Genomic DNA, 288,358 nt, shown 5'->3' on the forward strand with positions numbered 1-288,358 from the left:
TAAAGTGTTAAGTAGATTTTTTTTTCCGTCAGAAAGTTGTACTTTTATTTTGTATATCATAATAGATTATAAATATAACATTTATAATATTATAAATGCTTTATATTTATTTTTAGTGCATCGTCGAATAGAGTCTATAATGCATTTATTTATCAAGTTAAGGGCCGTATATACTTAAAAAGTGTTCACGGTTTGCCAAAAATTTTAAAGTTCGTAGTAAAATTAAAGGTTGTTCAAAATTATCATGTTAAAGAAACTTTTTTTAAATACCATTTCTAACTCCAAATCAAGCTAAGAGCTCATATGTAAATGTTTGTAGGAAAAAAGCTTATTTAAATTGTTTTGCACGAGAATTTATTGTACACTACCTCATATTATGAATTTTATTTTAGGTCCGTAGTAGGCCGATCGCTTTTTAACTATCATATAATGAAGATATATAATTTTAAATTTCAAAAAATATCTAACATATGTAAACTAAAAATTTTTGTATCTAATTGTTTTATTAATCAAGTGCAATGCAATCACAACTTATAGACGTCAGATTAGAAAAAAATTAAAATAATTTTGAAATTTTATAGCAACTAATTGTCTTATAAGTTAAACATGAAAACATAAACAGAATACTATCGTTATAAATAAAACAGAATTTTAAATAATTCTAAATCTTATATTTCAAATATTAAAATTTTCATAGTACTTAATTTTTGAATAAAAAAAAATCAACTAGAACAATTATAAAAGTAGTTAAAATGCAGTTACCAATAAAAATCTAGACACATCTTTAAACAATATGTACTTCTTACCTTAATATCGTTAAAAACAGCATCAACTTTTAAAACTATTATCTTACATTTTGTAAATTTGTACCAACTAAACCAAAAGACCACAACTTATAAATACAAAAAAAAAGTTTTTAAAATTGTCAGAATTTGTTTCTATTTTTTCTTTCTTCTAAAAACAAAGTACAATGTAGCAAAAACCAAAACGACAACAAACAGCATTATGCCAACAGAAATACCGAGAGCTTGGTGTCTGAATCCATGAAACTCGTCAGAAACATTGATGCTGTTATTAGTTTGAAGAAGGTTAAGATCAGTAGTGTTGATAAAATTGTTACTTGTTGCTGTAGTGTCATCGTAATAATTATAGTCTTTTGCCATGTTTTGTGCTGGAGACATGCATATGTAGCTCCCATTGTTTTTCGAGTCAAAACCAGGCTGATTGCTATAAGTATACAAGGCGACAGTTTTGTATCTCCAAATAGCTTTCAAGTTCAAGCTGTTTACGACAAATTTATTCACAAACTTTTGACTCATGTTTATATAAATAAATCCATTTTTGCCACCGACATTCACGTGCCAAATGTGATAAATTCCCCTGATGTGATACTCTTCTACAAGCTTGGCAATCTGGGAAAACTGGTCATCATCCTCAATTGTGGCCAGATTCATTTGTTGGTTTTCACACTGATCACGGGCATCAATTACTGATACTTGAGGTGTGTGGAAAGTATATTTGGTGTTTCCCACGACCAAACTGTCTGAATTTGTCATTTTGAATTAGTTAATTGTTTTATAAGCTGTAAAAATTTTGTTTATTCGTTACTACATTAAATTTGTTACCAAACAATCAATTAAAAAAAAATTCTACTTATTTTGATTTATTAACGACTTTTTAAATACAAAACTTTGTACAAAATAAAAATAGCTTTAGTTTGAAATTTTTTTTTAATTGTGCTTAAGAGTTTTAAATTAATGGTAAAAACTTCTTTTTTTTTTGTTAAAAACAATTTGACAAAAACGTAATAAGCTTTTGTTCTGAGCACTTCCCTTCAAAAACCTACATTAAAATTAAAATTTACTTACTTTCGATCAAAATATTTAACACTTATTCCAAGTAGGATTATATCTATTTTTAAATAGTAACTAAAGTAAGTCATAACTGTTTTCAATATGTAAAGAAGTTATTAGAATGAATAAAATAATACTTTTAATTTACTATAAAAATAACAAGAACAAAATTAAATTTGTCTGATAATACTATTAAAATAAACAATTACTAGTACTTTAGTAATTTCAACAATTTTAACAACTAACTGAAATTTAAACTTAAAACAATAGCTTAAAATAAAATTTAAACTCAAGGAAATGTAAATCTTAATTAGTATATTTTTGCAGCTTAAATTTTTAAAGACCGTTTTTACCACCAGTTAAAGTTTACACCAAAATAAACGTAAAAAATATTAACAAAGTCTTATAGATATTTCAGTTCTTAAAAATTCGTTTAAGTTTATTTGATTTTTTATTTTTTCTTGCCTAGAGTACACATTAAATTACTTATAGTTATGTTTCACATTATTCGCTTGTTCTTTTTAGTTGTGCTTCTAGATTTTAGAGATGCTTAAATTTTTTAGACATATATTAGTTTAATAAATAACCATACTTTGTTATAACTCTTAAATAAAGAAGGTATTGTAACTTAACTTTTCCAATTTTTAAGGGTTAAGAATATCTACTTACCCAATGCATTATAAATACGCAGATAAATAAAAAGTTCCATTGATTAAACCCATGATTTTATTATTACTTGTACACATTTAGTACTAATTAGTTCTAATGATTTACATATCAGTAAAGTTAAAAGAAAAGAACAAACTTTACTAATTGTGATAGCTAGCTAATGGACTAACATAAAAACCAGATACAGCTATTTTGTATTTCGAAAAAAAAAAACTAACTTTCTGTAGTTTTTTGTCCAAAAAACAAAAAACTGCAGAAAAAGTTCTTAATAAACAAAAAATGATAGTGCAGCTAGATAAAGTTATGCTTATAGACTTTTAAACAAAATATTTCATACTAAGCTTAACTATTTATATAAAGGTCAGAATATGTACCAAGTATACTTTAATTTTTATAACACTATGTTAACAAGTGTTAACAAAGTAAGTAGAACTGTTGTGTTAAGTAAAAAATTACCAAAACTTTCTTATTTTAATTTTTATAGTAAATTTTCAGTTTTTAAAAGATTACTTTATAATTAATCTTATGATTATAGATTTATTAAAGATTAAAACTTATGGTTTTACAACTAATAACAGATTAGCTTATAAGTAATTTAAACTAAAACAGTTTTAGTACCAGTAAATAATTACTATGTTGTTACTTAATAATCAGATCTAATTCCATACTTAGTACAATAAGTAAACTAAAGCATAAAAACCACTCTTTTAATTATACAAAAACTGATAAATAACTTCAATAAAAATGCAATACTATTAAAAAGAAATAATTATTATACAGAAAGTTACAAAAATAGGGTTACTTTATATTAAATTTTTTACCGTGATAAGTAGAAAAAATATACAGTTATAAGTTGCTATAGTTTATTACATAATATATTTAATGATATCCAAAAAAAAGACTGTTATAGTAATAAATATTTATTTAACATTATAATAACAGTTTAGTAAACTGTTGTTTTGAATCTTAATGTCCAATAAAATACTAGTTAGTAAGTAATTATCTAAACATTCAAGTAATCTTCTTTATTTGAAAATCTAACTAACTAAAATAATATCGTTTCCATTATGTTACTTTTTCTAAAGTTTTTTAATAAAATTAAATTTTTAGTGTTTGATTTATTTAATTAGAGCAGGGGATCAAAAGTATTTTTTTAAGAAACGAGCGAATTAACTGATAAATGTTGTTGGTACGAAACAATAAATTAAAAAGTCGTTCAAAAGTCATGTATTAGAAAAAAATTATTTTATATTAAAAAACAGTAAGTATTTTAAAGCATTTGTGTAAAGAAGTAAAATAAAACTGGTTGAACAGTTTTCTTACAAGCGTAAACATAGGAAACTTGTAATTTTTTTTCATAAAAATGCTAGAAATTGCTTCCTTTTAACTATTTGTTTTTAAGCTAAACTATTGACTAACAAGGTTTTGCTTTGAAAGTCTCATTTAACCTGCTGGGTTATCAAACCTCTTTTACAGGTTGAGAATTATATTTTTTGATTAGTCTGAATTTTCATTTTGTAAGTATTTTTGATTTTAAAAAAGAAACTTGACTATCTCTGTATCCAACTAATTGGATCTAAACCCGGAAAGATCTTTAGTTAAGATCTGTTTGTACCAGTTCTTATAAATCAGGTTAAGATGTGCTTAAAACAATAAAATTAAATGTCTCACTCATCAGCTTTGCGTGACTTCTTTGCATGGATGACTTTTACTTTTAGTTATAAAATGTTTTCTACTGTCACAAACTATTTAAAATGTTCAGACGCAGAATATTTAGCATGTTATTTTAGTAAAAAGTCTAAGTTATAAAACGATTAATTTTCTAAATTTAAGTAGAATATTTATCCTTTTAAATTCCCAGTAGGCCTACTTATTTCTCAAATCATTAAAAATTAAATAAATGTTTCTAATTTGTTTTAAACTAAAATGTTACTAAAGTCATATTTTTGTTGTATAGTTATAAGAATATACTTTATCGTTATTGGAAGTTTTGGTAGTAGACAATACAAGACATATTATTGGAGACATAAATATTGGAGACATAGAGACTAAATAATTTAATATATTGAAAATTATCTAGAACCTAAAGTATTTTTTTTTGCTTAAAATTTAAACAAAACTATAAAGCTTGAGTAGATTGTACTTTTATGTAGTATTTTAAAAACACAAAACATATTTACTTTTTGTTTTATTTGAACATTTAGTGTTATAAGTTTAATAACATGTTTTAAGTAAAATTAACAAACTAATACCAAATATGTTAGTTAAATTTAAACTAAGCTTATTTGTCGTTTTATAATTTTTAAAATGAAAATGTTCGTGTCTAATTAATACTTCGATCAATAAACAAACATTAAGTTTGAAATAAAATACTGAAAAATCTTTTAGAATAGCTTAAATCACAGCAACAAAGTTTTGATTAAAAATACAACGATAGCTTTTTGGTGGAAAAAAAATACGACAAATAGTAAAGAAAAAGATGCTATAATTTGTTTAAAAAAAGGTGTAAAATATTAATTTTTACATACTCAAATATTAATAACTAGCATTTTAATAGACTAAATAATCAACATTTTAAACATTTTTAATTTAAAGTTTAAGATAACTGTTCTACTTTTTATAATAATAATATCTAAAAAAAATAATTCTTTAAAAATTTATATTTATAAATCGCTGTAATTTCTACATATACTTAGTTAAAACTTTGAAACTCAAAACTTTTACTGACTCATAACTCACAAAATACAATCTATTCAGTCATTCTGCATTAGTTTTTTTAGTGCAATGTTCACATAACATGATAAATTAAACAATATTATGATAAGTGAATAAAAACATTAGAAAAATTAGCTTTTTTTGAATTTAAACCCTACTTAAAGGATTAAAAGTGGAAGGTATATATAATAACAATTACAAGTTTAAAATAACAAGTTTAAATTTTAAAATTAATCTATTTCACTTATCTTATTTACTTATCAAAAAAATTTTTAATAATATAAAATTAAAATATTCAAGTACTAACTTTAGTAACTCAAAATTCAAACATTAATTAAAAACTTGTCTATTGACCAAATGTCAAAACATTTGGTCAAAGTTATACTATCTGTCAGAAAATAAACCGGCCCGCCCAATTTTTAAAGTTTGAACTGGATCCGGCCCGCGAAAGGTAATCTGCGGCCCGTTTAACCAAGTTTCGAAACTTTAACTAGATATTATTGGAGTTGAAATAAAGGACAAAAAATGTGTTAATTAAAATTTAGATAGATTTGATACTTACATTAGATATAGTAAAGAAAAAGATCACATACTAATTTTTTGTCAAAATAAGTTAAATATATGAGTAATTTTCGTGAATTAGGTTAAAACGAAACGATCCGGCCCGTCAAGTTTAAAGTCTTTCCACACCTGGTCCATCGACCGAAAACATTGCCCTAAGCTTGACTAACTCTATATCCAACTAATTGGATCTAAACTCGGAAGGATTTTAGTTACGATTTGTTTGTACCAGTTCTTATAGATCTGGTTAAGTAAATAAAAAGGTATTTCAATTTGTTTAAGATGTAAGATATTAGTTTTTACATTCTCAAATATTAGAAACTAATATTTCAATAGACTTAATAGTCAATTATTTCAACATTTTTTATTTAAAGTTTAGATAACCGTTTTAACTTTTTATAATACTAATATCTAAAAAAACAGTTCTTTAAAATTTTATATTTATAAATCGCTGTACTTTATTAAAACTTTGAAACTCAAAACTTTTACTGACTTATAAATGACAAAATACAATCTACTTAGTCATTCTAAATTGTTTTACTGTAACGTACATAAAAATTAATTATTAGTATGATAAGTGAACTAAGTTATTGGAAAAATTAAGTTTTTTTTTCAATTTAAATCCTACCTAAAGGATTAAAAGTGAAAGGTAAGTGTAATAAGAATTACAAGTTTAAAATGATAAGTTTAAAGTTTTAAAATTAATCTATTTCACTTATCATATTAACTTATCCAAAAATTTATTTACTAAATAAAAGTTCAAATGTTCATGTATTAACTTAAGTAACTCAATATTAAACATTGTTAATTAAAAACTTGTTATTTGAACAAATGTCAAAACACATGGTCAAAGTAATACTACCAGCCAGAAAATAAACCGGCCCGCCAAATTTTTTTTAGACTTAAACGGAATCCGGCCCGCGAAAGGTAAATCTGGCCCGCTCTACCAAGTTTCGAAACTTAAACTAGATATTCTTGAATTTGAAGTGAAGAGCAAAAAATGTGTTAGTTATATTTTAGATAGATTTGATACTTACATTAGATATAGTAAAGAAAAAGATCACATATGAATTTTTGTCAAAATGAGTTAAATATATGAGTAATTTTCGTGAATTTAGTTAAAACGAAACGATCCGGCCCGTCAAGTCTAAAATATTTCGACATCTGGTCCATCAACCGAAAACGTTTCCCTAAGCTATGCAGATATTGAGTTATAGAGCTCATTATACTCAAGTATGTAATTTATTATTGTAATCAAAGAATTATGATGTAACTGAAGTGTTTTGTTGTCAAATAAAGTCGCTACACTAGTATAATTTGTCATTCTTTATTAGATACATAATTTATGTTTATTTTAATGCCTTAGTCAAATTAGCAAAATATAAAATAAAATTACAACTGAAAGTTTTGAGTTTTAACTTAAATGATATTTTTGTTTACACAACTAATATATTTTATTAGAGGTATTAGTTGATATAGTTTAGATGTAAAACAACTACTAATTTTCATACAATTTTATTTAACAAAAATGTACAAGTTTTGTTTATTGTATTTAAGAAAAGATTTTCTACAATCAAAAAATTATAAATATAACATAAGTGTCGAATCAGTAGAAATTCTTGATTATTATTGGCTGTTTAAAATCTAAGTTTTACAAGCTTCCTGTGATAGTTTTAGATTTAAATTAAACTTGTTTGAAATTTTGTATAAAACTTGAAGTTATATAACTTAAGTCTTCAAAAAAAAAAAAAAATTCATATTGAACAACAATTGTAGCAATTTCAATAAAAAATTCTAAACAATACAAAGTTTTTTTTAAAACCAGAATGCTAGGTTCAACAAATCGAAAAAAAGTAATATATAACAATATAAAATATATTTTATATAAAAACTTAACTTTTTCAATGAAGCAATATTTTAACCTCTTTAACATTACAAGTCAAACGGAAATTCATTATTAAGTTTGATATTTTATTTTAATTTGAGAAAAATTTCTAAATGAAAATTATTAGTGAACATTTTTTTAATGATTTCCCAATTTTTTTTTGTTTGTCGTTATAAAAAAAAATTAAGCTTTAAAAAAAATTAATCTAAAAAACTTAAGTAATAAGTGTTCGAAAAAAAAAATACTTAAAAGAAAAAGCTTATAAACTTAATTTTAAAATTAATCAAAGTGATAGTTCGTTCAAATCGTTACATCTCCAAGTAAAACGGATTCTTTGTTTTTTTTATTTTTCTTAGCTCAACCTGGAACGAACGCTCGTCAATTCCCTCAATATTTCGCATATGGATCGTTTTTTATTCTTCCTGAAAACAAAGTACAATGTAGAAAGGACCAGAATAAATACAAGCAACAAGGAAACGATTAAAAGTCCAAGTATATTGTTTGAAGACTTTTCATTTTCAGACTGGTTGTTTTGGAGTTCAAAGTTTTGTTCTGTTGAAATGTCACCATAAACATTGTTGTTCAAAGTTGTGACATCTATAGACGGAAAATCGAGGTTTGTAGTTGTGTCTATTTGAAAACTATTAATATCTACTGCTGTTGTAATTTCGTCATACTTTTTGTCACTCTCTGTGGTAGTCATATTTGGTATGTCAGTCATACAAATGTAATTGCCAGATTCAATGAAGTCAAAATCAAACTGGTTTTTATAAGAATACAAAGCCACACTTTTCGATCTTTTAAGAACTTTTATATTTTGACTGTTTTCAAAAAAATTATGCAACTTTTTTCTACTAATTCCTTTATAGATAAAACCATTTTCACCTTTAACATTTGTATGCCAAATTTCACAACTTCCTTCATCAAAATACGTTGTGATGAGTTTAGAAATTTTGGAAAAATGTTTTCCATTTTTTATATTGGCTAATTCCATACCATTGGACCAGCAATTAGATCGAGCATCTTCAGCCAGTACTTTAGTTTTTGGTCGGTACAAGATATATTTTGTATTACCTAAAACTATATCATTTGCATATTCCATATTTAAACACTAACAAGTTAAAACTGTAAGAAAGTAACAGGTACCTTTAAGATTCACAATACACAATTGAGTTCATGAAAACAGTATAGAATAAAAGTTTATATTCAAAAAAGTTAATTGTTATTTATATATTAAGTTTACAATATCTGGATAAAATATTTAAAGAAAACTTAAATTCGCCTTTTTTAGAAATGGTTGTTTACTGTCTTTTTTTTAAACAAAAACGATTAAATAAAAATTTTCAACTAGATATTTGTGAAAATGTATTTTCAACTATGTGAACAAAACTAAACAAATATAAAAACGTTTCATTCACTTTAAATTAAGTATCAATCGTTCTTACTTTTTTTATTAAAAAGAAAAAAGTGAGAACTATTTAAATCTTTTACTATTTAAAAAGGACCAAATATAAAAATATAGAGTGCTAGAATAAAGCCAGCTATAAAAATAATTTAGGCATAAAAACTTAAAATGTAAAGTTTACCTTATCATAAAACTAAACTTTATGCTGAAATATATAAACAAACTAAAAGTTAGCAAGTCTTTAAGAAAACAGCAAATTTAAAAAGATTCGAAGATGTTTATGGAATAAACTTTTCACAGTTGAACAAACAACGACCTTTCTTATAATAAACAATAAAATTTTCCACAAAATATGGATATAATCTGAAATTCATAGAGTTTTATTTTTTATTACTACTGCAATTATGAAGAATAATTTCACATTGGATTTTACAATAATACTTTAACTGTAAATTTTTACAAAACGTTTTAAAGTTGTTCTAACAATTTAAGTTTTTTTTTTTTGAATTTTTTTTAAATATATTTTACATTTAAATCATCAAAATTATTTTTTCAAAACAGGTACTACACAAATATTAAGAGTTTAATAAAATATAATGCAACTAAAAAACCAATTGACTTTTTACTGTTCAATGTCAACTAAATAAAAAATTCAAAAAAAAAAATACACTTATCCTTTGTTTTGATTTTACAAAGATTAGATAGTTTTTCTGAGCTTTAAAAACTTTTTAGTATTTTAGCTACAAAATAAACGATAAGGACTAAAATAATGATGCAACTTTTATCTAATAGTTTTATATAGTACTTTATATAACTGATAGTAATTGTCTATTTCAAACTTTTAAATAAAACTTATTTTAACTGCTTTACTTTTAGCAAGTACAGGTTATTGAACTAAAAGTAGTCTACAGTCCCTAAAAGATTTAAAACTATTTCAATGACTTTATCTGGACTTACACAAACACTCATGTGTATAACGTTATCGTAAAAACCAAAATAACTATTAAGCCGTTCAGAAAAAAACTTGGTTTAACTACCTTAAATTTTTTTTTTTTTAATTACAAAACAAGCTAAACTAACCATGTTTTCAGTTACATAAAAAGAATCTAGCTTAATTTACTTTTTTGTTTAAAATGCAGCTCATAAGATAAGTAATTGTAAATAATTATTAATTAAAAGTTGTTGTTATAATGTTAATAATAGATTAAAACTTTTATAATTTGTTTTATCTTATAAGTATATAATTAACTTAGTTTTTGAAATACCCTAATACCTAATTATGCAATTAAAAGTTACAAATTTATAAGATTATAAAACTTTTACTATATTTTAAAATAAAGATGTAAATTAAGTGCATATTTTACTATATTTGTTAATTAAAATAATGGTAATTTAACTTAATTTTCTGAGAGAATGAACTGTTTAGAAAATATTATAAAAATTTATTTTTTAATGTAAAAAATAAAAAGATAAGTACAAAAACTTTTATTATAGTCTAAACTTTTGCTAAAATTAACAAGTACGTGCTTTGTAAAACAGACATGCATGTGTTTAATGCGCTTCAACTTCTACAATAACTATTTATTTTTAATAAAAAACATCTCAAAAGACTCCTAATGGTCTGTAGTTTTGTAAGTTTAGTTTTGTTTTTATCATAAAGACATTAAAAAACTTTAATTATTGTCTAAACTTTGGCTAAAGTTAAAAAGTACGTGCTTTGTAAAACAAACACGCATGTGTTTAATGCGCTTCAATTTCTATAATAAATATTTATTTTTAATAAACAACATCTCAAAAGACTCCTAATGGTCTGTAGTTTTGTAAGTTTAGTTTTGTTTTTATCATAGTGACTTTAAAAAACTTTTTTGTTATTGTCTAAAGTTTGGCTAATATAACAAGTACGTGCTTTGTCAGACAAACACGCATGTGTTTAATGCGCTTCAACTTCTACAATAACTATTTATTTTTAATATATAACATATCAAAAGACTCCTAATGGTCTGTAGTTTTGTAAGTTTAGTTTTGTTTTTATCTTAAAGACTTTAAAAAACTTTTTTGTTATTGTCTAAAGTTTGGCTAAAATTAATAAGTACGTGCTTTGTAAAATAAACACGCATGTGTTTAATGCCCTTCAACTTCTAAAATAACTATTTATTTTTATTAAATATCATATCAAAAGACTCCTAATGTTCTGTAGTTTTGTAAGTTTAGTTTAGTATTTATCATAATACTTTAAATAACTTTTATTTTAGTCTAAACTTCGGCTAAATTTAACAAGTACGTGCTTTGTAAAACAAACAAGCATGTGTTTAATGCGCTTAAACTTCTACAATAACTATTTATTATTAAAAATACCATATCAAAAGACTCCTAATGGCCTTTAGTTTTTAAGTTTAGTTATGTTTTTATCTTAAAGACTTAAAAAAACTTTTATTAAAGTCTAAACTTTGGATAAAATTAAAAAGTACGTCCTTTGTAAAACAATAACGCATGTGATAATGTGCTTCAACTTCTACAATAACTATTTATTTTTAATAAATAACATATCAAAAGACTCCTTATGGTCTGTAGTTTTTCTAAGTTTAGTTTTGTTTTTATCATTAAGACATTAAAAAACTTTTATTATAGTCTGAACTTTGGCTAAAATTGACATATATGTGCTTTGTAAAACAAACACGCATGTGTTTAATGCGCTTCAACTTCTACAATAACTATTTATTTTTAATAAATAAGAAATCAAAAGACTCCTAATGGTCTGTAGTTTTGTTAGTTTAGTTTTGTTTTTATCAAAAAGACTTTAAAGAACTTTTATTTTAGTCTAAACTTTGGCTAAAATTGACAAGTACGTGCTTTGTAAAACAAACACGCATGTGTTTAACGCGCTTCAACTTCTATAATAACTATTTATTTTTAACAAATAACATATCAAAAGACTCCTAATGGTCTGTAGTTTTGTTAGTTTAGTTTTGTTTTTATCAAAAAGACTTTAAAGAACTTTTATTATAGTCTAAAGTTTGGCTAAAATTGACAAGTACGTGCTTTGTAAAACAAACACACATGTGATTTATGCGCTTCAACTTCTACAATAACTATTTATTTTTAATAAATAACATATCAAAAGACTCCTAATACTCTTTAGTTTTGTAATTTTAGTTTTGTTTTTATCAAAAATACTTAAAATCTTTTATTTTAGTCTAAACTTTGGTTAAAATTAACAAATACGTGCTTTGTAAAACAAACACATATGTGTTAAATGCGCTTCAAATTCTACTATAACTATTTTTTATTAATAAATAACATACCAAAAGACACCTATTGGTTTGTAGTTTTGTTAGTTTAGTTTTGTTTTTATCATAGAGACATTAAAAAACTTTTATTATATTCTAAACTTTGGCTAAAATTAAAATGTACGTGCTTTGTAAAACAAACGCACATGTGTTTAATGCGCTTCAACTTCTACATTAACTGTTTATTTTCAATAAATAAGATATTAAAAGACTCCTAATGGTCTGTAGTTTTGTATGTTTAGTTTTTTTTTTATCATAAAGACTTTAAAAAACTTTTATTATAGTCTAAACTTTTGCTAAAATTAAAAAGTACGTGCTTTCTAAACAAACGGATATTTGTTTAATGCGCTTCAACTTCTACAATAACTATTTATATTCAATAAATAACATATCAAAAGACGCCTCATGGTCTTTAGTTTTGTAAGTTTAGTTTTGTTTTTATCATAAAGACGTTAAAAAAACTTTTATTATAGTCTAATCTTTTGCTAAAATTAAAAAGTACGTGCTTTGTAAAATAACCGCACATGTGTTTAATGCCCTTCAACTTCTAAAATAACTATTTATTTTCAATAAATAACATATCATAAGACTCCTAATGTTCTGTAGTTTTGTAAGTTTAGTTTTGTTTTTAACGAAAAGACTTTAAAAACCTTTTTTTATAGTCGAAACTTAGGCTAAAATTAACAAGTACGTTATTAGTATAACAGACACGCATTTGTTTAATGCGCTTCAACTTAAACAATAACTATTTATTTTTAATAAATAACATATTAAAAGACTCTTAATGATCTTTAGTTTTGTAAGTTTAGTTTTGTTTTTATCATGAAGACATTAAAAAACTTTTATTATAGTCTAAACTTTAGCTAAAATTGTCAAGTACAGGCTTTGTAAAACAAACACGCATGTGTTTAATGCGCTTCAACTTCTACAATAACTATTTATTTTTAAAAAATATCATATCAAAAGACACCTAATGGTCTGTAGTTTTGTAAGTTTATTTTTGTTTTTATCTTAAAGACTTATAAAAACTTTTATTATAGTCTAAACTTTTGCTAAAATTAAAAAGTACATGCTTTGTAAAACGAATGGACATTTGTTTAATGCGCTTCAACTTCTACACTAACTTTTTCATTTTAATAAATAACATCTCAAAAGACACCTATGGTCTGTAGTTTTGTTTATTTAGTTATATTATTATCATAGAGACATTAAAAAACTTTTATTATATTCCAAACTTTGGCTAAAATTGTCAAGTACGGGCTTTGTAAAAAAAACACACATGTGTTTAATGCGCTTTAACTTATACAATAACTATTTATTTTTAATAAATATCATATCAAAAGACTCCTTATGGTCTGTAGTTTTGTAAGTTTAGTTTTAATTTTATCGTAAAGACTTAAAAAAACTTTTATTTTAGTCTAAACTTTGGCTAAAATTGACAAATACGTGCAGTGTAAAACAAACAGGCATTAGTTTGCGCTTCAACTTCTACAATAACTATTTATTTTTAATAAATAACATATCAAAAGACTCCTAATGGTCTGTAGTTTTGTAAGTTTAGTTTTGTTTTTATCATAAAGACTTTAAAAAAAATTTTATAGTCTAAAGTTTTGCTAAAATTAACAAGTACGTGCTTTGTAAAACAAACACACATGTGTTTAATGCGCTTCAACTTCTAAAATAACTATTTATTTTTATTAAAGAAAATATCATAAGACTTTTAATGGTCTGTAGTTTTGTAAATTTAGTTTTGTTTTTATCATAAAGACTTTGAAAAACTTTTATTTTAGTCTAAACTTTGACTAAACTTAAAAATAGGTGCTTTGTAAAACAAACACGCATGTGTTAATTGCGCCTCAACTTCTACAACAACTATTTATTTTCAATAAACAACATATAAAAGACTCCTATTGGTCTATAGTTTTGTAAGTTTAGTTTTGTTTTTATCATAAAGACTTTAAAAAACTTTTGTTATAGTCTAAACTTTGGCTGAAATTAACAAGTACGAGTTTTGTAAAACAAACACACATGTGTTTTTATGCGCTTAAACTTCTACAATAACTATTTATTTTCAATAAATAACATATCAAAAGACTCCTTATGTTCTGTAGTTTTGTAAGTTTAGTTTTATTTTTATCATAAAAACTTTAAAAAACTTCTATTTTAGTCTAAACTTTGGCTAAAATTAACAAGTACGTGCTTTGTAAAACAAACACACATGTGTTTAATGCACTTCAACTTCTAAAATATCTAAATATTTTTAATAAATAACATCTCAAAAGACTTCTAATGGTCAGTAGTTTTGTAAGTTTAGTTTTGTTTTTATCATAAAGACATTAAAAAACTTTAATTATATTTTAAACTTTGGCTAAAATTAAAAAGTACGTGCTTTGTAAAACAAACACGCATGTGTTTAATGCGCTTTAATTTCTATAATAACTATTTATTTTTAATAAACAACATCTAAAAAGACTCCTAATGGTCTGTAGTTTTGTAAGTTTAGTTTTGTTTTTATCATAGTGACTTTAAAAAACTTTTTTGTTATTGTCTAAAGTTTGGCTAAAGTAACAAGTACGTGCTTTGTAAAACAAACACGTATGTTTTTAATGCGCTTCAACTTCTAAAATAACTATTTATTTTTAATAAATAACATATCAAAAGACTGCTAATAGTCTGTAGTTTTGTAAGTTTAGTTTTGTTTTTATCTTAAAGACTTTAAAAAACTTTTTTGTTATTGTCTAAAGTTTGGCTAAAATTAAAAAGTACGTGATTTGTAAAATAAACACACATGTGTTTAATGCGCTTCAACTTCTTCAATAGCTAATTATTTTTAATAAATATCATATCAAAAGACACCTACTGGTCTGATGTTTTGTAAGTTTAGTTTTGTTTTTATCATAAAGACTTTAAAAAAAATATTATAGTCTAAAGTTTTGCTAAAATTAACAAGTACGTGCTTCGTAAAACAAACACACATGTGTTTAATGCGCTTTAACTTCTAAAATAAATATTTATTTTTATTAAAGAAAATATCATAAGACTTTTAATGGTCTGTAGTTTTGTAAATTTAGTTTTGTTTTTATTATTAAGTCTTTGAAAAACTTTAATTATTGTCTGAACTTTGACTAAACTTAAAAAATAGGTGCTTTGTAAAACTAACACGCATGTGTTAAATGCGCTTCAACTTCTACAATAACTATTTATTTTTAATAAATAACATATCAAAAGACTCCTAATGGTCTTTATTTTTGTAATTTTAGTTTTGTTTTTATCATATAGACTTTAAAAAACTTTTTTTATAGTCTAAACTTTGGCTGAAATTAAAAAGTACGAGTTTTGTAAAACAAACAAACATGTGTTTAATGCGCTTCAACTTCTAAAATATCTATTTATTTTTAATAAATAACATCTCAAAACACTACTAATGGTCTGTAGTTTTGTAAGTTTAGTTTTGTTTTTATCATAAAGACATTATAAAACTTTTATTTTAGTCTTAACTTTGGCAAAAATTAACAAGTACGTGCTTTGTAAAACGAACACGCAAATGTTTAATGCGCTTCAACTTCTACAATAACTTTTTTATTTTAATAAATAACATATCAAAAGACTTCTTATGGTCTGTAGTTTTGTAAGTTTAGTTTTTTTTTATCATTAAGACATTAAAAAACTTTTATTTTAGTCTAAAGTTTATCTAAAATTAACAAGTACGTGCTTTGTAAAACAGACACGCATGTGTTTAATGCGCTTCAACTTCTACAATAACTATTTATTTTTAATTAATAAGATATCAAAAGACTCCTTATGGTCTGTAGTTTTGTAAGTTTAGTTTTGTTTTTATCATAAAAACTTTAAAAAACTTCTATTTTAGTCTAAACTTTGGCTAAAATTACAAGTATGTTCTTTGTAAAACAAACACGCATGTGTTTAATGCGCTTCAACTTCTAAAATATCTATTTATTTTTAATAAATAACATCTCAAAACACTCCTAATGGTCAGTAGTTTTGTAAGTTTAGTTTTGTTTTTATCATAAAGACATTAAAAAACTTTAATTATATTTTAAACTTTGGCTAAAATTAAAAAGTACGTGCTTTGTAAAACAAACACGCATGTGTTTAATGCGCTTTAATTTCTATAATAATAATTTATTTTTAATAAACAACATCTCAAATGACACCTAATGGTCTGTAGTTTTGTAAGTTTAGTTTAGTTTTCATCTTAGAGACTTTAAAAAACTTTTTTGTTATTGTCTTAAGTTTGGCTAAAATTAACAAGTACGTGCTTTGTAAAATAAACACGCAAGTGTTTAATGCGCTTCAACTTCTACAATAACTATTTATTTTTAATAAATATCATATCAAAAGACTCCTAATGGTCTGATTTTTTTAAGTTTAGTTTAGTATTTATCATAAAAACTTTAAAAAACTTTTATTTTAGTCTAAACTTCGGCTAAATTTAACAAGTACGTGCTTTGTAAAACAACCGCACATGTGTTTAATGCGCTTCAACTTCTACAATAACTATTTATTTTTAATAAATAACATAACAAAAGACTCCTTATGGTCTGTAGTTTTGTAAGTTTAGTTTTGTTTTTATCAAAGAGACTTTAAAAAACTTTTATTATAGTCTAAACTTTGGCTAAAATTGACAAATATGTGCTTTGTAAAACAAACACGCATGTTTTTAAAGCGCTTCAACTTCTACAATAACTATTTATTTTTAATAAATAACATATCAAAAGACTCCTAATGGTCTGTAGTTTTGTTAGTTTAGTTTTGTTTTTATCATAAAAACTTTAAAGAACTTTTATTTTTGTCTAAACTTTGGCTAAAATTGACAAGTACGTGCTTTGTAAAACAAACACGCATCTGTTTAATGCGCTTCAATTTCTACAATAACTATTTATTTTTATTAAATAACATATCAAAAAACTCCTAATAGTCTTTAGTTTTGTAAGTTTAGTTTTGTTTTTATCATAAACACTTAAAAAAAGTTTTATTTTAGTCTAAACTTTGGCTAAAATTAACAAATACGTGCTTTGTAAAACAAACACATGGTGTTTTATGCGCTTCAAATTCTACTAAACTATTTTTTATTAATAAATAACATACCAAAAGACACCTATTGGTCTGTAGTTTTGTTAGTTTAATTTTGTTTTTATCATAGAGACATTAAAATGTTTTGACTATTATCTAAACTTTGGCTAAAATTAAAAAGCAGGTGCTTTGTTAAACAAACGCACATGTTTTTAATGCGCTTCAACTTCTACAATAACTGTTTATTTTTAATAAATAAGATATTAAAAGACTCCTAATGGTCTATGTTTTGTATGTTTAGTTTTTTTTTATCATAAAGACTTTAAAAAACTTTTATTATAGTCTAAACTTTTGCTAAAGTTAAAAAGTACGTGCTTTCTAAAACAAACGGACATTTGTTTAATGCGCTTAAACTTCTACAATAACTATTTATATTCAATAAATAAAATATCAAAAGACGCCTCATGGTCTTTAATTTTGTAAGTTTAGTTTTGTTTTTATCATAAAGACTTTAAAAAACTTTTATTATAGTCTAAACTTTTGCTAAAATTAAAAAGTACGTGCTTTGTTAAACAATCGCACATGTGTTTTATGCGCTTCAACTTCTACAATAACTATTTATTTTCAAAAAATAACATATCCTAAGACTCCTTATGGTCTGTAGTTTAGTAAGTTTAGTTTTATTTTTATCATAAAGACTTTTATAAACTATATTATAGTCTAAACTTTGGCTAAAATTTACAAGTTTGTGCTTTGTAAAACAAGCACGCATGTGTTTAATGCGCTTCAACTTCTACAATAACTATTTATTTTTAATAATAATCAATCAAAAGACTGATAATGGTCTGTAGTTTTTAAGTTTAGTTTTGTTTTCATCTTAAAGATTAAAAAAACTTTTATTATTGTCTAAAGTTTGGCAAAAATTAAAAAGTACGTCCTTTGTAAAACAAACACGCATGTGTTTAATGCGCTTCAATTTCTACAATAACTATTTATTTTTAATAAATAACATATCAAAAGACTCCTAATGGTCTGTAGTTTTGTAAGTTTAGTTTTTTTATCATAAAGACATTTAAAAACTTTTATTTTTGTCTAAACTTTGGCAAAAATTAACAAGAACGTGCTTTGTAAAACAAACACGTATGTTTTTAATGCGCTTTAACTTCTACAATAACTATTTATTTTTAATAAATAACATATCAAAAGACTCCTAATGGTCTGTAGTTTTGTAAGTTTAGTTTTTCTTTATCATAAAGACATTAAAAAACTTTTTATACAGTCTAAACTTTGACAAAAATTAACAAGTACGTGCTTTGTAAAACAAACACGCATGAGTTTAATGCGCTTCAACTTCTACAATAACTAATTATTTTTAATAAATAACATATCAAAAGACTCCTAATTGGTCTTTAGTTTTATAAGTTTAGTTTTGTATTTATCATAAAGACTTTAAAAAACTTTTATTTTAGTCTAAATTTTGGCTAAAATTAAAAAGTACGTCCTTTGTAAAACAAACACGCATGTGTTTAATGCGCTTCAATTTCTACAATAACTATTTATTTTTAATAAATAACATATCAAAAGACTCCTAATGATCTGTAGTTTTGTAAGTTTAGTTTTTTTATCATAAAGACATTTAAAAACTTCTATTATAGTCTAAACTTTGGCAAAAATTAACAAGAACGTGCTTTGTAAAACAAACACGTATGTTTTTAATGCGCTTCAACTTCTACAATAACTATTTATTTTTAATAAACAACATATCAAAAGACTCCTAATGGTCTGTAGTTTTGTAAGTTTAGTTTTTCTTTATCATAAAGACATTAGAAACTTTTTATACAGTCTAAACTTTGACAAAAATTAACAAGTACGTGCTTTGTAAAACAAACACGCATGAGTTTAATGCGCTTCAACTTCTACAATAACTATTTATTTTTAACAAATAACATATCAAAAGACTCCTAATGATCTGTAGTTTTATAAATTCAGTTTTGTATTTATCATAAAGACTTTAAAAAACTTTTATTATATTCTAAATTTTGGCTAAAATTAACAAGTACGAGCTTTGTAAAACAAACACGCATGTGTTTAATGCGCTTCAACTTCTAAAATAACTATTTATTTTTAATAAATAACATCTCAAAAGACTCCTAATGATCTGTAGTTTTGTAAGTTTAGTTTTGTTTTTATCATAAAGACTTTAAAGAACTTTTATTTTAGTCTAAAGTTTGGCTAAAAATGACAAGTACGTGCTTTGTAAAACAAACACGCATCTGTTTAATGCGCTTCAACTTCTACAATAATTTTTTTTATTAATAAATAACATATCAAAAGACTCCTAATGATCGGTAGTTTTGTAAGTTTAGTTTTGTTTTTATCATAAAGAGTTTAAAAACCTTTCTTTATAGACTAAACTTATACTAAAATTAACAAGTACGTGGTTTGTAGAACAAACACGCATGTGTTAAATGCGCTTTAACTTCTACAATAACTATTTATTTTTAATAAATAAGATATCAAAAGACTCCTAATGGTCTGTAGTTTTGTAAGTTTAGTTTTGTTTTTATCATAAAGACATTAAAAAACTTTAATTATAGTCTAAACTTTGGCAAAAATTAAAAAGTACGTGCTTTGTAAAACAAACATACATGTGTTTAATGCGCTTCAACTTCTACAATAACTATTTATTTTTATATAAAAACTTAATTTTTTCAATGAAGTAATACTTTAACCTCTTTAATATTACAAACCAAACGGAAATTCATTATTAAGTTTGATATTTTTGTTAAAAAATTTGAAATAAATTTCTAAGTGAAAATTATTGGTGAACATTTTTTTAAATAATTTCCCAACTTTTTTTTTTGTTTATCGTTATAAAAACAAAATTTTTAAGCTTTTAAAAAAAGTAAAAAGTTTTCGATAACAAAATACTTAAAAGTAAAAGCTTATAAACTTATTTTTAAAATTAATTGAAGTGATAGTTCATTTAAACTGTTACAACTCCATGTAAAACGGATCTTTTTTCTTTAGTTTTTCTTAGCTCAACCTGGAACGAACGCTCGTCAATTCCCACAATATTTCGCATATGGATCGTTTTTTATTCTTCCTGAAAACAAAGTACAATGTAGAAAGAACCAGAATAAATACAAGCAACAATGAAATGATTAAAAGTCCAAGTATATTGTTTGAAGATTTTTCATTTGCAGACTGGTTGTTTTGAAGTTGAAAGTTTTGTTTTGTTGAAATGTCACCATAAACGTTGTTGTTCAAATTTGTGACATCTATAAATGGAAAATCGAGGTTTGTAGTTGTGTCTATTTGAAAACTATTACTTTCTACTGCTGTTGTAATTTCGTCATACTTTTTGTTACTTTCTGTGGTAGCCATGTTTGGTATGTCAGTCAAACAAATGTAATTGCCAGATTCAATGAAGTCAAAATCAAACTGGTTTTTATAAGAATACAAAGCCACGCTTTTCGATCTTTTAAGAATTTTTATATTTTGACTGTTTTCAAAAAAATTATGCAACTTTTTTCTACTAATTCCTTTATAAATAAAACCATTTTCACCTTTAACATTAGTATGCCAAATTTCACAACTTCCTTCATCAAAATACTTTTTGATGAGTTTTAAAATTTTGGAAAAATGTTTTCCATTTTTTATATTGGCTAATTCCATACCATTGGACCAGCATTTGGATCGAGCATCTTCAGCCAGTACTTTAGTTTTTGGAATGTAGAAGATATATTTTGTATTACCTAAAATTATATCGTTTGCATGTTCCATGTTTTTTAACCAACAAGTTAAAACTGTAAGAAAGTAACAAGTACTTTTAAGATTTACAATACACAATTGAATTCATAAAAACAGTATAGAATATAACTTTATATTCAAGAAAGTTTATTGTTTTTTATATATTAAGTTTACAATACCTGGACAAAATATTTAAAGAAAACTTAAATTTGGCTTTTTTAGAAATTGTTGTTTACTGTTAAACAAAAAACAATTAAATAAAGTTTTTCCACTAGATACTTGTGAAAACGTATTTTCAAATATTTGAACAAAACTAAACAAACATAAAAACGTTTTATTCACTTTAAATTTAGTATCAATCGTTCTTACATTTATTATTAAAAAGAAAAAAGTGAGGAACTTTTTAAATCTTTTACTATTTAAAAAGGACCAAATATAAAAATAAAGAGTGTTAGAGTAAATCCAGCTATAAAAATAATTTAGACATAAAAACTTAAAATTTAAAGTTTACCTTATCATAAAACTAAACTTTATACTGAAATATATAAACAAACTGAAAGTTAGCAAGTCTGTAAGAAAACAGCAAATTTAAAAGGATTCGAAGATGGTTATTGAATAAACTTTTCACAGTTAAACAAACAACGACCTTTCTTGTAATAAACAATAAAATTTTCCACAAAATATGGATATAATCTAAAATTCATAGATTTTTATTTTTTATTACTACTGCAATTATAAAGAATAATTTCACATTGGATTTTAAAATAATATTTTAACTGTAAATTTTTACAAAACGTTCAATAGTTGTTTTAACAATTTAAGTTTTTTTTTTTTAAATATATATTTCATTTGAATCATCAAAATTACTTTTTCAAAACAGATACTACACAAATATTCAGAATTTAAAAAAATATTATGCAACTAAAAAACTAATTGACTTTTTACTGTTCAATATCAACTAAATAAAAAATTCAAAATAAAAAAATTGCACTTAACCTTTGTTTAATTTTTAAAAAATTAGATAGTTTTTCTGAGCTTTAAAAACTTTTTAGTATTTTAGCTACAAAATAAACGATAAGGACTAAAAATAATGATGCAACTTTTATCTAATAGTTTTATATAGTACTTTATATAACTGATAGTAATTGTCTATTTCAAACTTTTAAATAAAACTTATTTTAACTGATTTACTTTTAGCAATTACGGGTTATTGAACTAAAAGTAATATATAGTCACTTATAGACTTGAAACTATTTTAATGACTTCATTTGGCCTTACACAAACACTCATGTGTATAACGTTATTGTAAAAACCAAAAAAAAAGTCTATTAAGCCGTTTAAAAAAAACTTGATTTAACTATCTTCACCTTTTTATTTTTTCATTACAAAACAAGCAAAACTAATCATGTTTTCAGTTAAATAAAAAGAAAGCTGCTTATTTTACTTTTTTGTTTAAAATACAGCTTATAAGATAAGCATTTGTAAATAATATTATTAATTAAAACTGGTTGTTATAATGTTAATAATAAATTAAAACTTTTATAAGTTGTTATATCTTATGAGTATTTAATTTACTTTGTTTTTGAAATACCCTAATACCTAATTATGCAATTAAAAGTTATAAGTTTATAAGATTATAGAACTTTTACTACATTTTAAAATAAAGATGTAAATAAAGTGCATATTTTACTATATTTTGTTAACTAAAGTAATGGTAAATTAACTTTATTTTCTGAGAGAATGAACTGTTTAGAAAATATCATAAATATTTTTTTAAATATAAAAATAAAATGATAAGTATAAAAAAATATATTTTATTAACAGTTTCAAATTATTTAAATTAAACCTTTTTTTCAAGATTTCGGATATAACTATTTTTTTTTAATGTTAAAAGTTGTCAAAAACTATGATATAATTTTGAGTTATTGAACTGTAAAAAATACCTTTTTTCTTATAAAGAATAAACTGTATTAGTATATTAGTTGTTGAAATATTTTTTTAAACTAAAAAAAAGTAAGATAATATAAGTTAAATCATGTGGTATAATTATTATAAGCATGTAATGAATATCATCTTAGCATTTTAGAATCTATGTTATGCAAGCAACAGTACGTTTATAAATCTAGTCTTTATAAGTTGCTTTAAATGGTTTTTCTAGTTTGTCACTTGTTTTTTTTTATCTATTGTTTTTTATACTTATATATTTATACGTATGCTTATCTTAGTTAACTTTCTAATTAATTTCGCTTAATCTTATTAATTGAGTGTTTTCTGATGTAACTTAAAACTGTTTATTTAATCATAGTTTAATTTTGAAAATCAATTGATAACAAAAGTAGTTTATAAGGGTTAGCTGAAATATATTTAAGTTTGTTAAATAAAGGGGTGTTTAGATAAATTTTGTCTAAAGTCTTTGAATAATATTATAAGACAAAAAAAAATTATCAAACAAAACTTAACCTTATACTACGTTTAAAACATAGTTGTATTAATAGTTTCATTTATAGTTAAAAACGTCTAGTTATATTTTATTAAATTATTGAACAATTAATTGCTATACATACTTATTGTTAGTTAAAACAAAAAGTTTTAATACTAAATATTATTAATTCAACAAAATTAAAATAAGTAAATTTATAGAGTGGAGACGCTTGGAGTCGAAAACAAAACCTTAAAAGTAACAACAACAGGTCCTACCGAGACTTGAACTCGGATCACAGGATTCAGAGTCCTGTGTGCTAACCATTACACCATAGGACCGCACGCCTAAAACCAAGTTAAAGCGTTTATAAAACTAATATGCGTAATACAACTTTTATTAGTCTTGTAAGTGCTTAAAATTTTCAAATAGATTAAATCTTATAACAAAAGTTTTTAAATAACACTCATACTTTTCTAAAAAATTGATAAACTTATAGATCTGTTAATATTAAGGAGTTAGTTGACAACGTCGTCTAAATATATCCTTAAAACTCAGTAAACAACCTCCTTCTATACTTCTACTATGTACTTAACTTGTTAAGTAAATTATTTAAAATACTCATTTTATAAATTATAAAAGTTATTTCAGTGCAAAGATAAATTTTTTTGATGTATAAATAAAAGGAGACTTATAGGATTTATCACTTAGATTAAAATACAGTTAATTTTTTTTTTGTCAAAATTTTTTTACTGCTTTTTTAGTTTTATTAAAACGTTAATAATTTTTAATGGTTTTTGTTTTATTTAGAAAATTTAATTAAATAAAGACTTGATCAAAAAATTAAATTCTTTAAAAAATTGATATTTAATCGGAGATGACAATACCGATAAAATAGAGTATTACAACAAAATTATGAATAATATACCTTAAAAGTTTTTTTTTTGTAAAGTCTCAATTTATAAGTGTAGTTGCTTTACATAATACTAAAAGTATACAACTAAACGTGTTTCAATCTACTCATATTTTTATATATTTTCTGCATAGAGTTTTTAAAACATATTTTTGTAATTTTATTATAAGCTGAATTGATTATATTATTTCAGTTACATAAACAAGTTTGTTTTAGTGTTACAAGAAACAAACTGTACACAGTACGATTAGTCTCTAACTTTTAGTATTACAAAAAAGAAGTTACATCTCAATATTATAAAGCAAAGTATTAAATGTTTTAAACACCTACTTTTTAAGTCTTTATTTTTGAGTTTAAAGTAGGGCAATGAAAAAAATAAAATACGTTTAAAAAAACTGTAATTTTTAGTTTTAAAACTAAACATATTGGATATGTGCTTTATTTATAAGTACTTTAGAAATGATACAAAGAACATAATTAAACTACTAATTTATAATAAACGAACTATAGTATGTGTTTTTTAAATTTGTTAGGTACAACTAAGTCTTTTTTAAACATTTTGTGGTATGTTAGTGTTTTACGTTGATTAGTTTTTATGCACAAACTTTGCCTTGAATTATTTCAAATATTTTATCTTTTAACTGAAAAACATAATTTTACAAAAAAATGATAAATATTCAACTTTCTTTAATTTTGTTCTTATGCTTCAACTATCAACATCTTATGGTAAAAAATGTCATCGTAACTGCAATGGGTATGACCCACAAGTTGTCTCGAAACAACCCATTAAAAGTGGAAGTGAAGAAAGCACCAACCCATCAAACCTTAAAAAACAATGAAAAAGGTAGAAGAAAGTTGAGAGAAAGAATAAATCATCTTGAATCAGTTGCTAATAACCAAGATTCAGGAATATACGTTTAATCAGCTTTCAAGTGTGTTTATAAATTGTATAGCTTACAAAAATAGAAAAGAAGTTATGTATTAGAAAGTATTCAGTAAAGTTTTTTGTGTACGAAGTAATACAAATAACAAAAAGCAAGCGATTTAGTTAAAATTCCCAGATTGAATTTGTTTCTCATTTAGCTTTATGATAAATAGTACTTTAGATAAACAAGCAATTTTGATACTTTTTAACATAAAAAAAATATAACTGTTATAATAATTACTATATAAGCTTTTTACATTAAATTGTTTATACTAGGTTGTTTAATATGCACAAGGTTTTTATATGTTTCACTTTGTGTTTTTTTAGTAAAAACCTTAGTTTATACAAAAGTATTTCAATCATAACAATAGTCTTACAAATGTAAAAAAAAAATAGCTGATATCATCTAAAAACTAAACTTTATTCAGCTAATATTAAAACAGTTTTATAGCAACTTTTTTTAGTTTAAGAATGTGCAGTTCCGGTAATAGAACGAGTCAAGATCAACTTAACCGAATTATTACGTCACAATGAACATGTGAATCTGAATTGTGATAAACCTTACAAAATAGAAGGAGAACCAATCAGAAAATGTCAGTATGGAAAATTGGAACCAAACTTTTAGAAAGTTTCTTTCAAGTGTTTGCCACGTCAGTATAAAGATTAAAATAGTTTACAAAAAGTTATACGAAGTTCCTTGTTTACTACCTGTCGCTTCTTTTTCAAATAAACTTATTAATTTAGTTAAAAAATTATACATAAAAAGAAACATTAAACTATTTAATATATGAGGTTCATTATGTTTTTATTATTCTTAAAATTATGAAACGATTTGAATAAAAGTACTTTCTAATATTTTAATGCATTATTCTTTAGCATAATTGTTTTAATATTGGTCAAGAAATTTTCAAGTATTTAATATATATTTAAAAGATGACAACATATAGGTGAATAAAAAGACATGTATATAAATCTTAAAAGAAGTTAAGATTAAAAAAATATAATAAATACTCTGAACAGGTATCTAAATTACAAACTTTACAGTTTAATACGAACTTCTTAAAGAAAGATTGACACGATCAGAAACTGAAACTTTTTGTCAAAATAAATTCAATAAAATTTTATTAATGGACAAAATTGATACTACTAAACAGAGAAAATTTTATAAAATAAAAAATATCAATACATCACAAAAATTAACATATTTTATTGATAAAATAAGTCTACATTTTATTTTCTAAAAAATTACCTTAAAAGTTAGAATATATTTTCTAAACATATTGATTAATTAATTTTTTTTTTACTAACTTAAACTTTACTTGTTAGGAAATTTTGTATAGACGCTAACAATTATGGTTCTATTCACATTGCACTTTCAAAAAACAACTCGCAAAACACTTTAGAGCGTTTGGACTTAGGTAGCATGGAAGGTTTCGTCTTTGACTGGCAGGACAGATACAGAAATAACAATTATATGTATCTGAACTGCATGCCATTATAAGAGGCAAAAATATCTGATTTTATAAACAACCCTGAGTTTTTCATTTTTCAGTATTACTAGGCGTTGAAAAAAACTTTTTTTATTCTGTTTTTATACAAAGTGCTATAACTTTCTTTTTTCTTATTAATTCTTATTGTAGTTATAAATCAATTTATACCATTTTTTGGTAAGTGTTTGAATGATAATGCTGTAAAGTGAAAATATAAGTTTTATATAGATTATGTTTATCATTTTTTGAAAAACTTTAAATTTGATTGACACTTTAAACAAATGTGTGTTTTTTATTTTATTTTTGTAAATGTTGTTTTATTCTAAAACTTACTTACCTTTGTAATTTTGTAAAACAAGAAAAATTTCTTATTAAATTTTATAGCTTTATAAATGCATTAATGTTTACAATCTCTAAAGACTTGAACTTTTTTATGTTTTTAAAAGTTTCAAATTGGTAAAACTTACTGATTTTTTAAACTATGTAAGATTTATGAAAACTAAATACTTATTCTTGGAAACTCCTTTTATTTTCGTTTACAATAGGTAAAATAGTTTGAATCTCTTAATTAGGATATTAATTGGTAGTAAAGTTTTTACTATTAACTATAGTTTGTATTTTTACCATATCATATATTACAGTTTTAAAAAAATATATATGGTTACACATTTTATATAAACAAAAATATATTGTTGATGTTAAAAACAGTATTTAGTTTTAAAATAAATATAGTTCAAAAAACAAATCAAAGTTCGAAGAAATCATAATTTTGTATTGATTACTATTTGACTACTTGACTACAATTGTAACTATTTCCTATATAAACACCGCATTATGTAATTAAGCCCAAACCTCGATATCTAAGTCGTGAGAGAGTCAGATTAAAGATCAGAACGTTCCTGGTTCAATCCTGAATCGAGACAATTTTTTCGATGAGGACAATGTCATAATAGGAAATAAGGAATAGGTTAATTATGGGTAAAATAAATAAATATTTTTTGCACTGAGTATGTAAAGTGCAATTTTTCCTACATTCCTTTTAATGAATGAACAGACTTTTACCTAAATTCTTTATAAAGTAATAAGTGCTAGCTTCTTATAGTTTTTCTTTTCTTGATGTCTTTTTAGTTTTTAGAAGTAACGAATGATGGATTCAAATAAATGAAGTATTTATTTTATAGATTTCTTTTGGATCGGTGTTTTTATGAGTAACTTATTGTAAATTTGTTCAATTATACTTCTCGTGACGTCATTTTTAATAACTTTTTGTACAATTAATTTTATAAGGGTTTTTTATTTGTAAATTTTGTTAAGCTGTTCGATATTTTTATCAAGTGACGTCATTTTGATATTTATTATACAAATACCACAAGTAGTTTATGTCTTATACAAACCACAAGTTTCGTTAGCTCAGTCGGGAGAGCATCAGACTGAAGATATACACTATTAAAATTGACATTACATATTCTCAAAAATTTATTAGCATAGTAAAGCTGCCTAAACACTTAGAATGTAAATTGTAAAACTTCTGTTTGTGATTATTTGAAACAAATAATTATTTTGATTAATAAACTTGTATGAATAACCGTAATCCTTAAATTAAAAAAATAAACGCTAAGATAGCGTTCAAATAATCTTATAATGATAGTATACTAAATTATAAAAAGTATTAATATAATAAATTATAAAAAGCTATTAAGTTGGTATACAAAACAATTTCTCGACCCGAAAATGAACCAGGGACCTTCAAATCTTCAGACTGACGATTTACCGAGTGAGATATCAATGCAGATGGTAAATACATATTGAAGTGTTTCTATCAACAATTGTCTGTTATTTAGCTAAGTCTATTAACTGAGTTTACAGAAGGTTCGGATTAGTCATTTAGAACAAGCTCAAGTTGTTTAAAAATTAGACTACGCTTATTCAAAATAAAAGACATATTGTTTTTATTTTATTTTTTTAAATATTAGATTAAGTTTGTTTGAAAAATATAATAAGTATGTTTAAAAATGAGACTGAGTTTTTAAAAAAATAGACTGATGTTTTTTAAACTAGACTGAAGTTGTTTAAATACCAGACTTGCTTTTGAATTACTTGAACTAAAACGATTATAATATATAATTTATAATAAAAACTATAACTTCGGTTAACTTGAATAGTTAGCGCATCATTTTTTTAAAACTAATAGTGCTATACAAATAAACAGTTTTGTGATAAACATTGTTTGCCTAAGCTTAAAGTAAAACACTTAAATAGTTTACTTGATTGTTCTGAATACTATGCTAAGATTAACAAAACCAACTACTAGTTCACCCAGCCTACCAATATTAAATAAGCTGTACTTTTTTTTTACTTTTGTTGGTAGTTTTTATAATATTTTGAAAATTTTGTATAGGTTTAAAGCAGGGGTCGGCAAACTGCGGCCCGCGGGCCAATTGCGGCCCGCGAAGGGTAAATCTGCGGCCCGCGAGCATGTTATTTTTTTGAATGGAATGCGGCCCGCGAAAGAAAATTTTGTGGCCCGCGAGCATGTAAAAGTGGCCCGCTGAGCAAAAATATATTTTAAGTAAAATTTTTTTAGGTATTTCGATTTAATTTGTATAGTTTGGTTTTAAGTCTCTGTATAACATTTAAAAATAATTATAAGAAGTTTCTACTTTAATTTAAAAATGTATAAAAGAGAGTTTAGCATTCTAACAGGATATTTTTCTGAGTTTCATAATAACTTCTACTTTACAACAGCAAGTAATTATCTGAAAAAAGAGTGCTTGAATTTAATAAGTTAGTTATATTATACCTATTTATCAAATAAACTAAATGCAAATGTTTTCCGTTTTGTACAAAAGTAATGCACAGTAACTAACTAAAGTGTCGTTTCTTTATAGCTTAGATATTCTTTCCAATATTTTTTATACCTAAGTTTTTTTTATATATTTTTTATTTGTAAATGTTATGTTTTAATGTAAAAACATTTAAAATAACATAGTAATAAGAAAAAAAGGTTTATTAAAGTTTTGTTTTGACACATTTTAATTTTTTAGAAGTTTTCTTTGTACTTGAACTAATTTATATGCACACCAACTTAAAAAAATGCTCATATTTTAAACCATTTTTTATAAAATACTTTAGTTAGTTAAAGTTTAGTTTATGCATAATTTTCTAAGTTTGTTTTTTCTACATGTAGTATCTAAATTTGTACAGACACAATTAAAATAATATATATGACATAAACTAATATAGTTTTTGTTAGGTATACATTTTCATTTTTCAAACATTGATTTGTCAAACTAAGTTAACTTTTATGCTTTGCATATCAATATACACATTTGCTGTTTTTTGGAGCTACCTATTTAATATAAACTAGACTTAGGGATAGTTTATAAACATTGACACACACTCAGACTATCACTATTTGAAGACTTCAAATCTCAGGCCAACTAAGTCATTTTATAAGTTTTTGGCTACAATTGTTTTTTGTATACAAAAATATCAGGAATGTTTTTGTTAATTCAGTCTGGCTTTTTTGCTTAAAAGAGTGGTAAATTAAACTTATGATGTAAGTTTTGCTCAACCCAAAGTGTTAGTTTTAGTTATAATTTATGTTATAATATATCAAGTTCAAGCTTTGAACTTAAAAATTTATGCTTAAAAATTTTGGAAAAAAAATTGAATTTGAGAACTTTTGAAAAAGCCTGGAGTTTCAAACAATTTTTACATGTTAAGTAGTGAAATTTCGATATGACACAAAAAATTTAGCAAATAAACATTTCTTTATTAAAAAATGCTAAAGTAGCTTAACAGTGTTTTTTTATATTGATATACTTTATAAGACACTTTTTAAACTTTAATTAAACTTTATACTAAAAATAAAAGAAGGAATTGTACTTCTAAAAACTTTTGGTGCATTGCACCTTTACTTGTAAAATTTCACCGATTGTTGTGCTTCGTGTTTGAACTAAACCAAGAAATTATACTAAAGTGTCAAAGTTAAAAAAACATCTCTAATAAAAATTCTCAGATGAGCAAAATTTTTCTATCAGTGCTCTCATCTTAACATATTGATTAAAGACGAGCATAAAGTTAATTTTATAAGAAAATTTATTAATTTTTCCAAAAACATAAAAATTTAACGCAATTATTTTCCTTATCTTAAAAGCTATCTAAAAATTTTTTTTTATTTTAGAGAACGCACCTTTGTCTTTTATTAAAAAAAAAATTTTTGGTTTGGGGATGGAGTAATTTCATGGGGTCCCTCCAAAAATAAAGGTTTTTTTTTGGTTTTTTTCATTATTATTGTTTAAAACCAAAAATAAATATTTTTTTTTTATTTTTTTTTTCCCCTTATTTTGCATGTTATTTAAACTCTTAAATGTTTATTTTATGAATAATGTTAATATCTTTTACGATTTGGCCCAAAATCAAAATGATGTATATAACACTATCATTTGCCTTGGCCATTTCCTAGATAAAAAATTGATAAAAGGAAAAAACATATTAATAAGAATTTGCATTACAACAAGTTTAATTAAATAAATTTAGTTTAATTAAGTTTGTTGTAATTCACATTCTTATTAATTTGTTTTTTCCTTTTATCAATCTTTTATCTAGGAAATGGCAAGGCAAATGATAGTGCAATATACATCATTTTGATTTTGGGCCAAATCGTAAAAGATATTAACATTATTCATAAAATAAACATTTAAGAGTTTAAATAACATGCAAAATAAGGGAAAATAAAAAAAAAATAAAAAAAAAATATTTATTTTTGGTTTTTAAACAATAATAATGAAAAAAACCAAAAAAAACCTTTATTTTTGGAGGGACCCCATGAAATATATCCATCCCCAAACCAAAATTTTTTTTTTAATAAAAGACAAAGGTGCGTTCTCTAAAATAAAATGAAAAATTTTTAGATAGCTTTTAAGATAAGGAAAATAATCGACATTAAAGTTTTATTCTTTATGAAAAATTAATAAATTTGCCTATAAAATTAACTTTATGCTCGTTGATTAAAGTCATAATTTGATTTATGCGACTTTATAACCTTAATGCATTTCCTAAATAGGACTTTTTGTTGTCATTGAAGAAATAAACAAAAGTTTTTCATTACTGCCAACAAAAATTCTTTAAAAAAAAAAATTCAATTATAAACGGTATCTCATTATTAACAATAAATTTTGCTTCTTTATAACTTGCCTTAACAATTTTTTTCTAATAACTCTGTAGTTACTGAAGATAATCATGTGCTTTGTTGGAACTGACTTTGGTGATTTGTTTTTTTATCGTTTCTCGTAATAACTCGTAACTAACGTTTTTTTTTTGTTGCTCGTCTTTTATTTTACAACTAATATTTTTAAATTCTTATTTCAGATAAAGAATTGCTGTAATGCTTAATAAAAAAGAGGTTTTTCTCTTCGCTAATGACTCAAATAAGTCTTATACTTTTGTTAAAAAATGTATAAGAAAATTAATTGTCCATTCCAGCTGACTTATATTTTTTGGCATGTAATTTGTTTACTGTTAATAAGTTTCGTTATTTCTTTATGTTGTAAACTTTTTTTTTAACTGGGTTGCTACACAAACAGGCTATTTTAAAAAGCTTGAAAACTCAGATGTGTGTGAAATTTTTATTTCAAACACTTGAAATAAATCTTAGAATTCCCAGAATAGTTTTTATGACTGTAGTGTAGTTTACTTATTGTAGTTTTTTCTTGTTTTTTTACACTTTGTGTACTTTTTAATGATGATGATATTTTTACTAGGTTCTTAAGCTTGAATTACAACGATTTAGTAGCTTTTTAAACTTTTAATGAACTTAGGCTGCTTTGATACAACTCAGACATTTTTGCTTTTTAAGTGACAACCATGTAAAAGACTAGTTACTAATAAGATACTTTATTTAAATATTCGAGAATTAATTATTTTAAAGAATTTGTTCTAGCTTTCTATAATACAAACAGGTATTAATTTTATTAAATTAACTAACAACTAAATTTTCTAATGAATGTAAACTATTTAACATGCAAAAACTTTTTTTTTGAAGTTAATATTTTTAGAAATATGAAAAAAGGGGTTGATAATATAACAAATATATAAAAGTAACTAATAAATTGTCTTTAAAGTTTGGTTTTTATAGAGAGTTAAATTATATTTGAAATTACAAAAGTAATAAATTTAACTAAGTAAGTGCTTATGAAAGTAAATAGTCTATTAACACTTAAGTATATTAGTAAATGTAAATTTTGTTGTAATTTTATTTAATTTAATTTAAATAGTCATTCTATGTATAGCTAAAAGTTATTTAAAATGATAAGGTGAATAAAAGTAAAACTTTTCTCTAGTGTGACTAAAACTAAAACCAAAAGATTATTCAAATGTCACTAAAACTAAAACTGCGGCCCGCGAAGACTTTGTAAACTTGAAATTTGGCCCGCGACCACCAACTGCCTGCCGACCCCTGGTTTAAAGTAAAGCTGTTAAAAATATCTACACTAGAGCTATTCAAAAAAATTAAAGCGCAGCAAAATATTTTAAAGCAACGCACTTATTATTACGTCACACTCAGCCAACTATGACGTCACAATCAGCTTGCTGAGCTTCATAAACCGTAACATGCCCTCACTTCCAAGCGTCTCCGTAGCGCAATGGATAGCGCGCTGGACTTCTAATCCAGAGGTTCCGGGTTCGAGTCCCGGCGGAGATGTGGTTGGGTAGCATAGCCGAGCGGTCTAAGGCGCTGGATTAAGGCTCTAGTCTCTTCGGAGGCGTGGGTTCGAATCCCACTGCTGCCACTCATTTTTATTGAAATTTGTGCCCTGTTTTTATCAAAAACTAAATTTAAGCAAATATTAGTAGGTTTGAATTTAATACAGAACGTATGGGTTCTTAAAGAATAAATGCTTACTTTTTAATGCATTTTTATCAGTTTGATTTGATAATTTTTAAAAGGTTTAAATCAAAATAAAAACATTAAAATTTTTTTTAAATGCATAAAAAGTGTTTTGTTTATATAAGTTTTTGAAATGAACAAATATTAAATTATATCATTGAGAAGGTATGACAATAAACAGACATAAGCTTAATGAAAACATAAAAGTCTGAACAAAGTTAGTAATGCACTATAATGTAAATGAAACTAGCAACTTTAAAAAATTAAATGAAGCTTCTATATTTCTAAGTGAAAATAAAACTAGTAGCATTAAAAGTTGTAATGAAAGTTTTAAATTAAAAAAAATAAAATAGTAGAGTATGAAGTGTTTAGGTTTGGTAGTTTTCAAATATTTTTATATTTTTTGAAACAATGTTAATTAAAGTTACTAGTTGATTAAAATATTCTCTATATTAGCATTGTAATTTATAAAATGTTAATAGTTGAAATGACAACACAACGTTTTAATAACAAAAGTGAGCTACCGGTAATTTGCTTAAATTTAAGTAAAGTATGCTACTAAACTGAACAATACCTATATAATTATACATAAACAGTTATAAAATATTATTTTTGACAAATAAAAATTCCTACACCGGGAATCGAACCCGGGCTGCCTGGGTGAAAGCCAGGAATCCTAACCACTAGACCATGTAGGATTGTGCTTGTGAGCGCTTTATTGCGACTATATTCGCATAGTTAAGCATTATGATGTAACAATCAAATTATTATCAAAGAATTTGATTAGACTTATTCAGCCTTCATACTAAAGTAGCGTGGTAACTTTAACCTTTTCTTTCTCTACTTAAAAATTTAGCTTACAAGTACTAATCTAGGAATATAGATTGAATTATATTCTATTTTTCTTTAATGCTAAATAACCATGTATAACTCTAAAAATTGATACAATGTTTAGTGCAAATTAATAAGTAACATTGTATACATGACACTTAATCAAAAATAGTAGGTATTATACACTTTTATTTTTGACACTTAAAACGATTTACGGTAAAACAAAAACGTTTATAACTTTTTATACGCCCAGACTAATTAAGATTTACATATATTTTTTACTAAAAACAAAGATTTAAGTATGTTTTCAAAAGCCATTTAAAACACATTAAAGTAATCTTATACAACGTTGTAACAAAAATAAAAAGTGTGGAGACACCGGGGATCGAACCTGGGGCCTCAAACATGCAAAGCTTGCGCTCTATCACTGAGCTACGTCCCCAACTGTCAATTCAACACTTGTATGGCTTATATACAAATAATTCGCTTGATGAGTGTTTATAGTAAAGCTGCAAAAAAGTGAGTTTTCATTTTTCCAGTCTATATACTGAAATACTTGATTGAGTTCAATGTAACATTTTGAATGAGTTCTGTACAGTATTTTAAACGAGTTCAGTTCAATTCTTTAAATAAGCTCACTGTTACGTTCAAAAATTTTGAAAGAGTTCGTTTTATTGAATGAGTTCAGTTTCAAATTTAAATGACTTCAGTGCAAATTATTTGAATGAGTTTATTGTACTTTTACGATAAGGTTAGTGCAAAACTTCAAACAATTAAAATTTTGAATGAGTTTACTGTAAATTTTTGAATGAGTTCAGTGTTAAATTTCGAATGAGTTCAATACAAAATATTAAATGAGTTCAGTACGAATTTTTAAATGAGTTCAGTACAAAACTTTAAATGAGTTCAATACAAAACTTTAAATGAGTTCAGTACAAAATTTTTAATGAGTTCATTGTAAAATTTTAAATGAGTTCATTGTAAAATTTTAAATGAATACAGTACAAAATTTTAAATGAGTTTATTGTAAAATTTTAAATGAGTTCAGTAAAAAATTTTTAATGAATTCAGTACAAAATTTTTAATGAGTTCATTGTAAAATTTTAAATGAGTTCAGTAAAAAATATTTAATGAGTTCAGTACAAAATTTTTATGAGTTCATTGTAAAGTTTTAATTGAGTTCAGTAAAAAATTTTTAATGAGTTCAGTACAAAATTTTTAATGAGTTCATAGTAAAATTTTAAATGAGTTCAGTAAAAAATATTAAATGAGTTCAGTAAAAAATATTAAATAAGTTCAGTACAAATTTTTAAATGAGTTCAGTACAAAACTATAAATGAGTTCAGTACAAAATTTTTAAATGAGCTCAGTGTAAAATTATAAACTAGTTCAGTATAAAAATTTTAAATTAGTTCAGTACAAATTTTAAATGACTTCAGTACAAAATTTTAAATTAGTTCAGTACAAAATTTTAAATTACTTCAGTGTAAAATTATAAACTAGTTCAGTATAAAAATTTTAAATTAGTTCAGTACAAATTTTAAATGACTTCAGTACAAAATTTTAAATTAGTTCAGTACAAAATTTTAAATTACTTCAGTGTGAAATGTTTAATTAGTTAACTTACCACCGTATTTAAAATGAGATTTTCAGCTTTGAAAAGTGAGTGACAAAAGCACCTAATTAAAGTATAGGAAGTTTCTGCGCAAGTCGAAATTTCTCCCAAATTTTAACTAAAAATATTTGAAATTTTTATGAAAACTCTATAGAACAATGTGGAGAACTTATTCAAAGTTTTACACTGAACTCATTCAAAATTTTGTACTGAACTCATTTAAAATTTTGTACTGAAATCATTTAAAATTTTATACTGAACTCATTTAAATTTTGTACTGAACTCATTCAAAACTTTACACTAAACTCATTAAAAATTTTGTACTGAACTCATTTAAAGTTTTGTACTGAACACATTTAAAAATTTGTACTAAACTTATTTAATATTTTTTACTGAACTCATTTAAAATTTTACAATGAACTCATAAAAATTTTGTACTGAACTCATTTAAAATTTTTTACTGAACTCATTTAAAATTTTACAATGAACTCATTTAAAATTTTGTACTGAACTTATTTAAAATTTTACAATGAACTCATAAAATTTTGTACTGAACTCATTAAATATTTTTTACTGAACTCATTTAAAATTTTACAATGAACTCATTACAAATTTTGTACTGAACTCATTAAAATTTTTTTATTGAACTCATTTAAAATTTTACAATGAACTCATTAAAAATTTTGTACTGAACTCATTTGAAATTTTACAATGAATTCATTAAAAATTTTGTACTGAACTAATTTAAAAATTTGTACTGAACTTATTTAATATTTTTTACTGAACTCATTCAAAAATTTACAGTAAACTCATTCAAAATTTTAATTGTTTGAAGTTTTGCACTAACCTTATCGTAAAAGTACAATAAACTCATTCAAATAATTTGCACTGAAGTCATTTAAATTTGAAACTGAATCATTCAATAAAACGAACTCTTTCAAAATTTTTGAACGGAACAGTGAGCTTATTTAAAGAATTGAACTGAACTCGTTTAAAATACTGTACAGAACTCATTCAAAATGTTACATTGAACTCAATCAAGTATTTCAGTATATAGACTGGAAAAATGAAAACTCACTTTTTTGCAGCTTTACTATAAACACTCATCAAGCGAATTATTTGTATATAAGCCATACAAGTGTTGAATTGACAGTTGGGGACGTAGCTCAGTGGTAGAGCGCAAGCTTTGCATGTTTAAGGCCCCAGGTTCGATCCCCGGCGTCTCCACGCCTTTTATTTTTGTTACAACGTTGTATTAGATTACTTTAATGTGTTTTAAATGGCTTTAGAAAACATACTTAAATCTTTGTTTTTAGTAAAAAATATATGTAAATCTTAATTAGTCTGGGCGTATAAAAAGTTATAAACGTTTTTGTTTTACCGTAAATCGTTTTAAGTGTCAAAAATAAAAGTGTATAATACCTACTATTTTTGATTAAGTGTCATGTATACAATGTTACTTATTAATTTGCACTAAACATTGTATCAATTTTTAGAGTTATACATGGTTATTTAGCATTAAAGAAAAATAGAATATAATTCAATCTATATTCCTAGATTAGTACTTGTAAGCTAAATTTTTAAGTAGAGAAAGAAAAGGTTAAAGTTACCACGCTACTTTAGTATGAAGGCTGAATAAGTCTAATCAAATTCTTTGATAATAATTTGATTGTTACATCATAATGCTTAACTATGCGAATATAGTCGCAATAAAGCGCTCACAAACACAATCCTACATGGTCTAGTGGTTAGGATTCCTGGCTTTCACCCAGGCGGCCCGGGTTCGATTCCCGGTGTAGGAATTTTTATTTGTCAAAAATAATATTTTATAAATGTGTATGTGTAATTATATATGTATTGTTCAGTTTAGTAGCATACTTTACTTAAATTTAAGCAAATTACCGGTAGCTCACTTTTGTTATTAAAACGTTGTGTTGTCATTTCAACTATTAACATTTTATAAATTACAATGCTAATATAGAGAATATTTTAATCAATAACTAATCAGTAACTTTAATTAACATTATTTCAAAAAAAAAAGTGAAGACTACCAAACCTAAACACTTCATACTCTACTATTTTTTTTTTAATATAAAACTTTCATTACAACTTTTAACGCTACTAGTTTTATTTTCATTTAATAGTATAGAAGTTCTATTTAAAGTTGCTAGTTTCATTTACATTATAGTGTATTACTAACTTTGTTCAGACTTTTATGTTTTCATTAAGCTTATGTCTGTTAATGGCATACCTTCACAGTGATGCAACTAAATGTTTGTTCATTTCAAAAACTTATATAAACAACACACTTTTTATGCATTAAAAAAATTTTAAGATTTTTATTTCGAGCTTTATAAAAATTAAATAAATACATCAAAAAGTTAGCATATTATTTTTTAAGAACCAATACTTTCTGTATTAAATCTAAACCTACTGATACTTGCTCAAACAAAAAATATTGATAAAAACAGGGCATAAAGTTTTGTAAAAAGAGTGGCAGCAGTGGGATTCGAACCCACGCCTCCGAAGAGACTGGAGCCTAAATCCAGCGCCTTAGACCGCTCGGCCATGCTACCCAACCACATCTCCGCCGGGACTCGAACCCGGAACCTCTGGATTAGAAGTCCAGCGCGCTATCCATTGCGCTACGGAGACGCTTGAAAGTGAGGGCATATTACGGTTTTTGAAGCTCAGCAAGCTGATTGTGACGTCATACTTGGCTGAGTGTGACGTAAAAATAAGTGCGTTGCTTTAAAATATTTTGCTGCGCTTTAATTTTTTTAGAAAACTCTAGTAAAGATATTTTAAACAGCTTTACTTTAAACTTATACAAAAGTTTCAAAATATTATAAGAAGTACCAACAAAAGTAAAAAAAAGTTATAGCTCATTTAATATTGGTAGGCTGGGTGAATAGTTTAGTAGTTGGTTTTGTTATTCGTAGCAAAGTATTCAGAACAATCAAGTAAACAGTTTAACTGTTTTACTTTAAGCTTAGGCCAACAATATTTATCACAAAACTGTTTATTTGTACAGCACAACTATGTTTATCACAAAACTGTTTATTTGTACAGCACAACTATCAAAAATGACGTCACTGGATAAAAAAATTGAACAGTTTTACAAAATTTACAAATAAAACCATCATATCAAATTAAATGTACAAAAAAGTTAATAACGTCACGTGAAGTAAATTTGAACAAATTTACAATTAGTTACCCATAAGAAGACCGATCTAAAAAAAAATTATGTCAAATCTTTAAAATTAATTTTTCATTTAATTCTAGCCATCAATCGTTACTTCTAAAAACCAAAATAAAACAAGAAAATAAAACTGCAAGAAGCTATTTTACGTCATATAGTAATTAGCTAAAAGTCTGTTCATTTATTAAAAGGAATGTAAAAAAAATTGTACTCTACATACTTGATGCAAAAGATATTTTTTTTACCCATAATTAACCTATTCCTTACTTCCTATTGTGACATTATCCTCATTATAAAAAAGGTGACTCTACTCGGGACCTTCAGATCTTAAGTCAAGCGCTATCCCGACTGAGCTATCGAGGCTTATGGGAAATAGCATACTAAGCGTTGATGTAGAAATAGTCACAACTGTAATTAGTTAAAGTATAAAAGCTTGATTGTTTTGAACTTAGCTTTGTTTTTGAATTAATTTTGCAATTTATTTCAAGACTAACTACCGTTTAGTAATATAATATATTTTTGTTTCCAAAAAGTGTGTAACAATATATTGTTTTTTCAGATCTTCTAACTTTAAGAAAAGTTATGTTGAATGTACAAATTTAAGCTAACAGTAAACATACACTAAGGAAAATGTCCTAAGTAAGGAAAATAAACCACTTTCACATGCTGTAAACAAAAATAAATGTAGTATTTACCAATTGGTATTGTATTCATTTTTTATAAAACTTATATAATTTATATCATAAGCAAATTATACCAACCTAAACATCTATAAAGCTTTAAAAAGTTTTAACTTTAATCATTAGTATATATTAATGTATTTATAAAGCTATAAAGTTTGGTAAAGACTTTATTTTAACTTACGAAATTAGAAAAGTAGGTTAGTTTTAGAATGGACCAACATCTATAATAAAACACATTTTTTAATAGCGTCATTTAAACTTTTCAAAAGTAAAACGATTTTTAAACACAAACTAGTATAAAGCTAGGAAATATAACTTCAATATACAGTATTACCATTTAAATACCCGTATACTGACAGACAGATAAAATGTGTAGATTTTGCTATTTCAATTAAAATTATTAGGAAAAAAAAAGTTTCAACACTTTATATAAATACAGTATAAACAAATTTAGCTTCTATTCTTAAATGTTAAAAAGCTGTATTAAATCTTTTAGTAAAATTGACAAATAAAATACTCCGGGTAATTTCTGGAGTCAGTTATTTTTCCCTCATATGATGGCATGCAACTCAGATACATATAGTCATTATTTCTGTATCTGTCCTGCCAATCGAACACGAAACCTTCCATGCTACCTGAGTTCAAACGCTCCCAAGTGTTTCGCGTGTTGTCCTTTGAAATTCCGATGTGAATAGAACCATAATTGTTGGCATCTTTACAAAACTGTCTAAAAAGTAAAGTTACAATTAGTAAAATAAAGTCGTATATGCTAAAAAGCTCTTTAACGTTTAGGAAAATTTTTGAAAATAAAATGTTAAATTTTGTTTGTTCAACAAAATAAGCTAATATTACTGTGTAATGATTATTTTTAATCATCGTAAAATTTTAAACTTTCTGTCTTTAGTAGTGTCGATGTTGTCCATTAATAAACTTCCATTAAATTTATTTTGACAATAACTTTTAGCTTCTGATCGTGTCAATTTTTCTTTTACAAGTTCGTATTTTACTGTAAAATAATTATATTTTATATAAATTGACAAAATATTTACCTACATTTTTGTTATCTTTTTTTTTGTTCCAACCTAACTCAATTTCTTTATTTCAAACTAAAAGTAGCTTTTAACTTTCTTTTAAATGTATCAAATATATACAAAACTTACATTTCTTAAAATAAAAGATAGTAAACATAGATTTGTTCTCAAAATTATTAATTTACCAAATAAAATATATGTAACATAAAAAATAATTCAAAAACACTTGTTGTTCAATTATGCTGTTAACATGCCAGTTTTGAATTAACATATGTTTTTATGATGAAATTCAGTCAAGTATAAAAACCAAAAAGATTTCTTAAAACAACTTTTAAAACTAAAATGACTTATTGAAATCAACAAAGTAACAACTAATAAACATTTTCTAATTCAAACTATTTTCTTACTGCCTGCTTAATATTAACTCCAGATAATTAATAAACTAACGTGGTAGGCATTTGAATGGAGCTTTTTGAAAATTTGGTTCCAATTTTCCGTACTGACATTTCCTGATTGGGTTGCCCTCATTCTTGTAAGTTTTTTCGCAACTTAGCTCTACAAGCTCATTGTGACGTAATAATTCGGTTTGGTTGATCTCGACATGCTCTAATACTGGTACGGCGCATTCTTTAATTTAAAAAATCGTTAGAATATTTTATTAAAAACTAAAATTTACTGTAGATACTATCCTCGACAAGATGTTAAAAGGTATTTGTTGTGTGCGACTCGATAACCGAAAAGTTTTTCGTTCACAAGGTCTTTAGGCTAAATATTTTAAGCGCTTGTTTTTTTTTTCCTTAAATAAAAAGTTTATAAGTTATTTTATTAATGCTCAAATTATTCTGTGGGCATTAATTTTGTAAAACAGTTTATATGAAAACAACCTCTAAAATATTCATCATGAAAAATGTTGTTCTACTTATCTACATTATTTGAGAATTTTTACTACAATTTACTCAAAAATCTTTATTTTTAACAAAACAGATTTTTTAATGCTTATTATTGGATAACTACAGCTTACTATAATGCTATATAAAACTAATAATTTTATGTTTAATTCATTAATGAACAGTATTTTTAACATCACAATTTTTATGGTTTTTGAAAGCTACTCTACACTGTTTAGAGCCTCACTTGAGAGCTGTATAATAATATTTTCTTGATCCGCAACAATCGATTCAAGATGATTTATTCTTTCTCGCAACTTCTGTCTTCTACCTTTTTCAGTGTTTTTAAGGTTTGCTGGGTTGATGCTTTCTTCACTTCTAATGGGTTGTTTCGAGACAACTTGTGGGTTACACTCATTGCAATTACGATGACACTTTTTACCATAAGATGTTGATAATTGAAGGCATAAGAACAAAATTAAAGAAAGTTGAATTTTTATCATTTTTCTATAAAATTGTGTTTTTAGTGACATGATAAATAAAGGTTAAACAATTTAACGCTAAGTTTATGTAGATTTATAAAATTTAAAACACTACCATATCACAATTTTTTAAAGGAGGCTAAGTTGTATGTTACAATTTTAAAAACTATACTTCACTTTGTTTGTTATAAAGTAATATTTAATTATTTTCTTGTGTATTATTTTTTTAAATAAACTAGATTCTGATAAATCAATTTAACTAATTATTTACAGTATTTATTGATTGATGTAAAGAAAATAATTGTCAATTTTTTTATCATTATATTTGTTGGATCAAGTTTCTATTCAACTAGTTTCTCTATATAAAACAAAATCCTTTTACATTAATAAAACTGTAAAAAAAGATATTCTGACAAAAGTTAATAAATAAACTAAATTTAAGTTTGATAAGAATGATTCAAACTTTTACCAACAAAACTTTTACACAAAAACAACCTAGACCCTTAAACTCTTTTCAGTATTTTATTAAGCACAGTTATTAAGTTTAGTTGCAGAAATTTAAACTTCAATTCTATACAGATAAATTTATATTTAGCCTCAGGCTAAATTCTACTAACAATATGAACAACTTTAAACAATCAACCATTGTTCTAAATAGCGGAACATTTTATCTTCGTGCTATTTTTACACGACCTTGCTATACTACAGTAACATCATAGAGTTTAACACTTTTTAATATATGTTTTTTAAAACGTTAAAAAAATTCAATAGAATGTTTAAGCTGAATTTATTTTTTATTTTATAGCTTTATAATCTATGTTTGATTACATGTTTTTTTTAAAGCTTATATTTTGTACCGAGTAAGTTAAAACTAAAAAAAGCAAACTAAGTGATAAACCATATAAGTCTTAATCGAATTATACTTTAAAACTTTATATAACTTTTACCCACATCAAATTAAAATTTATTTTGTTATAAATTACTTAACAAGTTAACTACATAATAAAAATTTAAAAGGCGGTCGGCACTAAGTTTTAAAGATATAATTAAACGAAATTGTCAACCAAATCCTTAGTCTTAATAGGTCTTTAAGTTCAATTAATTAATAAGTTTTTATTGTTCAAAAAAGTATGAGTGTCATTTAAAAACTTTTATTACAAGATTCGGTCCATTATATAATTTTATGTACTTACAAGACTAATAAAAGTTTTTACACGCATATTAGTTTTATAAATGTTTTAACTTGTAATTGAGCGTGCGGTCCTATGGTGTAATGGTTAGCACACAGGACTCTGAATCCTGTGATCCGAGTTCAAGTCTCGGTAGGACCTAAATTTATTTTACCTTTTAAAATTTTGTTACCTTTATGGTTTTTGTTTTCGATTCCAAGCGTCTCCTTCACGTTATTTATATATAATTAAATTTTAATTACTCAAATTCTAGTTAAGTAGATATAACAAAAATTAAGTCAATCTTATTTGTTGAATTTATATTATTTAGTATTAAAAAACCTTTTGCTTTAACCAACAATAAGTACGTATGGCAATTAATTGTTTAATAAGTTATTTTAAATATACAACTGCATGTTTTTATTTAACAATAAAACTATTAATACAACTTCGTTTTAAACATAGTATAGTTTTAAGTTTTTTTTGATTTTTTTTTTTGTCTTCTAAAAATTATATAATGTAATCTGGTTTATACTATTTTCATCTTTTTTATAATTTAAAAGAAAATAGTCAAAAAACTAATACACTTACAGAGTTAAAATTTTATAAAAAAAGGTACATTTTTACAGTTCAAAAACTCAAAATTTTAGTATATATTTTGATAGTCTTTTACATTATTTTAAGGTTTATTTAATTTATTCAAAAGTTTATAACAATATATTTTATTTAAGTATTTTTAAAGCTTTATAAAAATATAATTATTTATTTTTCATAATTATCTTTTTGTTTTTTTACGTGTCATTTTTGATTTATTCTTTATTTTTTTCTAAAAAAAATATCTTTAAAAATAAAGTTTATTAACTTTTTTTATTAATTAAATGTTTTAAACTGTGTAAATAATTTACATATTTATTTTAAAATGCAGTATAAGTTCTACAATTCTATAACTTCTTAGTTTTAATTACATAGTTAGGTATTAGGGCATTGAAAAATAAACACTTATAAACTTAAAGCTTATTAAAGTTTTAATTTACTGTTAAAAATGCAACAACTAGTTTTAATTAATAAAATATTAAAAATATTACCTAATAAATTGCATTTCAAACAAAAAAGGTAGTTACTTTTTTTTATGTTTTTTTTCAAGAGTTACTTTCTTTTTATGTAACCGAAAATGTGATAGGTTTAGCTGGTTTTATACGTATTTTATAAAATAAAAAGTAAATTTTTTTAAACGACTTAATGGTTTATATTTTTCTTTTAGTTTTTACGTAACGTTATAGACATAAATGTTTATTTAAATTTCAGATGAAGTTATAAATATAACTTTAAAATTTATTTTAGACTACTTTTAGTTTTATAACCTGTAATTTCTAAAAAATAAAACAGCTTAAAATAAGTTTTGTTTAAAAAAAAAAACAATAACTATTAGTTATATAAGTACTATATTAAGCAATTTGATAAAGTTATCATCGTTATCTTTATTCCTTATCGTTTATTCCGTAACTAATTTGTTGAGGTAGAAAAATAATTTTAAGTAAACTAGCTCAAAAAAACTGCTGAAATTATTAAAAAAAAGATAAGAGTAACATTATTTATTTGAAACTTTTTATCTAGTTTGTATTAAAACAGTAAAAGGATACTTACTTATTTAGTAGCAATTTTTTTAAATTTATTTCCAAAAATTTGTCTAGTATGTGTTAAAATATTTTATGTCTACGACATGAATTAAAAATTTCTTACAATAAGCTTTTTTTACAAAACTTAAATTGCTTGTTAACTAGTTATTAGATTTTTGAACCATTTTTAAACGTTTTCAATTAGAATTTTCTTATGTTAAAACCAAAACTGGAGTATACTTCTTAAACACAGAAGTTTACAAAAATTCTATAAATTTTTCCCTACTTTGCAGAAAATACTAACTTGTTGTGTAAGAAAGGTCGTTGTTCGTTCAACTGTGAAAATAATGTTTTATAAACATTCTAAACTCCGTTGCATTCTTTAATACTTTCTTTTTTCTTACGGACTTCCTAAGTTTTAGTTTGTTCAAATATTTCAGTATAAAATTTAGTTTTATGATTTAGTGTACGTTTTCTTTTTAGTTTTTATGTATTAATTTTATTTATGTATATAAAGATTTTTTGAAAAATAATTGAAGAAAAAATGTTTTTTTGTTTTGTTTGTGTTTCCAAGTTTTAAAAAAGTAAAAAAAAAATAAAAAGTTGCAGATATTTAAATTAAACAAGAAAAATTTTTTATGTTCATTTAATTTTGTTTACATTGTAAAATATACATTTGCACAAATATATAGTTGTAATTTACGTGTTATCATTTACATTTTTATTAAGTTTAAACAAGCAGCAAATAAATAAACAACAAAATTTAAATTACTTTAAGTATGTGTGTGTAGTAACTACAAACTTCAAAAAAAATCTCTAGTTAAGATATTTTTATTAAGAATATTTTTTTTAGACATTTATGTATATAATATAAGACTAAAGACGATCTAATCATTCTATTACAGATTTAAGTTAATGTAAGTACTACAAAATGGAATATAAAAGTACTATGCTAGTTGGAGACACAAAATACCTATTCTACATTCCAAAAGTTAAAATTTTAGCTAAAGATGCCCGTTCCAATTGCTGGTCCAATGGTATGGAGTTTGCTAGCATAAAAAATGGAAAACATTTTTCCAAAATTTCAAAACTCATCAAAAAGTATTTCAATGAAGGAAATTATGAAGTTTGGCATGTGAACATTAAAGGTGAAAACGGCTTTATTTACAAAGCAATCAGTAGAAAAATGTTGCACACATTTTTTGAAAACAGCCGAAGTTTGAAGATTCTTAAAAGATCTAAAGACGTAGCTTTGTATTCTTATAAAAACCAATTTGATTTTGACTTTAATGAGCTCGGCAATTACATTTGTATGACTAAAATACCAAATATGGTAACGTCTACCACAGATGAAGACTATGCTTACGACGAAATTGAAACAGAAGTAAAACATAATGATTTTCAAATTGACACAACTACAAAACTTGATCTTCCATTTATTAATGTCACAACTTTAAACAACAATATCAATAACGAAATTTCAATAGAACTAAATTTTCAAAATCAAAACAATCAGTCAACAAATAAAAATTCTTCAACCAATATACTTGGATTACTGATCATAACAATCTTGTTTGTGGCCATTCTGGTTATTTCCACGTTGTACTTTGTTTTTAGGAAGAATAAAAAACGACCTGTTTGCGAAATATTGTTGGAGATGACGAACGTTTGTTCCAGGTTGGAGTAGCAAAAATGTAAAGAATAAGAAAAAAACTCCGTTTTACTTTGAGTTATATCAATTAGAACGAACTATTAATTTAATTGATGGTAATATTAAACTTAATAGTATTGTCATTTTAAATCTATTTTTTGTTGAAAACATAAAACTTTAAAGTTTTCAGACTACTTTTATTAGTAGCTTTAAAAACTTTTTTTTTCAATCATAAGCAATTAAAACTTGAGATATTATAAAAAAAATATTCAATTATAGTTTTCATTTATAAATTTCTTGAAGTTTTTGAGAAAAATATCAAACTTTACAATGAAATACCAATTGACTAATGTTAAAGAAGTTTTATTATTGCTTCATTGAAAAATAGAACTTTTTGTATAAAAATAAATTTCACTTTGTTATAAATTACTTTTTTTGCTGATTGATCATAGTATTCTGTTTTTTTGTGGTTATATATTATTTAGAATTGTTTGTCGAATTTTGCTATAACGGGTGATCAATTGTTTATTTTAATTGGTTTATAGAATTAACACTCTAGTTTTAAACAAGTTTTTTTTATAAGTATTCCTAACATCTAAAACTATCAAAAGAAATTTGTAAAACTTAATTTTTTAACAGCTAGTAAAAGTTACGAATTCTCTATTCATTTAACATTTATGCTATATTTTTATATTTTAACTGTTTAAGTTCTTTTGTACAAACAATAAATAAAACTTGTATTTTTTATTAAATAAAGTTGTATGACAATTTGTACTTGTTTTAAATCTGAAATAAATTAACTAATACTTCTTATAAAGTATAAAAGTTGGTAACATTATATAATAATAATAGTTAAGTTACAACTCAAAATTTTTAGTTGTACTTTTTAAACCTTATTAATGCGGCTTAGAATTAACATAAACATCCGTATTAAAGAACGACTGTTTATTTTAATATAGCAACTTTATCTAACAGCAAAAAACGATACTTAATTACAACAAAAAAATACAAATTTTTAATGTTTTAAATCACAATGTTTTAATAACAAAAGTGAGCTACCGGTAATTTGCTTAACTTTATTAACTAAAGTATGCTACTAAATTGAACAATACCTGTATAATTACACATACATATTTATAAAGTATTACTTTTGACAAAAAATAAAAAATTATTCCTACACCGGGAATCGAACCCGGGCCGTCTGGGTGAAAGCCTGGAATTCTAACCACAAGACCATGTAGGGATGTGGATGTGTGCGCTTTATTGCGATTATAAGCGCATAATTAAGCATTATGACGTAACAATCAAACTATTATTAAATATTTTATTTTTCTTTAATGCTTAATAACCATGTACAGTTTTAAAAATTATACAATGTTTAGTGCAAATTAATATGCTAACATTGTATACATGACACTTAATTAAATATAGTAGGTAAGGTATTATACAATTTTATTTTTGACAGTTAAAACGATTTACAGTAAAAAAAAAACGTTTATAAGTTTTTATACGCCCAGACTAATTAAGGTTTACAAATATTTTTTTCTAAAAACAAAGATTTAAGTATGTTTTCTAAAGCCACTTAAAACAAATTAAAGTAATCTAATACAACGTTGTAACAAAAAGTAAGTGTGGAGACGCCGGGGATCGAACCCGGGGCCTCAAACATGCAAAGCTTGCGCTCTACCACTGAGCTACGTCCCCACTTATCTAGTGAATACTTGTACTGTTTATATAAAAATAATTCGCTTTGTAAGTGTTTTTTGCAAAGCTGCAAAAAAAGAAAGTTTTAATTTATCACCTTATTTACTGAAATACTTGATTGAGTTCGATGTAAAACTTTTAATGAGTTCAATACAATTTTTTTTTTGATTTCAGTACAGAATTTTAAATGAGTTTAGTGCAATATTTTAAATTAGATCACTATTCAGTTCAAAAATTTTGAAAGAGTTCATTTTTTTGAATGAGTTCAGTTAAAAATTTAAATGACTTCTGTGCAAATTATTTAAATGAGTTTATCATATTTTCTCATTTTGGTTAGTGAAAAACTTTAAATAATTAAAACTTTTTAAAAGTTTACTGTAAATTTTTGAATAAGTTCAGTGTAATACTTTGAATGAGTTCAATACAAAATTTTGAATAAATTTAGTACAAAATTTTGAATTAGTTAAGTACATAATTTTTAATGACTTCAGTATAAAGTTTTAAATGAGTTCAGTGTAAAATTTTGAATGAGTTCAGTACAAAATTTTAAATTAGTTTAGTTAAAAGTTTCGAATAGTTTTAGTTAAAATTTGGGAAATAATTAACTCATTTTTTTAGTTGACAGTTATGTTTTTATTTAAGCAACGTCTTATTGCATTATATTGTTAAGTAATATATGTACTTTTAACAGAGATTTATATATATATTTATTTATTCATAAATGGTATACTGAGATTACAATCTCAAGTTAACTTAGAATCAGTTAGTCTATTTTTCTGAGTAAACTTAAAATATTATTTTTTGTTTGCAAATATTATTTGCTTCTTTATAGTTAAATTTTTGGGCTTAGAAGAGTATTCAAAAATAAAATAAAATAAAAATAAATCAAAGAAGAAAAATATTTGTTGTTATTATTATTCATTGTTATTGCTTTATTTATTATTTTTTTATTATTTCATTAAGAATAGTGTATAATTAATACAGTATTTAATTTCATATTATTATTTAAAAAAGTTAGATTGAGTTTATGGTTAAATAAATTTCTTTATAAAATGATAAATAATTTTACAAAGTAATTTTACTTTTTTTTTATTCAACTATTAAATTCCTTAAGTATTTCAATCAATAAATGAAAAAGTTAAAATTTTAGCATAAAGTACTGATAAAAGTCAATTTAGATGTAAGTTAGCTTTTTACAAATACAGCTTTACCTTATTTAAAAAATTGTAACGTGTATTTCAAGTATTTTAATGTCTGCTATTAATATTGTTTATCTCGTTTTATAAATTAAATTTTAGTTATTATTTTCTGTCTAGTAATTTTATTTACTTCTATGTTTATTCTTTTGACAAGTAAGCTTAGACTGTATTTTCATTTTTATATTATTAGACAAGTTTTTAAGTAAATAATGAACAAAAAACTTTTAAGTAAACATATAACTTAGTTGCTTTTCGTTCAATTTTAATTTCTATTCGTTCATTTTATTGATTACTTTATTTCTTATAGGTTTAAAATTTATATTAAAAAAAAATTGGCTTGAAAGAAAAAATTTAAGCATATGGTGTTTGACTCTGTTAGGACATTGTCTCCACCTGTCCTTTTGATAACCACATATTCTTTCGAGTATTCACTGAACTCATTAAAAATTTTGTACTGAACTAGTTCAAAGTTTTATACTGAAGTCACTAAAAATTTTGTAGTTAACGAATTAAAATTTTTGTACTAAATTGATTTAAAATTTTGTATTGAACTCATTCAAAATTTTACACTGAAATCATTCTAAATTTTACACTGAAGTCATTTAAAATTTTGTACTGAATTCATTAAATTTTTTTTTACTAACTCATTTCAAATGTACTGAACTCATTTAAAGTTTTGTACTGAACTAATTTAAAATTTTGTACCAAACTCATTTATAACTTTGTACTGAACTCATTCAAAATTTTACACTGAAGTCATTAAACACTTTGTAGTTAACTAATTTAAAACTTTGTACTGAAGTCATTTAAAATTTTACACTGAAGTCATTCAAAATATTACACTGAAGTCATTTAAAATTTTGTACTGAAGTCATTTAAAATTTTGTACTGAACTCATTTATAATTTTGTACTGAACTCATTCAAAATTTTACACTGAACTTATTCTAAATTTTACACTGAAGTCATTTAAAATTTTGTACTGAAGTCATTAAAAATTTTGTACTAACTCATTTTAAATATACTGAACTCATTTAAAATTTTGTACTGAACTCATTTTGAACCCATTCAAAATTTTACACTAAACTCATTTAAAATTTTGTACTGAAGTCATTTAAAATTTTGTACTGGACCAATTTAAAACTTTTTACTGAACTCATTCAAAATTTTACACTGAACTCATTCTAAATTTTACACTGAAGTCATTTAAATTTTTGTACTGAATTCATTGAAATTTTGCACTAACTCATTTCAAATGTACTGAACTCATTTTGAACTCATTCAAAATTTTATACTAAACTCATTTAAAATTTTACACTGAACTCATTCTAAATTTTACACTGAAGTCATTTAAAATTTTGTACTGAAGTCATTAAAATTTTGTACTAACTCATTTTAAATATACTGAACTCATTTAAAATTTTGTACTGAACTCATTTTGAACCCATTCAAAATTTTACACTAAACTCATTTAAAATTTTGTACTGAACCAATTTAAAACTTTTTACTGAACTCATTCAAAATTTTACATTGAACTCATTCTAAATTTTACACTGAAGTCATTTAAATTTTTGTACTGAATTCATTGAAATTTTGTACTAACTCATTTCAAATGTACTGAACTCATTTTGAACTCATTCAAAATTTTATACTAAACTCATTTAAAATTTTACACTGAACTCATTCTAAATTTTACACTGAAGTCATTTAAAATTTTATACTGAAGTCATTAAAAATTTTGTACTAACTCATTTTAAATATACTGAACTCATTTAAAATTTTGTACTGAACTCATTCTGAACCCATTCAAAATTTTACACTAAACTCATTTAAAATTTTGTACTGAAGTCATTTAAAATTTTGTACTGAAGTAATTTAAGACTTTTTACTGAACTCATTCAAATTTTTACACTGAACTCATTCAAAATTTTACACTGAAGTCATTTAAAATTTTGTACTGAACTTATTAAAAATTTTGTATTAAACTCATTCAAAATTTAACACTGAAGTCACTCAAAATTTTACACTGAAGTCATTAAACATTTTGTAGTTAACTAATTTAAAATTTTGTACTTAACTAGTTTAAAGTTTTATACTGAACTCATTTAAAGTTTTGTACTAAAGTCATTAAAAATTTTGCAATTAACTTATTTAAAGTTTTGCAAAGAACGCATTCAAAATTTTACATCGAACTCAATCAAGTATTTCAGTATATAAGCTGATAAACTAAAACTTTCTATTTTTGCAGCTTTGCAAAAAACACTTGTCAAGCGAACTATTTGTATACAAACCATACAAATGTTCAAATGAGAAGTGGGGACGTAGCTCAGTGGTAGAGCGCAAGCTTTGCATGTTTGAGGCCCCAGGTTCAATCCCCGGCGTCTCCACACTTTTTATTTTTGTTACAACGTTGTATTAGATTACTTTAATGTGCTTTAAGTGGCTTTAGAAAACATACTTAAATCTTTGTTTTTAGTAAAAAATATATGTCAATCTTAATCAGTCTGGGCGTATAGAAAGTTATAAACGTTTTTGTTTTACCGTAAATCGTTTTAACTGTCAAAAATAAAATTATATAATACCTACTATTTTCAATTAAGTGTTATGTATTCAATGTTAGCATATTAATTTGCACTAAACATTGTATAAATTTTTAAAACTATACATGGTTATTAAGCATTAAAGAAAAATTAAATATTTAATAATAGTTTGATTGTTACGTCATAATGCACATTTATGCGTTTATAAACGCAATAAAGCGCCTACTATCACAGTCCTAAATGGTCTAGTGGTTAGGAATTAGGATTCCTGGCTTTCACCCAGGCGGCCTGGGTTCGATCCCCGGTGTAGAAAATTTTTTTATTTTTTGTCATAAGTAATTTTTTATAAATGTGTATGTGTAATTATATAGGTATTGTTCAATTTAGTAGCATACTTTTGTTAATAAATTTAAGCAAATTACCGGTAGCTCACTTTTGTTATTAAAACGTTGTGCTGTCATTTCAACTACTAACATTTTATAAGTTACAGTATTAATATAGAGAATATTTTAATCAACTAGTAACTTTAATTAACATTGTTTCAAAAAAAAAAGAGAAAACTACCAAGCCTAAACACTTCATACTCTACTGTTTTATTTTTTTTTAATATAAAAAACTTTCATTACAACTTTTAACGCTACTAGTTTTATTTTCTTTTAATAGTATAGAAGTTCTATTTAAAGTTGCTAGTTTCATTTACATTAAAGTGTACTACTAACTTTGTTCAGACTTTTATGTTTTCATTAAGCTTATGTCTGTTAATGTCATACCTTCACAGTGATGCAACTAAATGTTTGTTCATTTCAAAAACTTATATAAACAACACACTTTTTATGCATTAAAAAAAACTTTAAGATTTTTATTTCAAGCTTTATAAAATTTAAATAAATACATTAAAAAGTAAGCATATTATTTTTTAAGAGCCCATACTTTCTGTATTAAATCTAAACCTACTGATATTTGCTCAAACAAAAAATATTGATAAAAACAGGGCATAAAGTTTTATAAAAAGAGTGGCAGCAGTGGGATTCGAACCCACGCCTCCGAAGAGACTGGAGCCTTAATCCAGCGCCTTAGACCGCTCGGCCATGCTACCCAACCACATCTCCGCCGGGACTCGAACCCGGAACCTCTGGATTAGAAGTCCAGCGCGCTATCCATTGCGCTACGGAGACGCTTGAAAGTGAGGGCATGTTACGGTTTATGAAGCTCAGCAAGCTGATTGTGACGTCATAGTTTGCTGAAAGTGACGTAATAATAAGTTTGTTGCTTCAAAATATTTTGCTGCGCTTTGATTTTTTTAAATAGCTATCGTGTAGATATTTTAAACACCTTAAGACTTCTTTAAACCTTTACAAAAGTTTCAAAATATTATAAGAAGTACCAACAAAAGTAAAAAAAAAGTTATAGCTCATTTAATATTGGTAGGCTGGGTGAATAGTTTAGTAGTTGGTTTTGTTATTCTTGGCAAAGTATTCAGAACAACTAAGTTAACGGTTTAACTGTTTTACTTTAAGCTTATGCCAACGATGTTTATCACAAAACTGTTTATTTGTACAGCACAACTATGTTTATCACAAAACTGTTTATTTGTACAGCACAACTATCAAAAATGACGTCACTGGATAAAAAAAATTGATCAGTTTTATAAAATTTACAAATAAAACCACCATATCAAATTAAATGTAAAAAAAAGTTAATAACGTCACGTGAAGTAAATTTGAACAAATTTACAATTAGTTACCCATAAGAAGACCGATCTAAAAAAAAATTATGTCAAATCTTTAAAATTAATTTTCCATTTAATTGTAGCCATCAATCGTTACTTCTAAAAACCAAAATAAAACAAGAAAAGAAAAACTGCAAGAAGCTATTTTACGTCATATAGTAATTAGCTAAAAGTCTGTTTATTCATTAAAAGGAATGTAAAAAAAAATGTACTCTTCATACTTGATGCAAAAGATATTTATTTTACCCATAATTAACCTATTCCTTACTTCCTATTGTGAGATTATCCTCGTTATAAAAAAGGTGACTCTACTCGGGACCTTAAGATCTTAAGTCAAACACTCTCCCGACTGAGCTATCGAGGCTTATGGGAAATAGCATACTAAGCGTTAATGTAGAAATAGTCACAATTGTAATTAGTTAAATAGTATAAAAGCATGATTGTTTAATTTTGCAATTTATTTCAAGACTAACTACCGTTTAGTAATATAATGTATTTTTGTTTCCAAAAAGTGTGTAACGATATACTGTTTTTTCAACTCTTCTAACTTTAAGAAAAGTTATGTTGAATGTACAAATTTAAGCTAATAGTAAACATACACTAAGGAAAAATGTCCTAAGTAAGGAAAATAAACCACTTTCACATGCTGTAAACAAAAATAAATGTAGTATTTACTAATTGGTATTGTATTCATTTTTTATAAAACTTATATAATTTATACCATTAGCAAATTATACCAACCTAAACATCTATAAAGCTTTAAAAAGTTTTAACTTTAAGTATTAAAATATATTAATGTATTTATAAAGCTATAAAGTTTGGTAAAGACTAATTTACGAAATTAGAAAAGTAGGTTAATTTTAGAATGGACCAACATCTATACAAAAAACACACATTTTTTAATAGTGTCATTTAAACTTTTCAAAAGTAAAACGATTTTTAAACACAAACTAGTATAAAGCTAGGAAGTATAGCTTCAGTATACAGTATTACCATTTAAATACCCGTGTATTGACAGACAGATAAAATGTGTAAATTTTGCTATTTCAATTAAAATTATTAGGAAAAAAGTTTCAACACTTTATATAAATACAGTATAAGCAAATTTAGCTTTTATTCTTAAACGTTAAAAAGCTGTATTTAACCTCTTAGTAAAATTGACAAATAAAATACTCCGGGTAATTTCTGGAGTCAGTTATTTTTCCCTCATATAATGGCATGCAACTCAAATACATATAATCATTATTTCTGTATCTGTCCTGCCAGTCAAAAACGAAACCTTCCATGCTGCCTGAGTCCAAACGCTCCCAAGTATTTTGTGGGTTGTCCTTTGAAATTCCGATGTGAATAGAGCCATAGTTGTTAGCGTCTTTACAAAATTGTCTAAAAAGTAAAGTTAAAGTTAGTAAAAAAAAGTCGTGTATGTTAAAAAACTCTTTTAACGTTTAGGAAAATTTAATTGAAAATAAAAGGTTAAACTTTATTTGTTTAATAAAATAAGCTAATGTTATTGTGTAATGATTCTTTTCGGTCATCGTAAAATTTTAAACTTTCTATCTTTAGTAGTATCGATGTTGTCCATTAATAAATTTCCATTAAAATTATTTTGACAATAATTTTCAGCTTCTGATCGTGTCAATCTTTCTTTCACAAGTTCGTATTTTACTGTAAAATAATTTTATTTTATATAAACTGACAAAATTTTTACCTTGTAACGACGTTGCGTTTAAATAAAAAAGGGCGCTAGAGAGTTTTCTCAAATTAGGGACTTTTTATCTCTTTGTTTACTTCTCGAACTGCTTTAGCATGACGCGGCAGTCTAGTTTTACCTTTGTACTGATAGTATATCGTTTGAAAAGATTGTGGTCGCCTCGTACTTCTTGTACGAAGGCGACTGTTTTTTATATTAACTTGTAAATTGGAACAGCTTATTTGTATATTTTGTTACCATGTATCGCAGTTTATATTCATTTTAATACAATTTGTGTTTCTAGACTCGATTTCTTATATACAATTAGTTAAGCATTCTAACAGTCTAACTATTTAATTAAACTAAGCTTAAAAGATAGTCTAAGTTTAGTTCGCAATTCATTAAGTCGACTTAGCTAAATAACTTAGCTAAGTCATATCTAAACATTTAAATAACATCACCGATAAATACTTATAACGCGCACGGAGTCAGATAATAACCAGCATCGCGCGTATAAGTAACATTATAAGTAAATCGGGATAGTTAAAACCTATATTTATTTTATCCTTTTTTTTTGTTTAAACCTAAATAAATTTTTTTATTCAAACTAAAAGTAGCTTTTAACTTTCTTTTAACTGCATCAAATATATACAAAACTTACATATCAGTTATAAGGTACAAAACTTACATTTCTTAAAATAAAAGAAGGTCAACAAAGGTTTGTTCTCAAAATTTATAATTTACCAAATAAAATACATCTAACATATAAAATCAATTAATAATAATTTGTTGTTCAATTATTCTGTTAACATGCCAGTTTTGAATTAACATATGTTTTTATGATTAAATTCAGTTAAGTATAACAGCAAAAATGGTTTCTTAAAACACCACATTTTTTGATAACCATCATTAGTACATAGTTTAATTTTTTAAACTAAAATGACTTATTGAAATCAATAGAGTAACAACTAAGAAACATTTTTTTAAATCAAAGAATTTTCTTACTGCCTGCTTAATATTAACTCCAGATAATTAAGTATATATATATAATATACTCTTATATAATTAGTGAACTCACGTGGTAGGCACTTGAAGGGATCTTTTTGAAAATTTGGTTCCAGTTTTCCGTACTGACATTTCCTGATAGGATTGCCCTCATTCTTGTAAGTTTTTTCACAACTCAGCTCTACAAGCTCATTGTGACGTAATAATTCGGTTTGGTTGATCTTGACATGCTCTAATACTGGTACGGCGCATTCTTTAATTTAATAAATCATTATTTTATTTTATTACAAACTAAAATTTACTTTAGATACTATCCTTGATAAGATGTTAAAAGCTATCCTTTGTGTGCGACTCAATAACCGAAAGGTTTTTCGTTCACAAGGTCTTTAGACCAAATATTTTGAGCGCTTGTTTTTTTTTTCGTTAAATAAAAAGTTTATCGAATATTTTATTAATGCTCAAATTATTCTGTGCATTAAATTCGTAAAATAGTTTATATCAAAACTATCTTTAAAATATACATATTGAGAAATTTTCTTCTATTTTTCTACATTATTTGAGCATTTTTTACTATAATTATATTAAAAATATTTAGTTTTAACAAAACAGTTTTTTTTTAAGGTTATTATTGGATAGTTACAGCCTACTATTGTGCTATATAAAACTAATTATTTTATGTTTAGTTTTTCAATAAACAGTGTTGTTAACATTACAGCTTTTATGGTTTTCGAAAGCTATTCTATACTATTTAGAGCCTCACTTGAGAGCTGATTAATAATATTTTCTTGATCCGCAACAATCGATTCAAGATGATTTATTCTTTCTCTCAACTTCTGTCTTCTACCTTTTTCAGTGTTTTTAAGGTTTGCTGGGTTGATGCTTTCTTCACTTCCACTTTTAATGGGTTGTTTCGAGACAACTTGTGAGTTACACCGATTGCAATTACGATGACACTTTTTACCATAAGATGTTGATAATTGAATGCAAAAGAACAGAATTAAATAAAATTGAATTTTTATCATTTTTCTGTAAAATTGTGTATTTTAGTGACATGATAAATAAAGGTTAATCAATTTAATGCCAAGTTTATGTAGATTCATAAACATAAAACACTATCATACCACAATTTTTTTTTAGAGGAGGCTAAGTTGTATATCACAATTTTAAAAACTATTTTGCAGTTTATTTATTATAAAGTAGTAGTTTAGTTATGTTCTTGTGTATTATTATTTTTAAATTAACTAGATTTTGACAAATCAATTTAAATAATTATTTACAGTATTTATTGATTGATGTAAAGAAAATTGTTGACAACTTTTTTATTATTAATTATAGTTGTTGGATCAAGTTTTTATTCAACTAGTTTCTTTAAATAAAACAAAAACCTTTTAAATGAATAAAACTATAAAAAATAGATATTCTGACAAAAATTTAAAAAAATTAAAAAATAAACTAAATTAAAGTTTGATAAGAATGCTTCAAATTTTTACCAACAAAACTTTTACACAAAAACAACTTAGATTGTTAAACTCTTTTCATTGTTTTAAAACAGTTATTAGGTTTAGTTGCTTAAATTAAAATTTCAATTCTATACAGATAAGTTTATATTTAGCCTCAGGCTAAATTCTAAAACGATATAAACTACTCGAAACAATCAACCATTGTTCTAAATAGCTGAACATTTTATCTTCGTGCTACTTCTACACGACCTTACTATACTACAGTAACATCATAGAGTTTAACACTTCTTAATATACTTTTTTTAAAGTTAAAAAAAATTCAATAGACTTTTTAAGCTCAATTTATTTTATATTTTATAGCTTTATAATATATATTTGATTACATATTTTTTTAAAAGCTTATACTTTGTATGGAGTAAGTTAAAACTAAAAAAAGCAAACTAAGTGGTAAACCCTATAAGTCTTAATCAAATTATACTTTAAAACTTTATATAACTTTTACCCACATCAGATTAAAATATATTTTGTTATAAATTATTTAACAAGTTAACTACATAATAAAAATTTAAAAGGCGGTCGGTACTAAGTTTTAAAGATATAATTAAACGATTTTGTCAACCAAATCCTTAGTATTAATAGGTCTTTAAGTCCAACTAATTAATAATTTTTTAAGTTTTAATTGTTCAAAAAAGTATTAGTGCCATTTGAAAACTTTTGTTACAAGATTCGGTCCATTATATAATTTTATGCACATACAAGACTAATAATAGATTTGCACGCATACTAGTATCATAGAAACTTTAACTTACTATTCAGCGTGCGGTCCTATGGTGTAATGGTTAGCACACAGGACACTGAATCCTGTGATCCGAGTTCAAGTCTCGGTAGGACCTGCTTTTTTAATTAACTTAAAAAAAATTTTACCGTTATGGTTTTCGTTTTCGATTCCAAGCGTCTCCTTCAAGTTGTTTATATATATATAAGTTTATTTTATTTACTCATATTCTAGTTAAGTAGATATAACAAAAATTAAACCGATCTAATTTGTTGAATTTATATTATTTAGTATTAAAACTTTTTGCTTTAACCAACAATAAGTACGTTTATCAATTAATTGTTTAATAAGTTGTTTTAAATATACAACTGCTTTTTTTTATTTAACAATAAAACTATTAATATAACTTCGTTTTAAACATACTATTTTTTTTTGTCTTATAAAAATTATATAATGTGATCTAGTTTATACTGTTTTCATCTTTTTTATAATTTAAAGGAAAAAGTTTAAAAACTAATACACTTACAGAGTTAAAATTATATAAGAATAAGGTACATTTTTACAGTTCAAAAACTCAAAATTTTAGTATATATTTTGATAATTTTTTAAATTTTTTTAAGGTTTATTTTATTTGTTTAAAAGTTTATAACAATACATTTTTTCAAGTAAATCTAAGTTTTATAAAGATATAATTGTTTACTTTTCTTAATTACCTTTTTATTTTTATTTTTTTAATATCTTTAAAAATAAAGTTGATTAATTTTTTTTAGTAATTAAATGTATCAAACTATGTAACTAATTTACATTTTTATTTTAAAATGTAGTATAAGTTCTATAATTCTGTAAACTTTTTAGTTTTAATTACATAGCTAGGTATTAGGGCATTTTAAAACAAACACTTATGAGTTTAAAGCTTATTAAAGTTTTTATTTATTTTTAACAATGTAACAACTAGTTTTAATTAATAAAATATTAAAAATATTACCTAATAAATTGCATTTCAAACAAAAAAGGTAGTTACTTTTTTTTTATGTTTTTTTAAGAGTTAATTTCTTTTTATGTAACCGAAAATGTGATAGGTTTAGCTGGTTTTATACGTATTTTATAAAATAAAAAATAAATTTTTTTAAACGACTTAATAGTTTATATTTTTCTTTTAGTTTTTACGTAACGTTATAGACATAAATGTTTATTTAAATTTCAGATGAAGTTATAAATATAACTTTAAAATTTATTTTAGACTACTTTTAGTTTTATAACCTGTAATTTCTAAAAAATAAAACAGCTTAAAATAAGTTTTGTTTAAAATTAAAAAAAAAAAACAATAACTATTAGTTATATAAGTACTATATTAAGCAATTTGATAAAGTTATCATCGTTATCTTTATTCCTTATCGTTTATTCCGTAACTAATTTGTTGAGATAGAAAAATAATTTTAAGTAAACTAGCTCAAAAAAACTGCTGAAATTATTAAAAAAAAGATAAGAGTAACATTATTTATTTGAAACTTTTTATCTAGTTTGTATTAAAACAGTAAAAGGATACTTACTTATTTAGTAGCAATTTTTTTTAAATTTATTTCCAAAAATTTGACTTGTATGTGTTAAAAAATTTTCTGTTTACGACATGAATTAAAAATTTCTTACAATAAGCTTTTTTTACAAAACTTAAATTGCTTGTTAACTAGTTATTAGATTTTTGAACCATTTTTAAACGTTTTCAATTAGAATTTTCTTATGTTAAAACTAAAACTGGAGTATACTTCTTAAACACAGAAGTTTACAAAAATTCTATAAATTTTTCCTTACTTTTCAGGAAATACTAACTTGTTGTGTAAGAAAGGTCGTTGTTCGTTCAACTGTGAAAATAATGTTTTATAAACATTTTAAACTCCGTTGCATTCTTTAATACTTTCTTTTTTCTTACGGACTTCCTAAGTTTTAGTTTGTTCAAATATTTCAGTATAAAATTTAGTTTTATGATTTAGTGTACTTTTTAATTTTAGTTTTTATGTATTAATTTTATTTATGTATATAAAGATTTTTTGAAAAATAATTGAAGAAAAAATGTTTTTTTGTTTTGTTTGTGTTTTCAAGTTTTAAAAAAGTAAAAACAAAATAAAAAGTTGCAGATATTTAAATTAAACAAGAAAAAACTTTTTATGTTCATTTAACTTTGTTTACATTGTAAAATATGCATTTGCACAAATATCTAGTTGTAAGTTACTTGTTGTAATTTATATTTTTATTAAGTTTAAACAAGCGGCAAATAAATAAACAACAACATTTAAATTACATTAAGTATATGTGTGTAGTAACTATAAACTTAAAAATAATCTCTAGTTAAGATATTTTTATTAAGAATAATTTTTTCTTAGACATTTATATATAATATAAAGCTGAAATCGAACTAGTTATTCTATTACAGCTTTAAGTTTGAGTAAGTATTACAAAATGGAACATAAAAGTACTATGCTAGTTGGAGACACAAAATACATATTCTACATTCCAAAAGTTAAAGTGTTAGCTAAAGATGCTCGTTTGAATTGCTGGTCCAATGGTATGGAGTTTGCTAACATAAAAAATGGAAAACATTTTTCCAAAATTTCAAAACTCATCGAAAATTATTTCAATGAAGGAAATTATGAAGTTTGGCACGTAAACGTGAAAGATGAAAACGGTTTTATTTATAAAGGAATCAGTAGAAAAGAGTTGCACACATTTTTTGAAAACAGTCAAAACTTAAAGATTCTTAAAAGGTTAAGAAATTTTGGTTTGTGTTCTTATAAAAAGCAATTTGATTTTGACTTTAATGAGCTTGGTAACTACATATGTATGACTAAAATATCAAATATGGTAATGTCTACCACAGATGAAGACAATGCTTACGACGAAATTAAAACAGAAGTAAAACATAATGATTTTCAAATTGACACAACTACAAAATTTGATCTTCCATTTAATTATTTCACAACTTTAAACAACAATATTAGTGACGACATTTCAACAGAACTAAACTTCCAACTTCAAAATGACCAGTCTACAAATGAAAATCCGTCAAACAGTATACTTGGACTATTGATCATTTCAATTTTGTTTGTGGCAATTTTAGTTCTTTCTACGTTGTACTTTGTTTTCAGGAAGAAAAAAAACAACCCATCTGCGAATTATTGTGGAATTTGACTAGCGTTCGTGCTAGGTCGGGCTAAAAAAACACTCTGTCTTATTTGTATTTATAACAGTTTGATCGAACTATCACTTGAACTAATTCCAATATTAAAATTCAAAGTTTTGTAATTTTTTTTTTTAAACTTATCATTTAAAGATTTTTAAGTTACATTTTTTAAAAGTTTAAAAACGTTTTGTTTTATAACTGTAAGCAAACAACTAAATTACTAGTTGACTAATCTTAAAGAAGTTAAATTATTGCTTGGTTGATAAAGTGAAGCTTTTGTATAAAAATAATTTAAATCCATACTGTTTTTTTTTCTTTTTGATGTGCTGAACATAGCATTCTATTATTAAAAATAAATAAATATTCTTAGTTCAAATTTATTTTAAATTAATTTATAGACTTTAGTTTTAATCACTTATAGTTTCATACATAAATTAAATACTTATACTTCATATCTAATACTATCAAAAATTTTTTTTTTACTTAATTTTTTTCAGCTAGTCTAATTCAACAATTCTCTATTTATTTTACACTTATGCTATGTTTCTAATGTTTTAATTGTGTAAAGTTCTTTCTTAAAAACAATAAATAAAATTGTGTTATTTGTTAATTAAATTTGTATGACAGTTAGTATTTTTTTTAAAGCTGAATTAAGTTAACTAATATTTTTATAAAATATATTGGTTTTAAATATCATAAAATTATAACTAAGTTACAACTCAAAATTTTTAGTTATACTTTTCAAACTTTTACTAATGTGACTAAGGAACTAATTAAACATACGTATTAAAGAGTGACTATTTAATTTATTGTAGCAACTTTATTTATCAACAAAAATCAGCCTTTGATTACAGTAATAAAATACAAACTTCAATATAATGAGCTATATGACTCTACATCCCCTAGCTTAGAGGTGGGCAACGTTTTCGGTCAGTGGGCCATATGTAAAAATTACCTTAGAAATATACTTTTACGGGCCGGAGCATTCTGATTTAATTTTCTTTACGAAAGTTACTCATATATTTAACTTATTTTGACAAAAAACTATTATGTGACCTTTTTTTACTATATCTAATTTTACTACAATATTTATCTAAACTATAATTAACACTTTTTTTCTCTTCATTTCAAATCCCAGAGTATCTAGTGTTAGTTTCAAAACTTAGTAAAGCGGGCCGCAGATTTACCTTTCGCTGGCCGGATGCAATTTAAACTTTGAAAACGTTGGGGGCCGGTCATTTACCTACTGATTTTAATAATTTGATCAAATGTTCACCAAACTACTAAACTTGATGTATTTTATTTAACTTTGTTTTTAGTTATATGATATTTATTAAAACTACTAATATATCAAGTTTTCAATTAACAATAATTTTAGTTAGAATTTCTAAAGTTAATAAACAGAAATTTCAATTTTATATTGTAAAATAAAACCTTGGTAAGTGAATAAAATGAGTGAAAATTGTTAATTTCAAATCTTTAAACTTGCTGTTTCTGAATGAAATAAAAACATGATTACCTTTAATTTTTAATCTTTAAAGTTGCATTTTAATAAATTTTATTTTTATTTATTTTATTTCACTTTTCTTGTAAATATTTAAGCTGATATTTTTTCTGATCATTGAATTATAAAGTAAATTAAATTTACTAGGTATATTGTATTTTGTATATTAGTAGTCAGTAAAAGTTTTGAGTTTCAGAGCTTTAGCTTTGTTTTCAAAAGTTGAAAAAAAATTAAAATATATGTTAAAAAACTAAGATATGTATTAAGATATATTTAAGCTATAATTTCATGTTTAATATTTAACTTAGTATTCAAAAGTTATAAAAAAACTGGGATATGTATTAAGATATATTTAAGCTATATTTTTATATTTATTATTCAAAGTTATTTAAAAATAGATACCTTTACATAATTTTCATAGTTTATGTAAGATAAGTTTCAACTTCTACAATTAATGTTTGTAAGTTGAAATACTATCAATTTTGTTATAATTATATTAAGTCTCCGTTTGAGTACAGTTCACAACAGTTTTAACTATACAAAGAAATATTTAAAAAAAATCTTTTTAAGTCGGTTTATAAATAAACTTAATGTCTGTTGTTAATTTTTTTTTTTTGAAAAATCAACAGCCTGTAAATTTAACATATACCTGCTCAATAGTTCTTACTAGTGAAATTAATTTGTTCTTTTCATGTTAAAAATGTTTTGTTTGGTTAGTATGAACTAAAACGGAGGAAAATAGCTGGAAGTAATTTTTGGTATTATAAGCTTATAAATGTTTGAAACATGTTCATAATTGTTAAATGTTTTTTAGTATGTATTAGTTTTATTACACATATCTCAAAACGTCACTTTAAACTAATACATCACTCGTAAGATATTATTAACTTGACAAATCGAAGTTTTATTTTTTTTTTATTATTGTTAATATTTCATAAAGTTCAACTACTTAAAATATCATATTTTAAAGAACTATTGTTTTTAAGTTTTAGTTATAAAAATTTTAAACGGTAATTTAAAATTATTGTATAAATTGCTCAAAAATTTGATTTTTTAGTATGACAAAATACTAATTATTAATATACGAGTTCAAAAAATTGTATTTATGATTTTTAATTAAATAACATGTAAGTAAACTTGGAATACTAAATGACTATAAAATTAAGTAAATATGTTTTGTATTCTTTTAGATCCTACATAAAAGTACAACTTAGTTAAGTTTTATAGTTTTGTATTGTTTTTAAATAAATAGATTTTTTCAGGGTCTAAATTGTAATCAACATCATCAAAGTATTTAGTCTCTATGTCCCCAATACAACTTGTTATATTGTTTTCTCCAATAACTTTCAGTGTTTCTGACTATGTTACTACAGAAACGAAAAATGACAATTTTCAATATGAAGCAAACACAGGTTAGAATTTTCTAACTGGAGTTGACATGTCAATAAACAAAAGGGTCAATTCTTCTGATAATGTTTTGATCGTACTTTCTATCGGTGCAGTGTTGCTCGTAGCCATTTTAGTTCTGTCTACGTTATGGTTCGTTTTCAAGAAAGGAGTTAATAGAAACTAATATCTAACAATATTGAAATAAAAAAATATTGGTGTAGCGTCATATACTTTTACTAGTAGTGTGAAGTTTACTAAAGTCTTCTTGTTGCATTTGTTTATTTATGTCGTTTTAATAAAATTAAATACAAATAGAAAAATTTTCAATACTAATGCTGCAGTTCTTTTTAAATGAATTGTTTTTTCAGTTTAAAAATAGTTATCTTCAGTAAGGATTATTTAGATACAAATTTTTTTTTTTGCAGAAAAATTGCTACATTCTAATAGAAGCTGGTTTTAAATACTAGTTGCAACATTGCTTTTGTAATGTTTTTCTTAAAAATTAGCTAAATTTTTAATAGCTTTCCAGGATGTAAAAAAATGTTTTTTTTTTATATCAGTGTTTTGTCCCATCTTCCATCTTCTTAAAATGCTTAATAAACAACATTGATTGCTCTAAAATTAGTTGTGAGTAAAAATTAAAATTTTCTTATAATTTTTTGTGAAGTTAAAAGTACATTAAAGACTATTTTTACTTTATTATATGAGATTTTTACATGTTGAATAAAACTCTGTTTAGACATTATAATTAGATATAATCAAATTGTGAAGAAAACACATAATAGATAACAATGAAAAACGAACATTGTTATAACTATATAATGATAACATAGCTTCAGTAACATTTTGGTATAAAAACATGAGAAACATTTAGTATTTTTTACTTTTTTGATAAATAAATAAACTTACCTTAGAAATTTGAAGGATAAAACATTCTAAATGAATTTTTAAAAATAGCCGTTTTATAATTGACACTGTTTACTAAAAAAATTCATAGAAACCTCTCGCTTATTTACGCACATTGTGTCAACAGAAAAAGTGCGTAAAAATACGAGAGACCGTAAAGATACGAGAGGTACCAAATATACTTACTATAATGGCTATTTTTTGATATCGATTTTAGTTAAAAGCAGACTTGGGACTTTCCCACTTTTGATAACTTGTTTACTTTATTTATAAATATGAACACAAAAGATAAAACTATACATATTTTTTAAAATAAGAATTTGAATTTATATAAATAAGTAGTACTTCTAAAAAAAATTTACTTATTTTAATGATAAGAAGATTTTATCTATCTTTTTTTATATGTGACTTATTTGATACCTAATATTTGTATTCTATTCTAGCTAGCAAATTCAATATATAATTAAGCATTTGTTTACAATAAAGAAATGGTGTGGTGTCCATATTAAAATTTGTGTTGATTTGTTCATATATAGGGCAACAGTGCTTTATTATGTGTTTGTGTTTTAAACTCTCATTAATTCATTATACTATCATTATTTAACACAGTCATATTTCTTTCAGATTTTTATTCAATATCTTATTATTAACATAATTTCTGTCATCTGAGGTATAACTAAATGTTTATCAACTAGTCAAGGAACATAAGTTTACAAAGTCTAAAAATATAGAGAGGTGAGATAGCATTTAAAAACAAAAATATACAATAAACCTAATTCGTGCAATACTAAAAAAAAGCTAAAATATTTACTTTTTAACTTTTTAGAATTCTGAAATGCTTAACTTAACGAGAGTGCGTAACGTCACGAGTGCGTAAAAATGCGAGAAGTTACTGTTTATGTATATATAAATACGTTTTAATTTTAGTTGAAAATTGTTTTATTAAAATACTACGAAGTTTTCACAAACAAGTTTCAAAAAAATAGTAAAAACTAACAATAAAACTATATATTTGTGCATTTTGATTTTAATATGTTAAACATTACTATATCTAAACATAAACTACCTCTCTTTAGATATATAATTTAAAACTAAAATAAGAGATATGTGATTTTTATTAAGATAGTAAATTCGGAAAGTAAAAGTAGTTATACTTTTTGTGTCTTAAAAACTAAAACATCTATTTATAACTTGTAAAGGTTAATTAATACGTATATTTAACAACAAAAAACTAGATTAATTAGCATATCTACAAATAAACTACTTCAAAAAAGAACAGGTGATATTAAATTAACAAAATTACAAAACAAAACTGTCAAGAACTATAGTTTTTCAAGGTTTTTGAAAGCAACTTACTTAAAAAATAGATTGTAAAAAACATTATTTTTCATTGTTTCTTTTCTTGTGTACAAAGTACAACGTAAAAGAAACTAAAAGCACTACAAAAAACACAGCACCAATCAAAAGACCAAGTATTGAAATCCCTTTAGATAAATTAGTTACTGCCTTGTCAATTTCACCTGTAGGACTTACTGGAATATCATCGGATAGGTTTAAACCTTGTGTTGTCATACAAATGTAATTGCCAAGCTCTTTAGACTCTGAATCATTTTGATTGATGAAAGAGTACAGAGCAATATCCTTGTGTTTATCAACAACATTTATATTCTCACTGTTCACAAAAACCGTGGGCATCATTTTTCTGCTCAAGTTTTTGTAAATAAAGCCATTTTCGTCATTGTAAGTCACGTACCAAACTTCATGCAGTTCTGTCAACATACTCATAAACTCTGAAATTTGTAAAGTTGGTCTTCTTTATTGAAAGTTGCTAACTCCATTCCTTGGTTTTCGCATTCTACACGAGCTTCTAAAGCTGATACTTTAAGCTCAGGAACATTAAAAACGTATTTCCTGTCCTCAATTACTAAAGTGTTTGACTTTCCCATTTTAATTACTAAATTAAACAAAAAATATGTTTGTAAGTTAACTGAAGTAAAAGTTGTCAAGTTGTTTAACCATTGATACATTTTAAATATACAACAACAAATACGAATTGTAATCAGTGATTTGTTTAAAGTATTTAAACAAACAATAAATTATTGAAGGTAATTAAGAAAATTAGATAAAGTAAAGCTTTTAATCCTATAATAAAATAATTGTAACTACTTATAACTACAATAAATTGGTACTAATATTACTAATAATACTATAATATTAATTTTTAAAACTACCAAAATACTACTTTTATACTTAATTAAAGCGATTAATACAAAAAAAAATCAACTAAATTTTTCACAGCTGACCACTAAAATACTTTCTGTAAACAAATATGTTACTTATTCATGGCTAGTATACTAAAAGGTTAGTCTGATTTGCATATTTGATAAGTCAGCAAAAATAGGCTTTTTTTTGTGTTAATTTTAACTATAATGATTTAACTTTGTTTTTTGATTAAATTTTAATATGTTTGGGTAAGACGGGTTAGGGATAAGGGTGTAAGTAAATAAGTAAATAGAATCTATTAAAATTTATAATATTAGAAATGTTTTATATTTATTTTTATTGTATCGTCGAATAGAGTCTATAATGCATTTATTTATCAAGTTAAGGGCCGTATTTACTAAAAAGTGTTCACGGTTTGCCAAAATTTGAAAAGTTCGTAGTAAAATTAAAGATTGTTCAAAATTATTATGTTAAAGAAACTTTTTTTTAATGCCATTTTTAACTCAAAATCAAGCTAAGAACTCATATGTAAATGTTTGTTGAAAAAAGCTTATATAAATTGTTTTGCACGAGAAATTTTTGTACACTTCCTCATATTCTGAATTTGATTTTAGGTCCGTAGTAGGCCGATCGCTTCTTAACTATCATATAATGAAGATATATAATTTTAAAATTAAAAAAACATCTAACACATGTAAACTAAAACTTTTTGTATCTAATTGTTTTATTAAGCAAGTGTAATGTTACCACAACTTAAAGACGTCAGATTAGAAAAAAAAAATTAAAAAAAATTAAAATTATATAGCAAATAATTGTCTTATAAATTAAACAAGAAAACATAAACAGAATACTATCGTTACAAAAAAAAAGCATTTCAAATTATTTTTAAACCTTAGTTTTTAAATATTAAAATTTTCATAATACTTAATTTTTGAATAAACAGAAATCAACTAGAATAACTACAAAAGTAATTGAAATGCAGTTACCAATAAAAATCTAGACACATCTTTAAATAATATGTACTTTTTACCTTAATATGGTTAAAAACAGCAGCAACTTTTAAAACTATTATCTTACATTTTGTAAATTTGTACCAACTAAACCAAAAGACCACAACTTATAAATACAAAAAAAAAATTTTTTCAAACTGTTAGAATTTGTTTCTATTTTTTCTTTCTTCTAAAAACAAAATACAATGTAGCAAAAACCAAAATGACAACAATAAGCATGATCCCAAGAGATATTCCAAGAGTCTGGTGTCTGAATCCAAGAGACTCGCCAGAAACATGGATGCTGTTATCATTCTGAAGAAGGTTAAGATCAGTAGTGTTGATAAAATTGTTACTTGTTGCTGTAGTTTCATCATAATAATTATAGTCTTTTGCCATGTTTTGTGCTGGAGACATGCATATGTAGCTCCAATTGTTTTTCGAGTCAACATCAGGCTGATTGCTATAAGTATACAAGGCGACAGTTTTGTATCTCCAAATAGCTTTTAAGTTCAAGCTGTTTACGACAAATTTATTCACAAACTTTTGACTCATGTTTATATAAATAAATCCATTTTTGCCACCGACATTCACGTGCCAAATAAGATAAATTCCCCTGATATGATACTCTTCTACGTGCTTTGCAATCTGGGAAAACTGGTCATCATCCTCAATTGTGGCCAGTTTCATTTGTTGATGTTGACACTGATCACGGGCATCAATTACTGATACTTGAGGTGTGTAGAAAGTATATTTGGTGTTTTCTACGACCAAACTATTTGAATTTGTCATTTTCGATTAGTTAATTGTTTTATAAGCTGTAAAACTTTTGTTTATTCGTTACAAAATGTAATTTGTTACCAATTAATTAATTTAAAAAAACTGCTACTTATTTCAATTTATTAACAATTTTTTAAATACAAAACTTTGTATAAAATAAAAATAGCTTTAGTTTGAATATTATTGTTTAAATTGTGCTTAAAAGCGTGGTAAGATCTTCAATTTTTTTTGTGGAAAATAATTAGACAAAAACTTAATAAGCTTTTGTTCTGAAACACTTCCCTTCAAAAAGCTACATTGAAATTTAAAATTAACTTACTTTCGATCAAAATATTTAACACTTATTCCAAGTAGGATTATATCTATTTTTAAATAGTAAATAAAGTAATTCATAACTGTTTTTAATATGTATAAAAGTTTTAGAATGACTATAATAATACTTTTAATTTACTATAACAACAACAAAAATAAACTTAAACTTATCTGATAATACTAATAAAGTAAACAATTACTACTACTTTAATACTTCCAATATTTTTCACACCAAACTGAAATTTAAACTTAAAACAAAGCTTAAAACAAAATTTAAACTCAAGGAAATGTAAATCTTAATAAGTATATTTTTACAGCGTAAGTTATCAAAACCGTTTTTACCACCAGTTTAAGTTTACACCAAAACAAAGGTAAAAATTATTAATAAAGTTTTATAGAAATTTCAATTCTTTAAAATTCGTTTAAATTTATTTTATTTTCTATTGCTTGTTGCCTATGGTACACATTAAAATACTTACTAGTTATGTTTCACATTATTCGCTTGTTCTTTCTAGTTGTGCTGCTAGATTTAAGAGATGCTTAAATTTTTTAGACATATGTTAGTTTAAAAAATATATATACCTAGTTATAACTCTTAAATAGTTGACGTATTGTAACTTAACTTTTTAAATTTTTAAGGGTTAAGAATATCTACTTACCCAATGCATTATATATACTCAGATAAATAAAAAGTTCCATTGATTAAACCCATGATTTTATTATTACATGTACACATTAAGTACTAATTAATTCTTATGATATACATATCAGTTAATTATTTAAAGTTAAAAAAAAAATAAACTTTACTAATTGTGATAGCTAAATAATAGACTAACATAAGTACCAGATAAAGCTGTTTTGTATTTCGGACAAAAAACCAACTTATGCTGTTTTTGTCCATAGAACAAAAAAATTCAAAAATAAATTCTTAATAAAAAAAAATACAGTTACATAAAGATATGCTTATAAGCTTTTAAACAAACATTTCATACTGAGCTTAAATGTTTATATAAAAGGTCAAAATAAGTACCAATTTAGCTTCAGTATAATTCAATTGCTTTAACACTACGTTAACAAAATAAATTAAGTAGTACTGTTGTGTTAAGTAAAAAGTTACCAAAATTACTTACTTTTTACATTTTCTTTTAACAGTTTTTGTTATTAAAAGATAGTTTTATAATTAATCTTATGGTATTATTTAATAAACTAAAGCTTAAAACCTTATGGTTTTACAACTAATCATAGATTATCTTATAAGTATTTTAAACTAAAACAGTTTTATAATCAATAAATAATTACTATGTTGTTACTTAATTATCAAATCGAATTTCATACTTAGTACAATAAGTAAGTTAAAGCATAAAAACACTCACTTAATTATACTAAAACTGATAAATAACTTCAATAAAAATGCAATACTCTTATAAAGAAATAATTATTATACAGAAAGTTACAAAAATAGGATCACTTTATATTAAATTTTTTACCGTGATAAGTAGAAAAAATATACAGCCATAAGTTGTTATAGTTTATTACATAATATATTTAATGATATCCAAAAAAACCTGTTATAGTAATAAATACTTATTTATCATTATATTAACAGTTTAGTAAACTTTTATTTTGAATATTAATATACAATAGAAAATACTAGTTAGTAAGTAAATATCTAAACATTCAAGTAATCTTCTTTATTTGAAAAACTAACTAACTAAAATAATATCGTTTCCATTACGTACTTTTTCTAAAGTTTTTTAATACAAATAAAATTTTAGTGTTTGATTTTTTTAATTAGAGCAAGGAATCAAAAGTATTTTTTTTAAGAAACGAGCGAATTAACTGATGAAGGTTGTTGGTACGCAACAATAAATTAAAAAGTCATTCAAAAGTCATTGAACTTTTGAAAAAAAATTATTTCAAATAAAAAACAGTGAGTATTTAAAAACATTTGTGTAAAGAAGTAAAATAAAACTGGTTGAACAGTTTTTTTACAAGCGAAATCATAGCAAACTTGTAAATTTATATTATAAAAATGTTAGAAATTGCTTTTTTTTAAGTATTTGTTTTTTTAGCTAAACTGTTGACTATAAAGTTTTTGCTTTGAAAGTCTCATTTAACCTGCTGGGTTATCAAACCTCTTTTACAGGTTAAGGATTCTTTTTTATAATTAGTATGAATTTTTCTTTTGGTAAATATTTTTGAATTTAAAAAAAGTAAAACTTGACTAACTCTGTATCCAACTAATTGGATCTAAACCCGGAAGGATTTTAGTTACGATCTGTTTGTACCAGTTCTTATAAATCAGATTAAGTAAACAATAATATCTTTCAATTTGTTTAAGATGTAAGATATTAGTTTTTACATTCTCAAATATTAGCAACTAATATTTCAATAGACTTAATAATCAATGTTTTAAACATTTTAAATTTAAAGTTTAGATAACCGTTTTAACTTTTTATAAACTAATATCTAAAAAAAAATTATTCTTTAAACCTTGTAATTTATAAGTCGATTTACTTTCTACAAATACAAACAAAGTTAAAACTTTGAGACTCAAATTTTACTGACTCCTGATTTACAAAATACAATCTACTCAGTCATTCTAAAAATTTTTTAATGCAATGTACATAATAAATCAAACATTAGTATGATAAGTGAACAATATTGTTAGAAAAATTAACTGTTTTCAAATTTAAATCCTAAATAAGGATTAAAAGTTAAAGGTAAGTGTAACAAGAATTACAAGTTTAAAATATTTAGGTTAAAGTTTAAATTTAAAATTAATTTACTTCACTTATCTTAATCTCTTATTAAAATTGTTTAGTATTATAAACTTTAAATTTTCAAGTATTAACTAAAGTAACTCAAATTCAAACATCAAACGTTATCTAAAAACTTGTTATTTGAACGAATGTCAAAACATTTGGTCAAAGTAATACTTTCAGTCAGAAAAAAAAACGGCCCGCCAAATTTTTCAAAGTTTAAACGGGATCCGGCCCGCGAAAGGTAAATCTGGCCGCTTAGCCAAGTTTCGAAACTTTAACTAGATAGTATTGGATTTAAAATGAATAGCAAAAAATGCGTTAATTATAATTTAGATAGACTTGATACTTACATTAGATATAGTAAAGAAAAAGATCACATATTAGTTTCTGTCAAAATGAGTTAAATATATGAGTAATTTTCGTGAATTAGGTTAAAACGAAACGATCCGACCCGTCAAGTCTAAAATATTTACACATTTGGTCTATCGACCGAAAACGTTGCCCTAAACTACGCAGATGTTGAGATATAGAGCTCATTATACTGAAGTTTATATTTTGTTATTGTAATCAAAGAATTATAATGTAACTGTATTTTTTTGTTGTCAAATAAAGTTGCTACACTAACATAATTAGTCATTCTTTGTTACATACATAATTTATGTTTATTTTATTGCCTTAGTCACATTAGCAAAATAAAATAAAACTACAACTGAAAGTTTTGAGTTTTAACTTAACTAATATTTTTATTTATTAAACTAATATTTTTCATAAGAGGTATTAGTTAATCTAATTTAGATGTAAAACAATTACTAATTTAAATACAATTTTATTCAACAAAAAGTACAAGTTTTGTTTATTGTATTTAAGAAATATTTTTCTACAATCAAAATATTATAAATATAACTTATGTGTCAAATCAATTAAAAACTCTTAATTATTATTAGCTGTTTAATAAGTTTTACAAACTTCCTGTGATAGTTTAAGATGTGAAGTATAGTTGTTTGAAATTTTGTATAAAACTAGAAGTTATAAAACTTAAGTCTTCAAGTTCATTATAAAAAATATTTTGAACAACAGTTGTAGCAATTTCAATAAAAAGTTCTAAACAATACAAAGTTTTTTTTTTAACAAGAATGCTAGGTTCAAGACATCGAAAAAAAGTAATATATAACAATATGAAATATATTTTATATAAAAACTTTACTAATTTCAATGAAGCAATACTTTAACCTTTTTTACATTACAAATCAAACGGAAATTCATTATCAAGTTTGATATTTCTGTTAAAAAATTTGAAATAAATTTCTAAATTGAAATTATTAGTGAACATTTTTTTATGTTTTCCCAATTTTTCTTTTGTTTATCGTTATAAAAAAAGTAATTTTAAGCTTTTAAAAAAAGTAATTTAAAAAACTTAAGTAAAAAGTTTTTGACAAAAAAAATACTTAAAAGAAAAGCTTATAAACTTATTTTTAAAATTATTTAAAGTGATAGTTCATTCAAATTGTTACAACTCTAAGTAAAACGGACTCTATGTTTTTATTATTAGCTCAACCTGGAACGAACGCTCGTCATTTCCCACATCATTTCGCATATGGATCGTTTTTTATTCTTCCTGAAAACAAAGTACAATGTAGAAAGGACCAGAATAAATACAAGCAACAATGAAATGATTAAAAGTCCAAGTATGTTGTTTGAAGACTTTTCATTTGTTGACTGATTGTTTTGAAGTTTAAAGTTTTGTTTTGTTGAAATGTCACCATAAACATTGTTGTTTAAAGTTGTGACATCTATAAATGGAAAATCGAGGTTTGTAGTTGTGTCTGTTTGAAAACTACTACTTTCTACTTCTGTTGTAATTTCGTCATACTTCTTGTTACTTTCTGTGGTTGCCATGTTTGGTATGTTAGTCATACAAATGTAATTGCCAGATTCAATGAAGTCAAAATCAAATTGATTTTTATAAGAATACAAAGCCACAGTTTTTGATCTTTTAAGAATTTTTATATTTTGACTGTTTTCAAAAAATGTATGCAACTTTTTTCTACTGATTCCTTTATAAATAAAACCGTTTTCACCTTTAACATTAGTATGCCAAACTTCATTGTTTTCTTTATTGAAATGCTTTTTGATGACTTTTGAAATTTTGGAAAAATGTATTCCATTTCTTATATCAGCAAACTCCATACCATTGGACCAGCAATAGGATCGAGCCTCTTCAGCCAATACTTTAGTTTTTGGAATGTACAAGATATATTTTGTATTACCTAAAATTATTTCATTTGCATATTCCATGTTTTTTAACCAACAAGTTAAAACTGTAAGAAAGTAACAGGTACCTTTAAGATTCACAATACACAATTGAATTCATAAAAACAGTATAGAACATAACTTTATATTCAAAAAAGTTTATTGTTATTTATATATTAAGTTTACAATATCTGGACAAAATATTTAAAGAAAACTTAAATTTGGCTTTTTTAGAAGTTGTTGTTTACTGTTTTTTTTTAACAAAAAACAATTAAATAAAAGTTTTCTACTAGATACTTGTGAAAATGTATTTTCAACTATGTGAACAAAACTAAACAAACATAAAAACGTTTTATTCACTTTAAATTTAGTATCAATCGTTCTTACATTTATTATTAAAAAGAAAAAAGTGAGGAACTATTTAAATCTTTTACTATTAAAAAAGGACCAAATATAAAAATAAAGAGTGTTAAATTAAAGCCAGCTTTAAAAATAATTTAGGCATAAAAACTTAAAATTTAAAGTTTAACTTATCATAAAACTATACTTTATTCTGAAATATATAAACAAACTGAAAGTTAGCAAGTCTGTAAGAAAACAGCAAATTTAAAAGGATTCGAAGATGTTTATGGAATGAACTTTTCACAGTTAAACAAACAACGACCTTTAATATAATAAACAATAAAATTTTCCACAAAATATGGATAAAATCTAAAATTCATAGAGTTTTATTTTTTATTACTACTGCAATTATGAAGAATAATTTCACATTGGATTTTACAATAAAATTTTAACTGTAAATTTTTACAAAACGTTCAATAGTTGTTTTAACAACTTAATTTTTTTGTTTGAAATTTTTTTTAAATATATTTTACATTTGAATCATCAAAATTACTTTTTCAAAACAGATACTAAACAAATATTCAGAATTTAAAAAAATATTACGCAACTAAAAAACTAATTGACTTTTCACTGTTCACTGTCAACTAAATAAAAAATTCAAAATAAAAAAATTGCACTTAACCTTTGTTTGATTTTAAAAAAATTAGATAGTTTTTCTGAGCTTTAAAAACTTTTTAGTATTTTAGCTACAAAATAAACGATAAGGACTAAAAATAATGATGCAACTTTTATCTAATAGTTTTATATAGTACTTTATATAACTGATAGTAATTGTATATTTCAAACTTTTAAATAAAACTTATTTTAACTGGTTTACTTTTAGCAATTACGGGTTATTGAACTAAAAGTAATCTACATTCACTTATAGACTTGAAACTACTTTAATGACTTCATTTGGTCTTACACAAATACTCATGTGTATAACGTTATCGTAAAAACCAAAAAAAAAAGTCTATTAAGCCGTTTAAATAAAAGTTTATTTAACTATCTTCACCTTTTTATTTTTTTATTACAAAACAAGCTAAACTAATCATGTTTTCAGTTAAATAAAAAGAAAGTTGCTTATTTACCTTTTTTGTTTAAAATGCAGCTTATAAGATAAGCATTTGTAAATAATATTATTAATTAAAACTGGTTGTTATAATGATAATAAAAAATTAAAACTTTTATAAGTTGTTATATCTTATAAGTATTTAATTTACTTTGTTTTTGAAATACCCTAATACCTAATTATACAATTAAAAGTTACAAGTTTATAAGATTATAGAACTTTTACTACATTTTAAAATAAAGATGTAAATTAAGTGCATATTTTACTATATTTTGTTAATTAAAGTAATGGTAAATTAACTTTATTTTCTGAGAGAATGAACTGTTTAAAAAATATAATAAATAACTTTTTTCAAATGTAAAAATAAAATGATAAGTATAAACAAATATATTTTATTAACAGTTTCAAATTATTTAGATTAAACCTTTTTTTCAAGTTTTCGGCTATAATTATTTTTGTTTAATGTTAAAAGTTGCCAAAAACTATGATATAATTTTGAGTTATTGAACTGTAAAAAAGTACCTTTTTTCTTATAAAGTTTAAACTGTATAAGTATATTAGTTGTTAAAATATTCTTTAAACTAAAAAAAAGTAAGATAATATAAGTTAAATCATGTGGTATAATTATTATAAGCATGTAATGAATACCATCTTAGCGTTTTATAATCTTAATTTATAAAAAATTTTAGTACTAAGTTATGCAAGCAACAGTACGTTTATAAATCTAGTCTATATAAGTTGCTTTAAATGGTTTGTCTAGTTTGTCACTTGTTTTTTTATCTATTGTTTTTTATACTTATATATTTATACGTATGCTTGTCTTAGTTAACTTTTTAATTAATTTTGCTTGTTCATATTAATTGAGTGTTTTGTGATGTAACTTAAAACTGTTTATTTAATCATAGTTTAATTTTGAAAATCAATTGATAACAAAAGTAGTTTATAAGGGTTAGCTGAAATATATTTAAGTTTGTAAAATAAAGTGTGTCTGGATAAATTTTGTCTCAAGTTTTAGAATAGTATTATAAAACAAAAAAAGTTATCAAACAAAACTTAACTTTATACTAAGTTTAAAACATAGTTATATTAATAGTTTCATATCTAATTTAAAACGTCTAGTTATATGTTTAAGCAAATTATTAAGTTGCTATACGTACTTATTGTTAGTTAAAGCAAAAAGCTTTAGTATTATATTTTATTAGTTCAACAAAATTGAAAAAAGTAAATATTATTAATATTAGTAGAGAGGAGACGCTTGGAGTCGAAAACAAAACCTTAAAAGTAATATCAACAGGTCCTACCGAGACTTGAACTCGGATCACAGGATTCAAAGTCCTGTGTGCTAACCATTACACCATAGGACCGCACGCTTCATGGCAAGTTAAAGCGTTTATAAAACTAACATGCGTGGAACAACTTTTATTAGTCTTGTAAGTGCTTAAAATTTTCAAATAGATTAAATCTTATAAATAAAGTTTTTGAATAACACTCATACTTTTCTGAACAATTGATAAACTTATAGATCAGTTAATATTAAGGAGTTAGTTGACAACGTCGTCTAAATATATCCTTAAAACTCAGTAAACAACCTCCTTCTATACTTCTACTATGTACTTAACTTGTTAAGTAAATTATTAAAAAAACTCATTTTAAAAATTATAAAAGTTATTTCAGTGCAAAGATAAATTTTTTTGATGTATAAATAAAATGAGACTTATAGGATTTATCACTTAGATTAAAACACAGTTAACTTTTTTTTTTTACAAAATTTTTTTACTGTTTTTTTAGTTTTATTAAAACGTTAATAATTTTTAATGGTTTTCGTTTTATTTACAAAATTTAATCAAATAAAGACTTGATCAAAAAATTAAATTCTTTAAAAAATTGATATTTAATCGGAGATGACAATACCGATAAAATAGAGTATTACAACAAAATTATGAATAATATACCTTAAAAGTTTTTCTATTGTAAAGTCTCAATTTATAAGTGTAGTTGCTTTACATAATACTAAAAGTATACAACTAAACGTGTTTCAATCTACTCATATTTTTATATATTTTCTGCATAGAGTTTTTAAAACATATTTTTGTAATTTTATTATAAGCTGAATTGATTATATTATTTCAGTTACATAAACAAGTTTGTTTTAGTGTAACAAGAAACAAACTGTACACAGTACGATTAGTCTCTAACTTTTAGTATTACAAGAAAGAAGTTACATCTCAATATTATAAAGCAAAATAATTTAAATGTTTTAAACACCTACTTTTCAACTGTTTATTTTGGAGTTTAAAGTAGGGCAATGAAAAAAATAAAATACGTTTAAAAAAGCTGTAACTTTTAGTTTAAAAACTAAACATATTGCATGTGTGCTATATTCAAAAGGACTTTAGAAAAAATACACAATAACATAATTAAACTACTAATTTATAACAAACTAACTATAGTATATGCTTTTTAATTTGTTAGATACAGCTTAGTCTTCTTTAAAAATTTTGTGGAATGTTAGTGTTTTACGTTGATTAATTTTTATGCATAAACTTTGCCTTGAATTATTTCAAATATTTTATCTTATAACTGAAAAACATAATTTTACAAAAAAAACGATAGATATTCAACTTTCTTAAATTTTGTTCTTATGCTTTTGAGTATCGGTATCTTTGGGGTAAAAAACGTCATCGTAACTGCAATGGGTATAACCCACAAGATTTCTCGAATGAACCTATTAGAAGTGGAAGTGGAAAAAAGCATCAACCCAGCAAACCTTAAAAACAATGAAAAAGGTAGAAGACAGAAGTTGAGAGAAAGAATAAATCCCACAGCAGCGATGAATTAATTTTAATCGATTTTAAGCACTCCCTAAAAACCATCCCAATCACCAACAAGACTCTATTCATGACCAAAATGTACCACCAAACGGCAAAGTTCATCAACAGGATGCGATGGAAAGTTTTCTTTCTCGACAGAGACGAAGCAACCCAACCACCTGATGAATTTGCCAATATTTACAACAGCCGAAGATCAGCACCTGAATCAGACAAACTCAAAGCCTTTGAAAACGACCTATACGAAATCATCAGAAACCTCAAGTTCTCAAAATTTAGATCAAAGTACCAAAAGACTCTAAACAAAGACATAAAAAAGCTACTAAATAAGAAAATGATTATAGTCTTTTCAGATAAAACATCAAACTTATACTATATGAATGCAAATAAATACAAGAAGCTAATGAAAAATAGCATAACTAGCGAATATTCAATTGACAACGAAAATACCATTAATGACATTAACAACGAAGCAGCACAAATCCTAAGTAAACAAATGAGCTTAAAGAACAAAAAAGTTCCAAAATATGAAGTCAATGAAGCATTCCTTTCTATCAAAGACCATAAAGCGAACTTTCCACACGATACCAACTGTAGAATAATTAATTCATCTAAAACCCACTTAGGCAAACTGTCAAGAACCATCCTACAAAAACACATAACAACCATAAGAAAAAAATCCATGCTTAGCCAATGGAAAAACTCTGGAGAAGTGATAGATTGGTTCGAAAAAATCAACAACAAAAACCACAAATGCTTCGTTAATTTTGACATTAAGAACTTCTACCCAACTATTAAAAGAAAGCACTTAATAGATGCAATCAACTTTTCCAACTCTTATTCAAGGTTCACAGAGTTTGAGACAGAGACTATTTTACACACATGCAAATCAGTAATGTTTTACGATAATAATATGTGGAAAAAAACCAACTCCAATGACAACTTCGACGTACCTATGGGATCATTTCACGGCGCCGAAATATGTGACCTTGTAGGTTTATACCTATTACACCATCTGTCTACGATTATAAACATTGAGTCAATTGGACTCTACAGAGATGATGGACTTGCCGTTATCAATCAAACAAATAAGAGTAATATTTGCAAAATAAAAAACAAAATTACAAAAAAACTAGCAGACATAGGATTCGACATTACAATTAGTGCAGGTGAAACCTCCACCAACTTCTTAGACATACATTTAAACCTCCTAACTGATGATTATTGCCCATATGTAAAGCCAAACGCAAAGACCATATATATTGACAAAGATTCTAACCATCCTAGAACAATTAAGAAAAATATACCAAAAATGATCGAAAATAGAATTTCAAAACTAACAAAAAGCAAAGAATCATTTGATAACGCGAAACAAATCTACCAAAACGCTTTAAGCAAAAGCAACTTCCATCATAAGCTCGAATATAACCCAACAATTAATAACAACAAAGCAAAAAACAGAAAAAGAAAATGTATATTTTACAACCCACCTTTCTGTGAATCAGTGAAAACCAAATTCGGAAACCTCTTTTTAAAACTGCTTGACAAGCACTTCCCACAATCAACAGAATTACACAAAATCTTCAATAGAAGTTCCACCAAGATATCATACTGCTGTTCCTCAAACATTAAAGCACTAATAAGTGGACATAATAAGAAACTGCTAGAAAAACCACAAATAGAACCGAAACTATGCAACTGCAGAAACAGAGAGCAATGTCCAGTAATGAATAAATGTAAATTAGAAAATGTAATATACGAAGCAATCGTCTCATCTGAGAAAAATAAGAGAATGTCATATATTGGATCCACCCGAAGAGCATTCAAAAACAGATTGTACGAACATAGAGTATCATTTCCAAAACCAAACAAGAAGAAACCCGCCAACTGTACACAACTCGCCAACTACATGTGGAAATTATATGAAAAAGGCGAGAAACCCACTATTGAATGGAAAATTCTCCGACAGACAAAAAGCAGATTTAAACCAAACTTCATGTGCTCGATATGTAACCTTGAAAGACTGTTTATAGCAAATGCTAACCAGAGAAAAATACTTAATAAAAGAAATGAACTAGTCACGCAATGCCCTCATTACCCTAAGGAATACTTTTAGTTTATTTTTTATCGCATTAACTTAGTTTATTTAGTTTATTTCATTCTATTTAATTATACTGTTACTTTGTATTTATGTTTGTATTGTGTAAAGATTTTGTTTTAAAGTTACAACATTCCCGTAAAAAGACCATTTCTGTTTTCTAAAAATCCCCTACAAATCTTAGTATTTACATTTTTTCAAAATCCTAATATATTAAATGCTTAGTAAATAAATAAATTTTCTAAATATATAAAATCTATAGTTAATAAATTATTTAAACTAAACTTACCTATATTTCATTTTAATTTAACTTAACTTTAAAATTTAACTTTTGTAAACCACATATTATTTAAAACTCATATTTCAAATGTAAATATTATTTTCATTTATATATTATGTGTGTATTTTTATTTTCCAATTCATCGCCCTGTATACTTTTGTTTTCAGCTTTTTTTAGCGTCTGATGAACTGCTCTGCAGGGAAACGGCGTAACGCAATAAAAGTTTAACAATAAGTTTATATAATTCATATCTCCCACCAAGGATTGATAACTCTGTCTAGTTCTGTTTTTGTATCAAAAAAGAAAGAATAAATCATCTTGAATCAGTTGCTAATAATCAAGAATAATTCAGGAATATACGTTTAATCAGCTTTCAAGTGTGTTTATAAATTGTATAGCTTACAAAAATAGAAAAGAAGTTATGTATTAGAAAGTATTCAGTAAAGTTTTTTGTGTACGAACTAGTATATATAATAAAAAGGAAGCGATTTAGTTAAAATTTCTAGATTGAATTTGTTTCTAAATTAGCTAGTTGATAAATTTTACTTTATATTAAACAAACAATTTGATACTTTTTAACATAAAAAGATGTATAAATATTATAATAATTATTATTTAATAAGCTGTTTATAACAAAATTGTTTATACTAAGCTGTTTAATGTGCACTAAAATTTTTATGTTTCACTCAGTTTTTAAAGTAAAACCTTAATTTATACAAAAGTATTTTAGTCATAACAATAGTCTTACAACTGTAAAATATATTAGCTGATACTAATTTAAAACTAAACTAGTTTTATAACACTTTTTTTTTTAATTTAAGAATGTGATGTGCCTGTAGTAGAGCATGTCAAAATAAATTCAACCGTATTGTTACGTCATAGTTAAAATGTAAGGCTGATTTTTAACAAACCTTACAAAATAAAAGGAGAGCCAATCAGAAAATGTCAGAATAGAAAATTAGAACCTAATTTTCCAAAAGTTCCTATGTATGTACTGCAGGTTAATATTTTATTTTTACTTGAAAAGTTCGCAATTTTTTGCCCCAAAAAACGGATCGCGAGTAAAATGTATAATTTGCATAAATCTATTCAAATAAACTCTTTACATCCCAGTAAATTGAGCATTTATTTTTAGTTAAGGCAAATAACCATATAACTTGTAATAAAAACTGTTACTTCGGTTAATTTGAATAGTTAAAGTATATTTTTATTTTTTTTTAAACTAATTGTGCTGAACAAATAAACAGTTTTGTGATAAACATTGTTGGCCTAAGCTTAAAGTAAAATAGTTAAATAATTTACTTGGTTGTTCTGAATACTATGCTAAGAGTAACAAAACAAACTACTTAACTGTTTACCCAGCCTACCATTATTAAATGAGCTACACTTTTTTTTACTTTTGTTGGTACTTGTTATAATATTTTAAAAATTTTGTATAGATTTAAAGTAGTCTGAGCTGTTTAAAATTACCACACTAGAGCAATCTAAAAAATTAAAGCACAGCAAAATATTTCAAAGCAACGCGCTTATCATTACGTCACACTCAGCCAATTATGACGTCACAATCAGCGTGCTAAACAATATAAACCGTAACATGCCCTCAGTGGCAAGCGTCTCCGTAGCGCAATGGATAGCGCGCTGGACTTCTAATCCAGAGGTTCCGGGTTCGAGTCCCGGCGGAGATGTGGTTGGGTAGCATGGCCGAGCGGTCTAAGGCGCTGGATTAAGGCTCCAGTCTCTTCGGAGGCGTGGGTTCGAATCCCACTGCTGCCACTCTTTTTATAAAACTTTATGCCCTGTTTTTATCAATATTTTTTGTTTGAGCAAATATCAGTAGGTTTAGATACAATACAGAAATTATGGGTTCTTAAAAACAATATTATGCTTTCTTTTTAATGTATTCTTATCAGTTTGATTTGATAATTTTTAAACTTTCTGACCTCTAAATTAAAAAAAAAAAAATTTTTAATGCATAAGTGTGTTATTTATATTAGGTTTTGAAATGAATAAATGATAAGTTTTATCATTGTGAAGGTTTGACATTAAGAGACATAAGCTTAGTGAAAACATAAGATTTTGAACAAAATTAGTAAGGTAAACTGGTAAATTTAATAAAATAAATAAAGCTACTGCAATTTTGAGTAGAATTAAAACTAGTAATGTTGAAAGTTGTGCTGAAAGTTTTAATTAAAAAAAAATAGTAGAGCTTGAAATGTTTAGGTTTGGTAGTTTTCACATATTCATATATTTTTTAAAACAATGTTAGTTACTAGTTGATTAAAATGTCACTGTATTAATATTGTGAATTATAAAACGTTAATAGTTGAAATGATAACACAACGTTTTAATAAAACAAGTAAGTTAGGTTACCGATAATTTACTTAAATATGCTACTAAATTGAGCTATACCTATATAACTTCACATAAACTTTTATACAAACTTATTTTTGACAAAAATGAATTTCTACACCGGGAATCGAACCCGGGCCGCATGGGTGAAAGCCAGGAATCCTAACCACTAGACCATGTAGGAGCGTGAATGTGAGAGCTTTATTGCAAACATAAACTCATAATTGATCATTAAGACGTAACAATCAAATTTTTATCAAAGAATTTGATTAGACTTATTCAGCCTTCATATTAGTACAGCTTTAACCTTTTCTTTCTCTACTTAAAGTGTAAGCTTACAAGTACTAGTTTAGGAATATAGGTTATATTATATTTTATTTTTCTTTAATGCTTAATAACCATGTATAAATAAAAAATTTATAAAATGTTTAGTGCAAATTAAAATGCTAACATTGTTTACAAGACACTTAGTTGAAAATAGTAAGTGTTATACAATTTTTTGACAGTTAAAACGATTTTTATTAAACACAAAGATTTAAGTATGTTTTCTAAAGCCACTTAAAACACATTAAAGTAATCTAATACAACGTTGTAACAAAAATAAAAAGTGTGGAGACGCCGGGGATCGAACCCGGGGCCTCAAACATGCAAAGCTTGCGCTCTACCACTGAGCTACGTCCCCACATGTCAATTCAACACTTGTATGGCTTATATACAAATAATTCGCTTGATGAGTGTTTATAGTAAAGCTGCAAAAAAGTGAGTCTTCATTTTTCCAGTCTATATACTGAAATACTTGATTGAGTTCAATGTAACATTTTGAATGAGTTCTGTACAGAATTTTAAACGAGTTCAGTTCAATTCTTTAAATAAGCTGTTCCGTTCAAAAATTTTGAAAGAGTTCGTTTTATTGAATGAGTTCAGTTTCAAATTTAAGTGACTTCAGTGCAAATTATTTGAATGAGTTTATTGTACTTTTACGATAAGGTTAGTGCAAAACTTCAAACAATTAAAATTTTGAATGAGTTTACTGTAAATTTTTGAATGAGTTCAGTGTAAAATTTCGAATGAGTTCAATACAAAATATTAAATGAGTTCAGTACGAAGTTTTAAATGAGTTCAGTACAAAACTTTAAATGAGTTTAGTACAAAACTTTAAATGAGTTCAGTACAAAAATTTTAATGAGTTCATTGTAAAATTTTAAATGAGTTCAGTAAAAAATATTTAATGAGTTCAGTACAAAATTTTAAATGAGTTTATTGTAAAATTTTAAATGAGTTCAGTAAAAAAATTTTAATGAGTTCAGTACAAAATTTTTAATGAGTTCATTGTAAAATTTTAAATGAGTTCAGTAAAAAATATTTAATGAGTTCAGTACAAAATTTTTATGAGTTCATTGTAAAATTTTAAATGAGTTCAGTAAAAAATTTTTAATGAGTTCAGTACAAAATTTTTAATGAGTTCATTGTAAAATTTTAAATGAGTTCAGTAAAAAATATTAAATGAGTTCAGTAAAAAGTATTAAATAAGTTCAGTACAAATTTTTAAATGAGTTCAGTGTAAAATTATAAACTAGTTCAGTATAAAATTTTTAAATTAGTTCAGTACAAATTTTTAAATGACTTTAGTACAAAATTTTAAATTAGTTCAGTACAAGATTTTAAATTACTTCAGTGTGAATTGTTTAAATAGTTAACTTACCACCGTATTTAAAATGAGATTTTCAGCTTTGAAAAGTGTGTGACAAAAGCACCTAATTAAAGTATAGGAAGTTTCCGCGCAAGTCAAAATTTACAGTAAACTCATTCAAAATTTTAATTGTTTGAAGTTTTGCACTAACCTTATCGTAAAAGTACAATAAACTCATTCAAATAATTTGCACTGAAGTCATTTAAATTTGAAAATGAACTCATTCAATAAAACGAACTCTTTCATAATTTTTGAACGGAACAGTGAGCTTATTTAAAGAATTGAACTGAACTCGTTTAAAATTCTGTACAGAACTCATTCAAAATGTTACATTGAACTCAATCAAGTATTTCAGTATATAGACTGGAAAAATGAAGACTCACTTTTTTGCAGCTTTACTATAAACACTCATCAAGCGAATTATTTGTATATAAGCCATACAAGTGTTGAATTGACATGTGGGGACGTAGCTCAGTGGTAGAGCGCAAGCTTTGCATGTTTGAGGCCCCGGGTTCGATCCCCGGCGTCTCCACACTTTTCATTTTTGTTACAAAATTGTATTAGATTACTTTAATGTGTTTTAAGTGGCTTTAGAAAACATACTTAAATCTTTGTTTTTAGTAAAAAATATATGTAAATCTTAATTAGTCTGGGCGTATAGAAAGTTATAAACGTTTTTGTTTTACCGTAAATCGTTTTAAGTGTCAAAAATAAAAGTGTATAATACCTACTATTTTTGATTAAGTGTCATGTATACAATGTTACTTATTAATTTGCACGAAAAATTGTATCAATTTTTAGAGTTATACATGGTTGTTTAGCATTAAAGAAAAATAAAATATAATTCAATCTATATTCCTAGATTAGTACTTGTAAGCTAAATTTTTAAGTAGAGAAAGAAACGGTTAAAGTTACCACGCTACTTTAGTGTGAAGGTTGAATAAGTCTAATCAAATTCTTTGATAATAATTTGATTGTTACGTCATAATGCTTAATTATGCGTATATACTCGCAATAAAGCGCTCACAAGCACAGTCCTACATGGTCTAGTGGTTAGGATTCCTGGCTTTCACCCAGGCGGCCCGGGTTCGATTCCCGGTGTAGGAATTTTAATTTGTCAAAAATAATATTTTATAAATGTTTATGTGTAATTATATAGGTATGGTTCAATTTAGTAGCATACTTTACTTAAATTTAAGCAAGTTACCGGTAGCTCACATTTGTTATTAAAACGTTGTGTTGTCATTTCAACTATTAACATTTTATAAGTTACAGTATTAATATAGAGAATATTTTAATCAACTAGTAACTTTAATTAACATTGTTTCAAAAAAAAAAGTGAAAACTACCAAACCTAAACACTTCATACTCTACTATTTTTTTTAATATAAAACTTTCATTACAACTTTTAATGCTACTAGTTTTATTTTCTTTTAATAGTATAGAAGTTCTATTTAAAGTTGCTAGTTTCATTTACATTAAAGTGTATTACTAACTTTGTTCAGGCTTTTATGTTTTCATTAAGCTTATGTCTGTTAATGTCATACCTTCACAGTGATGCAACTAAATGTTTGTTCATTTCAAAAACTTATATAAACAACACACTTTTTATGCATTAAAAAGAATTTTAAGATTTTTATTTCAAGCTTTATAAAATTAAAATAAATACATTAAAAAGTAAGCATATTATTTTCTAAGAACCCATACTTTCTGTATTAGATCTAAACCTACTGATACTTGCTCAAACAAAAAATATTGATAAAAACAGGGCATAAAGTTTTATAAAAAGAGTGGAAACTGTGGGATTCGAACCCACGCCTCCGAAGAGACTGGAGCCTTAATCCAGCGCCTTAGACCGCTCGGCCATGCTACTCAAACACATCTCCGCCGGGACTCGATGCCGGAATCTCTAGATTAGAAGTCCAGCGCGCTATCCATTGCGCTACGGAGACGCTTGAAAGTGAGGGCATGTTACGGTTTATGAAGCTCAGCAAGCTGATTGTGACGTCATACTCGGCTGAGTGTGACGTAATAATAAGAGCGTTGCTTTAAAATATTTTGCTGCGCTTTAATTTTTTTAGATAGCTCTAGTAAAGATATTTTAAACAACTTTATTTTAAACCTATACAAAAGTTTCAAAATGTTATAAGAAGTACCAACAAAAGTAAAAAAAAGTTATAGCTCATTTAATATTGGTAGGCTGGGTAAATAGTTTAGTATTTGGTTTTGTTATTCTTGGCAAAGTATTCAGAACAACTAAGTTAACGGTTTAACTGTTTTACTTTAAGCTTATGCCAACAATGTTTATCACAAAACTGTTTATTTGTACAGCACAACTATGTTTATCACAAAACTGTTTATTTGTACAGCACAACTATCAAAAATGACGTCACTGGATAAAAAAATTGAACAGTTTTACAAAATTCACAAATAAAACCACCATATCAAATTAATTGTACAAAAAAGTTAATAACGTCACGTGAAGTAAATTTGAACAAATTTATAATTAGTTACCCATAAAAATACCGATCTAAAAATAAATTATGTCAAATCTTTAAAATTATTTTTTCATTTAATTCTAGCCATCATTCGTTACTTCTAAAAACCAAAATAAAACAAGAAAAGAAAAACTGTAAGAAGCTATTTTACGTCATAAAGTAATTAGCTAAAAGTCTGTTTATTCATTAAAAGGAATGTAAGAAAAATTGTACTATACATAATTGATGCAAAGAATACTTATTTATTTTACCCATAACTAACCTATTCCTTACTTTCTATTGTGACATTATCCTCATTATAAAAAAGGTGACTCTACTCGAGACCTTAAGATCTTAAGTCAAACACTCTCCCGACTGAGCTATCGAGGCTTATGGGAAATAGCATACTAAGCGTTAATGTAGAAATAGTCACAATTGTAATTATTTAAAGTATAAAAGCATGATAGTTTTGAACTTAGCTTTGTTTTTGAATTAATTTTGCAACTTATTTCAAGACTAACTAACGCTTATTAATATAATATATTTTTGTTTCCAAAAAGTTTGTAACAATATACGGTTTTTTCAACTCTTCTAACTTTAAGAAAAGTTATGTTGAATGTGCAAATTTAAGCTAATAGTAAACATACACTAAGAAAAAATGTCTTAAGTAAGGAAAATAAACCACTTTCACATGCTGTAAACAAAAATAAATGTAGTATTTACTAATTGGTATTGTAATCATTTTTTATAAAACTTATATAATTTATATCATTAGCAAATTATACCAACCTAAACATCTATAAATCTTTAAAAAGTTTTAACTTTAAGTATTAGTATATATTGATATATTTATAAAGCTATAAAGTTTTGTAAATACTTTATTTTAACTACGAAATTACAAAAGTAGGTTAGTTTTAGAATGGAGCAACATCTATACAAAAAACACACATTTTTTAATAGCTTCATTTAAACTTTTCAAAAGTAAAACGATTTTCAAACACAAACTAGTATAAAACTAGGAAGTATAACTTCAATATACAGTATTACCATTTAAATACCCGTATACTGACAGACAGATAAAATGTGTAGGTTTTGCTATTTCAATTAAAATTATTAGGAAAACAAAAGTTTCAACACTTTATATAAATACAGTATAAACAAATTTAGCTTCTATTCTTAAACATTAAAAAGTTTAATTTAACCTCTTAGTAAAATTGACAAATAAAATACTCCGGGTAATTTCTGGAGTCAGTTATTTTTCCCTCAAATTGTGGCATGCAACTCAGATACATATAATCATTATTTCTGTATCTGTCCTGCCAATCAAAAACGAAACCTTCCATGCTGCCCGAGTCCAAACGCTCCCAAGTGTTTTGCGGGTTGTCCTTTGAAATTCCAATGTGGAAAGAACCATAGTTGTTAGCGTCTTTACAAAACTGTCTAAAAAGTAAAGTTTAAGTTAGTAAAAAAAAGTCGTATATATTAAAAAACTCTTTTAACGTTTAATAAAATTTAATTAAAATTAAAATGTTAAATTTTATTTGTTTAATAAAATAATTTAATATTATTCTGTAATGATTCTTTTTAATCATCGTAAAATTGTAAACTTTCTATCTTTAGTAGTATCGATGTTGTCCATTACTAAATTTCCATAAAATTTGTTTTGACAATAATTTTCAGCTTCTGTTCGTGTCAATTTTTCTTTCACAAGTTCATATTTTACTGTAAAATAATTATATTTTATATAAATTGACAAAATATTTACCTACATTTATTTTATCTTTTTTTTTTTCCAACCTTACTAAATTTCGTTATTTCAAACTAAAAGTAGCTTTTAACTTGAAAGGTTTGTAAATATATACAAAACTTACATTTCTTTTTTAAGGTACAAAACTTACATTTCTTAAAATAAAAGAATGTAAACATAAATATGTTCTCAAAATTGATAATTTACCAAATAAAATATATGTAACATATAAAAACAATTCATAAGCATTTGCTGTTCAATTAAGTTGTTAATATGCTAATTAACATATGTTTTTATTATGAAATTCAGTTATGTATAAAAGCAAAAAAGGTTTCTTACAATACCACTGTTTTTAATAATTATCATTAGCACATAGTTCAACTTTTTAAACTAAAATGACTTATTGAAATCAACAAAGCAACAGCTAAGAAGCAACTTTTTTAAATCAAAATATTTTCTTACTGCCTGCTTGATATCAACTTCAGATAATTAATAAACTCACGTGGTTGGCACCTGAAAGGAGCTTTTTGAAAATTCGGTTCCAATTTTCCGTACTGACATTTCCTGGTTGGATTGCCCTCATTCTTGTAAGTTTTTTCACAACTGAGCTCTACAAGCTCATTGTGACGTAATAATTCGGTTTGGTTGATCTTGACATGCTCTAACACTGGTACCGCGCATTCTTCAATTAAAAACATCATTAGTATATTTTATTATAAACGAAAACTTAATTTAGAAACTGTCCTTGACAAGACGTTAAATGTATCCGTTGTGTGCGACTTGATAACCGAAAGTTTATAAACTATTTTATTAATGCTCAAATTATTATGTGCATTTATCGTAAAACAATTTATATGAAAACTACCTCTAAAATATTCATTTTGAGAAATTTGTTTTATTTATCAACATTATCTGAACATTTTTTACTACCATTATACTCAAAGTTTTTTATTAAACAAAACAATTTTTTTGATGCTTATTATTGGATAACTACACCTTACTATTGTGCTATATAAAACTAATTCTTTTATGATAAAATCATTAATAAACAGTATTTTTACAACTTTTATATTTTTGAAAGCTACTCTATACTGTTTAGAGATTCACTTGAAAGCTGATTAATAATATTTTCTTGATCCGCAACAACTGATTTGAGATGATTTATTCTTTCTCTCAACTTTTTTCTTCTACCTTTTTCATTGTTTTTAAGGTTTGCTGGGTTGATGCTTTCTTCACTTCCACTTTTAATGGGTTGTTTTGAGACAACTTGTGGGTTATACACATTGCAATTACGATGAAACTTTTTACCATGAGATGTTGATAATTGAAGGCATAAGAACATAATTAAAGAAAGTTGAATTTTTATCATTTTTCTATAAAATTGTGTTTTTTAGTGATATGATAAATAAAGGTTAAACAATTTAACGCTAAGTTTATGTAGATTTATAAAATTTAAAACACTACCATATCACAATTTTTTAAAGGAGGCTAAGTTGTATGTTACAATTTTAAAAACTATACTTCAGTTTATTTATTATAAAGTAGTATTTAATTATGTTCTTGTGTATTATTTTTTTTAAATAAACTAGATTCTGATAAATCAATTTAATTAATTATTTACAGTATTTATTGATTGATGTAAAGAAAATAATTGTCAATTTTTTTATCATTATATTTGTTGGATCAAGTTTCTATTCAACTAGTTTCTCTATATAAAACAAAATCCTTTTAAATTAATAAAACTGTAAAAAAAGATATTCTGACAAAAGTTAAAAAATAAACTAAATTAAAGTTTGATAAGAATGATTCAAACTTTTACCAACAAAACTTTTACACAAAAACAACCTAGACCCTTAAACTCTTTTCAATATTTTATTAAGCACAGTTATTAAGTTTAGTTCCAGAAATTTAAACTTCAATTCTATACAGATAAATTTATATTTAGCCTCAGGCTAAATTCTAAAACGATATAAACTGCTTTAAACAATCAACCATTGTTCTAAATAGCGGAACATTATTTTATCTTCGTGCTACTTTTACACGACCTTACTATACTACAGTAACATCATAGAGTTTAACACTTTTTAATATATCTTTTTTAAAAAGTTAAAAAAATTCAATAGAATGTTTAACTGATTTTTTTTTTTATTTTATAGCTTTATAATCTATGTTTGATTACATGTTTTTCTTTAAAGCTTATATTTTGTACCGAGTAAGTTAAAACTAAAAAAAGCAAACTAAGTGATAAACCATATAAATCTTAATCGAATTATACTTTAAAACTTTATATAACTTTTACCCACATCAAATTAAAAATTATTTTGTTATAGATTACTTAACAAATTAACTACATAATAAAAATTTAAAAAGCGGTCGGCAATAAGTTTTAAAGATATACTTAAACGAATTTGTCAACCAAATCCTTAGTCTTAATAGGTCTTAAGCTACGTTTTTTTTTAAATAATTAAAAAAGTATGAGTGTCATTTAAAAGCTTTTAATATAAGATTTAATCTATTTGATAATTTCAAGCACTTACAAGACTAATAAAAGTTGTTCCACGCATGTTAGTTTTATAAACGCTTTAACTTGCTATTAGGCGTGCGGTCCTATGGTGTAATGGTTAGCACACAGGACTCTGAATCCTGTGATCCGAGTTCAAGTCTCGGTAGAACCTGCCTTTAATATCACCTTTAAAATTTTTTTACCTTTATGGTTTTTGTTTTCGACTCCAAGCGTCTCCTTCACGTTATTTATATATAAGTATATTTTATTTACTCATATTCTAGTTAAGTAGATATAACAAAAATTAAGTCAATCTTATTTGTTGAATTTGTATTATTTAGTATTAAAAAACTTTTGCTTTAACCAACAATAAATACGTATGGCAATTAATTGTTTAATAAGTTATTTTAAATATACAACTGCATGTTTTTATTTAACAATAAAACTATTAATACAACTTCGTTTTAAACATAGTATAGTTTTAAGTTTTTTTTGATTTTTTTTTTGTCTTCTAAAAATTATATAATGTAATCTGGTTTATACTATTTTCATCTTTTTTATAATTTAAAAGAAAATAGTCAAAAAACTAATACACTTACAGACTTAAAATTTTATAAAAAAAGGTACATTTTTACAGTTCAAAAACTCAAAATTTTAGTATATATTTTGATAGTCTTTTACATTATTTTAAGGTTTATTTAATTTATCCAAAAGTTTATAACAGTATATTTTATTTAAGTATTTTTAAAGCTTTATAAAGATATAATTATTTATTTTTCATAATTATCTTTTTTTTTTTTTTACGTGTCATTTTTGATTTATTCTTTTTTTTTTTCTAAAAAAAATATCTTTAAAAATAAAGTTGATTAACTTTTTTTATTAATTAAATGTTTTAAACTGTGTAAATAATTTACATATTTATTTTAAAATGCAGTATAAGTTCTACAATTCTATAACTTCTTAGTTTTAATTACATAGTTAGGTATTAGGGCATTGAAAAATAAACACTTATAAACTTAAAGCTTATTAAAGTTTTAATTTACTGTTAAAAATGTAACAACTAGTTTTAATTTATAAAATATTAAAAATATTACCTAATAAATTGCATTTCAAACAAAAAAGGTAGTTACTTTTTTTATGTTTTTTTTTTTAAGAGTTACTTTCTTTTTATGTAACCGAAAATGTGATAGGTTTAGCTGGTTTTATACGTATTTTATAAAATAAAAAGTAAATTTTTTTAAACGACCTAATGGTTTATATTTTTCTTTTAGTTTTTACGTAACGTTGTAGACATAAATGTTTATTTAAATTTCAGATGAAGTTATAAATATAGCTTTAAAATTTATTTTAGACTACTTTTAGTTTTATAACCTGTAATTTCTAAAAACTAAAACAGCTTAAAATAAGTTTTGTTTAAAAAAAAAAAACAATAACTATTAGTTATATAAGTACTATATTAAGCAATTTGATAAAGTTATCATCTTTTTCTTAATTCCTTATCGTTTATTCCGTAACTAATTTGTTGAGATAGAAAAATAATTTTAAGTAAACTAGCTGAAAAAAACTGCTGAAATTATTAAATAAAAGATAAGAGTAACATTATTTATTTGAAACTTTTTATCTAGTTTGTATTAAAACAGTAAAAGGATACTTACTTATTTAGTAGCAATTTTTTTAAATTTATTTCCAAAAATTTGTCTAGTATGTGTTAAAAAATTTTATGTCTACGACATGAATTAAAAATTTCTTACAATAAGCTTTTTTTACAAAACTTAAATTGCTTGTTAACTAGTTATTAGATTTTTGAACCATTTTTAAACGTTTTCAATTAGAATTTTCTTATGTTAAAACCAAAACTGGAGTATACTTCTTAAACACAGAAGTTTACAAAAATTCTATAAATTTTTCCCTACTTTGCAGAAAATACTAACTTGTTGTGTAAGAAAGGTCGTTGTTCGTTCAACTGTGAAAATAATGTTTTATAAACATTCTAAACTCCGTTGCATTCTTTAATACTTTCTTTTTTTCTTACGGACTTCCTAAGTTTTAGTTTGTTCAAATATTTCAGTATAAAATTTAGTTTTATGATTTAGTGTACTTTTTAATTTTAGTTTTTATGTATTAATTTTATTTATGTATATAAAGATTTTTTGAAAAATAATTGAAGAAAAAATGTTTTTTTGTTTTTTAGTGTTTCCAAGTTTTAAAAAAGTAAAAAAAAAATAAAAAGTTGCAGATATTTAAATTAAACAAGAAAAAACTTTTTATGTTCATTTAATTTTCTTTACATTGTAAAATATGCATTTGCACAAATATCTAGTTGTAAGTTACGTGTTATCATTTACATTTTTATAAAGTTTAAACAAGCGGCAAATAAAAAAAGAACAACATTTAAATTACATTAAGTATATGTGTGTAGTAAGTATAAACTCAAAAATAATCTCTAGTTCAGATATTTTTTTTAAGAATAACTTTTTCTTAGACATTTATATAAATAATATAAGGCTAAAGACAATCTAATCACTTTATTACAGTTTTAAGTTTATGTAAGTATTATAAAATGGAACATAAAAATACTATGCTAGTTGGAGACACAAAATACATGTTCTACATTCCAAAAGTTAAAGTATTAGCTAAAGAGGCCCGATCTAACTGCTGGTCTAATGGTATGGAATTTGCTGATATAAAAAATGGAAAGCATTTTTATAAAATTTCAAAACCCATCAAAAAGTATTTTAATGAAGGAAATTATGACATTTGGCATACTAATGTTAAAGGTGAAAATAGTTTTATTTACAAAGGAATCAGTAGAAATAAGTTGCATAATTTTTTTGAAAACAGTCAAAATATAAAAATTCTTAAAAGATCGAAAAGTGTGGCTTTGTATTCTTATAAAAATCAGTTTGATTTTGACTTTAATGAGCTGGGCAATTACATCTGTATGACTAAAATACCAAATATGGTAATTTCTACCACAGATAAAAACAACGCATTCGACGAAATTACTACAGAAGATGATTTTCAAATTGACACAGCTACAAAACTTGATCTGCCATTTAATTATTTCACAACTTTAAAAAACAATATCAGTGACGAAATTTCAACAGAGCTAAACTTCCAACTTCAAAATGACCAGTCTACAAATGAAAATTCGTCAAACAGTATACTTGGACTATTGATCATTTCAATTTTGTTTGTGGCCATTTTAGTTCTTTCTACGTTGTACTTTGTTTTCAGGAAGAATAAAAAACGATCCATATGCGAAATGTTGTGGGAATTGACGAGCGTTCGTTCCAGGTTGGGCTGAAAAATGTAAAGAATAAAAAAATAACTCCGTTTTACTTAGAGTTTTAACAATTTGAACTATATTTTTATCTAATTATAATACTAAACTTAAAAGTATTGTCAGTTTGAAGTTTTTTTATGTTGAAAACATAAAACTTTAAGGTTTTCAGACTACTTTTATTAGTAGCTTAAAAAATTTTTTTTTCAATCATAAGCAATTAAAACTTAAGATATTATAAAAAAATATTCACTTATAGTTTTCATTTATAAATTTCTTAAAGTTTTTGAGAAAAAATATCAAACTTTATAATGAATTACCAATTGACTAATGTTAAAGAAGTTTTATTATTGCTTCATTGAAAAATAGAACTTTTTGTAGAAAAATAAGTTTCACTTTGTTATAAGTTACTTTTTTTCGCTGATTGATCATAGTACTCTGGTTTTTTTTATGGTTATAGATTATTTAGATTTGTTTGTCGAACTTTGCCATAACAGGTGATCAAATTTGTTTTTTAAATTGGTTTATAGAATTAACACTCTAGTTTTAAACGAATTTCTTTATAAGTATTCCTGACATCTAAAACTATCACAAAAAAATTTTAAAACTTAAATTTTCAACAGCTAGTAAAAGTTACAAATTCTCTATTCATTTGACATTTATGCTACATTTTTATATTTTAACTGTTTAAGTTCTTTTGTAGAAACAATAAATAAAACTTGTATTTTTTGTTAAATAAAGTTGTATGACAATTAGTACTTGCTTTAAATCTAAATTAAATTAACTAATACTTCTTATAAAGTATAAAAGTTGGTAATGTTATATAATAATAATAATTAAGTTACAATTCAAAATTTTTAGTTGTACTTTTTAAACCTTATTAATGCGACTTGGAATTAACATAAACATCCGTATTAAAGAACGACTATTTATTTTGATATAGCAACTTTATCTAACAGTAAAAAACTATGTTTAATTACAACAACAAAATACAAATTTTTATACAACTCAGCTATACTAACCCCCTAGTTTAGGGTCGGGCAACGTTTTGGGTCAGTGGGCCAAATGTGAAAAAATTTAGTCATTGGCCTTTGATTAAGTCTTATGGAGTTAACCCCGTTATTTCAATATATTAAATGCCACAACTGCTTAAAACTTGTTTTTATAAAAACTAATTGTAATGATGAATACCGTAAGCAAAATTAATGCATTTTTAGAAAAACAACAACTGTTTAAATAAAAAAAAATCAGAATTCAACTAGGTTCTACCGATACTTAAACTCGGATCTATGGATTCAAAGTCATGTGTGCTAAACTATAAGACCGTACGTTTATAAGCAAATTATAGTAATTTTATTCTTTAGTCGGGTTTTTTAGATTTCATACCTTATACATTGTTAAAGCTATCAAAGTAAGATTTTTTAATAGTAAAAGTTTGTCTTGTTGACTTAAAAACTTATTAATTTAAGCAATTTAATAACTGATTTTAAACAAACACAATTTTTTTTAATTGCATCACTCTTCAAGTTAAGTGTTTGCTTAGAAAAAATAAAAGCCAGTTACAATTGCTAGTTTATGGTATTTTTAACAATTAAAAACAAGTAAAAGTTAACTACAATATTTCAATTCCATATGATTTTTGTCAGTAAAATAAGTAATTTATTTTAAAAGTGAACAAACTAAAATCTACAAAATGTACAAACTAAAATCTAATAGATACACTGTTTCGTATTAGTATGTATAAACAAAACATTTGTCCATTGACAGTAATATTTTTTAATAATTTGATAAAAAGTATATACAGTAAACTATTGCTTATTTACGCCCATTGTGTCCACAGAAAAAATGCGTAAAGATACGAGATGTACCAAATATACTTACTATAATGGCTGTTTTTTGATATTGCTTTTAGTTAAAAGCAGACTTGGGACTTTCTCACTTTTGATAACTTGTTTACTTTATTTATAAATATGAACACAAAAGATAAGACTATACATATATTAGAAAAAAATAAGGATTTGAATTTATTTAAAATAATAATACTTTTAGAAAAATTTTACTAATTTTTATATTAAGTAGGTTTTATCTTTATCTTTATTTAAATGTAACTTATTTGATACTTAACACTTGTATTCTATTCTAGTTAGTAAATTCAATATATAATTAAGTATTTGTTTACAATAAAGAAATGGTGTGGTGTCCATACTAAAATTTGTGTTGCTTTGTTCATATATAGGGCAGGAGTGCTTTATTATTTATTTGTGTTTTAAACTCTCATTAATTCATTATACTACTTTTTTGTTAACATAATTTATGATATTCTGAGGTATAACTAAATGTTTATCAATTATTCAAGGAACATAAGTTTACTATGTCTAAAGATATAGAGAGGTTAGAAAACATTTTAAAACAAAAATATACGATAAACCTAATTGTTGCAATATAAAAAAAACTAAAATTTTTTCTTTTGAATTTTTTAGATTCTGAATTGCGTAACTTAACGAAAGTGCGTGATGTCACGAGTGCGTAAAGATGCGAGAGGTTACTGTATATGTATATATAAATACCTTTAAATTTGAGTTTAAAATTGTTTTATTAAAATACTACGAAGTTTTCACAAACAAGTTTTAAAAAATAGTAAAAAATAACAATTAAACTATATATTTGTATAATTTAATTTTAATATGTTAATGATTACTATACCTAAACATAAACTACCTTTGTTTAGATATATAATTTAAAAGTAAAGTAAGAAATTGTGATTTTTATTAAGATAGTAAATTTGGAAAATAAAAGTAGTTAAACTTTTTGTGTCTTAAAAACTAAAATATCTATTTACAACTTGTAAAAGTTAATTAATACGTATATTTAACAACAAAACACTAAATTTATTAGCATATCTACAAATAAACTACTTCAAAAAAAAAAACAGGTGATATTAAATTAACAAAATTACAAAACAATACTGTCAAGAACTATAGTTTTTCAAGGTTTTAGAAAGCAACATATTTAAAAATTGTTTTTTAAAAACATTATTTTTTATTGTTTCTTTTCTTGTGTACAAAGTACAACGTAAAAGAAACTAAAAGCACTACAAAAAACACAGCACCAATCAAAAGACCAAGAATTAAAATTGCCTTGTCGCTTTCACCTGTAGGACTTACTGAAGTATCATCAGATAAGTTTAAATCTTGTTTTGTTGTCATACAAATGTAATTGCCCAGCTCTTTAGACTCTGAATCATTTTGATTGATGAAAGAGTACAGAGCAATTTCTTTGTGTTTATCAATAACTTTTACATTCTCACTGTTCACAAAAACCGTAAGCATCATCTTTCTGCTCAAGTTTTTGTAAATAAAGCCATTTTCGTCATTGAAAGTCACGTGCCAAACTTCATGCAATTCTGTCAACATGCTTATATGTTCAGAAATTTTTGGTATTTGGTCTTCCTCATCAAAAGTTGCTAGTTCCATTCCTTGGTTTTCGCATTCTACACGAGCCTCCGAAGCTGATATTTTAAGCTCAGGAACATTAAAACGTATTTCCTGTCCTCAATTACTAAAGTGTTTGACTTTCCCATTTTATATTACTAAATTAAACAAAAAACATGTTTGTAAATTAACTAAAGTAAACAGTTTTCAAGTTGTTTAACGACTAATACATTTTAAATATACAACAACAAATACAAATTATAATCAGTGATTTGTTTAAAGTATTTAAACAAACAATAAACTATTGAAGGTAATTAAGAAAATCAGATAAAGTGCTGCTTTTAATCCTTTACTACAATAAATATTATTACTTATAACTACAATAAATTGTTACTAATTTTACTTATAAAACTATAATTCTAATTTTTAAAACTACCAATTTACTATTTATATACTTTATCAAAGCAATTAGTACAAAAAAATCAACTAAAGTTTTCACAGCTGACGAATAATTTTATAAATATATAATGATAACATGGCTTCTGTAAGATTTTAGTTTAAAAAAAATAAGAAACATCTATTAAACTTTTACTTATTTGATAAATAAAAGGTCTACCTTGAAAATTTGAAACTTTCTAAATAACTTTAAAAAAACATATGGTTTAATTCATCACTCACAACTTATACTGAAAAGCTCATACTTAGTAGTCTGTGTCTGAAGATTTTAAAATGTTTGTGACGTCATAAAGTGCTTTCTACCTAGCATAAAGTCATTCATGTAATAAAGTGAAATAAAAGAACTTTTGTAGAATAGTTTTAAACTCATCTTAGTTTGTTTTTTATAAGAGCTGGTTCCGACCGGGTCGTCACTAAGGTCCTTCCAGATTCGGATCCAATTAGTTGGATATAGCGATATTCATAGTTGATTTGTAAACTTTCTCTAAACAATCGCACTCAATTCACAAAAAAAAAACCAATCTTTAAACAGGCGCTGGAAACTTAAATGTGAATTTGCAAAGCAAACATTTTTAGTTGTATTAACAAATTAAATATTTAGAAGAAAAAAGTTCTAGCTTTCAACAGGAGAGTTTTACAAGTTTGCTTTGTTATAGCTTGTAAGAAAACTGATCAGCCAGTTTTATTTTTATTATACAAATGCTTTTAAATATTTGTTTTTTCAATGACTAGCGAATAAATTTTTACTTTATCGTTGAGTAACAATAACTTTTAACAATTAATTCGCCCGTAAAAACTACCGACCCCTTTTTTATTAAACAAATCAAACACAAACGAATTACACAATTTTACAAATAAGTAATATAATGGGAACAATTATTTTTTATTTATATAGTTTTTTAAATAAAATAATTTACTTAAACATTTTAATAGTTACTTACTGACAAGTATTTTCTTGTTTATTTCAAATTAAAAAGAATTCTAATAAACTGTTAGTATTCTGTTAAATAAGTATTTATTACTATAATCAGATTAATTTTTCTTTTTAAATATCATTAAATATATTTTGTTATAACTTATGGCTAACATGTGTTAAATATAAATATTATTCAGTTAAATAATTTTATCTCCCAAAATACCCTTATTTATAAAAATTTCTGTTTAAAATGTTAAAACTTTACTTAATAGTAATTTTTAAAAAGATACTATTATTAATAGATTTTATCAGTCTTAGTTTAAAGTAGTGTTTTTTTTCTTTAGTTTACTTATTATACTAAGTATAAGATTAATTAAGATTAGTAATTAACCACATAGTAAACATTTATTAGTGCTACTTTTAATTTAAACTACTTAATAAGATTATATTATTATTAATTTTAAAACCATAAGGTTTTTAGATTTAATATTCTAATTAATACCATATAAAATGATCATTTAATTACAAAAAATAGTTTGAAAAATTAAAAAGTTAGTTTTGGTAATTTTTAACTTAATACAACAGTTAATTTAATTTGTTCTGTTAACATAATATGTTAAATAAGTTAAAGTATACTGATCTGATTTGATACTAATTGTCACCATTAATAAACAGTTAAACTTAGTATACAATAGTTTTTTATCAAAGTTTTTAAATACAAACTTGTTTAAAGCTCAGTAGAAATCTTTGTAGCCTATTTAATTTTGAAATAAAGTTTAGGTTTAGAAACGTTTTTTTTTTGTACAGCTAAAAGAGCAAATATTAACATACAAGTTAGTTTTATTCTTACTTTGTTTTTATTTAATTTAATATAAAGCATAACTTTTTATAAAGCTATATTGAACTGTTTTTTATTTAGACTTTTTTTTGCAGCTTTTTAGTTTCACGGACAAAATACAACTAACTTGTGTGTTTTTTTTTCGCTTAATACAGGAGAGTTTTATCTGGTATTTATATTAAAAAATAATATATTTAAATTTTTGAAATTGATTTTATTTTTTGTAATGTAATTCATTAAAATATATAAGTATTAAAAGGTAGTCATGAAATCAAACTTTTTCTTTGTTTGAATATTAACAATGAACTAAAAATACTTGAAAATTTAAGAGTTTGGTTACAATAACTTCACTATTTACGAACTATCACAAAGCTTAAAATTTTAACTTATTTTTATTTACACTACGAAATTTCTACAAAACTTAAGCAACTCTTAAATTTTACATTAGAACAAAAAAAAAGTAAATACTTTGAAATACAACTAGAAAGTGTTTCAATATGTACCGTCGTAGGTAGAAAGTTAAAAAAAATTTAAATGATTAAAACAAATTTTAAGAACTATATCATTCTTTAAAAGTTTTTTACTTCTACTTTGGTGTAAACTTCAATCTATGTAAAATAATGTATACGGCAATATATGTGTCGTAAACATACTTTATTAAGATTTTATTTTTCTTGAGTTTAAACTTTGTTTTAAGTTTCTGTTTTCGTTTTAAGTTTAAATTTCAGTTTATTTATGATAACAATGGAAATATTTAAATAAAATCATTTTTTGTTTTGCTGGTTAAGAATTATTAACAAATAAAAATTAATTTTCTCATTAATAATCTTGAAATTAATGACCTTTTTTAAAACTTCTACACGCATTACAAAAATATAAATGTTTATTAATTATGTAGTTACAAATTTATTTTAATTAAGTTTTAAATAAATTAATCTAAAAAATAAACTTTATCACTTGATATTCGTTTTATAACTGAAGTATTTCATGGCAAAAGTTAATTAAGGTGTTTCATAAATTTTCAAAATAAACTTTCTCTGTACACGAGTTTACAGTTGTTAAATTAAATACGATAAGTAAAATAATTAATTATTTTAACCCTTAAAACATTTATTTTTGAAGTTGATAATAAAGTAAAACTTACCAGTAGTCCTTAATTTTTTGTGTAGTTGTTTTGGTAATAAAATTAAATTGTATTAAAAAAGTAACATAACACTTTATTAAAGCTTATAAAACAACCTTTAAAGTGACAAAATCTGACAGTTTGGTCGTAGGAAACACCAAATATACTTTTCACACACCTCAAACTTTAGTATCAGTAATTGCAGCCCGTGACCAGTGTGAAAACCAACAAATGGAACTTGCCACAATTGAGGATGGTGACCAGTTTTCCCAGATTGCCGAGCACGTAGAAGAGTATCTGAACAGGGGAATTTATGACATTTGGCACGTGGTTTTTGGTGACAAAAATGGGTTTATTTTTAAAGATTTGAGTAAAAAGATGTTGAACACATATTTCGTAAACAGCAATAATCTGAAAAAAATAGGGAGATGCAAAGATGTTGCTTTTTATACTTTTGTAGACCAATTTTATTTTGACTCCAACAAAGCTGGTAATTACATCTGCATGTCTCCAGTACAAAACATGGTAACATCAAAAAATAACAATCGTTATGGTGAAACTACAGCAACAAGTAACAATTTTATCAACACTTCTGATCTTAACCTTCTTCAGACTTATAACAGCATCAATGTTTCTGGCGAGTTTCATGGATTCAGACACCAAACTCTTGGTATTTCTGTTGGTATAATGCTGATTGTTGTCGTGTTGGTTTTTGCTACATTGTATTTTGTTTTCAGGAAAAGAAAAAATAGAAATTGATTTTAATCTTTTCAAAATTTTTTTTTCGTATCCAGATATCGTAGAGTTTTAGTTTTGTTTATAGGTTAATGATTATATGAATTTTCAATATGAAATTATTTAATTTAAAAGCATTTACTGGTTTTTTAACTAAACAGTTTGAAAATTTGACGTTATTTTTAAGAAAAAGTTTAAAAGATATTTGTTGGTAAATACAATATAACTACTTTTATTGTTTATTTATCTAAAAAGGTAAATTAACTTAAAAAATGACTTTCAATAAAAAATCAAATATTTGTTTATCAAAATTTAAAATAAATTTTATTTTACTGTTTTTATTTTTTCGTACTCTAGTTATTTTTTACAGTTTTAATTTAATAGCTAGTTAATTAATACCAAGTACACAAATTAAACTTTAAATTTATCCAATTCTATCTCTTTTTTTGCCGTAGTAAATGTTTGTTGTGTTACATTTGCTTAATAAAACTTATTAGGTTCTTTATTGTTTTTGTCTAATTACTTAAACTTTAATATGAAAGTTTTTTATTTTATGTCTATATTTTATTTGAGTAGCAATCGGTCTGCAACCGCCATAAGGTCAGATCGAACATTAAGAGAAAATTCTCGTTAAAAAAATTTAATTTAGCTTATTTATACAATAAATTTTATAAATAGGATGCTACTAATGGGCTCTCTGATTGATTTTACGTTAAAAACGGTGATTAAAAAAGTTCATTTCTTTGGAATAAAATTTTTTTTTAAATTTTTATATGGGGTTATAAAATAAAATTTGAAGTCTACAGCAATTCACGACACCTTTTAGTAAATACGGCTAACTTAATAAAATTTGTTCTATAGATACTTTTAAAAAATATGCATACACCAGAACTTATTTAAATTGTTTATAGTACTTTAGATGTAACATTTATACTTTATTTATCCCTACGTTTTAACAGTTAATCAATTAATAACTTTTTTTTGGATAAAGAATTAGTCTACTTTTCATTTTAGAAGTATAAAAATGATTGAAAGTGTTTATTGCTTAAAGATAAACAAAAAACACTTCTACATACTATGTTTTTATAATTATGTTTGGCATCTAAATAAAATTTACAAATTACAATCTAGGTTATAGTTGGTGATACTTTAGTAATTACAAAAGTCACAAACATCACAAAGCAACTTTTATTGGATACATCTTCAAACTTGTACTTTAAATAGCGAATATAAAAAACTATTATCTGAAGTGATACATATATATATATATATATATATATGTATATATAAATCTCTTTCGTTCTAATACAAGTTCTAGTTCTAATAAATAAATACTTCATGATAATATTAGATATTTTTTTAAGTCTTCAGTTCAAAAGGTAATAAAAAAGCGATTAAAAAATGATTTGATTTTTAACATAAAATTAAAAAGTATATAGTAATGGTATTAAAAATTCACAAAGGCTTAACAACCCTTTTATAAAATAATTTTTATATCAAGCATAAGAGTTTAAATTTTAAGACATACTAAAAGTTTATAATATTAAGCTAAGATGTTATACTTGATAATTCTTGTATAGCAAATATCTAGAAAACGCGTGTTACCAAAGTATAAAACAAAAGATGTTTTTTTACAAGATAAAACAGTTTTCTGATGAATAAGGAAAAGTGTTTCAAAGAAAACCCGTATTTGATAAATTTAATTAATTGCAATGTTTAAAATGTTTAAGAAAAGCTATTTTTAGAGCAGAAAACATCTCTTAAAAAGCCTTTTTCAATTAAAAAACAATAAGCTTTTGTTTATTGCAGGGGTCGGCAAACTGCGGCCCGCGGGCCAATTGCGGCCCGCGAAGGGTAAATCTGCGGCCCGCGAGCATGTTATTTTTTTGAATGGAATGCGGCCCGCGAAAGAAAATTTTGTGGCCCGCGAGCATGTAAATGTGGCCCGCTGAGCAAAATTATATTTCTAGTTAAATTTTTTCGGTAATTCGACTTAATTTGATTAGTTTTATTTTAAGTCTCTATACAACATTTTAAAATAATTTCAAGTAATTACTGCTTTAGTTTAAAAATGTGAAAAACACAGATTAGCGTTCTAACAGGATATGTTTCTCAGTTGCATAATTACTTCTTTTATACAACAGTAAGTAATTATTTGAAAAAAGAGTGTCAAGAGTGCCTTGATTTAATAAATTGGTTATATAATACCTATTTATTAAATAAACTAAATGCAAATGTTTTCCTGTTTGTACAAAAGTAATGCACAGTTATTAACTAAAGTGTCATTTCTTTATAGCTTAGATATTCTTTTTCAATACTTTTCATACCTCAGTTTCTTTTATAATTTTTTTATTTGTAAATGTTATATTTTAGTGTGAAACTTTTAAAAGAACATAATAATAAGAAATAAGGTTCATTTGATTTTTGTTTTGACACATTTTAATTTTTAATAAGTTTTCTATGCACACCAACTTAAAAAATGCTTATATTTTAAACCACTTTAAATTTAATACTTTAGTTAGTTTAAGTTTAGTTTATGCATACTTTTCTATCAATGTTGTTTATACATGTCATATCTAAATTTGTACAGACACATTTAAAACAGTATATATGACATAAGTTAATATAGTTTTTGTTAGGTATACATTCCATTTTTCAAACATTGTTTCTTCAAGCTAAGTTAATTTTTATGCCTTGCATATCAATACACACAATTGCTGTTTTTTCGAGCTACCTATTTAATATAAACTAGATATAGGGATGGTAAATTTATAAAGTTTGTACATTGTTAATCAAAGTAGTTCAAATTCAAGCAAATAAACAACTAAACATTGCCACACACTCAGATTATCACTATTTGAAGACTTTAAATCTCAGGCCAACTAAGCCATTTTTTCAGTTTTTGGCTAGAATTGCTTTTTGTATACAAAAATATCAGGAATGTTTTTGTTGACTCAGGCTGGCTTTTTTGCTTGAAAGAGTGGCAAATTAAACTTATGTTGTATGTTTTGCTCAATCCACAGTGTTAGTTTGAGTTATAATATATGTTAAATTTTAAGTCTTGCAGCTGATATAATTCAAAATATTATTTATATTATTATGTACATTAAAGAATGAACAATCAGTGTTGCCAAAAAATTTGAATCCTGGAAAAGCTTTGAATTTGTGAATTTACGGTTAAAAATTCTAGAAAAAAACTTGAATTTGAGAGTTTTTGAAAAAACCTGGACTTTCAAACAATATTTACATGTAAAGTAATGAAATTTTGGTTTGACTCAAAAAAAATTACCAAATAAAAGTTTTTTTTATTAAGTAAATATATTATAGTAGCTTAACAGTATTTTTTAATATTTATAAATGTTAATTTTTTTTTTAATTTTAATTAAACTTTATACTAAAAATAAAAGAAGAAGTTGTACTTTCAAAAACTCCGTATTGGTACATTGCACTTTTGCTTGAAAAATTTCACCGATTGTTGTGCTTTGCGTTAGAACTAAACCAAGAAGTTCTACTAAAATGTCAAAGTTAGTAAAAACATCTCCAATAAAAATTCTCAGATGAGCTATAGTTTTTCTATCAGTGCTCTCATGTTAACAGTTTGATTAAAGTCCTAATTTGATTTATGCGACTTTATAACCTTAATGCATTTCCTAAACACGACTTCATGTTGTCATTGAAGATTAAACAAAAGTTTTTCATTACCGCCAACATCAATTCTTTATAAAAGTTTTCAATTATAAACGATAACTCATTTTAGGTAATAAATTTTGCTACTTTATTACTTGCCTTAACAATTTCTTCTTATTATTCTGTAATTACTGAAGATAACAATGTGCTTTGTCGGAAATGACTTTGGTGGTTTTTTTTTATTGTTTCTCGCAATAACTCCTAACTAACGCTTTTTTTATTCTTGTAGCTCGTCTTATATTTTACAAAAAATATTTCTAAATGCAATATTCTTATTGCAAATAAAGAATTGCTATCATGCTTAATAAAAAAAAATTTTTACTTCGCTAATGACTCAATAAAGTTTTATACTTTTGTTAAACTTGTTTAAGAAACTCAATTGTCAATTACAGCTGACTTATATATTTTTGGCATGTAATTTATTTACTGTTAATAACCTTTGTTATTTCTTTATGTAGTGAACTTTATATTAACTGGATTGCTACACAAACAGGCTATTTTAAAAGCTTGAAAACTCAGGTGTGTGTGAAGCTTTTATTTCAAACACTTTAAAGAAATCTTTCAATTTTCAGAATAGTTTTTATGACTGTAGTGTAGTTTACTAATTGCATTTTTTTTCTTGTTTTCTTACACTTTGTGTACTTTTTAATAATGATGATATTTTAACTAGGTATTTAAGCTTGATTAACAACTATTCATTAGCTTTTTCAAACTTTAATAAATTTAAGCTGGTTTGATAGATCTTAGACATTTTTGCTTTTTAGTGGCAACCGTGTAAAAGTCTAATTACTAATAAAATATTTTATTAAAGTATTTGAGAATTAATTATTTTAAATCATTTGTTTTAGCTTTCTGGAATACAAACAGGTATTAATTTTGTTATATTAACTATTTACTAAATTTCTTAATGAGTGTAAATTATTTAACTCGCAAAAAATTATTTTGAAGTAAATGTTCTTAGAAATTTGAAAAAGTGTTGATGATATAACAAATGTATAAAAGTAACCCATAAATTGTCTTTCAAGTTAAGTTTTTATAGAGAGTTAGGTTGTAAGTAAAATTTAAAAAGTATTAAGTTTAACTTATTAAGTGCTTATGAAAGTACATATTTTATTAACAATATTAGTACATATTTATTAAAGTATATTAGTCAATGTAAATCATAATCTAATGAATATTAAGTTGAATAAGCATTCTATGTATAGCTAAAAGTCATTTTAAATAATAAGGTGAATAAAAGTAAAACTTTTCTCTAGTGTGACTAAAACTAAAACCATAAGATTATTCAAATGTTTGTAAAACTATAACTGCGGCCCGCGAAGACTTTGGAAACTTGAAATTTGGCCCGCGACCACTAACTGCCTGCCGACCCCTGGTTTATTGGTACAATACATTACAGCACTATCTGACAAAAAAAGTTATCAAATAAAGATGCTTATTTAAATCATTTTACTTCAGTAACAATTAGTTTGACTTTTCGTATTTTCGAAAAATTTCCTATTGATTTGTATTGTCTGTTTTTGTTTCTTTTCCAGAATACAAAGTACAACGTCAAAATAACTAAAACAATTGCAAACAGTACTGAACAAACTAAAATTCCAAGTATTGTATTAGAAGAATTGGTAGTTTTATTTTCCGGGTCTAAATTTTTTATTCGGAAGCTCAGTTCTGTTGAAATGTCATTGGTGACACTGTTATTGTTCGTTGTGACATATTTTAATGAAAGTTTTGTTGTTGTATTATCATAAACACTATAACTTGATGTTGTTGACATTTCTACACTTTTTATTTTGTTCATACAAATGTAGCTTCCACGTGTCTTTGATGCTGAATCATTATGATTGATATACGAGTACAAAGCAACGTCCCTGTATTTAGCAACAAAGCTTATTTTTTCACTCTTCACAACAAACTTCATCATCTTTCTACTAAAGTTTTTGCAAATAAATCCATTTTTGTCGTTAACACCCACGTGCCAAATCTCATAAATTCCCCCGAACAACAACTCTTTTATGTGCTCTGAAACTTTCCCGAGCTGATCAATGTCTTTTATAACAGCTAACTCCATTCCTTGGTTTGCACAATTCTTACGAGCATGTTTTGCTGAAACTTTGAGCCGATGGAAAGTAAAGTTTGTGTCTCCAACAATTAAATAGTTAGTTCTTTCCATTTTCAATAAATAAAAGAACTGCATGAAATTTTAGATAACATTATAAATGATATACTACTGCGATACTCATAGAAGTTTTAATCATATGTTAGTTATTAATTAGCATAAACTACAATTAAGCACATTGAGGTGTTGAAACAAAAACAAGCAAAATTATATGACAAAATATTAATACATTCCTTATAGTTTAAACATCTTTAACCGTTTTATATAACTATTTTTATAACTTTTAGACAACTTAACATAGTTTTCAAAGTTTATTTTAACTAAACAGGCGTAGAAGTTATTTTACTAAGCATAGAAAACTTAGTAGGGTAAAACACTTTATAGATGACTTTTGTTTTGTTTTTTTATACAAAAAATATGATTAGAGAATTAATTTTTCGTTCTTAAAACTCTTATATTTCTTTGACATTAAAACACTCAACTTATAAACCAACAACGTTTTTATGTTTAATTTATGTGCACAGTTTTTAAAAAAGGTTGAAGATTGTTGATTAAACTACTGCAAAAACTACAGTGTTTATTCTAAGCAATATATTAGTGCTATTTTAGCATATTGACTTATAAAACTATTCTTTTCAATACTAATCATTTTATTAGAAAGTTTTTCTCTCATAATACCTATTTTAAGTTAAAAACATATAACAGTTTTAATAAAAACATCACAACAAACTAAACTAAGAAACATGTTCTGATTATAACATAAGTGAACAATAGTTTGTAAAAAAAAGTGTTTTAATGTACAGAATGAAACTCCTAATTATTTCAGTGTTAAATAAATTTTTTTCAATAAACTTACTTAAACGGGTGTAAACTTTAATATATATAAAATTAATTTTTAAGCTACAATTTTTGCTGTTCAAAGCTTCAATATCTCGACATAATTTAGTAGAAACTACCCGTACAATATTCATCCCGTACAAGGATATTCACTAAGGAAGTTTTTTTTAAGAAAGTTTTATATAAACTTGACTCTTTTATAACTTGCGTAGCCCGTTTAATCTTAAGTGTTTTTTTTTAATTATAGTGCTTTTTACTAAGTCTGCTGAAATAACTATGGTGTACTTTATAGCAGACGAATATCATAGAAATCGATAAACAAATGCTTATTGTTAAATACTGGCTCTAAATCTCAAAAAACCAGAAGTTTAGTAGAAAAACTTAGAAAAAAAAGTTATTGTATAAACCATATCAACCGATAATATAAATGGTCGTCCATATTAATTTCTTCAATTAAAAAAATAAGGTTTAACAAAACTTAATTTGTTGTTAGTTACTAACTAAGTAAAATTCAACTACACATTTAAATACTTTTACAAAATAATTTAAAATTTTATTTATAAGTTCAAAAAAAAAGACTTTAGCCAGCATAAAAAATATTGACATCATACTTGTGTTAATTCATTTGGGAAAGAATACTTAAAGGTAAGTATGATTTGCATATTTACTGAGTCAGTAGACTTTTTTAGACTCTTTTTTAAACACCCTTATCCCTAACCCACCCAAACGCCCAAACGTATTGAAAATTAATCAATAACTTTAATTTGCTGACTCAGCAAATACGCAATTTATTTGCACAAAAAAGTACTTTAGATTTTTTTTATTTAATTCAGACTAATATACAAACTAAGTAAAACGTAGCTAGTTTGTTACAAAACACTAAAGTTTAAAGAACAATTTAAAACTAAACGAAGCGTAATTTGTTTATTAAACACTTAAATATTTGTTTATTAAACATTTAAAATTTTGTTTATTAAACAAAATTTTTCACACATGACCTGCTACAGACCTAATAAAATGAATAGAATAGAATAAAATAGCTTTTTGTGAAAAATATTAGATAAGCGAAAAATAGAATGAGGGTTAGATTTCAGATGTTAAATTTGAAAATAAGATAATAAATTAAATATATTTAGTTTAGAGATAATCAAAGAGAGTTGGATTATTAGTAGTTTATACTCTCTTTGATTATCTCTAAACTAAATATATTTAATTTTTATCTTATTTTCAAATTTAACATCTAAAATCTAACCCTCATTCTATTTTTCGCTTATCTAATATTTTTCACAAAAAGCCATTTTATTCTTTGTCATCATAATATAATTGTGTTAACAACAACAACAATGCTATTAAAAAAAAATTTAATGTTTACTCCCTGGTTTTATTTTAAACATTACTACATTATTAATTTATTATTAGAATTGTGTGCTTAATAATATGTATCTACTACTCCATAACTTCTAACTCTGTAAAAATGTTTATCTTTTTAAATCCATTAGATATCAATACCCCACTGTATACCATGGTTTAATTGTATTGTTTGTAGACTATAATTTGATAATTTTTAAATTAAAGGTTGTTTAGCATCAATATAATGTTTAATTTATTAATTTTTTTTGTATAAAAACTTAACTAAAACCAATTTTTAATTATTTGCCATTTTTCACATTATTATTTTACTGCAGATTTACAATTTGAAAATCCGCTCTGCAGTGAAACTGAGTAATTGTCTATTCTCAAAAATAATAAATTATTAAGTTTTTTATATGCTTAAATTTTAGCTTAAAAACAATCTTATTACAAATAAAACAAAACTTTCACAAATAAGTTTTAGAAGCTAGTAAAATAATAACAATAAAACTACAATTGTATATCTAAATTTTAATACGTTAAAATCAAGCATTACTATATCTAAACACAAACTGCACCTGTTTAGATATGCAGTTTAAAATTTTGAAAAGAGTTATGCGATCTTGACTTAAGATAGAAACATAAAAATTATAAATCGTTATTCTTTTTTATGTCTTAAAACTAGAATTATTTTCAACAACCTATAAATTAGTACATATTTAGCAGTAAAACACTAGATTAATTAACAGATCTATAAGTAAACTACTTTAAAAAATACAATATATTAGATGATGTTAAATCAAAATACAACTTGCAACAACTATAATTCGTCTATTTTCTCAAAGATACATGTTCAACAAAAATTTACTTTAAAATACTATTTTTCATTGTTTCTTTTCTTGTGTACAACGTACAAAGTAAAAGATACTAAAAGCACAACAAAAAATACAGCACCAATCAAAAGACCAAAAATTGAAATTCCTTTTGACAAGTCAGTTACTGCCTTGTCACTTTCACCTGTAGGACTTATTGAATTATCATCAGATAGATTGAAATCTTGTTTTGTTGTCATACAAATGTAATTGCCAAGCTCTTTAGACTTTGAATCATTTTGATTGATGAAAGAGTACAGAGAAATATCCTTGTGTTTATCAATGACTTTTATATTCTCACTGTTCACAAAAACCGTAGGCATCATTTTTGTGCTCAAGTCTTTGTAAATAAAGCCATTTTCGTCATTGTAAGTCACGTGCCAAACTTCATGCAATTCTATCAACATACTTATAAATTCTGAAATTTGTGGGAGTTGGTCTTCTTTATTAAAAGTTGCTAATTTCATTTCTTGGTTTTCGCATTCTACACGAGCTTCTAAAGCTGATAACTTGAGCTCAGGAACATAAAAAACGTATTTATTGTTTCCAATAAGTAAAGTATTTGGTTGTTCCATTTTTTTAAATATATTGAAAGACTGAAGCAAGTTGTTGTGCTATTCTTAAAATATAGGTTTTAAATATTAGAAACAAAACAAAAAGTTATAATCAATTAATTATTTAACTCTAAGTAAATAGGCAGACAATAAAGTTTAACAAATAATCAAAAATTCAGACAAAAGTTTTTATCTTATAATGCAATAACTTATACTATGATACTGTAGTACTGTTAATACTTACGATTATTATTATTATTTACTGCTAAAAATTTCTAAAACTTATAGTACTATATTACTAATTCTTTAAACTACCACAATATCTATTTTATACTTTAATTAAGCAAGTAATATAAAGTTAATTTTAATGTGTTATTTTACTAAAAATTTTACAGTTGTCCATTAAAGTATTTACCCAAACAATTATACTTATGTCATTTATTCATTGATTTGTTATAGCACAATTTTTTGATATGCAGAACATTAAATATATAAAAAAACAAAAAAAAAAAAATTTGTAAAACGTTAATGTCTTTCTAATCTTTTACTCATGAAACAAATTTTAAGTTCTGTCGCTTTAGTTGTTTTAGTGAACTGTGTGTTAATAAACATTTCAAAACTGATTCTTAAGGCTATTCAAGCGTTAAATTAAAATTGGTATGTTTATAACTTAATTAGAATCTAATTTTACAATTAATTAGAAAATTAAATAAAAAGTTTAGTTAGCAATAAAAAGCTCTTTTATTTTTTAGTTTTTTTTAGTTATTTGGCAGTTTGCAGTAGAAATTAAAGCCAAAGCTTTTTATTATTTAACCTTTATTTTTTTGTTTAAAACTTTTACTGAATACTAAGAAAAAATTAAGATAAAAGTTACTATTTTCTTATTTTAGGAAGTTTGCATTTTAAACACTATTCAACTATATTATCATATTAAAAGTTGTTACGAAGACGAAAGTTAGTTTAATAAATATTTAAAATAATAATTAGTTTGTTAGATAAGCAAAAGTAAAAGAAAACTTTCATTTTTATACTTCAAAACCTAAAAAAGAGCTTTTAATTATTTTTCAAATTAAATAAAATTATAGTTAATGTTTCAAATTTATGAACAAGTTCAACTTTCAATAAAACTTTCCTTTAAGTTAAAGCTTTTTTTTTAATAAAAATAGAGTTTTTCTTGTACTTTTGCTTTAGGTTAAAGCTCTTACGAAAATTATCAAATAAGGTTGCTTAGTATTTCAACAAAACATAAACGCTACATTTTATTTTCATTTATATTTCCTTTCAAGTAGTTATAAATTTGATGCCTAACTTTTTGTATTTAAATTATGTAAAGAAAAATAGTGTCTAAATACTTTTAGAAATAACGCTAGCTCTTAAGCTGACAATAGTTATTTTAAATTTAACCTAACTAAAGTACTTTATAACCTAAATAAAATAAGCTTGAACAAAAACTTAATTTACAGAGTAGTTTTACTCAGGATTTTTAAATGAAAAGAACTAAAAGTATCAAGAATGAAATAAATTTCACTCATTTTAATACCAACTTTTAAGTAGTTAAATTAGTTTTATTTGAAAAATAATAAAGCTTTAATTTTTAAAAGCATTAAGCAAATATTGTAAGTAGTAGTAACTAAAACCTTAAATTCAATAAATAGATTTAACTTTTGAAGTTCTACGTATTTTGATTAACAATTTAAATAATTTAAAAAACAATCCAACTTTAAAGAAAAATATACTTTTGTTCTGTATCAGTACTACAAGGAAAAGTTTATACATTAAAATAATTTAAGCGTTGTAAAAATGTTTTCTGAAAAAAAAACGATAAGAAAATGATCTTAAAAGTGTGATTTATTTTTGAAATAAATCTTCTTATTATTCAGATATTATTATCCAGACCTTACGCTCTCCCGAATGAGATACCAAGGCATGCGGTGGTTTACATATTGAGTTTTTATATAAAAGTTGTCTAGTTTTTAATAAGTTCACTGTCTGGTAATTTACTTTTAGGTAATTTAAAAATTAGTTTCTAAAAAAGAGCAAAATTGTTTAAAAACTAAACTGAATCTGTTTAAAAATTACAAATTTAAATACATTGTTTGTTTCAGAATTTAACTCAGTTTATCATAAGACTTGAAAAAGTTTGCTTAGAAACTTATATCATTTTGTTTTTAACTTAACTATTTTTGTTTTTTACATAAGATTTCTAACAACTTTTGTTTTAACAATGTTGTTACGTTTGTTTTTAAGTTTTAAACTTCATTAATTCTTGTTCTAATTTTTCATTAATTTAAAACTTAACAATTAAAAATATTTCTTTATTTGATCAAGTTCATTAATTGAAAATTAACTTTTTCTAAGTTTTTGTCTTTTTTTTACTAAAATAGTTTTTTTTTTATGTTTAGTACGTTTTACTTCAATCAGTTTTTTGAAACTTATCAGTTTATTTTAAAGTCTTTGACTTCAATAGTTGAAAAAAATCTAACTTGCTTTTGAACATTTTACTTAGTAAGTCTCTAAATTAAGCTGTTATGATTATTTAATTTTATTCATTAATTATAAAGATTTGAGTGAGTTAGTTAAAAAAATTGACTCAGTTAGTTTAAAAGTTTGACTTTATTAAATTAAAATAAGACTTAGGTAATTCAAATATTTGATTAAAATAGTTAAAAAACTTGACTCAATTAGTTTTAAAATTTGACTTAGTTAGTACAAAAATTTCTTTGAGATAATTCTAAAGATTTACTAAGCTTGTTTAAAAATGTTACTCAGTTATTCTAAAAACTTGATATAAATGTTATAGAAACTTGACTTTGTAAGTTAAGGAGCTATACTAATTTATATCAAAAGTTTGAATGAATGTTACTGATGTTGCTTATAAATTACAAAATGAGTTTATTAAATAATAGCGCGCTGGACTTCTAATCCAGAGGTTTCCGGGTTCGAGTCCCGGCGGAGGTGTGTTTGGGTAGCATGGCCGAGCGGTCTAAGGCGCTGGATTAAGGCTCCAGTCTCTTCGGAGGCGTGGGTTCGAATCCCACTGCTGGCACCTCTTTTTACAATTTTATACCACTTAGTTTTGCATTTTGAAAGTTAGTTTTGTTTACGTCAAATTAATATTAGTGTCAAATATTTATGAAATATGGCTTTATCAACCTTTTATCGTAAAAAGACGAAAATAGCTCAAAATTTTCAATTGAGTGGCCGAAATTCTCCTTAATTACTAACAAATAAAAACACTTTAACTTAGTAGCTTTAAACCTTTTTCTTGCATATTAATTAAAGAAAAACTGGTATATTATAAATACGAAAATATACAAATTTTTTAAACTTACTTGATTTTTAAAACTTTAAATGGAAACAACCTACAAAATAATAAATACCTTTTAACGAAATGCTTAGACTGACCATTTAATTTGGAAGTGGTCAAGAAGTAAACAAAACTTTGCCTATATATTAACAAACAGAATAATACAACATGTTAAAGTATAAAAATAGTTCCTACACCGGGAATCGAACCCGGGCCGCCTGGGTGAAAGCCAGGAATCCTAACCACTAGACCAGTGCTTCTGAAATGGGGTTCCGCGGAACCCTAGGGTTCCGCCACGCCTCTCTGGGGTTCCGTGAAGCCTTTCGAAATTTAAAAAAGAAATTTTAAATAAGAAAAAAAAATTAAAAAACTTCAAAAAAAAATGGAACACATAAAATGGAAAACATATATAATTATAGCATTCATTGATCTGCTTAGTGTGTATCTAGCGGTAGGAGTTTTAAGTTTTAATGGGTATTCATTGTTTATAGGTGTCCTGGTTGCGCAAACTTTTGCACACTTTTTGAATTTATATTTTTAGTGAAGTTATGAAAATACTAGTATTATCACTAAAGCAAACAATGTAGAAGCAATCAAAACAAATTCTAAATGTTTACACAATAAAACTAAATAAAAAATCTTTATCAGAAACTTATTTCTGGTATATTATATTGTTTCAAATGCTGTAAAAATGTTTAAAGGATGTCTATCAGCTTGATTTTAAATTTAATATGTATCAAAGCTTATTTTTTACTTAAAGAATGCTACTATGATTTAAAAAAAATCTGGCCAGGCCTATAAAATTTTAACAGAATTGAATTTGAAATAGTTTTTTTATACTTATATGATAAAAAATGATACTCTAATTTTTAAAAGTTGTGGCAAGGTCTTTAAAATTTTAACAGAAATTGAGTTTGAAATAATTTTTTAAATTTAAATGATAAAAATGTTTAAATGTCTATGTGTTAGCCAAGTTTTAAATTTTGTTCTATAAGTGTTAAATGCTTTTTCTGATTAATTATTATAACTCAATGTTTTTTTTTGATATTCATTTTTTAAAAATATCTAAAGAAAATGAAAAAAACTGTTAATATTCAAAAAATTATATTATTTTTAAATTGATGATTTTAAAATAAAAAATATAAAATAATGATTTGGTTAACCAAGGTTGTTTTTTATGTAATTTTAGTTGCAACATTTTTGTTTGTTGAAACATTACTGTTTGTTTAAATTAATGCAAAAAAACACATCTTAAGGAAAGCACATAATTTTTACTATTATTATTATTAAAAGTTGTTATCTTTTTTAAAATTTAAGCTTCTGATATATATTTAGGCCATAGGGGGGAGGGGCGTCCATGATTATTTTTTTACAAAAAATAATATTGATTCTTATATGAAAGCTCCAAGTATAAACTACACGCCAGTTTTTATAGAATTTAAAAATTTCATTTAAGTTTTAAGATATTGTAATTTTTGTAAAAAGTTTCTAATGCAAACATATGGACCGTACATTTTTAAAATTCAATTTTCTCGGAAATATAAAAATGTGTCTATGAACTTTTACGTTGTTTATTAAGGTTTACTTTTTCTTCCTTGGTCAAAACCATCTTTTAAAAATTCGATATTTTAAGTTTTATAATCAGTATTAGAAGTATTCTTATTTTGAAATAACCAAATGGAATGTTTTACTTTTTTCAGACTTTATTTTACATACTATTTTAGCATGGATATATTTTTAAAAAGAAAGTATGACAATAGTGCAGATGTTGGTAGTATTTCATCTAAATGTAAAACTAGAAAGTTTAATGATGAGTATCTGCAGTATGGTTTTGTGGTGATTGAAAGTGGGGGAGAACAGAAAGGTCAATGTGTTGAGGTTGGTTGTAGCAAAGTGTTGGCAAATTCATCATTAGCACCAGCAAAATTGAGAAGGCACCAAGATGCATTCCATAAGGACAGTAAGTCTAAAAAGTTGGACTATTTTAAAAAGAAGGCACATGCCTTGTTCTTGCAAAAGAATGCTTTGAAATCATCCATCAACCCTTTCACCTCAATTTTAAAGGCAAGTTATAAGGGAGCATTGAGAATTGGGATATGCAAGAAGGCTTTCACTATTGCTAAGGAGTTTGCCCTTCCTTTCACTATTGATCTGTGCGAGGAGGTTGCATCAAAAGCAGTTGTTAAAAAACTTAGAACAATTCCTCTGTCTAATGACACCATCCAATCCAGGGTCATGGAGATGGCTAGCGATACAGAGGATCAACTACTGGAGAAATTAAAAGCCAGTCTATTTTATGCTGTGCAACTAGACGAGTCCACTGACGTAAGCGGCAAAGCCTTGTTACTCGTTTTTGTTAGATATTGTGGGCAGGAAGAGTTCAACGAAGATATACTATTTTATGGAGAATTACCCACAAAAACAACTTCTGTTGAAGTAATGAAATGTGTCGAAAATTATTTCATCAGCAAAGGTTTAGAGTGGAATAAATGTGTCGGCATTTGTAATGACGGTGCAGCGTCTATGACTGGGTTCAAAAATGGTGTAGTGAGGAAAATGAAGGATAAAGCAGTTGAAGCTAAATGAATATATGTTTTTATTTGGCAACAAAACATCTTCTTTCTTGTTTACAAGAAGTTCTCTAAGCGTCGATTAAAACTGTTAATTTTATGAAGAAAAGTGACACAAAGGCCAGATGTTTCAAAGACCTATGCGAAGGTTTAGATGCTGACCATCTGCGACTTCTTTAACACAACGAAGTTCGCTGGCTGTCGGACACTGGTTCGTCTCGTTAAATTAAAGAAGCAGGTGTTCACCTTTCTTAAAAATGAAGGCTCAGAATTAGCGAAGTTCTTTGAAAATGATGTTTTTTTGGCCAGGCTAGCATATCTCACCGATATTTTCGAAAAATTGAACGCTTTGAACTTAAGCATGCAAGGGAAGCGAAATTCCATTTTTGTCATGATAGACAAGATTGAGGCGTTTAAAAATAAAATTAACTTTTGGAAGAAAAAGGTTAGCAATGGCAATTCTGCGATGTTTCACCAGTTTGATGAGGCCCATGAAAAATGCATAGAATTCAACTTCTTTGAGGAAATATACAACCACCTTGATCTTTTGTCTATAAAGTTTCAACATTATTTTCCTGAAGATGTTCGCATCGGAAATTTATGGGTTTTGATTCCTTTTATGTGTGATATTGCTTCAGAAGAAGTGAATCTTTCTACAGATACAGAAAACGAATTGCTGCAACTATCTGAAGATAGCAATTTAAAATTGAGTTTCAAAGGGAAGGAGCTTTTAGATTTTTGGATATGGGCAATTTCAGAGTACCCCGTCTTAGCAAAGCGTGCAGTAAAATTTCTTTTACCATTTACCACCACTTATCTTTGCGAGTCCGGCTTTTCGCATGTAACAAACATTAAAACGAAGCAAAGGAACTGTATGCTGACTTCAACCTTATCTGTTTGTCTCCGTCTCAGTCTATCCAAAATCCAGCCGCGCATTGACATGCTTATTGCTAAGAGACGAGTTCAAGTTTCGCACTAAACTTGTTTTATTTATTTTTCGTTAGGCATCTTACCCGTTTATTACAGTAATCTGTGAGTTCGATTAGGTTCACGTTCATTTCCTTATTGTTTGTAGCTCTCGTTTTGTTTTTACTATGCAAGGAAAGATTTTTATGACGTTGCGATTAATCATGTTTGTTTTTCGTTTATTTATTGTAGAATCATAAATTCCTATTGACTTTGGCGCACTTAGAGTTTGACCCGACTTAATACTATTACAATTGGTATGATTTCTAACAATGATATAGTTTTGCTAAAAAATTTGTTTTTTCTGAAATTCTTTTGTTTTTTGCAGAAAATATTATATTAAACATTTTATGTATAATTAAATTAGGGGTTCCGCAGAAAAGTTGAATTTTGGAAAAGGGTTCCGCCACAAGAAAAAGGTTCCGAAGCACTGCACTAGACCATGTAGGACTGTGATGAAAAAGGCTCTATTGCATTCATAAACAAATAACTTAACATTATGACGTAACAGTCAAATTGAAAACAATTTATTTTAGCTGTATACTTACAAGTTTTGATATAATTAAATTTTTTTTTAACGATTTTGTTTGATGCCAATTGTACATTTGGATACTTATTATTTGTTATAAATATTAATTTAAGAAGTTATTTTTATAATCCGAAAAAAAACATTTCTACAACCGAAACTATGTGTTTTGATGTTGTTGTTGGTTTTAGATTGTTGAAATAATACTTTTAGATTATAAGTATTATATGTTGAAAGTAACGAAAAATTTTTGTAAGTATTTCAAAAAATTAAATACCTGGACATTAAAACACAGTTTAAAAAATTACAAAACTATAATGAGTTTAATTCTACTATAAATAGCACGACTTATATATATAATTATATATATTTGACTTGAATATATCTTTAGTTGTTAAATTATAAGTATTAAAAGTAGCAAAAATGTTGTAGTGTAAGATGATAAAAAAATGCTAGTTTTTTAAAAATTAAAAACATGGACGCAAAAACAAAGTTTAAAAAAACACAAAACTATAACAAGTTTAACTGTACTACTAATAACAAAACTTTTATATATATATATATGAGCTAGATATAACTTTAATTGTAACTTTTTTATTTAAGAAGATTTTTTTTTTAATTTATAATAGGTTTATAAACTTTACTTGTGAGTACTTATTACGAAAATATATAATAAAAATTAAAACTGTAAATAAAAGTTTTGTTAAGTAAATAATTAGTATAACAATAACTTTGTTTTTTTATTAATCAACAAATATTGGAATTAAAACTATACAGTAACCTCTCGCTTATTTACTCACATTGTGTCCACAGAAAAAGTTCGTAAAGATACGAGAGATTGTAATGATACGAGAGGTACCAAATATACTTACTTTAATGTCTGTTTTTTGATATTGCTTCTAGTCAAAAGCAGACTGGGGACTTTCCCACTTTTAACAACTTGTTTACTTTATTTATAAATATGAAGAGAAAAGATAAGACTATACATATATTAGAAAAAAATGATTTAAATTTATATATAACAATAATACTTGTAGAATTTTTTATTTATTTTAATAATAACTAGATTTTATCTTTATGTGACTTATTTGATACTTAACATTTATATTCTATTCTACTTAGCAACTCAATTTGTAATTAAGCATTTGTTTTAAATTAAGAACTAAAACTAAAAAATGTCAAATGAAAATTAGTAATATGTGTACTAAAAAAAACAATTGAAATTTGTGTTTAGTGTAAGTTCCAAATTTATTAAGTATCACTGCTACTATATACTAGGAAGTTTTATTAGATTTCTTTTTTATATGCTTATTCATATATAGGGCAAGAATGCTGTATTATTTATTTGTGTTTAAGACTCTCATTATTTCTTTATACTTTCATTATATAACACAGTCATATTTCTTTCAGAATTTTATTCAATCTCTTATTGTTAACAAAATTTCTTATATACTAAGGTATAACTAAATGTTTATTAATTAGTCAAGGAACATAAGTTTACAAAGTCTTTAGATATATAGAGAGGTGAGTTAGCAATTAAAAACATGTTTTAAGTAAAAAATATACAATAAACCTATTTTGTGCAATATTAAAAAAAAGTAAAATATATAGCTTTTGAATTTTTTAGAATTCTAAAATGCGTAACTAAACGAGAGTGCGTAACGTCACGAGTGCGTAGAGATGCGAGAGGTTACTGTAATGTGAAATTCTCAAACTAAACACTAACTTAATTAGAAAACTTTTAAAAACCCATAATTGTACAATGCTGTATTCTAGTTTATTTTTTGTGGACCAAGTGTACTTTTTGTAAACCCAAGCTTAAATTTAAGTGGTTGGTGTTTGGAAAAATCATAATAATTTAATAGTCTACCTTGAAGTAAAGTAATTTCTAATGTTTAATGCAGTATCCCGCTAAGAAGTGTTTTAAAGCATTATTAAAAACTATATAGTATACACGTTTTAAAGCATATTTTTACAACCAAATTAAACACTGCTGTATATATGTTTTTACTTAAACTACTAATTTTTACTATTAGTAAAGTACTGTTAAAGTTACAAACTAAGTCTGACTCTAATTAGATTCCTTTTTTAAACAACTTTAAAGTAATTTATATCAGTTATAAATAGTTCAGGATTTTTTTTTAGTGGAAACGTATGTTACTTTTGAATGGAAAGTATACTTGAAGATCAGTCTGAGATTAAAAAATCTGAGTCAGCAAATTTTTTCAAAGATCTATTTTTATTTTTATAAGTCAAAACCTTACCCCGAGTCCACCTTACTTAAATATATTTAAAATATTATTAAACAAAAATGAATTTAAAATAGTTAAAGATATTATGAAAAAAAGCTTCTTTTATTTGCTGACACAACTTTTTTTAGTTCATTTTTCAGATCAGACTAACTTTTAAGTATAATATATTATTTATTATACTATAATATATATTTTAGTTATATACTAACCTTCTTGAGTTTATAGTTTCTAATCAAGACCTATTTTATAACTTTTAAAAGTTAAATTACAAATTAAGTAAACTAAAAGGTAATTTTGTATAGCAATACAAAGCATTATGGCAAGTATATTTATATTAAAATTTTATTTTATATTAAGTTTAGATTTAATACATTTTTAAAGATTAACTAAACAAACTAACATAGGTTTTCGGCCTACCTAACCAATGTGTTTTCTGACTTTAGTTTTATTTAGTTATTTAATGTTCTTTTATTTTTAGATGGCATTAGTAACATGAAATGAATAATCCAGTAATAAAATAGTTTGAATAATTTATTTCATATTCTATAATTTTTTTTATTTATTCAGTCTTATTTAAAGAGTAAGGAATTTACTATTATCTGTAAATACTTTCAAAATACTGTGATTGTTATAAGTGAATAGTGTTTTTAAACTTCAGTTTTTTTATAGTAGTTATTTTGAGTTTTTCTTCAAGGATAAAACAAAAAACTAATGTTCTTTCTAAAAAAAGAAGCTTTAAATATAATTATTTATACTAAACATTCTAGTTTGTATAACAAATTATTTTACAAAGTTCTACTGTACTCGGGTATTAATAGTATTTAAAACAACTGTTTCAGTTACCATAGAAAAATAAACTAGTTTGTTTTGAATTAGTTTTTGATAGAACTATATGAAAATTTTATTAACAACCTTATTGGTTTTCTTAATAAAATTTCACCCTAATAGTGTTTAATTTGTAATAAAGTTAAGCATTATCTTGTTTTATCTGAAAACCTTAGCATTCTTAAAAATAATAATAATGACGTTTAAAAGATACTTTATTGAAAATAACTAGAAAATTTATACGTACAATTCTGGAACTTAATTTGATTTTTATTGTTTAACTAAACCTAAATATAAAAGCATCAGTATGAGGCTCAATATGAGGCTAAATATGAGGCTCAATAAGTTATGAGTAACACCTAAAGATAAATAACTGGATTGAGATATTAATATAGTATCAATTTACAGGGTAGTTAATGTTTGTATATAAATTTTAAAAAACAATTTAGATAATAACTTTTCAGTCATACAAAGATTTATGGATCAGTAAAACAGTATACTCTTTATTGTTCACAGATGAATTATATTCAGGAATTTCTTGACAAGCTTTAGATCAGGGTTTCATAAACTGGGCTAAGTGGCACCTTTGGGCTATAGGCAATATAGGGGCCACAAGGGGGTCATGAGGTCATAATTTGAAACTTATACTAGATATTACAAAAAAAATTAATAGGGGGCCACAAGCCGTAAAAGGGTGAGTCACAAAGACATAACTTGAAACTTACACTTGATATTATGGAGTTGATGATGAAGAAAAAAAGTCCTAAACATTATAAAAGTAGTTTTTTGAGAACTTTTGTTGGAGGGTGCCATAGTTTTTTATTTCTTTAAAGGGTACCTTTTGAAAAAAAAGTTAAGAAATCCTGCTTTAGATCATAAAAATAAACAGTATTTTTCTTTATTAGTTTTAAAGAAATACAATTTATTTTAAGTGTAAACACTAATATTTATGTAACTTGTAAAAACTTTGTTAAATTGAACTTGTTCATTTTGTACTTTTTTATAACCTGGAAAATAGAATGCATGTATTTTAAGGTTTATAAAACCATATGTATTTAATCACACTAACATTATTAGACTTTTTTGTATACTAATTAAAGATTTACTATAATGATGTTTTTTATTAGTGTAAGATAACAAATATTTTATTTTATAACACTTGATACAAAATGCATATCAACAAAAGTTTTTTTTTAAGCCAGCATAAATTTTATATTTTTAGCATAAATTGTTATGGGCAATATACTATCAGAAAACCATCAAAAAGACAGCAAAGTTGAACATGTTTCTAAAAAAACAAAAACAGCTCAAGGCGGTGCAAATTTTAGTTTTATAAAGCTATCAAAGATAAAGCTAAATGAAGATGTCAGGAAAAATATTTGTAAAAATCTGAAACTCTTTTATTTTTTCCAACCTACAGCGGCTTTAGACAAGTTTTTTGAAATTTACAATATGTCAACTATTTACAAAAATATTGAGAAAAGGAGCAAGAAAATAACCAAATCAGTTGAAGAGGCGAAGAGAAAGATTTTAGTTTTAGATCTTGACGAAACACTTATACATTCAAGGTGTGAGAGAAGTAAGGAGAAAAAATACAAAACCACCGAATTTGAAAATCCCCCAGACTTTGTTTTCAATGTTAGTTTTAATGTCTTTAGTTTTTTATATTTTTTTAACAGATTACATTTCAAAAACAACAAAAGTTTTGAATTTGAAATTTAAAATTTGATTTTAATAATTATTTTGATTAGTTCAAATATTTTTATCTAAATCATTGTAATAAATAAATATTTGTCAGCATAGCTTTTCTATTTTAAAAGTCAATTATTGAAATTAAAAAGTAATATACAAATAAACTTAAACTTTAAAGTAAGTTAAGCTTATTAAGTTTTTAGTGATTTGTTCAAATTTTTTTATCAGATAAGAAGTAATGGAATTGCAAAAGAATACAGAGTTTACAAAAGGCCCAATGTTGATTTGTTCCTGGACACTGTTAGTAATATTTATATAAAACTAATCGTTTAAATTTACTACGATTACAAACAAATTTTACCAAAATACTTGTACAATAATTGTAAACTTGACATTTAGCTAAGTAGTTTTAATTTTTTATACGAAACGTTAGAAAAAATTCTTAAAGGCAAAGCTTAAAGAGTATATTTAGATGTAGTAGCTGTCAAATATGCACGAGCGTACAAAATTGCACGAGTGCACAAAATTGCACGAAGAGACTTTTGCACGAGCAGATACTTTTGCAAGGGTTGATTTTTTTATTCTATTTTATTTTATAGTTTTTTAATTAACTTTTATTTTCTTTTTTCACTTAGTCTATTTTTTGCTATCACTGTTACCTCTCACCTTTAGTTTCGTTCTACAACTTTTTTTTTTAAATTTATTTTTTTTGTTCTTTTTTCTTAGTTATAATTTTTACTATTTAATTTTTTATTTATACTATCACTGTTACCTCTGACCCTTACCCTCTTTTTTTAGTCAGTAACTCTTTTTTTTTTTAATATTTCTTTTTTTTTTTACTCTAGTGCAAAATTGACCCTCCGTGCAAAATTACAACTGGTGCAAATTTGACCCGTTCCCATTTAGATGTAACTAAATATGATTGGTATGAATCTTATTAAAATCGTACAATAATTATATAAACACAATATTAAATGTTTACTTTTAAGGTAACTAGTATTCTTCATAGGTAAGCAAGTGGTACCAACTAGTAAATTACACTTTTAATAAACAGTTTTTATTATACTAAAATATTTTATTATTTTATTTATTTTTCTTCATAGGTCAGTAAATGGTACGAACTGGTAATCTACACAGCAGGGTCTGAAAATTATGGGAAGCAAATAGCTGATTATCTAGATGCTGGAAGAGGAATTTTGAAAAGAAGATTTTACAGACATGTTTGTTATTAAGTTATGACTTTTTTTAAGACTTTTTTTGTTTAAAAGCTTATAGTTTTACTGTATATAATGTCTTCGAATAAGACATATTTATTAAAATAAAGTACAAACTTTAATCTAATAAAGTAACTTACTTTCTTGAGATCTTAATTTCGGTTAATATATATAAAGTTTGACATCTATCGAAAACACGATGTGGATAGTTTAATTCGAACAAAAATTTGATAAAATAACATTGATAATAGTTATTATTACATTTACAGCATTGCAAGCTCAATATGAACGAATTGATTTTTACAAAAAATTTAAAACTCGTTCACGAGGACCTTTCAGAGATTGTTATATTAGACAACACACCTGGCGTTTACAAAAAATTTAAAGGTAACTTCTTTCTTAATATAATTTTAAGTATACAAACTAATTTTTAAACCATTTGAAAAAAAAGTTAAACGAGCTAAATTTTATCTAAAACTTTCAATTACTTTATGTCACACAAAAACATTTTAAACCCGAATAACTCTATTAATTAATATGATTTAATAAGTTATAATGGTAAATAACTATTGTCTACTATTTTTACATTTATAATAAACTATAGAAAATGGAGTCCAGATAAGATCATGGTACGAAGACAAATCAGATAATTGTCTCGAAAAACTTATTCCCTTTTTTGATAAAATCAGGTATTAAAATATGAACATTAAATCACTTATATTATAAAAAACGTTATTTTACTATGTATTTTAAAACAGTTAATCATAGTTAGTAATCTTTTAATAACTTTCTTTAAATTTTTTTTTTTTTCAAATGAGGTAGGATATTAAAAACTGTTTTGATTTTTATATTATTTTTAAAATTTTCAAGGTAACTGTTAAAACTAAATTTAACTAACTAAAAAAAATAACTGTTATTAACTTTGCAAAATATCAACAGGTCGAGTGAAGACGTCAGGGAATTCATAAAATTGAATAAAATCTAAAAAAATTATAAAGACATGATTCTTACTAACTTTATGACTATTTAGTTTTCCAGTTTGACCAGTTTTATAATGGCTAAATATTCTAATATAAAATTTTATCAATGTTAAAAATTTGACAAAAACTTGTATTTAATGGAGCAAAAGTTATTTTTATAGTATTAAAGTGTAACAGGGTATCAAACTGCATTTGATATCTGTCTAAATTTAATGGAAAGTTTTAAGATAGTATACTTGTTTATCCAACCTTTAGTAGAAACCTCGCAATGTCACGTGTTTTACTGATGAAGTTTTGATAGAGTTTAGGTAAGAAGAAAATAAAGAGCAGTCATAAGTTTATTGATGCAAATTTGCATTCCCATATTACAGTCGTATATAAACTCTCATCAGTTGGAATTCGTTCTATACCACCTTGCTGCTGCTAATATGTATACACTTGTATTATTTGTTGTTGTAAAGTCTTTTTTAAAGAGTGTTATTTCTTATAAGCAATATTTTTATTTATATTCTAAGTATATATTTAATATAAATTTATACATTCTTAGAGTATTTTCCAGTTAGATTTAATTCTTGTGTAAAAGTTTTGACCACATCTGAAGTATTTTCTAAAGGTTTTTTTTATATATTTGTTAGTATTTGCAATTGTTCTTCTATATAAACTATATTCATTCATTTCATGCCTAGTTTTATATAAAGTAGCTCTAAGTATTATTTAATATCAATATTAGTTCGGTTGATATCATTCTTTATTTATTATGGTTTATTATAGTGGATGGTTTATGGTTTGGTCTAAAGTACATTATAACCATACAACTATCCTAAGTAACCTACACATTCAATGTTAATTACAAAATCTTTTTTTTTGCCTAGAAATTTTTCACTATCTTTATTTAAGTAAGTTCTTTACATTTCAGTAAATTGAGCAATCTTTTTTAGTTAAAACAAATAACTATACTTTATATACTATCTTATAACAATAACAAATTAGGTATTTGTTTTTTTTTAAGCAAAACATATATTAATTCGTTTGTGATAAAGTTTACAACAAACTTCGTTTACAGTATTTCTTAGTTTATGTTTTTTTTAAATTATAATACTTTTGTAACTTATTCGAAATATTTACTAAGATTACAGCTTGAATTGTAAAAACGTGTATACATAAAATACTTTTAAAATAACACTATGTTCATAAAATTAACATCTTGTTATCTAAATTAACACCCTGATATAAAAATTATTTCTATTTGCTCAAAATAAGCACTTTATTCTAAAATTTCAAAAAATAGAAAAATTAAGACTATGTTTTTTTAGTTAAATGCCTAGTCATAAAACCAACACCCTGTTCTAAAGTTTGTACTTTAAAATTAGCTGGTTATTCTTAAAATAATACCATGTTTTTAAAACTTACATGTACTGAAAAACCAACTTGACACAAACTACTTATCTGTTGAATTGCAGCAATTTTCTTTATAAACACTTCAATGTTTTTGTCGGCACGATAGCTCAGTCGGGAGAGCGACGGACTGAAGATCCCTAGTTCAATCCTGGGTCAAAGAAAAAAGAAGTTACGTTAATTGTCGTAATAAAGTTATTCAACTTGAAAAAAAACTGTTGTTCAGAGATTGCTAATAGCTAAATATGATGGGATTACTGATAAATAAAGTTTTTTTTTTCTTTTTTAGCCACAAAATTCTTCTTAATATTTTCTAAGAAAAAAAATCTTATAACGATTAACCAATAATAAATACTCAATAAATTTCAACTACAATCATACAACAATATTTGAGCCTTTTAATACTATTGAGCGATACAATTTTGTAAATTAGATATGCGAGATAAAGGACAAATATAATAACAAAAAAGTTAAAATACTACTAACTAAAGATAATTGTAAATAAACTTTATTCAAGATATATACAGATAAAATTTACCGATGTTGTTAAAACTTAATTTATAAACGTGTATCTACGTTTAACTAGATATAAATAAGATTTTGTATGTATAGTAGTGTTTGGAGTTGACTTATAAAATAAAATGGTTTTATTTAATAACGAATTTATAAAGATACTAAATAAAAAAACATCTATATATATATTAATAAAAACAAATAAAATATATCATAATTAGATAAATAAGCAGTCAGAAATCAAAAGTTACGTGAAATAACTAATCAAATATTATACACTAATTAATTGAAAAAATAAATAATTTGATAACTTAAACTAATTTACGTTATAAGCTTAATTTTCTAAAATGAGGGCATACTGAAAACAGTTTTCGTTTATTCAATTTGATTCTTGTTTTAAAACGTCAATTTTCATTTACTTTAACAATAGGTATATCGTATAGTTAATGAAAGCTATTAAAACAATGGCAATTAAGCAAGTTTACAAATGCATATGTTTATGCTTACAAAGAGAAAAAATCAACCTTTTTTAACTTTATAAAAAGTACAAGCGTAGCACTTACAAGTGGGGACGTAGCTCAGTGGTAGAGCGCAAGCTTTGCATGTTTGAGGCCCCGGGTTCGATCCCCGGCGTCTCCACGCTTTTTAAGATTTTTAAGTTTCGTTTAAATTGAATAGTACTGAAACTTCAAAAAAAAACTAGTTTTGGGTAAAGAACTTTATTATATATGTTTATATTCGAATTAATATTTTCTTAAATACTAGTAACACTTTAACTTCTAAATGTAGTAACTGTAATTAAAATAATAAGAAAGCCTGTTGTGATTTCTATGATATTTGGTTTGATAAAAATGATGACTTTCAAAGCATCTATACTAAATATTATGTTTAGAAGCTATTAATCTTTTTTTTGTTACAAGCAAAATATTGAAAGTGTTTATAGAAGTTTTGAAATTTTAGTTATTAAAACTATTATAATACTAAAAACATAAACTGATCAGGCTAACAGCTTTCTTATAGAATTTATTACGGTTAAAAAATTTTAAAGATTTATTCTTAATTCCCAATAATTTTTTTAATTTATTTTTGTACAGAATAAAAATGTGTATGGATCTTAAGTTTTGGTAGTGATATACTATTACAAATTTAAGTAATGTTATTAATGAAACAAGCGTGTACATAGTTCCTAAAAAAATAAACAAAAAATTCCTACACCGGGAATCGAACCCGGGCCGCCGGGTGAAAGCTAGGAATCCTAACCACTAGACCATGTAGGACTGTGAAGGTTGAGCTTTATTGCTTTTTCAAATATATAACTGACTATTATGACGTAACAATTAAAATACACTCGCAATTTAACTACCATAATAAGTATAGCATTTAAAGCTAACCATTAGAGATAGACCTTGTAAGATTTTGAAAAGATTTATTTTAGTATAACTATAAACGTACCCAAGGAATTATGACATAAAAGACCCTTCAGAGTTATTTTCAATTTTATCACTTTAGTTTTCTTCTGTGACAAGCAACAGTAGTCACTTATTATTGAGGTAAATCTTTTTATTAGTATCCTTTTATGGGTCTTGTACTTATACGAGTGATGTTTTACTTCTTAAATCCATTCAAATTTATTTTAAATAAAACTTTTAACCCAATTTAAACGAAATGTTTTTTGGTTTGTGATTACAATATGAAAAAATCAAAAATAACACTGTTTTTCATCGATTTATAAGGCACAATTAAAACCTTTTCAGCATAAGTTGTAATTTAAAAATGTTTATTAATAGTTTTTTAACTTTTTTTAGATAATTATTTTGTATTAGAGCGTTTTGACTTTCAATTTATTATTTCAAGATTAACTAATTAGTTTTAACCTCTTTATAAAGTTTAAGCTTAAATTTGATATTAAATTTAATTATAAGTTTATAGAATTAACATAATTTAACTATTTCTTATTATAAACTATTTTATTGCCTTAAACTTTAAGGCAATAAAATAGTTTATAATAAGAAATATTTGATTTAAGCTAATTATCTACTTTATTTATTCAGTATACAAAGAATTTAGTAAACTGTTTAAAAGTTTATTTGTTAGTTTAAGTGATTATAATCTTATAACTGGGAAAAACTTTTACAATTTTTAAAGTAATTGAAACTATAAGCTGACAACTATATGTTCATATTTATCTTTTTGTTTATATCTATCCATAAAATTTTAATTTGATTAAAAAAAAATTTTTTTTTTTCAAAAGTTGTGTTGTAAAGCAAAAAGTAGCTGAAGATAACTTGTTGTTTTTGTTTTTTTTTTTGTTAGAAAACACTCAAATTTCTTGATCAGTTGGCAAGCACCAACTTGGTATTTTGTTTAAGTTTGTTTTAGATATATTTGTGATAAATTTAAATGTAAACTAAAATATCTTAAAACTTTATTCCTTTAAAATATTAGTTAAAATCTTTAAATGGTTGTTTTTTTAATGAGTACATATAAATTGTTTTATGGTTCACAGAAATTTAAATTAGCTTGATAGAAATAATATTTATTAAGTTTACGTGTGTACTTTATAGGGTGTACGACTATTCGAATTCGGACAATTCAAATTCCGACAATTCAAATTCTTAAATAAAAATTGATTTGACCCTAACTTAAAAATTAATGTATATTTGTCCAATATAAAAAATACATATGTAGGTCCTGTGAATATTAACAAGCCATTTTTTTCTTTTTGCAAAACATTAATTATTTTTTAAGATATGGTTTAAATAAAGTAAAAAACATAGGTATTTTTAGTAATTTTAAAATATCTTTAAAAATATACAAGAAATTGCAAAACAGAAAAAGTGACTTGTAGATTTTAATAAGATCTACATATGTTTTTTTTTTTTAATATATATTACTTTTTGAAATATAGTCTTTTAAATGTTTTTTTAAGAATTGGAATTATCGGAATTTGAGTTGTCCGAGTTTGAATTGTCGTGTAACCTACTTTATAATTAATTTTCAAATGAAATTTTGATACTTCTTTATTATTTTTAGTAAACTATCACAGATAATTTTACAAAAGAATATAATATTATCAATTTTATTAATATAAAGGTATATAATTAAGTTGACCAAAGTGCAAAGTTTTTGAACTTTCTTGAACCAGTTTTTTTAATAAAGAAAAGTTGTAAACTAAACGTAAAATAATTCAAATGAATTTATATTAACATTTAGTAGTAATCATTTAATGTTTTTTCGTATATACATAACTATTTATGCTCTACTGCCTGTATCTTAACTAACTTAAAACTGTTCTTGAACAACTAAATTACTGTGTTTCTAGTTTATATTTTTAAAAAATTTTATACTTTTCTGACCCGGATCTTTTTTTAAAATAGAGAAGTTTAATTTCTTCATGCCCAAGCATAAAGTCTCAGCAAGGCAGAATCGCAAAAATTGCAAAAGCCTAGGGATGAAATTAGCAACCATAAACAGAGAAGATCAGCTTTTTGAGGTCATAGAATAACTCCTAAACGACTTTTTCGATAAGAAGATATTTGAAACTTGGTATTTGAACGCAAACGACAACAACGGAAGCATCTACAAAGATTTGGGCGAGGAAAATCTCTCAAGACTATTCAAGCACGATCTTGAAGGTCTTATGGAGTCGGAAGAAGTTTCTCTGTACCTTTTTGATTACTCTCTACGCCTTGAAGCCAACACAACCTATGGAAACTATATTTGTATGAAGGAAGACAAACAAAGTAAAATTGATCAAATAATCAACAATACAGCGAAAGTTCTTCCAGTTCAAAATAATTCTGCTTGGAATGGAAACATTATATTACTAGGAATTTCTTTTTCGGGTTTCTCTTTACACAATTTTTAATCTTATTTTCATGAAGTACAAAAAAAGAAAAGCGTTTTGCTAATTAAGAATTGTTATTTTTATAAATACAAGTTACTTTACTGTTTTGATAGAATGCTTTTTATCAGCTAATATCAATTTTTTCTATTCAAAAAATAAATATGTTATTACAAATTATCAAACTCACAGAAAAAATGATACAAAAAAATATTTTTGGGACTTACTTATATTTGCATGCTTTTTTGGGTTTTAATATTTGCATGCTTTAGTTTAGTTTTGTAATTTTAATTTATAACTAAATTTTATAAAGGTTCTTTTGACCTTTACAAATATTAATGTTTACAGGTTTTTTATTCTTTTTTATCTATATTTTTACTTATGAGTAAAAGGCTATAAAGTTTATATTACTAATAAAACTTTTAAACTACTTTAACTAAACTACTTAAACTACTTTTAAACATACTTGCTTTAACATATTCGAGAACCTTTGTTTTAAATGATAATTAAAAAAAAACTGATAACTACTAAGATATATCAAAATTATTAGTCAATAATCAATTATTTAGTGTTATGTGTTTTTCACACAAATTGTATACACTTCTGTTACTAACTTAAAACAATCAACCTAAAAAAAAGTTTAGTGTGAATTATCTATTTCAAAAACTTAAACATTTTGTTTCTAAACAGGGTATTTTTTTAAATGGAAAACTTCGAGTTTTTCGTGCCTCAGAGACGCAAAGTGTCGTTGAAAGAGGCTCTCAGAAACTGCAGAAGCATTGGAATGAAGCTGGCTACAATCGACAAAGAGAAAAAAGAAGTTTCAGACTTGATAAACTTGCATTACAAAAACGAAGCTCACACACCTTGGCATGTGAATTTTTATCAGGAAAATCATAAAAATAAAAAGAAGCGGAGAAAAAGAACGAAAGTAGTTTTGTACCCTTTTGATCGTTCACTGCGGGTAAAAACCAATGATGTTTACGGAAACTACATTTGCATGAAGAAAGATGAAGTTGGTCTTTCTGCAACAAATGTTCTTTTAACAACAATCCAACCAACAAAATCTGGAAGTTCTTCTACCGTCGGTCATTCTACTAACACTCCAACAGTAACTCTTTCAACTGAAAAAATGTTTGCTAATGATGCTTTATCCCACAATACAACAAAAATTCCCCCAAATCAAGATAGTTCTAGTGAGGGTTCAATTTTACTGGGGATTTCTACAGGGGCCGGATTTCTTGTTGGAATTTTACTTCTGGTCACTTTGTATTTTGTTTTCAAGAAATCTAAAAATAAAAAGGTTTTTTATTAATTGGTTTTTATCGTTCTTTTAGAATAATTTTTTCAAATTTTTTCTTTCAAGAATTTGATTAAAAAATGAATTTCGGTCAAAGACCTGTCAGTATTTACATTTTTTAATTACTATATTTACATACTAAATTAACTCTTCTCTAGAAGTAAAGATCTTTGAATATTGTTTTCAGTAAATCTAAACATAATAAAAGTAATATATAGTTTAATTTGAGTGTAATATTGATATAAGATGCTTTTTACTAGTTTATTTTTTTAACTTTTTCATATCATATAGAAAATCAATAGATAAATATAGCGTTTTTATAGTTGGTAAAGCTTTTTAAATTATTTTATTTAATTTTCTACACTCTTTATTACATGAAATTAATTATCTAATTTAAAAGTTTTTTTTATGTATTACATCTAAAAAACCCTTCCACTAAATAACTAAAAGCCTTTTTGGATTTTTTTTGTTTAACTACATGCTTGAACTTGTCAGTATTTAGTTTTACTACTGAATTAATAAAAACATTGTGCTATTCTTTAGATAAAAAACTGAAAAAAAACTTAACATTCTAATTTTTTTTTGTAATTTTTTTTCATTTAGTAGCATTTGTGCAACTAAAAATTCTAACTAATGTTTATGTTTTTTGTCAGCTATTATTTTATACCAAGTTATTAAACTGCTATTTATCTTTTCTCATGTTAGCTTGATGGTTTTTTATTATAGTCTTTTATTTAAAATTTACAAACAAAAAACAATTTATTTTGCCAAAATAGTGTACTGAAAATAGTTTTAAAGCGACTATTTAAAATTATTTATCAGTCTTTATGTTTAAAGCACTAGTTTTGAACAACTAAGAACAAAATATTTCATTATGAAGCAAAAATTTGGGAAGTAATAAATTTGTGTTGAAGCATTATTTTAAAGTATGCATTTTAGACTAACAACCATTGTAACTTGATTACTGTGTTTAACAAAAAAATTAAATTTTTATCAGATTTTTCAAAATTTAGACGCCCAAATGAATGTTAAAAGACCTTTACATAATTCATGAGGTTTAAAATGTTTAAAAACTACAAAACGAAAAATACAAAATCATTTAGATAAAAACTTTGTAGACATGTTCTCAGAAGAATATATATAAAAGTAATTAAATATTTATCATCTTTTTAAAAGTATTAAAGCTAACTGCATTAACTTCAGTCAATTGTTGTTACAACTAGTTGAAAGTAATATTTTACTGCAAGTATTTAACTGGCAAGAAATGTTTATTAAGTATAACGTTTAGATGTCAGAATTGTATATTTTTGTCAATATTAAAACATTTCGATAAAGTAGTAACAAAGCCTTTTATAACTAGTTTTAATTAATAACTTTATTATTTTATTCAAATTTTTTTCAATAATAAAGTATTGGCTTTTTGGGGCGCAACAAGTTTAATAACTCTCATATTTTTATTTCTTTTTTTTTAAGTTGAAACTAAAAAAGTGTCTTAAGTATGATTTATTTTTCTATGATGATAAACAATATTAAAAATAAGTCCGAGATTAGCAAAATATGGCCCGATAAGCAAAGTATCTGGCCTACGAAGTGCTTTTTGTGTTGGCTACAAAAACAACAAAGAACAAGTTTAAGATTTTTGAAATAAAGTTTTACAAATATGCTGTCTATTGTTTGTGAGTATACTTCAGCCTACTATATGTCTATTGCAGCATACCAGTTCTCTTATAAGTGTATTTTTTTATTTTAAAATAAACCTTTTGAATAACATAATGGTCCGCGAAGAACTTTTACAGTAAATCCTTGTAGAAGGCTGCCAACAAACAGTTAAATTGTGAAATTTTAATAATTTATGTTTATAGATGCTCAAAAATCAAACTTTAAAAACTTTTTTGTACTACTTTACAACGAGACTTTTGTAAATTCTTGTTGTTTGCAGATTTTCAAACAGAGAGCCAACTAAAGTAGATAAAAAATTGATAAGAACGATTTATGATAAAGAATCTTCAGTAAATATCAGTAATGACAAAAACAGTAACTTTATTTTGTAAATAGACTGCTAAAAACTGCTACAAAAGTAAATTTTAATAAGCCTATAAATAATCCACATATTGACACAGAAACAAATGAATTGTTTTTAGTTGTAGTACTCATATTTTTAAATACAATTAAATGTTTTTAGTTTTGAAAATATCCTTGTTTTTGTGCTGAGAGTATTACTTTGCACTTCTTCGTTTCTTATAATAAACCAAACAAGTTTAGGCCGATTGTTTAAAATCTATATGACAATGGTTTTAGAAAAAATATTAACTAAAGATCTAATGGGAGTTTTTACTTATGAAAAAGCTTAATTTACAAAGGTAATTTACATCAGCTTAAACGTTAATTTGAGTCAAATTTACAACCTAAAGTTTTATTAACTTAAACAAAAATTTTATAGATTTTAGTTATGCAAGTGTGATTTAAAAGTACAACAAACTTTTTTTTACCTGTAATTATAAAAAAAATTATACAAGTCTAAGAACAAAATTATAATCAATTGCCTTTTTTGGTTCTTTTTATATAACTTAATAATTTTCCTGCAAGCATCTTAATTTTCAACATGTTTAAGCAAAAATGCTCGTCTTCTCTAGCACTTTTTTCTGAATTATTTATTAGGTCTAGTAACACTATAATTGATAAAAGAGTACTTCCAAACAATAAAAATACTTTTTTAAATTAAATAAACATAGTATTGCTGTGGTAAAAACACTACAGCAATACAAGGCTTGACATTTTACCACTATAAAAAGTGTTGTAGAACCAAACTAAATGAACATAAGATCAGTAAATAGATAGAACGTTAATCAATTTCCCTCCTTATATTTAGTTGAAAATCTAACAATCGTTTCTCTGAGCAACAGCTTGAATACATTATGCTGATGTTATGCTTTAGATGAGTGGTCGTCAAGCTAAACAAAATATGTGCACCCCAATGTACAACTTTCTCATAATGTCTATTGCAGGGTATCCAAATTTTTTAATAATGCCTTCTTTAAAGAAATAAAAAAATATGGTCTCTTCGACAAGATTGCTAAAAAAACTACCATAAAAAACACATTTGACCTTTTTTTTGCTCTTCAACATCAACTCCAGAATATCTAGTGTAAGTTTCAAAACTACCATTAAAAACACCTAACACCTTTTTTTTTTTTGCTCTTCAACATCAACTCCAGAATATCTAGTGTAAGTTTCAAAACTACCATTAAAAACACCTAACACCTTTTTTTTTTTTTGCTCTTCAACATCAACTCCAGAATATCTAGTGTAAGTTTCAAAACTACCATTAAAAACACCTAACACCTTTTTTTTTTTTGCTCTTCAACATCAACTCCAGAATATCAAGTGTAAGTTTCAAAACTACCATTAAAAACACCTAACACCTTTTTTTTTTGCTCTTCAACATCAACTCCAGAATATCTAGTGTAAGTTTCAAAACAACCATTAAAAACACCTAACACTGTTTTTTTGCTCTTCATCACAACTCCAGAAAATCCAGTGTAAGTTTCAAATTATTGCCTTGTGGCCCCCTCTTAACAGCTTATGGCTTCCTAAATTTCTTGAAATATTTTTCTTATGTCTAGTATAAGTTTCAAAACTACCTTTAAAAAAGCCTAAGACCTTTTTCTTTTTGCTTTTTACCCAAAACTCCAGTATATCGAGTCTAAATTTTTTATTTTCGGATTATTTTTCATAGCAGACTAAAATAGGTTTCGTGCACACTTAAATAAACTTTGTGCACACTTTGACGACTACTACTTTAAATTAAACTTTTCACCGACCCTAAAAAACCTGCTTTCTTTAGAAAATTTGTTTAGTAAGATGTATAGTAAGAACTTGTTATAAAATTTCTATATAAGACTGCAATTCAATTCAATTCGTTGGCTGAAAAAGTTTTTTGTTTTTAGGTTAACTTTTTAATATAGTACGACAAGAGTGTTTAAAATATTTTAAAAACTTTCTTGAAAAGATATATACATTGTAATCAAATATTAGTTTAGTGTTAAAATAGAGTAGGAGTCAAAACTGTGGAGAATAGAACCAAGCTTTTTTTATCTTTTTGCTATGATCAGCTTTTATGAAAAACTTTATACTAATGTTTTTTTATTCCTTAGCAATTCTAATTAAAGTTTTTTAAGAAAAAAAAAATTGTACCTGATGTAGTTATATATAGAAATTTTGACTACAATTTCAGTAAAAAGAAGGTTTAGAAGGCAAGTGTATAACTTTTACTACAATTTACAATTAAATTTAAGTTTATTAAATATAAGATTACTAGTACTGTAAGTTCTATCAGCTCAATGAAACTTCATAAACTCAATTTTTGCACTAGCAATAAATAATATATAGTTAATGATGAAAAAGAGCCTATTTAAAGTTTAATTTTAATGGTATTTATTTTGTGATGAGTAAAATAAGATTTCTAGCGATAGAAATTTAATTTTTTAAGTTTTTTTTGATTAGTTATTGTAAATTTCAAAACTAAATACATAAACACAAACAAAACTATAGTGTTTTAAAAAAGTTTGTTTTTTAAACGAATATAGTGCAAGTTTGCTTTATGTCTTTTTTGAAGCAGTGATACATATCTTAATTCAATGCAAATTGAATCTTTTAGCATACAAGAACGAAGTTTTAAAACAAAACACCAATTAACAACATTAAAATTTACTTTAGTATAATAGCATTGATTGTCTTCCAATATCAATAGTTCCAAAAATTTCCAATTTTTAAAAATACCAATGTATTTTCTTCCAATATCAATAAAACAAATTGTTTTTGTATTTTCAAAGACACTTTCCTACTACTCTTCACTTGTATAAAGATGGTCGCTACGAGTTTTCAAAGTTTTTTTTTTCATACCGACTACACTAAAACAAAATTAACTATTTATTAAACTTTTAGTGACTTAAGCTGACTTAAAATTATTTTATCAAAGTCTTGAGTAGTTGCTAGTTGACAGAAAGTAAAACTCTTAAAACAATGCTATTTTACTAGAAAGCAGAAGTCCTGGACAAGAATTAAAAAGGTGCAAGACTCGATAACCGAAAGGTTTTTCTTGCAATTGGTCCTAGGACGAAACAACTTGAGGGTTGTTTTTTTTTCGTTCAATAATCGATAATAATACCAGAATTTTAAAAACAAATAGCTTTCAATACTGAATGCACATTTTTTTGTATTTACTTGAAAAATCATATTTCAGGAACTGTGTCTCACAAAAACTACAATTTAAGGTCAAGGATACTTTCAATAAAATAAAAACTGCATTTACCGAAAACCGGAGTCAGTACAAAAACTTGTATATATTATTTATAAACGATAAAAAAAAGCGCTCAAAAACTTTGGTATAAGGACCTGGTGTACGAAAAAACCTTTGGGTTATCGAGTCGCACAACACATGTTTTCAACAATTTTATACGAGCTAAGAAATTAAACTTCCTTTAAATATGTATTTTAAATTTTAAGAAATAAAACAACCAATTCAATGAAAGAAAAAAATAAAAATTAAACAAAAATTAACTAACTTATGTGTTTCCTCAAGAATGTTTTATTCATAATGTGGTAAAAAAGTATTCTTTTTTTACGATTAGTATAAATAGACAGATTACCCTTCAATAAGTTTACTAAAAAACTATCGTTAAAAGCTGCACTTCATCTGCAACTCCAGAACATCTAGTGTAAGTTTCAAATTGTTATGACCTCATGGCCCCCTGTGGCTTCTTACTGCTCATTAATTCCATTTGGCTCCTTTGCTGCTCATTAATTCCATTTGGCTCTTTTGCTGCTCATTAATTCCATTTGGCTCTTTTGCTGCTCATGGCTCCCTGAGTATCTGTCATGGCCTACTTTGAGAAACTCTGGTATAATGAGACAGAAAATACTCTTTGCTTGAAAACAAACTCAACCTTGCAACATCAGATGGTTCTGTTTCAGGGTGCAAAAAAAAAAAATTAACATTAGAAGGTGTGCAGGAAACATTACTATTTTTCCACCTTTGTAAACAGCACTAATTGTATTCTTTATTTAACTTCTCAGCAAAAAGATTCAACGTCTTTGCTAATAACGAACGAATAAATTTTAAAAAGTACCGCTTAAGCATTAGTTTCGGAAATATTTAACATTAAAGTTAGTTATAAAATTCAAAGCTACCTTAAGCTTTTTTTAGTTTAAACTAACCATATTTTAATCTGAAAACTTTTGTTTTGTCATTTTTCAACAGCACATGAGCTAAAATATTATCATCTGGGCGTAACTAACATATAATAAGCTCAAAGAAATATACAAACGACTTTTTTACATCATGTCGAAATATTATACTATTTAGCCAGATTACCGAGTAAAGTATGACTAAAGTTGAGCAAACTTAGCAAGTACGAATTTGTGGATATGAAGGATTTAAATTCCTAGTTTAAAACATGCTTTTTGAGACTTATAAAACGTCAGCTTAAAGAAATGTACCTTTCAGAAACTGTAAAATCATGAGAAAAAAGTAAGCGATATAGGCCAGTTAGTACTCGTCCTAAAACACAGTCCCTTGAAATTAATCCACAATATACAGACCTGTTTTTTGATCTTCATTAAACTAGCATATTTCTTAAGCAACTAAACTGATTTTTAACAGTAATAATACATACTGTTACCATACTAGGATAATTAGCGACAGTTTATTAAAAAACTGCTTCATTATTAAATTCATTACCGCATCTAAATACAAACTCAAGTAAGTTGTTGCAAGTAAATTCATTACGCTATTTATAGCTTTTGGAAAACCAAAACCAAAAAAAAGAACAGTTATTGTGACACTTTTACAAATGACTCAACAGATTTGTTATGGTTTTTGGCGGGCCAGTTTTTGGAATTCTTAGTGGGTAAAGAAATTTATAAATAAAAAAACTCTTGCTGCTTTTACTTAAAAAGACATTTTTTATTTTTAGTGGCCTATTTCTCAATGATTTACTCATTCATTTTGCTCCCATGACATAATAAAATCTAAAATTGGACCGGCCTAAAGGGCTTGTTATTTCAATTCAGGAATCATTCTTTTACATAAGATCAGTAACATAAGATCAGGCCAGTTTTTATGAAATGTTTGTAGTAATGATTCTCTCAGTAGAAACTTAGACCAAATATTGATAATTTTACATTACATATTAGAACCTAACTAATTTTTTCTGACTACAAAATCTTTTCTTGAATCTTTTCATGTTTTAAGCTGAAAAATATCTCGCAAACTGATTCGGGTTTAGTTGTTCTACTTAAATTTGTTAATTCAATTGGCTGGTTACTTAAAAGTTTGTTTTCAGGTTACGAATAGCCTAGTTTATGTAATAAGGAAGCTGTGATCTGTTGAATTGTCGTGTCAAAATTCATTTTACATATCATAGGGAGCTTTGAGAAATTTGTGAGAACCAGAAACATAAAATGAAAACTTGGTTATAAAGAACTCTAATACAACTCTAAAACGATGTTTATTAAAATGTGCTTCAAATCTGATTTAGGGTGCAAGAAAAATTCAAAACCCACATCTGACGTTCAGGAGTCTTGAAGATTAAGTGGACAGATTTTTTACATATGACAATCATTGCTTCAGAGGGGACCGTCTCCAAACTAGGTTAATATAGCAAATTCAAATAATTAGCACAGAATAGTATCATACATATCAGGACCTAGGTTACCACAAGGTTTGATAAACTCTGCGCTTGTCTCCCTACATATAGAAACCCAGGCATCTAGGTTATGTAACAGAATTTTTCATATCGGCATAATTGTTGTAGTAATTATTTTTACTAACTAAGTAGATTACTCTTTTAGCTTACATTTAATTTAACAAGATCTCATTTAAATTTAATAAATAATTATACTGTTCTACTATCCATTATTTTTACCTAGAAAGAGTTTCAGTCAGTCCTATAAAAATCGCACAAGCCATAATTATATATATTTATCTGATATACATGGATAAATGGTAGGAAATAACATACAATGGAAACAAACTTTAACAATTGATAAATATATTAAAAAATTATAATCAGTCTCAAGTTGAAAAGACTTGAAAATAGATTTTATTATCACCTTTTAGCACATTCAGTATTAACTTAACGTTTAGCATTGATTTTCACTTTAATTTTTACTTTATTATAAAATGCTCTCTTTTAGGGAGAAATCATACATAAGTACCTTAAACAATGAACTTATCATAAATAAAACCTTAGAAATATATAACTTAATGTAATGAGTACAAAAAAGAAACTAAGAGTTTATTTCTGCTTTATATATTCTATTAGACCTAGTTTAAAAAGTTACAAAAACATTCTCAAGAACCTTACAAAATAAAAAACATTTAGGCCTATTAATATAATCTATTATCTATGGAAGAAAAAGAATTCATAACAGAGACTACACGTTTATTTCGCACTAATGTTTATTGATCTAATTATTGAAATAATTATGTTTTAAGCGGAAGAGGAGACGGACTGTCCCTTGGAGGAGGAAAGCCTTCTCTTCTTGTGTGCCTCAGCGCGAGCTGCTTTTTGTTCCTGAAAATTAATATTAGGAGTTATATTGTGACGTCATTTTAAGTGTTTTTTCAAAGTGGGGGCAACTTGAATATTTTTTTAGTATATTTGCAGTTCAATAATTTGCATGAACAAAATGTTAAACGTTTTATTAATTGCTTTTAAATTTGTTTTCAAATTCTTATGCACCACTTTTAAAAGTTTAAAAATTAAGTTATAATTTTATAATAGAATGTATGTTGCACAACTAAGACATTCTTCTATATATTAAAAGATGTCAACTCTCAGCACAACAAATCTTCATTTATTCCAAAAAACTTGAAATAGTTAGAAGACAGTTAATTTTCCAACACTAAAACACATGGTATCTACAATACTGATAAACAAATATCAAATGATACAATGCTAACTCAGAATGTTGGGTAATAAAAGTTCATAAACATGTTTTCTGGGTTTTAAAACGTTTAAATTTAATTCAAACATGGTTAAATAGACAAGCTTGTTGAAACAATTTTAATTAAAAGAAGCTCTGTTAATTTAAAATCAGCGGCAAAGATTACCTTTGTTTTTTAATGAAAACCTTTGCATTAAAAAAAGCCATTTAATAAGCTTGAGGATTTTTCATTTTTTTATTAAATTATTTAATTTTACCTTGGCCCTGGAGGCGAGGAGCTTCTTGTATTCCTGCTCTTCGTTCTTGGCCTTCTCCATGCGCTTCTTCTTCTGTGCGGCCCTGTACCTCTTGCGTTGGATCACTCCTGGGGTGATCAAACGCTGGATCTTGGGGGCGACAGACCTGATCTTACCTGTGTGTGAAAAACAATTATTAAAATCAGATATTTTATGCCAAAAAGGTCATTTGAAATGTCATTATTGCAACATCAGATACTATCTAACCTACGAGTCCTCACAGTAAAACACTTAAGAGAGGTATATTTTCCATCATTTGAGCATTTTAGTAACAAATCCTAGTCAAAAGATACACTTTTTTTCTAATATTAATCAACTCAAAGAGTATACTTTAGAGACATTCAAGTTTAATAATAAATTGGTACATGCCCTTACCCATTTTTAATTGAATTAATATAGAAAACAAGTGCATTTATTGACATACGATAATATATATATACTAATTCATACTAACCATCCTTAACAGTCTTGTCGTGACGGACAACGTACTTCCTGACGTCATCGGTGGAAGAAAGGTTGAACAACTTCCTGATGTTGGAAGCCCTCTTGGGTCCGAGGCGCTTAGGGATGCACTTGTCGGTCAATCCGGGGATCTCGCCTTCTCCTGAAAATTGATGGATTAATTTGTTTGAAATTAATTCATTTTCTGAGTAGAAAACAAACCAAAACTGAAATATTTGTTTTTATGTCTAAAAGAATTGACATCAAAAAAAAAAGTAAATAGTTATACTTTCATATGCTAGAGTTATAAATAAACAAATTAAATGACACTAGCCTAATAAACTTTAAAAACTAAACAATCTAAGCTTTAGTAATGCAATAGCATTCAGAAATCAAGAATGTATAAATGTTTACAATCAAAATGTGCAGTTGAACTTTTTTTAATTTTTAGAGCAGAGTATTTTAAGAACTCAATAATTAAATGTATGTTGCACAACTAAGACATTCTTCTTTATACTAAAAGATGTCAACTCTCAGCACAACAAATCTTCATTTATTCCAAAAAACTTGAAATGGTTAGAAGATATTTGATTTTCCAACACTATAACACATGGTATCTACAAAACTGATAAACAAATATCAAATGATACCATGCTAACTCAGAATGTTGGGTAAAAAAATTAAATGCATAGGCCTATTTAAAACAAATAGGTATTGAAATAATTGACTGTTGATATTATTCTTTGTAGTAAAAATGAACTAAGAAAGATAAAAATGTGAACTAGTGACTTATAAATTAATCTTTAAGAGTAAGAAAATTGCTAGTGTAAAATTTATTCAACCCAAGTAATTTTGCAGCTAACAACACCCATCAACAACTAGGTTATTAAATACTACCTAAAATTACTAACCCTTCTTGACAACAGCAAGATTGAGAACGGACAAGCTTCCGTCAACAATGCAACCGTGGACGGATTTACGTTTGCGCTCACCGGCCCTGCGGCTCCTGTAGCATGAGTGTCCCTGTAATATTTATAAATTTAAGTATGCGTTATTATATATATCAACAAAGTGCCAAAATGTATACTTAATTAATACCACTTTTATTATATATGTCAGCATTAACCTGGGTATTGAGGTTATTTAATAAAAAATTATAATAAAAAAGGAGCATTTAAAAGTTATTTTGATCAGATATTTTTCACCTTGTCAAACAGTTCAAATTTAAAAAAATGGTAGGAATAACAAAATAAACATGTTTCGGAAAATATCTTGGTGAAATAAAGTAACCACAATAAAAAAAAACAACATCTCAATTAATTTAATAAATAAATGTCCACAGGTGACTGCCAAATGTTGCATTGAAACGCACAAGACATGTAAAACACATGGGACACTTGCACAGGCAACATTTGGTAATTAACCATTGGTTTGATTTAGCACCATAAGTTGGAAGTCCAAACAAGCATGAAATAAGCAAGATTGGAGGCAAAATGGTGCATATTAGTCTTAAATATAATATTTATAACTATATTTAGTATAGTCATTTCAATATATTTTAGATATGGTTGAAATGATGTGCATTGAGAATTTTAAATGATTGTTAAAAACTTTCATTTAACATTTTTTAATAGAATTTAGTATAAATTTAATACTTATCATTCACTTCATTTGTCAAAAACTTGTAACTTGAAATGCAATACTTTTTTTAGAAATAAATGTAAATTTAAATCATTTAATGTGTTATTTAAATAATTATTCTAATCTAAGAAATTAAAATAGTTGAAATTTTTGTTTAGGTTGATTATTACAGATTTTGCTGCAATAGAAAATGTCTAATAATAAATCACTATTATTTATTTTTGCCCACCTTGCTGAGAAGGAGACGCACACGTCCAGTGGTGAGGACTCCCTGCTTCATGGGGAAACCTTGCTTGTCGTTTCCACCACAGATACGGAAGATGTATCCCTGAATAGATATTGATAATCAGAATTTTAAAAAATTATATCCACTTTATTTTCAATATTTCAGGAAAAACATGGCAGCAATTTAAAAATTATTTATTTTCTTGGTTTATAAGTTTTAAGTTGATGATTTAGTAGCTGACATAAATATTATTTTGGTAATTGGATTAATTTTAATTTCCTGTCTTTTAAAATAAATAAATACATTTGATAATCATAAGATTTTAATTTAATATACACATTACAGATAAGATTTATGTTGATAGAATTAAGTATATCTTCATGATTGTAATGATTTAAAGTACATACAACTGCAAACCACTGTTTATCATGAACTTTGATTTTGCAGAAGCTACCAACACACAATGTTATTGAGAACTAAAGTGGCTGTTTATAACTGCATGTTAATAACTTATTATTATTTTATAATTTTGAAGAAGCATTTTTATTGACAAAACATTTTTTTTTATTATTAAGCAAAGAATGTGACAACTCAAAATTGTTGTGGAATAATTGTACCTTGTTGCCTACAGTTGATAAACATTAATAAATAAATATATAAATTAAAATTTATATATCCTTGTTTTTTATGTCTAAAATTGATATTATCTGCCTTATGGTAAATATGCTGTTTTGTATATCAATTATTCATCAAAATTTTTATTAAATGTAAATATTGAAATTTTTAATGCATTATTCTCATATTGCCAATAAATGCTTAAAATTCAATTTTTGTTATAATGTACCTTGAATTCCTCTCCAAGGCATGATCCATCAACTTCCTGGGACATGCGTTTGTTGAAGAATGGCTTCCATTTGTTCTCGTCGTGGATTTCCACCAACTTTTGGGTACCCATGGCAGGGTAAGAGATGTTTAACTGCAATAAAAAACATCTTTTAGTTACTTGAATTAATTTGTACAGAATGGGTTCTTTCATATCTTTAGTGTTAAATAGCCAATTTAGATTTCAAGTGAATTAATATGATACTATAAAATATCATATATTGAAGTATAAGGTTTATCATTATTCAACACATTTGACAATAAAACTATTATATCTTTTAAAACAATATTATAAAAGATATGACAAAATTAATATTTGTTATAGACAAAAGGAACATTATAAAAGTAACATTAATATTGTTTTTAACACAACAATAACTTTAAACTAAAAAGCTTAAATTTACCAAGAAAAAGGGTTATTTGTTGGAGGTTATCTAAAATGTTTCCATGATTGTAATGATTAGCAGTACATACAATTGCAAACCACTGTTTATCATGAACTTTGATTTTGCAGAAGCTACCAACTCACAATGTTATTGAGAACTAAAGTGGCTGTTTATAACTGCATGTGGGCATTTTATAAATTTTTTTTTTCAAATACATATGGGTTAAACTTATGTACAAAAAGTAATAATAACAAGAATGTCAATAACTATAAAGTATTAACTTTAGTCAGACAAACAAAAAATACTATTATAATGGATTAAAGGTGAGTATAAAAAAATTACTCATGTACACATTAAAAGTGTTAAATTTTTTATTTATGTAAAATCCAAAGTCTATGATTTGGAAATAATTATTTATCCATAATTATTTAATTTATTTAAAAACCCAAGTATGCTCGAATCTAAACCCATATCATAAGGAAAAGTTTTGAATTGTTGTTGAGTAATAACAAACCCATACCCAATAAATGAATTAAAAACCCAAATAAACCTAGGGCATTATTAAAAATTAAAATACAATTAGTATTCTTTGGCCAATGTATAACTATAATATTATATGAAAAAAAACCTCAGATTAAAGAATAAATACTTACCTTAACCATAATGAATGGTAATTACTATTTCTCAAGTCAAAGATATGAAAAAATGTTTTATTAAATTTATTTAAGATCTAAATTAGAGTTATAATTAAAATTGGATCTTTAGCTGAAATGAAGAAATTAATTAAAAAAAAATAATTTAATATATTATGTTTAAATCTGAACTAAGCATGGTATTTAATTATTATTCTAGATATACAAATTTGCTGGTCTGACTTTGAATGTAATTGATTCTTTAAAAAAAAAATTTGACTTTCATCAACTATACCCATTTTTTAAAATTACCCATAGCTTGTATTTTCCAATATAAAATTAAACTTTATAAGGTATTGATGTAAAACCAAATTTACCATATTGTATTACAATGACAAATACCATAAACTAAAAAACAAAGTCAAATAAGTCAACACCCTGACTACATAACTTTATCATTAGCTAAAACATTATTTACAAATTTTACAAGAAACATTGGATAACCTTCTCAGATATTTATATTGCTAACTTGGCAATATTAGTAACATATATTTATTTTTATTTGAAATAAGAGAAAATTTGGATTAGTTTTTAATTATTTGTATATGTGTGAACCACAAAGTATCATTTGTAGCTTAATTTTTAAAATTTTTATTTACTTGATTTTTAAGCACCATCAGGCTACACAGTAAAGGATGGTCAATAATTTAATATATTTTCAATTTTTTTAACCTACCTAAACTAAGAAAAATATAAAGGTTGTATTTGTGCTTATTTCTAAACACATTCAATGTAATTAAATTTTTAATTTATAAAAATACTCATGTATATGTGTCAACCAAAGTTTTTAGTTGCAACTGAGCTTATATATTTTCAAAGCTTTCAAGTTTTTCACCACTTTGTAGTTTCCAAAGCTACATAGTATAAATTGGTCAGATTAAGTACAGTCAAGTTTTAAATAAAGTGTTAACCAACCAAAATAAATTATAAGGCTAATCACAAATGGAGATATTTTATTTTATGTAACAAACACTTTCAAAACACAAGAGAACAATTCACAGTAAATTCAAGACTTTGTACAAATAATGAAACTTTATAAAATTTAGTTAATTATTTTCAAAATTGATCCTGAAATAAAATATTTAAAAAGGAACTTAATACAAATGAATAGTATTTATGACATTTATAAATATTTTCAAAATGAAATAAAAAATAGGGGCTATCTTTCTACAGCTGGCAAAAAAAAAAAACAAAATTGAGTGAAATTATTATTCAAAAAGTAGTTGTATTAAAGAAATAGACAATGCAAAAGTTTAATCTGATTAATTATTCAAATAATGAAAATACAAACCTTGACCATAGCTTGTTATACTGATAAGTTGGATCTCTGTAAAGAAAATAGCTCACAATAAGAAAATCTTAGTAAGGTGTGCTAAAATGGTTAGAAACAAAACTGTCTTTTATTAATTACTATAGCAGAGACAAAGTTGTCGATAACATACTATTAAAACCCTTACATTGTGTTGTATTTTTACATCAGTAAGCAAGTACTTTTTTTATACTTTAAGAATAAATATCAAAAAATAAATTTTCTATTCGATTATAATTTTTATAAACGTATACTTATAAGTTTCATATCATTTTCATCTTTTCTAGTTAGTGGTAAAAACGTTGACTAATCACACAAAAAAATTGTTTCTGGCATTTTAATATAATAGCTGAAGTTTTTTTTTTCTAACTTTAAAGTATTAGATAATTACGATTGCTAAATTTCCATGAGTATATCGCCACAAAGTTACTGAAGAATGAAGTTTAAGTTAGAGCAATAAAGTATAAATTCAGTATTCAGAACTCGCAATTTTTACAAGTCTGTGAACTAGATTTAGCATACTTATCTTAATATTATTATATATTCTTTTATGGTTTTAAAATAACAAAACAAAAAATACAGATAAAATTTATATCATTTTCCAACTCTAAGAAAAAATTCTTAACTAAAATATTCAAACAAATGCATATATATTCAAGTAGTAACTTTGATCAGTTTTCAAAAAATATTCATGTACTGTAAATTTTAACTTTTTTTTCTAAGATTAAAAGCAAAACCTACAATTTTACATTTTTAGATTTTATAGTTTTAAATTAATTTAATTAATTGTATCACCTTTAAAATATTACATATTTAAAACTATACAAGAGAATTGAAAAAAAATTCTGAAAAAATTCAATAACATTAAAAGTTTTTTATAACTTATATTATTATTTTGTTTGAAAATTTTATCATTTGTAATGATTCTTAGATGACTTGTAACGTTTAACTAGATATATTTTAGTAATAAAAGAACTGAGTCTTTACTGTCCTTAAATTATAATTGCTACTAAAAATTTGCTTTATTGTTGTTTTGAATATTTTTGTTGGAAAACTTTTTAGGGACACTACCATTATAACTTGTTTAGTAGAAAAATATATACATTTTTGTTTCTAAAAAAAATTATAAACAAACTTTCAGCATATTCTAACTAAAAAAAATAAATAGATATAAAATTGTTCTTAATTACAGCCTAAAACTTGTTCTTCGTATTGTGACGTTTTAAACTATTAAAAATTATGAAATTAAAATATCATTTAGTCGTATTTTTGTAAAAAGTTAATTTTGGCTTAAAAAAAAAGCTTTCTAAATTAAATAGATAAAATTATTACCTTTTACTGTAGTTTTTCGTATTTGTTATGTTGTTTTTATAACAACTCTTAAACGATAAATAGTTTCTTATATACACAATTTTTTTATGCTACACAAAAGTTTCACCACACCATTTTTTTTAATATTAAATCTGTCACATACACATATTTATTTTATATTAGAAATAAAATATTTTTATTTGAGTAGATTTAATACTAGTTTCACTATTTTAGTCTTGTATTTAAAACAAACGAAACTTATACTTGTTAGATCTTTTTTAATTAAGTTTTACTAAGTTTCTTAAATAAGCTTGTTTTTGTTTAAAGACATTTTACTCTGAATGTTAATTTTAAAGTGTATATTGCTAATAAAAGAATATTTTATGGTAAAAAATATCAGTCTCAAACTCTACCCCTTGCAACGATAAACGTTTACTGGGGAAAATATTGTAGTTACAGCAAAATATTATCACTATACACTTGTCATGAGTTACTTATAAATTACTTATAATTTTTTTTAGAAACAAAAATGTATATATTTGTCTACTTAACAAGTTTATACTGATTGTAGTACGAACTAGGGTTACCAGAAATAAAGAGTTCTTAATACCGAATACCTAAAATATTAAACTGGAATGATTCTGTAAATAGAAAAGAGCAATTATGCTACAGTGAAGACCTTTTTCTACAAGACTGATCAGATATTTCAACACTGAGTTTAATTTTTTTGAATTAATTTTAATAACCTTCAAAATAGTGATTGTATTGAAAAATTCTTATTAGCGTCGAAAACTCAAAATTACATAATATAATTAAACAACAAATATTCAAATAACCATAGCAAATAACCATGGACCTTGAAACTAAACAAAAACAGTTTAAACAAATGATAAACAAAAAAAAAAAGTATAAAGCGTTTGTTATGACTAAATAAGAATATATTGAAGTATAAAGTTTTTATATTATAGACTTTAAACGATCAAAATTTTTTAAAAGTTAACTTAAACCCAACTTTATACTTTTCATTGCATACTACTAAACACAGTTAATTAAAACTAAAAAAATTGTAACAATAAAATAAAACTTGTAGACTAATAAATTTTTCTAATAAATTTAACTATCATTATCTAGCTTATGCCTACTACGTATTTAAGTTTAAAGTTTGTCTTGTCTTTGTTTCTAAGCTACACTACTTTAATCACCTTGGTAAAATTCTTTTCAGAACTAACTAAGAGTAAAATAAAAGCTTAGTTTTTAAGCTTCTGTTTTTATTTTTAAACTATTTTAATTACTTTTGTAAAATTCCTTTTAGAATGGAGTTAGAATTTATTTAAAGTTTGGCTATAAAAGTCTAAATATTAGTTACTTGTATTAAAATATTTAAATTTAAATGAATGCTTGAGTAAATCAATTCTAATTGTTTTTTGATCGATTTGTACATATACAAACTAATTAAGATTTTTAAGTAACTGAATTCACAAATTTTTAGTTTTTTGCCCTGTTTATGCACTTTCGATACACTATTGTTTTGAATACTGAAATCAATAAATAATGAAATTAATGCATTAATGAATACTGAAATGTTCTTGTCAGACTAATATGCTCATTTGAACTTTTTGATTCAACTGTCATAAGTCCCTTTCAACCTCCTTTGTTTTATTATTGTTGAATTTAAGTTGTAAAACATTTAATATGCATTCTTTGTTAACGAAATCATACTAAACAACTATTAATTAATAGTTTGCCCTTTTTTTTTCTTTTGATATTTTATACTAAATAATCTAGTTATACATCTACCTTTATATTGATAAAAAACTTTTATTTTGCAACAAGTAAAAGTATTACCTGTATCTAAAATATTTGTTTTTTTTACGCTAAAGTAGCTAGAATGATTTAAAGATTAAAATATGATTTTAAACTAAAACGATATGTTATAATCATTTCCTACCCTACAGCAAAATTTAATAAAGTTATTACAGTACTTAATAGTAAAAAAGGAGTAAGTAGGTAAAATATTAGATTTTTATTTTGTTTTGTGAAAATATACAAACATTAAAAAGTCTTAGAAATGCTAGCGAGCTTTTTGGGCTGAAAAGAACTTGCTTTAATAAACAAATAATAGATAACTTACTTGGAAAATTTTTTAAATTAAAAATATAAATAAATTTTTTACATGAACTTTTAATTCAAAATAAAAAATGCAAATTGAAAAATATGTTTTTATTATTTTTAAAATCAACGGATAAATAAAAATGAAAGAGAAGTATTTCAAAATAACACTTTCAAAATGAATATAATTAAGGTCAATTGTCCTGGACAAGACTTCACAAGTTATCCGTGGTGTGCAGCTCGATAACCGAAAGGTTTTTTCGTGCACCAGGTCCTAGGACTAAATACTTTGAGCGCTTTTATTTTACGCTTAATAAACATATATTTAGGTAGTCCTTAGTTTTATCAAAAAAAAAAAAAAGATAAACTAAAAGTTTTTAATAATTTTTTTAATTCTTTTTAAAACTTAAAAAGTTCAAAATAGTAAAATTTTCAAAAGTTTTTTTCCGATAAATATTCTTGCTGATTTTTGTTTAAGCTCTTTCATATTCTTTAAATTTTTCTTTATACAATTTTTAATGTTCCAAAACTTTTTAATAACCATTAATTCAATTAAAAGGTATTTATAATGAGGAACTTTATCGCAGATAAGCTAAAAATGTTTTTTAGTTATTTTTTTATTTGTTTTATAGGCTAAAACTGCGTATCAATATATTAAGTAAACCTATGTATTTATTTAAAAGTTTAATTAATTTTAAATAACTGTAAAATTCCAAGGTATAAAATGTAATTATTAGTTATTTCTGAAAATAAAACAAAGAAAAACTAATGCATGTGTGTAAAATTTTGCAAAAAACAAATATTCTTTTAGAATTAATCTGATTTGACTTTCTCGTATAAACTTTGTAAAGCTTTAATTGTACTAAAACTAAATATTTTAATAAAAATATTCAGCGAAATATAAATAGCCTTATTATTGACGCTTTAAATTTAAGCACTTTTTGAAACAAATTGAACTTTGAATAATTATTATGTTGTTATACAGTAAAAAGTAAATTATAAGCCTTGTATTATTTTAAGTTGAAAATAAACTTTAGTATATGTAGTTTTGAACTTTAAGCTTTTAGAAAAAGTTAAGTTTACTAAGTTTGGAAAGTATTAAGATTAGTTTCTATGTCTTACAAGTTTACTTAGCAGATTTCTAATAGAAAAATCTGTTATTTTACTAAATAAATCTGTTTTTTTAATTTTTATTAAGGTAGGTGTATGTGAATAGCTAGCGTCTAGAACAGGGTTTCCCAAACTTTTTTTCAAATCGCCCTCTTTAAATAAATTAGAAAAACTATGGGCCTCTCCAAAAATACTACTCAAAAAACTACCATTAAAAAACACCAAAGACCAACTCAAGAATATCTAAAGTAAGTTTCATATTGAGACCTTATGGCCCCCCTATGGCTCCTTTTTCAACTCATGGCCCTTCTCTCTGATTCCTATACTACTCGTGGCCACCTGAGTATCTGTCATCACTTGGCCCACTTTGGGAAACCCTGTTCTAGAAAATTATTTCTAGGTAGTAAAAAGAATATTTTATAATAAAATACTTATATTAATAAAATTAAAATTTAATATAGAAAAATAAGTGTTATTTCAGGTAAGTTTTTTTTACAATAACACAAAATATATGAAAAAACGTAAAATATACTTAATAAGTAACAAAAATATACAGTTTAATTGTAAAGCTAGGCAAATACTGATATATTTCTTCAAAATTTTAACAAAAAGAAATATAAAAAGATCCATTAACCTAATAGAAAACTTATCTCACTTAAGCTCAAAAACAAATTAGTTACATAAAAAAAAAAGTTTGAATTAAAATTACAGTTAATATTAATAAAAATTAGATACATAAGAAAGCTGAAATTTCGTTACTAACTTTTAAAACTATATATACTAGTATGACTTTAATTTAAATAAAAAAAACTTTTAAGCAATAGCAAAGCAACAGTTTTTTTATAATAACTATACTAATTAAGCTGTCAACTAAAGAAGCTATACAAGAAAGGCTACTGGTGGTAAGGACTTTGTTTAAGTAAAAGAAACCATTTGATTTTATTGAAATTCATCAAACCACACAGATTTAAATTTTTAACTTTTAAAACACTTTTAAATTGCACGAATATTGCCACTGGGATCTGTAGAATGCTGCAAAACAGTTTCTTCGACTTCAGATAATAAATCATTTAACTTTCGACCAAAAAAGATCTTTAATCGAAAAAAAGAAAATGATCGATTAAATAAATTTTCGGCAAGTTGTGGGCCGCCTAGCATGCATTGCGAGTAAAAGCAAATACAAGATTTTTTATAAAAAAGTTAACAATTGTTCTCTATTTAAGTAAATAAAACTCGAAAATTATTTTTAGTGATACAGCTACTTAATCCAATGTAGTCGTTTATTTATTTAAGTAAAAAATTTACAAGTATATAGTAGCTCGCAAAAGAAACTTTTAATTATATTTTATCCGATCTTCATAAAAGGAACTCAGGTCTTAAATAAAAAAAAATGATTTAATAATTTTTTGTTAATAATTTCGTCAAAGTATATTTCGCTTTTGTAAACAATATCTTATAAATTCTGTTATTTCTGTCAAATTTTCTTTATGAGTTTCTGAAAACATCATAAAAGTTTCTGAGATTGACTTGAACTTTTGCTCGTGTTTTCCTAAAGTCTAACATTTTTAAAGCTAAAAAAAATTAACATGTACTTGTAAAAAAAGTTTGAACTAAAGCTTTTATTAAAATAACTGCAGTAAAAGTTAACAACTCCGTTAATCGGGGTTTTTCAAGATAACCAAAAATAATCACTCCCCTATTCAGCGATTGGTAGACAAACCTCAGAAAGACCACTTTAAATTGAAACTTAATGTCAATTGTATTTCAGACCAATTTTTTTACACTTTACTAATAACCAAAAAGTAACTGGTTTACGTTAGTTTTGTTACGTATGTTAAGTTTATCCAAGTTCTATTATTGTCCCTCGACTTGCTAAAATTCCATACAATGGGACAATACTGCCCCTTTGGATAAATGTAAATATTGATATCAGTAAACTGATTACTCATTTTGTTTTTAAGCAATTTTTAACTGAATTGATAAATTTTATAAATATAACAACTTAAATGCTCGGTTTAATACTACTTAATTGTTCATGTGCAAGGACGTAGCTAGCCCAAAAAAGTTGCGAATCTACAAAAATAAAAAATGTTAGGGTCGACTCGTGATGGCGTAATAGGGTGTAATTTACATTTAATTTTATTTTATTCAATAATTAAAAGAATGCAGTTTTGTTAAAATTTCAACAAAAATGGAATGCTGAAGTATGAGAAATAATTTCATGCAGGGTAGTTTATGTTGCTCCACACCACATGATAGGGGGTCCCTATGATTTTAAACATTTAAAAATATTGAAATTTTCATCATATATTCAACCTTAAGATTAAAATTTAATTTGCTTCTTTTTAAAGTAAAACTTAGTTTTTGTTTAAGCACTATTTTCCATGAGTGCTACATTTCTTTTTAGACGTTTTATTTAAGCACTGACGAGGTTTTTGACCGAAATTTTAATAAAATCTTGAAAAAATAAATAAAGTTATGATTAAGGTCAATATATATTTAGGTAGCCTTAATTTTATTTTTATTTTTTTAACCTTAAAGTTGAAAATAACTTTTTTTAATGCTTAAAAAGTTCAGAATGTCAAAATTTTTTTCCCAATCAAAATTCTTTCTGGTTTTTGCTTAAACTTTCCGTTATAAACTTTTGTTATTCTACCAAAAATTTTACAGAAGATTATTTTAATTATATAGTTACCTATAAAAAATTTCTTTATCGCAGAAACGTTTATAGACTTAAATTTTTTTTTTTAAATATAGGCTAAAAATGCATGGTAAATTATTTACTAAATCTATGTATTAATTTGATAGTTTAATAAAATTTTATAAAACTAGAAAATTCCAAGATATAAAATTCTTCGAATAATTTTTTTTTTAAGTGTAGTTATTTGCTTTTCTAAAAAAAAAACTTTTGTATATGTGTGAAATTTTCCATAAAATAAATACTTTTTTCAAATAATATGACTTAAACTTGACGTCTAAACTTTGTAAAGCTTTTTTTATTTAAAAAAACAGATATTTCAATAAAAATATTCAATGAAATATGAATAGCGTTATTATTAAAGATTTAAATTTTTGTACTTTTTGAAACGAATCGGACGTTGAATAAAAATATTATATTGTTGAACAAGAAAAAATAAATTATAAATTTAGAGTATAGCTATTCATACAAACCTACCTCAAAAAAAGTATTAAAACATTTTTGCTTTTTAAACTTTCAAATGTAATTATATGAAATATAATAAATAGATGTATAAGACATAAAAAACAATTTCAACACTTCCTAAGCTTAATATATATAACATTTAGAACTAGAACAAAAAGTCTAGAATTACATATACTTTAGTTTGTTTTTAGCTTCAAAATTAGACAGTTTATGATTTGAATAATGAATTCTTAAATCTATAACAAAAGCGATTTGTATGGTATACAACTCAAGCCATCAGGGGTTCGATAAACTGTCAGAAACTTTTCTTTGACGCATTTTGTAACTAAAAAAAAATATTGCAGAAAAAAAAGTGTACGCATTTTTATAACTAAAGTTAACAAACAAACAATTTTTTTAAATTTAGTATTTCTAATTTATTTCGTGATATATATATCTTTACTTTTTATTGTTTAAAATGTTGCTTTTTACAGCTTAAAGGAGTTAAAATAAAAAAAGTAGTGAGTAGCTCGGTAAGTTAAAGGTCTTTTTATACAATGATAAAATATTTAATTGAATTAACAAAATTTTCTGGTTTTATACTATTCAGTGACTAACCTTTTTCGATCAAATAAAACGAAATGTTGCTTAAAAAGTTTTGACTATACTCTTAAGCGTGGTCACTGAAATTATATTAATTGTATTTTTATTTTTGTAAGTATACTTTTACACTTTTTTATGTTTGTAAAATTAAATCTTTCCTCTAACAAATGTTATGCTGATTTAAAGTGATTAAAGAAATACTGTGGATTTTTTTCAGTCTATCTGTCATTTTCCTAATAGAAAGCAAAAAAGTTTCGATAAATAAAATTTTATACAGTAATCAATTTTGAAAAATTAACTGGTTGCAGACTATATCCAGCAAATTCTATTAATAAAATAATGCTTTACTTTTGCAGTCTTTATACGCTATATTCTCTTGTTCACGGTTCATTGGTGATGACGTCAAATTTTTAAATTTCTTTTTTGTGACGTCACACGTCGCACTCAGTAAAATTTGATTGCAAACTAATAAATATAAACCAGTGTTGAATGGATTATTCAAAGTTTTCTAAATTGCGGCATATCTTGGTCAATTTGAAAAGACTTGTAAACAGTCTTTAAAACAATAAATACTTGTGCAGAGAAAAAGTTGATGTGCAACGATCACCACATTTGCATTGATGACACTTTTATATGAGTGACATTTTTGCAAAAATCGTCACTTTTGCATTGGTGACACTTTTTTATGATAGACATTTTTGCAACGATTGTCACTTTTGCATTGGTGACGCTTTTTTATGAGTGACATTTTTGCTATGAGTGATACTTTTACTTTGGTGACACTTTTTATGTATGACATTTTTGCAATTAGTGACGCTTTTGAACGGGTGACACTTTTTTATGTGAGTGATATTTTTGCAATGAGTGACAATTTTTCGACGGGTAACAATTTCACAATAACATGTTACGAAGCAAGCCACTTTCGTTGCAAAAATTAGTATGTAGATGCAAAGTTACCAGAATTTAAAGTATGGATACTGAATAAACTTTTGTTTGTTGTGATCAAAATGTAATCCATGAGTAATATGTGGTCCTTGAGTACTATGTGGTATATTTGAAAACTGTACGTAGTAGTTTTTAATTATGTTGTATAACGTACTAGGTTTTGTAGTTTAGCTTAATTTTTTTACTACTGTAATATATTTAAAATATCAAAATGAAAACGGGTCAAAATTGCACCAAGACAAGTTTTTGAATAATTTACATAAAAACTTTATGAACTTTGTCTATAATTATTTATACTTTAATTTTGCCTTTTTAATATCCTACGAAACATAACACATGATTAATCTCATAAAATCCAACTTGTTTTATAACCTAGATAATATTTTTAAAATAATAAATCACAACTCTTATTTAACAGTTTAAAATCAAACTTTTGATATTTAACCATAGTTAAACAATTAAAACAATATATTTAGTATTTTCAGTTTAATATATTCAAATTTATTTTTAATTTTTATAAAGAACTTAGATTGTTAGTTGAATGTTCGTTGATTTAAGACAAGTATAAGTTTACGAAGTTATAAAAGTTTCACACTACTCTAAAAAAAAAACAATAAAATTTTGTTTCTTTTTATAAAGTATTTACACATTTATGATTATGTATGAGGTTTTTCATTTGTTTTTAATTCTGAAATTACATTTTTAACTTTTGTATCAAACTTTATAGAAGTTTAAAAAAAGAAATAAAAGTAAAAATAAAACAATCATTGTTATATCTATAATACTTTTATTGGAACATAGGTGACCAGTATTTATGCAATAAGATATACTAGATACACAATTTCAATAAAACTAGATGTATTTCGAGCAATTCTCATCAGTAGAGTACAAAGCTAACAAGAGATAAGGTTTTAAAAACTTATACAGTAACCAATTAACCAAGTAATCGCAAAGTAATCAAGAGATTAATAAAGGACAAAAGCAATAAGTAACAATTAAAATTATCTAAGTTTACTTACGTTATAATTAATGTACAGTAGAACTAAACATTAAAAAAATGAAAAAAACATTTATGAATTGTTACAAAAATAAAGAAATAGTATAGCCAAAATCTTTTTGCTTACATAACACAGGTTTTCTTAACAAAATACAAATGGCTAAATTTACATTCAAAAAAAAGTTTCTCTTAATTTCTCGGTAAATTTGTTTACATAATTTCATTAAAATGTTTTTAGTTTATAATTTGATTTGATATTTCCAAAACAAAGCTATTTGTATAAACATGTATTATATAAGTTAGTCACATTTTTACACGTGTTTTTTGTGGGAACGGGTCTAAATTGCACGAAGACAAAATTGCAAGAAGCCAAGTTTGCACGAGGGCAAAAAATTGTACGAGGGCAAAAAATTGCACGAGGGAACAAAATTGCACAAAGACGATTTTGCACCAAGGGTCAATTTTCCACGAGTTACATTTAGCACAACAGTAAAAAATACAGTAAAAATTAATAAACAAAAAACTAAAACTAAAAAGTAATTGAGAAAAAAAAAGAGAGAAAAGTTACTGTCTGAGGGTAAGGATTAGGGGAACAGTGAGAGTAAAAAAAAAACAAAATAACTGATAAAAGAAAACTAATTTACCGACCGAGGGTAAGGGTTAGGGGTAATAGTAATAATAGAAAAAAAAAACTAAATAAATAAAAATAAGTTTAACCCGTGCATAAATGACCTTTCGTGCAAAAGTGTCTTCCTGCAAAAGTGACCTTTCGTGCATAAGTATCTTTGTGCAATTTTTACTTCGTTCAATTTTATTCCCTCGTGTAAAAGTATCTTCGTGCAAAAGTATCTCCGTGTAACTTTGTACGCTTGTTCAATAAAGACATTTACCCGTTTTTTGTATAAACTTCTTTAAATTTTTAAATTTGTGACTTAGTAATCTAACTAAGTTCTAGCCACTTTAAAAACTATGATTCTTAAATTGTGTTCAATTAAAAAAATAAATTACTTAACTTTATATTAAATGGGACTGAAACAGCTTGTTTTTAATGATAAAAAAAAATTCAACAAAAATTCAACAAAAACTCAACAAATCTAAAGTATTTGAGATTTTAACAACTTAAAAATTGTTTTTATAATCTTTCATTACTCTATGTTAATAATTATAAAGAAAATAGTGTTTTATATTAATTATGAAACGTTGTAAAAGAATTGGTGCATAAATAATCCTGGTACGATTTATCTAATATTAATTATCAAATACAATTTTTATTTATGCAGAAAGTAATAATGCTTAAAAGTAAAGCTTTTATGAAAACTAAAACTTTAGAACTAAAGCTTGTTTAAACGATTAAATACATTAGAAAAGTGCACTGGAGTTGTTTAAAAAGTAATCTTATTTTCACAGTTTTTAAAGTTAATCCATAAATACAATCTCGAAATTGATTGGGCATATAATTTTTTTTAAAAACCTATTAGACTGTTATTGAAATGTATAAACAAAAAAATTTTAATTAACATTTGTTAGTTCTTTTTTCATATGTTTTTTAAAACAAAACATAAATTAAACAAGAAATGTAGAATAACAAAACGATTACGTTATTATGATTACTGAAAAAAAGAATTTTTGTTGATGATTGGATTAAAAACTTTATTTTGATATTATAAACAAAGTGTCAGTTTAAGTTCTACCTTTTCTCAATCAAATACCAATAAGTCTTGAGCGTTGTAAAAACGCCCTTTAAAATTGCCAATGCACACATGCATAGGGATCCTAGAATTCTGGCTTGAATTTAATATGATCACTTTTGAATATATATTTTTTAGACTGTTGAGTGTTTGTGGTAGTTTTTGTGACGTCATCGACCAAGAGAACTTGCTAGGAGAGAAAGAAAGTTGCCAGAGAAGTTTACATAGAATGATATAGTTTTTGTTTTAGAATGAAACAAGTACAAACTGATTATAAAGTGTTAAAAATGACTAAAAAAAAACAGTTATAAACTTATTATAAACATTTTAACTTTTAAACGTGTTTTATGTATTATCGTAGAGTTTATTTGCTCTTAATTTTTATTTTTACTTTTTAATTACAAGTAGCTTTATTTTTAGTTTAATATCTTAATAAAAAAAAAACTTACTTACTTTTAACACAAATTATCATGAGTACAGAAGTTTTATTTAGTTACATTTTTTTGTTTAAACAACAGTATTGAATTTTTGTTAATCAAACTTGAGTATTACCGTAATAAAAACTGGTTTAGTTCTTCGTAAAAATGAAGTACTAACACTGTAGGAGTTTTTATTAGACCGAATTTTAATTTACTTTATGTTTCATTAAATATGTGGTCTACATGTAAATTTAATTCAAAAATAAGTAAAGCGATTAAAACTGAACAGATCATTTATCTTTATTAAAAATTTCTTATATCCGGAATCAGTAAATTAATTATTGTATTAACCTTTTATACAAAAGAATTATAGTTATTTTTAAAATAAACTTTTAAAGAACTCGCTTAACTTGGTATAGACTACTGTTTCAAAATTCATTAAATGTGTATAATATAAACCGTCGTAACAGTTTAGTACTGCAAGAAAAAAACATGAGTTAAAAAGCTAAGAATTTGCTCATGGTTATTATTATCAACAAAAACAATTTTTGCAACTTTAAGTTAGACTAAATAAACCAGCTTTATGATCTTGTGCTTTAAAAAGTATAGTACTTGAATTTGTTGTGAACGTTTTAACTGTAAATATATAATTTTTGAAATGTACAAAAAATACAACGTATATTGAATTATTTACCCTTATAACAACTTTAATCAATTTAAAACGTTTGTTTATAAATTAAAAATAGAATAATTTATTTTAAATTTTTAGAATATTTATATTTATTTTTTATTCACTTCTGGAAAAGTTTTAAGTTTGTCAAATTTCAACTGTCAAAGCCACTTTCAACTGCTAAAACACTATCAAGTGTTACAGTTTATTTGCAAATATGTTATGTAAAGCTGCAGTTTCATTTTCGGATAATTTTAGAAGATAGAGCACAATTTTTAAAATCTTTAAAGTTTTTTATTTAGTTATAAAAAGTAAAAACACAAGCACTAATTTTCATTTTTAAACATATAAACTTTATTTTCAGATTAGTCAACAGAAAAGTTATACTTATAGTTCTTATACTACAAATTGTTGTCATCAAAATATTTAAACTGCTCAAATAAAATCAACTTACTTTACTTCAATTTTTAAAGTGCAAATTTTAATTTTATTGAAAGTTTTGTAATTTACGCGATTAAAACAATTATGAAAACCCACTTAAAAAATTAAAAAATACATTAAACTGGTAAATTTAACATTAAATTAAACAGTAAAAAAAAGAAATAAGTCAGCGCTTAGAAAATTATAAACAAGTTATACTTATAGGTATAATTAAAATGTTGAAAAATTGTAAAAAACTTTTACAAATACTTTTAATTAATTTTTTAAACAAGACAATTTTTTTTAAAGTAATCTGTATTATTTTGCAATAGCGAAAAAAACTTCGTGTAAAACATCTATTGCAAACTTTTTAATATATTTATACCAATTTGAAATTCAGTACTTATTTTTAAAAACGGTTAAACCAGAACTTGTTTCGTAGCTACAATTAATTGTCTCTTTGATCATTTTTAGTTTCATAAACTTTTTTAGATAAAACCGTTTTACGTAGCTTAGGAGCGTTTTGAACATTTAGTGAAAAACAAATTAAAACTTAAAAGTACGGTAGAAAGTTGTGTGAATTAACTTTTTCTAATTTATTGAAATATTTATTGTTTTAACTCTCATTAAAACTTTTGTGCACAGTAAATAAACCCTTTTACATGAGTTTTGAAAATGAGGTTGAACAGATAAAACTATAAGAAAACTAAAACAAATTTATTCAAATTAAGGTACTATTAGATATTTTGTTACTGGTTGTTTCTTACATTAGATAAGAATTGTTAATTATGTTTGAACAAATATAAACTATTAAATCAGGAAAATCAATAGAGTTTTGAAAGAAAACTTGATGATAATTGCAGTAAAATAGTTTAAATTATGCAAAAAATTACTACTGTAAAACTAGCTAATAAATTTAACATAATTTTTTATTTATTTATTATTTTCTATTAAAAATACTTTCAAGAGTTACAACTCAAACAAAATACAAGTTATTATTGAAAGATTTTTGACCATAATTTTAATTAAATCATTCTATTCCTAAATGATTTCAGAAATTAACCGGACATCGTAAATCAAAACTTAAGTAAACAATTTGTTAGATTAAACCAAGATTTCTTTAGAAAAAGGAAAAACTTTAAATGCACAACTAAGAACTTTACTTTCAAAACATGTAAAAAAAGAATTGTAATGAAAATATAATTTAGACGTAATCTTTCTATTAAAAGTTGTCATAATACATTAAAAAATCATTTACTAAATGGTTAATGTTTATTTATTTTAGCATTAATTAATAAAAGTTTTAAAAGAAAGTTGATCACAACGAAAATTTAAATTTTTATAAACTACTAGTAAGTTTAATCTTAAGACTAATATAGTGTTATAAGTTACGTAAAAATTTCTAAATACTTACATAAGTAGTAAATTAAAAAAAATGCGTGTAAAAAATATAATGTCATACCTAAAATATTATATGTTTTTACAAAAAAAAAACAAATTTAAGTTTTGTAAAAAAGATTATTAAAGTAATATTATAAGTAATTAAAATATAAAATTTTGTGTTTTCAGAATTTCAAAATGTTGTTGTAGTCCTATGATGAAACGTTAGACATTGCCCTAGAAATACAGTTATGAATTTCTATACCTGATGTAAGTGATTTTAAAACACACTTTCTAACTTTCCTTTTAAAAACTAAATTAAAAATCAAAAAAATGGTAGAACATTAAAATTACTTGAAAATAAACTAAATGTATGAGTATAAGTTTACTATACATGCATTTGAAACAATTTGTTCTGCAAAAGTTAAAAGCAAACTGCATTTTGTTAACTTGAATTCGTTTAAAATTAGTTTTAGTAAACCAAGATTAAGTAAAGTTTAGTTCAAATTGTTGCTTTTACTACCTAATTTGTTGCATAATATATATTTTATTTTGGGGAACGGGTCTTAATTGCACGAAGACAAAAATGCACGGGGTTACTAAATTGCACAAGAACAAAATTGCACGAAGACGATTTTGCACCAAGGGTCATTTTTGCAAGAGTTACATTTTCGCACGAGAGTAAAAATTACAGACAAAAAAAAAGAAAAAATAAACAGTAAAGAAAAATTAAAACAAAAAATAAAAAAATTAATATAAGTTACTGACCGAGGGTAAGGGTTAGGGGTAACAGTGATAGTAAAAAAAAAAAAATTAACTAATAAAAATTATAATATAAATAAAATAAAAAGTATAATAAAAAAAAATAACCAAGAAAAAAAAGCTACCGACCGAGGGTAAGGGCTAGGGGTAACAGTGAAAGAAAACAAAAAAAAAAGAATTTAAATTAAAAAATTTAAAAAAAACCTACCGACCGAGAATAAGGGTTAAGGGTAACAGTGATATCAAAAAAAAAAAAGATAAAATGAACTAAAAAAAAATTGTCTGCTCATACAAAAGTATATTTTTCCTAGTGCAATTCAGACAGCTACTCATTTCTTGTAATCAAAAAGTGCCCCGTGTGAGGATCGAACTCACGACCTTCAGATTATGAGACTGACGCGCTGCCTACTGCGCCAACGGGGCTGTGCAAGACTTGTAAATAAAGCGTTTATAAACTTTAAATAAGTTGTTGTTATCTGAAATGGGGGCAAGTATAACTTTTAATTTTTAAGATTAAATTAATGTTAAAGTGCTTCAATTATTGTTGTCTTTTTTGAACAGTTACTACTAATAGAGATTTTAAGGTAAGTAATTTCATAAACTCTAAGTTTTTTACCTTGTTTATGAATTTTTGATACAATTGTTATTTTGGACACTGAAATTAAAAAAAAAAGTGGTTTTTAAAAATTTTCTAAGTTTCACTAAAGAGGAATCTAAACTTTTTCCTTCAGGTAAAATATCCTTTACAAAACCAGCGAGCCTGAGAAAACTTTTAAATAGTTTTAGTCAAATTGCAAAACAAAAACAAACGAGTACTAAACTAAGCAAAAAATGTGAAAAATGCGCACTATGTGGTAATCATGGCAAACATAAAAACATGGTATTTGATAAAGAAACTTTAAACATTCAGGGTAAGACAATAAAATTGAAACCGAATCTGAACTGCAAGAGTTATGGAATTTACGCAGCTATATGCACAAAATGTAATAGCAACTATGTAGGACAAACTAAAAACAGCTTCAGTACAAGATGGACAGCACATAGATATAGTTGGAATAGATCAAAATCAAATTTTAACCCAAACGATATAACAGATGAAAATGCCTTATATAGACACTACTATGTTAAACACAAGAACGATCTACAGAAAGAGTGTTGTTTTGATGACGCGTATGAAGTTGTTTTTTTGGAAGAACCAAATTTTAAGAACCTTGACTATAAAGAATATTTTTGGATAAATAAACTCAAATCAAATATTAACTTAGCTAAAACACAATACAGTGATTTATAGGGGTAGAGTAGTTAAAGTACATATTGTTAGATGCATCTGTTTTGTATATTTTTTTGTATTTCTTTGTGTTATTTAGTAGTTCTTAACATACATTTATATATTAATTGCATATGTAATTTTGTGGAGCAAAACTCTTTTTAATGTTATAGGAATAAAGTAAATGTGTTTTTTTAAAATTTTTTTTATATATAAAGTGTTTTGTTTGCTGTTAATAGATGTCATTTTATCAATTAAAAACATTTTTATATATATATATTTTATGTTTTAATTTTTGTTTTTACAGCCGTATTTTTGTATTGAAAATGTCTAATAAAGGACGAAAGCTTTGCAACTAAAGTGTTCTGGTTATTGTTTCATTGACAGCTATTTAGGGGCTATTGGTTTGGCTTTTTTGTATTTGGTTTTTAAAAGTATTTAATTTGGTTTTTAGACCTTTTCTAAGAATGCAAAATAGGCTTTTGTTAAATGTTCTTGCCAGACTGGCCAGCTCACTTGAACTTTCCATAGGACATCATGTTTTTATTTTAATGCTGTAAAGTTATCTGATAAAAATAGGAAAACAACTTTTTTCTAAAAGTTTCAGATTAATAGAAATATTAGAGTACAAGTAAAATGATGTTTAATACTGTAAACAGGCACTTATACTAAAACTAAAAAAATTTTCATTGGAACAAGTCTTACACTAGGGGTGGGCAACGGTTTTAAGACTGCGGGCCAAAAGTAGAAAAATTTAGTCCTTGGCGGGCCAGATATTATAATTTTATTTATCGATCTAAAGTAACTAATTTACTATTGTATGTTTTGGTTTTAAGAAAACAAATACAGAGATCTCAACTACTGGAGGAGAAATAATTAGTTTATTCTTTCAATAATTTATTTTTCAAACAATTAACTAATATAATTAATTCATTTCAAAAAATAGTAATTATGTATGATATTTTTACTATGTTTCAAATATCTAGTACATTTCACCTAAGACATTTTTTGCTCTTTATTTCAAACCCAGAATATCTAGTGCAAGTTTCAAACCTTGTTTTAGATTTACATGCTTGCGGGCCGCAGTTTGACTTTTTGTTCCACTTTGTTTTTTAAATGTTCTCGGGTCAGAAGTTTGCACTTCACGGGCTGTTCGGTTCCCACTCTCTACTTAAGTTATTGAGAAAATTTTAGTTTTATGTCGCAAGCAAAATTTCTTAATAAAAAATTATCTAACTTAATTAAGATTGTAGTAACAATGTTATAGAAAAACTTGAGATGCACAATTGTTTTAAAAAAAAAGTTTACTTAGTAAAGTTTTATTGCAAACATTTTTGTTTTTGTGCAATATGTTTGCCAAAAAAGTACATACTTTAGCGAAACATTATCTGAAACGTTTATAGTTATGTAAAATAAAAAACAGACAAACTTTAGTTATAGAAAAAAAATTGATTGTAACAAACGTTTAAACTATCGTTAAAAAACTCTAGCATTAAATAATTCAAGTGGTTAGAAAGCTTAAACTTAATACTATTACAATATTAAAAGTTCATATACCATTTGATTAATACTTGTTTAACTTGGGAAATTCTACGGTCATTACAAACATATCTGTGTAAGTACAGAAATTCTAAAATATAATCATGTTATAGAAATAAGAAAATTATAAATCTACAGCTACTACAATTGTACACCACGTAAGAAGTAATATTAATTTTAAACAAGATATATTTTATTTTAACATATCACTATTTATTTTTTAATGACCTCAGTGTCAATTTATTTATATAAAAAATGTTAAAAAGTAATAAAACAATTCTTTAACTTAAGCTGAAAAGTTATTTATATAGAAAAAAATCTATTATAAAATAAGAATTAGGACAAAACAATGAAACAAATAATTTAGAAATAACATATATTGATAAACTCTATTTAACAAAATATTTCGTTCAAAATTATGATACATCATAAACGCTACCAGTAAATATAAACAAACATCAAAGTTAATGATAAATAAACTTGAGCAGTAGTTAGAAATACTAACTAAAAACTTGCAAGTTAAGCACAAAATTAATTTTATAACTAGGATTTTTTTACGGTAAATTTTAAGCGTAACTTCAAAATTTAAAGGTATAATTTTTTAACTTTTTAATTAATAGTTTTACAAGTCTCTATTTCGTGGTAGATTTTTCTTGTATTTTGTATGTATAACGTATAAGTATTTTAAAAGGTAGTAAAAAATCAGGTCACTTAAAGTCAAGTTTGGTAGTTCAATTGTATCTTTAGAAATTTGTCTAGGTCTCTTTTTTAGTGCTTACACAAACTATAGAAATCGAGCTAGAAGCTTAAAATTTTATTATTATGAATGGTCGAACACTGAAGGTTAAATAAGTATTTACAACCATACAGTTTAAAGCTGAAGTAAATACAATTTGAAAATAGTTATTATTATGTTTAGCTATGTACTAAAATATAACTCATTTCAAATATTTCATTTGTATATTTTATCAATTACTAGTAAAAATTTAAGCGAAATTTTTTTAAAGAAAATAACACAGACTTTGAATAATCGTCTATATTTTGTATCTAAAAAAACGTTTGTTTTAGTATAAAAGTTACTTGAGGTTTAATTTTGAGTAAAAAGTGGTAATACATATCTGAATATGATATTAGTTATACAAAAGACATAGTTAATATCATTTTACATGTTTATTTTTAAAGGTGAGTTCTTTTAAATTAGTATTTTTGCAGTCTGTAAAAAGTTTACTGTTTATCACTTCTTAAAATCTATACTTAAACTTTTCACTTCTTTCTCCTCCATAACAACAAACTTATTTATAAAAAATTATATTTATTAGCTTTAGCTATCACTTTTATTTCATTTTTTTTTAAAGATAATTATCTTTAGCTTCTTATTCATTGCCTAATCCATAATATCAGTCTTAAGATATTCAATTAAGTTGTTTTAATTAAAGTAACTGATTTTAATTGTTAGTAATTAGTCTATTGTTATATTAATTTTCTAGTAATGAACCACAACTCATATTCATGAGCTTAAAAATTAAAACTTTGATATTTAACTGTAGCTAAAGGTTCATAAGTCTTTTTTTAGTTTAATATATATAACTTTATTTTGACATTATAGATAATTTAAATTGTTAGTTGACTTATACTTGATTTAAGACAAGTATAAGTTAACGAAATTATTAATATTGCACATTACAAATAAAAACTTTATAAGTTCAATAAATTTACTTTGTTTTTTGTTTGCTCTTAGTAATAATATCAAAATTAATTGTTTTGTTATTCGAAACTCCGTGAAAAAAAATTTGAGCAAATTATGAACTCAAGTTTCAAATGATTTCACAGCTTTAGTAACACAATGGTACAAACTTGTTATATTTAGTAGTTATTACATGTTAAACGCTTAACAGCGCTTTAAAAGTTTATTCATGTGCGATGATAGGAACCTACCAACTGGTATGTACTTTAAAATAGTCATTTTTAATATATTTGCTTTTTGTTAACTAGGGTTTGTCGTGTGTTTTAATGACGTCATTATTTGAGAATGTTTGTTTAAGTGTGATGAATAAAAGAGAAATTAAATGTGATTGCATTTATGAGTGCACACTTATAAGTTAAGGCCATAGAGGGGGTCCACTTTGTTTTTTACAACTTGATCTTATTTTGTAGAATTTATTCTGAGCTATCAGACACTTTTAACCGCTTAAAAAAACTCAAAGTAACTTTTGAGATATAAGCGATCAATGAAAGGGCGTTCAATAGGTTCCTTATGGAAGGCGAAAACTAAAAATGCGAAAAAAGACTATTTCACTAAAAATCTATCTCCTCCTTTATTTTTTGAGTAATCTTTCTAAAATTTTTACAGAATGTGTATCATTAAACTTTGAAGAGATCTATTGTAGGAATTTTTCTTAATTTTGAGTAAAAAAAAATTATTGTCAAAAAACTACCCTTTTTTTAGTTTTTTGTGGATAAAATTTTTATTTTTCAAAATTTCCAAAATTCTAACATTCAGATTGTTCAAAATATTAAAAGGAACATTTCCTGAAAATTTGAAGTCTCTAGGTCAACAAATGAAGGAGGAGATAGGTTTTTAGTGAATTTTTAAATTTCCGAGAAAATTGACTCCAAAAAATTTGCGGTCTATACGTTTGTATCGGAAACTTTTTACAAAAAATAAAATATCTCAAAAGTTAAGAAATATTTCTGAAATCTATAAAAACAGGCTTGTAGTTTGTATTTAAAGCTTTCATATAAAAGCCAATGTTAATTTTTGTAAAAAAAAAGTCGGACCCCTCTATGGCCTTAAAGAAGTATCACTAAAGTCAAATACTTAAACTGGTTTAATGTTAATCAAATATATAATGTTTAAATATACATAAAATAAAGTTTACATGAAATCATTAAAAACTTTACAAACATATCTTGCCCGTTATGAAATTAACAAACTGAAAAAGTTATACTTTAGTCAAAATAAACTTTATTTTGAATACTGCAGCATTTCGGCACATTTTTGTTGTTGTTGTTTGTAGTCAGTTTATTACTTATTATGGCTTCTTTTTATTACCTAACTGTCGTTTTCATTATTATTTTCTTTTTCCACTGTGAAGCTGATAGAGTAATGAACATTACAGAAATTATTGAAAATTCATCCATTAATTTGTCTCCACCTACTTCATCTTCACGAATAAAACGCGCTTTTCATCTTTTTTCGTTGTCAGACAGATAATATGTTTTCTATTGAGTTTATGAGTTCTTTAAAGAGTTGTTTACCCCCTTTTTAAACGTAACTTCTATACAAAAATTTAGAAAAAATTATCAATTAATCTTAAAAACTTACATTTTATATACAAAAAAAAAGTAGCTTAAACCAAAAATATCAGAGGTTCATCTTGAATAGTTAAATCTAAATTCGAAAGTTTAACAACTTAAAAGGTATTAAACACAAAGTTTAAGTTAATATAAAAATTTGGGTTTATATAACTTAAACTAACTTTAATCATTACACTGTTTAGCTGAAAACTATCATTTTTGTTTATAGCATGATCTGTCCCGCGATGAGAAAATGACCAGCGCGGCAACGTTTTCAAGTTTTAGACCGATAAAGGTTAAACTGTTGCTTAAAGCCATCTAAGCCTGGCCCGATAAACCATATTTTGAAACTTACACAATTAATTCGAAATATAAAGCTAAAAATACGGGAGATTTTAACTTACACAAACTATAGCAAAAAATTCTTTAAAAATTATGTTTTGTCGAAATGAATTAGATAATGAGGAATCTGCGTGATTAAAATAAATCGATCTAGCCTTCCTTAAAAAGTAATTCTTTGATCCCGACTGAAAACACTGCCCACCCACATAGAAAACCATTAAGTCTGTTTAACAATGTCAAAGTATTGAATAAAGATTTTTTAGATGTTTAAAGAGCAGCTCAAGCGAACTTTTACTTCCGTAAAATGCAAATTTAAACTTTTTAGTTACATTACTAAACTAAAGGCTTTTTTTTATAAACTGTAGCTTTTATTTAAAATAATCATTATCAAAGTATAAGCTATAGGTAAGTTTTAATAAATATAAACTATTTCTATTCAATACATAGTCAAGTTTGTAAAAGAGTTTCATATACAAATGTAAATGTTGAAATAATGGTTTTTCCATTATAAAAATCACAATTTTTATACATTAAAGTTTATTGCAAACAAAATACAAAATAGAAGTACTTTTCGAACACGCTCTTCAGTATTTTTTTTTCGTGTCAAAACAAGCTGAAATAATGGTTTACTGATAAAAACTAATAAAACTAAGTATTTAAGAAAACAAATTAAATTTAACACAATAGTAATAATTAACAAATTAAGGCAATCGTTTAATCAGAAATAATATAAATGTAACACAACTTTACTAATCAACTAATTTAAGTTCAACGAATTAAACAAAATGGTCGAATAAACAAATTTCTTTTGTTTACAGAGATCTGGCTTTAAGCTTAAAATGTATATAGCTTCTAAAGTTTTTAGGTGAAATTCATTACGAGCAACTGATACTATTTTGAAGTTATCCACTTTATAGTTTTCGACACACTTAGGATTAGATAACTTTAAGTTTATACACGCGTCCAGTATTTTTTGGGATAATAAAACTCCTTTGGCAGAAACAGGATTCGAAATATGGATAGTAATAACTTTAATCTGTTCCTATTATAACAATAAAGTTGATAAATTTATTATGTTTATTGCATAAAGTTGCTTAATGTTATAAAAGCGGTAGTATGTTTAGTTTTTTGATAGTATATTAGATGAAAACCTTTGCTTAGTAAATTTTTAAATACTTCAACTTAGGGTATTTAATTCAGATCCTTTTAATTTGATTATTTTAAACTAAACCTTCACGTAATCTTATACATTATCAATAAACGAAGACAGATTATTATAAACACTTTAAAAGGTTTATAATAAACACTGATACGGCGTTTGAAAAAATAACTGAAACTGTAAATACAAAAACTGAAAACGATTTATTATAAATCATTACAAAAGTTTTAATTTTTTTATTTTAACAGCCAACAGTGATCGAATACTACTTTATCCATAAAAATAAAAATACGTGTTCTAAACTTTGAAATAAACATTAGCTTACCTAAATCATTAAAATATTTTATACTGAAAAAATTTACAATAGATATATAAACATAAGCTTGTTTTATAAATAATTCACTGTCGGCAGCTCGATGCTAAAACGTGATAAACCGTTTGTAAATTGATGACTGTAGGTTTGTAAATTGATGACTGTAGGTTTGTAAATTGACGACTGCAGGTTTAAATTGACGACTGTAAGTTTAAATTGACGACTGTAGGTTTAAATTGACGACTGCAGGTTTTTCGGTTGCGACTGGCTGACGAGTCTCAATAACAAGAATCCCGGGTCTCAGTCTACTGACAGCTTGTGGTCAGTAGACTTACTTGATGATCAATCTTTACGTTGATTTAATTTTTATTTCCAGTTTTTAAATTTTTGTATAAACATAAAAGTATAATTAAACGATACAAACTTTATCTTTTTTTTTTTGAATAAAAAAAGAGTCTCACGAAAGTTTTATAACTATAAAGTAAACTGAATTAAAGTTATGAAGCCTTGTTGTAAATAGAGTAAGTGCCTAAGGAGGTTAGCAATTTTTTTGCGTGAGATCGTATTTTAACAATGTTGAGCTTTGATAACCCTTGCTTTTTTATAGTTTTGTAACTTAAAAACCGAAAACAATGTAATCTTTTTAGCACTTAAAACAGATTAAAATATTAGCAGACCACTCTTTTATATTTGTAGATCGACGTTTAATGTGAGCAGTCTTGTTTGTGCAATGAATTGAATTAGTTTATTTTGCTCTATTTAGAACTTCTTTGGTAATAGCTTTAACTTTAACAAGAAATATGTTTATAAAAAAAAGTTCTCGAAGCTACAAATAACGATAATAATTTTAAACTTACTGAGTTGAGATTAGCTGGTAAAACGTACAGTTTTTATGATAATGATAGTTTTCATTAAATATATAAGACTTTGTTTAATTTTCTAGATTTTTAAATTTGTTTCATTTTTGCAATTTTCATTTTGTTTATATACTTTAACAACTAAACTTTTTTTGACTTGACATTTTTTTACTTATTTTTCTTAAACTTTATTTGCCTATTTATACCATAATCACTACTATAAACATATATAAATATATAGTTATAATCATGGTGTAACAATGAAGCTATTTAAGAAAGTTTGACTTTTCATTCTTTTATTTTTTTTGTTCAACTCTATAACTGTACCAATCTGAGCTACATAGAAACTACTTTAAGCCTGAAATGAAAAAAATTGATAACTTTAAGTTCTGTGTTTTTAATTGCTCAAGTTACAAGAAAAATTAAACTTGCCCCTATTTTAGATAACAACAACTTTTTTAAAGTTAATAAACGCTTTATTTACGACCTTTATTGGCGCAGTAGGCAGCGCGTCAGTCTCATAATCTGAAGGTCGTGAGTTCGATCCTCATATGGGGCTTTTTATGTAGTGTTTGTTTTTAATTCCAAAAAAAAAACGTAAGGCTACAGAAAAGTTAGTAAAAACTAAAACTTTAACTATATTTTACTTAATCTTGCTTTACTGAAACTTGCTTCCAGAATGATCATATTATTTTTGATGTTTGGTTTTACTGCCAAATCCCTTTTTTTCAAATTAGAGTCGTTATTTAGTCAATAAGCTACTCTAATACAAATGTTTACTTAGCTTGTTTTTTAATTGACAGTCAATGTGGTTGCGCTGGTAGCTGTAAATATAGTTTGAAATGGGGCAATTGCCGTTCAGAAAACATCGTTTACAGCAGTGGTCGGCACGTTACTTCAAATCCGTGAACCTTAAATCACAAAATTAAAATTTTGTGCACCCCAATTCGCACTCTTTAGCGCCGCTAGTGTTTAAGAATTTGTAAACTTTTTTAATCGCTTTTTTTACTAATATTTCAGTAACACCCCATTAATTTTTACACGCGAATTTTAAATTTACCAGTTTACCAAATCCATTTCAATAAACTTTTATTATCGATGATGTTATTTTTACAAAAATATTTTACTTGTATCACTCAGATCTAAAATACTAACTATGTTAATTTAATACATTGCCACTACCCTTATTAACAATCAGTAGTCTTGGTACTTTTTATTGATTAATAAATTTAAATATTTAGTTAAGTTAACTTAACAATTTTTTATTAACCGATTACCATCTGTGTTTAACAAAGGTATTACCACGAACAAATAACGAAATTAAAAAAATGACAATAAAAAGATATGAAATCAAAGCTTAATCCGTTTGTTGATCTGGAACTGTGTTGAGGGTGGAAGAATTTTTACATAATGTAACAGAATAGAACTATGAGAGTACAAAAATGGTCGTTTTATTAACAACAAAATTGTCAATTAGATATCAAAGTTGAATATGAGTTAAATGTAGAAAAATTAAGAAAAAAAACTTTAATTTAGTTTCTGCGCAAAAAAAATCATGTACCCTAAAATAAGTTTCATGCACCCAAAAGTCTCGTGCACCCTAAAAGAAACTTCATGTGCATCAGTGTACACCGTGCCGACCACTAGTTTACAGGGCCACAGCTTACTCTGGCGTTGAGACGAGGCTCTATGTCGGCTTGTGCTCGACTCAGTTTAAATTTAGGTATGCCAATCATAAAAAATACTTTAAAGGTGGCATATATTAAAATGACACTGAGCTTTCAAAGTATGTTTGTGGTTTAAAGAGCAGCGGCGTTGACTTTGAAATATCTTAAGAAGTTATAAAAAGAGCACAGCTTATAGCTGACGGCAATAGCCCAATATGTCTCAAAGAAGCAACAGCTGTTGTATATGCACTGAAAGACAAGAGATGCCTAAGTAAAAGAAGCGAGTTTGTATTGTCTTGCAAACATATAAAAAATCGCTTTTAAAATTTAACAAGTTTTAATTTTATCTTATAGTAAATTGAATTTCAACTTTTACCTTAATTTTATTTTATACTCTTTCAATTATCTGTCCTAACATATAGTTATTCACTGAAATTTTACGAATTTTTGCCACTTTATGTTGATTGGTTATTAATTTTTGCACATGCCGTTTTGCATGATTTTCGATAGTTTCTAAACTACTTCATAATCTATTTATACTTAATTTTTAACTTTCATTTGTGTGTTTTGTTTTTGTGCTTTATTTTAAACTTGTTTTGAAGTTGATAAATGCATAAGCACAAAACTCGAGTCCTTCAAGTTTTACATCTTGAAATAAACCTTTTTATTAAATAAGCCCTGAGGGTGAGAACCGTGTGAAAGTTTTAATATATTAAGTTAATTAACTTATTTCTATATATATATATATATATATAGAAATATTTTATTAATAAAGCCCTTAAGGTGGGCTCAGTGTGAAAAGTTTGATTTATCAAGTTAAATAACTTAATTCTATATATATATATATAAATGAAATAAGGTTATTATTCAATCTTGAACACCTTCTACTGAGCCCACTTGAAGGGCTTTTAAATAATTTATTGAAATGTACTATCCCGTTATAGAGATGTTATTAAGGGGTGTTAGGGATTATTAAAGTAAATTAGTACAACAATCAAAACCAACACTTATATTTTATTTACATAAACTAAACAACACAAAGATACAATTACATCACTCTATAATAGAACTACATTTAAACACAAATGATAATACAATTATAATAAGTATCTTATAACTTATTCAAGAAAAAATCTTAAATTTAACATGTTTCAAATGCATCTTAACTTAAAGCACATCAATAACTGTCGAATGCTCATAACTTTCAAAATGTTGATTATTTTATATCAAGCAAAGAAAACTTCTTTTTTTTTACGTATTCATTGAAAATTAATTAACTCCTAACAATAAAATTTTTTGTTTTTTTCAATACTGGAAGCACATCACGAAATCTGCGTAAAACAGTTTACAACATCCGCTTTTAAATAAATTTATAGCGTGAATATCGCGACAGTACGATTTTAAAAATACTGGAACATATGTTTTACAAAGACAAAAAAGATTGTCTTTAATCTTCAGCGAGTTCAAATTTAAAATAAAAAGCACTTTAGTAAACAAAGATGTAAAAGTTTACAAAAAAAACAAAAACAATATGACATAAGAATTAAACATTGTACACTACGAAAATTCAGTACAAATCGGTACAAAAGGTAGATCGATTTTTGTACTGAATATTTTTAATTTACAATGTTCGTTTCTTACGTCATATTGTTTTTGTTTTTTTGAAATTTCAATTTGTACCTTAATTTTATTTTTATCACATTCAATTATCTGTTGTAATATATATTTACTCACTGAAGTTTTATGAACTTTTGCCAGTTTATTGTCGATTGGTAAATTAATTTTTGCACAAGCCGTTTTGCATTATTTTTAATAGTTTCAAAATTAGGTCATAATCTATTTATGCTAAATTTTTTAACTATCATTTGTGTGTTTTGTTTTGTGCTTTATTTTAAACTTGTTTTGAAGCTGATGAGTGCATAGGAACGAAACTCGAGTCCTTTGAGTTTTACATCTTAAAATAAACCTTTTTATTAATAAAGCCCTTAAGGTGGGCTCAGTGTAAAAGATTTTATTTATCAAGTTAGATAACTTAATTCTATATATATATATATATCTATATATAATTTATTGAAATGACGATTTTAAAAAATGCTGGAATATATGTTTCATAAAGACAAAAAAGATTGTCTCTAATCTTCAGCCAGTTCAAATTTAAAATAAAAGTAGTGATGTACCGGACCCGGACTTTTTTTTCAAATCAGAATCCGGCCGGAACCGGATCCGGACTTTTTTTTCAAATTAGAACCCGGCCGGATCCGGATATCAGACAAAAATGGCAATATCCGGCCGGACTCGGATAGTGATTCCGGTACATCACTAGTATCAACTAGCCTGAGTCAAAATGAGGTTTTTAAAAACTGAAAAAAAAGAACTTTAATCTAATAATAAGTAGAACAGCTAGCCACAAGGTTTACAAATTTAGGTGTTATTTACAATTAAAAATCTGAAATCAAGTTCTTGAACAAAATACACTAGAAAATTACAAAATATTGAAAACTGGATCAGCTCAAACTCACTCAAAATCTAAAAGAAAACTAGCCTGAGTTTTTATAAAAAACTAAACTAGCTTGAGGCAGTCCAAGATTTTCTGAAATTCCCAAACATTTTCATACTAGCACGGTTGCCACTGTTTAAGTCAATAAAACTAGCTAGAGTGAGTATAAACAAGCCTGAGTCAGAATAAGGTTTTTAATAACTAAAAAAACTACTTTAATCTAATAATCAGTAGAACAGCTAGCAAAAGTTGACATTTGGTAGTAAAGTTGTGGACTGATTGTGGTACACTTAACTTATTAGTACTACCCATCATAATTAAATCCTACCTTATTTAGTTAATATCTAACAAATACTAAATTCTTACTGAGATTACTTTCTATAATCAGAAACGACAGTTTTGAGTGATGAATCTTTTATATAAAACACAACAAGAAATACTAGCATATACAAAATTATTAATTACTTTGGTAACACTTTAAAAACTGGAAGCTATTTAAATCTATATCAAAAGACTTAAAACAATAAACTAAAAATCAAATATAACTTTTAGTAAACAAGAAACTGTAAAATTTTTCATAAACTATTAAACTATAAATCTGGCTTAAATATTTAAACAATTAAACACCAGTTGAAATATTCACTTTTAAAACAAAACACTACTTACAATAAGCATTCACAAAAAGTTCAAGATATTTTGTTGCTTCAAGCTGCACACCAAACTAACTAACTGCTTACATATAAACTGCCTGTCATGTTCTGATGTTTTGTTGCATCAGTATTTAGTTTGAAACATTTCTTCATATGATTCTCATTGGCTCGTACATTTAGCCGTATTAAATCTAAATATTCTCTGAGCTCAACTAAAAACAATAAATATGCAAGTATTCATTCCAAAGTTTTTAATTTTACAACATATGTAAAGAGTTGCATTTCTGAAATGTTTATTTCATAGTTTGAATGTAAACAAATGTAAATAAGTCACGTGTACAAAATGAGCCAATCGGGGTAGGTGTTTAATTTTAACTGACGAAAATGACTCTTATTAATTTACACAGGGTTTGTTTTTGAAAAAATAATTTTCAGTATGCTCCTTTTTACTAACTAGATCCGGGTCCGGCCGGATCTCTATTAGGATCCGACCGGACCCGGATCCGGACTTTTTTTTTCAAATTAGAATCCGGCCGGATCCGGATTTCAGACATAAATGGCGATATCCGGCCGGACCCGGACCCGGATAGTGAGTCCGGTACATCACTAAATAAAAGGCACTTTGGTAAACAAAGATGCAAAAGTTTACAAAAAAACAAAAACAATATGACGTAAGTATTGAACATTGTACATTACAAATATTTAGTACAAAAATCAAGCTACCATCTAACTAATCAAACAACTAAAATTAACGAAAACAACAGTTAATTGACTATAAAATACTTCAAAATTTGTTGTATTTTAAGAGGAGCTTTTTTATCAACAGCCGTTATGTATGCGTTAAAAAAGGAAGGTTGTTTAAATAAGAGGAGCGAATTTATATCGTCTTGTCGACATATGAAAAAGCTCCTCTTAAAATACAACAAATTTTGAAGTATTTTATAGTCAATTAACTGTTGTTTTCGTTAATTTTAGTTGTTTGATTAGTTAGATGGTAGATCGATTTTTGTACTAAATATTTGTTATGTACAATGTTCAATTCTTATGTCATATTGATTTTGTTTTATTGTAAACTTTTGCATCTTTGTTTACCAAAGTGCTTTTTATTTTAAATTTGAACTGGCTGAAGATTAAAGACAATCTTTTTTGTCTTTATGAAACATATGTTCCATTATTTTTAAAAATCGTCATTTCAATAAATTTATTTAAAAGCCCTTCAAGTGGGCTCAGTAGAAGGTGTTAAAGTTTGAACATTAACTTTATTTTATATATATATATATATAAATAAATAAACTAGAGTTATGTTTAAAATTAAGTTTTTTTAATAATGTTAGAACTTCAGTAAGCTTAAAAATTAAAAACTTAAATACAACTTTTAGTTAAACTTTTGAAGCACTTTTAGACTTTAAAACACAATTTTTCACTTTGCGCTTTTCTTATGACCAAAAAAAAACAATCAGAATTTTAGATTCATCTGACTTTTAGTTTAAAGATAAACCTAAAATAAATAATACATTTAAATATTGAGATTTGTTTTACTTCAAAGTTCAGCGATTACCATACAAGTTGCTTATATAAACTATTAGATATTAGTTTTAGTATCCATAATATCTGTTTAAACCAAAAAGTAAGTTTAAGTAATTTTATATAACCTAAACGGTATTTTGGGTTATTTGATTCTAAATTTATTTACAAGTTTTTGAAAATAAAAATAAAGGGTTATAGATTTTTTATCATAAATAAAACACTTTTTTTTTCCGATAAGCTATAAAAACATTTTGTATTTTCGTTTAAAATTATGTAAAACACTTGATAATCAAAAAGTTTCAGCTAAGTTTATTTTATACTACATGTTATTAGAGAAAATAAAATTAAAATTAAAAATAAAACATCCTACTGAGTATTAGTTTTAGTCTGCACTAATTTTTTTAAACAGAAAAGTAACTTCACTAAATAAGAAAAAAAAAACACTAATCAAAGTGAAAAAAAGAAACTGCATTAAAAAAAATATTTTACTAATTCTTTTAAGCTTTTACTAATCATACTATAAAATAATAATTTGGAACTAGAAGCAGGCTCAAAAAGAAAAAATTTATTATCATTCTGACTTAAATTAGGTTTTATTGCTAAATAAGTGATAAAATTTAAGGAATCTTAAACTAAAAGGAGTTACATAATTAGATTTTACACAGTGACTATTATTTCATACTTACTAATTGGACATATTAATTATCTTTACAAGTAGTTTTATTTATCCCAATTGACAAACGTTATACATAATCTTTTTGTTTTTACGGCAAATGCGAACCTAACAGAAGAGACATAAAATTACTATGTCTGTTTACTACTTTTTAAGCTAAAACTTAGTTCATGGTGAGGCAGATCAAAACTGCCTTCAAATTTATGAGATTTTATACCTGAGTATATTTTGCAACTTGATGTGTGGGAAAAAGGCTTTTTATTTATACATTTGTCTTTGATGCCAGAACCTGCGTTAAAAATAGTGACGTAGTAAAATGCGAACAAAAAATAGTATGTTAACTGAAGCGTGAAGTTTTAGTAAATGAAACAGTTAAAAAAACTTGTATGGATGGATCATTGTTTTAAACAGTTTTTATTTATAAAAACAGTTTTAAATGCATAAAACTACAACAGCATTTAATCTAGTCAATTAAATGTTGGTATTTTAAAAACTTTTATAACAGTTTATGTTTTGTTCAAATACATGTATTATACAAATTAAGAATAAAATAAAAAATATATTAAATTGTAAATTATTAGGTATAAACAAAGCAATTTTTATGTTTATATTTAAATACGTGCTAAAAATGTGCTGTTTTTAATACGCTGATTAAACTATCAGTATATAAGAATACAGGTTAGGCAACCTTAATTCTAAACTATAGCTTTATTTAAGCTTAAAATAGATAAAATGCGACAAAAAATTGCTGTTAATTAGAGTTTTAGTTTTAGTCAAAAATATTTTTATAGATAACATTATATGGATACTTAAATTAAAACTGAATAGGAAAAAGATCTCAACTTGTTTTGAAAGTTTAAAACACTAGTACAAAGTATTTATGATTTTATCATCACAAAAAATATTTCTAGTTTATAAAAAATTACAAAAAATACTTAAAAAATATCAATTTTTGTAGATATACCGAAAAAAAAATTATAATACTTTTTAAAATTCAAGGGGTAAACAAAAAATATTAGATATCGACACAATTTAATTTAAATATAATTACTTAATTTACTTTTTTTTAATACAGAAAGTATTTTTTACCTATTCTTAGAATAAAATCAAAACATACTTTACCGAAATTTAGAATTCATTACAGAACAAATTTATCGGTAAAAGTTAACTTTGTTTTTTTAAAGATAAATCGTAAAACTCAGGCAAAAGTATTTTCATTTAAACTTTAGGTTTTAAAGGGCCTAAAAAATAAGTTTAAAATATATTTTTTCAATAGTTAATAACTACTTATAAAGCCTTCGCTAGGATATAATTAAACCGTCTTATTTTTTTGATTTAGTTGTTCAATGCAATTTCTTAACACTATTTCAAAAAAATATAATGGTGTGAATAAAAATTGTAAAAACAGACTAAATTAAGGGAATTGTAATGAAATATTCTCAGATATACGTTTTGATGATTACAAACTTACCTGTGTTTTATAAATAAACACAGAATTCCAAAAAAGTTTACGATACATCATAATTTTTTGAAACATTATAAACAAAAGTCTTTTTTTTTAGCGTAATCGTTTTGATTAAATCTTTTTTTAATGAGTTTTACATTTTGGTACATATTTTTTACTGCGTTGTCACCACAAAGTTTCTTCTTACATTATACTTTTGTTCTACTATTAGTCATAGTTTTTGTTTTAGTGGTACCATAATGGTATTAATACAATCTTAATGTCATAAAGACAGACCGTTCTAATTATATACAGTTTTTAGTAAAATTTATTTCCGTTAATTTCTAATTAAATACTGACTTTTTTAACTTGTTTTTTTTTAAATCTAGTAGCTTAGAGACATGAAATTTAAATATAAATAACTTAAACATACTTGTATAACAAAATGACTACAAGAAAGTTAAATACAAATAAATAAATTGTTGATCGACCTCTAAAGGAAGTTACAAAGATGTTTCTTCCACAGATGATGAAAAAAGTAACATCATCTATAAACTAAGTTGTCACTGTGGTAGTGACTACGTGGGAAACCATCTCAAAGGTTTCAGGTAAGAATTGATCAGCATGTTCCGAAAATCTTGAAAAGCTGGTTTGATGTTCGTTCGAAGAAACCTACGAAAAAAAAATTCGGCGATTGGACAACATTTTTTGGATAATCATGAGTGTGCAAAACATTATAAAAAATAGAAATGTTCAGTTTTAGTGAGAGCGGAAAACTTTTTTCAGCTACATATTCTAGAAGCCTTATACATTCAATCTTTAAGGCCCAGCTTATGTAAGCAGAAAACGTTCGTATACCAAACTAGACTTTTAAAATCCCTGTATTATGTATTTTTAAAGTAGTTGATTTCGCATAAAATTTTTAATTTTTTTCTTTAAGTGTAGTGTTATTTTCATTTTTTGTCGCTGGTTTATTTTAGTTTGATTTTAATCTAAGAAGTTTTAGTAGTACATCTAAGTTCTTTAGTATAAACATTTAGTTAATTATTACACTTGATTGTAATGTCATTTCATATTTTAAAACTTTAAACTACTTACTTGGTATAATTTTGTTTCAATTATAATTCATTTTAACTTAGTAAGATACAATTTTGGACAGGACTTACTTCGAAAGTAATCAAATAAGTTTGGGAAAAAAGTGAAACGTGTTTTCTTATTTTTTAAAATAAATTATTTAGAAAATATTAAAAAGTGATTGATATGATAAAGTTGATAAGATTACTTTTATAGTAATAAGCTTTGTAGGATAAAAGTGTTATCAAAAATTTTCAATGAGATTTGACTTGAATAAAACAAAGTATTAAAAAGAATGAAGATGATTTTCATAAAAGTTTATAATATCTAAATTATTTCTTAAATGTTAAAGCATATAAATTTTTACTGTTTATAAAATGTTACTATCTTAATCAAATAAATTTTTACCGTATCAACTAATAGTGGTTAAACTAAAACTATAAACATAATTTATAAAATATTTTTATTTAATAAAATATTTTAAACTTGTAACTTGAAATAGTTGTTTTAAAAACAGCACTGCATGTTTCTTCTCACATATACACTAAGAATGATGCACACTTAATTGTTCTTAAAATAGTTTTTGTACTATTTAAAAATAACAAATTAAAATATTTTTCTATTTTGTTTCTAAAGGCACAAACAAAAATAAGGTAGTGATTTATTGTTGCTTTCATAACTTATATTAAATAAAAAACATTTTGCTGAAAAGTATTAGTTAATAAAAAACTATTACTGCTCTACAATCTCTTTTTAATTTAATATATTTAGAACCTACTCATATTTAGTTACTTAAAACTCACTTAATAATTCAAGTAATTTGTTTCTGTTGCTATAACAGCTAACAGTTGCAAAACTGATTCATTTTAATAAAAATTTTTTTTGTAAATTTTTTTCTGATATTTAATTAAAGAAATGTTTTAAATTCAGTATAAAGATAAATCAGCTTGCATTGTTTAAGATTTAAAATATTAGAAATAGATTCTTAGTTTTCAGAAACGGTTACGTGTGAGCACAACTTTTTAGAATAGTTTTAACTGAAGATTGAAAAAAAATGTATATAATTTTTGATACTACTTTTAGTTTTATATACCGTTTGAATCAGTTTTTAAACTATTGCTACATTAACTGTCTATCCATTAAATAATTGTTCAATTTGTTTAACGTTATTTTTATACTTCTGTATAATTTAAAAAAAATTGCTTTTTATAACCTTACAGCACAAATCTTCTTTAATTTAAGAATTTCTTTAATTATTTTGTTAAGAATTTTTTGGTATATTTTTAAAGTTAAAAAATTAGTTTTAAAACTAAATAGCCATATTTCAGTAACTTTAAAGTTTTGTTTTAGCAATATTTCTAAAGATTACTTATAATTAAAAAAAGGTCTAACAATAATAAAATAACAGAAACACTCCTAGTGATTACAATACTTAACAAGAGCTTTATAAAATTTGTTTAAAGATACAAAAAAGTATCTGTTATTCGTGACTACTTTATCTGGTAAAAAATCCTTCATTTAACTAACTTCAAACACTTTAAATAATTTTTATATGTTATTTTAAACTCTTATATTTTCTATTATTTGTATAAGCTAGCCAAGATAAAGTTTTATAAATTTAAAGTTTAACACTAGCTAGGTTTTTAATGTTTTAATAAATTTTTTATGTATTTTAAAGTCTATAACAATTGGCTGTAAAAACCAACAAAACATATAACCTACTTTATTGAAGCGTATAAAAAATTTATATTTTTTGTTTTATTATCGGATTTTATGAAACAAACAGACAAACAGACACAGTAAAGAAACTGAGGACAGAAATACAGTTTTGTGTGTTGATATATAAAATTGCAGTGAAATAAAAAAGGCAAAATAAGAACGTATGAACTAAAGAATAGTACGAATGAAAAAAATCAAATAGCAACTAAAAGTTTAATTAGATAATTTAAATATATTGCCCATTCAATATTTGAATATTTTGAAACCTCGGTGCAAAAATTTGTTAGAGATTCCGATTAAAATGCTTCAGAGCGCATAAAAAGGCACACAAAAAACTAATTTTAATATTAGAACTTTTAATATGTTTTGTCAAGTTAGGCAAATGGGTTATTATTTTATTTTGTTTCAAAAGTACCGTTTATTAAAAACTACAGAGGTTTATCGTAATAAAAAAGTTGTTGTTGTACCATAAAAAATGAAATACTTGAAAAAATAACTTACAAATTAAAGTTTAAAGAAAGTATAACAAAAACACTTTTTGTAATTATACTTTGGAATTTAGAATTAAAAACTTGATTCAGACTAATATAAACAAACATTTAACACATTTTTGCATTTAATCAGACATATAAAACAAAATATAATCATATGAAGATTTTATATTTAAAGAAAATACTTTACAGGTCTTTTAAACAGCTCCAATAGGAAACTTGAGGTTATCAAATCAAAAATAGTCAGTCGAACTTTTTCTTAATTTAGAACAACCTGTTTTTTTTATTTAGAGTTAATTACTTTTTTATTATTAAAGATGTACAGCAGAAGAAAAAGTATAAAACAAATGAAATACAATGTTTCCTAAAATCAATTAAATAATTTTTTTGTTGTCACCGTAGCTTTTTAACACAAAACACCATTAGTGTCATTTTATGTTTCGGCAGAGACAAACCAAACGTCACCACAACCAAAAGTTGACGTCATTTCGCATCAATGACGTATAATTTGTGTAATGCGTACTCGATTCGAGCAAATTTTAAGCTATGACGTCATAGGAAAACTACAAAAAGTAGATTCCGGGTATCTTATAGACCAAATTGTTGTCACAAAGGCCGGAGCTTGACTTCATCTTTGACAAAAAAAATCAAAATATGACGTATTAATAAAGCTGGAACTCAATCAAGACTTTAAAAGACTTTGCGGCCGACCAAAACTGTCATTAGGTACTTAAAAAGTAAATAAAAGTTGTACTGACGTCATCAAGCTTCAGATCAAGCGATTATGACGTCATTGTTGCGCGAAATCTGACTCCTGTGCGACGACCGGTGACAAAGCGATGACGTGGGCGACTGATCGATCTTTATGACATCACAAGGATCCCATCTGTTTTCCTCAGGTGACGTCACAACAACGTTTCTCTGGTGCGATGACGTCACGTCGTCATGTGACGTCATAGTGGTGTGACGTTTGCGGTGGTGTAGGGAGAAATTGACGTTCTTCGTGTTGTTGTGCACGTTGTTGTTCGGTGACGTCATAATCGAACCCGGTTGTGATGTCATAATTGAAGTCGGGTTTTGGGGCTTCTGCTGCTGGTGGTGCTTTTGGTGGTGAGGGCATTTTTCTGTGTCGCATGCGGCTCTGTAAAAAATGATGTTTTGTTTAGATATCTCTAATACATATATATGTACTTTTTACAAAATCTTTAATATACGTTTATATATCTACATTTTGACTTATGTTCTAAGATATTATTACAATAAGCAAACTGAAGAGCTGTTCTGTTTAGCAGAACAGTGAAACAATTGTATTTGAAAACTTAGTGTTAAACTAATATGTACCGGCACCTACAATTCGTTGTAGAGAGCCTCTCTATTTCATCATTTACAAAGCAACATAAATATATATATATTTCCTGATATTCCCTAGTAAAGCTAAAGTTTGTTGAAAATATGGGATAAAATATCTCATATACAAAATGTTCGTACAAACCCATTGTTTCTTATATCATCAAACAAATATTTAGCTCCAATTTAACTTGTCGAGCGCTCTTGACCAGAACTTTTTTAAAACTATTAATATATGTATATATATATATATATATACACAAGTACCTATTCATTTGAAACAAATTTGTCATTAATAATAATTGTAATGCTTTTAATGGTTGTATATACTAAGTTTATTACTTAGACCGTCTTGTTTTTAGCCATATTGTATAGAAAAGGAAAAATTAAATTAAGCAAACACTTGACTTAGAGAAGCTTATTAGCTAAACGACGACTGTAAATTGAAAAAATATTAGTATTTGACAGTAAAACTAAATATCAGAATTGGTATGATTATTCTGGAAGCAAGTTTCAGTAAAGCAAGACTTCGTAAACAATAGTTAAAGTTTTAGTTTTTACTACCTATTTTGTAACATAAATTTTTATGAAATTAAAAACAATAATTATAAAAAGTGCCCCGTGTGAGGATCGAACTCACGACCTTCAGATTATGAGACTGACGCGCTGCCTACTGCGCCAACGGAGCTGTGGGGAAGTTTCAAGTAAAGCGTTTATAAACTTCAACAAGTTTTATAAAGTTGCTGTTTTCTAAAATGGGAGCAAGTATAACTTTTTGTTGTAATTTGAGCAATTAAAAACACAGAACTTTTTTTTTAATTTAAGGTTTAAAGTAGAGTCCATGTAGATTAGATTGTAAAATGTTTTCACTTAATTTTCACGTAAACTTTACAAATATAAAGTTTGACAAAAAAACTAAACAGAAAATTAAAAGTTACACTTGCTTAAATAGTAACCCTGTATTATTATACCATGACTATAACAATATTTTTAAATATGTATTAACAGCTTATGAAAAAAAAAATTGGTCAACAGTGCTCAATAAGTTGAATTAGAGCTAAATATTTATTTAAATTCAAATTTAAAATTTTGAATTCTAAATTTAATTGATAATTTAATTTAAACTTCTATCTAAGATGTTTAATAAACTTAAGCTTTACTGAGGAATGTATAAAATCGAAATATGTTATCTAAGAAACTGCTGTATAAAACTGTTGTTTGTAATATAATTAATAAATGATTACAAATATTGTACAAAGTAGTGATCATAGTATAAATAGGCAAACAAAGTTTAAGAAAAATAAGTGAACAAATGGACATACAGTGTCAAAAAAATGTTACTTGTTATGATATGTAAGTGAATTGTAATTAGGAAACATATTTAAAAAACCAGAAGATTAAACCAAGTCTAATATAATTTACAAAAACTAGCATTATCATTAAAACTGTACGTTTTACCAAATAATCTCAACTCAGTAAGTTCGAAATGATTAATGTTACTTGTGACTGCCAAAACTTTTTTTATGAGTCTATTTATTTTTAAATTAAAGCCAAAGAAGTTCTTAATATGACATTAGACTCCAAAAACGATTCATTGGCCGCACAAAACTACCAACAATAAATAACCAATTAAACGTCAATCAACAAACAAAAAAAAAAAGAAACTTTCAAATCAATTTCAAATCAATTTCAAATGATAAAGTGATAATATTTTTTCGTTTTTTAGAGTTTATGTCGATGTTTTTTATGACAAAAATAAATCAAGCTTCATCGCATGCTTTTATACTTAAACGTTTACAACAACTAAATATGTTTTTTAAAGTATAAAATTTGTGATAGTTTTATATTTTTAAAATGTTTTAACAGTTAATAACAGAATCATTATCAGAAATTATTGTCATAAGGTACCAATGAGAGTATTATTAAAGTAAAGTACTGCATTAGACTTTAACTTTTAAACACCTTTGAGCTTATTCATAAACAGCTTTCTTAGATATCTACTGAAGATAAAAATTATCTGGCGTCAGAAATCACATGTCCTACACACAAAAATTTACATTAATATTGTTTAAGTTATACAAAACAAATCTCACTCATTTACAACAGTTATAAGTTTACCATGATTAAAAAAATTATGTATCATGATTTGTATCATAACTACAGTAACCATTATGACATCACACAGCAGTTTTTACAACGATTAACATCGATCATCGTACTTTTGATTGAGGTGCAAATTAATCATTATGACGTCACAATATTTTATAATTACTAAAATCGATCATTGTACTTTTGATTCGAGGTACAAAATTTTTATTATGACGTCACAATTTACGTTACAACGACTAACATCGATCGTCGTACTTTTGATTTGAGGTGCAAAATATTTATTATGACGTCACAATACAACGACTAACATCGATCGTCGTACTTTTGATTTGAGGTGAAAAATATTTATTATGACGTCACAACACAACGACTAACATCGATCGTCATACTTTTGATTAGAGGTGCCGGCGCAATAGTCGAACTGCATGAGGCAGAATATCAGATCTGACGAGATCAGCTTGAAGTTGTGGGGAGGACTGCTGATTACGTAACGCTTCGATGTCGGGTTCACGCCTGGGTCGTCCACGTCACGAAATCTGTGATATATTAGAATTTGTTAACATGTACTGTGTGCTTGTTATTGTTATTTGTATAGGTATTTTTTTAAAAACCTCAAGAACGTAAAAATTTCAAGTTTTATATTTAAAGGTTTAGATATTAAAGCTTATTATTATTTTTATTTTTATATAGTTATTTTGTTCATTGAGAAGACCCATTTTAAATAAAACCAACATATTTAAGTGTGGAAAATTCTCATTGTTTATTACAAACAAGGTAACACGCATGCAAAAAGAAATAAAAATAACTTGTAGTTTTTTGCGTGCAATTAGAACTTGAAATGAAAACAGATCAGACCCTTTTTATTGAAAATATTCTGAAATTCGGTTGTAAAAAAGTTGGTTCAGAAATGTTTGTACTTGTTATAAGCTATATTTAGTTGTTGGTAGTTAATGTTTATTGTTAGTTATTCATAATTCAAAAGGAAGTATTATGTTTATGGTAATATTGATAGAAAGCATAGATTTATTTTGACAAAGAAACAGTTTCCTAAACCTTCAAAATCTTTTTTAAAATTTAAAGAGTATAAGTAGTACATACAAATATAATTAGATGAAAGTATTAAAAATAACGGAAATTCAAATAAATATTATAGTTTAAATTAATAACACAAGTTTAAATAAATAACTGAAAAAAAACTGTTTTATCTGTGGTTTCTAAAGCATAATAACTTAATAATTTTAGAAAACATAAATACAATTTCAAAATGAAGAATAAAACTTCTGTAAATAAAATTAAATAAACACAAAATTGAAGCATACTTAGTCGAACGGCATCAATATTAAACATAATATTTTCAGTGTAGTTAAAAACATAATGAACTAAATCTAGGGTAAATTTAAACCGAAAAGTTTTTATCTGTATTCTCTAAAAAAAAGCTCTAAAGTTATAGAAACATAAAAATATGCATTTAACAAAAATGTTAAAATAAAAAAGTAACTTTTTAAACTCATGTAAATAAATATAATCTTTGAAACATACTAAGTTGTATGGAAACAATACTAAATGTAAGAGTATCAACAAATAAATAAGCTAAACGTTAAAAGTTTTAAAATAAAACTAGATATAAACCTGTATATTCCGAAGCACAGTAAGTTGTACAACGTCAATGCTTCTTCAAATAATTTACCGTAAGTTCCATCATTCTGTAAAGTAACAAAAACATTGAAACTTAAAAACTTTAAATGTCCGTATGAAACAAACAGTTGTAAAATGCAACTTCGAAGTAATTTAAGTTTTAGTAAAAATTTTAGCAAAAAGACTACATAATTATGTTTTTAATTTAAAAAAATTACTAAACTAAGTTAGTTGGAAAAAAAAACATAATTTTTTTCTTTTTAAGAAGAGTTTCTACATAAAATTTTATGTTCTAAAAATAGCAATAATTACGTTTGTAAACAGTCTACAGATAAAAGTACACTTTCCCATAATAACTCAAAAGTCAAAAAGAACTAATTATAGTTACTCAACAAAATACATGTTAAGTAATTAAGGTCATCTGTGTGGATATTGTACAGAGAAAAGCTAACACTAGCTTGGAAAATTTTCCCATATTGTCCGACTCACACAGATAAAAATCATTTAGCGAGGAACTGATTCTCCACGGATTAATTTTATCAAGATCAAGATTAGAAGGTGAACGGAGTTTATTAACGTTCTCATAAAAGCTTTTCCAATTGTGTTTTTTTTTGGTGTAGCTTTTAAGAATAGCCACCTAATTAAACTTTGTGCATAGTTTCTTAGTGAATGAAGATTGATTTTAATATTCTAATTAAAAATTAAATTAGCTTAAAATTTATAATAAGACTATGTAGGTCATTAAAATTTCATATTTTGTTTTAAACTCTTTATAAACTTTTAAGTATGTTTTTTATTAAACTTACATTTTAATCAATAAAAAAGTAATTGTAAAAATATATAGTTTATATTTGGATGTGTTTATATGTGGTCTGTAAACTGAAAGTACAATAAGTTCAGTATCTAACCTGAAACTGATTTTAATCCTTAGAAAATGTACTTTGAACTTATAAATTTTACAATAAATAGCCTAGAATAGCTTATTTTTCGTTTTTACTAAAACTTATTAGTATTTCAAACATGATTTAGTTAAAAGACACAAATTACAAAAAGATTTGTTAATTTATAATCTTTATTTGTACTCTTAGTTTCTTTTCCATTTTTTGTTTAAATGTGTACTCCTGCAGTTTCATAGCAAACTATAATTTAAACAACAATCAAGTGTTATTTTATATACCCCGAAATTAAATTAAAAAAATGTTTTTGAATGGATTATCAAAAATAAAAAAATTAGCCAGCCTGCATCTAACTACTAACAAAAGCAAAACAAAAAAAAACTTAAAAAAAACTCACAGAGAATTTCTTTAAGGGATTATAAATAGAAGAAATATGTTAAGCTTTTCTAACAACAGTATTAAAAAAACAATTAAACAAAAAAATAAATTTCAGTAGATAAAAATTTCTTGCGCGAACTATCAAAAATTACCAATCGGGTTAAACAGTATTATATAACAAAAAAATGATAGAATAAAAAATTTTTTGAAAGGATCATCGAACAAATAAACAGAAAAAGGTCAGTAAGATATCAACATCAAATTGTTTAAACCAATTAATAAAAATTAAAAATACCAACCGAGAACTTTTTGAACGGACCATCAAATATGGCTAGTTGTGCCACCCGGCATCTGTCCCTGTTGACCAGGGTCTGATTGGTGGACATCCCTCCCCTCAGACAGGACCCCTCCGCCAATATGGCTTCCAGTTCAGGGGTAGCCCCTCCTGTGATCAGCGTTCGTATGAGGGTGAGAGCGTTGCTGTTGAAGTAGGTCTGTTGGAAAAAAATATAAATATGAATGAGTTCTGTAGAAATAAATAGTTGCTGAAGTAAGTCTGAATATTAAACACTTTTATTTCGGGATTATAAAATTTTTATGTTTAACTTTTAAGGAGTTTTAATTTCGAATTCAGATAACTGTTTGATTTTTTTAATCTTTTAAAAAGATTTTTGCCTAAGTTTAAGTTTAATTTGTGTTTTTAATAACAATTATTTGATAAAAAACTTCTGATATTTAAATTCATAGCGAGTTTACAAACTTATACTTATAAGTTAAATTTTTCTTATATATTTTCTTAATAAATGCATTTCTTTTTCTAGGTTGTTACAAACTAACAGCGGACACTAGTGAATCCAGCACACTGACTGCGAACGCTGTACCACAAGCGAATGGTTGGGTCAAATATAACTCGGTATTGGGGTCGTCATCATCGTCCTGGTCTAAAAACTGCACGTTCGTGTCGTTTACTGTTACAAGGAGAAATGTCATTAGTAAATTTTCTGTTTGGAGAAATGTCAGTAGTAAGTACTAATGTTTGGATGAATTTCGTTAGTTGATGATATTGTTCAAAAAAATGTTGTAAGTGAGTACTATTGTTAAGAGAAATGTCGTCAGTGAGTATCTAGTGCTTTGAGAAATTTTGTGATTAAATATCTGGAGAGTATCGTTAGTGAACATTATTGTGTAGAGAAATGTAGTTAGTAAATAATTTTGTTAACGTTACTTTTGAAAAATTTCGTTAGCAAGTGTTTTTGTTTGTAGTGTTAGTAATTTAAATCCGGAAAATGCTTATGGAAATAAGTCGTTAGTAGCACCAACAAGTTTGACTTTATTGTCATGTTTAAAAAAAGAGCAGTGATTTTATAATATAATTTTATTAGTGTTGAGTATGTATATCTTTTACTATTATAGTTTTACTAAAACAATTTACTTAATCACTTTTGTTATAAGTTTACAAAAAAATCTAAAATAAACTAAAAGCCAAAATAAAAGTTAAGTTAAAGTGTTAAAGTTAGTTCACAGTGAAATAACTTATATCTAAGTTTAGTTCAAACACCAATTCACCCGCTAATAAATAAAAAGAAAAATTTGAGTTAATATGCAAATACATAACGCAAAATAAATAATTAAAACAATAACAGTTACTATAGTAGCAACAACACGAAACAAAAAAATAAAAAAATGTTTTTCAAACACTCCCTATTACCTTCCTCCAAATATCGAAAACTAGCGCTATAGACTGTAAAATACAAAAATTGTAGCTTAGAATAAATTTTTCTGTTTTTTAATAACTTTTTAAAACTTCGCTTAAATACAAACATATAACATTTTTTGAAGTTTTGTCTGAAAACAGTTTGACACTTTAAGATTCTTAATTTGCAAACTAACTTAATTCAGTAATCATAGGAATATTAGCACCACTTGTTATTCCTTTTCTTATTAATGAAAGATTTGATCCATGCGATCCAAAACCTATAAAAAAATAGATTAGCTGTTTTTGTAACTTTGTGTATTTTTAAAATGTTTTTTCAATTAAAAACATGCTTTTGGTAAATTTCTACAAATTTTTAGTTAGAAATTAAATTCCGAACAGAATAATTAGTAAATTAAGACAATTTTAATAGTATTTAAAAAACGAGAGCCAAAATATAACTTGACATAAACAGACCTTTACTAGTAGCTTGTAGCATCCCAACGGAATCCTGAAACTGCATGGATTTTATGTTGAGGGACGCCAGTATGGACTCCTTATCCTGAAGACTGGGATCCTCTATGACGTTTTGGTTGGCTGACAGTATGACGCACATATCGCATAAGTTAACGTTGACTGCCCGCAAGTCTGCTCTCGAAAGTGGCGAGCCCTGTAATGAGCATTTAAATAAACTAATATAATTGTTTTAAAGTAGTATGTAAACTAAACGCGTCTATGACTCCGTATAAAGTAATTTAGCTTCTAACTATTTTGTTGTATAACTATTATCTTAGTTCAGTGCGGTTAATTGATCATTTAATAAAAGATTTTAGTTTTTAGTATTTTATGATTTAAATAATAATTAAGAAGTCATTTTTAAAACGTAAACCTTTATTATGCTGACAAAGTAGTTCATAACCAAGAAAAGACGAAACTTTATATAAACAAAGATCATTTATACTTGTTGTACCTCTACCAAACATAAGCTGCCAAATGCATGTGATAAGTAAACTAGTAACAAGAGGAAGTATAGTTGTTTATGCTGATAATTAATAAGAACTGACAGGCAGTCTGTAATGCGAACTCTTGGGAAAGTAGTAAGGTAAAACAAACACACAAGTGGCAGAGGCATCCAATTATAACTTATACATAACTAGAATAAACATAAAAACAAATAAAAACTAACAGGCGGTGTATAAAGGAACTGTAGTTGTTTATGATTGTACATAAAAAGACAAACATAACATACTATACATAAAATCTTAGGAAGTTGCAGAACAAAACAAAGTAATGTGAAGAGGTATCCTACTATAATTTATATAAGATAAACAAAAACTAAAGTATGTAGACTCTTGGGAAGTTGGAGAACAAAACATATTCCAAGGTAACAATGTATACAGTTGAATATACAATATTTAACTAATATAAATATAAACAAACATACAAACTAACAGGCAGTATGTAAACTCTCGGGAAGTTGTAAAACGAAATAAGTTTGCAACATAAGTACAAATTTAACATATATTTATATAATATAAAAAAGAAACAAAACTAACAGGCAGTATGTAAACTCTCGGGAAGTTGTAAAACGAAATAAGTTTGCAACATAAGTACAAATTTAACATATATTTATATAATATAAAAAAGAAACAAAACTAACAGGCAGTATGTAAACTCTCGGGAAGTTGTAAAACGAAATAAGTTTGCAACATAAGTACAAATTTAACATATATTTATATAATATAAAAAAGAAACAAAACTAACAGGCAGTATGTAAACTCTCGGGAAGTTGCAGAACGTATCCCACTCTCTCTTGATAAACTCCAGATCTCCCAGCAAGATGATCTGCTTGAGTTCGTGGTGGTGGAAGTTGGAACTCCTCAGCGGCATCACGAAGTTCCTGATCCCTAGCAACGGGGATTTGGCGTCCCCGAAAATGCAGACGACTATGTGGCCGGATAGTGCCGTCATCGACGCCTTTTCACGCGACTGTTTGGAAATGTTTTTTTTAAGTTCACAGAACAAAATTTACTTTAAAAATTTAACAAAGCAGCGAATTAGCCTGCAAGGGTACCTTATTATTATGTTTTGTGTATAATAAGAACAATTTAAAAAAGGTTTATAGTTAAAAAAAAACAGCCATACTTATTGATTTATTTTAACAAACAGGGGTCTCAATATGTTTTCAATGCTTTAAAGATTAAAAAATGTAATCCTTACAGAAATATACCAGAAGTTTATTAAAGTATGAAAGTGCTATAATAAAATCGTTAGACCACTAACCAGAGTGACTTGGTTGATTTCTTGAGGAGGGCATTAGAACTTAAAATAAATAAAATATTTATAAATAAACACATACCAATGTGACTTGGTTGATATCCTGAGGAGGACACCAGTGGAACATCCCCGTGATGTCATACTTCATGACGTCATCGCTGCTGTTGTTCTCGCATACCACCGGTGACGTCATAACCGTTGTTTGGTAATCGTTCTGCTGGTTGGCGTGAGGCGTCGGGTAGTAGTCCTCCCTAATAATTAATAAAAAAATATTTTATTTAATTTTAATTTTTCCTGTTCATGAGTAGTTAGTAATATTTTACTAATTACATTATTGAATCTACTACCAATACTAATTAATTATTTTGTCGGGTAGTAGTCTTCCCTGTTGAAAAAAATATTTTATTTTAAATTTCCCTGTTCAGGAGTAAATAGTAATATTATATTTGTTGTATCTACACTAATTTATTATACTAAATGTTTTTATTAATTATAGAGTTTGCTGAGGTTATGTCGAGTATAAAGTTTTCCTGTGTTTACAATAAGTAATAATTTAGTTAAAAATAATAATTCATGGTGATAACCCTCTCTGTTACTATCTGTTCAGGAGTAACAATTAGTGAAGTTGTATCATTGTTTTTTTTTTAAATATCCTGTTAAATTGCAATAATCACAGATAGTTAATATTTAATAACAGGCTGTAGGGGTATTAATATTTTTTCATCATATAATGTTGAGATTAGGACTAGATTTGAACAACTGCAGTTGTTGAACAATAAGTTGTTCAACCCTAGAAATCTTAGTTTTTATATGAGTCCAAGACTGACATGCAAATCCTACGTAGTAAATGTTATACAGTTTGTATATTTATTGTTTTAAGGAACAATAGCTTACCTAGTCAACTTTTTTAATATATGGAGGTCTACTGTAGCAAATAGTTTGAAAGTAAACGAAACAAAACAACGACTGAAGTAAAAATAAACTAAACATTTGCGCGGGCAACAAAATTCAAAGCTGAAATGAAGGTTTTGCAATGTCAAATTAAAAATTGGAACTTCTTAAAAGTGTATTCAACAACTAGTATTTAATTAATTATGCATAGTTTGAAACCGAATTGAACTGAAAGTAGTTTTTCTGATGGGAAAGTATTAAAAGAACTAAACTGAACTTTATGATGTATTTTTATTGTTAATATTTTTTTTTTAACCGTAATGTTTCATCAACAATATTAACAACAAGCATACTTCGTTGAACTAAGTTGACTTTGAAAAAGTCTTTTTTTAAAATATTTCAAAAAGTGAATATCTTATTTCAAACTTATTTTTAAGAATAAAACGAAAAGCATATAGAAATTTTATAAATGAAAATAGTTTTTTAAACTATATATACCATTTTAACTCAAATGTTTATTAAAGTGTACAGTTACTTAAAACTTGGAAACTTAAGTTAAGCTATTTTTTATTTTTATGCATTTTACGCTTAAGTTACTACATTTTTAAAATAATTAAAAATAACTTATGATGTATAAATAAAGTAAAACTACAAAATATCTTTCATTAAAAAACAATTTCTTAATTCCCGAACAATTTTTCAATTAATTTTTTAAAAAGAACTATTTATAAAATTTTTTGTACATTTTCAAAGTTATAATCATAAATATAGAAAAAATTTATAACTAGAAAAAAGTGTAAGTCTTCAAATTATTTAAGAGATACGAAAGGTATATTATAAGCAATAAAATATAATAAAAGTTATATTATAAGCTTATAAATAATTATAAGCAATTAACAAGGTATATTACAATAAATATTATAACCAAAAATATAATGTAAGGTAAAATATATTATAAAATTTTAATTGTAACAACTCAAACACAAACAATTATTATTAAAATAAATTATATGATAACTTGTATATTTAAAAAACTATAACACAAGTATAGAAAAACAGAAATGTTATAAGACAAGATTAGCAAATTGAATTCTTTCAACTTATTTTAAAAAGTACAAAAAGTTTACAAGAAACTATTAGTTGTTAAAATTATTTTATTATATTAAAAAAGTTACAAAACTACTAATATATAAAATTTATAGTAATTAAAAAACTTTTTGATTTAAAAAATTAAAAAAAGATTACTAAAAAAGACAAAATCTTACGACATTTTACCACAAAATGCGAAATAACTCAGTTTACAAGAAATTCTTAATTGTTAAAATAATTGTAACAACTTAAAAAAGGTACAAAAAAATTAATATATAAAACTTATAGTGATTAAAATAATTTTTCATTCAAAAAATTTAAAAAGTGATTACTGAAAAGACAAAAATCTTACGACATTTTACCACAAAATGCGAAATAACTCAGTTTACAAGAAATTCTTAATTGTTAAAATAATTGTAACAACTTAAAAAACGTATAAAAAAACTAATATATAAAGTTTATATTAATTAAAAAACTTTTTGATTTAAAAACTTAAAAAAAAAATTACTAAAAAAGACAAAATCTTACGAAATTTTACCACAAAATTCGAAATAACTCAGTTTACAAGAAATTCTTAGTTGTTAAAATAATTGTAACCACTTAAAAAAGGTACAAAAAAATTAATATATAATATTTATAGTGATTAAAATAATTTTTCATTCAAAAAATTTAAAAAGTGATTACTGAAAAGACAAAAATCTTACGACATTTTACCGCAAAATGCAGAATAACTCAGTTTACAAGAAATTCTTAATTGTTGGAACAATTGTAACAATCGAAGGTAGTTCAAAAGTCGAAACAAATCAATCAATAAATTCACTTCCTTTGCGAAGAACAACTTTAAGTTTGTACTTTCAATTGGATTTTCATTTGAATTAAACATTATATTTGCAACTTCTGCTTGTAATGCGATTTAAACTCTGGTGTGTTTGCCTTAAAGTTCAGAGTATAATCGTAGTATAATAGTATTTGAATTCGAATAAGCCGATGTGAGGTTTAAATTTAAATATATTTTTTAAGTTTAAAGCAAGGTTGCTTTAAAATCAAAGCTTGTAAAACTTTTTGTTTTCATTAAGGTAAAAAATACTAATTTGAATTCTTTTATAGCTTATGTTTAGGAAATGTAAGAGTAAATTATTATGTTTTATGGCACCTTAAAAACTCTATAAATTTTGTTAGTTAGTTAATGGTGATTTACGATAAAATTTGAACAAACTTATTTGTCAACAATACTAAATTGTGGAAGTTTATGCTACCAAGAGTCGAGTAAACTAAATTTTACAAAAATAACCATCTAAAACATCAACAAACCACTGAAATTATACCAAGTTTAAAAGATTTAGTAAAAAAAACAAAAGTTTGCCGAGTTTCCTCGAAAATCAATTTACTTTTACGAAGATGTTCGAAGGTCGATAAACTTTCCGCTAAAGTGTTTGTATTTACAAGACTATATTTTTTTGTTTGTAAAATTTTTGTTTCAAATGAAGATTTATGATTGTTTAAAAAAGCTTAAGCACTAGAAAGTTTCTATATGTTACTGTAATGGGCTTATCAAATGGCTATTAAACCATCTAGCTTGCTAAAAGCTAATTTACAAATATAGTTCAGGTAAGCATTAAGTATTGAGAAATTTGGATAAAACAAATCTTTAAAAAAATTAAATTTAGCTTTGAGAGCAGTTGTTGAGACATTTAATGGTCTTAAGAAAGTTGAAGAAATGTTGATATTCAACTGATATAAAAAAAAAAGGAAAAAAAAACTCTAAAAGTAAAGACTTAGCTAAATTACTGAGTATATTTAGCAGAAAGAAACTAATTTTCAACTTTAATTTGTATAAAATAAACGTTATTAATAAATACCTTACTTTTAGACTACAGTGTATTTAGTTTTTATAGGCTTCAATGTTTTAGAAAAGTTGAAATAAAAACTTTCGTAAAAACCTTTAAAATAAAATTTCTCAACTAACTACTATCAAGTATTACAAACAGTTACATTAGGTAGTTATATTTTGATAATTTAACTTTAAACTTATGTTTAAAAAATTTGAAAAGTTAAATACAAAAGTTTTTACAATAAGTTCAACGCCTAAAAATTTTTCATAAAAAAAAGAACAAAAAAAAAAAGAAGATAAAACAAAATTTTGGTTTAGCAACTGCTCTGTTAAATTTTCACAATCAAATAATTAAAATACTGTTGTGCTAGCTTTATTTAAAATAAGTATTTGAAAAAAACTATTAAAAAAGAGTTAAATTTTTTACTAAAATTCTATGTCCTTTCTTATTAGTAACATTATAAAAAATTTAACGGAAAAGTTTAATTCCGTTTGATAATAATACAAATACTTAAATTTAATGTCAGAACTAAGTTTAAAGTTAAATTAAAAGTTTAATATTTATAAAACAAACCTTTTCACAATGATTTCATCTCCTCTCTTCTTCCCATTGTTCCCAATAAAATCGTGATTCAGTAAACTCGATTTCTTTTGTTTTCTGTTCTGTACCTGGTTCGTCATCTTCGTATTACTTATCGTGAACGGCTGAATTTCGTCTGTTTGTTTTATAACCGTCAGGTGGCATAGTTATGGTTTTTGATTAGTTTAAAAGTTAAATGATTACACCAGTGTATTACACGTTTTCTCTGAGGATTTGAATTTTAAAAAGAAGCTTTTTTTTTAGTTTGAGTGTTTTTTTAGTTTTTTTGTATTGTGTTATCGTTTTAATTTTAATCTGAAGTCAATCTATAAACACAAACTTGTTTTTTTAAACAAAAAAAAATTATTGGTTTGTTTTGGTAGAAGTTTGTGAAAAATTTTGGTGTATCATTTTACTTTGTATTGCTTGTAAGATTTTTTTTAGACAATGTAAATCGTTTTTAAAATTTAAACAAGAATAAGTAAATAAGCAAAACTTTAAAAGTATACGTATAAAACTTTCAGAGGCATGCGATTAGTAGAAAAAACGTTAAATAAAGCCATGCTGTTAATAGATAAATACTACAACATTAAAAACAAAACTGAATTTACAATAAACTAGTAAAAAGACTGTTTTCAAGCCTAAAAGCTGTATGTTAGAAGTTAAACTACATAAAGCTATCACTAACAAAATCATGCTATTTTCAATAAAAGACATCAAAAAACACGAATCAATTACAAAAACTGAAATCGTGTAATCAATTTAAAGCATAAATGTGTACTAAAAAAGATCAGAACATTTGAAAACTTTAAACACATAACTTTAAAAGTAATTACTACAAGTTAACATTTTAAATACTTTAGTCAGAATGTTTATTTAAAAAGAACAGTTGTACTATATGTTTAGTTCTAAACCTTTGTTTGTTAAATACTCTGTTTACGTTTTTTGGAAGATCTATACTTATTTATAAATTAAAAGTTAAATACTTATTTTAGCATAACATATATATACTATGTAACACTCTCAAAAATGTTTTATTAAAACAAGAATTTGTTGCACAGTTTGCAAAAGACTTACAGTATTTCCACATACAAACCAATGTTTTATAAAACTAAAACATATTTTTTTAAAATAAAAAAACAAGTCATTTAGTAATAAATGAAAATTCGAAAAAATAAGCTGGAAAAACATATTTTTCAGTGGTTAGTTCTAAATTTAACGTGTGTTGTGTACTAGCTGAGCAGTATAAATGAAATAAAAATGAATTAAACAGATTTTTTATTGATCGGTTGTGTGTAAAGGTCATTATACGGGATTGTAGGTGAAATAATCGAGTTTATTAACAAGTTAGAATCCTCTTGAATCAATAAACGTTAGAACAATTTACACGAGTTTAGTTTAAATCTTACAAGTTTACATGTTGTTTAGCCAATAATACTTCTTACAAGTTTATCTTTACAAGTATATATCTAGAAAACTTTGCATCAACTTGATTTATTTTGATACTTTAAAGCCTTTAATCCTAAAAAAAGTAAAATAAATGTTTTATTCAGAAAGAAGTAAATTAAGTCTAAATTTTTAAATTTAGTTGAACTATTTTAAATTTCAAATTATTTTCTTAAACAAATAAAGAACTTTAACTCAATTTGAATCAATGTGAATGATAAGTTTTTTTTAAAGCTTACATAAACTCTTAAGAATGATTTTAAAATAATAAAGACAAAGCTTGTATGTTTCAAGGTTACCTAACACATTTTTCTAGGTATTTTTAGTTAAGTTTGAGTGAAATTAACATTTAAAAGAACATAATATAACTAAATACGCTTTAAAAAAAATTAATAGATAATTTTTCAACACATAAAGGTCATTAAAACGTTTTGGATAATTTGTGATGCTTCAAAACTTTGTATATAATTGCTTTTACTAAACTTCTTTAATTGACTTCTTTAAAGTAAAATAGATTATAATTTTAATTTTGAAAGTGTAATAGCTGGAAGCAAATTATTATAATTTCTATTCAAACTCAGTAAACAGAATAACAAAAATAAAATCGTAAATAATTTGATTAAAATATTAAAAATTAATAGAATAGTGTTTTTTTCTCAATATAAAATTAAAGCTGTTTATAATCTAAGCACGTTAGTATTATTTTATTAATTATAAAAGCTCCACAATTGTTATATTTTCTAGCATATTTTTCTAAATTTAATAATTCTCAAAGCACTATTTGTTTTTCGCAGAATTATTTAGCTTTCCTTAATAATGAAAGCAAGATTTTACAGATTTTTTTATTTGAGTTAATTATCAAAGCTCTAACTTTTAATTTTTGTTAGTTATCAAAGCTCTAGTTTTTTACAAAAATCTAAACTTTTGTTGATTATCAAAGCTCTAGTTTTTTACAAAAATCTAAATTTTTGTTAAATATAAAAACTCTAGATTTTACGAAATTCTAAAATTTTGTTAATTATCAAAGCTCTGATTATTTACAAAATTATTTAGTTTTTGTTAATTATCAAAGCTCTACTTGTTTACAAAATTAATAATTTTGGTTAGTCATCAAAGCTTTATTTATTGCAGATTTTTTTCTACTAAGCCGATCTAACCTGGGTACAAAAACTCAGAACTTCTGTAGTCCACATGGTACACCCCTATTGACCGTTTTATTAAATTTAAAACTTTAATTTATATTAAAATAAAAATAATGTACTTTTCCATTCAAATAGATATTTCACTAGTTAATACTTTAAAAAATAAAGACACAGAAACAGACAGTTTTTAGTGTTGTCAATCTCTTGAAATCTATTTAAAACATTAAAAAATACTTTAAATGACAAATTTTGATGATTCAAAATAAAATTACGAAAACCAAAAATAAACATAAAATCAAGTTGAAAAAATTATTGTTTTTTCAAATGAAAACAAAACCGTTAAAACACTCTGAAATTAAAACTACTTGTTTTTCTTAAGTAAAAAGCCTACTTTCAAGTCCGGGACACTTTTATTTAACAAAATACCGCATTCCTTTTAACTTTTTGAAATTGTAAAATTAAATTATTTATGTAAACTAAACGTTTTTTGTAAGTTTTATTTGCAAATGTCAAAAGCAACTCCTTTTAACTTTTTGTTAGATCGTAAATTTTAGTGGTTTTATGCTACTTTTGTTTCCCGGGTTTTTTAAAACTTTTAAGTAAACGAGGTAATTAAAATAAGCCGAATAAAATTATGCTTTTAACCATTTTAAAGAAAGTTTTAGTTGTTCACAAAACAGACTTAAGAATTTTTATACTTGAGTTTTTATACCGCTAACTTTTAAATATTAGTTGATAACAACTTTAATCTAAAATATTTAAAAACTTGTAATTCAAAGTGTTTTTAGCAAATAGAAAAACTAAAAAACCTGTTTTAGTAAAATAAAATCATAACGAGCTCACGGGTAAAACTAAAACTTTTTTGGTTAAAAACTACCAATTAGCTCAGGCTAATTTGGTTTATTTTTTTTTCACCACTTTTTGTTTCTTACCTTCTTTTTTTTCGTTGGGTCCCATTCCCATTATGGTGAGCAAAAGTTTCTTGCCTGTGTGGAAAGTCTAAAAGTTTTAGTTTGGGGGGTTTTATATAATTATTTACAATTACAAACGTCCTCGGGTAGTTTGTCTATGCTTTAAGCTCCATTCCAATTTAGACATAACAACTTTTTTTTTCAATTTATTTTTGCACATGCGTTTTCAAAATACTACTAGATGTGAAACAATTACCATTTAAATCGTTTTGCTAGCATTTAGTTTGAGGACAATTCGTTGCTTGTGTCAAGTCTAACAGTTGAAAAATTAGGAAAAAAATCATATAAAATATCTACAACTACAAGTTTTCTTGGGTAATTTGAGGGCTAGCAACAGCTGCCAGTATGTTTAGCAGTTCTGACAAAACTATGGTTTGCATCTTAATTAAAGATCCATTCGTATTCATGACTTAGTCTTTAAAAAAGTTTGATTAACTTTCATATGTTTTTACACGTAAATAAAAAACTTAATGTTTTATCAAACTATTAATATGCTAATGTAGTTGTTACTTCTCTTAAGCCACCATAGTTAACTATTTAGTTTGTCTACTTTCAACACTACTTCCAGTACATGCTTTAATTTTTGGTAGTACCTTTTTGCTATTTTTACATGCATTAAATTCACAGCCCAAAGAAAGTTTTAAAGGCTGTTTTTTAACAAAACTTTTACGATATAGAAATTTATAGATTATTCTTAAAAAAAAAAGAACTTAATTGGTTGTATATAAGATCAGTGATTGTTGTTTTACATTGATAAAACATACTAATCAATAAAAGAAGTGATGGGTTTAAGAAAAAAAATTAACTACTCTAGAGTGCAGCATGCTTCTTAGCTATTATAACAACAATATTCTATTTAAATATAATCATTCTCTAATTCGTGCAAAAAGTTAATTAAAACTTGCTATATTACAAACAAGTATGTACTACTATAGTGTAAACCCCAAAAAAGGAAGTATTATATATCTATTTGTATAAAATATATGTTAAAACTTATTTGCAAATCTATTTAGTTTAATTTGGTATTGCTCTACATGAAAACACCTTTAACATTATTTTTTCAATGTTTTTGTAAATTTTGTTTAAAGTCTTTAAATAGGTGAAAATTTTCAAATTCAAGTTTTTTTCACTCGCTCTCGTACTATTTTTCAAGTAGAATACAAAAAAAAGTTTAAAATCAGACTTGTTCTGATAAACATTATTATTTTTGTTTAACTAGTCATGTATTTAATTTTTAAAAGTTATCGTAAAAACTTGTACCATTGAAAAAATGGCGAAATGGTAGAAATTAATATTTAGAAAATTTAGATCTAAACTGTATTAAATTTAAGTCTTAATTGACAAAAAAGTAAAAATCTAAACATTAAAAAATAAGTAAATTAAATAATTTAAAAGTTATGTAATATAAAAGTAAAAACGAACCATGTAGGGCTTTTTTATTATTACATTCGCAACCTTTTATCAATTCCGGTTGGTCCACATTTTTATGACACTGCTCACAATATAGCAGGGCTCTGTTAAAAAAGAGTTAATGATGAAAAATTAAAATTTTCAAGCTATATAGTAAACTTCTTATGACATTATTAAAAGCATGGTAAGGCTCTGTTTAAAAACCAAATGTTGTTTTTATGTGTTATTATTTAGATATAATGAAGTAATACAATGCTTTAAACATACAAAACACAAATTAGTTTATCTATTAATAACACTTGAATTTACTATTAGCAGTTTAACTTAAACTTTACAAACATTTTTTCTGTATACTCATGAATTTAAAATTCAAATCTATCTGTTTAATATATAAAATATATAAGACGCCGCTATGAGCAATTTATTAAAGCCTTTTTGAATGTCACGCACATTGAAAGGTTACGCATTTTAAATTTATCACAACTCACGTAATTTATAAAATAATTTTCATTGTGCCATAAGCTTTAATATTATATAACTTCTAAAATGAAAAAAATAGCACGTAAACAGTTTTTGTAATTTTTTTATATGAATGGAATATAATAAACATAAATTTTTTTAATTTTTATGTGCACTTATAAATACACAAACAAACTAAAATAAAAACTACAATTTCCTCTTACATTTAAGCTTTTAATTATTAAAAATTCAATTATATTTCTTACGTGAATTATTGTTGTGAAAAATACTTAAAATTCGAAAGTTTTGTAAATTTTAATGAACGAAGGTTAGTAACTAACAAGTTTTATAGATTCATACGACTTATAAATATTTAGACAAAAAAAACATTTTAATTTTAAGTTCATAAAAATTTTCTTTTTGCTAAAAGGTACTTAAATAAAAAAAGCTTTAAAAGTTGTTAAAAATAACAAAAATAAATTTGGTATTACACAACAGAGTTTTAAATTGTATTTCGATAAATTGTTATTTTTAGAATTAATTAAAAAACTTCTAAGCGATTTTAGAACGGAAATAATTTTTTTTATTTAATTAAACCCACAAAAAAAAACAACAAATCAAAAACAACAGGGAAAAAAATCAAACAAAAAAAAACGAGCGACTTCAAAAAATGACTGCACCGAACGAAACGGCTTGATTAAAGAGACGCAAATTTCCCAATACGCGACGTCGACGCAACACAGGGGGAGATGGCGAACGCGACAGAGAGAGAAGCGCGCGTCCCGTCGGAAGGACGGGTGAGGGGGGAGAGTGGAAATTGTGAAAAGGCGCTCGAAGGGGGAAGACGGGAAAGAGGCGGCGGTGGCAGCGGCACGGCAGGGGAGGGAAGCGTGGCAGCGCGTGTACAGTCAGAAAGGGGGTAGTTTCATAGGAAAGCGTGGCAGAAAGGGGAGGTTTTGTATAAAAGCGTGGAAGAGGTGAATTATTAATACTCTGTTTTGATTAGGAATTTCATCTCAATGTGTATCAGTGGTGCGTCTCACTAAATTTTGAAATATACAGACGTATACTTACGTTTTTACGTTTGTTTGAGTTGGTTTTTTTTTCGATTTTTTCCATAGATAAACTATCAAAAACTGTATATTTATTGTATATTTAAACAAATCTCTTTTTCCTTAATTACTCAGCCAAAATACTGTTTAAATTTTGTAACAATTTTCTATGTTTTGTTTTTCCTATAGAAAATAAATTAACGTGTAACACAGTGAAAAGTTACACTAATATTTTACATTATTTTTGTTTTATAGAACAAAACTATTAAAAATCAAATAAGAAAACTATAACTCAAGTGTAACTACAACTAACTCCTCTAAATTAAAGTAAAATACTAAATTGTTTTCACTACGTTTCAATTTATACCTTACTCCCGGTAGAACTCATATACTTTCATGAATTTATATTCTTTTCAGTTCGAACAAATGTTTAAATTTGGTCGATATTGAGCTGTTATATCAGATTTGACGCATAGAGAGAAAAAAGTGAGTTCAAATTTGTTAGCTTTGATTAATTTTCCTGTCTCTATATTTTGGATGTAATCTCAATGTTTTGTTTTATAAGAGTTTTTAAATTTCAAATTATTGTAATTTTATATTTGCTTTTGTTTTGATTTGAATTATATTTAAACTATATTAAAAGATTAATTTCTTTTTTTACTTTTCATACAAAATATAGTTATTTAAGTTTAAGTTTTTGTAGCTGTTGTTCAAAACTGCATAAATATTTTGCAACAAAAGTATAGAATTGTTAGCTATCGTACATAGAAGTGTTTCGTGTTTTTAGAATAAATAGAACCTTATAGGAGTTGAATAGATTATTTTTAAACGTAACAGCTTCTAATTAAAAACTTTTCGAGTTGAACTTTTGTAAGTTGGTAAGTTAAAATTTTTATGTGTATGCACAACATCGCGTAAAGATCTCATACAAATACATATTCAGAATTTTTTTTACTTTTATCAAAAAAAAAAAACAGAGTTTCATTTTTATTAGCTTTCACGCAAAGAGTAAAAGAGAATGAAAATAATTTTCTTGATTATAAATCAATACACGTATGTAGAAATATGTAGTGAGATCATGTCTAGTTTTTCTGTTTTATGAATTGGATACTCTGTTTTCTGTAGCTTCATTATCTCTCCCTTTACAAAAATTTTTTGAAAGGTTTGAACAGTTTTTTTTGTGTTTCTAGTTTTTATGCTATACTTTTACGTAAATATGTAATGGACTTTGCCATATGCATAACTTTGTTTCATTTATTAAGGCTTCTATACATATTTAAGACAAAATGACAAGTATTAATGCTATTCAAAGCTATGAATTTTTGTTTTGTTAAAATAAACTCAGTTTCTTGAAAACATGATAATCTAATAAATACAAGTTATAAAATTTAATTAAGTATTAAATGTTAGTATTTGAAATAAGCTTTAACAAAAACTATTACTTTTTGTTACTTATTTTAAACAAATATAATTTTTTTAAAGTTTTAAAGTTTTTTTGACAGGTTTTAACTATTTTAAATTGTTTTGCAACAACTACTTTGAAAAAATTCAGTTGTCGTTCAATGGTAGTTTTTTATACTAGCTGTGTTATTGTTAAAAAAACTAGAACTATAAACTTATCTTAATACCAAAGACGAAATTATTATAGCACCTAATATTAATTTTGCATATTTATTAAGGCATTTAACCTAATTAAGTTTTTGTAGTTTTTGAAACAGTACACGTAAAATTTATAGTTAAAATAAGATTCTGTGTGCTATTTATGCTAATCATAAGCTATAATAGTGTGAATTTCTCAAATGTTTTTAGTCATTAAGCAATGTTTTAAGCAAAACACACCCGAAACACTACTAATTTTAGATTATTCCAGATTATTGTAATTAGTTTCACATTTAAAACATGTTCCTCCACAAGAAATAGCTAAATTGAGAAATAAAGTAAATTGTTACAACATTTTATGTGGTTTCAGTACTTAATACAGTGTAAATGTTACATTGTTTAATTAGTTTTTTTAATTAAGTACTTCATATTTATACATTAAATTACAAGGTGTAATGTTATTGACAATATGACAACATTTTTAAATATTTAAAAATAAAAATACTAAAACAACGCAAAAAAATTCAAGAGTATAATTTTAGTAAACAACTAAGGAATAAAAGCTTATTAATTTGTAAAAACTGAGTAAATTTAAAAATATTACTAATAAATACAGCTATAAGAGTAGGTTATATTTACAATTGTAATTTTTGCACAGTGAAAAGGTTTGTTTTTTAATTTTACTACAGTAATGTAAGAGCTAATGAAGAAAAATTTGCATTTTACCATTGAAAACACATGTGTTATATTTACCGTGTTTAGTTACTATTGTAATGCTACTAGTAGCTAAACAAGCTAAAAGTATGATAATAAAACAGGCAAATGGGTAAAAAACCAAGTATATGAAAATTGTGGTTATTGTGTATTTGAAGTTAAAAATAAACGAAACTCTGTTTAAAAAACGCAAAAAAAAACATTTTAAGTTTCAAAGAGTATATTGATAACATTGATAGTTTTTAAAAAACAAATAATTTACAATTCAAAATTGTACAGTTTTAATTATAGTTCATACTAAAAAGTTAAATAGAACAGAAATCTATACCTCGTTCAACTTATTTTGGCTTTTTTTTGTATTTACTTACAACATTTAATATTCTTACTTTAAGCTTAAGTATAACAGTGGTATTTAACTACGAACAATATAAACTTGTAATTATTTTTTATTAATTATGCAAACAAATAAAGTTTATAACTACTAAAATTTGTTCTCACACCTGAGCTTAAAAGAAAATCAATTTTCAAGCAAAAATTGTCGAGAATTTCCTCTTAAAATTTAACTTTGGTGTCAAGTAACCTAATTCTCGAAACACTTTAAAATCCTCTTAAATTAGGAACTAAACGCCTTAAAAGTTTGCAAATTCCAGCAGTTTTCGACTATTAAAGCCATTAGGCGAAGTTTTAAAAGAGATTTTGACACCAGATTAGACCAATCTGGGTCTTTAGAGAGCTGCAACGTTTTATCAAGATGTTGGAAAATGATGTTTTTGTACTTGAAGTTTACAAAACAAAATGCTTTAAATTAGTTTTTGAGTTTTAATTTAGTTGGTAAATAGTTTCGACTCGTACTTATTACTTTCATGAAACATTTAGTACTTTTGTGTAAATGTATCCTAAAATATTAAGGCTAATGAACCTTAAGTTAAAAAAAAGTTTTTATGTATGTATAAGTATTATGAATTCTTAGTAATCACTGCCAATTTAGTATAATGTAGATTTTTGTGTAAATGTATCCCAAAGTATTTTAGTTAAGGGACTTAAAATTAAAAAGATCAAATGTTGGTACAACAAAACGGTAAGTTGTAGTTGAAGTTTACAAAAAAATTCTTTGAATATTCATGGAGTTTTTATTTGGTTGGTGAAAACTGCAGTTTCGACTCTCATTTCTTATTTTGTGAAAAATTTTCTGTGTTTCAGGTGTTAATGAACATTGTACATTGAAATATTGATGCTAATGGACTTATAAAAGTATATTATAAATAATTTATTACCGAACAGAATACAACATAACCAAAAAAGTTTCAACAAAAATTTGAGACAAGTATCATTAATTTTTTTTATTGAGTAAACTAGTAAAACATATTGCATCTAACCTTTATTAACTACTATAACAACAACAAGAGCAGTTGATAAGTGTTAGCAGAAACATATTTTACCTGTTTGCTAAATAAAATGTATTTAAATGAACCTGTCTCAAGTTTTCGTTTAATATTTGCAGTAAAAGTTTATTTACTTCGATATAAGTAAATTCGAAAATGACCTCAAATGTGTTTAAGTTTTGACCTTTGACGATATAGAATTGATTAGTGTTCGATTTATTTTAAATTAACTAACAAAAGAAATTTTAAGCTCGAAAATCACTCAAGATTATAAGTATAAGTCAGTCGTAATTAAATCAGATATTAAAAATAAAAGTTATGGCATTTTATTCTATAAGAAAATGACGAAATCCGATAAAACTATTTTTAATAGACTAAGTTTTATATCTAAGTAATTTAAGTAGCATAAAAACTACTTGCTTTATGTTGTCTAATAATAAACTAGATAATAAAAACTTCATACAGCTTATATTTATTATATTGTATTTAACTCCCAAAACAAATAATCATTAAAGTATTATTAATATTTAATAAATTTCTGATAATTTTTTTTTTCTACGCTTTAAGAACAATTTCTAAATACTTAGCTTAGTTTTTATTTATAAATACTTAGCTTAGTTTTTATTTATAAAAATTAGCTTATTACTTTTTAAAAATTGCAAAACCAAGATAAAAAACAGAAATAATAAGTATAAATATTTCATTTTTTTTTAATTAATAAATACCTTTTAACTTCTTTTGCAGACTGGGCAATGAAAAATCCGAGTGTACCCTCGTGTATTTTAACATGGTTTCCCGGGTTTATCAAAATTCTGTAAATAAAAAAACACTTTAAACTGAAATAATTAAGAATTCTGACTTGATAAGATAAATCTGTTAGAACTTTGTTCAAAATAGATACTTTCGAGGTTTTAAACCTTTTTAAAATTTGTTAAAACTTTTAGGAACCACATGTTTTGAAACTTTAAACATTTAAAACAGTCTACATTATTATTAACAAACAAAAAAAGTATTTATTAAAAATAAGATATTTAACTTAAACTAACTTGCTTTCATCCGAATTACCTTCTTTAACTTCGATTGCAATAAGTAGTAAATTTAACACTTTGTAGCAGATTCTGAAAAAATAATAATCAATAATAAATTTTATACTTGCTTTATCTGTTGAATAATAAGCTATAAACGACATTAGTACGTTAGAGACAATGATAATAAAAATTATAAAAATAGTTTACATTTGTCTTTTTTTAATCCAAAGTAATCTTGAAGTTATTTAACATATTAAAAAAAATATTGTAAATTTTGTAGATCTAAAGTAGCATAACAAAATATAGAAAAATCAAAAAGTATTATTCAATCAATTAATAAGTTAGTCTTTTGTATTAATGAACATTCTAATGTTTTTTGTAAAACTCGTTCATAAAATTCTAAACATTAACTATTTAAGTACATTTATAACTCTACAAACAACACAAGACTTAAACTTTTCGTAGCAAAAATAAAAAAATAAAAGGACCATTCTGTTAGTTGCTGTTAACAACTTTCTTCTACTCTGTATAATATTGTAAATACATCCTGAGATTCATAAAATTTACCCTTGAAAGTGTTTTAAAACACTAATTTTTTTACTAATTTCTATATCTTGTAGAATTGTTTAGAATTTTAATGAGTTTAATCTTTATCTACTATGTCTTAAAGTATTTTGTAAGATTAGACAACTATTTAATACTACATATAGCTCGTTTAGCCTAATTAATTACATATAGTTTTGGTTAAAACTTATTTGTGTTGAATTTATTTATATTTTAATCACTCAGTCATGTTTAAAGCAACAATTTTCTGTATTCAAATACACACATACTTTTTCACAAATTTATAACGAAATATTATAAACCTGTTGCTAAAAAGCTCAACGTTTTTCTTTCGTTTTATGTCAACATATGGCAGTATCATAACTGAGGAGATAAAATCAATTATTATGTATTTTATTTCAAATGTGACAGCTTGGGTTAACACTGAAGCGATAAAACTGTTTGCTAACAAGTAAGAAGGTCACTGAACTGGTAGAATAAACATTTTCTTTGAAGACTTTTATATGTGTGTTAAATGTTTAATAATACGTTTATACGAAAACTACATTGTCTATGTAAACAAAACAATATACATTATATTCAAGTTTAGGTTTCTTTAAAAGTAGCCAAAAAAAAAAAAAATTGAAGACTATAATAAGTTTCGAAATTTTTTATATTAAAATTTAGCTAAACTATATAATTTGCGAAAATAAAAAATATATACTCATTCTAAACCCAAGTTATTTTATAAATAGTTATTGAAAATTCTATTAATCAACATTACAGAAGAATTTTTTGCATGTTAACCAGTTTAACGAGTTTATATTTACATATATGTTTATATTTTGATATTGAAATAAAGAGATGTTTACAATATTTTTTTTTTATGTTTGATTTTATTGTTTGAAAAAAACTAATTTTGATAAACATGTTAAACTTTCAAAACTTCTACCAAAAAGTACTAAACTTACTTAGTATTAAGTATTTGGAGAAAGTGGTATAAAATTATCTGTTGAAAGTAAGTAACAACTAAATTATATTAAAAAGTTTTTATTGTAAACAAAGAAAGCCTCAACTAAGGTTAAAGATTATCGACCTAGTTATTTAAATTATGTAAAGTAGAAGTTGTACAAACAAATTAAAATTTACAAAACAAAACCAAATAAAGATTGAATTATATCACACTAAAAATTAAACGAAAGCTAAGTTAAAATGTATTATTCAATGTTTTAACACATTTTAGTACTTTTTAACCACAAAATATTTTTTTTCAAGCTATACTATTAATAAAGTTGTTTCTAAGCGACTTTAAACTGTTTTGTATCGAAAAGACTTTTCTTTCGAAAAAGAAAATTAATAAAGTTATCAAGTCACCTAAGAAGTAGAATAAAGTAAATCATACTAGAAATTTTAAACAGTTGAAAACAAAGTTACATAGTGAGAACTTACTAATTCTAATATGTTAATAGTTTTGGATAAATATAATAAATATTAAACGTTACCTTAAAATTTTAAACGCATTGTACTTATTAAATGAATAGCGTTTAATGGTATTTACCATTAAAAATATTAAAGGAATTATTAACGCCTATTTGTTATTTTTATAACATACATTCACTATGTAGTTTTCAGTTAAAAGTTAAGTTTATTATGTAACATACTTTTAAGCTTTGACGAACAATAAAAAAGTAAATTAATATTTAATGCTATGTATAACAATGAACTATTTTATTATTTTATATATATGCACAAGACTAAAACAAACTTGCAAACATCGGGAAAGGTGTGATTAACAAAAGAACTTGATAAAAATTCGGTGTACATTTCAGTACCGACCCCTGCTAAGTAGTGTTTCTGCCAGGAATTGCCTTCGAACTGTACAAAGTTTTTGTTTAGTTAGAAAAAAAACTTAGTTATTCAAAAATTATAAAAAATATTTTTTTTACAAAATTAGAACTTACTAAACAATTTTAAAGTTTAAAAAGATAATCATTAATACACTATACTCAGTATATAATGAGTTATAAATTTATAAAATAACAAAGCTAGGAAATTGTTTTGCATATGGTTAAATCTGATAGTTCAAACGTAGACAATACACTTATAACATAGTAAAAAATTTATTTGGTATGTTCAAAAAAAAAAAACCTGAGTTAAAACATAAAATTAGTGTAATAGTAGCTACAAGATCATCAAAATCAGTTAAAAAATACTTAACAAGTGTAAATTAAAAAAGTAAAAACAACTATTTAAACACCTGTATATACTTAAATTAAACATTTGGGCTTTTAATGATTTCAAATTTTACTTTAATTTGAAAATAAAATTAAATAGTTCAGTCTTTACATAAACATGAAAGTACAATTATTTCTTCAAAGCTTTTGATTGCCGTAATTAAATATTTATCGGCCACCAAATCAGACCATTATTACAACCTATCAAAGAAAAAAATTTTAGCGCTTTAATAATTAAACGCGAGCAAAATGCTTTTAACATATCTCAAAAATTAGTTAATAATTCATACCGAGTACAAAATCATTCGGGCTGGAAACATGAAAGAAATTGATAAATTTGATCGTAGCAGTTTTTTTTTCAAAACCATGAAATCAGAAATTCGTACTAATTTAATTCGTATTTAATCGTGAAGAATAAGTAAGGATTAGTTTGAAATGACTTACATATTTTGTTTAGTGTAAATAAACACGCGATTTGCCAAAGCATTCAGAGGAATTTAATTGGTAAAATGTAGGACAATCGCACTATTTATGTCTGAATTTTAATGACAAAATGATTGCATTGATTGTTATATAAATCCGGAAATTTGTACATTTACTGACGTGTTTTTAATACTTTGTTTGATAAAATCTATCATGTTTGCTCTCTTAAGCTTATAGTGTTAAGTTTGTACATTTTCGCTAATAGAAAAGAAATAATTAAAAAAGTTCTAAGTATTTTAAAGTTTAGTATTAAGTAAAAATTGCTTTATTTAACATAAATATGTAGACATAGCAAGTTATTGTTTAAAAGCTTATTTTAGATGCTTTTTTTAGTTATAAATTTAAAGTCCCTATAAATACCAAATGCATTATTTTTCGATACAAATTAAATTAAATGATTTAGTAAAGGCTTATAATGTTTTATATTGATTTTTTTTGCAACCATGAATTTTTAGCGCAAATTAAACAATTAGTTTAGCCTAATGACACCAAAATGCTTAAATAAAATATGATAATAAGAAAGATATTTAAAACTACTTAGTTTTTAAGCTTTAAGGAACCAGATTAAATATTTTTAAAGACTTTAGAATTCTACACCAGTTTTTTTCTAAATGGCTAAAAAATCAGTTTAATTAAAACATACATTTTAGTTTATATAAATTTCAATTTGTAAGTTTAAATGCACATTTGTTTAGTCAAGTAACGAATTATTTTAATCTCTTTAATTTTTGTACGACTGATTTTTGAAAAAAAATGTATAGTATATAATTATAGTTTTATTTTAATTTAGTTATTAAGTTAGTTAAATAAAGTAATTTTAGTTGTACGTTTTTCTTTATTATAAAAAAAAACATTACAACTTGAATTATTAGCAGTTGTATTATGTATATTATTAGTGAATTTCTATACTCACAATGTACAGGTATATTTTACAAAGAAAAAGTATAATACCTTTCATTGAAAACAAACTTTAGTTACTTTAGTTTAAATGCATACCCTTCAACACCCATTTGACATAGTTTAAATACTATTTTTTTTTAGTTTTGTATGAAGTTCTGCGGTAATCTTAAAGTATAAAAGTTATAAAAGTTCACCTTTACAGTAAAAAAAATATATTTTTACTACCAACCTTACTAGTGCTCCTCATGGAGAACATATTTAATTTAATTTAGTTTATTTATTTTTGTTTTTTTATTTCCAACCTTAATAGTGCTCCTCATGGAGAACATATTTAATTTAATTTAGTTTATTTATTTTTGTTTTTTTATTTCCAACCTTAATAGTACTCCTTATGGAGAACATGTTTAATTTAATTTAGTTTATTTATTTTTGTTTTTTTATTTCCAACCTTAATAGTGCTCCTCATGGAGAACATATTTAATTTAATTTAGTTTATTTATTTTTGTTTTTTTATTTCCAACCTTAATAGTACTCCTTATGGAGAACATGTTTAATTTAATTTAGTTTATTTATTTTTGTTTTTTTATTTCCAACCTTAATAGTGCTCCTCATGGAGAACATGTTTAATTTAATATAGTTTATTTATTTTTGTTTTTTTATTTCCAACCTTTATAGTGCTCCTCATGGAGAACATGTTTAATTTAATATAGTTTATTTATTTTTGTTTTTTTATTTCCAACCTTTATAGTGCTCCTCATGGAGAACAGGTTGGCCATGAGCGAGCTGAAACCGGGGGCGAGGCACGATTGGGCGATGAACCCCAACTTGAGTTCGGACAAGCATATGACGTCATCACCCCCCTTGACGTTCCATGACGGAATGTTCAGCAAGTGGGCCTTGTTGTGGTAGTGGATTATCTGGAATGAAAAAAAAAATACAAATTAAAAGTTCAATAAAAATACTTACATCTGTTACAGCTTTTGTTAACATTTATTATTTTACTTTAATTTATCATATTTAATTATACAACTTTGTTGTGGTAGTAAATTTTCTGAAGTAAAAGTTAACTTGATAGTTTGAGAAGGTATCAGGAAAGTTTATCAAAAACATGTATAAATTTTGATAGCTAAATTTTGTAATCGTTACAAAACTTTTAGTTGGGTTTAGTTTAGCAAGTGGGCTTCGCTATCATACCTAAATAGTTAAGAAATGGGATTTTTTGTGGTAGTGGATTATCTGCAATGAGAATAAGATTATAGTTTGTGAAATTAAAAGTTATTGTTTAATTGATTATGAAAAATACACAAATTTGTATAATGGGATGCTTATAATCGTTATATTATTTGAAGTTGATGAATTTACAGATACAATGCATCATTTAACATCTCACAGTTTTTGATGTTTTTTAGCCTTATTTACTGATGTACCATCCGTTTTTTATATTAAATTCCCATTATTTTAAATTATAAATTTAAATTAAAATCCTTTATGCCCTGGTATTTTGGAAACTATGTTATAGAACAAACGCTTATTTTTTAAGATTTTGTGTACAAAACAGTATCTTATAGAATTTGTAGTAACGGGTTGAAAAAACAGTAAAAACCAAATAAAAACATTTAAAATTTGATACAAATTAGAAACTTAACAACTTTTTTATCATAAAGCAAAACTATACTACCAAAAAGAAAACACAAAAAAAAATTTCTTTTTAACTTTAAAATGTTGTATGAAAATAAATAAATAACGCTGTTTAATTTAATTCTTGTTTATTATATAATCAGGATTAACCTTTAGTTTTGATTTTCATCCAAAAAAAGGCGTATCCTGATGACATTTAAGCTTTTAAAAGTGTATTAGCTACACCGTATAAAATATAATTTTAACTTAGTATAATAGATGTTTTATATTATTATACACCAATATTAGCTTTATACTTTTTGTAAACTAAAGGGCACAGTATTTTAAAGTTTAACTGTTAATTAGAAAAATATAAATCATAAGTTACTTTAGCTTTAGTTATTTAGAAAGATTTGATCAAATTTAAACAAAAATGTATAGAGTTAAAAAAAAAACTTCAAGTCTAAACTTTATATTTATACATGCTGTTTTTAAAGATAAATTTAACAAGAGTAAATCTTAAATAAAATTTAAAAGCTATTTCTGGATTTTTTTTATTAAGTTTATTAAATAAACACGACAACTTATTTACAAAATATTTGTACTTGAGCTAAAATTTTAAGCATTTTTTAAATAAAATATGAAAAAATACCTGAATTATAATCCGAACCTTAGGATGGTAGTTCTTAATTGAGATGACTCTGTTGTATATAAAACAAGTTATAAATAAAAAAAAATTCAAACTCCTTAAAAACGAGTCTATAAATTTTGTAGTTTAGACTATAATTGTTTTAGTTACATAAAGTATATATTGTTTACAATTATATTAATAATTGGTTTTTAGAATTTTGGTTCAAAAAAAAATTGTACTAAAAAAAGTTTCGAACTTAACAAGCTTGTAATTAAAAAAAATACTACAGGTACAATAAAAATTCCTTTGTGCTGGTAGAAAATTTAATCATAGTTTTTAAAATTTTATGAGCATTTAGTAACAAAAAGATTTATTGTTACTTTGCCAATTTAGTTCCAAAATTATGACAACTTCTGTCTTAAAAGTTGGAAAAGAATTTTATCTTGATAGAAGCAATTTAAATTGTTACTTTTCGTTTAAACAAATGTCATTATAAAGATAAAAAAGTTTACTCTTCATACTTGTCTTTGACCAATTTTTATTAAAATGTTTATAATAAGAAAAGTTATAAAGAAGAAGGTCTAAATCGGTTTTTAGCATTTTTCGTAAGAAAAACTCTTAAAGATTTAAAATTTCTATGCATTAAAATACTTTTCATCATTTAGAAGCTTGTACAACTAGTTAAAAATAGTTACTTGTACTATAAAAACTTAAACTATTTAAGAACAACGTCACATAAAATTATGCAAATTTTATTCTGACTAAGACAATGTAGTTAAAAAAATTTACGTTTAGCTGAGTTTATAAAACAACTTAAAACAAAATCATTTACAAAAATATTTGAACACTTTTCAAAAATTTTTACCATAGTTTCAATAAATTAGTAATCTAATTGTTTAAAAACTAGTATAAGAGTTTAAAAATATTTATATGTTTTGTAAGACTCATTTTAGTTGTAGAACGTTTAATTAAGGTGTATCCCAAAACTTTCTTTTTGACATCTATTGTAAAAACTTTTTAAAAAAATAGAAAAAAGCTAAAAATTTCTATAACACTGATTACTGAAATTTTCTTTATTTTGTTTATAGTTTACAATAAAGAAAGTACTAACAACAGTACTACTGTAAAGTATGAACCATATTAAGTAACAATAAACAGTATAAATGACAATTTTTATACTAAAACATTTAAGCTGTATAAAGATATATTGAGTCAATATATTCTACAAACTTCATAAAAATTAGAGTAAAAGGCATAAAAATAATTCAATTAACTCGAAACAACAAACTTTAAAGTTTCTTTCAGTTTTGAGTACAAAAAATACAAAAGGTTGAACAAAACAATTAAACCGAAGCTCATTTTTGTCTTAATTTTAATCTTTTAAGCCCTCACACACCATAAGAAAAGTAAAAAACAAAGACTTTAATTTTGCACTTTTTCTAATAAACTTTTGCTTAGAAAGTCGTATTATTTCGTCTGTGAAAGTTTGAAGAGATAAAAGCAAAAGGTAAACAAATTTCAAGTCGCAAAAAGGATTTACTTGTTGCATAAAATTTTTGTGCTATGAACGATTTTTAGCAAGGTTCAAGATGCAAAAGCGCATTTTTTTATGACTTTAATGTTTTGAAGGTCCTCAAAAAATTAAAAAGTAGTTTATAATGTTGGGGCTTTATATTTATTTGTCTTAACTAAAAAAGATGTTGGGGCTTGTTAATGTTAGGGCTTAAAATTTTCTACTAATTTAACAAAATTTTCCAAAGGTAAAAAAAAAGTGTATTTGTTAATAACTTTTGCAATAAGTTAAATCGAGGTATGTACTAAAGCGCAAATTTAAATAAAAAAAAATTAAAAATTGTAGTGAGAAATATATTTTAAAACATATTAAGATGTATTTACAAAAGGTACTTTTCATTATCTAAAGTCAAAAAACTTTTACAGTTAATGCCACAACTTATATTTCATCACTATTTAAGCCTTTACTGTGTACGGTTGTTTATGTAGACTAAAGTTCAGTTTCTCTAAAAATTGATTAACATAATATAAAAATATCATTAAAAATTAAGTTTACGTCTTTAAATTTTTTTTTTAATTAGGTGAGCCCAATTAAAAAAATAAAGGAGATTTTATAATAATATAAAAAAAAGATTAATATCTTTGAGTGATTTTACTAAGAAGATGTGAAAAAAAAATAAATAGAAAATTTCCAAACTTGCAAAATATACCCTGTTAAGTAACATTTTGAAAAATCACAGATTAAACATAGAAAATTTATTCAATTATGTTTAAAATAGAACGAAATTTTGCTTGAAATTTGCAATTATCGTCAGACCAGTCAAGAATAGTTTAAACAAAATTTAAAAAAAGATTTAATTTCATAGATAATTGTTTTAATTTTCAATCAATTCAATTCCTGTCAAATGACTTGGTTGAAAAAATTATAAATAATTTATTTTATTTCTTTTTAAATGACGCAAATAAATGTTTATATATTTTTTTTTAATGTTATGCTTTTTATCTGGTTGTTAGAATTTTTTTTTAAATTAAATAAAAACATATTTTGAATGAAAACTGCTGATTTATATCTAAATGCCAGCCAATAAAAAACTGGAAACTTTTAAATGCCACAGAAAAAAAATAAAGTACCACATATTTTATTTTTTATTTTTCCAGAGTTTTAGCGTCAAATAAGGATAAAATAAGTTTGTAAAAGTTTTAAGTTGTTAGTAATTATTATGTTAATGAAAAAAAGAAGCTACTCATTTAAAAAAATTAACTTGGTGAAAACTAAATTATTTTAAAATACACTTTATTTTTTTTGTTTAACATACTGGTACAGTTATTAAGAATCTTTCGTTTTTTCACTTATTTTAGCATAAAAAATAAGAATTCTATAAAAAAATACAAACTTATAAAAAGGACCTAAGAACTTTTCTTTAAACCAAATGTGTTCTAGTACATAGAAGTTTTTACAACCTGTGTAGTGATAAAACGTCCTCAATATAAAACGTCTGTTGTAAATTAAAGGGTAAAATAAAAACGTCAATTTTACAGCGGCGTGAACTTATAAAATACAAGGTCGCTGCTGAAATAAAAAAAAATAATAAATTGTTTCTTACAAGAGCAGCAAATAAAATAAAAAAATTGATTGCTGATCCTAAATAAAACAATAAAAAAAAACATGTTTTTGCAATCAAAAGGTATTAAGATTTTTACAATGCAAATTCTACGTAATAACGGCAATCATGCTATTAATGAAAATTTTTTCATTATTTAATTAATATATATATATATAGTAATAAGTTGATCAACTTTATAAAATAAATTTTTCAACACAGAGACCACGTAAAGGGCTTTTTGATAAAAAAAGTTTATCTCAAGATGCAATAATTTGCAGGACTCGAGTTTCGTGCTTATGCACTCCTCAATTGCAAAGCTCAAAATAAAGGACAAAATAAAACACTCAAATGAAAGTTTAAAAAAGCATAATTAGATTACGACGTAATTTTGAAACTGTCAAAAATCATTCAAAACGGCTTGTGCAAAAATTACAAAACTAATATGTATTATATATATATATATGTATCTTTTACGTATCACAAAATAATTATAATCTTATAAAGTAGCTCATAATATTACTAGCATCTTCATCCAAATAATACTTTTTTTGCCAGTATCAGTATTTAAAACACATATACATTATTATATTAAATAGAATTAATTATTACCTCATAATATTGCTGGCATCTTCGGCGTCTGCATCCATGCAATATTTGTTCGCCAGTATGACGCAACTGTCCGCTTCTTCAACTCGAACTCTCGAGAGATCGTTGCTGTTCAGCACTGATCCCTCGAAGAACTCCACCTGAGTGAAGTGGCGCTTGAAGAGAGCCTCCAACTCCAGGTTTGGTGGAATGCTGTTCAGATAAGGTGAGTTGTTTTTAAATTTTTATAAAAATAATAGTTTTAAAATTAATATTTCAAACTCAAGGTTTAGTGCTGGTTCAAAAAGTATATGAAACTTCTGCTTTGTAAGCATTTAGAAGCTTTTAAAAAAATACTTGACTCTGAGTTGTTAATAAAATAAAATATTTAAAAATAGTTTTTTTATTATGAATTTAGTAAAATTAAGTTTAACTAACGACTGGTGTATTTTGTATTATTTTTTTGGTTTTCAAGCATGATTTTACTCTAATTTTGTAAAAAACTGTAAATGTTTAACCACGTTGATGTTATAAAATATTTAGTTAAAACAGGTTATACTCTCTACATTAAAGTTTTTTTTTATGGAAAACCTTTAAACAAAAAGTTGTGACTTTTATGTTGCAAAGACGTATTAATCGGTGCAAATTTATTTTTAGTTCGTGATTTTATACACACATATTTTGTGTACTTAGTGGAAATTACAAAAAAGACTTTCATTAAATGAAATACAGTAAGATTCACCTGTGCAAAAACAGTACTTCAACATTCACATCATCTCTGTCTTTATGAAGGAAATCTTTCAAGAAGTATGAAACTGATTCTAGTGTAATGTGACCACAAACTACTATATGTCTGTTTGAAAAATACTGCATGTTAAGTGTAAAAAATCCTAAGTATATGTCTGTTTCAGTATAACTATAACTACAATATGCCTGTTAAGATAAATCACATATTAAGTACAATAAGTTATTACTATATGTCTAGCTAAATGAATTCTATTTTGACAATAATAGATATATACCACTAAACAATAGTCTATTTAAAAATATTATTATAGTTATTTTCAAGAATAACGCAATAATACTCAACTGTGTCTAAACAGTTTGTCTGTTTTAAATGCACTCCGCATAAATATTCTGAAAGTTTTGTTTTTTACCTCTTTTTTATTTAAAGCAAAAACCGTCAATACATTAAATCTTTACAATGATACTTGACTTAATAGTGACAGTCACAAAGATGGTCATATATTACTTAGTTTGTTAAGAAATAAGCTAAGAAGTTTTGAATAAAAAAATTATGAAGCTTCAATTAAATGTTTTTCAAAACTAAAATTATCACAAAAACTTACCGTTTTGAAAAACCAAAAATTAAATTAAAAAAAAAAAAAAAAGTCTTTTGATAAAACTGATCTAGAAACTATTTTCGCTGTGTTAACATAGTTAAAGAAGTTTTTTTTTTACTTTTACTAATTATAAAATTTCTAATCAATATAACTAGATAATATTTATCATACGTTTTCTAAATGTATTTATTTAAAATAAAATAAATGCATAAATTAAGAAGTTACTAAAATTAGATAAAAGAAGAAGTTACATAAATAAAAAAAAAAACCTAGCGTTACTAAACATTTGAGATAAAAAATTGTACAATTATGTATTGTAAGGTATTTTCGAAAACTTTTAAAAGCTCTGTAGATAATTTAAATCATTAAAGCATTATGCCAAATCAGTCATTGTGGTAATAAAATTTAAAAGATGTTCTTAAAGTATTTACTTGAAAGTATATTCAACAAATATAGTATTATAGTATTTTTTATAGAAGAAGTTTTGAAACTAAACGGACTAAACAGCTAAATTAAAATTTAGTTCTAAATAAATACATTTAAATTACAGTTTAGTTTTAAATAAAAACATTTAACTGAAGCAATTGAATTATAGTTGAGCTTGTTAAATTGTAGACAAAAACTTTATTATGTTAGAAGATCCAAAAATTTAGTAAGTTTTTCTACAGTAAAAGAGAGTGATATTAAAAAAATATTTCAAACTTTTATATAATATGTGTACAATGTTTAAGTGTCTTTTAAAGACACTAATATTAAATAACTTCTAAACAAACAATCAATTTAAATGTTTATTAAAATATCTCTAATTTCTTAAGCTTTTTGTTATAAACAAAATTTTAAAATAATTTTCGTCTAATCAATTTTAAAGCAAAGTTAGTTGTTTAAAAATTCCAAATCCTTTATTCTTTGAGGTAAACTAAAATACTGGCAAATGGTGATAAAACTGATGTATTTTGAGGATGTTTCAATTAAATATTCTTTTATACTAAATTAAGCTTGACGAACACACCGTATTAATTTAACTGTTTTAGAACATTTCAAACGCTTATTAGTAAGCTTCAATCATTAAACAATTAAGCGTATACATTTTAAAACTTTTAGTTTAAATGTAAAATATATATTAAATGTGCTTAAAAATATTTTGCGGTTTGTCTTTTTAAAAAAAGCGTCTCTTTTTCGGCAAAAAATTATACTAATTAGCATAAAAATTAATTAGCTAAAAAAACAAACATTCCAATCAAACTCATACCATAGCAAGTATGCAATTTTAAAGTTCAGATGTATTAGAAATAAAGACATCAAGCTTAAATATAATTTCTTTCAAGCGTATTCAAAAGTATATACACATTTAGTTTTTATAAGGTAATAGTATAGTTTTCTAAGGATAGTCCAATTAAACATTCTTATAGACGATTAGGTCATTCTTTTGTCGGATAATTGAATAATGGATAGTGTTTTAGCTTTGTAAACAGTCTTTTATCTATCTTAAATCTCATTTATACGTATACTTTTCAACTGATTAAGTTTTAAAGGTTAATATTATTAAATAATATTAAAGACAGTTTTGTATTTAGATGTATACAAGCTATGCGATGGTATCTAAGTTATGCATAAGTATTAAATTGAGGTAAGAAAAAGTTAGTTTAAAAAGAATACCTTTGTTGAAACTTTTTGTTTCACAACTGTTAATATTAATATTGTAATAATAATAATGACAAATAGAAAGATCATAACTTTGAAAAAGTGTGATTAATACTTTACTGCAAATAAAAACCGAAATTAAACAAATATTATAAAAAATGCTTAAAATTAGATTTGCACATGAATTTTTAAACTTTTTATTCAAAATCTAGTTTTATCAATAATGTTAGTATTGTTATAAGTTTTTATTATAATAGATAGAAAATTCACGAAACAAGCTTTTATCAAACAATTAATATAAATAACAGAAAAAAAAAACATGAATTAAAACAAACAAACAAAACGAACTTTCTCCCACTGACGGACTCGTATGCGCCTCTGTACTTCTTCCTGGTTCCAATCAGCTCGATTATCTCAGGAACCAGTGAAGCGAACATGGCCAGCCCGCCAAATATGAAGAAGCACATGAATAATCGGCCGAAAGTGGTCTTTGCCGAAACGTCCCCGTATCCCACCGTGGACATTGTTACCTATGAAAATGCGTTACTTTGTAGTCTCATCTACATAGTTTTTTAGTATTTTTTTTGGTATTAGGTATACACTCTCCTAATAATAAAGAAAACCGTGAGAAGCAATACCGATAAATAACTTAAACATGTCATAAGAATTAGTATTCGAAATATACTAAAAAGAGCTTTTAGCTAATCTTATTTAAGTAACTGTTTAAAACCATATCGAGTAAAAAATAATAAGTTTATTAAAGAAACCATATCAAGCGTTCTTTTAAACAAGTAAAACCATGATAAAGTATAAACTCTTTCAAGAAGTTATACTACTTAACATCTTAAGTATACAAAAACACTTAATGTTGTTAAATATTTATTACTAACCATGATAAGGTATACGCTCTCCCAGTAAGTAATGTTTTGTTGATTTGCACCGCCCAGCCATGGGTCGCCACTGTTTTCAACCTGATGTATATTATTTAATAGAACTGTTATTTTATTATTTATCTAATTTATTTTAGTTAAAGTAACGGTAAAATAAGTTAAGATTTTACTTAAAAAAAAAAATCATCAGATTTTGTTTATGAAACTAGTAATAGTAACTAGTTAGTAAATGTTTAATCTAAATTTTTCCTTTAATTCATGTATAAGTTAACTCAAAGAATTTTAACGTTCAAAATTTAACAACAATTTGAAAGGTTTTTTCTAAAATTTAACGAAGTAAAAAAAAAAATGTTAGATAAGATGTACAAAAATTCTAAATATACTTTTTGCACGTATTAAATTTTAATACTTAAATGTAAAAAATTAATTAAATTTTATTTGTACTTTAAAACCAGTCTATTTATATAAAAAAAACAGATGTGGTTAGAATTTTTACGTAACTATCGATATTTTTCGTTTATTTAAACTAAATATTTCAATCAAAAAAAAAATTTAGTTTGAAGTTTACGTTTTAGAGCGTTTACTTATAGCTAATTTTTTTAATAGTTTTTTTTCTAATATCCACTATGAAAAAAAATTTGAGAAACCATAATTTATAAAATTGCTTTCACAAAAAAACCAAAAGTCATTACTTTTCTTTAAATATTTGAAAATAGTTAATGTTTTTTAGTAAATTTTTAAATGAAAATTATTTTGTTTAACTATGTTAACTGTTTAAATTTTTGTTTTTGACTTCCCACAACTAACTTTTAAAATCATGCACAGCAAAATAAAACCAAATTTAAAAAAAATTGTTTATTCACAAATTGGCATCGGACTGTTAGTGTGTGACATTTTAAAGGAGAATCTAATTACGCTAAATTCACTTTACTTAGTTACAACATCACACATTTAAAAACAACAGAACAATTTTTTATGCATAGTGCTTTTAAATAAATTTGATAAAACTTAAATATCTATGTATAAAAAATTTTATGAGAAGTAAAATCTGTATAAGGAATAAAAACTATTTTATTTTGTCAAAGAAAATTTAAATTTGTGTAATTTCCTCAAACTTCTTAACACAAATATAGATAAAATGACGTCCTAAAAAGACCATGAAATTAATACGAATGCCATTTAAAGCGTAGAAAACTTGAAAAAAACATCATTTAAATATTTCGATCATATACCTAGCATCTAAAAAAGTCTACAAAAACATAAAAGTATGAAGTTCATAGAATAAATAATTTTTATTCAAAATCTACGATTTTAAAGTAGACAAACCCCAAAGTTTAACTAAAAATTTATTTATTTATTTATTGATAAGATGCGTATATGTAACGGCGGATTAGAAAATAAATCAAGCCGTGAAATCTTAAAATCGATATCCATATCTCATTGGAAATCTGAAAATTGACCCACATATATATTCTAGGCGTTAAATTTCTGTTTAATTTTTCATCGAGTGAGAAATTGCTTTATTTTCTTTACGATACGGTTTGCATAAAAGATTTTAAATTTACTCAACTTTCTTAAAATTTTAAGTTTTAAAAATGTTTTATTAAAATATGCTGATTTTTTATAAACAATGTATGATTTTTTTTCGTAATCGCTTTTGAGTTTTAACCAGATAAAAATTGTACTTTATTTAGTAAGCTAATTGTATTTGTCATAAACTAAAATATTATTAAAACTTGATTTTTAGTAATAACATTTTAATTATTTTAAAGGATAGTAGAAATATAACTTTTGCTTCTTTTTAAAATAATTATATAAATACTTTAAGTATTAAAGTTCATTATAGAACGTGTCAAATTTTAGAAACCAATTTAATATTTACAAGTTTTATTTCAAAACCGAAACTTGACATATATGTATATTTAATTGAATAAATATACGTTTAAAAAGATTTTTATCAGTACAGTTCTTATCGCACATAACAATAACTTATTGATGTTTAATGAACACTTTTATACTTTAATATATAAATGCATATTTAATAAAACAATAAAGCACTAATGTGATTTTAACGTGCAAACTTTTAAAAACCTATAAGTGATATCACGAAAACTTTAATTTAATTAGACGAAGTAATTTACAAAGAAACAGATAAAACAAGTTTTTGTGCTTTAAGGGATAAAAGAAGAAATTTTTTCTTTTGTTTCTTTATAATTACAAACTTTATGCTGAAATATAAGTTGTTAAATTTATACTTTGTTTTCTTATCAATTTTTTGTCCCTTTTATCATCATGTTTATCATTAACTAAAAAATATTATATATTATATTTGTACAAACAAAAATTTAATTAAATTAAAGATAAATACTTATAAAATATATATCTAGTTTATATTTTATTGTCAACAACAGGATTTAACAGCATGCAAAATCTTATTTGTTTTAATGTTTATAATGTTTTAGTTTGTACCTAGTAATATGTACTAAACAACTTGAATCACTTGTTTAACAATTTTGACCTTTGTAAATAGTTAAAGCTTGTTTAAAATTTTTTATACCAAGGACATAGAAAACAAAACTATTTAAAAGCCTTATATTTAGTTTAAATTTATCAAGTTTTTTTTTGTATCTGTTTAAATCTTTAGTGCAAAGCAGGACTTAAAGCGCTACAAAATGTTTTTGTTTAACTTTTAATTAAAAAATACTTTATTGCAAATTAAAAGCCGAATGAGTATAACTTATTTCACTAAAACATTGTTAAGCACATGTTCATTTTGATTTAAATAATCTTTAACAAATAAATATATTATTCTCGTTTGAACTTAACGCTAAGATCCGGTTCAAATTTGAATAAAATTATCCTCATAACGCTGAAAGGCTGAAATCAAATATGTAAAGAGATCCTTATACTTTATACGGCTTAAATAATGAATGAAGTATATACACTACACTGAGCGTAGTCAGTCTCTATAAGGAAAACAGTAAAAGCTGTAGAAATAATAAAATGTGTCTTATTGATTTATGTATACGGGAGTTTATGTAGGTTTGAAATAAGTTATACATGAAACAAATTGCAACAAGTTGTGATGTTTTATAGTTGCATTAATGACACTTTCATACAGTAAGATGTTTAGAAACTTTTAAAGTTTAATACTTTCGTATAACGCTTATCGATATGTTATTGTATGAAGAAATGTGAGAATTGAGTTCAAACCAACAAATGACTCAACAAATTAATATATTGGTTTATGTAGGTCAGAATTAATTTAGTTTGTAATGAATTTATAAACTGCTCTGACCTGCCTTACAACATACACAATAAAAAAAAGGCTTAACTAATTTTACATACTGTTCAAGAGATATAAAACATAGATATTATAAAAAGCTATAAATTTTGTTTAAGATAAAATTTATACTTGCAACAACGTTACAAGAAACAAAAATAGTAGCAACTTTGGTTTTTCTCTCTGTGCAAATCTTTTTGTTTAACAAAGCGTACTAGTGTGAGCAAAACTAAAGTTTTCACAAAACTCGAGAATAAAACAACCTAATCAAATATAATTACGGTCACTGAATCAACTTTACAAATATTTTACAGAAATAAAACAACGTGTTTTAAAGTTTCCTATAAATTGTTTTTCTTTTTTTACATGCTGTTTTTCAACACAAAAACATGATCAATAGAATAAAAGTTTTATAAAAAAAAGTAAATCAGATAAAAATTGTAGAAACTTTTTTTGTAAAAAAAGTGTTTTTACAATTAAATAAAGAAAACAAACCAGAGTCGATTTTAGAGTCAAAGCCAATAAAACAAAACAATTAGAAATATGTTAGAATATTGAGAGTCAAGTATTTCAAAATAATAAAACTAACCAGATGTATGAATCCGGCCCCGGTCAGCCAGATACTGAGGAATATTGAAAGCAAGTTGACCAGCTTGATACTGTTGCTCGTTTTTATTATGTTTGCGAATTGAAGAATCTCTGAAAACTGCAGGAGTCTGAGCGCTCGCAGAAACCTTAAACCTGAAAAAAAATACTAAAAAATAAACGAGATTTTTTATTTATTTATATCAATACTTGCTTAATATTAATGTTACGCATATTATTAGAACTTCAACAAACAGCCTACATTGGCTAAAAGTAAATTTAAAACCTAAGTAATATTGTTTTAAAACGCAGAACTTACTTACTATAATATAAGAAAATACAACAACTAAGGTACATATTATAACAGTGTCATAATGATATATTTTCCCTATAAATTAAGTAAACTCATAATCATTTTTATCCTTTTATAAGTAGAAAGTTAACCAGATAAGCGTCACGCATAATTTTCAAATACATGTGTACTTAAACATATTGCTCTATCATTAAAGTAAGTACTGAAAGTTAACAAGTTTTGACATTTAAAAAATCTTTAACGTACTACAGTTTACAAAGAACAGTAACAAAAGAAAGTTATAATAATGATGTTTATGTCCTACAAGTGGATGCCCTATAAACTAAATAAACTCGAAACTAAAAGGCTTTAATGCCAAAAATATCTTTATACAAGACGAAATAATACCGGACAAGTTATGTAATTTAGCATTAAAACAAAATCTCTATTTTGCTCAAAATTTAAAACAATCACATTTAATTGATGACAACTACAAAAGACTAATTGTTGTAATTTGTTTATGTTTACATTTTCTCTACGAAAAAGTTTATGTCTGTTTATACAAAAACAGTCTTTAGATAAAAAACGAGCAGGTCAAAAAGCATGAAATTTATGTCACTGTAATTTAGTTTATAATTCAATAGAATAAAAAAGTCAAGAACTACTACTAATTGACTATAATTTGGTTAAAATATGAAATAATTTCTACTAAAATTTATCATTGGTTATTCTTTTTTTTAAAGCTAACTGAGTTTAATTCCCTATTGATTTTTGTTTTACTGCTAATTATGGTCGGTTAGTTGAGCATTAGTTAAGTAAAAAATATATAATTTTCTGAAACGCAAAAATTTGTAAAATTTTATCTGTATTCTAGACTAAATAACTTTAAAAGTTTGCATAAGTTCTGAAGAAAAAAATCATCGTATTTCAAGTTTGAAAAATTGAGTTTTAAGCACACATAAGTTTATAATTTTGACTTCTATAAAGATGATTATAAGCTCTTAAAAAAAAAGAGTTTTTAAAAGTTAGTTTTAATTTAAGTTCTTTATAGATGGGGTTTTAAATAATTTTTGATACAAAATAGTAAGAAAAAAACAATCTTTATTTTTAAAAATTTTTCTTAAAAGCTTAATTAGATTTTTTAATACGATATTTAAACTAAAAAATAGTTAAGATAACTGTTTAAGGATATTTTAATTTGTATAAAATTTGACTTTGGTTAATTTTTATTTAACAAGGCTACTTAACAATACTTACTTGATAAGTTTTATAAAGTGCAAAAAAAAGTAACATGATTTACTTAGACTTAAATTGTATAAGAGCTTTTGGAGTTACAAAACTTATTCTACTACGGATTATATCGAATAAGAGTCATTTATTTGTTCAACTTCACGAAAAAAACTTATTTAAGTGGAAAACTTTTGCTAATGCCTTCTAGAAAGTCGCCTTACGCAAGCATTGAAGAAAAAACATGGCCAAAAATTTTATTTGTTTTTCTTGGCAAGACACAAACAAAAATGCTTATTTTATTTTCCTTAGCATCTCAATCTTTTAAACTTGAACTTCGTTAAGATCTAAAAAAACAGAAGATTTCGGAAAAAAACGGCTATTTTTAGCCGAATTTATTTCAAATAAAAATCACGATGACGTACATACTAATTTTATTTGCCGAAATGTGATTATTTTCGCTAGAAATTTGCGTTTAAATTATTTGTTTTTGTTTTTTGCTGATTCATTAAAGTGCTCTTAGCGATTTGAATAAAAATAAAACAAAAAACGCCGAAATAGAACTTTTTGAAAATCTGTTGCGTAAAACAGCCGTCTTTTTGAATAATAATTTAAAGTCTTTTTTATTTTGTTAGCTACATCTTGGTCTTTAAATTTATTATTTCTCTACAAATACAGTCTGTTTTGCTTTCAAACATAGCTAAAAAGAATGTGAAATCAGTTTGTATTCAGTTTTCAAGTCAACTAATATTTTAAGATTGTTCAAAACTAATAATACATTTTTTTACAAGCTCTATGAACCTTATTTCCGATTCTGCTTTATTGATTGTGAAAGTTTTAACAACATAAAACTGTTAATATAACGATTCTACTTCTAACAACAAAAATATTTAGAAAAATAACTAATTATAGTTAACAAGCTAAAATATTTCTTTTTTGGTTTCAAAATAGAGTTTGAATAGTTTGAAGGAAATAATAAAATAAGAGTTTATTTAGCTTTTAAAATTGTAGCTATGAAACTTTTTAACTTTTAATATTCATAAATTGATTTGACATTGAAAACATTCCCAAAATTAAAAACTTTTGTTCGGAGTTTTTAAAATTTGTAAGCAACTATATTCAAATACATTACTTAAATGACTCGAGTTGGATTATAACAGTCGTGCTCTAGATATCATAGCTCTAAAAAAAAAGTATTGTTTTAATTCATGAAATTTAGTTCTTTTTGTTCAATTTTAAACAAAAAATACTGTAGTAGCAGTTGAAAACAGCAATTAACCGCTGATAAGACTCAAGACAAGAAACTCTCGCGCAAGTAGCCACACACACTGGAGAAAATCGATATTTTTAAGGTCAGTCTACACTAACACGAAGTTTATATTTACACGATGGCTCCATGTAAGACGCTCTAATTGATTGGCTACTTTCCACAATGTTACTTGAGACTCGAGATGAATTTATTGATTTTCGAAAGAATTCGCAAGAAGTTACATATTTCGTATTCCTTCACAGACTGTCAGTTACTTCTGACTGTGATACAGGTAACAAAATGTGCTTTTAACAAAACTTAATTGTCCCATAAAATTTAAAATACTAGTTGTTTTTTCTGAAATTGTAAAAGTTTACAAAATATTTAACTTTGCTGTTGTTTTTGTTAAAAACTGTCAATTTTTATTGATTCGTCTTAAAACCAAACAACGTTTAACACACTTTGTTTTTTTCTTTACAAGTTTATAAGACAAACTGCGTTTTACTCACTACAATAAACTATTTTTGTTTTTCTTAAATTTATATTTTGACGTCCTACACTTAATCTAATCGGTGTAAAATTTAAATTTGATGTGACAATTTTACAAGATAATGGTAGTTTAATTTTTGTCACTTTATTAAAAGCACATGACAAACTTCCACGGTTTACCACAGATTTGCTTGTTGGAAGTTTTGTTTACCATATCTTATAAAATTTAATGAGATTAATTGTTTGTTGGCTCGAAGTGTCTTTATTGAATTAGAAAGTGGCACAAACTCCTAACGATGATAATACACTATAAATTCCAACATGAATTTAATGATGCTAGATTTTTGTTGATTTAACAAACACTTTAAGACTGCAAGCTTTTAATCAAAAAAAGTTTGATAGATTGTTGTTTATAATTAAAAAAGCTATGAAAATTATATTCTTCGTAAACTTTAAAAGCAGTAAGTCTTTTTAAAACTCGAGTTCATACATTTAACTTCAGAATAGCATTTCTTGGCCTTTTAGTAAATATATAAAATGTTTTTTACGCAAAGACTTAATTAGCACCAAGATAACATTAAGTCGTTCCATAAATCTATTCTAGCCACCAAGACATGAAAAAATAATTTAGTAAAGCTTAACACTTAGCTTTGATTTGGTATGTACTACTAATATGTACTAGTAATATATGCTACTACAATGTAATAGAATATAAAAACCAGTTACTTTGCTTTTTTTCAATCCAAAAAAAAAAGAAATTAAAAGACTCTGACAAACCAAAACATTCCTATGCGAGTTTTTGGTTTTTTACCACAAAAGTTGCGTTTGAACCAGACCAGACATAAAAATTAAATGGTGAGGAAATTCAACAAAATTTTACTTGAACTAACTTTAATCCAATTTTACAATAACGTAATATAAATAACAAAAAGTTTCAACAAAATTATACTTGAATAAGTACATATACAAACACCCGACGCAAGTACGAGGTTAATACGCCAATTTCCTGCGTCGTTACGTCATAATTAGCCGACTATAGTGACGTCATAACGCTACAAGAAATGTTAATGATGGTTTTGGCAGCGGTTTCTGTTTTGATGAGTGATTGTGGAACGTTTGAGCGGCTTTTAAATGATATATGTACTTTAAACTTAGAAAAGTCAACTATTAGAAATTTTTCCAAAAGTTATAACACTTTTAGCAGGTGTTAAGAGCGTTCAAAAAATTTTTTTTTTAAGTTTAAAATGTTTTTAAATGGTTCTATACTAAAATGTTTGCAAATTTAACACGAATTTTTTCCCAATCAGTAGTTAGGATATTTTGACTTACTATTGTAATGTGAAATAGCAGTGTGCAATATTTTCTAAAAAACACCATATTTGTGCGAAATCACGACGGTAAAAAATATTTATATAGCTCTAATATTTTTATAAGTATGCTTATTGGATATGAATATAAATATAAATCTACGAAAAAAACAATTTAACAATTAAACGTAAGTACAACAAACCATTATTTCAAATGTTAACCAACCAACTTACTAGTTATCTTTTAACTTAATATTTTGTAAAAAGGAAGTCTGTGTCTAGTTTATTATGGTCTTATCAGTTTATTTTTGCATTCAGAATTTTCAAAAGTGTCTCATTGTTTGAAAAGCAGTGACGTTTAGGTGAATATTTCTTATTGTATTCGTTTATAAAGCTTGTAATAACAACACTTTTTTGGGTCAAAAATTATAGAAGCTGTTTTAGTAGCTAACTGGTACAAACATACAAACTAAGATTTTCAAAACAAAGTCATAAGGGTTTATTATTTATTAACGTCGTTAAGCAAAATGTTAAAAACTAAAAAAATGACCTATAAATATTATTTAAACTTCTTTCGAAAACGTGTTTTATAAATTTATATTAAAACAGTTGTTATTTAAATGTTGGTTTTAAATAATTAAAAAAAAGTTAAACCTCTAAATATGCTGAGAATAAATTTCTGACATCTACTTGCTTATCATAAAGTTTAAAAACGGTCACAACACAAACCAACTAACCGAGCCATGTTCTGTTGAGGTAGACTGACACAAAAACAGGTGGAATCGTGAAAAAATCCACAAATGAATTTATTTCCAACCAAAACACCAATTTGTCGTTCGCCGCTACAAACTGCAAGACAATAGTATAATTATTTTGTATGTTATTTATAATATATTTAAACTAACTAAATCAATCTCTCTGTATTCTATACTTATAAGCAATTTAATACATACATGTTTTGTTGTTACAAAAACAACTTAATATATTTGCTCAAAACTTTATTATCTAAGTTTTATTTTGAAATTTCTCTAAGCATAATAAAAATAGGTATTCGAGATGTAACTGTATTCAATGAATATGTTTGTATCACTTGAAATTGTTAAATTAGCTTGTAATTTTACTTGTAATAGAAAAATACTGCGAGTTACAAACTGAAAAGCAATGTTGTTTTTAAATATGCTGATGTAGCATAAAAATAAAGCTTAGTTTTTTGTTTATCTACAATAGTTTATTTAAGTAGTTTGTTATTTAGAGATCATTTAAAAAACAAAATAAAATTGTTGTAAGTTAAATTAGTTTGTTGAACGACAAAAATTACGCTCAAAATATTTGGTCCTAGGACCTGGTGCACAAAGAACCTTTCGGTTATCGAGTCGTACACCACGGATACCTTTTTACGGACTTTTTTTAATTGTCCAGGACAATTAATACTTTTCAATCAGGGCAGATTACTAAACTATTTACTTTGTTTATACTTGTTGTAAGAACTAAACACATGTTTTTGAATTAATATAACTTAAATATATTTTAAGTTTTTTTACAAGTAAATTAAGACACCTTAAAAACTTAAAATTAATTAACGTTTATGCACAAAGCTATTCAAAAAAATATCTTAACATTAATCTAAATCTTTAGTATTTGAAGCTACTTCTTCATACAACTAAGTTTATATTAAATTTAAAACTGAAATTGAATAAACGTTTTAAACACAAGTCTGTACAAATAAGCCTCAAGGGGGTGTTTATATTAGCTTTACAGGAGAAAATGGTTTAAATTGCATTCAATTAGCACTAATTACTATGATCTTTAATTTATATCTTTCAAAATATACTACAAGTTTAATGTCTGTTTAGAAAACTTAAAAAATATAATACATATAAAACAGATTTTCATAGTGCATAATAAAAATAGTTTCTACATTTTAAGAAGTATTTAAATGTATTTGATGATTAAAAAACGTCAAACTTATTGTAGGTGCTTAATACGTTGAAATTAAATTTAGTCTGGATAAGATAAAACTTAACAGTTTCATTACATAGTCTTCATTCGTTAAAAGTCAAGTGTTGCATTTAATTTTCTAAATATATAAGCAAGTTAGCTTTACTTATATAGTATACGATTTTTTATTATACCTCCAGACAAAAGTTCTCTATATCTAAAGTGATATTTTGTAAAATACCCTCTATTTTTTCTTTTTTTATTCCAAGTCTAGTTTAGTTGGCTAACTATCGCTAATAACTTTAAACTTTTATTTTATTTTGAACACAAAAATATTTAGGTTTAAAAGTGCACACCAGACAGTCAGATCACTGTATTTATCTATTAATTGCACTAAAATTAATAAGTTTGAACTCACCCTTAATCCGAAGTAGAGAAGGAAAAACAAGTTGAAAGCAAGATCAATTTGGAGGGTCGTGTCTTCGAAAAAGTTCTTGCACATCTCTATCGGGCTGTGTGACGTGATAAAAGTCAGAAAAATATAGTATAACCATTTTACTACAATGTACGTTTGTTACAAAAATATATTTGTCATAATTTTAGTATTTGTTAATCTAGAGTTTCTAAACATTGTGGTTTATTATACCTATGGCATCAAGCGTCTAGTTTCCAATTGTTAATTAGTTTTTTTTTTATATTACAGAAAGTTTTAAGAACTGCTGGACTTAATTCAACTTATTTTATAAAGGCTATGATTAAAAAATATTTTACTACGAAAATTGTCCATTGGTGACCCGAAATTTGTAGTAGAATTAAATATTTACTAAGTTAACTTTTATTATTTTATTAAATTATTTTCTTTCCTAGCTTATTTAATACTTTCTTATTTACATTAAGTATTTGAGTGTGTTTGAAAAAAAAAGTTAAAAAAATACCTTTTTGAGCTAAACATTTAATTTTAGTTGCGTAACTAACTTTAATGTTAAGCATATCATATAAAACAGGAATCTACTTGTAATAAAAATCGAAAAACTTTTATAATTAAAACTAAAATTGTCTAAATAAAGATATTATTTAATGTATTTTATGATCAAACATTTTATTACTTGAAATTTGTCTTTAATCTGAAATTAAGCCGCTTAAACTTTTCTTTTTTTCACAAATGATTTAATCCAAACAAAACTTTTTTAACTTTTAAAGGTTAAAAACAAAAGAAAACTTAAAAACTTTTGTCTAATCTGAAACAAAGCAAAATCTTTCGCTTTTCAAAATAGATTTATATTCTAAACAGATACTGAAATTAAAACCATATAAACAAATAAAAACTAAGTTTTTGTTTTATTGAATAGTTTATATCATTTTAAAATCATTGAAAACTTTTTCAAATAAATGTAGTTTTATATTTAACTGGCTTTATTGTCATTTTTTTCTTTAACATACAGACTTTCAAGATATGAACTTATATTTTTTTCATATACATGCAAATAAAACTACTTAAGTATAATGTAAAAATTAAACTTGAATTAACCTTTAAATGTATTAGCGGCCGGTCTTTATTAAGCATTCTACCACAAAACAAAACCTCAATAACTTATAAGTGTATCATTGCATTAATATATAGGAATGTACATGTTGCATTTTAAAAAATACATTAAAATGTTGCATTAACTTTGTTTAATTCAAGTGTTGTGGCATCTAAGTGAGTTTAATTAAAACATTTTATTTAATGGACTTCTTTATTAATTTTAGACGGAATACATTACATTTAAAAATTAGTTGTTCAACTGTTCATTTTTTTTGTGTGTATAAAAACAATGCATTAAAAAAAACCTAGTCAACATTGGCAAACTATAGTTTAAAACTCTGTTGAGTTACAATAAGACAAATTTAAAAACCTCTATTTAAAAAACTTTTTTTAATGTCATAAAAATAGTGCTTTTAAAATTTTTAGATTTAAAAATTTTGTACTTGTTTAAAATGTTTTTTTAATTTACATAAAATTTTTATACTAACTAAAATTTTATACTTATTGAGTTTGATAAATAAAAGATATTAGTAGTTTAAAATATTTTATCAATAGTATTGTATATAAATAGTCGTAATACTCTAAATCTTTTAGTACTTAACATCAGCTATATAAATTATTATATGTTTTGGTTTTAAGAAAACAAGTAGAGAGATCTCAACTGCTGGAGGAGAAGTAATGAACTATATAAATTATGATTTTTTTTTCAGCATAAAGTTTTTCGTTTAAAAATGCTTTAGTATTGACTTATATTGTGTAAAAGAATATAATTTCTAAATTTACAAATGTCAACGGATGCAAATTATCCAAATAAATAATACAGGTATGTTTTTTATTAGATTAAATTTTCTATAATTGAAAACTGTGCGTAGTTCACATTTTTTTTTCCGATTAATCTTTATTTCACTTAAAAGTTAAACCTCTAAACTGTTTTTAAAAAGAAAGCATTTAATAACGATTCGTAGTGATATAAACATTTACACATTTTTGGTCAACCACTTTAATCAAATTTAAACTAGCTTTTGAGTGATCGTATTTAATAAACGCTAGAATGTACAATAATAAACGAAGGTAATTACTTTTTAAAATGTTTTATCATTTTCAGAAACTTAACTACACTATAGAATTATGTTCAAATAAGATGTTCTTCAAAAAAAAAATTTAAAAATTCTATTATGTTTTCTGACTTGTCTAATTAATAAAATGTCTTTTTTGTTAAATAGATGTAGTTTTTAATAATAGTTTGAGAAATTAGTTTTCAGTTAAACTTTAAAGAAATTTATTTTCTTATAAGCATGAAGCTTATGCTTGAAAAATGGTTCCGTTTACAAAAAATTAACATATTTTTAATCTACCTAATACCTTTTTTTCATACAAAATTCTTTTTTAAACAACAAAACACTGTCTGTTGCTTTCTATAAAGCAATTAATATAAGTTTAACAAACTATTTTGTTCATAATGAAAAAGTTTTTTTTTAGACTGCTTTAAAGTTTTACTATAAAAAATTCAAATTGTTAATTAGCCACAAATTAACTATTCCAAAATTAAAGCTAAAACTCTCTTAAATTTTTTTCTAAACTAACTTAATTGTACTCAACTTCTAAAAAAGCATTTTAAAACAGTTGTTATCTAACCTTTGCTTTAGTAATTTGTTTAATAATAAAAGCCAAAATGCTTAAAGAAATGGAATTTAGGTAAATAACAGCATGTTTCACTGATTTTAGATTCTTTAAAGTTCTTTTTAAAACTATAAACAGAAATGATCAAAAAAACATCATTTTTTGATAAACTAAAAAAAGGAGTTAGAATCAGAATTAGTCACAAAAAACGTGTTTTTTGTTTTGAAACACTCAATTGATTAGGTGGATACAAATTCGCCATTCGAAATCGACAAGCTTTAGACAAGGCAGTTTTCAATTGTGTTTCAAATCGATCTTTTCAGAGAGGCGTTCAAGTCACACACAGGTTTGAAAATTTAATGAAATCGTGATCTGTTCAATTATTTTGTTTTCGATTTCTTACACGCACACACTTGAAAGTTTTACTCGAGAAAAGAAGTTTGAACTTTTGAAACGTAGAAAAATTAAATAAAAAATGTAGTACCAGGGTTTTTAAATTTTTCGACTTTTGAGAAGTTTCGTTTGTAAAATTAGAAAAAAAACTGTTATTTTGCACGAAGATTTTAAAGTTTTATTTGAGAAAGAGGCTTTGAACTTTGTAAACGTTTTAAACTTAAGACTTTAAAATGTTTTGCTGATTTTTTTGATTGACTACACTAACTTAAAACTAAACAATGAATTTAATTTAATTTTTTTGAACCACACTAAAACTTTAATACTTTATTTTTAATCTTGAAATGTTTTACAGTTGTGATAGCAAAAGTAAAAACTAGTTTGAAGTAGCGAATTCGAAGAATAAAAAAGGCCTTAAAAGGTTACTGAGAGTAAAAACTATATTTAACTCGAATAATTGTCATGCTAGTTTTTAAGTTCTACCTTGAAATCTTCATAAACTTGTATGGCTAATCTATCTATTTGTTAAATATTTTAATGCAATACTGTAATTTGTATTGATTTACGTTTTAATAAACTAAAAGCTATAATTATACTAATTAGATTTTAAAAACATACGCTATATAAAGTAGTACAACCTAAACTAAAAACAACTATATAAGCTTTTTTAATAAATTCAAAAAAATATACACAGTAAAATATAGTTTTAACAAATCAGAAAAATTCTTGATGTGTCTTTGCTCAATTTATTCCAATGACTCTAAAAACAATAAAAAGTGGTTTGATCTTTTCTATTGCAGCAGTTTTGCAAATTGTTTGTTGCTTCAATAAAAACTGTTGTCCAGCCAAAAAAAACATGCAAATTACCGTCCCAAAGGATTTCCAAAATTGTTCAAGAAAAATATTTGGTCGATTTCTCAAATTTTGCTTTCTGATATCACACTTCAACTTATTGTTGTTAAGTTCTACTCTGCACCCTTTTTATTTATACATAAGGATCTGATTAAAACAGTTTCATTACTTGAATGCTACAAATTTATAAATATATTCTTGTTTTGTTTACAAAAAACTGCTTCTTTTATGCTTTGTTTAAAAAGTAAATTAAAAGAAGTTTAATAAAACTAATTTTCTTTTCTTAAGAAGCTAATAGCTATTTTATTAACAATGATAAAAGTTCTAACTAAGTATAAAGTAAATAAAGCTACTAGTAATAAAAATATAAGTTACCCTGCTGTAATTAATAAGCTGAGTTTTTTTGTCTAAACTGAAATAAAGTATAAAATTATAATTTAGAGTTTCATAAGTACATAATAACTTTATAAACAAAACTTACTATACAATATTTAAAATTATTGCCATTTGCAGTTTTTTAAGTATTAATAGCACATTGTATAAGCGTTATTAAAATAAAAATGTATGAAAAAATCAAACCATTTCAAACTTAAAGAATTACTTTGTATAACTAAATTTATAAGTATAAGCTTTGTATAATGTTAATAAGTTTTATTAGTAATAAACAATAAACCAACTTTGATGAATCCATGAAGTAAATGATTAAGGCTCCAATACTCAGTAAAAACACGAACACCACCTGATAAAAAAATAAAGCTTATTTGAAAACAAAACTGTTTACTACTGTTAAAAAATTATTTAAACAGTTTTACAAATACTATTTTATACTTCAAACAAATTTTAAACTAAAAAAGTTAAAGAATAGTTGTAATAACAAGGGCACATACAAATCGGGCTCAACTATCGTATTAATGGCCTCGGTAAGAGTTTTAAAATATGATTTTAAATGACATCATTTACGTTAAAGACACAAGTGCTTCCAAACTTCACCCATCTATGACTTTAATCTGTATTTACCGTAAAAGTTTACTTCCTACCAGTTTAAAACACCAATAACATAAAAATCACATACAAACAATTTATAAAAAATTCTCAATTTCCAGGTTTTTTCGGTGTTCCATGTTTTATAAACAATAAAAAACTCACCAAAATTCTTCCAATTAATGTATGTTAGTAAATCATCACTTATTAAAATATAGTATAATAAACAAACAAAAACTGACCAATATCCTCCCTATTAATGTCTGTGCGGAGATCATGACTCCAGCCCAATCTTTTATTGCCGTCATCCAATCAACTTCCACTGACGTCATCTGTTTGGAATCCTCCTGACCTGACAGTGACGTCTGAGATCCCTTGTTTGCAGATTCCACCTCACTGAAATAAACAATTTATTTGTTTTTTTATCAATTTTAGGGATTTTGTTTTGTAGATTTGCTACTTTTAGTGAATTTAGAGACTAATTATGTTTGTAACTATTTGTTTGTGCATTTTTATAGATTGAAGAAGAATTAGCTTTCAGTAATTCAGTCGTTATAAAACACCAAAAAGTTAAAATGTTTATAACGAGCAAATGCAAAAATGCTTTTAAAAATTTATTGTTGTACAAACAGTATCACTAAAAAGTAAAAAAAATAAAAAAACAAAAATTGGCAGATTAAATAATGCTTTAAAGGTTTTTTCTGAACATAGTTAATATTTTAAAAACTAGACAAATCTGTTTAAGTTTAGATTTAGCATTGAAACTAAGCCTGTAATTCAATAAAAAACACCATAATAAGTTAGAAAGTCAGTTATAAGTTTTATAACTAGATTAACTGATAACAAGCTTAAAAACGCCAGGTAATATAGTTTAGTTTAAACTGCATTGCTTTTAAAATACTTACACTTTAAAACAATAAACAAAAAGACTTAAGTTATAAACTTGGAAAAATAAAAGTCTTTGTTTAGAAATATAAGATTTTATCTAAAATTGTGTCTAGACTTAACGGCAAAATTGTTTGTTTTCATTCCAAAGCCATTAGTCTGTTTTGTTTTTTGTTTATGAATTTATAATTCAAATAAATGTGTTTTTTCTAAATGAAATAGTTTTAAAACCTTTACTTAGTGAAAATTAGCAAAGATCATTAAAAACACTATAGAACTTGTACTAGGTATAGTACTTAAAAATAAGTTAAATTAATAGTTTGTAAAAAAATGTTTAAAACTAAAAACCTTATAAACACAAAATTCAAAATGATAAAATTAAAAATGAAACTAGTTATAGAAAACCTACCCAAAATTAAAAAAAGTGAACAAAAAAAAAACATAAAATAACAACCAATTTTGTTTTTATTACTTGTAGATTAACATTTGTTGATGAAGTTTATTTCAACTTAAAAAAAGTTAATTGAAAGATTATTTATAACGTACTAGCTTTAAATATTTTTAGAAAATAAATAATACAAAATTAAAACTGTGAAAGATACACAGAAAAAGTGAGTACATCAGAAATACTTCTATCGATTATATTTGTCTGCTGTCAATATATAGCATTATTACGTCATAGTTGGAATTAGTTACTATACATTGTGTTGATTACTATATGGTGCACTTGCCTAATTATTTTTTAAATAAAATCTATATTTCTGAAGTTTTTTCATAATTTGTTATTTTTTAAATACAACAAAGAAGTAATTAAAACAATATTTAATGATTTAAAACTTTTTGTGAAATAGTTTTATGTAAAATGATATTTTTTAAAATAAAAGCTTCATTAGATAATTATTCTTTAACTATGTCTTCATGCTCGGAGTTTATATATCTTTACTAAAAGAATAAATGCACAAAATTTTTTTAAATACTATTTTTAAAATTTTTTAAAAATATAATTTTATTTATAAATAAAAAAATACAATAAAAAACTAAAGATTTTGAAAAATTCCGAGAATTTTGAAGAACTAATTATATAAGTTACGTTTTTACGTAAAGTTGAATTGATTTGGCTCTACAGCTTTTATGACGTAATTACTTCCCTTTTACAAAAAATTGAAAACAAAAAATTCAAGCCAAATTTTGTTTACTTGATTATGCATGAGTCAAAAAATTTGTTTAGGTAACTTCGCGTTAGTCATATTTTGTTTTAAAATTTAAAGAGTCATGGAAAATTATACAAATATTTTTATACAAAATATTTTTTTCATTTTGTGAAATAATGTTTATTGCTTTATTTTTAGATCAGTTTTATAAAGTGATAATATTTATTCAAGTGTTACAATTATTTTGTAAATTTTATAATTTTAATTTCTTTTGTTTCAAATAAAATATTTACTAAAATTAAATATTAATTTTTAAAATACTTATAACTAACAAACTTTTATACTAGCTGAATAACAACTTACTTATAACTAATAGTATTTACAGTACTTAAAAGTTAAAAATAATAAAAAATATGTCAAAAACAAAACATATAAATATAAAAACTAAAAGTAATTCATTATCAGAAAAAGCTACTTAATTTTCAAACTTAAAAAACACTTGTGTTTAAAAAAAACATTTTGTTTCAACTGTGTATTCCTACCAAATAACAACATTAAGTGTAATTATATTAAAAAAATTAATAGAAAACTCAAAGTAGTTTCTTAATTAATCAAACTTTAAAAAAAAATTAAAAATTACAATTTTCAACAGCTTCTTTGTTTTAAGGATTACTATAAAAAAGCAAGGCACAAGCAATATAAATGTCACACAATATTTGCATATAAAAAAGTGCAAAAAGTTTAAAAAGTCACATAAACTAGAAAGTTTAAAAAAATGTTTTTTTTTACTACAATAGAAATATTTATACTTTTTTCAATTTATAGCTTAAAAATGCTCAATTAAACATTTTTTGAAAACAAAAGTTTTAAAGTTTTCAAACAAAAGCTTTAACAAAAGAATAAATCACTTAACAAATAAGTAATTTACTTTGTTATTTTAAGTAAGCTTTATATTTAGACACTTACAAAGTCATAGATTTAAGTTTTAAAATACTTTTGTCCACATAATTTACAACTTTAGCTGTTACCACGATATAAGTTTTTTTTGATGAGAACACTCATTATATTTTTTGTAGAACTATTCATACACACTTCCTTTATAAAACTATATTTCCACAGAGTTAAAAAAAAATAATTTCAAACATACAACATAATGAATTTTTAATACTAATCAAACTTGACAGCAGTATTTTTATTAATTTTGCATTTCTATTATACTTCATTTTTACCTCAAAGATAAAAAAAATTAAAACATTTATTTCTATTTAATAAATTTGGATTCAACATTTAGACTTTTAAAAAAATACTAAAAAAATATCAATAACCAGATGAAAACATTTATATGCAAACATAAACTTTAATTTTGTCTTTAAACATTAAAAGTTTAGTTTTAATAAAAACTAAAAAACAATTAAAAAAGTGACAAAATAAAAAGTTTGAAAAGTAAAAGTAAATAACTTCAGTGATAAAAAACAAACGATTAAAAGTTAACTTCAGTAATACAAATCAAACTAACAAATAAATTCAAGTTTTCTCCCCAGATAATTTATGAGCTACAAATAATTAAAAGACAAAAATATACAAAAATGTCTGAAGACTAAAGTATTCTATACAACCATACAAGCTTTGCAAAAAAAACATATAAGAAATGGCAACTAAATTTGAATTTCAACATAAAGTCAACAGAGTAGCTCATAGCATGCTTTAGATCAGGGTTTCCCAAAGTGGGCCAAGTGGCCCCCTAGGGGGCCATGAGGCCATAACATGAAACTTACACTAGACATTCTCGAGTTGCAGATGAAGAGCAAAAAAAAAAGTCTCATGTTTATTTTATGTTAGTTAAGAAACTTACAATAGATATTCTTGAGTTGCAGATGAAGAGCAAAAAAAAAAGGTCTTTGGTGTTTTTTATCGTAGTTTATGAGTAATCTTGTTGAAGGGGGCCATTGCTTTTTAATTTTCTATAAAGGGGGCCATTTGCAAAAAAGTTTGGGAAACCCTGCTTTAGATTATATATCACCAAAGTTGTCTAATGCTTTTATAAAGCCAAATAACTGTAAAGTATTAATAAAAAAATTTTTTATAAATGTAAATGATAAACAAACCATAATAAAGTCAACAGAGTAGCTTATAGCATACTTTTTATTTTTAAGTTTATAGAACAACCCAAAAATGAATTTATAAGTATTGAGAACTGAAAACTGCTATTTTGTCGACAATTTTACTTCAAAACAAATATAATATAAACCTGGCACAGCACATGTAGGTGAAAGCTCTCCACAGCAGAATGCAGAAGAGTCCTCCGAAGAAAGCCACCATGGAGGAACAGAGGAACGCGTACCACATCTTCTCCTTCTCGCATCCCATCTGTATGTCGCTCGCCGCGTTCTGGTAGTCGAAGTCGTTCTGAGGGGGACTCTGTTGAAATGTCATTAGTTAAAACATATATAGTAAGGTAGAAATTTCTTTTAAACATTCTGGTAATCGAATTCATTCTTAGGAGGACTTTGTTGAAATGTCCTTAGTTAAAATGTATATAGTAAAGTAGAAATGTCATTTAAACACTCTGGTAATCGAATTCATTCTGAGGGGGACTCTGTTGAAATGTCATTAGTTAAAACATGTGTAGTAAGGTAGAAATGTCAATTACAACTTTGTTCTTAGGGGAGTTGCTTTTATGTTTTGTAACCTACATAAACCTTTAATTTTGAACTGTTTAGTAAAAGTGTCATTCACAGCTTTTGATATATTTTGGAAGTAAAAATGTCATTTATTTATGTGGTAGTCAAAGTCATTTCGAGAGGGATTCTGTAAAAATGTCATTAGTTAAAATATATGAAATGGTAATAAAATTATTGAGGTTTTTGTTAGGTGAAATTAATATTCCTTTGAAATGTGTAGTATGAATGTCATGTACATTTTTATGATTTAAAAAGGTAAAGTAAGTTGTTTAGTTTTTTTATTTGAAGTAAAATTGTTGTTTGAAAATTTTTCAAAAGGAACGTTTGCCAAAAAGTCAATTGAGGGGTTCTGTTGAACAGGAGTATGTTATTATTTGAGTGGCATAGTCAAAGTGTCATGTACATTTTTTAATGAAGAAAAACATTATTGTTTAAGTAAGAAAAATTTTTTTTTGTGTGTTGCACAGTCATTTGGTTTTTCTTAAAATATGTCAATAATCAAAATATTTAGTAAAATATTTTTCTATTTGTTATAAAGTAATGTTTAAAAAAAAATTAAACTAAAAATTATCACTAGTTTTCTTGTATTATTTTGTAACTTTTAAACATAGAAGTCATTATTCATGTTGAGTGAACCAGTCACTTAAAATTTAGATGAAATTAATTTTGATTTCAATTAGACTGAATTGTACTAAAAAAATATAAAGCTAGTTACCTATTTAAAAATATGATAATTAAATTTTGTATCTTTTTACTTTTCTGTGGTGGTTAATTACCACTAATAAAACTTTATTTCAAAAGTTATTTACTGGATATTTGTAAACTGCACAAATATTACAAACTAAAATTAAGTAACTGATTTAAATCTTATTACTAAAGCTTAGTAAAATTTATGTATATTAATATGATAATTTAAATAGTTTTAAAAGTGTTATATGTCAACTATTGTATGTGGTTTTCAAAATATAAAGTCCAGCTTTTCTTTACAAGTAATAATATCATTATGTACAACAGGTTTGGTGTATGTGTAATTTTTATTTTTGAAAACACAAATAAATATTAAACACAGCTATAGCTTTTTATGATAAATGCTATTTAATTTAAACTTAAAGGTAAAACATAAATAAATATAAACTTGCATACAGCAGATTTATTACTGTATAAACTTACTTTTTAATTAGTACTTGTTAAAAACTTATATAGTACCCTATACCTACAAATTGTTGAAAATCTAGAGTAATTTTTTATTATTTTTTGCATACTTTTACTTAATATTTCATGACTTAACTACTTAAGCCATATAAAATCAATACCATTTGGTAAAAATTATAAGTTGACTAAACAATCCATTTAAAATTTAAAGAAATGAACAGGTTATTGAATTATTTGGTCAAAATTATTAAATACCAAATTTAAAATTGGAACATAAAATCACCATTAACACAAATCAGCATACAAAATCTTCTCATTAATATTTAGTTGTTGTCGTTATTAAAAAAAAAAATTTTTTTTTAAACTAACAGTAATTTGTGATGTTGATTGAGTACTTGTCATCTTTATTTATTTATTCTTGTGTTTTTATTTATTTTATTGATAGCTAACTGCCTACTTTAGTCAACTGCTTGGTTCTTTGTAGTCAAGTCATATGGAAAAATCAACAATTTGCAGCTAGCATAAACCACTGGATTAAAATTTGTACAGAGTATATGAAAACTTAAAAAGTTTTAATTTTATAGTAGTTTGATATTTAATTATTTTGTTTCTAATCCAACTTATAGTCACAAACTTGTTAATTAGATATCTAGTCAAATTATACAAGTATATTAAGTTTATAGAACTGGCTAATGTAGGAGTTTGTTATTAAAAGTTTTTACTGTTCAGATAATAGTTTTTGTCTATAAAAATATTTATTTGCATTATTTAATACTTTACTTATATAAAACTTTAAACTTTTTAAACTTAGTTTGAGATGTTTGTTAAGTAAAAAATCTGAAATTGACTAGTTTACTTTGCTTAAGTAATAGAACAAAAAAGTTTTTTAAAAGTCTGGTTATCAAGGTAACACTAGTATAAAAACTGTAAAACCTAAAAAAATATTATCTTAAAACAACTTTGGATTTTTTGTTTAAACAAAAGTCTAAAGTTAAACTTATTATTTGTTTAAATATACTATTTACTTTAGTTATATAACATCAAAGTTTAACATAAAAAAAATATTTGTTATTAGTTTGTCCAAAAAGTTTTGTTGAGGTTGAGATTTTTTTAAATGATATTTCAAACAGTTTTCAAAGTTTAATTAAAACAAAAATATTATATTTTATTGTAGTAGTTTTAATAGTGTAAATTTAAAACAAAAATAATCTTATTTTGTAAAAAATTGGCTAATGCTTCAACAATAATAGCTCCCTGTCTCATAATTATCTTTGTTGTTAAATTCAAAAAGGTTAACTACTAAACCCTTTTAAATTACAAAAAAATACCATTAACACAACTCTGTTTATAACTAAACACTGAATTAAAACACATCACTAAAATCAAAATCTAATGAAACTCTAATAAGTAAAAACAAAAAATGCTTTGTTTCATCTTACAAACCTGTCTTACACAATAAGCCTTTAAAGTATAGATTTGCTTTAATAATTAATAACTTCTAGAAGAGTAAGTGTTTCAAAGCATTTAAGCCATTTTAACATTTAAATCAAGTTAGAAAGTTGAAAGACAAAAATAAACACAATTCAAAAACTATTAACAATTTTTTTTTAAATACATTCAAAAAGTGTTTTTTTATCACTTTTGCACTGGAAAATTAAAATTTTAATTTAGTAATTAATATTTCTTAGATAACTAAACTTTTTGACTTTAAAAACATGTTACTTAAAACCAAAGTTAGAAAGTTGCAACAAAAAACTAAAAAAACATCTTTCTGCCCCCACTATAACTTTCCCACACAATATTCACCAAGCAATTTGTAGCACAACTTAACTTCAATTGCAGTTTGTAAACTCAATGTTGCTGCTTTTCGCTATAAAGTGGATTTTGAAGAAAAAGTTTGCACTTTGAAAATCGAGGGAAGCTGTTTGGCTGAACTTTATCGCCCAGCAGTGGTTAAATAATATTCTATATAAAAACTTTTATAACTTTCAATGAAATTTGTAGTTATTTTGCAAACTAAACTAAAGTAATTTTTTTTGTGATTTTTGTTGTTTAAGTATATTTTTGAGTTCAAGTAGTAATATAATAATAAAAGTAACATTTTTAATAATAATTTAAAGTAGAAAAAAACTATAAACATAATAAAATAAAAGTTGAATTTTTGAAACTTTTATAAACACTACATTTGTAGCTTTAGCAGAAAGTTATCGTAAGTAATGGCATAAGAAAAACCTAAAGTTATTTCAAAAAAGTACTCTTTATGTTTTGATTGATAAAAAATAAATATCTTAGGATCATTACTTTTATTAAACTATGCGTTTTTATCTTAACTTACAATATTTCTAAAACAGTAAAACGATATAATTATATATTTTAAGCTGTAATTGTTTTTATAAATAAAGGTTTAATAGATTGTTTATAAAACAATATTCCACTTAAGACTAAAATAAACATGGTATATAATTAATGTAACTAAAACTAGGATACAAAAAATAAGCTTTTTTGAGTATTTGTAATTGTTTAAATTTATCTAAAAATATTGTTTGGATCTACTCACAAAAAGTTGATTTTTAAATTTTTTTCTGTTGTCATTAAAAGTTATACACATTATGATAATCCTGCTTAATATGTTACTGTAAATGATAGTAAAAACCTACTTAACTTGCAAATACAACTAAATTAAAAAGAAAATTATTAATAATTTACTAGTTTACATATCATACTTAAGTTTAGTTTGCTCTATGTTAAAAATCAAAGTTTTTTAAATCTTGTACTTATATGCCACAATACTTTAACTCACTATTTAAAACTCTATACTTACTAAACAATTTTTAAAATCGTTTAACTTTTTGATAAAGGAATTAAGTATAATTTGAAAAACTTTTGTGAAAATGAATTAATTAGTTAATCAAATTTATTTATTCTTTTTTTTACAAATGGTATATTGAAGCTTACAAAAACCTTTATAAAATAATGCAAATAAAAGCAAACAGCTTTTTGTTTTTTAGGTTTAACTAAATTTGTTGTTAAATAGCAACATATTAATTACGAAAAGAGGTCGTATATTGTTTATTGAACAATAAAAAAACGTTCAAAAAGCTTGGTCTAAGAACCTGGTGTACGAAAAAACTTTATATCAAGTTGTACACCACATGTTTTAACAGTTTCTGACAAGCTGATTTTTTTTAGTCTTAACTTTTGAACCTTAAGAACAAAACAATCAATAAAGTTAAAGAATAGAAAATAAAAACAAACGAAAATTAACAAAGTTATGTGTTTACTTAGAAAATATTTATTTATACTCTACTCAAAGGCTTGTATAATGAGATAAAAATTAAAACACAGTCTAAGCATACACCTCAAAAAAATAAACATATAAGTAAATAACATTTCGAGACTTAAAAAAAAAATAAAACTTAATTAAAAGAGATAAAAAACACAAATAGCAGAAATGAAAATACTTGAATAATAGATCACAAATTTTTAAACAAGGTGAAATTGTAAAAAGCTAAATTACTTTTAAGTTGAATTTTATCAGTATTTTATGCAAAAAGTTCAACTTTTTTTTAGTGATTCGTATTATTAAAGAAGTTAATATTAGAATGCATTAATTCTTAAAAAATACTATAACTATTCATAATATGAATTTAAGTGTTTGTTAACAAAAGATCCTAGCGAAACAAGTTCACTAGAACATATAATAACAAACTATCACGGTCCTTCTTTTATTACACGAACACATGTTTCTGTGTTAAACCGTGTAACTAATGTAATAAAGTAAGGATGCTGAATAATAAGTTATAAATATAACAATTTATAAACATTTATTAAAAAAATATTTTATATAGAAGTTAATTTGATCATAAACTCAATCCAACTCTAATAAATAATAATATAAAAATAAGTACTATAACATTTATACACTATGCACTTGATGTGACAGAAGAAAAATAAAACAACTACAATAAATAATAATAACAATAAAAAATTTACTTCACCTAATTTTTTATCTATTTTTTCATCTGAATACTTTTCTAAACCAAAAAATGTAACTATAAAGAAGCAAATAGTATTTGCTAACATAAAAAAAAAATACTTTCAGGTCTCCTCAGATAATTAGATCAATTGATTATAATTTATTTAAGATAGCTCAGCTTACCATTTATTTGAATAGTTAAATCGCTGTTAAAACATACATCTATTACTTAATTTTTATATGGGTATAATAGAAAAAAAATAAATAAAGAAGTTTGTAAAATTCTAAAGTTAGTTCAAAATAGAAATAGTAAATAATCTAAAGAGTAACCAGAAAGAAAATAATGCATTACTGTTATTGTAACTAAACTAATCAAATTTTGAGCTAACTTTTTGTGTAATAGATGACAAAATTATCAACTTCCTAAACAAAAGTAAATAAACAAGCGACAATGATAACTTATGACCTTGATAATTACTGCTTAATAAATAGTTTTGAAGTTCATCCTGGAACTTTTCAAAATGACTTTGATTTTTTAGACATAATGGCAGCTCAGTCCATAAATCACTACCTTATAAAGACAAAAATGTTGTATTCTATAATTTTCTTTGCTTTTTAGTTATTTTTTACTTGTGCTTATTAAAAAATAAAATAAAAATTACTACTTAAGAAGTTTAAAGGCTTGGTTTTAGTAAAAAAGCTAATACTTTTATTTTGCATTTTTTTTTTAAACTTATATAAAAAAACTTATCATGCATAAACAACCTACTTAGTATAAGACATATTTCAAATTATTAATACAGAGGTTGAGTTGTGTATTACATGAGCTTATTATTTTTGAAATTCAACAAAATCAATAAATGGATTTTTCACAGTTATTTATTAAATCAAATTATTTTTTATGGTTGCTACTTGTTAAAAACCGACAAATACAAAAAAAAAATGCTGTAATAATTCTTCAAACAGTTTAAAATATTGAAAACTTAAAGTGAGATTCAAAACAGTTATAATAAACTTAAACTCCTCTAGTGGCGTCAATATAGCACAACAAACAAGTGCAAAGTTACAACAGAATATATAAATAAAAACACAGACAACACTACACCAATTCGAATTCATCCATGCACATTGCATAGTGAGCACTATTTAACAGCGTTGATAATGCGCTAAGAATACAAAAAACAATTACAACTAAAACAAAAAAACATGATTAAGACAAGCTTCGGTACGGTTTTACTTTTAGTCGATAAATAATAGTTGTTTACATATTTCATAATAGTGTTTAAATATTTACTAAATACTATTAAAATTATAATAAAGCATATTTTTTCAAGTTAAAATAAATAAAAAACACTCAAAAATTGAAATTTTAAATTTATCACTAAAAAAAATTATTAAGATAAGTTGCGTCTAAAAAGACTGCGGAGAGCTTTTAGTTTTGATAAGTAAATACTAGTTGATTATTGGTATTTTTCCAAACAATATTCAAACAAAGTTATCATATTAATAAAAAACATTTTTTGCTAAAATCATGGTAAGCTCTGAGTCATAAAAAAACTGGTATACACTTAAAACATTAAAAAATAACTAAAAATTTTTTAAACAGAAATTGGTTTGGTTTTAGTCTTAGAAAGCAGTTATAGACATTTCTTAGTTAATTTCTAACAAATATTTAGTACTTGTTCAAACAACATCAGTAACTATAAACAAGTGTTAAATTTCAATAAAAGATACAAGGGGTTGAATTGCACAAAAAACTTCAAAATGAAATATAAAAAACAAAAAATAAAATAAACTTTTTTCGGGAGGTTTTAGTTATTGTCTGTAAACAAAACTATGTAAAAATATTTTTTGTGGTTTCTATTTTAGTGATTTGTGAATCATCTCCTTCAGTACGTTCAACATTTGTCAATTAAAAGTAAATTCAGAAATCTTTGTGATACATACGGATCACTAAATATTTTTGCTTTTAAATCAAAATATTGTAGATATTTAGACTTTACTCAATTTGTAGAACAAATGTTTTTAATTAATTTTACTTTTCAACTAGTAAATACTTAATAAGAGGTTACTCATTGTGTTTTCAACGTAAAAAAAGGAGTAAAAGAACTGAAATTAAATTTGGTTTTAGTCTAAATTTCAACAAACCTCATTTTTTTTATAAACAAAACGATAATGTTAAATTAAATTATAAATAAAGCTTCATTTCATCTTTGAGCATAACACAAATCAAACATAAGTAAGTGATAAAAGTAAAAAAAAAACTGTATTTAGTTTAGTAATATTAAGTAAGTATAAAAAAAAAACAGGTGTCGGAGAGCTTTGACACTCGGTGATATTCAGATTTTATAATCTTTAACAACGGCAGTTTTAGTTTTATTAACTGTTTTAATTTTAGTTCAAGTTAGTATTAGTTTTAGTTAAACAGCTAGGAACGTTTTAAAAATACGGTTTTAGTCTAATGATTAACATAGGCTGTTATAAATATGCCTTTATATAATCGAGGTCACTTCGTTGTTGCCAATGTATTTGGTTTCTTTAAAAAAAATATCTAGGAGTTTGAAACTTTTTTTAAGTCATAAACGTTCTCAAAATTTCATAATAGTAAAATTATAAAAATTTTCCTATTAATCTAATAAAAAAAGTGAGATAGTTTGCATATCTCATTTAAATAGTAATAGTTATGGGAACCATGGAGAAGGTAACGAAGTTACAACAATTAAACTTAATTTTATAATTTTTAAATTATTAAGTTAAGTGTTTGTTGGTAATCTGATGCGTCATATTAATAAGAGAGAAATAAATCTACTCATTTGTTAAAAAGAGAGAGACTAAAGAGAAGATTAAGCCATTTGAGCTTAAAATGTAAATTTCTTGCAAAGATGAAAACTTGCATGGTTTAATATTAACACTAAAACAAGCTGTCTGTTATAAACTACCCAATTAAATTATAAACGTTTAGATCTACAAAAAAATATAGTCAGATGGTTTTGAATTGAGATATGAGTCTAAGTAGAAAGTTTATTTTGGTTTCAGTTCATTGTGAAGAAGCCTATAAAGACTCTAACATTCTATTAAGTTGAACTTTTTAATAAATATGATTAAAAATTATAAGCTTTTATAAAATCGTTTTTATTTTGTGTTAAATGTTAAATAGTATGATATGATCAAAATAACCATTTTAACTACAGCTGATATAGTATATAAAAAAACAAAAATTACGATAAAACTTTTTAAATTGTGTAAAACAGCGTACAGTTTACTTTTTTATAAATTTTGGTCATTTTTTGTATCATACAACAACTTACATAAACTGTAGAGTTTAAGTTGTTTTATAATACTTAACAATAAAAAAGATAATTTTTTTTTATTTTATTTTTGTGATAATAAAGATAAATTATATAGTATATCAAATATTTAGTACTGTGTAGCTTCATTAACAAAGTGTATTTTAAAAAATCAAAAAATAAACACAAAAAAAAAAAGTTTTTTGATCATATTTTTTAGTTTCAATTTATTTTCTATAAACCTTATTATAAAGAGTAAAAAACAATTAAAAATAATTTATTTAGAAACAAGTCTTAAAAAACAGTTTTATTACACATTATACTTACAACTCAATTCATTTAGTGTTTGATGCATGAATGAGTTTGAAAAAAACTAAACTAATGATTATATGCTTCAAAAAAATTTAAATTCAAGTAAAAAAAGTTGTTTGATTTAAAAATGTCACAGAAACATTGTCTACCTTATTTGAAAAGTATAAAAATTAAATAATTCTAGTTTAATAAAAAAAGCTATTTAAACTTTAATTTGAAAGATTTACTGTAACTTTTTTGTAGTAAATTGTAATTGAAAAAAAAAATCAGCTAAAAAATAATTTTCAATTTTAATTTATGTTTTAAATAAATTATATTTATAAGGTATGTGAAAAAGGAAACAGTGTTTAAACTACAAAACTAAACTGCAAACTCTAATTCTCATGTTTAGTACTTGCATAGTTTGTATAAGAATAGAGATAACTATATATCTCTTTAAAAATTGGATATGGCAACGTCGAATACGTTAGCTATGAGATGGTTACAATTAAACATTTGTATTATGTATTATTTATTATTTTGCAGTATGTACTTGTTGGTAGTTAGTTGTTTCTTATGAATATGAGAGAACGAAAATTACTCGTCCGTGTAAAAGAGAGAAGTTAACTGGAGAACATATGAGTTCTTATTTCTAATTTTCAGCTTATATTAAACGATTTATAATTTTAATCTACACAATTAAACTTAATTTTAGTTGGCTCTTGTTAACTATGATCTATAAGCATTTTTTTTGCAGAAAATGTCAATAAATATCTGTTTTATAAAAATTCTTGATGTAAACTTAAGTTGTTATTACTTTATTAAGATTATTTAATAAGATTATAACACTTAAAAAAATAGTCATTACATTGAGAAACATATTTCAGAAGTGTGAAAAGTCAATTTGTTTAATATTAATGGTAAGCGGTGGTTTCCCTGATCATTGTTATAACTAACTATTTACAATTTGACATGTAACAAGGTTCAAAGTATAAGAACCAAATTACTTTAAAAAACAAGTTGACTTGTAACTAGGTCTAACTACTAGCACAATATTTTTTCAAATAAGTTTAAGAAACTTTACGTACATCAATTTTTTAAGAATGTTAAAATCTCTGAATAAAACAATGATTTCCAAAAACTTTCAAAGTATAAATTAAAATGTTAACTTAGACATATAAAGATTATTTGATCATTAGTTTTTTACAACAGAACGAAAAATTAAAGAGACAAAAAAAAAGTAGTATTAGATACATTTTAAAGTTAAGCATCAATATAAAGTATATGAAAAATTTATTAAACTCCTACTAAACTATTCGTGGTTGATTTTTCCATTCTAAATTTTTATGTTCATCAAATTGCATCCATTAGCTAAAAGAAACTACGTAAAATGTTAGCTATGTTAGTTTTATTATTTACACTAGTACACTGATACTTTCTAGCTTACTAAACTATCTTAAGTGACAGAAGTATGTTGTTATAATTAAATTTATATAAAACTTAAAAAAAAAAAACGCACTTAACAAATTTTTAATCAATAAGACGTAATGTCAAATATTCTTTTTAGTAAGCTGTAACTAGAAATAAATATTAAACACACTACCCTTGTTTAAAACATTGAAATTAAAAAAAAAGTTTTAATTACGTAATAAAAGCTTTGTCTATACATAGTTTCGGTTGAAAAGCGCCTTTGAATTTCAACCTTTCTAATACATTTCAAGGGCTAAATGGTCAAGGGTAACCTTTAACATTATAAAAAGCTACAACTTGAGAATAAACTCAATATAAATTTAAATAACTTCGAGGTTTTTGCTTTTTTTAAACAATTTTTATCTTTCTTAGTAGTACTTCATTGGCAGGGAGTACTTGTTTGACTGTAAACTAACAGCCTGTAGTAAAAACTTTAGTATACGTTCATAAGTTGATCTATTTAACAAATTTTTTTATTAAAAATAAAAAAAAATATTAATTGAAAGCTTATGAAAGGTTGTGTTTGAATGTAATAAACAGTTTTATATGAAAATAAAACTAATATATTACAACACGATCCACAGTGGGACTGCAATTGGAAATAACAAAAGATTTTTTTTTTCGAAAATTTGTGAACAGAGAAAGCCAAGATTCTAGCACATTAAGTTCTTTAACTAAACTAAAAAAATCCACTCATAGAAAAGTTGTGTCAGTTTGCGCGACTCGATTTGAATGGTTTTTGTTTTGTTTTAATTTTGGTGTTTCACAAAAATCTATAATTGATTATAAAATCAAAAACTCCAAAAAATTACTTAAAGATAAAAGTATTTATTGCGTTTTTCATATAAGTTGTTTTAAAAATATGTTAAATAAATTGATTTTCTTTTTATCAACTTTATTTATTCTTTTTGGTAGAAAAAAAAGTATGTTTTTCTATCGACACGGTAGTATAATACCATTAAAGTAATATAAAAATCCGCTCAACATGAAGATATATATATTTTTAAAATCCTTAGTTAAACTAAAAAACAACTTAGACAAAATTTGCGCCAGATGCTTATTATTTTATCATAGATAGTTTTTATTCAGTTTTAAAAGATGTCATCTTCAAAAACACCGTATAACCCCTGTCAGAAATTTTTCTTTAAATAGTTTAGTAGAAAGAGTTCTTTTTTATCATAAAAAGTTTACATTTAATTTCTGCTAAAAACTTAAAAGCAATAAAAAAATCAATTTAGTTAAATTTTGATTGTATTTTGAATTATTTTAATTAAAAAAGACTTATTTATAATAAAAGTTACAAAACAATTATTTTAAAACTACTACTTCAAGTCTAATAAATTTTTTTCTATTTTAATTTTTTTATTTAATTTACGGATTCAACTATGATAAAGTAAGTATTTGTTTAGCTTGAAAATATTGATTTTGTTTGAAATTATATTTTTATTTCGATTTAACCATGATTTGGGCCTACTTTGCGATTTATTAATAAGTAGTAAAATAAACTTAAATAATAAGTTAAAAACATCTTTTTTTGTGTTTAATAATTACGTAATGAAGTTGAAGCTTCATACTATTTATATCATCAAACTTTTTTATACTGTATAAAACTTTATTAAAGCTTGTAGTAGTTCATCTAATACACTCTATAAGTAATCTACGAAAAAACTACCGTGTTATTTGAACAAGTTATATAATCTAAACTTCTCGGGTTCGATCCTCACAAGAAGTTTTACTGTTTATTTTGTTGGTGTTTAACGTTTCCACTGCTCTGCTTGTTTCAATTTTGAGACGTTACAAAACATGCATTTTAATCTTATTATTAGTAGCTAAATGTGTTTATTTATTAACATTTATCACTTTTACTCGCTCATTTGTATGCTAGCATTTGCGCTTACGCCACTAAAACTGGCTAAAGTGAAATTTGCGCTTACTTAGCGTTAAAAGCAAAAAATCTCACAATTATTTTCGTTTTGTTATTTAGACATGATAATATAAGTTTTAGGTCCCCAGATTTAAACTGACATAATTAAACTTATAGGGGTTGAAAATAAAAATGAAGTGGTTTCGGCTGTTTTTTAAGTTTAAGCTTAAATATTTATATCTAAAAAACGAGGAATTATGGACTATAAGTTATTTTATAAACAATAAAATAAGTTAAGTTTAGATAAATAAATCAAGTTAGGGTAGTTAATGAAAATTAGTTAATACTTTATATGAGTTATTAACATCTAACAAACTTATGAAAGACTATTAGTATGTAAAAGCGTTATTTTGAAATTCTTAAACAAATAATATTATTTTTTTTTATTACTAATTACTCTGTAATTTAGAATATAAAAGTAAAGCTAAGATGTTTGTAAACCTACTTTCAAATAAGTTACTCATTTTTAACTCTTTGTAGTAGCTTTTCTTAAGTTAATCTAGTTAAACTCAATATTCAAACGTTTAAAGTTTATTACTGGTACATTGACAAGCTATGTATTTTATACTTTTTGTTGTAAGAATGTTTACTTAAATTTACTATTTTTGTGTTTGTAACACATAGTTTTAAGTACACAAATTTTCAGTATAATAAATTTGAAATATCAGAATTAAAAAAAGTTGTTACAGTAATAATTACTGGTTTACATCAAAATCTGAAGCATTGAATTTTTTAGTACTATCAAAGTTTTAATTAAAAACTTAATTTAATTACGTTTTCATTTGTTAGAGTTTCAGAGAATGTATACCATAAAGTATGATTATTAATATTATTTCAATTTTATACTCGGCAAAAACGAGTAGTTAGATGCATTATAATAGAATATATATTATACGAATGAGAATACGCATTATTTTATGCTTTATTATAGAAAATTTCAAAAAGGACTTATAATAATAGTCTTCAAGATAAATATAATTATTACCAAAAGATTTATTCAGTGTTTTGTAGTATAAAATAGTAAGTTATATATCATCTTATTTTAAACAAGCTTTAACGAATTAAAGTAGTTCAACCCTAGCATAGTACTCGAAGTTAAAAAAATATATATATAGCGAAATAAAAAAAAACTGTTTTAAAAATGTTTAGACTTAAACTTCTAACAAGAAAAGTAAAATTCTAAACTAATTTCAACAATTAAACACTTGCAACACATATTCATTGTTTTTAAGAACGATTAGGTTGTAAAATAATAATTCTTGGACCATTATAAGGCAGTTTTTGTTTTTTTAAATATAAACTGTTTTTGATAAATGCAAAAGTATATAACCTAAATCTATTTGTAAACCAATGAGGATTCAAAATTTATGTAACAATAAAGGAAGAAAAGTAGTAAAATAATCATTTTAAGGATGTTATTTAATTAGTAGCAGTGAATACTTAAGTTTGCAGAACTTTAATTTTTTTTTGTCGGTATTTCAAGTATAAAAAGCAAGCATTATTGTTTATAAACTAGTTAAAAATAGTTTATTACTTTACAATACTTGAGTTTTGAACAAACTACGTCAACGACTAATCGTTTTATAATTTGAATACTGTTTATAAATGTTTAAATTTTGAATAATTTATCTAAATGAATATTTCTTTTGTAAATAAATACTACATCACGTGATTGAACGGATGTTTTAATCACGAGTTTTAGTTTCTATACTAAATATAGTAAAATAAACAAAAGATAACCCTAAAAATAATTATATATAAGTGGTAATCACATGTTGTTTTTGAGTTTATTCACTAATAATTTGTTAAATATCTATCTAAAAAACAATGATTCTTTGTTTTATTAATGCTGTAGTAGTTCATATTAAATTAAACTTGTTTCTAATTTAAAAAGTTATCAATTTACTGAAATTACAGTTTAAATAAATTACTAAAAGATAACATTTCAGATTAATAAAACTAAAATTTATAAATGAAATATAACAAATACAATCAGATTTTAGTACTTTTACGGTAAAAGTTAAGTATATTTTTAATTGAGTTTAAAAAATAAAAACACTTTAGTATTGGAGTTTTGTTGCACTAGTTTTACTAGTATATAATGCATAAGTACAAAAAACTTTAAGAAGTTACATAAATTATTTAAAAACTATTAATTACTTTTGAAATAATTTTAAATACTAAAAAACAAAAATTTATATGTAATAGCTATTAAAAACATAATTTGTAGCTATAAAAAACATTAACAAGATTAAGAAGAGTTATGTAACAAATTGCAAAAAGTTAAGAAAAAAATAATGACCTAAATATAAATACATGTTTGTTTTTACATGCTAAGATAGCATAAAGTTTACCGGCGATTAAATAAGTTGGAATTTACAAGACAATAGTTGTGACGTCACAGTTGTTGTAGTGACGTAGAAGAAGTTCAGTTTCGTTCGAGTTGAGATCAACTTAAAACAAGTGCTCATAATCTGCTAATAGCATGACGGTATTGAAAGTCAAAGAGCTTTTTTTTTTAATTTTGGCATAATTCTATTCTTGTTTTTAACAACAATTATTTTAGCATTTATAGGCCAACATTAGTTTAATATAAAAAAATGAGAATTTATGAAATTATACAAACAAGTTCAAACCCTAAATTGATTTGTTTATTTATTGGTTGATTTTTTAATTTAAAGATTATAGTTTTTGAAAATTCTAAAATATTTTTTGTTCATTGAACTCAAAAATACTTTGCAAAGTATTTAAAACGTAGGTATTCGAATAATGTTAGTCTAAAAGTTGTTGTTTACAAGTGAACCAAGCATTATACCAAGTTAGCGGAAAAAGTGGATATTTAGTCATAAACTTAATTTAAGTTCATTTTTAAATTTGGTATAACTTAAAAATAGAAAAAATGATTAACTTTAAAAATATGTGTGCAGTTTAAAATGATATTTTTAATGTTGTTTGTCTTACATAATAATTATTTATTTTCGAAGCTGTTGACATATATTGTTATAACTTAATATTTTGTTAAGTTTAAAAATATTAACAAAACTCATCTTCACCTTAATCATAAACATTTTGATGTTTAATAAAAAAAGTTACTCATTGTACTTATTAAGTTAACTTTCTGTAAATAGAAAAAAAAATGCAATTGAACAGCAAATAAAACATTCTTTTCTTAGAAATGTACTTTGATCGCAGCGGTTCATACTAATGAGTTCATGAAAACTCAAATGTTGAAATTTTTCGTAAAACAACTTGATTGCAAGGTTGTCAATTGCTAAGCAAACAACTTAACCAAAAGTAATAAAACTTAAAAAGCAAAGAAGAGTAAGGAATTACTTTTTGCTAAAATTGTTTATTTAGTTTAAAGTTGTTTTTATTTAAATTAAATTTAATAATAGAAAAAGTGATGTCGTTAATATTGTAAATTATACTAAATGATAAATTAGTTTAAACGATTTTCATGATACATGTGAAATAAAAGTATATTGTTAGAAGTTTATTATAAAACTTAATAAAATCACCTAAAGTATTGTCACAAAAAAAAGTAGCTTTGTATATTTAAGCTACTATTAACCATTTGTGAGCTATTTCACTTTGTTTTATTTTTATATGTGATTTATGTGTTTAATAAAAAATAGCTTACTTAAAATATACTAACCACACTTAAAAATCTTTACAATTGTTTTATTAACTTACTAATGGAAAAAAAATATTTAAAACCAAATATATACATTTTGATAGTATTTTTTAGTTTGTATGATTAAAATAACTATTTTTTTTTTTTTTTGTTCCCCAATTTGTATTCATAGATTCCATTAAACGAGAGTCAAGTTAAATATATATGCAAATCATGTATTATATTTAAAATAAATTAATAGAGTGCCAATCAGCTAGTTTTGACAACTTTTTTTTAATACTTTATAGGTACTAGTTGTAAGAAATATAGTCATTGATAACGAAAATATGAAATCAAAATTTTATTTTATTTTTCGAATTAAAGGTATTATTTAAATAATTGCGTGCCTAAACGCCGAGTAATTTTATTAAACCTTAACAAGCATTTAAATGTTTAATAGTTTTTTTAAAAAGTGTTTGCATGTCTAAAAGTTTTAAATGTTGTGTTCTCTATTTGAAAAATTGCGCAATTTGAAGGGAACAGCAATATTTAAGCAACTTCTGTTTTATAATAATTTAATAAAGAATAAACTGAACGTTATGAAAAGTTTATAACCTTCTTAAACATTAATTACCGATTATGACATCCACCTAAGAGTTGTAAACCAGTTAAAAGCTCTTAAAATCATAGTCGAAAATTAAAACTCGCAAAAAAAGCTAATTGTAATCGATATACGCACAAAACTATTAGAGTATTATTATAAAACTAACTGTTATTTATTTACTTAACAATTTTGGGAATGGTTTACTTACAAAAGTATATGTAAATTTATCTCTTAGCTTAGTATAACATTTATTCAAAACAATCTGAACTGTGTTTTTTGAATTACAAAACAAATACACTTAGAAGTGTAAATCAATATATGCGAATGAGAAAAATGAAAATACAATATAAAAGATTTACGGTTTAATTTTCAAGCATAAAAACATCAATTTTTGTTAATACAAAGTAAGATAACAAAAATTGTTTAAAATGTTTTAGTTTACTTTTAAGCAATAAAACAAATTAAATTTATTTTGCTTCATCGTTTTGTTTAATGTTATCACTGAAAATAACACAATTGAAACTGTTAGTTGAAGAAAAATAGCTCAAAACGCAATCAATTAATTGAAAAAAAGCTTGTAATAGCTTTAACAATAAAAGTGCACTTGCTTACAAATTTCAAATTAGTTTAAGAAACCATAATAGAAGTAAACAAAAGCTTGAAAGATAATAAATAACAATCATCCACATTTAAATATAAGTTGGAAGATCAATACTTTTTTGAGCTTTATGTAACCATAAAAAAAACCTTTTAGTTATCTAAAAGCTCAAATAAAAATTTTCTGTAAATATTATATTTTTATTAACCTGTAGGGGTTTGTTTAAATCTGAAAGTGGAAAAGTAAATAAAATGTTTTTAAGATGTAGAAAAGCTTTTAGTGAGGTTGGACGTTAAATTTTAATTAGTTTATGACAACATGCACCAAATAAGTATGGTTGCTGTATGACGTGATAATAATAATTTTCCATTTTTGATTTCTGAAACAGTGTAATCTGTTGTGTTAGAACGATTGTTAAACTTTACACAGTTTGTTAAACATTTAAAGAAAGTTTAGTTTCCAGTTTGTGTTCAAACGTAACTCCAGTTTTATTTTTTATGCAAAACAATTTAGTGTTTAATGAAGAATATTTTCTGCACTATTTTTAAAACATTTTTTAAAATATTGAACTACTTAAACAGAAAGTAACTTTAAGCTTTTACTGATGTATCAAATTAAAGCAAAAAAAAAAAAGATAAATCATATTATCAACAACGTATAAATTTCCTAGCAATTAAAAAGCACACTTACAGAAGATTAAGTTACAAAACTAATTATTTTTAAATAAACAAATATCTTGGTTTATATTCAAAATTGATAATTAAGTATTAATTACATTAAGTTAGAAAAACTTTTTAGTTTGTCAGTTGATTTATTTATAAGAAAGCTCAAAAAAGTAAAGCTTTTCTTAAAGTTAGTAGTTAATTTGATCTCAAAAGAAAAAAAAAAAGCATAAAAACTCAGGGTTATAAACAAAACATTTAAAAATTAAACTTTTTTTAAATATTAAAACACGCTTACAACACAGCATAAAAGAAAACAAGTTATTTAAATGTAAGCATTTTAAAACAATGTTTAGCTTTTTAATAAGTTCTGTATTTAAAGTTTTTCAGCAAAATTAAATAGATAGTACATTTAGAATCAATAAAACTATCTCTTGGGTAACAACTCAGCATATAACATTTAATTAAATTATAAAATTAAATACAAGTTATTGTGAATGACCAAACATAAGTACTAGTGTTACTTTTGTGAGCTAAACTTTTTAACTATAGTGAATCTCTCTAACATTAAAACTAGTTGTTGTTGTTATAAATGATTAAAACAGTTTATTTATAAACCAATGCTTTTACTTTATGCTCGTAGTAATCATCTTTACCGCTGCTACAAAGGTCACGGGAAAATTAACTTGGATGCAGTTGTTATTTTAAGTGGAATTAAGTCTTTATAAACAAAATAAGCGGTTAACATAACTTTTTCATGTTTTTAAATTCTAGTGAAAACATCTTTTAAGTTGCCAAAAATATTTTTTTTACAAAAAATCAATAAAAAGTTTTGTTAACGAGGTTTTAATCAAATGCTTCTAGAAAGTTTTTTTTTTAAGTAAGGCTATAAGATTATTTTTTTAAATTTAAAAACATAAAGATGTACTTTAAACAGTGTTTTCTTATCATAAATGCAGTTTAATTAAAGCAATTTGATTTAGTGAAGTAATTTTCTATATTTTTTTTTTTAATTTGTCTTTTCTTAAAAAGAAAAACTAATTTTTTAAAATGTTTTAACACCTAAAAAGATTTATTAAGATTTTATTTTAAGAACCAAGTTTTTAGTTTTTTCGATGTTCAAAAAAAATCAATATAAACAGTATATGGTAGATCTAAGTACAATTTACGATAAAAAGTTTAGTAACGTTCAAATACAAATAGTCGATAAGAATTGGTCGCTATTGGCAATTTTTATACTCGATAAAGTTTAGTATTGAGTTTATACATTAAACCATTAAAAAAATAAATAGGTAGTAGATAGAGCAGCACAAATGCAAGACTTGGCAGAAAGTACTTTGTTGAGGAGCAAAAGGTTTATTTACAACGAAAACTTCACTTGCGGGTCCGTTCCGTTTTGCAGCCAAAGAGTTCACAGGTTTGAGAAGTCTGTTTAACTATTTTAAAGCAAATTTATTCTGAAAATATATTTTCAAAACTTTGCTAGCCTGATGTTTTTGTGTATCTAATTTAGAATTTTTTGTTTGTAAATGTAAAAGTTAAGTTCTGGTGTTGTAAGCTAAAGTGAATAAGCCTAAAATTGTAAAACAAAATAAAAGTTTCTGCTTTCGCCTATTTGTAAAGCGAAAATTTATTATTTAGTATTTAAAAAATATGCTTTTTTTAACACTATTTTTCTAAGCTTTTAACTTTATAATTTGTATCTTGTGGTACACCGGTTTCTAAATGTTTTTAGGTTTTGTTTGATATCATGAAGTTTTAAAATAATAAGTATTTTCAGACATCTACAATAATTTGAAATATTATAAACAAAAACTAGCTGTTTTTATGTAACCAAAAAAAAAAACTAATAAATGTTGATATTTAGTCAAACATACCTAAAACTTTGAAATATCGAAAGCTTAGTATTTACTATACGTTTTAGAAACAAAAAAAATGTATATAGAAATTATTTCTAAACAAAGAAATATCAAAAACTATTTTCTGTATCTTATTTATGACAGTAATTCAAAAAAAAAAAAAGAAGTTTATTAAAGTAGACGTTTAGATGTGCAAAACTTTTAAGCATGTAAAAAATTAAGTCACATAATAATAAAATAGTTTTAAAAAAAAATAAAGTGTAGAAAAAGTTTAACTTTAACACATAAGTTATAACTTTTAACGACTTCGAGTCACAGTAAATTATCTTATTAAGCGGAAATCCTTAATAGAAGCTTTTTTAAAAACTTTCTTTTTTTTTAGGGTATAAAGTGAATTTTTAGCTTTGATTACACACCAGAAAGTTAATATTTTACAGAAAAGTTGCTATGCTTATTAAAAAATTTTTTTTTAGGTAAAAAATTTTACATAGAAATGTTAAAAAAGTTCCTTAACATACTTAAATCTATTTCTACAACTTTGTTATTATAACAATTTATCTACTGAGTTCAAAAAAATAAATAATACACAGCAATCTATTCACAAGGGTGATTGATATGTACAAAAGCTTAGTTCCAACCAATTATTTTAATTTTTTGTCATTTTACCATTATTATTTCACTACAGATCTACAATTTGAAAATCCGCTTTGCGGTGAAACTTAGTAATTGTTTTTTTTTAATTATATAAATCATTAATTGCAACAATTTGCCTTATTAAAAATTTTATTCTAGGTAAAAAAATTTACACAAAAATTAAAAAAAAAAGTTCTTTATTTTAATTTATATTATTCTTATTTTCAATTTTATCAATTACAAAAATTTGCCAGTTTTGACTACTTCCCATGGAGCCGGTTGCTAGCGGACGACCGTCACTGCTCGAAGCTTCGACTTTCAATTTCGATTTTCATCGACGTGCTCTTATCAATCCTCATCATAGTCAGCAACTTGCTCGTCATCATAGCCTTTATGACGTCACACAAGCTCAGAAAGCGTCCCCAGGTTAAACTATTAAAAATTTGAAAATTGAAACATTACTGATTATTGATTTTCTTGTTATAAAATTTTTGAGATTTTTTTTTATACATCGTGGTATATTTACAGGTAATGTTTTTAAAATGAATAAAATAAAAAAACTTACTCTTTAACACATGTACACTAACTTTTTGCAAAATTTTTTAATGGTCATCTTTACACATTAAACTACGATTTTATCAAAAGCTGAAAAAAAAATCTACAAAAATAAGTTAACAATTTAGGAGTTTATAGTTAATCTATTTAAGGTCATATGACTCAATAAGTTCTTGATTAAAGTGAAGCGGTTAAAACTGTTAGTGTGATCAATATTAAAATTTACCATCTATAATAACTGATACGCGTTTACTATTGTTTAACTTACAATATAAATTATGCAGAGCATCTCTAAAACGTCGATGGCGGCGTCTGATTTGTTAGTGGGACTTGTTATTATCCCAACCGCCCTTTGCAACAAATTGAGAATATTCTTCACCGAATACACAAGGGAAGAGGTAAAACAGTTTGTTTTTAGTATTTTCCAAAAGACTGTTTTATTATTCTGAGAAAAAAACAGCTTTAATCTAAGAAAACATTTATGAAGCTTTTTTATAAACAATTTTAAAATCTTTACTTACAAATTATGTTTAAGAGTAAGGAAAAACTTATTTAGATAAAATTAAACCAAAAAAGTATTTTTTATACAAAAGTTATGTTTGTAATCAAACTGTTATATAAGCTCAGTTGTACAAAACAAAAACAAAAATACTTCTGTATATTAGAAATATTTTTCACATTAGGGAAACTACCTGACGTTTGTGCGTAGTTACCAGGGAACATTCGTGTCGTCACTGTTCGGAGCGTTGCTAAGCACCTGCGTCAGCGGAAGTCTTTTCTCCTTGTTGTTTCTGACGTTTGACAGGTTCCTAGCCATCAGGTTCCCTTACAAGTATTTGGAAGTGAGAATAAATTATTCATAAAATCAGTAAAAATTTTAAATATTTTACATACTTTGAAATTTTGTTAACTATTTTTAAACAGTGTTTGTTAAGATAAAACCAGTTTAAAAAAAAAAGTTGTGAGTGTTTGATTAATAAAGTTCTCCTGACAAAAGTCAGAAGTTGAATTTTTCGAGTTGGTTTAATTGTTGAATAAATAGTCAATGAGTGTTTTTAATATTTAGAAACAAACGTAAGCTGAAAGTACGAAGTAAAGTTTCTTCAATAAAGTTAACATCAATCTTCTATACAATTTGCATTAATGTTTTTTTAAGAAATTACATTTTCCTCGCAGAAGCAACTCGTTACAAAGAAATCGGCAATAGTGGCTATAAACTTTTGAACATGCAAACTAATTTATTACTAAAAAAAATTAATTTGAAAAAAATAAATTTTCATAAAAAAAGAACAAATAGTAATTTAAATATTTCACAACAGAAAAAACTGGTTACGAGGAAACGGGCGATAGTGGCGGTGGTCACCATCTGGCTGGTCGCCGTTCTCATCTCTCTGCTGCCCATCGGCGACCAACTTTCGGCCGTGAACGCCCCACCCCGGTTCTACTACCATCTGGACTACATGACGTTCACCTTCATACTCCAGACCACCCCCAACTTGAAGAAAAATCCAGGTGAGTTTTGTTTTCTTAATTATTTAATTAATTAAATTTATTTTATCAAATTATCAACTGATTATTAGTTTGTTGAGTTTTATCGATATTACTTTATAATCTATATAATGTTTCTTAAAGTAATAATTGAAAACCCATCTTGAATATAAATCCAGGTGAGTTTTATTAATATTAATTTATAATCATTGTTTGTAAAAATAATAACGTTCCAAGGGACTTCTTGTAATTTAAAATAAATTGTTCTTCTATACTTATCTCAAAGTTAGTAAAACTAAGGTTAAAAGAAAGATTGTACCTAAACGTGTTTACAATAATGTTTGTCATTCATTTTAGAACCATGAGTTTAATTAGACAGTAAATTGTGTTCTACACTTCAAATAACTTGAAACGAAACACTCCCCAACTTGAAGAGAAATCCAGGTAAACGTTTAGCACATTTGTTAAATCAACTTCAGTTGTCTAAATCAGGGCTTCCAAAACTGAGCCAAGTGGCTACCTTGGAAGCCATTGCAAAAATTTAGGGGGTCATGAGCAGCAAAGGGGCAACAGGGGGTCTATGAGACGATTATAATTTGAAACTTACTTTAGATATTCTGGAGTTGATGATGAAAGAGCAAAAACAAAAGATTTCGGTTTTTTAAATAAACTTTTTTGAGAAATGTTGTTGAATGGAGCCATAGCTTTTTCAATTTCTTTAAAGGGGGCTTTTGGAAAAATATTTGGGAAACCCTGATCTAAACAGTTATTAACAGTTTTATTTACAAAAAAAAATATATATATATACGTCTAAAACTGGGGTGTGTTTTCTAATATATGTTATATTTTAAAGATCTTGTAAATTATGCATATATTAGGTTTAAGTTTAACCGTAACTGTTTGTCTAAGCAAAATTATATTACAACTACTTAAATTAGTAATAATAATTTACAACAAACTTTCTTTAATAAATTAACTATCAGAAAATTAAATGAAAAAATGCAGTTTATATGATGATTATGCAAATAAATTTATTATACTTTTCTAAAATCTTTTTTAAAAGTTTATTTGTTTTATAATTATTTTTGAACTTATAAAACTTCCTAAACAATAAATACTTCGTTCTTAAATATACATTTTTTATAAATAAAATTTTAAGTGATTAATGTTACTATTAGAATCATAAAACATTAAAACAATTGTTTACAATAAAAATTATTATTAAATACTTTTAATTGCATTTAAAAGACCTAAAATACTTATATTTTGTTTTTAATCTTTTTAAAAAACTTTGCATAAGCTCATAAATCACCAAAAAGTATATTGTTTGTGTTGTAAATATTTATGTATTAATAAACTTTTTAGAATATTGTTTAAAGTTGCATTTTATTAAACTTTTAATACTGTTTGGATAGTAATTCAATACTACCTAACTGTAGTCAAAAGTATCAAATGTAGAAACAAAGCTTTCCAAAATATGCATGCTAGAAAATTGTAGTTGGTTATATTAAACTTTCTTATATTAGGTTGGTTATATTAGCTCAATTTTATTTAATTTTATATTTTGTACAAGATTTACGGTTGCCAGTACTTTTATTATTTATTTATGATACAACTATTTGCTCACTACTTAACTTGGAAAAATCGTCATTTAAAAAGAAATGTTGACTTTATTCAGTTTTTACGTTAAAAAGTGTCATTCATTCCTGCTGTTTTAGTTTTAAACTTCCTTAACATTTTTAAGTGTTTTTTATAATGTTACGTAAGTTATTTCTTGAAGTAAAAACATGAATTTTTGTTTATTTTTTGTGTCAACGATATTTTTATAGTCTTAGCTGCGTTAATAGTATGTATATTTAAAAATTTAATTTAGTTCAAAATTACTATTTATATGTTATATTTAAAACTTTTACTAGTTAAAACTAACTAATTTAAAATTCTAATCATAGTCTGTTTGTATAAATAACTACAAATTCTTTTATAATAAATGTTTTTTGTTTTATTTTAAAGCATATTTAGTAACTAATTCAATTTTTTTTGCCTCGCTTATTAGATGTATTAACTATATCTAGCAAAACATAGTTTTAAACTTAAAATTTTTGATTAATTAAATGTACAATAGGTGTTATTATGTTTTTAAAACTATTTTATTGTTTATTATGCTTAAAACTGTCGCTGTTTTTACTGAAAAACTTTATAAATTAAGTGTTTTCACTTACATAAATTGTATAGTAATAACTAGCACATTGATAACGAAAATCAAAACATTTCAAAACTCTAATTTTTTTTTAAGCTTTTCTTATTATTTTGTATGTACTTTGAACATAATCTTTAAATAAAAGCATTAAGTTATAGAATTAACATTTTATAACTGAAATTGTTTACAAACTGAGTTAGTTTCCTAACCTTAAACAAATTTGAAAAAATTATGTTCATATAGGTAGATCTAAAACTAAAAAACCTTTTAAAATCTTTTATTAAATTAAACAAAGTTGAGTAGAATGAAAATTAGCGAAATCTGTTTTTAATATTTGCTATAAAAACAATAAATAACAGATTTTCGTATTTATCAATCATCATAAAATTCACTTTAATGGTCATAAAACAAACTATAAGTTTTGTTTTTAGTAATATTATACTCAACAAGTGTATGTGTTTATTTAATTAATTTTTTTTATTTGCTTTGAAGCTAAAATCGTTTAAAAATAAAAATGCTCGCTGAAACAAAATACCTGTGACGATGGTTTTTATTTAATTGAAGTTATGTAAACTGTTTTGCACACGAAACACTTTTATTATTTTGGATTGTAAGGCAACTGGAATTCATTCTGTATGAACTATTTGGTTGATTTAATTCATTAAGTAGTGGTTTTAATATCCACTTTCCCAATCTACACCCGGTTCATATGCTTTATTATTTTTGTTTTAAATAGCTTTAATAAACTTCATGGTTCCTGTTTTTTTTACTTTTTTTTTACTTCCAAAGTATTTTTTTAATGTTCATTTTGGCATGGTGTTTTTTTGTATTACCACCTTTTTATAATTCAAATAAGTTTAAAGCTTTGATTATAGGAAAATAAAAATACCTGATGAATAGTGTAATTTTATAGTGTTCGTAATTTTTAGCAAAGTTGCTTATAACTACTGCAAACTCTATTCAGCTTTGTTTGTTTCCAGCTGGAATATTTTAACTAATAATTTAATTTAAACTAAAAGTACTTTGAAATTGTTTGATAAAATAAAGTGGAAAATTTATTCAAGTAATCTTAACATACTGATACTTTCATATAGTGAGAAAATTTGTTTTTTTAATAAAATCTGACTTATGAAATTGAACTTTACTGAATAAGTGAATTAAAAACTAAATTAATCTTTGAACTACTATAACTAAACTTATCTATACTTTAAACGAGCGAAACATAAAAACCTTGATTATATTAAATATTTACAATTCTCATATAAAAATAAACTACAAAATAACTAGAAATCTTTCACCATACAATATTAATTGTACTTTTTACCCCTTTATTTGTTTATATCATGATAGTTCTAAGATATCATTACAAGATGCAACTGGATAAATAAAAACTTTGATTATATTAAATACTTACAACTCTCATATAAAAATAAACTACAAAATAACTAGAAATCTTTCACCATACAATATTAATTGTACTTTTTACCCCTTAATTTGTTTAAAAAATATACATAACATTGAAATTTACTCGACAGCGAACTTGACGCACGGGTTTTTCTTTCTGGTGGTCGTGTTCATGATCCCCTACTTGTTCGTGGTCGTTTTCACCGTGCTCACGTGGGCCACTTACATGTTCGGGTGGGGATCCAAGAAGGAAGTTTCGACGAAGCGCAAGGAGCGCAAGAAGCGCAACACTAGGAGCGCTGCGGCGTCCGTGGGTGGGTTTTAAAATTTTTGTTTTGTTAACTGTTATTTCAAAAGTTTGAAAAAAGTTGTTTATGATTTTTTGTTTTGAAAAATAATCATACTGAGACGTAAAAAAGAATTTGTTTTGTTGGCGGTTGTCATTAAAAAACCTTTTAAAGTTTATAGATAATGTTTACATTGTTGTAAAGGTTTAATCATTAACTAGTACTAAAAGTTTATTTATGTCAAAACTACTAGATACAGTTAAATTATATTCACATTTGTACTTTATTTTTGAAAGCTACAATGGCTGAAAACTAAGTTTGGTGGTATTTTAGTTCATAACTTCAAAAAAATGCTTTTATATTTAATATTTTACTTTTCATGTTTATCTGAATATCATTAAATTTTTTTAAATTGAGCAAAGTTATATTCGCTTATTTCAAAGTGTTTTTTAATATTTTTTTCATTCAATATGATACTTCTAAAATCAAACTATACGTCAAATCTAATTTACATTTTATTTAACTTTTTATTGATTAAACTTTTAAATCTATATTACTTTAATTGTTTGAAGTTAACTAGTGTTGTATAAATTATAGTATTAAAACGCACAAAATCATACTTTCATAGCTGCTTTAAAGCTATTTAATTGAATGAAATGAAAAACAAACATTTTTTTTTATATGTGAAGCTTTTTTTTATTAATTTATATAAACTTTTAGTGCGAGAAAAACCCGACTCTTTAACGTTGAATAAATGTTTTGTGAACTTTTTAAAAGAATTTTTATAAGTGCAATTTTTTTTACAAAAAATATACTGGTTAAGTCTTTCGAAAGACAATATTTTTAATAGAAAACTTAAAAGAAGATTGCAACAACATTCAACTGAACTTACCCGGGTTAAAAGCTGCACTAAAAACAGAAGGTTTCTTAAATTGTTTTGAATTTTACATGTTTACTTTTAAACTTTTGCAATTTTATTTTGCAATACACGAAAATGTTGTTTACAAAGTTACATACATGTTTATTAAAATAATTTTTTCTAGACTTTGAATATTAAAAATATAACTATAGGTCTTTCTATTTACAACGTCCTTTTATCTAAAATATTTGAGCGTTGACTTTTCATAATTTTCTTTAAACATAAAAGCTAATATTAGGACTTGATTAAGTGAAACTTGATTACATAAAAGTCTACTTGTGAAAAACTTTATAACGTTTGATACAAAACTTTTGGCAAGTTTCAACAGTCTGTGAATATCTTCGATTAAGCACACTTAAATTAAGGATGTGCAAACACTTTTATTTTTATTTATTTTTAATACACCACTGACAGACTCCTTGGGAAGCAAATATTCATTAGTATCGTGTTTACAATTTAAATTACTTTTAATTTTAAAAGCAAACTTAGTGAACCAACATGATATTAATAAACATTATTATTTTAATCTAATTTAAACTACAGACTCTCCCACTATGGATACTCCCAACTCAACAAACAGCTCATACGAAAATGATCTTGAATACAGAAGTTCCCAGCAATCTTCTCTAGCCAGCAATGGTATATTTTTATCTTTTGTTTTAATCTTTTAAAAATTAAAAATATATTAAAGCACATTTTCGTGATTTTTATTTCAACTTCAGGGGTCTTTTTAAAGAGCTTTAAGTTTTCGAGTTTTGATATGATTTTTTATTCGTTAAGAAATTAATTAGAGTACTGGTTAAACAATTTTTAATCTATGTACATTTTTATATAGAACCAGCTGAAGATTAAAGACAACTTTTTTTTTGTCTTTATGTAATGTATGTACTGAAATTTTTAAATAGCCTTTTTCCAATAAACTGTTAAAAAGCCCTTCAAATGGGCTCTATAGAAAGTGATTGAATTCAAATAACCACATTTTTTTCTATGTATATATATATATATATGTTTACATTATTATTTTCATTTACTTTATTCATTACAAAAATAAAAATTGACCCAAGTAACACTATCAAAATTGTATTTTTAATCTTAGCGAAATTTATTTTTTGTTAAGAGTTAAGAGTTCTAAGTTTACAAATAAATTTAATGGATATGTTTTAAGGTTTGGTATGGTTTAAGAATAAATAACACATTAACAGACGCTACAACCACGACCGGTGTTGAGACAGAAGTTTCAAATGAACGTTCCGATCATGAAATTAAACTAGACGAAAACGACCTACATAAAAGTTTTACTTAGTTTATTATATTTTTAAATATTATATGTTTTGATTTTTCGAAAATAAAAAGGTCTCAACTTTTAGAGGAGAAATAATATTTTTTTTTCTTTTAAGACTTTTTTTATGCAAACTCAATTTCAGTCAAAGACCTCGTCATTGCTTATATAAAAAATCTTATTAAAAAAAAAATTCTATTCTAAAAAAAGGTGAAAAAGTGTCACATAGTATCGTTTAATTTTGTATACACAGTTATATATTCAATGTTCAAATATTGCTAGCTTACTCTTTATTTATTTAAAGCTACTACTATATGTGTTTTTAATTAATTTAAAACCGTTTGTAGCCAGTAAACATGAAGTGGTAACCTCCAAAAATATGTCAGGAACGATACCACCTCCTACAAACCTACCTGAAGGAGATCACACTGAAATACCAACAGGTTTTTAAATTAAACCTGTTTTTAATTAAACAACATTTGAAACACAGTTTTCAGTCAAAAACATTTTGCTAACAAAACTGAATTTTAAACATTAACAGTTGTAATTGAAATAATTCACTTGATATATCAAAGGTAAGCATTACTGTATTAGTCTTTGTGAAACTTCTTTTAAGAACTCAAGCAACTAGAAACAAATTATGAAAAATATCATCTTTAATAATTTAAGTCAGTTAGTATTATTGTCAAAATCAGTTGAAATGAATTTAATTTCCAACTAAAAAAATGCTCGTTTTAAAGTTTAAATTGTTTAGTAAAAAACTGTTAGACCTTATTTTTTTGTAATTAAAAACACCAGATTAAATAGATTTTAAACATATTTTCAAAAAAATTAAAAAAAAAACTGATGAGTTAAACTGTTTACATTGCTCCAGGCATGTTTTTTAGCTAGAACTTTTTTTAAAAGACTTAAAAAATAAAGATGTTTCGTACTGTGTATCTGTGAAAATAAAGCTTTACAACCTTTATCGGAAAAACTAAAACTTAATTTTGACAAACATTTATTTGCAATCTTAATTTACATTATTTGAATACTCTGTAAATCTTCAAAACTTAGTACTGTTTTTTCTCGTTTATTCAAAGCAAGTTAGAGTATAAAAATAAAAGTAAAACTTTTTTATTCTATGTGTACTTGTTATGATACAGAAACTTAAATAATACTTGTAATTGACAACCAGGTTGTAGAATGACATCCCTGCCAATTTGTTGCAAGATAACAAATTGCAAAGTGACATATTGGTTGGAAAAGAAGAGAGCTTCGAGAACTCCCCAGTGGAAAAGAGATGCCAAGAAAGTGACCATCAGGACTTCTTTTCAGGTTACAATTTAAAATTAACTGTCAGGACTTCTTTTCAGGTTAGAATTTTAAAAATACAATCAGGACTTCTTTTCAGGTCAGAATTTAAAAGTGACAATCAGGACTTCTTTTCAGGATAGAATTTAAAAGTGACCATCATGACTTCTTTTCAGGTTAGAATTTAAAAGTTACAATCAGGACTTTTTTTCGGGTTAGAATTTAAAAGTTACAGTCAGGACTTCTTTTCAGGTTAGAATTTAAAAGTTACAGTCAGGACTTCTTTTCAGGTTAGAATTTAAAATTTACAATCAGAACTTCTTTTCAGGTCAGAATTTAAAAGTAACAATCAGGACTTCTTTTCAGGTTAGAATTTAAAAGTAACTATCAGGACTTCTTTTCAGGTTAGAATTTAAAAGTAACCATCACGACTTCTTTTCAGGTTAGAATCTAAAAGTAACTGTCACTAATTCTTTTCAGGTTAGAATCTAAAATTTACAATCAGGACTTCTTTTCAGGTTAGAATTTAAAAGTGACGATCGGGACTTCTTTTCAGGTTAGAATTTAAAAGTAACCATCATGACTTCTTTTCAGGTTAGAATCTAAAAGTAACCATCACGACTTCTTTTCAGGTTATAATTTAAAAGTAACCATCACGACTTCTATTCAGGTTAAAATTTAAAAGTAACAATCACGACTTCTTTTCAGGTTAGAATTTAAAAGTAACAATCAGGACTTCTTTTCAGGTTAGAATCTAAAAGTAACTATCAGGACTTCTTTTCAGGTCATAATTTAAAAGTTACAATCAGGACTTCTTTTTAGGTTAGAATTTAAAATTTACAATCAGGACTTCTTTTCAGGTTAGAATTTAAAAGTAACTATCAGGACTTCTTTTCAGGTTAGAGTTTAAAAGTAACTATTAGGACTTCTTTTCAGGTTAGAATTCAAACAATAATTAGGTAACTAAAGGTTTAAGGGTCAATAAAATAAATTAAATATGAAACTTCATCTTATCCATTAAATTGTATAAATAACTGTTAGGAACAACTTCAGAGTTTTGTTTGAGATTATATCTCTATTAAATTAATAAGTTTAAAATTGTATATACAATTAAAAAAAGGTTATTACATTTAAAAAAATTTTAACGTTAAATATAAGATGTTTGAAACTGATCAAAATCGTTCAAATTAATAATTTTTTTTTAATTTGTGCATTTTAGAAATCTTTTTTGATAGAAATAGTTTTATACAAAAACTTTAAACATTTAAATTTCTTTTTTCTGTAAAAGAAAGCTACTTATAAAGCTAAAAATTTACGGTTTTTTTAGCAATTATAATAAAAATTCTTTACAGTAATGGTAGAAAATAAATGAGTTAGAATAATTTAGAAATTAATATATATCATATAAATGTACAGTATATCTACCATACAGTGAGCATTTCTCAAAAGTTTTGACTATTAAAAAAAAGTGATATTTTCATCCTTAAAGTATGAAAAAACTTAAGTAGTTCATTTCAGGTGGTATAAATATAAATATATTAATTTCAGGTGGTATCCTTCACATTTTGTGTCCTTCCGTTCATCGTGCTGCAAATTGAAAACATATCTTCACCTTTCTTCATACTCAGAACGTGAGTCAAAATTGATATCTAAAGGAATATATTTCAATTATAACCTTATTGTAGTATCATGAAAGAAAAAAAAAACTTTACCGAAACAGTTTTTGACATTAAAGATATCTATTGATTTATTTACAAGAAAAAACAAAACAAGTTATAACAAACACATTTAAATATAAAAATAAATAACTGTTATACTGTAACATACTTTTATAACACATTTTTTACTTATGTTGATAAAAAACCCAATTGATACATACTCAAACAGCTTTTGAAAATCAAGTCAAATTAAAAAAAAACTTTAAACTAATGCATAATAAAAACTACTTAAATTAAAATTCAAACAGGTTTCTGCACGGGAGCAAGTCGAGGTGCTGGCCTAACATGGAGATCAGCTTCATCTACATGCTGTTCACCAACTCCCTCTTCAACCCGATCATCCACAACTACAAGAACGAGGTCTTGAGGAGCCAGCTGAAGCACGTGTACAAGGTTGTGAGGGAGAGGGTTGTGAGGATCTTGAGGAGAAGATCTTCATAGATTCTTCGTTCAAAGATCTTGTAGAAGACTTGTGAACGTATTTATATCATCTTGCAATGTTTGTATTTGTCTGGTTACTTTAAAAGCGTTTGGCGTACAACACTTAAGTATTTAATCAATCTAGTTTTAATATGTTTACAAAACCAAATCAGAAGGAATAAAAAAACTTATAATATAATCATTTTGTGTTTTTATTTGTCTACTACATAAGATGTTCTGGCCTACAGTTAAAATTGTGCTCTCGGGTTTCTGTTAAGTAATTTTAATATATCCATAAGCTTAGAAAAACTTATATTAGAATAAAATTTTTATAGTTAAATTATAAATAAAAAGTATATTTTTTACACCGGTATTTACTAAAATACATCTTTAACTTTTCTATAATTTGTTGCATTTTTTGTTTTTTTTGAGTTGTTTTTAATTTTTAATATTAATTCCTGGCCGCCTGCTGTAATGACTGTGTAATAAATTCATTGTTTTTTGTACTTATCAGTTTATTACGTTTTATACAAACTGATTTTTTTTGTTTTTAGAACTTTTTGCTATTAAATTAAAATAAAAGCTGAAAGGTATACTACTTAATTTAATTCAAAGTAAGTCCATACTAAGTATATTTGAAATTGATTTCTTCGTATCATAGTTTTAACAAATATGACTTTTTTGTAATAAATTAATAAATCGTCAATAAAATGTTAAAAATGATTTTAGAACTTTATAAACTAATTCAACTACAAGTTTAAATTTTTGATTAAAGATTTAAAAAAAAAAATTTCATAGTTTCTTATTTCAGCTTTACCAATGAATTTAATTAAGATTTTTAAATCTGTGTGTCTAGTACAACAACCTAAAGTTCAATAAACAAAATTAAATAATAATCTACTTGAGTCTATTTTAAAAGAGAATTGTTTTATAAGAGAGCTGCTTTTAAAATGAAGCTTTGGTAAAATTGTTAGCATAAAAGTTTAAATGTTCCAATAATATGTATAAATATATTTATATATCTTTTACTTTAAGTCTTATTAAACATTTGCATGAAATTCAAATAAACTGAATATAATAATGTATACTTTAAAACTTCATTTTCAAAGTAGATGTAATTTGTGTTGATAAAATCATAAAAACTTTATGTTGAAACATAAAACAACTAATTTAAAAAAAATCGCAATTTAATTTGCGAAGTGACTTTGCACTTTTTTGTACACTATGTTAAAAAATCAACAACCAAAATGATAATAAATACTCTTTGTGACTTTAGTTTGGATGAAAAAGTAGAGTAAGTATTAAAACGTGCAACTAAAAAGCTATATCAGTTGCATTAACTTTTTTTAAAAAGTAAATTACTTTTATGATCTATAGTTTTAGTTTTTATACTTGATAATAGAACTTTAATTTTAAAATTTTTTCATAATTAAAACAATTATAATATTTTTAAAACTAATAAGAAATACATAAACTTATTTTTTTACCCAGAAAAACATAAAATAAAAAAAGCATGTTTTATCTAAATATAGAATAAACACTAAACCTGAAAAAAAACATCTCTAGAAAATCTATGAAAAACTTTTTTACTTTTTATAGTTTGTAAATTTAAATAACAGAGATAAAACTCAAATGTTAGGTAATTAAGAAAGCGATTATTAATTTTTTTTAACGGAAAACTTAACAAAATAATAATATTTTTTTTTATACAACTTCACAAAGCAATGTATATGTATATATTTTTTATTTTCCTAGTCTACAAGGTTGACTGGTTTACATAATTAAAATAGTACAAAAATAAAAAATGGTTAGAACCATCAAAAAAAATCAGTCACAGTCTTACTCAAGCACTTTGAAGAGATCTTTCGTTTATTAAAAAACAAATATTTTCAATTCTGTAGAAAACAAAAAAATAAACGAAAGTTTTTTTGATGGTTCTAACCATTTTTTATTTGTGTTTTATCTGAATTTCAATCCTTTCCGGTCTTTAAAATCAAAAGAGGAAGACTACCTTCACACCATTTTAATTAAAATAGTAGTGCACTATTTACATTGTACATTTATTATACATTAAAAAAGTAAAAAAAAAAAACACAACTGATGTATGATAGCCAAGGTGTGTAGCGTTATATTCTGCATTGTAATAATGACAAAACACACAAACTGTTTTAAATTTTCTACTTAACCAAAAACCCCATATTACTCGTTAATTGAACTTTTATTGGAATAAGTTATGTTCAGAATAAACTTTAAAAGTTTATGTTGATTGATATACATTTTTTTTTGTAATTGAAAATTAAGAATTTGATTTTTAAATCTTGCTAAAAACTTTTTTGATGTTAAACTTTACTGAAATACTTTTTATGTTTTGATAAAAATTAACTGTTTCGCTGTAAAGTGTTTTTTAATAGCTTAAGTCTAGAACAAGTCGAACAATAAGTAAAATTAAACTTAATTACGATTGTAAATAGCTTAAACTTAAGGCTAAGATATTTAGAAGTTATACGTTTATAAAATTTAAAACTTTTGTTTTTTAAAACACATAAGCTACAGTCGTACATAACCTTTTTTTGGGTGGTGTCCTTGATTTAAGTATAAATTTTCATTAATTTCTAAGAAAAAAAATTGTTTGTCTAAAACTATAAAGAAAATACCTTTTAAAAAAAATTTAGAAACATTTGTCGAACGACTTAGTTTATTATTAATTTTAAAGAACGAGTTTAAATTGAAATTTAAAAATTTAAATGTACAATCTAACAATAATCAATTTCAACATACATATTAAAAAAACTGTGTTACACTTAACAAAACATAAGTAAAAGTTTCTTAAACAGATAATATATAATTGAGTAATTCTAAAAAGTGTTTATGAATTCTATTATAAATTAAAATTTAAGTAAAAATTATACTTAGATGTCATAAAAACCATTAGCTGTACGCCTGTACATTATAATTTTATTTTTACAATGATACTTCACTCGAAAAAAGCCAAGCACAAACTCTTGTTAAAATTTGAAAAAAAAAATAGAAGCAAATTTTTAATTGTAGACAATATAAACATAAACTTAACTAAAATAAAAAAAAAGTAGTAAATAAAAAAACTAAAAAATATAACGTATCGACTCGTTCAACAAAATAAAAGTTGCAATGCTTTAACGTGAAACTAAAACTTAGTTAGTTGTTTAAAGTAGGGTATTCCCCCTTATATGATGTTACACTTATGCTGGATTTGCTGCTAGTTGTAAACAATAAAAACATATCAGCAAAATAATTATTTTACCTTTCTAATGAGAAAAACTCTTTTGATTTATAGAAAATATTAGTTTGCAGTCAAATTAATATTAGTTTTCTGTTAATAAGCCACGATTATCTAAAAGAATGCCCATTGTTAAGTGGACATTAAAATAAAACTTGACTTATTTAAAGAGCACCAACAAAACTACTAGGAACAAAAAATAAATAAATAAATGCTTTTTTTAAATGTCTTGTCTCTAACTGTTTTTTGCATATATGTCAAGAACTGGATTTTGATCTTGCTGTGTTCAACTAAGAGAGTATTAAAGTTAATATCCCTATGCAATCGGCCCATATAATAATCAATAAAAATTTGAAAGTAAAATCTAAAAATTGATAAACAAACAAGTGTTGCTATAGATTAAAGAAAGTACTATAATCAGTTTATGAATTATGCTCTATTCACTTTTGTCATTGAATGCAGTTTTAATTATGCTCTAATCACACTTGGTTTTTTAAAGAAGAGTTGTGGTTGAGAAAAATTCAATTTTGACAAAATTACTAAACATTTAATATTAATTTTTGTATACAAAATATTGAAGACATTTAATTCAATTTTTAATTTAATTAATCACACAAATAGTGGTATTTTAAATTGAGATCATTAAATAAATGGAACTGCCTGAAATTAAATTTATTTTTTGTTTAAAAAACATCAGACTTACTATTCCCTCTACATCAATAAAAGTTCAGTCAAAAATAAACCATAAATTTGATAATTTCTAAAAAAATATGGAAAATCTTGGAAATTAAGACAAAAATTATAAAAGCACCCTGAAAAACTTAAGATTTTTAGCTATTTTTTTTTTATAATTACAGTATCCTCTCACGCACATTGTGTCCACAGAAAAAGTGCGTAAAAATGTGAGAGATCGTAAAGAAACGAGAGGTACCAAATATACTTACTATAATGGCTGTTTTTTATATTGATTCTAGTTATAAGCAGACTGGGAACTTTCCCACTTTTAATAATTTGTTTACTTTATTTATAAACTTGAAAACAAAATATAAAACTATACATATTTAAAAAAAAGGTTTTAAATTTATGTAAAATAATAATACTTGTAGAAAAAATTTACTAATTTAAACAACAAATAGATTTTTGCTTTATATTTGTTTATATGTGACTTATTTGATACTTAACATTTATATTCTATTCTACTTCGCGAATTCAATTTATAATTAAGTATTTTTTTACAATTAAGAAATGGTGTGGTGTCTATATTAAAATTTGTTTCTATAGTCTTTAAAAATTTTTCGCCTTTAGTGCTGTAATAGATTTCTTCTTTTAAACAAAAATATATAAAGTATAAGAAAAATATTTAATAAAAATTGTTTATGTTACTAAAAGTTTTTTAATTAGACCTTTGCCCACATAAGGATAAACTTCTCTTACATTGTATTAAAATATTATCTATTATCTTATATTAAACTAAATGTTTATCAATAAGTAAAGGAACATAAGTTTACAAAGTATAAAGATATAAAAGGGTGAATTAGCATTTAAAAGCATATTTTAAATTAGAAATATACAATAAACCTATTTTGTGCAACATTAAAAAGAATTAAAATTTTCTATTTTTTAAATTTTTTAGAATTCTAAAATGAGAATTCTAAAATATTACAGATCCGAGAGGTTTCTGTAATAAAATTTAAATGAAAAAATAAAGCTGATAATGAATGATCAACTGTTTTTTTTTTGAGTTTTATTTAATATAATACACAATTAAAGTCCCATTAAAGTATCTACTTAGTAATTTAGATGGAAAATAAATTTATTCTGTGCATAAAGTCAAAAGTTCACAATAAAATATTAAAGTATTTATTTTAGATAATAACTTAAAAAATGAACAGTAATTACTTGAAGGCTGCCAAAAACTTCATTAAATTTGTTGACATTTCACCCTCCCCATACCATGTAGTTAAAAACTGCAAAGAAGTTTTGAAAAATAATGGGTATAAACAACTGGATGAGACTTCAAAATGGTATTTTAGCAGTTTGTTTTGTTTGAAATTTATTTCAATATGAGTTATTCAGAAGTTGTACTTAATACAAAATCAAAAAAATTATAAATACCTTTACATTAAACTTTTATGTTAGTTTATCTACAATTAAGAGTCTACTAAAAAAAATGTTTTCGTAATATAACAAAATGATATGTTATATGAGTTATATGTTATATGTATGAAAATGGTTGGTAGTTTAGTACAGTTTATATAATGTATATTTACTTTTTTAAATTTATCTGAACATAAGTGATTAAAAAGTTGTACGTTTAACAAATAAGTAAAAGTTGTGAATATCTTTCCATTAAAGTTTGATATAAGTTTATCTACAACTAAGAGTATTTAAACAACATATTTACCTTCAAACAAGATGTTTTTATAATTAATTAACATTTTTAAGTTTTATTAACAAAACAATGTTTCACTCAATTGAACTAAATCAAATGAGATCATCAGTTGAATAAAGTTTTATTCATATAGAATTTATAATAAAACAAACAGTATTTTTTGTAATTTAAGTCTAATTAAAAGTCTTGACCTCACAAAATAAGGTTAATATATATTAAATGACATATAATCTTATTTAAATGACCAATTAAAATGCAGGACTCAGATGACTCAAATTAAAGATGAAACCACTTTTTTTTTAAATTTAGTAATTAGTAAAATAATAATAGGTCACAGATAGAACCAAATGGCAAGTACTTCACAACCAGAATGGGCACTGCTGTGATGGCATTCTCAGTCGGTGGAAAGTTTGACAAGGACAAATCTGGTTTCAGTATAGTTGGTGCCCACACAGACAGTCCTTGCTTGAGGGTCAAACAAGTCAGTAACAGAAAAAGTGAAGGTAAAACAACTGACTTACTATTTTAATTTATCATGTGATTTCAGTTTTTGATGTTTTTAATACAAAATCTAACAACCATAGGTATTTGTTGGTACCTTTATATAACAGTATGTCTTATTAAGTTGAACTCTGTAATTAAACCAAAGTTTCATAAAAGCCCATTCAAAATGTATTACTAAAGTTTTTTACTAGTTACCAGCAGGTCTTTTTTCTAAGGTTTTCTTTTAAATTCCAGTTTAGACCAATATGCTGTTATCAACAACTTTAAAAACATTATGTAACTGTCCATTTATATTTTTAATTCAAGTCAATTATATTTTAACAGGCTACAAACAAGTAGGAGTTGAAACTTACGGTGGTGGCAATTGGACTTCCTGGTTTGACAGAGACTTGAAATTAGCAGGCAGAGTTCTAATAAGTCAGCAAAAAGAACTTACCTCCAAACTAGTGGATATAAACAAACCAGTTCTGAGAGTCCCGAACTGCTGCATTCATTTGAACCCGAAAACCAACACAGAGTTCAAAGTGAACAAAGAAACAGACCTTAACCCAGTAATCAGTGTATTCAAAAATGGCAAGAAAAGTTCTAGTGATTCTCAGACAAGTTTTCAGAAAAACCACCATGAAGAGCTGTTGAGTTTGATATCAGAAGAAATTAATGAACCTGTAGAAAATATTGTGAATTTTGACTTGTACTTAGCAGACTGCCAGCCTTCTGTTATAGGTTGATTTTTTGTTTTGTAGTTTATTTTAAAGTGTGAAATTAAGTTAATTATTTAATTTAGATAAACATGATTTAAACAAGAAAAGATATAAGTGCTCATTAAATGAATTTTTAATTAAAATTATTACAAATAACTTTTCCTTTACTAAATACAAAATGAAATAAAACACTTTTTAAATCTGCTAATTAAACAAAATTCTTTTTTTATTATTTTAATTTAACATCATAGGTGGAGCATGTAAAGACTTCATATTTGCACCGCGTATTGACAACCTGTTGAACGTTTGGAGCGGTTTGGAAGGACTTATGAGTGCAGATAAAAATTTAGATGAAGATGAAAACGTGAGAGTCTTCATGGCTTTTGATCACGAAGAAGTAGGATCCAGATCTGAGAGAGGTGCTGATTCTGCGTATGCTCCACAGGTATTTGAGCGTAAAATTATTAACTAAAAGGGAAGGATATTCTTATTTTGAATTAATAAAGACATGTAAAAAAAATGAAATTGTGATTTACAGGTATTTGAATTGTTATTTTTTCATTTGAAAATTTATTATTATTATCTCACATGCAATAGATTCTACTAATGCTCCACAGGTATTTGAGTATAAAATGTTTTATCATACTAAAATTTGAAATTTTGTTCAAATAATTTTTGGAAAATGTTTCAAGAACAACAGTAATAATAAAACATTTTTGTTTATCAACTGTTAAACTACAACAATTTTATAGCAGTAATCAACTACTGAAAAATTTCTATACAAAAATATTCAAAAAAATATAAAATACATAAGTTTTTGAGTTTCTAACTAACATATCTTTAAAAAGCTTACATTTTTGTTTAATTAACATAACGACAACTTGAATTGAATTCTAATTACAGGTGTTGAACAGAATAGTGTCCCATCTTACCAAATCACCAGAAGCCTCCAACATCTACAACCAGTTCATGGCCCGTTCAATGGTCCTCAGCGCAGACATGGCCCACACTGTCCACCCAAACTACGCTGACAAACATTCCGACAACATGAAACCATCTTTGAATGATGGACCGGTCGTCAAGGTGAACAACAATCAGAAATACGTCACCACCGTGACATCAAACCATGTTGTCAGAGAAGCTGCCAAGTTGGCTGACGTTCCTATACAGCATGTGATGGCAAGGAATGATATACCTTGTGGAAGTACTATTGGTGAGTTTACTAATAACATTTCAGTTTATTTTATAGTATATCTTAATGATATATAATTAAAAGGATCTGGAGTAGAATTTTTGCTGGTCATATCAAAAGCTAAATACTCATTTTTGTTAATTTATGTATTATATGAGTACCGGTTTTAATATATATTAGATACTTTTGCTTTAACCTATAAATTGTATACATACCTTTGGTTTTAACAATTATAGTTCTCATGTGGTCACGGAGATAAACAAAATTATTTCTTTATAAGAAACGGTTATAAAAAGTATTTCACTTTATTAAAAAACTTCGCTTATATTTAAGTTTTTATTAGAATTATATGAATATTAAGTAGTCTGACTATCCTTTTGAATAAGCTTACTAATTAAGTTTAGTACAAGTAGTAGTTAAAACTTTATAATATAGTACTTGTAATTATTTTTTTTTGATATGTCACATAATATCATTTTAATTTTACTTTATTCTAATATGTATAGCCCAACAAGGTGTAAATAATTCTGATGTAAATTACTGCTATTGTTTTTTGTTGTTAACTTAACAACTATATCTATTTTAAACCTAAAATGATTATTTCTTTTTGTCAACAACCTATGAACTTATGTTAACTCTACAGGACCACTGATATCTGCCCAGTTAGGCGTAAACACTGCAGATGTGGGTTGCGCCCAACTCAGTATGCACTCAGTAAGGGAAATATGTGGAGTAAAAGCTCCTTTACAGAGTGAACAATTATTTGCTTCATTCTTTTCAAATTACTCCAATATGAGCAGTGATATGCTGGACTTGCTGTGAAGAAATATGAAGATTATAAAAGAAACATTATATTAAAATTTGATTTGAAGTTTGAAAAGTTTTAAGGAGACATTATGCAAAAACCTTATTGCAGTAAAATGTTTTTTGTTTGAAATATCTTTTAACTTTATACTTACTAAACAAGTCTAAATAATACTCTGTTTTGAAGTATTTATAATAACATATTATTATAAAACAATTGTTGCCGACTTTATATTTTGTTTATTTTTGAAACTTTTATGAGTTCTAAATAAAAAAGCTATAATTTATTTAGGTATTTTTTATAGGAAATATAACTACTTTGATATTTTTAATGTTTAAGTATATGATTATATAACTTAATTTGGTTTTTTAGCAGTATTTATGTTTTTGACGGATATGTATTCAAATTATATTCACTTAATTATGTCTTAATTAGTGCTTAAGTATGTTACAAAATAGAACAATGAAATGCTGTATAGATTCTTATTTAATTTAATACTTCAAAGTTTTACATAGTAGTTATAACTAGTTTTTCTCACTTACACACAATGTATTTTAAATTTTTAATGAGTTTAAACAATTTATTTTTAGAAATTATTTTATTTTTTTCATTTAATAAATGTTTTTTGTATAAAAGTATTACCTAAATTGTGAAAATAAAAATTTAATTTTGATATTTTTTTAACTTGAAAATTTTTCTATGGAAGTTTAGAAACATATGAAACTAAATGAGATTTAATAAACCAAATCTTAATCCAATATATTTTATTTTTATATGCACATTGAAAAGATGTATCAAATACACATGATAGTAAAAAGCTGCTATAATTAATAAAAAGGATACTATTAATAGTTTTAACAATATTTTAAGTTTTGATGTAGCTATTGATCTACACTTCAAAATTAAAAAAACCAAAAAGAGTTGTAGAAAATTAAAGCTTCAAATTAGTTTGAGTTAGATATATAAAAAAAAAACTTTTTCAGCATTTATTTAAGTTAAATAATCAAACAAGCCACTACGAAAATGAGCGCTGAAGAGAATGAAAATCTTTTACAAAGTGAAAAACCTGAAAATGAGTAAGTCTATTGGTTTTACAAAGTGAAAAATATGAATATGAGTTAAATATTTATTTTTATAAAAAAGATATTGACTCACTGGTAACAAGATATAAAGTTTTTGTTTTTTGTTGCTTCTATTTAAATAAAAAAAGTTTTGATTTGACTGTTGATATGTGTTTCACCAAGCTTTAAAAGTTATTTTTAACATTTTCATCTGTATAGCATTTATTTTTACAAAATACTTACAATAGTCTCAATTAATTTAGTTTAAAGTCAACCTTTAACATGTTGTGCTTTAATTTTCTTTTGATGAAATTTGTTGAAATTTTTGTTAGCCAAATGACCATGTCCTTAAGTAATATTATTCCTTTTGTAGTTTATTAGTGTTCATAAGTCACCTAATTAACAATGGACTATTAATTAAAATAAATGTTTAGCAAATCAACAAGAAAAGATGAATATGAAACGGAAATAGCTCAAGAAGAACACCCTAACCAGACTTCGTTAGTTTAAAAAATAATGAGCTTTTTATTTTGTAGACATTTATTTACAAAAAAATAAAAGCTTATAAATATGTTTTGTTATTTTATAATATAAAACGTTGTTTTAAAAAGTAAGTTTTACTAAATAACAGGCCTGTATCAACAATAATGCACTATAATAAAATGCTTTTGAGAAAGTATCATAAAATTCTTAATTTAACATATATTTTAAAATAAATAATAAAAATTTTTCTTTTATTACACAGCTCCGGAGCCACAATAATCACAATAATTTTATTACAATTAGTATCAAGAAAAACCTTGAAACTAATTGTAATAAAATTTCATTTATCTAAGACATTTTATAATAAACTATAAAAAGTATTCTTATTTAGCTCCGGAGCAACAATAATGCACCTGATCAAGGGAAATGTCGGAACGGGACTTCTTGGCATCCCGTGGGCAATGATGCATGCTGGAGTTTTATTAGGACCACTTTTAATTGTTTTCATGGCTGTCATATGTACCCATTGCATGCAGTTACTTGTGAAAAACTCAAAATATTACTGCAGGTTAGATATGTTGTTCAGAATGTAAGTAATTAATAGTTTATTGTATGAAGTAGAGCAGGGTTTCCCAAAGGGGGCCAAGTGACCCCTTTGGGGGCCATGACAGATACTCAGCTATGAGCCACAGGGGGTCATGAG

The 288,358-nt window shown here is 24.8% G+C and overlaps 6 protein-coding genes and 29 non-coding genes across 36 annotated transcripts in view; 17 read left to right on the plus strand and 18 right to left on the minus strand.

The window, feature by feature from the left end:
• Nucleotides 1–23,850: 23,850 nt before the first annotated feature.
• Nucleotides 23,851–23,922, minus strand: Trnaq-cug (transfer RNA glutamine (anticodon CUG)). The gene has a single exon. It is a non-coding gene; the product is annotated as a tRNA-Gln (tRNA).
• Nucleotides 23,923–33,542: 9,620 nt separating this feature from the next.
• Nucleotides 33,543–33,615, plus strand: Trnar-ucu (transfer RNA arginine (anticodon UCU)). The gene has a single exon. It is a non-coding gene; the product is annotated as a tRNA-Arg (tRNA).
• A 6-nt stretch (nucleotides 33,616–33,621) lies between these two features.
• Nucleotides 33,622–33,703, plus strand: Trnal-aag (transfer RNA leucine (anticodon AAG)). Its single transcript has one exon. It is a non-coding gene; the product is annotated as a tRNA-Leu (tRNA).
• A 724-nt stretch (nucleotides 33,704–34,427) lies between these two features.
• On the minus strand, nucleotides 34,428–34,499 carry Trnae-uuc (transfer RNA glutamic acid (anticodon UUC)). The gene has a single exon. It is a non-coding gene; the product is annotated as a tRNA-Glu (tRNA).
• Nucleotides 34,500–35,002: 503 nt separating this feature from the next.
• Trnaa-ugc (transfer RNA alanine (anticodon UGC)) lies at nucleotides 35,003–35,074 on the minus strand. The gene has a single exon. It is a non-coding gene; the product is annotated as a tRNA-Ala (tRNA).
• Nucleotides 35,075–37,402: 2,328 nt separating this feature from the next.
• On the plus strand, nucleotides 37,403–37,474 carry Trnaa-ugc (transfer RNA alanine (anticodon UGC)). Its single transcript has one exon. It is a non-coding gene; the product is annotated as a tRNA-Ala (tRNA).
• Nucleotides 37,475–37,977: 503 nt separating this feature from the next.
• On the plus strand, nucleotides 37,978–38,049 carry Trnae-uuc (transfer RNA glutamic acid (anticodon UUC)). Its single transcript has one exon. It is a non-coding gene; the product is annotated as a tRNA-Glu (tRNA).
• A 692-nt stretch (nucleotides 38,050–38,741) lies between these two features.
• Nucleotides 38,742–38,823, minus strand: Trnal-uag (transfer RNA leucine (anticodon UAG)). The gene has a single exon. It is a non-coding gene; the product is annotated as a tRNA-Leu (tRNA).
• Nucleotides 38,824–38,829: 6 nt separating this feature from the next.
• On the minus strand, nucleotides 38,830–38,902 carry Trnar-ucu (transfer RNA arginine (anticodon UCU)). Its single transcript has one exon. It is a non-coding gene; the product is annotated as a tRNA-Arg (tRNA).
• A 4,889-nt stretch (nucleotides 38,903–43,791) lies between these two features.
• Trnaq-cug (transfer RNA glutamine (anticodon CUG)) lies at nucleotides 43,792–43,863 on the plus strand. The gene has a single exon. It is a non-coding gene; the product is annotated as a tRNA-Gln (tRNA).
• A 4,737-nt stretch (nucleotides 43,864–48,600) lies between these two features.
• On the minus strand, nucleotides 48,601–48,672 carry Trnaa-ugc (transfer RNA alanine (anticodon UGC)). Its single transcript has one exon. It is a non-coding gene; the product is annotated as a tRNA-Ala (tRNA).
• Nucleotides 48,673–52,184: 3,512 nt separating this feature from the next.
• Trnaa-ugc (transfer RNA alanine (anticodon UGC)) lies at nucleotides 52,185–52,256 on the plus strand. The gene has a single exon. It is a non-coding gene; the product is annotated as a tRNA-Ala (tRNA).
• Nucleotides 52,257–53,423: 1,167 nt separating this feature from the next.
• Trnal-aag (transfer RNA leucine (anticodon AAG)) lies at nucleotides 53,424–53,505 on the minus strand. Its single transcript has one exon. It is a non-coding gene; the product is annotated as a tRNA-Leu (tRNA).
• Nucleotides 53,506–53,511: 6 nt separating this feature from the next.
• Nucleotides 53,512–53,584, minus strand: Trnar-ucu (transfer RNA arginine (anticodon UCU)). The gene has a single exon. It is a non-coding gene; the product is annotated as a tRNA-Arg (tRNA).
• A 5,530-nt stretch (nucleotides 53,585–59,114) lies between these two features.
• Nucleotides 59,115–59,186, plus strand: Trnaq-cug (transfer RNA glutamine (anticodon CUG)). The gene has a single exon. It is a non-coding gene; the product is annotated as a tRNA-Gln (tRNA).
• An 18,920-nt stretch (nucleotides 59,187–78,106) lies between these two features.
• Nucleotides 78,107–78,178, minus strand: Trnaq-uug (transfer RNA glutamine (anticodon UUG)). The gene has a single exon. It is a non-coding gene; the product is annotated as a tRNA-Gln (tRNA).
• Nucleotides 78,179–83,632: 5,454 nt separating this feature from the next.
• On the plus strand, nucleotides 83,633–83,705 carry Trnar-ucu (transfer RNA arginine (anticodon UCU)). The gene has a single exon. It is a non-coding gene; the product is annotated as a tRNA-Arg (tRNA).
• A 6-nt stretch (nucleotides 83,706–83,711) lies between these two features.
• Nucleotides 83,712–83,793, plus strand: Trnal-aag (transfer RNA leucine (anticodon AAG)). The gene has a single exon. It is a non-coding gene; the product is annotated as a tRNA-Leu (tRNA).
• Nucleotides 83,794–84,481: 688 nt separating this feature from the next.
• Nucleotides 84,482–84,553, minus strand: Trnae-uuc (transfer RNA glutamic acid (anticodon UUC)). Its single transcript has one exon. It is a non-coding gene; the product is annotated as a tRNA-Glu (tRNA).
• Nucleotides 84,554–84,979: 426 nt separating this feature from the next.
• On the minus strand, nucleotides 84,980–85,051 carry Trnaa-ugc (transfer RNA alanine (anticodon UGC)). The gene has a single exon. It is a non-coding gene; the product is annotated as a tRNA-Ala (tRNA).
• A 1,468-nt stretch (nucleotides 85,052–86,519) lies between these two features.
• Nucleotides 86,520–86,591, plus strand: Trnaa-ugc (transfer RNA alanine (anticodon UGC)). The gene has a single exon. It is a non-coding gene; the product is annotated as a tRNA-Ala (tRNA).
• Nucleotides 86,592–87,094: 503 nt separating this feature from the next.
• Trnae-uuc (transfer RNA glutamic acid (anticodon UUC)) lies at nucleotides 87,095–87,166 on the plus strand. The gene has a single exon. It is a non-coding gene; the product is annotated as a tRNA-Glu (tRNA).
• A 684-nt stretch (nucleotides 87,167–87,850) lies between these two features.
• Nucleotides 87,851–87,932, minus strand: Trnal-aag (transfer RNA leucine (anticodon AAG)). Its single transcript has one exon. It is a non-coding gene; the product is annotated as a tRNA-Leu (tRNA).
• A 6-nt stretch (nucleotides 87,933–87,938) lies between these two features.
• Trnar-ucu (transfer RNA arginine (anticodon UCU)) lies at nucleotides 87,939–88,011 on the minus strand. The gene has a single exon. It is a non-coding gene; the product is annotated as a tRNA-Arg (tRNA).
• Nucleotides 88,012–89,451: 1,440 nt separating this feature from the next.
• Nucleotides 89,452–91,649, minus strand: LOC145844486 (uncharacterized). The gene is made up of 4 exons (XM_082951886.1): nucleotides 91,391–91,649; nucleotides 90,786–90,965; nucleotides 90,144–90,258; nucleotides 89,452–89,976 (listed from the first exon to the last, which is right to left on the minus strand). Exons 1-4 carry the CDS (start codon nucleotides 91,623–91,625, stop codon nucleotides 89,742–89,744), a joined length of 765 nt encoding a protein of 254 aa, XP_082808012.1. The 5' UTR covers nucleotides 91,626–91,649; the 3' UTR covers nucleotides 89,452–89,741.
• A 1,237-nt stretch (nucleotides 91,650–92,886) lies between these two features.
• Trnaq-cug (transfer RNA glutamine (anticodon CUG)) lies at nucleotides 92,887–92,958 on the plus strand. Its single transcript has one exon. It is a non-coding gene; the product is annotated as a tRNA-Gln (tRNA).
• Nucleotides 92,959–115,948: 22,990 nt separating this feature from the next.
• On the plus strand, nucleotides 115,949–116,030 carry Trnal-aag (transfer RNA leucine (anticodon AAG)). Its single transcript has one exon. It is a non-coding gene; the product is annotated as a tRNA-Leu (tRNA).
• A 1,986-nt stretch (nucleotides 116,031–118,016) lies between these two features.
• Nucleotides 118,017–118,877, plus strand: LOC145845250 (SCAN domain-containing protein 3-like). The gene has a single exon (XM_082952674.1). The coding sequence runs from the start codon at nucleotides 118,017–118,019 to the stop codon at nucleotides 118,875–118,877; it is 861 nt and encodes a 286-aa protein (XP_082808800.1).
• A 10,914-nt stretch (nucleotides 118,878–129,791) lies between these two features.
• On the plus strand, nucleotides 129,792–129,863 carry Trnaa-ugc (transfer RNA alanine (anticodon UGC)). Its single transcript has one exon. It is a non-coding gene; the product is annotated as a tRNA-Ala (tRNA).
• A 12,932-nt stretch (nucleotides 129,864–142,795) lies between these two features.
• On the minus strand, nucleotides 142,796–149,249 carry LOC145844619 (small ribosomal subunit protein eS6-like). Its single transcript, XM_082952016.1, has 7 exons — nucleotides 149,173–149,249; nucleotides 146,766–146,897; nucleotides 145,925–146,023; nucleotides 144,966–145,077; nucleotides 144,068–144,217; nucleotides 143,575–143,729; nucleotides 142,796–142,944 (listed from the first exon to the last, which is right to left on the minus strand). Exons 1-7 carry the CDS (start codon nucleotides 149,179–149,181, stop codon nucleotides 142,861–142,863), a joined length of 741 nt encoding a protein of 246 aa, XP_082808142.1. The 5' UTR covers nucleotides 149,182–149,249; the 3' UTR covers nucleotides 142,796–142,860.
• Nucleotides 149,250–165,096: 15,847 nt separating this feature from the next.
• On the minus strand, nucleotides 165,097–165,169 carry Trnam-cau (transfer RNA methionine (anticodon CAU)). The gene has a single exon. It is a non-coding gene; the product is annotated as a tRNA-Met (tRNA).
• Nucleotides 165,170–185,013: 19,844 nt separating this feature from the next.
• Nucleotides 185,014–247,276, minus strand: LOC145844080 (calcium-activated potassium channel subunit alpha-1-like). The gene is made up of 29 exons (XM_082951424.1): nucleotides 247,154–247,276; nucleotides 245,200–245,369; nucleotides 241,158–241,311; nucleotides 240,612–240,673; nucleotides 235,963–236,056; nucleotides 234,344–234,455; nucleotides 229,047–229,198; nucleotides 225,175–225,255; nucleotides 224,633–224,814; nucleotides 222,043–222,153; nucleotides 221,325–221,513; nucleotides 217,621–217,669; nucleotides 216,092–216,268; nucleotides 213,500–213,609; nucleotides 211,210–211,281; nucleotides 210,889–210,975; nucleotides 204,970–205,061; nucleotides 203,509–203,562; nucleotides 202,592–202,636; nucleotides 199,983–200,124; nucleotides 195,680–195,848; nucleotides 195,085–195,309; nucleotides 193,798–193,990; nucleotides 193,518–193,601; nucleotides 192,465–192,595; nucleotides 191,927–192,121; nucleotides 190,348–190,421; nucleotides 189,094–189,254; nucleotides 185,014–186,403 (listed from the first exon to the last, which is right to left on the minus strand). Coding segments are annotated over exons 1-29 (3,402 nt in total). The 5' UTR covers nucleotides 247,187–247,276; the 3' UTR covers nucleotides 185,014–186,401.
• On the minus strand, nucleotides 187,225–187,297 carry Trnam-cau (transfer RNA methionine (anticodon CAU)). The gene has a single exon. It is a non-coding gene; the product is annotated as a tRNA-Met (tRNA).
• A 35,118-nt stretch (nucleotides 247,277–282,394) lies between the features above and the next one.
• Nucleotides 282,395–286,332, plus strand: LOC145844290 (aspartyl aminopeptidase-like). Its single transcript, XM_082951681.1, has 6 exons — nucleotides 282,395–282,541; nucleotides 283,240–283,412; nucleotides 283,738–284,136; nucleotides 284,366–284,559; nucleotides 285,018–285,327; nucleotides 285,950–286,332. The coding sequence occupies exons 1-6, from the start codon at nucleotides 282,402–282,404 to the stop codon at nucleotides 286,126–286,128; spliced, it is 1,395 nt and encodes a 464-aa protein (XP_082807807.1). The 5' UTR covers nucleotides 282,395–282,401; the 3' UTR covers nucleotides 286,129–286,332.
• Nucleotides 286,333–287,094: 762 nt separating this feature from the next.
• Nucleotides 287,095–288,358, plus strand: part of LOC145844657 (neutral amino acid uniporter 4-like) — an 11,193-nt gene continuing 9,929 nt past the window's right edge. For both annotated transcript variants that reach the window (XM_082952060.1, XM_082952059.1), the window contains exons 1-3: nucleotides 287,095–287,187; nucleotides 287,607–287,672; nucleotides 288,047–288,223. In XM_082952060.1, coding sequence (XP_082808186.1) covers nucleotides 287,135–287,187; nucleotides 287,607–287,672; nucleotides 288,047–288,223 — 296 coding nt within the window. In that variant the 5' untranslated portion in view covers nucleotides 287,095–287,134. The remainder of the gene's footprint in view (nucleotides 287,188–287,606; nucleotides 287,673–288,046; nucleotides 288,224–288,358) is intronic.

The sequence above is a fragment of the Thalia democratica genome, chromosome 9, assembly GCF_965202585.1.
Source record: "Thalia democratica chromosome 9, ktThaDemo2.hap1.1, whole genome shotgun sequence".
Lineage (NCBI taxonomy): Eukaryota > Metazoa > Chordata > Thaliacea > Salpida > Salpidae > Thalia > Thalia democratica.

Bases quoted from the DNA above. Each gene is read 5' to 3' on its own strand.
- LOC145844486 (XM_082951886.1), bottom strand. From the start codon at position 91,625: ATGTTCTTATGCCTTCAATTATCAACATCTCATGGTAAAAAGTTTCAT. The intron at 90,966-91,390 runs GTGAATCTCTAA...TTTTAATTGAAG, and splicing joins TATTATTAATCAGCTTTCAA to AATGCGCGGTACCAGTGTTA. The intron at 89,977-90,143 runs GTTTACAATTTT...TTTACTTTTTAG, and splicing joins GATACTACTAAAGATAGAAA to ACAGTTTTGTAAAGACGCTA.
- LOC145845250 (XM_082952674.1), top strand. From the start codon at position 118,017: ATGGATATATTTTTAAAAAGAAAGTATGACAATAGTGCAGATGTTGGT.
- LOC145844619 (XM_082952016.1), bottom strand. The intron at 144,218-144,965 runs GTTAGTAATTTT...ATCAATTTTCAG, and splicing joins TCTTGCTGTTGTCAAGAAGG to GAGAAGGCGAGATCCCCGGA. The intron at 143,730-144,067 runs GTTAGTATGAAT...TTTCACACACAG, and splicing joins CGACAAGACTGTTAAGGATG to GTAAGATCAGGTCTGTCGCC.
- LOC145844080 (XM_082951424.1), bottom strand. From the start codon at position 247,186: ATGACAAGTACTCAATCAACATCACAAATTACT. The intron at 225,256-229,046 runs GTTAGTTTTATT...AATATACATCAG, and splicing joins GGGCCGGATTCATACATCTG to GTTGAAAACAGTGGCGACCC. The intron at 205,062-210,888 runs GTATTTATTAAT...CTTTTTTAACAG, and splicing joins TCTGCAAAAGAAGTTAAAAG to AGCCCTGCTATATTGTGAGC.
- LOC145844290 (XM_082951681.1), top strand. From the start codon at position 282,402: ATGAACAGTAATTACTTGAAGGCTGCCAAAAACTTCATTAAATTTGTT. The intron at 282,542-283,239 runs GTATTTTAGCAG...AAATAATAATAG, and splicing joins CTGGATGAGACTTCAAAATG to GTCACAGATAGAACCAAATG. The intron at 285,328-285,949 runs GTGAGTTTACTA...TTAACTCTACAG, and splicing joins ACCTTGTGGAAGTACTATTG to GACCACTGATATCTGCCCAG.